Consider the following 265,894-nt stretch of genomic DNA (forward strand, 5'->3'; position numbering starts at 1 on the left):
AAAAATTAATATGAAGATTCCATTACCTAACGTATTTTCAATTAAAGCAATAAATTACTCTTCATTTTATACTAATTATGATATCATTTCATATTTATATTAATGTACATATAAATAAATAAGATAAATAAAATGACCGAACAAAATAATAACTATTTCATTCATCTGACCTAAAAGAAAAAGTAAATAATTATAAGTCAATTGAAAACTATTAAATTTTGAAGGATTAAATATTTTTTTAATCTCTTAACTTTTGAAAATCGAAATTAGTCTCTCTCTAAAACTTTGACTTAATTTAGTTTTTTAACTTTAAAATTGTATGCAGTTGATTCTTTTAACCAAATTATCTTAAATTTATTTGATAGTTTAAACATGTCTCATGATAATATTTGAGTTTTTTACAAATTTTAATATATTTTTATTTAATGATGATTGAAAAACACATTTAGAACGTCAAATAACTTGACAAAAATTAGTTAAAAATATTAAAATTATGTAGTTTTAAGGTTGAAGGGATTTTTTTAACCAAATTATTTTAAATTTATTTGATATTTTAAAGGTTTTTCATAATAGCAATCGAGTTATTTACAAAGTTTGGTACATTTTTGATTCAATATTAACTGATAAATGGGAACTAATTTCATGTAGTCTGAAAGGACTAAACATAGTCAAAATTTTAAAAAGAGACTAATTTCAATACTAAAAATTGAGAAAATATACATATAAAAACAACTCGATAAAAAACACTTAGATTTATAATTGTTAATTAGCACTTTTTTAATCAAATTAAAGTTAGTGAAGATTAAATCTTAACTCAAAATATGAACATTTTGTAACTGTACGTGTACCCATTATAATGATGGAAGGTAATAACGCGTGCAGGTGCATCATGGCTGAGTCAACAACTGAACTTTGTTGTGTTTTTTTCTTCTTTCTGGACGGCAACTAAACACATTCTCAGTTCCCAACTTTTTTCACCCAAATACACCAATTTAATTCTTAGCTTCTTTTTGGTCTTTGCCTTTTGACTTTCGACCTTCTTTGCCAAACAGAGAAAAAAAAAACACTTTTTATTCTTTCCTTTATTGAATACATATAACACCTTTAGAAACCAAACAGAGAAAAAGAAAACCACTTTTAATTCTTTCATTCATTGAACACATATAATAATTTTAGAAATAAGTATTAGCTTTTGAATTTATTTGTCAACTTTGGTTAAATTGGTACAGCTGAATAAATAGCCAACATTAATTAATAATGTTTTAATTTTAAAAATGATAATTTGATAGAAAATAATATAAGAAAGAAATAGAGAAAATAATTTTCTAACGTGCCCATTAAATCTTCCAACTATCGCAATTTTCAATCATTCAATTCTAATTTATATCACATTTTATACTTATTACAATTGCATTTAGTCATGCAACTCTAATTATTATTTTTCTCTTTAATTCTCATGTTACAATGTAAAACTTGCAAATACTTTTACACCTTTTATATCTATTTATATAACCCACTTTTATCATATTTGTTGTAATAATATTTTCTACTAAATTTCAAAATCTTGAAGTCAGTATATTTAATATTTTAATTGTTTTAATGAAATTGTATCATGCCATTCACATGTAATATATTAGAAATATTATAAATCGTAGGCCATGTGATTAACATATATCCTTTATTAGTTTATTCACACTAGATAATTGAAAAAAAATATACAAGTAGAGTTTTCCTAAAAAAGGTTATTAATATTTAATCACATTGATATTTTCAATGTATCTTTAATGTTATTTTTATTAGTAAAAATGTTTAATTTATTAATTAGTTGAATTTTGCTATAGTTATTTATAGAGTGTTGACTTAATAATGCACAAGATAAGTTTGAATCTCATGATCAAAGAAATACGTGTAAGCTAATCAATACGCGATTAGATCGTATAAGAAAAAGAGTGATAATGGGATCAATTTCAAGACTTATCTATAAGAATACTTAACTTTGATAGGTCAACTAATTCCAAGGTGAATGTGTAAATAAGGGAAATAATATAGTATTAGCAATTTATAAACACAATTGGTGAATGTGTAAAGTAGCGAAATAATATAGTATTAGCAATTTATACACCCAATTAATAAAAAAATTAAATATATTTTAGTTCATAAATTTAGATGCAAAATTAAAATTTATTTTAAGTTTTAAAAATGAAATACTATAAATTTTGCATTAATTATTTTAAGTGTTAAATAATATTTTAGATTAATTTTGAGTTAAATGTGTGAAATAACATAAATAATTCGATTGGAATCGATTGGAATCAATGAGAATAGAAGAACTATATTTATTTATTTACAAAGTTTAAAAATCAACTTATATTAAAATTTGTAACATGTGACAAATTTTAATTTAGTATTTAAGTTTAACTATTAAAAACATATTTAAAAAAAATATATATACTTAGCTTACACCGTAAATCCTAAATATTGTTATGTTCTCTAAACATTATTTGTAATTCAAATAAGAGTGTGACAAAATATTTGTTAAAGTATATTTTTATTTAAGATAGATGCAAGTATTCTTTAAATTTATCATAGTATTAAAAGAAAATATATAAATTAACTAGATAATACAATATTTAATTTTAAGTTGATATAAAAATGAAGATAAATATAAACATAGTTGTCTTGTTTTCATAATACCTTTTAAATTATTAAAATATTTATAATTTCTTTGATATTTTATTTTAAACTTCATATTATTATAATTTTATTATTATTATCAATGAAAACATAAAATATGTATTTTCTTATTACTAGATTTTTTATAATATTATGTTTTTTATTTAAAATCTGATTTTGTTAAAATTATTTAATAAGTATTTAAGTGAATGTCAAGATAAAAAAGAGATGATATTTTATACATGTCATGTATCAAATTCATACTATATATCTTGGTTCAGAACTTTACTCTGAAATCATCTTAATCAATCCTACACAAAATTTTGGTATTTTCACTCAGTATTTACACCTACACCTAACTAAGGAAAGTGTGTATTAAGATCAATGTATTTGCAAATCAATTCTTGCATTTAACTCTATTTAAATATTAACAGGAATAATATTTTAACTTCATAATGAATATCCGATTAAGAATTAAAATATAAGTTTAAATTATATATGAAAAAAAAAGTTAAAGACTATATAAAAAATTTCATAAACTTATAAAATTTTAAGTGTTAAAATATGAAATTTCATAAACTTTCTGGAGTAAAGATTTAAGGATTAAAAAATAAATTTTAAGTTTAATTGAACCGTATAAAACTAATTTATCAAATAAGGTTTCCATCAAATTATATATTTTCTTAATGAAAATTCATCGATCTTCAATAAATTTGTAATGAAATTAGTTCCCAACCGATTTTTGTTGAATAATGGGGACAGAATAAAACGTTCCTAACATCCCTATTGACTAAACCAAGTTGCCTGAAACAAAAGTACTCCATATTGGATTCATAATTAGTGATGTGTTTGACTTTCTTTAAGTAATTTATTTATTCTTTTTTCTAAAAATTTGATTAGAATCTCTAAACATATTATATAATTATTTGCATAAACGCACGTTTATTCAAAGATTTCCGAGCTTACACCAAATAACCCGGGGTAAAACATATTACCAACTTCATCGGAAAGTGAAAGAAAGAACCATACGTGGGCAATTAACATTAAAAAAATCATATGAAATTGACTGCAAAACTATATCATAATTCATATATAAAACGATGATATCATCTCTCGTTGTCTTTAGTGTTTTTCGACATGTCTTTGCTTAAAGTGTGGAAGAAAAAACAGAACGAAAGAGAAACACATCCAAATTAACAATAACATATACTCATGATTATGGTTCCTGTGACTCGATCAAAGAAACAAGAAAACCAACCCATGTGCACTCAACATAGATTAATATTGTAATATAAATTAAAAAAATGAAGATGATAAAGACGTAAATGAAAAAAGACGAAACAGAATATAGCCATAAGAACACAGTGAAATGTGTAGAATAGAGTGCAGAAGCGAAATTGGTGACTTCAACCAAAAGGAGAGTTTACTAAATACAAATTTCAGTTGTGGAGGACCAAAATTTTCGTTCAATATTAAGGAATAGGTAAACATGGTTTACTGTAAACATTAAATAATTATGAATCAATTGAAGAGGAACAACAAATTCTAAACAAAAAACAAACAGAAGTAACGAAAAAGATGTTCGGTAAATTCAACCAAACTTTTTTAGCCGGATTTCATGTGGTTGTTCAATTCAAAATGTTTCAAAAAATACAATATTTTGCAGTTCAATCTGTGTGAATTCCAACTGTTATAATGTTTAAAACTGGCTCAAAGTTTAATTTTCAGCTTATAATTGTTTTTTTATTCGTCCTAGTGAAAGCTTGTGTCTCTAGAAGGGAAATATTTCTTGTTAAGTTTTAAATTTATAATTTTATGAGGTTTAATTTTTAATTAATAAAAGTATGAATAAAGGAAGGCTTATGCTATGCTGCTAATTTCGTCAAAATTATCGATGGACTGGCTGTAGAGCCAACTTTGAAATTCACAAAATATAAAATAAATTAAAATTTTGCAGATTTATGTGATTTTATTTAAAAAATAAATTCTTTTCGGTCTAACTCTTATAGGAATTACTACTAAAAAAACTTATATTTTTTACCAATTTTGTTTTGATTTTGTTTTTGTAAAAAGTATTTAAAAATTCTGTTGTGAAAAAGAATTTGCTGGAAGTTGTTATCAATTTTCTTGCAAAATATTTTGTATAAAATATTTTTCGTAACAAATTTTGTAAAAAAATACTTACAAATCTTATAATTTTGTAGGAAATGATTATCTACGATGAAATTACATGTCAATTAAAATTTTTAAAAAAATGGTAGAAAAAAGTTTTTTTTTTTGTAAATCTTTTTAATAAATTTACAAGAAAAATTTCAATATGAAAATTTTTAATGGTAAATTTTTATGGCACATTTCTTTATAAACAAGTATATTCATATTTATAAAATTTGAATTTCTTAAATTTGTTTGAAAAGACTAATCTAAATTCGTGGTCAAAGCTTAAAACTTTAAAGTGAAATTTGTACAAATATACATAAACCGATATAAAAAGATTACTGAAATTCGAAATTGTTCTGGACCACCCCATAACCAAATTCAATTAAATGAATTAGGTTTAGGAGGTGAGTGCATGAAATTAAGCTACACCTTTTAGTTCAACAAGAATCATAATGATTATGGTTAAACCTGATTTATATCATTACTAAAACAAAGTTTGACTATAGTGTTGGATGCTTGTGAAAGTATTTATAATCGCACTGTATTGGGTCTATTCCTTGGAATGACCGAAGATCAAAACCACAAGTGTTTGCAATAATTCCAACTATAATTTTTGAGGATCCAGAACAAGCACACAGCAATGATGTTCATAACATAAGTGTTTTCAAAGGAAAATTATTAGAGACAGAAAACCTTGGAACCAAGAGAAAACCTTGGAACAAAGAAAACCAGGTACTCCGAATTGGAAACCTAAAACGTGTTGAATGATAAATACGATGAAAAAAAAAATGGAAACAGAAGAGAACAAAATGTTGCACGCCTTCTAGTGCTAAAGAATTTTGAGCATAGGGATATTGATTTTCCCATTCTAGAATGCTATTTCTCACTACACATTTCACCTAACTTGGTTAAACCCTAAACCTCCAATGGAATATCAGCCACTCAAAAATCTCTTCTAGAGTACAACTTAATTACTTTAATAATTGTCACGAAAGCTTCTATTATTTCATGCATTAACTACCACAATAACATGAAAACAAATAATCATTTAGAGGGTGAACTTATTTAAAATTAAATCAAACCTTAATATAAATTATTTATAGGTTTAATTATATATTTATATCTTTAATTTGCTCTGTAAAAGACTCGACGTAACTCTTTTCGTTAAATATACATTAACAACGGTTCAGAGTATGGTGTGTTAAAAATATAAATTTGTGTTAAAATATTGATCATCTTATATCTCAGAATTTCTTTTATTTTGACACATGACACTTTTTAAGGAAGAGATAACTCAAATTTTGACAAGTGACACGTTCATATTTTGACATGTAACACTTTTAGATCGTGTTAACTTAAATTTTAATGAAAGAGACTACATTAAGTATTTTTTTACAAAAATAAAGATCTAACTTTTTTTAAATAGAAACTGGATTAAATAAAATATATATAAAAACAAAAACTAATAAAAAACTTTAATAGCGGAGTCGATCTACTTATTAAATATTATTTTGTATTATGATGTCCACCAAAATCATCTATCTCAAAACAAACAAATAATTTCTCATTTATTTTTAATGCACTTAAAAGTTTACAATGAGTATAAGCACAAATGAACATTACATATACCACAAATATGTTTTATCATATTAACCTCAAACCGATATAAGTTTATGAAAAGCATACCTTATACTAATTCAACAAAATACATCATTTAAATGTATTTATGTATGTTAATTATCATTAGTCAACAACATATTTACATATATGTGTGAATATACATATATTACAAAGAAAAAAAATACATAAATTTAATATGCATAAAAATTCATCATAAAGTTGTTACAATTTGTTTTAACGAAAATCTTACAAATAACAATGGGTTATTCTATCTCTTTCTTACTTAAGACAGAAAGTTTAAATATATAGACTTCTTATACTTCAATACTTATTAGATTCTTATATCCTAAAAAAAGTTTAAACAATTAGAACTTTAACAATAAAAACACATGCAAAATATTTGTTATTTTGTGAGAAGAAAGAGAGAAGAGAAAGGGAAAGAAATGGGCCTGGGCCCAAGGTTTCACATAAGTTAGTTGAATCTTGTTTAGTTTTAAAGTGTTTGAAAAGTATGTTCTTAATTGTTTTGGGTCTTGTTTTTGTCAATACAGGCCTTGCTCCAGTGGCAACCTTCATCATTGAATGGGACAACTTTATACGCGTATTATATATATCCACAATCTCCCACAGTTTAAGTTATACATTTTAAATTAACGTTATATAGAATAAAGTTCTTCATTAAAGAAATTCATGGTTGTTATTTATTTTTTCTTTCTGCAAAGTGCTACATTTCCTTTGTATTTGCTCACTGCAAACTTCTAGTCGAGTATGTTATACGTACACAATGTTATACGTACACAAACCTTTCTGATTCATAGAAAGCATCATAACAATAGTCATAAATCGTTTTGTTTTTCATAAACTAAGACTTTTATTTTATTTCATGAAATTTGGAACAAATACGCTTTTATTTTTAAAAAAATCATTTCAATCTGTCAAATTTAAAAAGTATAGAATTTTAGCCACACTTACTGTTGAATGATTAAACACAGTTTTAAAAATTATTCTAGTATAGATTTATACACACTTTTTTTTCTCTCTAAAATTTGTGGTATTAGATTGGATTGATGTTAACTTTTAGAATCTGCAAAGATAAACTTTTAGAGGTGGACTTACATCATCGATGTAGAAAACTTACATTATCGACGATTAAGAATTTAGTCATAAATTATATTTTAATTAATGATAAAAAACGTGAACAAGCTTATTTACAAGATAGTGTATTATGAGATGGATAAATTATTAAGACACCTTTAAAGTGTGGTTTATTTGAATTAAATTGATGTATTGATGTAATATTCAGACTAGTTTTTGGACAGTGATATGAATTTGAATTCTCTGTAAATTTTTTGTGTGTTATTTTTCTACTGTATCTTTAAAATATATTAATTATCATTAATTTTAATGTTTTAAAATATATTAAAAATATTAATACAATGTATTTTTAATATTTGAAATACAGTACCAAAAAATTTAGTAAAAAATCTGGCCTCGTAGTAAACATGTATGGCAAATAGATAATTTAATGATTAATTACTTTATACTAGTAATAATTTAGCATTTACTAATTAAAGTAGTCTAATTCACAATTTTCCATATACCTTTTTTTTTCTTTTTGTTTCTTTCCATTTGTTTGAAACTTTCTAGTGCACCATAGCCGACCTTTGACCTATTATTTGTCCTTTCTTCACAAGTAATCCCCAAAATCTTGCACAAGATTTGTGTAGTGACCAAGTTCAATCGGATAATATTTTTATTTCAAACCCTAACAAAGGGTTTAACTTAGATTAAATGTTATGTTTCTGTCAAGTGAACTTTGTTTCTTTCAGACATAAACACAAACACTTTGGTGGCAGTTTTTCAAGTTGTGTGATTCATAGCATAGTTGGATTTAAGGCCACAACATATGCATTATTCGTCACAGCTATGTGATTATCACAATTATGATATTCCCAAAGTTGAAGAAAAGAACACGTAACCATTTGAATGAGATTAAGTGCTAGATGACAAGAAGTAACAACATGACAGACATTAATAATTGGGGCGAAAATGCAGCAACCAATGTGATTGATTTGCAGCCATTCATCCACTACCAGTGTTTGAAAAGCACCAGAAAAGGGCTAATAAAAAGAAAACGAAAGAAGGAGCCCACTGTGGAACAATGATGCGTCAATAATACAACGTCCTCGTCACCCTCTAAACTTTCTTAGTTCCACAACCACTGGTAGTAATCATATCGCACCACTTTTCTTATTATCTTATTATAATTTGTAATGATGGTTAACAAAAAGAAATGGTAGTAATAATCTAGATTAATCTTGTGTCTAATCTAAGGCATCATTACCCGAGTGGGACCAAGTGCATTATTTTCCTTTTCCCCTACCTAGTTAAGATTTTTATGTTGCTCTCTTTGCTTCTGTTCTGACTTCAGCTACTACCTACTACACCAAAGTTCATTGCTTCCATCTTATTCTCTCTTCTCTATAATAACCTTATAACTGTTTGCAAGAAAAGAAATTAACAACTGGGACAAAAACCATGAAAGGAATTGATTTGTTATGTTCTTCCTCAGCTTCCACAGCTGTAACTTCTAGCATGCACCATCGTTCTACGGCGCGTGGAAGAACCAAAACCTACGACCATGACGGAAGGAAAACCCAAATCTGTGTACCTTGTTCATCCCAATTGCCCATAAGTCCTAAGCCTTACTTGGAGAAGCACAGAAACATCTCAGCTCATAAGGGTAACTGTGACACGCGTACAAAAACTTTTGTTCATGCTACTGCTGAGGGTTCATCCAGAAGATATCTCCTTGCTGACGCGCCATTCATTGGGTGGGTATCAGAGTCTAACAAATTCACACAAATGGTTCCTTCTCAACATGATGTCCAAGACAAGGCTGTGGTTATCAAAACAAACCACGCTCCTACTGTTCGCTCAAAGGACCAGGTTTTTCTTTTCTTTTCAACCTTTGTGTCTTACTAGTTAGTTACCACTTTTTGTGAATGAAAATTTGGGGTTTGTTTTACGATGACGTTAGGGTTGTCTTATGAAACCTTGATCAGGTTGTGGTTTTGAGGGTGTCATTGCACTGCAGGGCCTGCGAAGGAAAACTTAGAAAACATATTTCAAAAATGGAAGGTGCGTCTGCTTAATCCATACATAGTTTTCGAGTTTACATGGCACTATTATTACTACTCCAGTATAGTTGAGTTTTATGTTCTTTCTAAACATAAAAGTTTGATGTTTATGTTAATGCAACTAAATGTGTGTGTTTGTAGGAGTGACATCATTCAGCATAGAAATGGAGAGAAAGAAAGTGACGATAATCGGAGACGTGACACCACTGGGGGTACTGGAGAGTGTATCCAAGGTCAAGAATGCACAGTTGTGGCCATCTCTCTGAACTTCCATATCTGATACACCTTTCGGGTGTGCGTGTTTGTATCATTAGAATTTGGATAACTTGTGAAGCACTCTTAATGTGTGTCGTGTAAATGAACATTTCTCCTTAGTTGTTTGGTTACTTAATTGTTCATTTGGTGTGTTTCACGACCAAATGTTCACTCTTCCTCACTGCAGCCTAAATCAAAACACACACCTGCTTAGGAGACAACGTGTGGCAAACTTTTGAAACAAGAAAAGGGTACCGTGTATTATTAGCTTTAAAATGTAACCGTGCACCTAAGACCTACGTTATTTTGTTCCTGTTCGTGGGGTTTATTTACTAATATATGAAAATGAAGTAACTAGTATATGCGTTGGTAGAAAGTAATGAAATTGAAAATAATGGATACCGTTTATAAATTGTCCAAGCACTTTGAATGCACTTTGTTGGTGTGAGAAGTGAGAAGGTAATGCATGGCAGACAGTGGTAGCAGAGAGCACCGAAGAGTCTCTTTTGGAAGCAATCTCTTAAAAAAACTAATGCTTATAATGTTTTGTTTTTGAGCTTCTGAAAGCAGTGAGAGTTGGTTATAATGTGACATGATGCAGGTCCCATTGTTGGAGGGTTGGGTTTGGTTTTGTTGTTGTGAACATTGTACATTCTATATATTCCCTACAAGTAACCTAATCATGACAGCATAGTCCACTTTTATGGTTGCCTAGTCCTGCTCAAATTTGACGTGGTCGGGTGTTTTTATCTTCCTTTTGCTTTATCCACTTTCTCTAACCAATTCCTGAGACAAAAGGGACCTTGTAGAAGCCACTAGATTTCTATTTATCGCTACTTTTACTTTCCTCTTCGTGTTCTTTCTTTGCTTCAATTTTCATCGCTGTAAATAGATTGTGTATCTAACTAACCATGTGGTTTTCGCAGAATACGTAATAGTAATTTGTTTGAATTTCAAGGCTGACAAAAACATTTATGTATATATACAGCAGAACGGTTCAACGAAAGAAAAAGTTTACAGCGAAACGATTTGGTGATAAGTTTTTTATCCGATATGATTGAAATGAATAATCTTAGAAAGTTTATGATAATAAGTTAGTTGTTTAATTTGTTACGAAAAAAGTTGTGTTGTATATTCAAAAGCTTAAGTTGGTCGTGTTTGACGACAATTACTTCCGTATTCATGGAAAAATCGTGTGATGTAATTCTAAGATAATATTTTTAATTGATTTTTTTTTTCTTTAGGGCATGACAGTAACAACTTTAGCTTAGTGTCTGAATTGGATTGGTCCCGTCCATTATATCTTTTACCAGCAACACATGGCCACTCTCCACCATCGCAATAAACTTCCTTGTTCCTGTGGAGCATTTTGCTGCACTTCCCAGTGGATTTTTCAAAGAGAGAATTCATTGGATATACTAATGAGACTACTTTTATTCAAATGTGTGTTAGTTTGAGGCAATGAGACTATTTTTAAATTTTCAAAAGGGCAAAGTCACCATTATAATGATGATTTTAATGTAATGACTTTTAATTAAAATAACTGAAGTCGATAAGAATGAGAACGATTTTAGTTAAAAGTCATCATTATACATTACGATTTTATCATTTTGAAAATTTGTAAACAAACCGTTCACATATTTGACAAATTCACTATAGAAGTCGTCATGAGTCAACACAAATTCATCCATTTCATTACCATCAACCAACGATTTTGTGTAATTTAAACCTTAAACTACCCAACATTTGAAAAAAAGTTCTAATGAGACATATAAGGGATTTTCACAATTAAGTTTTAATCCAAAATCATAAAGAATGAATTTATAAATCTTTGAAGTTTTAAGAAGTTCAATTTTACCCAATTGTGAGTACTTGAATGGTGATTCTATCATACTACAACGGGACACGACTAAAACAAACTTTAGATAAAGAATTTTCATATCTAGAATTCATCACTAATATGGGTCTTTTAGAAAGGTGAATTCATTGGAAAGACAAATCACTGATAAAACACATACAAGAAACATGGAACTGTAATATATGCAAGATTTCACCTTCAAATGTGACTTTTTTCATGGATATATCTATTTTGGTTAGGTAAACTATTGCACCAAATTTATAATGTTTTTCCATTTTTTGGTCAGGTAATCTAGGGAATTGATTTCCTCTTTGGTTTGAGATGAGTATTAATTTTTAAAAGAAAAAAAAGTAAAAACATCGGTACTTTGATACTATTCTATTTTTTATTATTATTTGACACTACTCATTATTATTATTTAATTTCCCTTTTTTTTTAAATTATAAAAGTTAAATTTTATGAAGATTATTTTATTCTTAGAAAGGTTGTGAATGGTGTTTAAAAAGGATTTTTTTCCAAAAATTAAATAGGAAGAAATATGCGTGTTGATGGAAAGTGGTTTCCGCCAAGCAGAAAGTACAAAAAAAGCGTGCAGAAGGATTCCAATGAAAAGGGTTGTAATTGGGTTATATATGCAGTGAAATGAGAAAGAACGAAAGTTGAAAAGGATGGATCCAAGAAAAGAATAAGACTCACTAAAATGGATATTTTTGTTCTCGCCGAATAAAGAATAAGACGTTTAAGAAAGTGGGGGTGAACTTAGCCAAACAAGGATTCAGATTAATCTTCAAGAGCTCAAAATAGAAAAGGCCCAATTACCCATACTTGCATTTTTTTTATATAATTTTATTAATATACATAATATTTGAGAAAGGGATGATGATGGTACAAAACACGTGTGGGGCATGCTTAAAACATTTCTTAAAATAAAAAAAAATTGGGATTATCTAAACATATTGTATAAAAACAGACAAGTTTTATAACATTAAATTGATGATATAGAATTATTTACACTCTAAAAAATCAAATATAAAAAAATATGTTATCCTTATTTTAGCATATATGTATGTATATATACATGGGTAGCATTTTGTGAGGAGCTGGGGAGAGACAACGTTTAATCATTCAATTATTGAAGAATGCTAATTCTACAATAACAAATTCTTTTATCTTTATTTTCTTTTTCTTTTTCTTTTTTTGAAGAGAACTCTATGTTCAGAGAGTTATCTCGTTATACCATATACGTATGTTTTCCTAAAAAATAAATACTAGACCTATTTACCTTAAAAACAAAATAAATTAACTGAGTTATTTTAATTTATATTACTAATATAATATTTTTAATTTTAGTAAATTATAAAAAAGTCTAGAAGAAACATTTACAGAAATATACAGTAAACTTCAATTAACAGAATTCAAAGACAAACATTTTTATTTTTAAACTAAAAAAGAAAATACACAAATTTTAAAATGGTCTAATTTTATGCAATCCAACTAATTTCATAAAATTCTTGAATTTCAATCTCTTTAAATTTCTTATCCAGACATCATAACATATTATAAAATATTTCAAATTCTCTATGATGATAAATTACTCTCTTAAAAGTTTTCGTCAAAACATGCTATTAAAAGAATGAATAGTTAACATGAAGAGAATAGAAGCAAATATCAAAAATAGGATTAAAGAAAATTAGAAAAGATAAAATATTTTAAATGTAAAGAAAATTTTCGAAAGAAACTGAATGCATGAAACACAAATAACTAAAAAGGTTAAGATAATTCTACATATGGAAAGAACAAGTATCAATAACTAACTAATTATCAATTATGTTTGAAGAAATTGTATAAATTACAATCACTCTTTTTTTTACAGTGTACAATGTTTAAGTGTTCATCCCTACAAATAAAAATAGACATATGATATCAGAATATACATCAATGAATGAATGAGAATACAAATGTCTTCCGGTAATTATAATTTTCATATATAAACTATTTTTGAATATGAAAATGATGAAAGGGCATTGATGATGGATCATTGATTATGAATTAATTAGTAGAGTATTGTCGTCCACATGCACTGCACCCTACCATTTTGCCCTAAACGTGAATGCAGACACACAAGTACTCTTTCTGAGAAGAAGAAACACTACCAGATCTGGAAAGTGCTTCTTTGTAAACGGTCAGATTTAATTTGATGAGGGAAATTAATACATCAAAACGTATTCCTGTGCCGTACAGTAGGGTATCCAGTGCTCCGACACGCCTCCTGTGTCCGACACGTATCGGACATCGACACTCGTACGATACTCGTAAGATACACTATGTCCAATCTGAAAGATATTTTTTTATCTTTGATATGTTTTTGATGATTAAAATAAGGAACAAATCTTATTCTATTACTACTTTTCGCATATTAAATATTAGATAAATAGATTGAATTCATTTTTGTGTTAGTTGACAATATGTTAGGTGAAAGTTTCAAACTTAACATGTATATACACAATGTGTCCCGTGTCCTATGTTTTTTCAATTTAGCCATATCTCCTTATCCGTGTCGTTTTCGTACCCGTATCTGTATTCGGACAACATAGACTACATCAAGTTTGGACCACGTAACACCATCATCATATCACATACCTATTGTCCCATACCAAAAACACATCTCCTAATGGTTACATCAATGGAGTTCATCCAACCACGCTCAAATAGTTCCACATTGCGTAGAAGTCGAGATGTAAGAGAGATATAATAAGACGGTTTAAATACTAGTTTCTCCAACACCATAAAACCGAATGAGATGATGATGCAACTTTCAACACTCTTTTCTTCCATGCAAAAACAAAGAAAAAATCACATCAATACAGCTAGCTAGCACTTCTCACAACATCGTTTGAAGTTTCATTCTTTATGTGGTTCAATTTGTACACACACTCACCATAAATACAGCTACCTACTGTGATTATCTTTATCATCACACCATTACTTATATACCCTTATCGTTTTTGCAGAAACCTTCTGAAATCACAGAGGCATGTGTCTGATATGAACTAGCCTCCCATTTGGGAGAGCGTGAAAATGAAGAAAGAGCGTAGAAAAGGAGAAGCTTTAAGAATGTTCAGTTATCGGAGATCCAGGAGCATGTCCGGGTCAAGATCCGGCAATGAGAAGGCCTTCGTTGATTCCGAAATCTATTACGTACGTGGACTCTCCCGGCGGTGGCAAAAGCTTCTGAAATTGTCTGGTTGGCGGTGAAGTGCGCCGATTTTATCAAAATACGGTTTGCAACACATTCATCCAAAATCTGTAACTTAATTATTTGCATTTCTTTCTATTCTCTAACTTCTTTACGTGTCACCAAATTTAGCAGAGCATAGGGTATGTTGATGAATCCATATGCATAGATATTAGATTTGATTGTTAGTCTTTTGTATTTTTGTATATGTAAACCGATTAATATAGTTATTTCTTTTATGCTGATAAAAGGAAAAGAAAGTGTAGACAGCAAGAGTCTCACAAGATATTAATCTCTCCTATGTTTTTGGTATTTTTTTTTTCTTCCAAACCTTTAAAATGATTAACTTTATAATATTATTTCAACGGATTTTAATGATTTCAAAAGTTGGAATTGTCTTCTTCGTATGGCATTTGAATAACTAAATTATTCTTCATTGCATCTAACTTTATAATACCAAGTGTTCAAACTCTCATTTCGAGCACAAAAATGTGGAAAAAAATATTAATCTATTCAGCTATGAACTCATCTTATTTTCACAAAAAAAAGGGTAGTTTATTGTATAAATAAAAATAAAAAAAATATATGATAATATAAGTAATTACAATACTTATCCATGATTACTATAAATAAAATGTCAAATTCTAAAAATGAAATTTGCATTTTAAAAATAGTCTTCATTGAAATAAAAAAAAATTTAAAGAAGGAGGTTAAAGAAAAGGAACAATTACATTACCCATAAATTAGACTGTGAATAAAGTGAATTGAACCAATTAAAAGTAGATTGATAAGCCTGCGCATGGCTTTTCAACTTCTTATGGTATTTTCTTTTTCCAGAGGTCCGAGGTTCATCAAAGAAATTAAAGCAAAGAAACAACTCGAAGAGGAAAGTAAAACTAGTGATAAATAGAATTCTGATGCCATCTTTTTGTCTCATGAATTGGTTAGACAAAGCAAAAAGAAGATAAAAACACACCCCACCACGTCAAATTTGAGCAGCATTAGGCAACATAGGAGTGGACTTCGTTCACTTGATTTGGTTAGTTTTAGGGAATATAGGATGTTCACAAAAAACAACAAAAGCAAACCGAACCCACCATGTCACGTTAAGGCTCCCATGATAAAAAGAGTGTTGGTTCAAGAGATGGCTCACCAAGCTAATTGACCCCGGAGGTGCAGCAGCCTGTGATCCCTCCACTGTCAAGAGCCGGAGGTTGTCGCTGCTCTGTGAAACCAGCCTCACGCGGTGCCCTCCCGTCTAGGAACCAGGAGACTCTTGCCTTCGCAAGGGACCCATGGCTCAACACTCAACTTGGAGTGGGCAAGCCAGCAAGATGCAACCATCAGGCCAGCTAGGTGAAGACCAAACCTTGTTCCAACACCCTGGTGCCCCCACTTGGGTCACAAGCTGACGTAACCCAGCTCGGCGAACAACCATGTCTGTCAGAGGGTTTATAAAGAGTAGTTTGTCTGGTACTCTAGACGATGTGGGACTTGAAGACGGAAATATTAAGTGTTGGTTGGAAAGAGAGGCTTCTTCCTCATCGTCTATTCTCTCCATGTCTATGATGCCTCTTAATACATTATAACCTTATAAATATCTGAGTTGTTGGATTTTGAATCTTTTATATCAGTCAGAGTGGTACATATTGACGGATTTCCAAAAGAACCAATATATACATTCCTCTTAAATCATAAGTTATATTGATCATTTGGTGTGTATTTTGTTTTAAACATTTTTGTCTTTAACTACTACAAATTACTTTACCATTTTAATAAATTGTAGTCAAAGAAGGCTTCACGCTGTCTCACGCCACAACCAAGTTGTTTATTCTAAAAATGGTTTCATCAACTATTGGGAATCACTACCACTTGGTCAAAAGATGAAACTGTAGTAGGATAGAGCTACTGAGCTACTCCACTTCCCACATCTCATTCAGTAAGACCAACAACTCCAATACTTCAATTGTTTAAGCTCACTCTGCATGCAATCTTTTTATCTCCCCTTTATGCAATCCAAATCTTCCTATAAAACTACTACCATAATCTTATTACGACTTCATCCATCTTCAAAGCAACCACACCATTATTCAACTTCAAGATATATATGAATCGCAGTATCCAGAAAAGGGAAAATGGCCAAAAATATCACCTTCATATATCTTTCCCCGAGAACCATAGTAGTACTTCATCTCTTCGTCTTTGCCATCACCCTCAGGCATGCCAAAACAGATGTGGTCACTGAGGTGCATGCTCCAGCCCCTACAATAACTTTCTTTATGCATGACATCATTGGTGGATCAGCCCCTTCAGAAAGAATCGTTGCTGGCACCATTGTAGACACTCAAACAGCTAAACTTCCTTTCTCAAAACCCAACAACAGGATCTTCCCCTTTAAAGGTGCCATACCATTAGTTGATACAAACACTGTCACTAATCCTACACACTCAAGCACCACCATGGTCATAAAAAACATTGACAAAAACAAGGTTGTTATTGATAGTAATCCACTGGGAGCATCACTAGACAAGTTTTTGTTCGGAAGAATAACGGTTATTGACGATGAAATTACGCAGGGGCATGAGTTTGGGTCAGAGGTTATTGGTAAAGCACAGGGATTTCATTTGACTAGCTCATTGGATGGAAGTAGCCGAACCATGGCATTTACGGTTGTGTTTAGTGGTGAAGGTGATGAGGAGGAGGATGGTGTTAGTTTCTTCGGTGTGCACAGGACAGCTACAAAGGAGTCTCATATTGCTGTTGTTGGAGGAACTGGGAAATATGATAATGCAAAAGGGTATGCCAAAATTCAAACACTGCCTTCACCTCAACAGCATATCACAAATGGCTTCGAAACACTTCTTCAAATTACTGTATACATAGCTTAGATAATAGTTATAGCAATTAGCAAGACAGATTACATATTCTTTGTAGTTAAAGAAGCAAAATTTTTTTCTATGCATGAATGGAAATATATTAGCAAACAGTTGGATATCCAAATTTTCAAGTGTTCTCAAATAGTTGCATACTTAAAATTCTACCTTTTAAAATCATTCACAACAAATATTCTAAGCTCTACCCTGCATGTTCGATGCAGGTAATTTTGATGCTTTGTGTGATGACTAAATGCGATTCCAAATGTGTAGAATTTGTGGAACACTTTTAGCTTTTAATCTCTTAACCATCAGATGAACTTAAGGAAATTTATTGATTTATTCTCTTTTGACTGTTGTGTTAAAGACGTGTGTTTTTTGGACTGTTGTAATTGCAAGGTTACAGTCGATAGGAATATTTATTGCTTGGGAACTGGAGAGAGAAGAAATGGTGCCAGAGAACTGCATTTTCAATCGAACACTTTAGGCTAATTCTTCTTTTCCAACTTCTTACATGAACATTTATTAAGGAGTGTTAAATTTTACTCATAATTTTTACAACACCTTTTGTAAGCTTTTTCTTCTTTCTGTATTGGACCACTCAGTTTATGTCACACACCTGTTCTGTTCCTTTCGTTATCCATTAAATAATAAAATATAACATATTAAACAAATTGAACTGTTGCATAGTGATTGTAGTGTTCTGCATATACTTGTGAAATGCAAGAAGAAATCATGATCCTGAGAGGAGTTATCTCATTGAAAAAAGAAGAAGAAAGTATTATGATAGAGAACAATAGAAATTGTGAAGGGAAAATAACATTTAACACTGTAATTCGTCAACATTGGTTTTTGAAAAGCACAATATGTTCTCACACAGCGAATTGATTACAGGAAATAAGACATGGTTGCAGTGATTGTAAGTGAAAAAGAAGAATGAGTGAGAGGAGGCTAATAAGCAAGATATGCAGTGAGCTGCAACAGAGTCTCAACTCCATCGGTATTGTGTTGCTGAGCGCTAACCGGAAAAGTCTTAATGATGGCATAGCCCTCTGCGTTGAGATACTTTCCGGTTCCTCCAATGATGGCGATGTGGGACTCAGAGACTTGGGTTCGATGGACACCAAAGAAGCTGAGACTGTCGACGTAACCACTCTCTTCAAACTTAGCAGTGAAAGCCATTGTCTGGCTGGTTCCATCGACAGAGCTGGCTATATAAAAGCCTTGTGCCTTCCCAACCAAACCTGAACCCAACTCATGTCCCTCCGTGAGTTCATCGTCAAACACAATCATTGTTCCAAACATTATCTTTTGCAGAGTCATTCCTTCTGGGAGCTGATTGGTGTTGGTCACCGGGAAACCAATCCCTCCGTTGCCAAAGTTGTTGCCATTGTTGTTGAAGACGTTCGCTGTGGTACCGCCCAGTCCGGTGAGGAAGGGGAGGTTGTTGTTGTTAAGAATCCCGCCATTGTTGTTGTTCTGGGGAAGCCCACCGTTGAGAGGAAGGTTTGCACCGTTTGGCTTGGCGAATGCCACTTGAGCGTTCAGAGCAGGATTCGTGACAACGCCCGTTACGGCTCGAGCTGAGGGGTTGGAACCTCCCAGAATGTCGTGCATGAAAAATGAGAGTGTGTGGTGTTGGTCAACGCCGTTTATTGGTGCCGCAACAGAGGTTGCAGGTAGAAGTGGAGGGAGAGTGGATGAAACGGGGGATTGAGCAGTGTTTGGTTGTTGTGGTGCTTCTTCTACTTCATCCAGGATTCGAGTTGAAGTACTGGAACTGATTGCAAGGAATGTAAGTGCTACTACCAAAAGCATTGCTTTGAGGGGCATTGTCATGTTTATGCTTGTGGAAAGAGATTTTAGAAAAATGGTTAATTTGATGATGTGATGATTAGAGCTACGACGAGAGACAGGTATAAATAGGCAATTTAGAGAAGCAAGTTCAAACACCATAATTATATGTATGTGGTGGAGTTGATGTGTGCGGAGTAGTTGATGAGAGCAGCTAGCTAAGCTCATTGATCCCGTTGAAATTCTCAATGTAGTAGTTAAAACAAGACAGTGTGCATTATAAATAAACCATTAAAGAATCTTCCTCGTAGGAAATTTGAAGCAAAGAATTTCTGAAGCATTACGAAAAATTGAAGTCTTCATTTAATAATAAAGGAGTAAAACTCTAGCTTCTATTACATATTAGAATTGAAAGCCTCCATAAAACTGCATTTGAGTTTTATGCTTGTTAGGATTATAAATAAATATAATAATTTATCACTAATTAATTACAAACGGAAGCAAATGCATTAAAGACAGAACATGTCCATCTTTGAGATAGAGACATCAAGCAGTTTTTTTATCCTTAAATGTTATAAACAGATAATTTGTCTGTAATGAGAGAGATTATAAATTTCATATTTAAATATTTAGAAGCACAATTTTTGTAGACGAAATTGCTTCTCTAAATCAATTATAAAGAGAAGACTTGCTAAAGATGGAAATAAACCTGGGACATCATTGACTATGAGACAGAGAAGATAAATGAGACAGAAGCAGTAGAATTCAAATGATATAATGTAAAAAATTGCAAAGATACAGACAATTCGCCCATACAAAATGCATTATATTAGATTTACGAAGATGTAAGTACAGTCATAAGCTCATCGACACCCTTATCCTCAATGCAGGCAAACTTTATTATGGTTTCCCAGCTCCCCAAATCAAATTCTACCTTTCTCTTCTCCATCTGTTCCAAGACAAAGCATGCACCATCAATATTCCCAAATTTCAAAAGGCCAACAACCAGACAGTTAAATGTTTCCGATCGTGGACAGTGTCTACTTGTTAGCATTGCATTCAAAACATTCAGACCTATCTCAAAATCCCCTATCCGGCACAAACCATCAACCACCATCCTGTATGTAGCTGCATTAGGCTCACATCCACCAATCTGCATCTCAAATAAAACTTTGTATGCTTCCACTGCCTTGCCTTCCTTGCAAAGATAATTTATCAATATGTTGAAAGTTACAACATCTGGCTTAAGCCGCCTTTTCTTCATCTCATGGAGCAAAGACTTGACCTCTTCAACCTTTCCTCTCTTCCCAAGATCATTCATCAGCACACCAAAATTCACCGGCTGGGGTTTACACCCGTGATACGCCATATCAAACATTAGCTTCTTAGCTTCATCATACTTCTCCACGGAACACAACCCCTCCATCAACAGAGCATAAGTTACTTCATTTGCGCGTCTACCTTTCTGACCCATGTCCTCAAGCAAGGCCATTGCTTTATCCAAATCACCTTTCCTACACAAAAACCCAATGAGACTATTGTAAGTGACGACGCTCGGTTGCACTCTCTTCTGAAGCATTTCATCAAACACCTCACATGCTTTCCCCCACTCGCCCTTTCTCAACCATCCTTTGGTCATTATATTGAAAGTGACAGTGTTTGGACGAAAACCCATTTCATAGGATCGACCAAAAACATCATTGGCCTCATCGAACCTATCATTGTCTACAAGAACATTGAGAAGAGCGTTGAAGGACTGTATGGTGCGGACACAGTTGAACTGCGGCATTCTGTTAAAGAGTTCAACGGCCTTTTGGGGGCCGTAATATTGAAAGAGAGCTATGAAGACGCTTTCTCTGCATTGCATATCGGTGTCTTTCATGTGAGCGAGAATGGTTTCCACGGCTTCGAACATTCTAGAACGAGCTAATTTGTAGAGCAATGCAGCATAGGAAGGGTAATAGTGGCGAAAACCCTGTTCCTTGTAACGGTGAAAGAGAGACAAGGCTTCTTCTGGGTCTTCCACTGTTTTGACTTCGGTGACGAACGGAATGCGCCTGCGAAGTTTTGGCGGAGCTGGTCTTTCGTTGGGTCGAGGTTTATGCGTGTGGAATTGGGATCCATTGTTAGCATAATGAAGCAATGGATTTGGATTAATCGATTTTCTTCTCCCACAGATCATTCAAGCAGAAAGAAAAGAGTCACAGTGAAGAAATGGAGAATGGAAAGAAGAAGAATAACATTGTTCTAATAATTTCTTCCCAAATTTACTTTATAACAAGAATGTATGTGAAGAAGCATTATGATTGTATAGTCTTATATAATCATATATTTTTAAATAAAATAGATTTTTACACATTTTCATATTATACAATTCTATAGTCTAATTGAACCAATTTATGTTTTCATGAACATGATTTAGTCAGGAAAGTCAAACTTATAAAATTGATTGGTTAAAAATTCAATTTCCTCTTAGTACATGTTTGGTTTATGTCAGAAACACCTTGAATCAATTTTTAACATTAATTTGTGTTGATAAAAGGTTTGGAGACACATAAAATAATTTTTAAAATCAATTGAAGAAGACAAATTTATATTAAATAAAATTAACTATTTAAATTTTTTTATCGACTAAAATAATTTTTCTTAAAAACATAACACTTCTGGTTTAAGGTTTTATCATTAAAATATATATATATATATATATATATATATATATATATATATATATATTATTTTTTATGTTTTTATTCATTTATGTATTTATTATTCATTTTGTGAGGTATAAAAAATGAGTTTAGTCATGGGACCACAAGTTCTTCTTCACAAATGCATAGGTCAAGTTAATGAACTTGTTTAAATTTAATTGGTTTAATTATCATTTTGGTACCAGAATTTGTTGGGTTTGTTCATTTTGGTTCTCTTATTATTTTTTGGTTTAATTTGGTCCTCTAATTCTGTAAAAGGTTTAATTTGGTCTCTGCTGTTAAGTCAACTTTAACACCGTCTTGGTACATGTCACATGTCATTTGGTGGAATTTTCAAAATTTTTTAATTTTTTTAAATTTTTTTAAATTTTTTTTTTAATTTTTTTAAAAAATTAAAAAAATTATTAAACTGCCACGTGTCACCTTATGGTTGTGACACGTGTCAATTTGAAATTTTTTTATTTAAAGAAATGTACTGCCACGTGGCAGGTCATGATTGTGCCACATGTCAAGCTAACATTGGTTGTTTTCAATTTAGTCTCTCTATTTATAATTTTGATTCAATTTAGTCCCCAAATTTTTTAAAATTATTCAATTTTGTCCTTCCAATTTGAGACCAAATTAATAATTAAGCTTAATTACAATTTATATATTCATGTTAAAATAATTTTTTACCATTTATACATCAAATCACTCTCTAAATACTCATGTTATTTCATTTCTTACATTTTTCACTAGTAATTTTTTACACTTGAAATTTTCTATACATGTAAAAAATAATAATAATTTGAATAGTTAGATGGAGTAATTTAATCTATAAATATAATAAAAATTATTTTAATATGTATATATAAGTTGTAATTAAGCTTAATTACTAATTTGATATCAAATTAGAGAGGACAAAATTGAATCATTTTAAAAAATTTGGGGACTAAATTGAATCAAAATAGTAAATTGAGGGACTAAATTGAAAACAACCAATGTTAGCTTGACACGTGACACAATCGTGACCTACCATGTGGCAGTACATTTTTTTAAATAAAAAAATCTCTAATTGATACGTGTCAACCATAAGGTGACATGTGGTAGTTTAATTTTTTTTTAAAAAAAATTTAAAAAAAATTTAAAAAATTTAAAAAAAAATAAAAAAATAAAAATTTCACAAAATGACACGTGACAGGTCAAGGAGACGGTGTTAAAGTTGACTTAACGGCAAGGACCAAATTGAACCTTTTAAAGAATTAGAGGACCAAATTGAACCAAAAAAATAATAAGAGGACCAAAATGAACCAACCCAACAAATTAGGGGACCAAAATGATAATTAAGCCAATTTAATTAATACTTCGATTAACAATGGCTACAGTTTCGATTGTTTAAAAAAAAAATTCTTTTCAATTTGTCTTAAAAGTAATTACTCTATCAAATAATTCATTTCTTGGAACATTGAAGTAATTTCAACAAAAAATATTTTAAGAATCGATATAAATAATCTAAGACTATTTTATCCCTATAAAAATTATCAAATAGTAGTTAAATTATGTCAAACAATATTTTTCCTAATATTAAATGTATAAGATTGGGTAAGATCTTACAGTTCCTATCTACATCCTAAAAGAAATTATACTTACCTCTATATAAAAAGCACCTAAATTGTAATAGTTTGGTGATACCAATTTATATATATATATATATATATATATATATATATATATATATATATATATATATATATATTACAAGATTTATGTTTTTCAGTCTTCTCTTCTCTTCAAGTTATAAATAGTTTTAAACTTGTGTCTTATAATGAATTGATGTTTGTTTATGTGTTTATTAAAAGAGATTTAGAGGTTGAAAAAAAAAACAATAAATATTTTTAAATTTATAATTAAGTTTTGAATATAATTAATGTGAAAATTAATACACAGGTTTAGAAAATCAATATGTATGAAAAAATATAAATAGTAGACTTTGTAAAAGTAAAAAGGATAAAATATGTGCAAAAATATAGAATAGACTTTCTAAAAATATAAAGGACATGCAAAAGTATGTAGAGTAGACTCGCTAAAATACAAACTAGTGTATGAATATACTGGACTAATGTGTATTGTTAGACTCGTTTAGTCCATGCATTGACAAACTCATCTAATATGTGTTGTTAGATTTCTCTAATTAGTATATGGACACATTCGTCTAATGTGTGTTATTAAACTCGTTTAAGCAGTATGTAGACATTCTCATCTAATGTATATTGCAAAACTCCTCTAGTAAGAGAATGAGTAGAGTCGTTTAATGTGTATTGATAACTTATCTAATATATGTATGAATAGACTTGTCTAATATATATTGTTAGACTCATGTAATCAATGTATGGAAAAAAAGTTGTCTAATGTAGGTTGCAATACTCGTCTGATTAGTGTATGAATATACTCGTCTGATTTGTTTTGTTAAATTCACATAATCAATGTATAGAATGACTCGTGACTCATATAATAATTTTTGTTATATTCGTCTAATCGGTATATGGATAGACTCATTTAATATGTATTGTTAAACCCTTCTAATGTTTTTTGCTATACTCGTCTAATTAATGTATGAACAAACTCATTTAATTAATTTAATTAGTGAATGAACAAACTTGTCTAATGTGTATTAATATACTCATGAAATTTATGTATGAAAAGACTTATATAATGATATTGCTAAAGTCATCTCATCAATATATGAACGACTCCTAATGTGTATTGCTAAATGCATCTAATCAATACATCGATAGACTCAACTAATATGTATTGCTAAACTATGAATACATTCATATAACATTTGTTATACTTGTTTAATTAGTTTATTATCAAACACGTATAATCACTAACACAAAAAAGCCTTTTAACGTCCGACATTTTTGACCTTTGACGTCTGCCCAAACACCGACGTCGTATCGGATGACGTCAAAATAACGTCGGAAAAATAGCAGACGTCACTTGACGTCGGTCTTTTAGGAATCCGACGTTATCCAACGTCGGGGCTAGTAACACAGACGTCAATTTTCGCGCTAAAATGAGGGAAAAACCTGAGCAGTTTAACGTCTGTCAGAGCCCGTCAGACGTTAAATAACGTCGACCCTGGTACGGTCAGACGTTAAATAACGTCTGTCAGGGCACACCAGACGTCAAACTGCTCCATTTTTTTTAAAAAAATTTGACTGTTTTTACAACATCCATACACCTGAAAATCAGAAAATTCCCAGAACAATTTCATAATATTTTCAGCACAATTCTGGAGTTACAGTTATATATAATAGAACTTAAGTTTCAACATATATTCTAAACTAATATAAATAACAACAAACTAAAAATTTCAACATGAAATTCTTGTACAATAAAGTTTTTGAAAGGAGTTCTAATTCATGTGGTATCAACTCCAACTCTCCAATAGATATGCCGCCCATTCCTGTCTTAGTGTGTGGATAATATCATCTGGCAGAGGTGATGGATTCTTGAATCGCTGAAAAAGTAATACAATTTCATTATGTATGAAATTGTTCACGAAATTTTATGAAATTTATGCGTAAACCTTAATGTACACATTGTAGCAAATTATGAAAAATAATTTTTTCAAACTGTCCAATCGGACAATTCAAGATTTAATACAAACGATTAAAAATCTAATCATTTGTATTAAATCTCAAACGGGAACTAAGTTTCGCTCACTGTATACTATAAGTATAATAAATTTACATATATAAAATAACACTGCAACAATAATATTCAAAAATAAAATGCAATGAGAATTATTAAAAATGCATATATCTAATAATAAATATAATTTTATTTACTAATTTTACAAATATTATTATAAAATTTTAAATAAAATAAAAAAATAGGCCAAAAAAATTAACAAAAAAATAGTCTAAGACTAAAACTATAATGACATTTATAAATTAATACAAGTAATTATATACATACAATGAACAAATATATACATACAATGAAAAACTAACCTCCTCTAATTGAAAGACGAACTTTGAGAGGAAGTCTAGGGTCTCTGCACACTGCTGGCCAAATGGGAACGAAGAGCAAGTGGGACGAATCTCAAAACGCTGCAAATGGGGATGAAAACGGAAAATAATCGGTTCAAAACGCGTAAAATCAACCCATAATTAAACCCCAACAAGTTTGATGGCGAAAACCTTTCGAAACTCACCTGGAGGGGGTCGGAAATGGCGTCGCCGGCAGGAACTCTCGCGGAAATGATGAACAGCGCGAGGGTTTCTACGTTTCGCGCAGAGATAAGCTGAAACTTAACGTCGGGGGTGTTATGTCCGACGTTAAGTGACGTCGGGGGTGGGAGGGGCCGACGTTAAGTGACGTCGGGGGTGGGAGGGGCCGACGTCCTTTTTTGAGTGACGTCGGGGTATTTTTTAACAGACGTTAAGTAACGTCTGCCCGCTCCACGTCAGACGTTAAAAATGTCTCATTATTTACAAAAATGCCACCGCTCATTTTTAACATTGGGCTTTTTTTAGGCAGACGTTATTGGGGTGACGTTAAATGTCTTTTTTGTGTTAGTGAATGTGTATTGCAAGATTTATCTAATCAATATGAGTGGATAGACTCGTGTAATGTATAGTAATAATAATTTTATCTAATTTATGTAATGAGTGACTTGTGCAATGTATATTATTAGACTTGTCTAACCAATGTATTAACATACTCGTGTAGTGTTTGTTGCTAGATTTGTTTAATTAGTGTTGTGGATATAGTAGTCTAATCAATGTATATGCATACGTGTATTAGAAAACTAATTTAATTAATGAATGGATTGATTCATCTTATTTTCTTATACCATAAGATATATATATATATATATATATATATATATATATATATATATATATATATATATATATAAAATATCTTTTAAAATAATATTATTTAAAGAAATAAAAGATAAAAGATATTTTTCTAAACTTAATTTTATGAATGATCAAGTAATTGTAAATCATAGAAAGATAAATCATTTTATATAATATATATTAGATTTCGTAAATTATCATATTTATTTAACATTTTTATATAATAACAAAATATTGAATTGAATTATTTAATTCAAATATAAATTAAGTTATTAAATAAATAAATAAATAAAAATGATTATCTGATGTGTGTGAATATGTTAACACTACTAGAAAAATATAATTTAGCTACCGAAATAATTTAGTCACAAATTGTGACTGAAATAGTCACCGCTTCATAGTAGTCGCAAATAGCCATCGATTTAGATACGGAATAAATGTACAGTAATATTCATTACTAGAGCGACTGAAATAGCCACATAAAAGTTTTAGTTTCTAAATATTATGTTTTAGCCACGGATTTAGCGACCAAAATAAATCTTATTTTGTAAAATATATTAAATATGGTAATTAGCCAGCAAATATTTTCAGTCGCTAAACATTATTTAGGGTTAAATATACATTTGGTCTCTATTTTCGTTGTTTTTATTTAATTTGGTCCTCATTTTCGTTTTGTGTTCAATTAGGTCCTTAATTTCATCAAATTTTGGTCAATTTGGTCCTTTTTGTTAATAGTGTTTAAATAGTTAATGTTTTTTAACCGTACATACAATGTGTCAGCTCCTGGTTTTTTTCATTTTTTATTTAATTTTTTTAATTTTAAAATAATTATCAACGTATCAAGTCATAATTGTGTCACGTGTCAATGTTAATGCCACATGGCTGTGTTATTTTTTTTGGTCAATTTAGTCCCTATATTCGTATTTTTGTTCAATTTAGTCCCTATATTCGTTATTTTTTTCATTTTCATCCCAATTTTGGTTAAATTTGTTTTTTTTCTAATATTTATATTCTAAAATAATGATACTTTTAAAATTGATATTTAAAAATATTTTAAATATTAGAAATATTTTTGAAATTAACATTAACATTTAAATATATTTTTTTTTAGATTTTAATTTAATATCTAAAACGAAATACAAATATTAAATATTTTAGATTTAAATGTTAATTTTACAAATGTTAATATATATTTTTAAAACATTAAATAATTATATTCTATTTAATAATTAATATAAGAATTGTATTCAATTTATAATTAAATATAATAATTTATAATTGATTTTCAAAAATAATTAATAATAATGTCAATTATATATATATATATATAATATTTAAAAAAAAAATTGATCTCGACTTTAAAGGGAACAAATTGTTTCATTTTAACAAAAATTGAGACTAAATTAAAGAAAAATAACAAATATAGGAACTTAATTGAACAAAAATAATAAATATTGGAACTAAATTAAATAAAAATAAATAATACAACAACAAGATCACACGTGGCAAAATTGTGAATTGACACAAAATTTTTTTTTGAAATTAAAAAATAAAATAAAAATTTAAAAATTTAAAAATATCAGGAATTTACACGTGATATGTACTATTCAAAAACGTTAATTATTTAAACACCGTTAGTAAAAAAGATTAAATTGACCAAAATTTGACGAAAATGAAAACCTAATTAAACACAAAACAAAAATGAGGATCAAATTGAATAAAAACAACGAAAATAGAGATCAAATGTATATTTAAGCCCATTATTTAATATGTAATGTTTTAGCCACCGATCTAGTGATCGAAATAATTATATATTTTAATATATTTCAAATGTTTAAAAATAATTATATTATTTCAAATTATTAATAAATAATTATTTATTTTTACTAAATTTATAATGTTCTAATCTAATTGCTTCCAAAATTCTCTACTTTCTTTAAAATTAAAAATATTGGTTAACTAAAGTTGAAAAAATCAATTCCTCCAAAATTTTCTAACTCCCTGCTTGAGACTAAAATAAATTTGAATAAAAAATACTTTCCTCTTTCTTGGCACCGTGTAGAATGAAAAAAACAAATAACTCAGTTGAAAGTCTTAACCTCTCATCTTCTCTCTAATGGCCAGTTTCTTTCTCATTACACCACACCGCCGTTCCTCTTCACACCACATCATCGTCTTCATCTTCTTTCTCGCTATCGGATTCCTCCTCACTTTAATCGTTGGCACACTTTGTCTTTTCCTTTTTCACCGGTTCCACCCTTTGACCGTTGTTGAGCTTATATTTCGTAAGTTTATTGCTCATATCCTCTCGCAGTTGTTTATTGTTCTTCATTGACATCTACTTGGTTATTGTTTGTCTTAACATGTATTTAAATTTAAACATCGAACATAGATTGCTGTGTTGAACAGGTGTAAATTGGATCCGCTTTGTTATGTGGTTCTGAACGAAATTGAAACCCTAATTTTCGTGTTTGGTTTAGAGGAGGAAGTGGATTTACTGTGACACTAGGTAGAAAAAATGGATTTAGTGGTGCTATGAATGGGATTTGAAAACCCAAGGTTCAAGCTCCGATCGTTCCTCAAAGAGGTAAGAGTTTTTAATGGGAATTTCCACATGTCTTGATGGACCTCTTTTGAGTATAAGTGGAAGGAGATCCACAACAATGCAGTGGAAATGGAGGAGGAGGTGTGCAGAACTCTCAGCCATGGAAGATTGGTGAAAATGAAGAGTAGAAATGGAACTATGGAATGGAAGGTGGCTAAAGGAAATGTTGGAGAAGATTAGCCATGTATGCTCTCAAATTAATAGAATGGTGGAGTGATCTCAACAATAGCATTTATTATCAATTCAAGAGTCACCTTTACATGTGCATAGGAAACTATCATTTATAGTAGATTAGCTTCCTTAATGCAATTCAAAATAAGCACAAATGAAACATAGATGTAGCTTGAAGAGCAAGCTTGATTCTCGACCATATGATGTAGAAGATGATGCCAAGTGTCCTTGTCACACACTCCTTGCCACCTTCACACTCTCCTTGCCTTGGTCATGCTTAACTTGCTTGTCTCCATGTGTAGCACATGCCAAAGCATTCTTGGCCAACAAGGAAATTGGGCTTGGTCCAATTTTATGCACCATGTAATCACACATGTTCTAGCTTATTTATTGAAAGCAAAGTCTAAACAATGACCCAATTTAAATATAAATTACAGTCTTCCATTCATCAACTCATATTTTGTAGATTTCTTTGACCCATGTGAATAAAATGAAAAGTTCATAATTGACTTGATCATCTTATGAGAAACTTAGGTGGATCTTCTTCATTATGCTTCTAGTGACTAAATCTTGATATGGGTTTGAGCTTATTAATGCATTTGGACTTAGGCCTGTTGAGGTCACGTCATATCTCGCGCAATCCATCTTCAAAAAGAAGTTGCTATTATTTGTGAGCTTCGTTCCTTTGTTCCGGTAACTATTTCTTGGATCTACTTTAGCCCCATATCGTCATTGTATATTCATCTTTCCTTGTTCTGACCTTGCACCCATCCCATATCAGTGGAATACTCTGAAACTTGTATTGTTTATATTTCTTTTATCTCTTTAATGGATTTTAGAAATAAATGTGTTTGCATCCCCCACTCGGTCATTAAAATGCAAGATTTGATAGCTTCGTGCATGCACATTTTTCATTTGACAAGTTTTTCAGTTTGTTATATGTCCCATCGTAATTAAAAACTTCCACGAACACACCAACTAAAACTTACTTTTTTTTTTCAAATTTCAGGTGTTAGAAGTCCAAATTTAATACCTACACGGAAACAAGCATTGTTCGTTGGCATGCTGTAAATATCACAATTAAAGCCAAATCATGCTATAGGAATTTAAAGCCAAAACATAGGTCACGAATTTAAAGTCAAAATATAGGATGAAAATTTAAGATATTAAAAGTTAATATGAAGAATATATAAATAAAATTTTCTATATATTTAAAGTTTTAAATTGAAAACAATATCTCAATATTATATAAATATTTTCTTTTTCTAAAAAAAAATGTTTGTAATTCTAATACGAAATTTAAATTTGTTCTTATATTTTAATTTTACAATTTTAAAAATAAATTGATATAATCATCTTAATTGTGTTAAATTTTTTAAATGTTAAACAATGTTTAATAATAGAATTTGACCTGGAACATGTCAAATTATAATTCAAACCCATCCATCATGTTACAAAAATTTAACACAATTAAACTATAAAAATTATTTTTTATGTATTTTTAAAATTTAAAAACCAAACTATATAAAAATCAAAAACAAAACGAATTATAATTTCACATACGCACAACAAACATATTTAAACTTGAATATATATATATATATATATATATATATATATATATATATATATATATATATATATATATATATATATATATATATATATATATATATAAGAAAATAAACATATGGTTCTATAAATTCTTTTTCGTCTGTATTATATATGAAAATATTACATATTCCATGCTCATGCCTTCATCATAATAATCTCACGTAAATTACAGTCCAAACTACAGTTTCAAAGAGCATTTTCCAACTCATACACACCATAATCTCAGACGCAGAAAGAAGAAATACAAACTGTGATGCATGTATATATATATAACTTGGGTGTCACAATTTGCATGGATAATTAACTAGAGTTGATGAAAAAGTGTAGGATCTAATCGTGCAACAGGGATGCATATAAGATCATTGGCCCTTGGAGCAGTCAACCCTGGACGTTCATCCATATTGATTCTGCTTCTTCCATGCTCCAGGATTTCACCTTCAGAACCAAACATCTTCCACTCAAAACACTGCACCAGTGTTCCAATGATCGTAGGCAATTCACGCATGGCCAAAGGCATACCAGGGCACCCTCTTCTTCCACTCCCAAATGGCAACAACTCAAAATGGTGACCTTTCAGATCCAAATCCTTTCCTTCACCTTCTACAAACCTTTCTGGTCTAAACTCCAAAGGCTTCTCCCAGACACTGTCATCCCTCCCCATAGCCCAAATGTTTAGGCACACTATTGAACCCTTTGGAATCATGTTTCCATCAACCACACAGTCTTTGGTTCCCTTTCTCATAATCATTGGTATTGGTGGATGAAGCCTCAGTGTTTCTTTTATGATGCCATGGATATAAGGAAGCTTTGCACTGTCTGCTTCACACAGTAATCTCTTGTTTGCAGTGACTTTGTCCACCTCCTCTTGTGCTTTCTGCAACACTTTCGGATTGTTCAACAGTTCTGCTATTGCCCACTCTACTGATATAGCAGTTGTGTCTGTAGCTGCTGTGAAATAATCCTGAAAATAATAGTCATAATTGATAAATTAAAACTTCCATTTTATTTGTTCATGTGGAATGATTTCTTAACAATTTATTTATGTACACGTGTCTTAAAACATATATATATACACGGGCTTTTATTTTATTTTTAAATGTTTGTTTTTAATATTTTTATCCAACTTTTATCAATCACATTTTATAATCTTTAAGAATAATTAATATAAAACCATTAACTATATTGAAGATATATATATATATATATATATATATATATATATATATATATATATATATATATATATATATATATATATTTGAAAAATTAGAAATACTTTTACTGAACTAAATGCCTATGTGGTTATGATAATAAATAGGTTTGATTTTTTTTTTTTGACATTTTAAATGTTGCTTACCTATTTCATGAACATGGTCTTTATTTAAAGTATGACGACTTTGAATAATAGATGATAATTTACACTCCTTAAAAAATACAATCATTTTAAAATTCAATATATTAATATTTTAAAATTTAATATTAATTTATATATATATATATATATATATATAAATTTTGTTAATATATTTAAAATAAATATATTAATATGATAATATATTTATATGTTTATTTTTAATATTTTAAACCTCATATATATTAAAATTTTTAATATATTTAAAAATTGATATTTTAATATATTGAAGATAAATGTAATACAATTGAAAAACTAAAAATATTTTAAATAAACTAAATATCTATTAATGAGTGTGGTTATGATAATAATTAATAGGTTTGATTTTCTAACATTTGGTTACCTATTACCTCTTCTTTCATACGAGCACTCCTTAAAGTATGAAGACTTTGAATTGGAGATACTATGTTATCACTTCACAACTCAATATATTAACATTTTAATCATATTTTTTTATATTTTAATTTATAATATATATATATATATATATATATATATTATTTATTTAGTTTCAGATTATATAAAACAAAACAAAAAATTTGACACACTTCTACGTTAATTTGGCATATTATTTTTCACTTTTTCATTAAAAAAATGTCAAAGTAGTGTAAATATGTCAACCTACTATCACGGGTATTTTTTATTGAAATTTTTTAGTGTTATTCTTTGCTTAATATTAACAATACATTGATATTTACATTTTAAAAATCATTTTAATTTATTTTAAAATATTAAAATCAGTGTTTATCAAAGTATTTTAAAGGTACAATATAAAGAGTTCAGTAAAAAAATCCAAATTCATACCATAAAATAAAATAGATTTACATTTTAAAGAGTCAAAGTTATCATTTCTGGATAATAGTATTTTGTGATTAAAAAGTTTTTTTTATAATCATTTGACACTACTATTCACTATTTTTTTTTCTTCACAAATAAAAAATTTATTTTTTATGATTATTTTACTTTTATATGAATGTCAAATAATAGTGTGAAATAACTGTTTTTTCTTAGTTTTTAATATTTTAAACTTTATACTCATAAGAAGAAGATGTTAGGGTTAATTGACACAAAACTTCATGCCTCCTGACAAACAACAATCTATGTATGAAGAACCTACACGTACCAAGATCAATGATTTGACATGGTTCCGAGTTAACTCAACCTCCAAGTCTTTCTGTTCAACAATATCCAGCAAAATATCGAGAAAGTCCTTCACTTTCTCTTCTCCATCTTCACAACGCTCAACCTTCGATTCCCTTCGCAGTTCTTCACGATCAGAGATGATCTTCTCCAGCAGAGAATCGTACCTCTTGTGTATATCCAATGCCCTCTTCTTGAAACCTTGCAAGTCCAAGTTCCTGCAGAAACCTATGAAATCCGAAACGTTAAACTCTCCGAAAATCTGCGTCACCTCACGAACCAACGCACGTGCCTGCTCTGCCTGGCTGTCTGTTCCGGAGCTCGTGATGCCGAGCATCATCTGCGATATCACGTTGTTGGAAAGCCTCATGAGTGACTCAGTGAGGTTCACGCTTTCTTTGGCCTGCGATTTGTGGAACAGAGTTTGAACGAATTCGTGAACGAGCCTTGTCCGAAGCGGTAGGAACTGATGAAGGCTTCGGTTTCCCAAGAGCTCGGTGGTGCTGAGCTTTTTCATGAACTTCCAGTAAGTATCGTAAGGTGCAAACGCGAACGTGGCGTTGTGGTAGGTAACCATGTCGATGGCCATGTTCATTTTGCGAGAAGTGTATGTGAGCTCATTGGTTTTGAGAAATTCTTTGGCGAGTGAAGGGGTGTTTGCAACAATGAACTTCTCAGAACCTATTCGAAGGTAGATAAGAGGCCCATATCGGAGAGAAAGTTCTTGGAAGGCGTGGTGGATTAGGGGTTTAAGCAGATGGAGGTGACCGATAATGGGTAATGCCGGTGGGCTTGGAGGGGGCTTCAAGTGGGCCTTGGGCTTTTTTCTTCTCTCAAACAAGACTTTGAAAAGGCAAGCACAGAGGAAGAAACTCAGAACTGACAAGAGGGACTCAGAAATCATCATGGTTGTTGTTTAACTAAGATTTATGAATTGAAGATGCTTTTCAAGATACTAGCAATGGCTTTTATACACATGCACTCTGAAAATCATTATAGTCAATTGTTATGAAAATTGTTGTCAACTTAAGCTATCTGATATACCTGCAATGAATCCCTGAATTAATTGTAATGTTGAAGTTAACACCAAAAAGTACATTTATTTTTTGATTTTTACATAATGGAGATAAAGACATATAGCAAACTTTTTCTATATTGATCATATTTATAGAAAATCATGTCAATATAAAATTATTTGATAAATATAATTATGGTTCATATTTTGTACTTTAAAGTTCGAAATTTTAAAAACATATTTAAATTTATATAATGTAACTATTAGATGTATCTGAAAAGTTGTTAAATTTTAATAAATAATCCTTTTACGAAGATGTTATCATATAAGCATTACAAACAAACTCTTGTTTTTAATATATAAAAAATGCAGAATTATAACTTAAGTATTTTTTTCGAATAGGTTGTTGTACAATTGAATTCGATCATAGTGGCGTAAGTCCTAACGCATATTTTGAAGTTGTTTTTTTATTTTTGTTTGTGTTAAAAAAAACAGCATTAAAATTAGGAAAATTATTGGAGAATATTTCTTCTACTATAATGAATGTTGACAAACCTTAGCTTTGAACTTTATACTCACTTTCAAGCCATACCAAACTCGATCTGGAAAGTACCTTTACCTAATAATTTGGGAGACTTTGTAGCTAACCATATTATATTCTTTTTATTAAAATGAAATTAAGATTTTCAGTTTATTTATAAAACATTATGTCCTTTGAAAATATAACCAAACCACTAATTTCAGAAAATAGGGTAAAAGAACGTTTAAACAAATAAAAAACATTATTTAAAAAAATGCTTTTATAGTTAAAAACATAATTTATGCTCGTCAAGAAGACATAATAAAAGGTGTATATTTGCATAATTAATTAATTATGTTACCCATCTGACATAATGAATGTGTAAACAATGGTTCTATTTAAAAAAAATTAAAATAATATCTCAAAATTAAGTATCTTTTTTAGGTTTATATATCTAAAAAGAGATCATGGATCCCTTGTATATTTGAAAATGAATAGAGTGCACATTAAAGTTTTAGTTGGTGTGAATGAGACTATGATAACTTCATGGAAGTTTAAATGTTGAAAATTTGGATTCTTGTAGCCGTGAGCCTTTGGATTAATGAAAAATGTTTTCTTGTGAGAAGAATAAAATGTAGTCGTTGCAAATTTTGCAATCATACCGATATAATTTTTCTTTCTTCCGTCGCCATTAAAGCAAAGTGAGAAGAAAAAAAAAAGCTTAACTTACTTTTTTTTTTCTTAGAGTTAAATATTTTTGTATTTAAATTTAGACATTAAATTAAAATTTATTTTTATTTTAAATTTTGATATATTTTATTCTTAAACTTTAAAAATAATTCGATATCATCTTTTTAATCAATAATATTAAGTTTTTTTTTAAAATAATGTTTTAAACTTACATTATGTAATTAATTCAAACGTTATTTGACAAATCTAACAATATTTAATGCTGATGAAACAAATATGTTTGACATGTTTTTCTAAGATATGTCTTTGTGAAATGCTTATCAATAATGGTTGTACCTACCCCAATTCAATGTTAAGGGAGATAATTTAACATTATAATATTTCTATAACATTCTAATAATTTGGATTGAAAAGCATATTCAAGTACTAAATAATTAATTTTATCTTTTCACTTATCAAGGCCTTATTAGTAAAGGTTTAAAAATTTATAATTTATAAATACAAATTGATTCATATCACTTAATTCTTTCTTCGTGTAATTATAATGTATTTGTGATGGATAATAATGTCATTTCCATTTTATATTTGAATAATTAATTTATATATTATTTAAATCATAAAGACATCGATACATGGACACTACTTTTTTTTTCTTATTATCATTTAATATTATCTTTTATTATTATTTTTTAAATATTAAAGTTAATTTTTTGTTAAAACTATTTTATTCTCGTATAAATTGTTAAATGATGTAAAAAATTATTGTTTTCAAATCATAATAACCGTATCAAAATTGTCGACGTTGTATCATTGTTATGAATCTTTACTCGTTGTTTGTTTTGACCATTATTTCAATATCTTTTCTCAACACCCGTTATCTCAATATTCCTTTCATCCTCCTCTTTACATTTTTTTCTTTTACTTACACTATATTATTTTTCTCGACACGTTCACCTCGATGTTCTTTTTCAATGTCTCGATCTTGGTAACCTCAACAAAATACTAAAATGGTATGTTTAGAGTCTTATAATTAACTTGGATCGTAAAAGTGAGAAAAAAAGAAAAAGATTGCATAAGTTTTAATTTTTCACTAACAAAAAGTTAATATACTAGCCACTAACATTGACCATCAAATAATACCAAGCGGAAATATAATGACAATAATAATACGCCCATGTAAGATTCATAACAAGAAAAGAAAACTAATCTTAACAACTAATAAAGTTACGATATAAAAGAAGTTGTATAATGATATGAAAGAATAGAAAATAAGTTAAAAAAACATAAAAGGTTACGAGAAAATAAAATAAATTATTGATATTTTTTTTAATCTATTTTCATTTTATGTTCATATAAGCAATAAAATACTGGTTATAATTTTTTCAATTTATATATTTATATTTCATATGTAGAATATATATATATATATATATATATATATATATATATATATATATATATATATATATATTTATAAATGTATAGAGTATTTTTATTAGTCAAATCAAAATCATTTAATATTAATTAGAATTTTTTTATTTTATAAAATTAAATACGTTTTTAGTTTTGTGAAATTAGATTTTATCTTTCTAATAATTATTAAATTATTTTCATTCTCAAATATTTTGACACACATGACAATATTGTTCGATACATCATGAGGTCTTTTCATAATGAAAATAAGAGGTCTTTTCATAATGAAAATAATTCAAACCATGCAACAAAATCTAATTTTGCATAAAAAAATTAAAAATATATTTAACTTATCTTTATGAAAAACCATATTTACCTTATTTTTCCCATAATGATTCGGCAATTCGTTGCATCAAATTTCTTACGAAAAATATTATTTAATGTCTTATTTATTTATAGATCGTACGGTTTAATTTTAACTACTACACGAAGAACTTGAAGGATTTCTAATGATGCTCTCATCAACTACTCCGCACAAATTCCATCATAGACACACGCATATGTGTGTATAAGAATGGCTATGAGCATGAGAATGGCAATGCCTTTCAATGCAGTGCTTTTGATAGTAGCACTTACATTCCTTGCAATCAGTTCCAGTACTTCAACTCGAATCCTGGATGAGGTAGAAGAAGCACCACAACAACCAAACACTGCTCAATCCCCCGTTTCATCCACTCTCCCTCCACTTCTACCTGCAACCTCTGTTGCGGCACCAATAAACGGCGTTGACCAACACCACACACTCTCATTTTTCATGCACGACATTCTGGGAGGTTCCAACCCCTCCGCTCGAGCCGTAACGGGCGTTGTCACGAATCCTGCTCTGAACGCTCAAGTCGCATTCGCCAAGCCAAACGGTGCGAACCTTCCTCTCAACGGTGGGCTTCCCCAGAACAACAACAATGGCGGGATTCTTAACAACAACAACCTCCCCTTCCTCACCGGACTGGGCGGTACCACAGCGAACGTCTTCAACAACAATGGCAACAACTTTGGCAACGGGGGGATTGGTTTCCCGGTGACCAACACCAATCAGCTCCCAGAAGGAATGACTCCGCAAAAGATAATGTTTGGAACAATGATTGTGTTTGACGATGAACTCACGGAGGGACATGAGTTGGGTTCAGGTTTGGTTGGGAAGGCACAAGGCTTTTATATAGCCAGCTCTGTCGATGGAACCAGCCAGACAATGGCTTTCACTGCCAAGTTTGAAGAGAGTGGTTACGTCGACAGTCTCAGCTTCTTTGGTGTCCATCGAACCCAAGTCTCTGAGTCCCACATCGCCATCATTGGAGGAACCGGAAAGTATCTCAACGCAGAGGGCTATGCCATCATTAAGACTTTTCCGGTTAGCGCTCAGCAACACAATACCGATGGAGTTGAGACTCTGTTGCAGCTCACTGCATATCTTGCTTATTAGCCTCCTCTCACTCATTCTTCTTTTTCACTTACAATCACTGCAACCATGTCTTATTTCCTGTAATCAATTCGCTGTGTGAGAACATATTGTACTTTTCAAAAACCGATGTTGACGAATTACAGTGTTAAATGTTATTTTCCCTTCACAATTTCTATTGTTCTCTATCATAATACTTTTTTTTTTTCAATCAGCTAACTTCTCTTTAAAAGGTAGAATTTTTAGTATGCAACTATTTGAGAACACTTGAAAAGTTGGATATCCAACTGTTTGACAGTGTATTTCCATTCATGTATAAAAAAAAGTTTTGCTTCTTCAACTACAAAGAATGTGTAATCTTCCATGCTAATTGCTATAATATACTATCTAGGCTATGTATACAGTAATTTGAAGAAGTGTTTTGAAGCCATTTGTGGAATGCTGTTGAGGTGAAGGCAGTGTTTGAATTTTGGCATACCCTTTTGCATTATCATATTTTCCAGTTCCTCCAACAACAGCAATATGAGACTCCTTTGTAGCTATCCTGTGCACACCAAAGAAACTAACAGCATCCTCCTCATCATCACCTTCACCACCAAACACAACCGTAAATGCCATGGTTCGGCTACTTCCGTCCAATGAGCTAGTCAAATGAAATCCCTGTGCCTTACCAATAACCTCTGACCCAAACTCATGCCCCTGCGTAATTTCATCGTCAATAACCGTTATTCTTCCGAACAAAAACTTGTCTAGTGATACTTCCAGTGGATTCCTATCGATAACAACCTTGTTTTTGTCAATGTTTCTTATGACCATGGTGGTGCTCGAGTGTGTAGGATTAGTGGCAGTGTTTGTATCAACTAATGGTATGGCACCTTTAAAGGGGAAGATCCTGTTGTTGGGTTTTGAGAAAGGAAGTTTAGCTGTTTGAGTGTCTACAATGGTGCCAGCAACAATTCTTTCTGAAGGGGCTGATCCACCAACGATGTCATGCATGAAGAAAGTAATTGTAGGAGCTGGAGCATCCCCCTCAGTGACCACATCTGTTTTGGCAAAGACGAAGAGATGAAGTACTATTATGGTTTTCAGGGAAAGATATATGAAGGTGATCCTTTTTGCCATTTTCCCTTTTCTGGAAAATGTGATTCATATATATCTTGGTGATGAATAATGGCACGGTTCGTTGCTTTGAAGAAGGATGAAGTTGTAATATTATTGGTAATAGTTGATAAAACCATTTTTAGACCAGTGGCTCAGTTTCATCTTTTGACCAAGTGGTAGTGATACCCAACTAATAGTTGATAAAACCTTTTTTAGAATAAACAACTTGGTTATGGCGTGAGACAGTATGAAGCCTTCTTTAACTATAATTTAAGAGGAATGTATATATTAGTTCTTTTGGAAATCCGTCAATATGTACCACTCTGACTGATATAAAAGATTCAAAATCCAACAACTCACATATTTATAAGGTTATAATGTATTAAGATGCATCATAGACATGGAGAGAATAGACGATGAGGAAGAAGCCTCACTTTCCAACTCAAGACTTAATATTTCCGTCTGCAAGTCCCACATCGTCTAGAGTATTAGACAAACTACTCTTTATAAACTCTCTGACAGATATGTATGTTCGCCGAGCTGGGTTGCGTCAGCTTGTGACCCGAGAGGGGGCACCAGGGTGTTGGAACAAGGTTTGGTCTTCACCGAGCTGGCCTGATGGTTGCATATTGCTGGCTTGCCCACTCCAAGTTGATAGTTGAGCCATGGGTCCTTTGCGAAGGCAAGGGTCTCCTGGTTCCTAGACGGGAGGGCACAGCGTGAGGCTGGTTTTACAGAGCAGCGACAACCTCTGGCTCTTGACAGTGGAGGGATCACAGGCTGCTGCACCTTCGGGCCATTGAGCTTGGTGAGCCATCTCTTGAACCAACACCTTTTTATCATGGGAGCCTGTAGAACCACACTCAAAAAGGATGCTTGTCTTCTTCTCCCCAAACTTTATAATTTGACAGCCATTGGTACTGTTCATATCCCACCAAAGATCACCACACACTTTGTCTTCTTCTCCCCAAACTTTATAATTTGACAGCCATTGGTACTGTTCATATCCCACCAAAGATCACCACACACTTCTTATACCAAAGTAATTAATAGGAGAAAGTAAAATAGAGTTTTGAAAATGTAGATTAATCTCATAATGTCTGTGGGACCAAATGCAGCATCTATATTTTCCTTTCCTTACAGTCTTCGCCTTTTCTAAGCTTCAGCTACTAGTACTACCTACTGCTTATCCATTGTTTCCAACTTCTTCTCTCTAGTTCATATTTTTTGACCTCGCCACTGGCTAAGAAATTAAGCACCATACTCATTACTCGATCCACAAAAACCATGAAAATGATGAAGGGAACTGATGTGTTCTGTTCTTCCTCTGCTTCCACAGCAATAACTTGTGGGATGCACCATCGTTCTACAGCGCGTGGAAGGACCAAAAGCTACGACCATGACGGAAGGAAAAGCCAACTCTGTGTACCTTGTTCATCCCAATTGCCCATAAGTCCTAAGCCTTACTTGGAGAAGCACAGAAACATCTCAGCTCATAAGGGTAACTGTGACACGCGTACAAAAACTTTTGTTCATGCTACTGCTGAGGGTTCATCCAGAAGATATCTCCTTGCTGACGCGCCATTCATTGGGTGGGTATCAGAGTCTAACAAATTCACACAAATGGTTCCTTCTCAACATGATGTCCAAGACAAGGCTGTGGTTATCAAAACAAACCACGCTCCTACTGTTCGCTCAAAGGACCAGGTTTTTCTTTTCTTTTCAACCTTTGTGTCTTACTAGTTAGTTACCACTTTTTGTGAATGAAAATTTGGGGTTTGTTTTACGATGACGTTAGGGTTGTCTTCTGAAACCTTGATCAGGTTGTGGTTTTGAGGGTGTCATTGCACTGCAGGGCCTGCGAAGGAAAACTTAGAAAACATATTTCAAAAATGGAAGGTGCGTCTGCTTAATCCATACTTAGTTTTCGAGTTTACATGGAACAGTGATTAAATGTGTGCGTTTTGGAATATTATATATATGGGTTTGTAGGAGTGACATCATTCAGCATAGAAATGGAGACGAAGAAAGTGACGATAATCGGAGACGTGACACCAGTGGGGGTACTGGAGAGTGTATCCAAGGTCAAGAATGCACAGTTGTGGCCATCTCTCTGAACTTCCATAACTGATACACCTTTCGGGTGTGCGTGTTTGTATTATTAGAATTTGGATAACTTGTGAAGCACTCTTTAATGAACATTTTCCCTTAGTTGTTTGTATACTTATTGTGTAGTGGCGAGTGAAGTGGTACAACTGACAGCTCTGTAATTGCACGTGTATGTTGAATGCACTTTGTTGGTGTGAGAAGCTAGAAGGTAATGCATGCCAGACAGTGGTAGCAGAGAGCACTCAAGAGTCTCTTTGGAAGCATTCTCTTCACAAAACTATTGCTTCTAACATTTTTCTTTTTCATCTTCTGAAAGCAGTGAGAGATAGTTAATGTGACATGATGCAGGTCCCATTGTTGAAGGGTTCGGTTTGCTTTTGTTGTTTTTGTGAACATTCTACATTCTACATTCCCTACAAGTAACCTAATCATGACAGCATAGTCCACTTTCATTTACTGTTGCTTTATCTACTTTTTCTAACCAATTCATGAGACAAAAGGTGGCACCACAATTCTATTTATCGCTAGTTTACTTTCCTCTTCGAGTTCTTTGCTTTAATTTCTTTGACTGAACCTCGGACTTCTGGAAAAAGAAAATACCATAAGAAGTTGAAAAGCCACGTGCAGGCACACATGTAGTTATTGATTTACTCTTTTTACAACATTTTTGAAAAAACAAAAACGTTTAGGGACTAATACACACAGTTTCTTCCATCTTACTTCTTCTGAACATTTTATTTCGCTATAAACCAGAAAATGGATACAGTTATGATGCTTTGTGGCTATTGAATTGTCGAGAACTCTTTTTTTCAATACTATTTTGAGTTAGATTTAGAAAAAAAAATGGATTGACTAGCCGGTGTAATTGGCAGTTTGTGAAAAATTAGGTTGAACTCGATCTATTTTTAATGGGTTGAATTCACTTTGTTGGATGCTAAGCAAGTGTACCAAGTAGACTTCTAACTTCAAATTTTACATTTTTTTTTCTCACTTTTTGAATCAAATGTCTTAACTAATTTCTCATTTACTTAGGTTAGATGTGATTGTGATTATGTATAGCTTTTTTTTTTTGGCTATTTGAACATATTCGCATGCTCTTACGTTTCAATAAACTGAAATATTTTGAAAGCTAAACATAATACTGATGGAGTAGAGACTGTGCTGCAGCTTACTGCATATCTTGCTTACTAGCTTACTAGCTTCCTTTCAGTCTCTCCTATATGCACACTGGATTTCTTGTTTTAAACTTACAATCATTGCAAACTTTCTTGAATTTCATGTAATGAATTAACTTTGGAGCATATTGTGCTTTCAAACCAACGTTTACAAACTACAGTGTTGAATGTTAAAACCAATGGCTACGTGTACGACAACTAAAATGTCAAGGACTACAGACATCAATCCTTCAAGACATAAAATGTTTGATGTATTTCTATTTATCAGAATTGATTCTAATCTAAATGGGTGCAGTAGTTTATCTTCGAATATCACGATGGAATCAGAGTTATAATGAAGCATATCTAATTTTGAATCGACCGTACTAACAGTCATAAAAACATAGTAGAACTTGCAGCTCTACCAGAAGCCTGAAACAGAACAACAAATTCAGACTGGTTAATTTTCCAGTGATTCAGCTCCAAATAATGATAATAATAACAGATCATCCCATAAATAACACAGCACACTAACATGACATTAACTAACACATACGACACTATAAAGACATTTTCTGATTGAATGGCATACCATGGATGGATGTTTTAGCATTGAAATATTGCACACATTGCTTCCACAATCTTGGGAAAACAAAAGCCGTACATGTGGGACACTCTTCCAACTCTCTCCAAGAGCTGGTTTGGAAATACCATCTTCCCCACGCACCACATGATTCGTTACCTTCAAAATTTGTTCCACTAGAAGTGTTACTTGAAGATATATAGGCTCCCTGCCTCGTTAATGAAAATCACAGAAACTATGTTTGAAATATTCTAAATATAAAATCAGCAAGCATGACTCAACCGTTATCTGGTCTTTTCAAAGGCTCTGTGTCTCTCGCTGCATTATTTTGAGCCTATATTTCTTTACCACAGTCTTGTTCGTTCTTTTAATCAGCAACAGATCTTTTTAAGGGTCAAAGAGGGTCAGGGCTCCCAAAACTTTTCTCTAAGCATTTTTAAATATATAGTTTTTCAAAGCTATATTAGTACCTTATAAGTAGTGATGGAGCTTAATTGAAAATTTTGGGGAACCAAAAGCCTGAAATTTTGGGGGAGCTAACAACTTAACTTCAAATAGAATTTTGAAGAGCGAAAATATAATTTAATGAGTGTGTATATTAGAAAAAAAAAAAAAAAATATATATATATATATATATATATTTAAAAATCCCTTTCAATTAGTAGGCTTTACTTAGAATTATAAGAAAAAGGAAACCAAAACATACCAAAACAGCAATATTATGCTCATGAGCTAACTTCTTCACTAAATACCCAGCAGATATCATTAAAGCATGCCCTGAAATCACCCATTGCATGAAACAGTTAGTATCTATATTCTGTCCAACATCTTACAGTGGAAAATAAGACTCTGATAACCTAGAAAGGAAAAGGAATTGTAAAGTTTGATTAATATTTAATCATGTTGTAAAAGTAGCAATAACAACATAAAAGAAGAACATAACTACATTGTAGAAAGACATGAAAAATGACTTGACCTCTAATCAATTTGCAGAATGGCTTAAGATTCATATAACTGGACTCCTCATTTCAAGAGTCCAATCAATTTATATACCTCTATGAAAAAATATATACTCTTTCCTGGGAGATATCTAATCTTTTGCCTTTTTGTCTCTGAGAAGAACAAAATAGTGACTTAGTGGTTAAACTTTGAAATCAGAGACTTGAGACATAGTTCTCAGATAATTAGAGAAATATGGTTGGAAAAGTATTAATAAAACAAGAAGCCAGCTCTTTAAAATTAATTGATGGAAATTAATGTTTACACAAGATGCATACCATATTCCTCTACATCCTTCTTTAGAAGTAGAGTAGCAAGCACTCTCATTCTCTTAACTCAGGTAGTTAAAAGCTTGTGTTTCAAAGAAAGTATAAATAAAGCAGGTAAATTGGGTAAAAGGGATAGAATTAGAATAGGAAGTTCCTGAAGCATGAAATAGACAACAACTTCCATAACTCATTAAACTGAAATGGTACGCAATGACATCATCTAAGGTAAACATAGCAAACAGTTTTGTGTGAAAAAGTGACTATACCCTGAGGACCACGGCCCCCAAGGATGGGGGTAATCAGTGAAGAGATTGAATCAACAATAAGCAATCGAACGTGCTGATTGGATTTCACAGTCTGGGCCAGTATAAAGTAGTCGTTTATTTTTTAGAAATAAATAAAAAATCGAGTTAGTTGCATCAGCTACAAACATTCCAGTCAATGAGAACCTCAGATCTTAAATTAATCTTCAGTTGACGTAGCACATCAAGCATCTGATAGATGTCAAACACTGAGTGACAAATTATCCTGTCCAATACCTTTTTGAGTATATGCTCAGCCTAAAAGAGAAATCATTTAAAAACAGTTAAGGCCAGTAAATTCATGAATGAGTTAAAAGTCTCAAATCAAAATAACCTGATTGTCCGAGTCATAACCAGAAGACTGACCAACAAAACGTGCAATACGCTGAGGTGAAAAGGAGTTTCCTGTATCTAAGTATATAACGGAACCCTTATGTTTTGCAACAGTTGAAGCAGACAGTAGGCATGCCTAAAATAAAAATAATTGAATAAAAGAAAAAGGTAAGTTATATTTTAATTGAACATAATAAACAAAGGAACAGGAGATAAAAATTTATATTATATCAACCAAATAAGAGATGACACATTAGCAATTGCATCATGTGTATATCAATGTATGTATATATCTGTGTGGTGTGTGTTTCTGAGAACCTAAGGCAGCAGAAAGATCGTCTACAGGACCAAATTAGACCATTTTACTTCTATAATTTTAGTTTTAATAATACAACAAGGATGAAGCATGGCTGAAATTCACATTTCTAAAGAACTCCACAGGGATGTCCTGCAATGGGGATGACAGGTACCCCCGTTTGATAAACAGCGCAGGAGTAGAGATCAAAATACTTAAAAACAAAGAACTCAATATATTTTTAATTTAACATTTATACATTATATTTTTTTCTCTTAGATGAGAAAATAATGTAATTTCTTTTATCCTTTGCAATGACTTTTCCGACAAATGAATTTACAATGATAATAAATGTCAAAAGAAATTATTCCCTTCAAATTGCAGGACAAAATTGAACAAAGCTTGCTATGTGTAATATTCTTTGAAAATTTAATTATAAGGCCACATTGTAACATGAAAAATTTTAGACATTTATATTCTTTTGTGACTTCTTAAGAATCATTTTAAGTACTCATACCAGTAAATCCATGGGTAAACATCTCAAGGTGGAGATTAGATATGAGAATTCCCATCAGAGATGCGCAGAGGAATAGTGTCGATCCCTGCCCCACCCTGTTAACACTCCTACTCAAGCTATGATTTTGTTATGGAGTGAGTTATTACCTGTGTCTTTCCTGATGCGGATGGCCCAACAAGTTCAGTTAATTGTCCTTCTCGTAATCCACCTCCGAGCAATGCATCAATCCTGAGTTATATAGACTCGCTCAAAAACCAATTAATAAGTAGTGCTACTTACTTTTAACAGACAATCACGCCTTACTAAACCAAATCTAACATGTATCAAGGACTCAACGTTATAATCCATAAAAGTTGAGGACAAAATGTGAGCATGAAAATGGAGTGCAAACACAGTTATTAAATTAACAAAGTAAAAATGCTGCCCTAGACATTAACATAACATTCACACAATACGTCAAACTGAAAGTACCCTTCACATCCAGTAGACAAAACATGTTTATTCCGCTGAGCCTCTTCCAAGAGCTGCAAACCATTTAGCAACGGTGGATGACGAGCATCTATTATTGAGAGAAGCTGGTCGATTCCCTGAATAACACATGCTCAAAATTATTATTGATTAACCTAATAACAGAATTAGCAGAGTATAAAATTAAAATAATTAAAAAAAATAATTAGGTAACCCTGACTTGCTTGAGTGTCTGTGAAGCACAGTGATTATCCGCCAAGGCAATTAATGCGTCGATATCATGAAGAAGGAAATCTTGAACTGAGAAAGATAGTGGAATCATAAGCAAGTTTTGAAAAAAAAAAAAAAAAATGAGATCGATAGGGGAAGAGAAGAGAACCAGAGAAAATGGCGTGTGAGGCACAGAAGCTTTGAAAATTAGAATCAATGAGAGGGTACTCTTTCTCCAGCGATTTCAAGGGTGCCATTTTCTCTGCACCATGCTACTATTCTCTTCTGTATTAGCGAAAACTCTCGCACTGTGTCTCATGTGCAATGTCCCAGAAGTTCAGTTATAATTACTATCTTACGTCCTATGTATAATAATTATTTTTACATAATTAAATTAAAAAATTATAATAAATAAATATTTTGAAATTTATTTCATAATGTACTTAAAAATCATTATAAGTAAATGTTTTTTTAATACTTAAATTTTATTTAAGATTTATATATAGAGAGAGGGGGGAAGAGAGGGAGAGAGAGAAAAATAAAAATATAACTCAACGAAAATCATTGAGAGAGATATTTTTATTAGTGTCTTTTAAAAGAAATAAACTATAAGTAATATGATTAAGTTATTTACTTAAATGCTATCTTCATTTATGGGGATAATTTTATTGTCAATGTCCAGATTAATATATTATAAATAATTATACTCTTTTTTATTGAGCTGAACTGTTAAAGACGGAAGATAAATTAATTTTGAGAAAAATATATATTAGAGAGAAGAAATATCATTATCAATGTGTTTGGTAATTGTTTTAACAATTATAAGTTATTTCTTATTTTTCTATTTTATAGACTTATTTTATCAATATAAAAATATTTAATAAATAATTTTATCATTTTAACATATTCTCTAGTTTTAAAATATATATTCATTATCTTTTATTTTTGATGAATAATATTCATTTTTCTGATGTTTTCAATAAAACAATACTTCCTTCAATCATTTTAGTTAAAAAATATTGCATTAATTAAAATTTAAATGAAAGTTGAAAATTAAGTTTAAAGAAAAAAATAAGTAGATTTAATTACTAAAATACCACACAAGTAATGTGCATTTAAGAACTTTAGATAAAGTAATTATTATTTTATTGTAAACATAAGAATGATAAATGTCTATTTCAAAGCTAAAAAAATAATGTGATTTAAAACAATATCACGGAAGATATGTGGAATTTTTTCTTTTATTAAAGGTGATGTTTTTTTTTTAATTTATCCCTAATATTTTATAAAAGAAATTATTTATTGAGCTTTGTAATGTTAAATTAATATTTTTAATTATTTTTCCGTGTAGGACAATTATTCTTTTCCAAAATAAATAATTAAAATTAATTAAAATTTCATAGTTATTTAAAATGTGTTTCGGTCTATAAACAAAAACTGTATATTTTTTAAACTAAAATGACATTCAAATACTAACATATTTAGTAATAATGTCTAAACAATATTATTACTGCCTATGAAACAACCTCATTAAATAACATACTAACAAATTAAATAACATACTAACAAACAATATTCAGTAACTATTATGAATTAATGATTGTCCATTAATTTGATACATTTACTCATATGATTCATTATTTTTTATGGTAAATATTTGTATTAACTAAGTTGATTTGTTTTCTTTATGGATTACATATTGTATCTATAAATAGGACTCTTCCTATTAATAATAACACATAGATGAGTTGCTCCCTATTCTCTATTCTCTCTCTTATCTATTCTCTCTGTTATTCGCTTTATCTCATAACACGTTATCAGCACGATGCTCCAACCAATTGAGGACTAGTGGAAGCTTTTTCTCTATAACGACAGTGTTATGCGTGTCTCAATTCAGGCTCTTTCTAATCCTTTCTCAAATTATAATTTTACCTTATATTCTTCCTCTTGTGATAAGAATTATTTAACTTTATCAATTTTCATCTTCGTCTTATTATTTTTATTTTTATTTTGACGGTGATTATTATTATTAATATAATTATTTTATGTGTTAGTTCTAAACACACGAAATGTTGCAAAATTTGGATTTGTGACCCTTGATATTACAAGGAAGAATTCCTTATATTGGATTTTAAATGTTGAAATATATTTAGATGCAATGGATATTGGGATACCATTAAATATAGAAATAAAGCATCTAAGCAACATGACAGAAATATTGTGAAAAGAGATTTCACAAATATTGTGAATTTATTTCATGCCTATGTATGGCTGGCTGGACAAAGCAATAAAGTTTTTGATGAAAAATCACGAGATCCGCCTAATATGCTCCATTCCCAAAAGTGAATGCAGCAATCAATATTATGAATTTATTTCATGTCTTTGTATGGCTGAACAAAGCAATGAGCTTTTGACCTCAAGAAAATCATGAAACCTGTCCAAATTGATTCTGCTTCATTCCCAAAAGTGAATGCAGTAACATTTTATTTATATTTTCATGATCGTGATCATGATCTTGATTTTGCACATGGTTATAAAGAAAATTTCAAAGACACATTTTGTCACCAGAAGTGGCATAATAATGTGAAAAAAAATGAAAAGGAAAATGTGAAAATATTGACAAAAAGATGAAAGTATATATTATCATTACGGTGGTAAAGGCCATTTGAGTTGTACTTATTGTACACCAAAGCATTTTACAAATAATGAGAAGAATATAGAAACACAATTTGCTTATGAAGATGGTGATTCTGATTATGGCCATATGGATGCTACTCATCTTGATATTGTTATTTTCTTTGCTAAAGTAAATGGAAGCATTGATCACCTCATTGATTATGAGAGTGTTAAAAAAAAAATCTCATATTGATATTTACGTTTATATGAAAAATGAATGTTTGCACTAGTACCAAAAGAATATGCCTTATTGATAGTGCAACAACTTATACAATTCTCAAGAGTAATACAATTTTCTCTTGTTTGATAATGTGAGACATCGATGTTAGTATTATTTATAGTACCACAAATATATTTGAAGACTCTAAAAGAGCTACTATACTTCTACCAAGAAGTTGAATAGAAACTTATTAAGTTTCAATGATATTTGTCTAAATGGATATTATATTGAGACAAACAATGAAAAAGATATGAAATATTTTTATATCTATGATTGAGTTGAAAAAGAAAGTGTATTGGAGAAATTATCAACATTCTCTTATAGTTTGTACTACAAGTTTATTAGTACAATTTAAATGCATGTCATGGTAAACCAGAAGTTTACAAATCAAAATGATTGTCTTGTTTGACATGATCAGTTATTATGATGCGAAAAAAAAAGGGTTGAAAAACTCATGTGAACACGTTTGAAGCGTGGTAGACCTATTGGTACCAAAGATAAAAACTCTTGAATGAGAAAGGGGGCTAATATGCAAAATAACCTAATCGAAAAGGTTGAAATCCCAAAAGATTCATTTGACATAATTAATGGTTCGGTTCCAGAAGAACCTCAGGTACCTGAAATGGTTGAAAATGATGAGATCTCAATAAATTATGTCATGAATCATATAATATGAAACCAAAATGAAGTTAAAATTGACGAAACTTTTACTTATAACATAGCGATGAATGCTATGAATGACAATGAGGATCAATAAGCAATGATCATTGAAGATTGTCGACAAAGAAAAGATTGGCCAAAATGAAAATATGCAAAGAAGCATAATTATATTTGTTTGCTAAACGAAAGGTTTTTGGACGTATAGTTCGCACTCCTGAAGTTGTGAAACCCATTGGGTACATATGGATTTTTGCGCAAAAATCAAATTAAAAATGATGAAATTGTTAGATATAAAGCATAATTGGTTGCTCAAGGTTGTTCACAAAACCTTGTATTGATTAGTGAAAAAAAAAACATGTTCACTAGTATTGGATGTAACAACATTGCAATATTCGATTATTCTAGTTGCACAACAAGGTTTGCATTTACATCTAATGAATGATGTTACAACCTATTCGTACGGTTATTTTGAGAATCATATTTATATGAAAATCCCTGAAGGATTTTATTTGCCCAACGAGACAAATTCTAAAGAGGGTTATTCAATAAAATTGAACATGCTCTTTTGTTGATTAAAGAGATCAAGACGTGTGTGGCATAACCGTCTTTTTGAATACTTATTAAAAGAAGGATATAAAAATGGTCCTATTTGTTCTTGTATTTATATGAAAAAATCCAAATAATGAATTTGCCATAATTATTGTTCATGTAGATGACATAAACATCGTTGGAATTCCTAATGAGCTCACAAAGGCAATTGATTACTCAAAGAAATCATTTGAGATGAATGATCTTTGAAGGGAAAAGTCTTGTTTGAAATTAGAAATTGAGTATTTAAATAAAAGTATTTTTATACATCAAGAGGCTTATATGATTAAGGTGCTTAAAATGTTCTAAATGGACAAGTCATGTCCATTATGCACTCCAATAGTTGTGAGGTCGTTAGATGTTGATAAAGACTCTTCTTAGACCTCAAGAAAATGATGAAGATCTTCTTGGTCTAGAAGCACCATATCTTAGTGTCATAGAAACACTAATGTATCTTGCGAATTATACTCGATCTAATATTGCATTTGCTATAAATTTGTTAAGCAAGATATAGTTCTTCAACTACAAGAAGAAAATGGTTTGGAGTAAAACATATACTTCGTTACTTTAAGGGTACTACGAATATGAGCTTATTCCATCCAAATGATTCAGATATTCTTACAATGTCACAATGGTTGATCACAAACAAGATGTTTGTTCACATGTGGTAGCACAATGGTTTCATGAAGGTATATGAAACAAACCATAGTAGCAACATCGTCGAATCATACAAAATTACGAGGAAAGTTGTGAATATGTTTGGTTAAGGTTTATAATTCAACATGTGCAAGAAACTTGTGACTATCCCCGAGAAAGATGGAATCAACAACCATATATGAAGACAATAATGTATTGTTCAATTGAAAAGATGATATAGATATCCAAAAATTCGTTCATCTGAAAATATGACAAGTCTATTTGTAAAGTTTTTGGCAAGAAAAACTTTTGAGCAAATGACTCACAAATTCGGACTCTGTCACCTTAATGATGTAAGTTTACATGAGGGGGAGAAATAGAATATGTGATAAACAATATTGTATTAAAGAATACATAATGTATGTTGTACTCTTTTTCCTTCACTAGGTTTTTTATCCCAAAGAGTTTTTTCTGGTAAGGTTTTATCGAGGCACATTCTTTACCAATGTACACTCAAGGGGGAGTATTATAAATTAATGATTGTCCATTGATTTGATACATTTACTCATATGATTCATTACTCTTTATGGTAAATATTTGTATTAACTAAGTTGATTTGTTTCCTTTATGGATTACATATTGTATCTATAAATAAGACTCTTCCTATCAATAATAACACATAGATGAGTTGCTCCCTATTCTCTATTCTCTATTTTCTATTCTTTCTTATCTATTCTCTCTCTTTTTCGCTATATTTCATAACAGTAACATATTTTTTCTTCGCATCACTTCATATTAAACAACCTCAGTTATTAACAAGATTCACCAAACATGTATCTTATACTACACACACCCAACACCAAAGGTAAACCGAAAAACAGATGTATATAGTAAAAAACAAAAAGTAGGCAATTAAAATGCTAAAACTAAATCAAACAGTTTCAACGATACAAATATATAATATAATGCTAGTTTTATGCTACTTCAATTTGGAGGAGGGAAGAAAATGGCATCTGCATTCCTCTTTGAACGAAAGACTTTCTCAACTTCTGCATCCACATTGAAAGCAGCCTGCAGAACCGTTGGTGAAAGAGCTTTCCATGCCCCAATACTTCCAGCCAGATGAGTAAATACAGGACTGTCATAACAACAATCACAGCCATTTTTTCAGTTAATATGCATCATAGATAGCTTCAAAACTAGTCACAACCAGAGAGATATGATCAAATAAGTGACACTTCAAACATAAACACTGACATAAGAAGTGTCAAACAACTATGTGTTAAGAAGTGAATTTTGACAATTGTTTGTTAAAAAAGAAAAACTCACTTGGGGGTAGTGATGATAGAGAACCACTCGAGGCCATCATTGTCAGCAATCTTGGACACAACAAAAAACCTTGGCACAATGAACAAATTTCCAGCTTTCACAGTTGTCTCCAAAACCCTACGACCATCAACACCAACAACCTGAGCACGACCACTTCCCCTCACAATGTAGGTAACCTGATATGCAGAATCACAAGAGAATCCTGGAGAACACATGGCTTTTCCATCCAACCTCACAAGGTCTGCTCCTAGACCAACCTCACCCACCAAGGGAAGGTTCTTGGTGTTCAACACCACAACCCTTCCACCATTCTTTATGTCAACATCCAATGGAGCCTCTTCACAGTTCAATGCCATGCCCTTCCTATGTTCCTCTTTAGGCTCTGGAAGCTTGATGTTTCCTTCAAGCTTCACAATACCCTTACCTGATTGATTCCCAACAAGGGCTTTCACAACCTTTTCTTCCAAGTCCCAAGCCCTCCCCACAAACTCAGTTGAAAATCCAGTGAAGATTCCATTAGCACCAGTCAGAAAAAAATCAGTGAACTCACCAGTCTTGTGGGCTTTTGAAGTTTCACCCAGGAACAGAATTACCAACTCAGTATCCTCCTTGTTGTACCACCATGTCACCACACCAAAAGGGAGTGCCAAAGCATCACCCTTCTTAATTGCAACAACCTTCTCTTGTGATTCAGGGAGAACAATTCCTGCAACTCCACTTCCTGTTTCCCACAAGTTCACATTTAAAATCAACCAATAATCACAATACTGAATCACTACAATAACAAAATGAGTCCTTTCACTCAATCATTTTTACGAACACCCTTACTGTATAATAGTATTATTATTCATTTGCAATTTTTGAAACGATGTAAAAATTTGTGAAAAGACTGCATCTCAGTTTTAAAACCTTGATCTTGATAATGTTCTTTAACTGTAGCATGAAACAGAAAGAAAGATGGCTATAATTTCAGAACTTTTTCTTAAATGTCACAAATCTTGTTTTCTCAAAAGTGTGAATGTCCGTTTTGCAGCATTTTCAATAGTTTACCAAACATGCTCTTGAGAATCTCAATAATTACAGTCTTACAATATTGTTAATACGGTGTAGCAGAGACACCACAATTCTTAATCAGTTTCTGATCATTAAAAAGTGTTGCAGGGAAAATGAGAAAATGATTGATGGATCTTCCAACAAAAAGTAATGAATTTTTTAGCAAGGTGGTATATGCAGAAAGTGGTGAGATATCATTATTGAAAAAGAAAGGATCTTTAAAAAGAACTTTTTGTTATTTCAAAAGATCATTGGGTGAATTAAGCAAATCATAATCAGAGAAGTGAAATACTGAAAAACTGATATGAAAAAAAAAGAAAAGAGACAAGGTAGTGTGAGTTTACCTTGTAGAACGTATGCAACCTTGGAAGAGTCAGAGTACTGAGGAAGGGCAAAACCATTCTTCAGAAGAGCTAGCTTGGCAGCAGCAATGTTTCCTTCACGCAACATGGGAAGCTCAGAAGGGGACCATGCATAGTATGATCCACCATTGCTCTCGTACACCTTCTTGGCCAATTGAGGAGAAAGGTTAACCTCCATCTCAACAGAACACGACACAACTGAGGGAGGAAGAGAAAACAGAAAGATATATGACAGCAGAGGAACAAGAGAAAATTAAGCAGTGATCACTGATTTTTTTAGTCCCACCATGTGGTGTTGTGTATTTATAGCAATCTAAACATTTGACTGAATCCCCTTATGTTTTGTTCTGTTTTATCAATTATCGATTTCTGTTTCTTTCACCAGAAATTAAGTGGTATGGTAGCTGCGCAAACAATTATACAGTTGTTCGGTCAAATTGTCGTAAAAGATACGTGTGAAATGGACTTAGAATTACTTTTAAATCAAATAATAACCCATTTTAATACCCATTTACCAAAAAGTCAGGTACAATATCATATTATCCCATAAATTTAGTAAAAAATTAAAATTTAATTTATATTTTATTAAGGTAAATTTAATTAAAATTAAATTTTAATTAATATGTTATTAAATTAAATTTATTTAAAGTTAAAAATTAATTTATATTTTATTAAGGTAAATTTAATTAAAATTAAATTTTAATTAATATGTTATTAAATTTAATTTAATTAAAGTTAAAAATTTATTTATAAATTTATTTTATAAATTTATTTAAATTTTATTTCAAAAAAATTTTAAAATTTGCAAATAACAAAAACAAATAATAAGTTAATTTTTGTTGTTGCAGATAATGGATAGACATTATCTATGTGCCACCTGACACATTATCATCTATAATAAGATATATCAGGTCAATATAGATTGAGATTTAAAAAATAAAAATAAACCAAAATATATATATATATATATATATATATATATATATATATATATATTTATAAAATGCACGTGTTTAATAATAATATCACTTAAAGTCATTTAAAAATATTTTTAATTAATTGATAGACAAAATATTTTACACTAATAAAACATATTTATTAAATTATCATAAAAACCATTATTTAAAAAATTGTTTGGCTGTGAAATATAGCAAATAAAGTGAGCATGCTAGAAAAAATATTAATCAGAACTGTTTTGGGTGTAGGGTCCAAGAACTTACTAAAGAACCTCTTCAAGCTTACTCCACTTCTCATTACGGGGATAACTTCTTCTCCAAGAAAATCCACTCCTTTGCTCGATCGGCTGGGATGACGATCAAAGTACTTGTCTAAAGGGCTCCGATGCTTAAGTCAGTAATGAACCGATCGGTGTATCAGTATAACTGCTGCAATAAATGCGAATTTAAGATCCTCACCAACCTACCTTTGGGCCCTATTTATAGTTTTTGGTGTGGGCTTGTGATTAGAGTTCCTTAATCACGACCCAATGATCCTTTAATCAAGATTACTGACTCGTTTAACGTTAATTAACCCGATTGACTGGTTGTTTGACCGTGCGACCGATGGCCGCTTGACTGGATTAGATATGCCCTATTTTTAACAAGTGAATGATTCGTGTATGGCTAATCGACCGACGGACGCATGTAAAGGACTACGCGAATCTAAAGAGATTGATCGACCGATCGACCCGATGGTTGATCAACTGATTGTCATTTATTATGTTTAGGTGCTGTTCGTGCGGGGTCCGATCGACCGATGTGTCATTGGGGATTAGAATGTCACTCGCTTATGTGTTACCGATGGACCGATGGGCCTGAACGTGGTTGGCTTGTGAAACCGATCAACCGATTGCTTCTGGCGATACAGTGACTTATTTGTATAACCGTTTGACCGATGGTCCTACAATTTGTTCACCAGGTCGTTCGATCGATGGTCTCTTAACGATGCTATGTGGTTTGTTTATAGAACCGATTGACCGATGGTCCTACACAATTTATTTACCAAGCTGTTCGACCGATTGTGTTTTATATACGAATTTTTCCAACCTTGTCCAATGGACCTAAGGATTGGTTTTGGCCGATTGACCGATGGGACATCTACAAGAACCAACATATGAATTAATTAACATAATGTTGTTCCAGTTAACAAATTGTCTCGAATTTAAACTCTAATTATAAAGCTCATTAAATGTTTAGAAGGAAAATACCATTATACCTAGTAGTTCTTCAAGGAATTTTTTTTTTCACTATTTGCAAACAGATCTATGAGCACTGTTTTTCTTCGTTAATCATTAACACTTCTGTTGAAGACATCATTGCGAATTGAAAAAAGTACAATTTGGATTTTTTTTTTAAAAGAAATCTCATATTATAATTAGTGGGAAGAACGCAAAATTACCGAAGCTAAAAATGTTACACATGGCAAACCACTTAGATTGTGGTGACAAATGGTTTTAGCTTTATGTGTGTTCTAGATAAACCAAATATCAAGTTAGTAATTATAGTTGCACAAATCATTATTATGATTGAACCAAATTTAATTCTTTTTTATATTTGATTATGTTGTTCCACGATCCTCTCCAGCTGGAAAAATAATTAAAGTAAAATTTTATTGGTTTAGAAAAGATGATTTTAAAAAATATTAAAGTAAAATTTTAAGTTAGGTTTAAGATATGAATTTTTGAAGTTCTATTTTTAATTTTTTTATTAAATCTTTTTTATAGGAGTGAATGCATACATCAAAATTAAATTTAAAGTAAATGTGTTTTCTAGTCAGGAGTATTTCACATGTTTAATCAATTAAGATTGTTATTTTTTTTTATAGTTTTTAATTTGTGTTCTGATTAGTTAAGCCGTGTAAACTATAATTTTTCAATGTTTTGAGTCACTTTTAGTTATTCCTTCCAATTTGGAGTTATTATTGCTTAGCTTAGTAATGAAAATTTTGTACTACTTTTTTTTTTACAGGATTTAACATTCAAATACTAGTTTAGATAAGAGAAAGTCATATCAATTTTATATTTCCTTTGAAGATAAAGTTTAGAGACCGAAATTCAGTAATTTTGAGGAAAGAAAAAAAAGGTGAAACTCATGTTATTTGGTTTAAGTGAAAAATAGTAAAAAAATGAAGAAAAAAGAAATAAAAATATGCAAAAGTTTATAAATGATGTAATTAGTATGATATTTTAAAAAAAATTAACTAATAAAATTGTAAGATCGTAAATTTACCTTTTTTGTTTAAAAAATAATTCAAAATAAGTTGTTAGTATAAATAATGATAAAATCAAATTATTATTTAAAATAAAAAATTATAATTGATGAAACTATATTAAAATTAATGAGATTATTATTATTATTAAATCCAAGACAAAGAAAAAGAGGAAGACCTCAAACTTTTTTACAAGTACAGTCTATTTTGTCAATGAGTTCATTTGGATCGTGGTCAAGTTTAAAGTAGTCGTGCTCACAAGTGTGACCCTTCTCAAATCATACAAGATTTAAATATTTGCATTAAACTATTTGATTTATATTATATTTTATATTTATAAATAAGATTTTGAATAAAACACACGAGTAATAAAACATATTGAAAAATTATTTTCAAATTTTTTCTTATATTCTCTCCTTCTCTCTGATATATTTATTATTAGCTTTATTTTATAATAATATATTTATTTATTTATCTGCAGATAATTATAAAGATTGTCTTCAATTGTGTATAATAGGACTAATCTCTTTCAGAAGATCCAAAAGTATTTAAAAATATGTTGCCTCCACTCGACAATATTTTGTTCATTCACAAAAGTCAAGACTCTGGCAAATTGCTTCAGAAACTTGAGTAAATATCATTTAATTATACTAATCACATTTTAATACAAGTGTTCTTTCTTAGAATTTGCTATCAGAGTTAAGAGACTTGCAAATGTGCTTAGGGTTTACATTGGCAATAATGTGTCAATTATAATAATGCTCACAGTAAGGATATATCTGAATTAGCTAATTGTTTGTATCAACCAAAATCGTCCCACCCTGGTTAAAATCAAAAGGACAAATCTCCTTACATATGGAGACGGTCCTGACAATAAATTAGCATATTGGAAATGTTTCAATTGATAAACATTCTTTTGGCTTAACAAAACAAACACCTCAAACTAACCAATAAACAACCTTGCTTAATCGAACATATTGGAAATGTTTCAATTGATAAACATTCTTTTGGCTTTGATCAGTAATATTGATCTCCCCTATCAAAAAGTGAGGGGCTAAGCTCCTATCAACTCTTCCATTGTTATGATTGGGACACCAAATTATCTGTTGTCTGCATGTCAAACCACCATCATATATGCATTAGCCACGACCTGAAATATTGAATCTGCAGCTGTGAATTCAAAACTGAAGCTGCTCCCACACTAGTACAGGTAGAACCACGCCATGTCAGCAAAAGGAGTCAGTCTCTATCATGGGTTGTCCTTCAAATTATTTGAATTTCCATTTTGTATATGTTCTACAGAAGAGGTTGTTGTCTTTTCGGGTGCTTTCCTCAAGAAGCTTTTTGAATAAATTGCACCGAAGACAATAACCTGAAAGTTTTACTGGTGTTAATAGGTTTCTCATCAATTCATCAAGAATATGGTGTCACATTTAGTGTGTGAACTATATCATTGTGGTCCGAAATAAGTGTAAGTGGGGACCAGTTGTGATGGCTGATAAAGAAACAGTGTGGCACACAAAAGAAAGTAAGTCTTACAGCTCCAATCCATTGTTCCCAGCTAAGAGGATGGACAAACCACACACATGATATCATGATGCTTACCAACTGCAAGAGTTAGAATAAAGTATTATAAACACAAAATAATAATAGAAGGATAATGTAAAATTTGACTTTTCTCTGCAATAGTTACCTGTCTAGTTGTCATTATTGTAGCAAATGTTAGAGCACCAAATGTGCGAATTGTGTAGGAAATAAAAAATTGACTAGCTGTTGCAACCTGTGGAAGTTGATATTGTAACAAACTTCTTGAGTGAAATGGAAGATGTAGAAGGAATGTTTTTACAATTCTTTTATGGAACAAAGGGGTGTAAGAGCATAAAACATTTCAAAAGTCAGAAAGGAGAGCAAATTATTAACAGTGTATTGTGTAAAATTTAAAACAGAAGGAAAAGTTTTCTTACTGTTGAAAGCAATGCAATGTCAAAGAAACAATCCTTATGGAGATACACAAACTCTACTGCTGGTAATAGTTGTCCTTGTATGATAAGGCCTAAACAAAAATATCAGATGTCAAATCCAACCATGAAGCTGGAAAATAAACAAAAACTGAGAGAATAAAAATGGAGATTATCAGACAAATATAAAGTCCAGAATGAAATTTCACAGTCTGTGATTCACCTGTCAGGCTAAGAACACAAGAGCACAAAGTAGTATAGAATATCTGATTATGTATCTCCATGTTATAGCCTTTAAACATCTTATCTTGGAAAGTGCTTGTAAAACCATCACACCTATTAGACCAGACAAAGAAAAACAAAAACAAACAAGTATGTGAATTAAAGGAAGACTAACACAAGAAATAATATTAATATGTATGACAAATTAAAGACTTAAAACATATTGGTAAGAGGAGCATAAAATTAGTAATGCTAGCCCCAACTAAACAATGAAGAACACTAACTATATAATGTTACAAAATGAGATTTGAACCGTATATCATGGCTTCGAATAACCATTGCCGTACAAATGAACAAAAAGGAAATACAATTGAAATAATATGACGGTTCATGAAAATCTGTGGACGTCAAAAGTGGGGAAAGAAAAATTATATGCAGGAAAGTACTGAACAGTTAGGTTGGCAAGGTGATTTATCCCTAACATGAGAATAATCTGAAAGATTAAAACCCTGCATGTCAGAATGGGTGAAGGTAAGTAGTATTTTTTTGGGACAACACCTAAACTCACTTATCATAGAAAGTGGGATTAAGTTTTGTAGTGATACCCAAGATAACCAAGCATTAGCAAAACTCCCCAAACAGTATTTTCCCTTCCTCTACCGTATGGACTTATGTCGGTCCCTGCCTACAATAACAACACAAAAGATTACATCAGCTCATCACAGAATGCTTCCAGATTATCAAGAATATTTGTTCTGTATCTTTAGCAGCATGATCAATGCAGAGTAAAAAAGCAATATCAGTGACAATGCTTATTCAATGGAAGATAAATGCAACATTTGTTATAGAAATTATCCAATCAGTTTATATAACTCATACAAGAATTTATACAGGTCAGACTAGCAAGTCAAATGACAATAGCAAGACTACAATATTTAAATGTGTATCTGTGGTGTGAGTAGAATTCTGGATCCCATGTTAGGTATCTATGTATCAAAGGAATATGCGGATTTGTAACTGTCATATGAGACTCAGCAACTCTGTCCCATGCTTTATTTTGCTTTAGTATGTTTAAACGTAAAAGAATATGAAAACTTTTTCAGGTTTAGTTAAGAACTTCATGTACTTGGGAACAAAATATTGCATAATGTATGTATATTCATTGTTGGTTCTGAGTAGTAAAGAATAGCATACAAAGACAATGATGAAAAAGACACAAAAACTAGGCTCAAAAGACCATTACAGGATATAGGATGAACACTGAGCAGCCAAGGGTTACTATAAAGGCCAGCAAATAGTCGGTTCCTCGATATTTCTTCTGCATTATGACTGTGCCCCAGACCTAAATAATACACACAGGCAAGAATCAAGATTCATAACATGGCAGGAATAAACCATAGGCATAAAGATTGAACATAAGATGTGTCATCAAAAAAAAAAGGAACATGATTGGTTTGGTTGTCTAGAACACATGCATGATGGAAGAAAATAAAAATAACGGCTAGCAGGGTAGGACAACCTATTATACTACCTAGAACCCACCAAGGATAAATTGTACATTCACTTTAATAGAACACAAAATAAGTCCATAGAATAATATTAAAACGTAAAATAGAAGTTGCATCTCATTTCACACATAGGATGGGCTTTTACATGCATAAATGATAATCAACTTATTATAAAAAATCCTTCAGAACTTTCCAAAACTATATTTAGTATCAAGCCTTCATCTACTTAACCATTATGATTTATATCTAAATCAAAATATATATAAAAGAAAGAGAACAAGCCTCAACTTCACCAAAATAGGCAACTAAAATATTATAAAGTCTACCTAAAAGACATCTTGTCATTCATAAAAAAATGACATGCTTATAGCTTCACACCACATTCTCCACTCTATTTTGGGGATAGACTGCAGAAACTTTAAAATCACCAACTTAATCATTATCAAAAGCAAAGTATAGAGGATATACCGTTTTGCTCATCATGGTAAATTTGTTAGTAACTACAAAGAAAAAATTTCCTTCCTTCTCTCACTTTTTCTTAAAGACAAAAAACAAGTATTTGAAAGTATGACATCTCGGAAGCATGAAAAAGAAATTCAAAATGTGCCTACCCTAAGTAGAATAAAATTGTAGGGGAGAAGTATTAATTTTCGAGGGAGAGAGAGAGACTACCAGGCCAATAATTTGATCAATCCGAAAAGAATGTTCAACCAAATTTTAAGACCGAGGATCAGGATTCTACCTCTAAGTTCCATATTTTCCTTTCATGCACTTGTTAGGGTAAAAAATGAAGTGGCTGGCTCCTAATGATGCCAACCACAAATGACTGTAAGAAGATGAGAGACAGACAAAGAGTGCATGAAAGATTTAGTGTTAAGGAACAACACATTATACAAAGCAATTATTTATTATTATACTTTATCAACAGTAGTAATGAAGTTTGCAATCAGCCAGTAATCATAAATATAAAAAAAATTATATAACTGAGTACAGTATTAGTGTTTCCCTTACCATAACCGGTATCATTTTAGCACACTTTGCAAGAGTCTGAACAGGGAAACTAACATATTTGAGGGCCTGGAATAGGAAACACGATACAAAAAAGGGTATTAACCAACGGTAAATAGATAACAACAACTTATAATGAACATACAATCTAAAGATACATATAGAAGGTATGCAGCTTACCTCATACTGACAACTTGTGGTAAGAATGTTCGATACTGACACAAGGCAGTACTTATAAATGGGGGCAACAGGATCCAAAACTTTGTTACGTGCCTATGAGAAAGATTGAAAACCATAAATTCAAGGAAAATTCTGGCTAAGTAAATGCAGTCACACGAAAGGGCAGGCTGCAGTTTGGATTCTCGTTTAGGATGCCCCAAACTCAGTTTGGATATAAAACTCAATTTCTTAACCTGTTTGATTACCGGTAAAATACAGGTATATACTGTCTGAAACCAAGTTTCATAAAGCAAAACCAGGGTTCCTTTTGCAAACTTAGTTTGAAAAGTGAAAACTGTTCCAAAATTATGTTTGCCATCCTTAATCCAAATACGCATCAAATGTTCGGTAACCATAGTATTTCCCACATAAGAAGCACTCACTCACCACTAGAGCCCCAGCCGAAACAGCAGACGTCGTGATGCGGTTGCAGAAAACAAGAAAAAGAGAATATTTGAAGTAGTCCTTGTTCACCCCATAAGGAACTCTCATGATCTTTTCCTGAAAGAAACAAACACACTCAAACATCACAGGACATAGTAGGATTATCAAACGAAGAGGGTTTTGTCATTATCCAACTTCACAAGACAAGAAGGTCCACGTTAGCTTTAGCCCACATGCCTTAATAGATGCCAGTTTAGTTAATCCATAAGCACCCAATCACAAATTGATAAATAAGCAAAAAGTGAAATTTAAGACAGAGAAATTAAGAACACTTCAACCTAGAGGATTGATAACAAACTCAAGAGGGGAACGATTACAAAACCCACAAATACGTAATTGGAATTAGTATTAAGCAAGACAAGAAGATCTTGAGGTTCTGCCAAAATCAACAGAAACGAAAAGTTTGACTTATAGACCTGCAAGATGCCATAGGTAACGAGGGTGAGCATGATTCCGGAGACCGCAAATGATCCTTTCACCAACTTGTTCTCTCTCCAATTCGAATCATCCGCGGAAGAAGAAACCGAAGCAGAGGTTGTTTCCGCCATGTCCGAAACACAAGCACCGCACTGACATAGAACACGACCAAAAACGACGTCGGATTGGAGTTAGCTCGCCTCTGATTCAGAGCTCAGGTTGCTCTGCCGCACTCTTTTCTGTCGTTTCATTTCATGGGAGAAAAAGGAATTGGTCCGCCACGTCAGCTTTCACCATTCTCGGAAGACAGCAACGGTACTCGCATTTTCACTCTTGACTGAACATGGGCCAGTCAACACCTCCTAATGGATTTTAAAAACTCGGCCCAATAGCATTCTAAATGGGCCTGCCCAAACATGGCCCATTTTAACACAGGATAAGGATACTTTGGTCATTTTATTACATTTCTATATAAACTCCATAAACCAAATCGTAAACCCTAGAGCCGGTTTGTTCCTCTGCGCAGGTTTGTGACTGTGCATCGTTACTCTTTCGCTAGCTTGCTTAATTTCATGCTGTTTACGATTTGAGGTTTTGAAATTTCAGGAATTCGGAATATTTGACAGGTAGAGTTTCTTCAATGGCTCCCGCTAAAGGTATGTTCGTGTTCCTCACTTCGCGTTTCTCAATTTTCATTTTAACTATTCGTGGAACAAAATTTAAGTTAATTGGTTGAGTTTTTTTTTTTTTTTCTTTCAATAGTATTGGAATCAAGCATTTATTAGGAAGAAGATTTTGGACTATGAAGAATTAGTTTGGTTTTGCTTTTGTTGTGTGTGGTATTAATGTGTTTTTTCATTTTTGTGTGTATATAGTTGATAGTTCTAAGAAGGGTGATCCAAAGGCACAGGCCTTGAAAACTGCTAAGGCAGTTAAGTCTGGACCTACCTTTAAGAAGAAGGCGAAGAAGATCCGAACTTCTGTGACTTTCCACAGGCCAAAGACATTGAAGAAGGACAGGAACCCTAAGTACCCTCGCATTAGTGCGCCACCAAGGAACAAGCTTGATCATTATCAGATCCTGAAGTTCCCTCTTACTACTGAGTCTGCTATGAAGAAGATTGAGGACAACAACACCTTGGTTTTCATTGTTGACCTACGTGCAGACAAGAAGAAGATCAAGGATGCAGTGAAGAAAATGTATGACATCCAGGCCAAGAAAGTTAACACCTTGATCAGGTAAGAATCTATGCAATAATTAATTGGTTTTGATAGTAATGGTTTGATGACTTGCTATTGCTAATGGATTTGGTAGTGTAGTGAATTTCCTATTTAACTAGTGGCATGGCATGCTGCGTACTACCCTTTTAAAAACACTTTCATGACAAATATAATTTCTAGTCCTGTCTGTAGGCTTCTTTTCTGTCTTTAAGCACCCATTATGGGTCGTTCCTGTTCACTGTTTTATGTTTTAATTACAGGGGTGGGCGTTGTTACCTGTTTGCTGCACTGTTAAAATTAATGAATTAATAATCTGGAGGACTAACTATAGGATTAATAATTTCATTTGTGGAATGTGGAAGAATATCTGTACTTTTTCAATTTGTATCACTAGTAAAATTAATAAATTAGGGAATTCGCTGAATGTTTCCACTTGAGAATTGAGAATGTAGGAGTGTGTATTATTTGGATGTGTTTGAGATGGCCATTTACAGTGAACTTGTGGAAAAGTGTTTAGCTTTAGTTCAATATATAAGGAATTTCTGCTGCAGTCTCTGATTTTCAACTCTGTTGCAGGCCTGATGGCACCAAGAAGGCTTATGTCAGGTTGACCCCTGATTACGATGCTTTGGACGTGGCAAACAAGATCGGCATCATCTAAGATAGTACATGGGTTTTATTAAATGTTAGGCAGTTCTATGGTGATTCTTGACGGTAACTTTTCAAAAAAGGATAGGTTCTATATTTCGGGTTTTTTTATTTTGTATCTTTTGGTTCAGTTGACACTAAGCAAACACCGTGTTTCAATTTTGACTCTTAAATTGATGCTTGAAATCAGCATGTTAAAATTTTATAATTTTTAGTGCTTGGGCGACTCGTTGAATGTGAGGTTAATGAGTCTACTAAAGCTGGTGGCAATAACGAAATTGTGGCATGAAAGAATTTTTTCACTTCGCTAGTCAACCGACAAAGTTTAGGTGATTAGCAAATTCGAAAACTAACAGTCAACAAGGAAATAACTCAACTTAGTTTTTATGCTAATTGATTTTACCATTAGTGATAAGGTTTGAGTTCATAGGTGCTGAGCATGTGAATGGATTACAGGTGAAATTCGATATTAGAAGAACACCGGTCATGAAATAGGTCTTTGGAATAATGGAAAGAGATATGATAGAATGAGGAAGTTTGTATCTTCCATTTCATGAAATACTTCTCTAGGCTCATGAGTTCAAATCCTTCAATGCACGATTCATTTAAATGAAAGAAAAGGTGAATAGAAAATTTAAAGCAGAGCAAGTTAAATAGAGTTGGGCATGTTTTGTAGTTGAACAGAACAGGAAGAAAAGTGAAATACGGTTGGTCTGAGCAGCGATTAGCCAAAAATTATTTGAAGTAGGTGCAAGTTATTGTTTTGACTGTTTTTCCACCTTGTAATGAAATCAAATTTTCTACCCAAAATTTAGTAAGTATTTGAAGAACCTCATTTCTTTAAAAACACGTATAAAAGTAGTGAAATTTAAGCCATCATATGAAAGAGGCTTAATATTATAGGAGTTTTGAATACTATTTTTTTAATCAAAACAAGAGTCATGTTTAATTTTCTGCATTAAAGGTTGACGTGAGATATTGGAAAATAAATTTTAGCTTTTATTATAGAACCAACTTAAAAACTATACTGCACTACAAGTTTCAACACCTATGTTGATCATGGACCTGCGAATTTCAAATTCAGCTCTAAGCATTCGTGCATATCATGCTACGTACGCTCTCTGATACACGTATAACCATCCAAACGGAGGCTTCTTAAGCTCTTAGCTTTCCCTCCAAATTCTATTTACCAGGTATCATGGTATCATTCATTCTCCTCTTCCTCAAAGTCTCCAAGGCTTCACACCTCAGAAATGATCGAAACTGAAAGCAAAGAGTAAATCAAGGGGGAAGGAACTGTTGTGTGTTAGACAGATTTTCCCTTTCAAAGTCTTCCCTGCTCAAAGGCTGTAGCAATGTGTGAGAAGAATCTACGGAACAGTGTAGCAAGTGATGATGCACAAATGCTCTACACAGAGGACAATTTGAATGAGACTGAAACCACTTATCAATGCATGGAACATGGAAGCTATGCCTGCATTCTGGAAGATGTTTCAGCAACACCCCTTCCTCAAACTCTCCGAGACAAATGGCACATTCCACATTACTTCCCTTGTCTTGTTCTACCTCGTTTTTCTTGAACTCAATCGTTGGAAGAGATTGAACCACACAAAACTCCAATCCTCGGCTTTGAACCTGCATGGAAGGATCATCGTCGAGAACGGTCACATCTAGAAACCGCCTTGGAACCTGGTTTCTGCCTCGGAAAATTCCACACAACAGACGCTTCAATACGCCGAAGCAATCACTCACTGTAAGAAAGATAATGCACACTATAATAATTGAAACAACCTCTTCCAGCTTCCATGGCGCAGGGGTATTGTTTTCAGCAGAATCAGAAGACATTTTAATGAAAATCAAGTTTTTACATAAGAGTTTGCTTAAAATAGCAGTAAACTAAGTTTGAAAACTATGCCAACATAGAGACACATAACGTTCAAACCGAAGTAGTACAGTTGGAGATGACACTAAGGATTCTCCGTTGTGATGATTGCTGACGACTCTTGTCTTAGATACTATCAAAGGTTAAAAGAAATGATATTTTTCTTTGACATGCAATAGGGTAAACTTAAAATCTCTTCTTGAGCAAATAAAACATAAACCAGTTTAATTTTATTGAATTGGGTAAATACTTTTATCCTATCAAAGAATCTCAAACGTTATTTTTAAAGTAAATGTTACAAAAAGCTGACATATTTAACATAATATGAGAAGGGGAGATGGACAAAGTTTTGACATTCTAGTTGAATTCGACAAACAAAACTATCCGATGGGTATGGGCAGAAAAAAAATATCAGATCACAGAGATGTAACATACATTTGATAATACGAAAATTCAAATTTTCCTTTTTTGTCAAATGCAGAGCTCTCAACAATTTAGTTAAAACAAAAAAAAGGCTATCTGTGCTGCTTCACTCAAAAGCTGAGTGTGCCATATACATATTTTGAAAAAAGTAGAGTAAGGGATAAAAAATTTGATGCCTTTGTCGCTCATTGACGAGACTTGGAAGTGACACCAGAAGTTGAATTCAACTGCCATGTGCTGTTCCATGAACCAGTGGTTTGACCAGCTAAGTTGAGCATGGAAGCAGAACACGTGGATAGAGCATTTGAAGAATGGTGTAAAGTTGGAATCTTGGATTTTAGAAGTGAATTTCCACTTTCTCCAAAAGTGTTAGGCTTGATGATGCTAGTGACATCACACGTTTTTATGGCTACAGGTGGCACTTTGATCTCTTCAATAGGAGGAGGATTTACCCATGTAGGAAGTTGCCCTGCAAGGAGCAAAGTATTAAGCAATGGACCAGCATCTTTCACAGCCTGAAGGAGTTGACCAATTTGAGGCAAACCTCTTTCATTGGCAAGACGATCTATAACTGCAGCAGCAGGATCACACACTGGCTTTACAGAAGGAACCATCGATACATAGGGTGCTGAAAAATTGAAGTCTTGAATCAGATTCTGGTTGAGATAAGTCATTTTGTCAAATGGGTTAACTGCATTGATGTTTGTAACCTCTGTGGAAGAGTCAAATAAGAATTCCACTTGTGAGGAACCGTGTGAGAGACTATTATCAGATTCTGTTATGCCTGAGCTTGCTCTCATAGCAGAAGGGAAGGTGAAATGATTTTGCATATCAAACACATTTTGCAAATTGTTTGAACTAGAGGGCATGAACTGGTTCATCAGTTTAACTAGCTGACACCTTGCTTCATCCCTCTCTTGGTAAGCCATTTTCAACTGATTGAACAGTTCTGTCTTGAGATGCTTTGTGGTTTCAAGTTCAATTCTGGCATCCATAAGCTTTTGCCTTAACTCTTGTTCTCCCTGAAAAACCAATCAAGAAAAAAAATTACTGTTCATATAGAAGTCAAAGAGCCATTTCTAAGGTCTAAGTTGAGTTTTTTACGAGCATCTGAATATTCGGTACCGATAAGTTATGAATAAACTCAGAAAACTAAAACACTACTCCTAACTAAAAACCTTAAAACGATAGGATTATAAGTTTTTCTACTTATATAAACCATCTTACTCATTTTTACCTTATATGAACTTCAACCCACTTGAATTCCTAACATGAATGAGGTCACTGGTTGTTACCTTAATTACTGGTATTAGTTACGGAATGAAGTTTAGCTGAATAATAAGCAGCCTCAACAATGTTTGGTAAATGAACATCAGAGAAAGCGACCTGGTCATGATTTATGCTTTTTGCCTTAAATTATCAGAGGTTATTGACATGAGTTAGGTCTATGTAGTCACATAGTGCATGCATCAGGTTCAAGCACTGTTCGAAAGTAAGATCCACGTAATCTCAACCAACCCTAGGAAAAAATTAGACTATGATTTATCTATTTTCCTATGCTCAAATTAATGGAAGACACGCTATTTATGGAAACAGCAAAAATAAGGGGATTTGGTATGTAACGGAAAGAATAAATTGGGGGAAAGGGGTTAATTATAAAACTATATACAAGGAAACACATTAATTTCTTTTATAAATAAAGCAAGTACCAATAATTGACAATAAATGTCCAAGATTTAATGTGAAGGAGGACAAGTTGGCAGAAAGGGGTCAAGGATTAAGTTTTGAAACATGTTGCATAAAAATAAGAAAGGATCCTGGCAATTAATGCACCATTGCAGAAGGCAAAACCAAGAAAGAGGAAAACATGAAAACAGAGATGCGTCCAGAATAAAACATCCTAGATTCAAGAATGTAGTTTTCTCCTGTGGAAAATTTTGCAGCCTTAGACCTGAAAAACATTAAAGCCTGTGTATTTAGTTACTGACAAAACTTAGATGAAGTACTTAAGTGACAAAGGTGCTGTTTTCTATTTGAAATAAGAATCAATTCTTTCCCAGTAAAAGTTTTCCTCCAATTCATAAGATACACACACAGTGGCCACTTACCAAGATTAAAAATGCAAAACTTTCTTGTGTAACTTTCAAAGACTTCACCTTTGTCCTTCCACCCACAATTCATTCAAAAAGAATCAATAAATAAAGAAAAATGAATGGAGCAGAGGGCAATGAATCAGTTGAATGGATAAAGTTGATCCACATAAAGAATATCTATCATGGAAGTGAGTAACAAATGAAAGAATACATGAATGCAAATGTCATTTAAAAGGAAAAAGGATCTTCCAAGACAGAAACTCTAGTCAAGGATGCAGCAGAAGAAAAGAACAAAAATTATCAAAGACTGACAGAAGCATACACACAAACATATAGTACACACATATAATAATATAATATATATATATATATATATATATATATATATATATATATATGTACGAATGATATGATATGATATGATTATGCAATAACAAACCTCAGGGTAGATGATCAGAGAATCCAGGTCTTCCATTTTTGCGGCTGCTATTTGGCTATTTGAGAGCAGAAAGGGAGAGAAATTTGGAAAACCAAATATTGGTGTAGAAATAGAAATAGAAAATAGAAAATTAAGTACATACGTAAATGTCCCTCTTATTTATAGAGAACGTATTTGGATATTTGTAAGATTTATAAGACTAAAGGGTGGTTGAAAGTCAAGGTTTAATCACAAAAATGGTGAGGAGCAAGTCCCTGTCATTGAATGCCAAAATCTTCCTCAGAGGATAAATTGGAGTTCCCATTTTTTGTGATATACATGATTTGAGAATCCCTGAAATCCTCCCATTCTTTCAGGAATTTTGTCATTTCTAATATTTATGTCTTTCTGATAAATTATTTAATTCAGTTAAACTTCCTATGTATAAATTCTTCAAATTGAAACATTAAATTTTTCCATCCATTATATATAGATAAGTTCAAACAAAATTACCAGATGATTAATGTGTTGGTAAGATACTGATATATATATATATATATATATATATATATATATATATATATATATATATCAGTATTAATTTTATGCTTACTATCATTAGATTGCCCCTTACCTATGATGTTATATATCGAACTTTTAATCATTATTCTGCCTAATATGACCCTAAAGGATATCTTAGTCATGCAGTTATTTGCAAAAGGTCAATGAACCAATTAAAAGTTTGCAATCATCTTTGGCTGCAGTACTATGTATATAATAATCAACAATTCTTATTTTAGTTTGAGATTTTTGTTTCACACAAAACCTCAATATTAAAGGACAAAACTTTTTAAGTTAACTAAATTAAAATTAAACTAACTCATGTCTCCTTAATACTATGTATCCTGAAAACATGCATATATAGGGTGAGATTATTATACTAGCAAGCAACGTTTGGTTTGTCTAGTGCACCTCTGAAGGTTGACCATTATGCAATTCTAATAAACATATAAAATTCTTAAGTTATAACGGACAAATCTAGTGTCTGTTGTCCAGTTTTAAGACAAAAGGTTGAATCTGAGAATCAAATTGATATTTTTTAGGTTGTTTTGTAACTATAACTCATAATTATAGATAAGCCTTGTCTTATTTTACGTTTAGGTAATAGTGATGTATTTATAAACAAATTTAGTGTTGTAGACAAAAAATGTTTTAATGAGGTTTAATTTAATAGGTATATGATATACATGGTTGTCGTAACTTACAAGTTATTTATCTTAATTTTTTTTTCTTTTAATTTATATTATCTTTTTTTTGTTATTTTATTATTTTGAAGATGGATATCTTTTTAGTCTTTTTTATATATGAATGTCAATATTTGAATGTGTGTGTGTGCTAAAAAGTTAATTATGAAAATTAAACTTCCTGTCTCTTTCTATTCAAGTATATAATAGTTTTTATATGTGGACTACATTGTATTTAATACAATATATATAAATTTAACACTAATTTTTTTGATGATAATGAGGAACTACGTAAAATGAAGACGAAGTTGGGAGTTGGAAATTTAAGGAGTTTATTTTCATAAATTATAAGATTATATTAAAATATCCATGTAGTGACCATTCTACCAAATTTAAGGATTCATATAGTACTTTGGTATTAATACTAATTTATAGTATTTTCTATATAGTATTTACTGATGATCATAAGTTTTGTTTTATTTATTTTTTATACAAATATACAATTTTTATAATATTTATTGTGGGATTTTTTTATTTTTAGATAAAATATTTAAGTATTTTTAATTTCTATTTTTAATAGTCTTCCTTTTATATCTTATTATTTTCCTTTTAAATGTTATAAATGATTACATTAAAGAACTTTCTATAATTATATGAAATATACATATTTGAAATTTGAAATACAATAAAGAACATTTCATATTATGCGTTTTTTATTATCTCTCTGATTTAATTTTCTTGGGTTTATCTTTAACCATTAAAATAGATTTGGTTGGATGGATAACCTGAATAACTCATCAATGAGATTGGATTAGACTGCAAAAATTTGTTGTCTAATCTGTTTCTGAAAAAAAAAATCATACATTTAAAAAAAAAAAAAATATATATATATATATATATATATATATCAGTCTATTCAAATATCTTTGAATTATATGATCATATGACTAATTTTTTTTATGTGCCTTAAATTTAAAAGATACATGTTTTTTTTCTTAAATTTATATCTATGTTCTATTTATTTTTATTTTTAAATAATTAATATGATTTGTTAGGTTATAAGACAAGAGTATATATATATATATATATATATATATATATATATATATATATATATATAAATAGATATTGAGTCTAGTCTTTCCTAAGTAATAGTAATTCTGAAATATCTATGATTTTAGATATGAATTTTTGTTTTCTTATCACAAAATTCCTGTTTTATTCAAAAAGAGACATTAAATAAAACAAACTTCTCTTCCTAACCGGTACGAACTCCAACAGTTCAATCACGTAAAATCATATTCATTGTGTTTCATTTTCAACCTAGTGTTTTTAGCCTATTAAAATATATTTTAAAACAAAAGATTGTTATTAAAAAAATATTGATATATTATGTCATCAATAACGTTTTCATTTACTTTTCAAGATATAATTTAAATTTAATTCAATCTTATAAAAGATAATTCATTACGTTTATGAGATAATATTTATATTTATTGATGTTTTGTTTTATCCTTATAGTTGTATATAATATAATATCTCTAGTACATATCTCTTAATACTAAAAACTCTGAGATGAGATTAAATATCTATGAATAAAATAATAAATCCAATAAATTTTTCAAGATAATTTTTAATAAATAAATCTATATGAATCTCACAAAAAATGAATTTATAAATTAGAATTTGTATTTACTTACATATTTTATTTTAATTATATATGTTAACGAAGTTATATCATATTTCTTCAAATGTATGATAATTATATCATTAATTGGGTTATCTTTGTCTTTACCAAGTTATGGAAAATTCTTAAAGTTGGGTATGGAATATTGTCTAATTTGATTTTACGTTTTGGGTTTTATGGGAAAAAAATAGAGAGTGTAGGGTGTGACGACAAACCAATGAGATTTTTTGTTTGTGGAAGAGAACATGAGAATTTAGGTTAAAGTCATGTGGGGGAGGCCAAGCTGAAGAAGACACACTGTGGAATCACACTCACCAAGTAAACCTATCACATAGGTCAAACATTGGTAAGACATGCAAAGCCACACATAAATTTACTTTAATAATGTAATTAGTGACATTTATAACTAGAATCCAAATTCTAACTGAGTTCATATTCTTTACCTTTTTTTTTTTTTCTCTACTCATCATTAAAAATATATTATATTAGTATTTTAAATATCTTTTTAATATATTTTAAAATATCAAAATTAGTGATAATCATTATATTATGAAAACATAATAGAAGAACATCAAAAAAATATTCAACAAAGAATCCAAATTCTAACTTCATTTCAGTTTTATATATATATATATATATATATATATATATATATATATATATATATATATATATAATGGTATTTTTCTTTTGTACTACTAATTAAGTGACCAAGTTGATGTTACTTTTATAATCACATAAAAAAATAATTTTAATGATTAAAGTAATCTTATATATATATATATATATATATATATATATATATATATATAACTTTATTCAATAATTCCTTTATGCACTTCAAATTAAAAATATTTAACATTACAAATTGAAGCAACAAATGTTTAATTAGATGATGTTATATGAAAATTGTACATGAATAAAAGTTGTAAAATAGAAATTCAACATAACAGGATTTTTATTTATATTTTAAAAAATAAAAATTATTTTTTTACCAAAAAGATCAAAATTAAATTTGTTTAACACTCATTGTATCAATTTTCTATATAAAAACCCAAAATTATATTTATATCAATTTTGGATATGAATATATATAATTGGTTTTTATTAAACATGGACAAATATATTCTTAACCTCATCCTTGATTTTTATTAAACCATGTTTATAAGTTGAAATATATCATTAAGGTTGTCTATGTTGAAAAATGTAGATAATCTCAATATTATTATATGTAATCAAATGAATGACATGTTAAACTTTAAGGTTAACAGTATTAGTCTAAGCAACATAACTAGGGTTACACATTTCTATAAGGCTCTGCCATGTACAATTTCCACATAAAGCTTAATAATAAGCCACCATGCATGAACCATGGTTTCTTAAAATCTTAACCCTAACTTAGCTTCTAAGTGGAGCAGTCCACAAACGGCACTGCTACTACTACCATTGATATATTCAATGCTTTTGTTTGTAGTATCATTATTTTCTTTTCTTCCACATTGGCAACTATTATTGACTTCAGTCTATGCAGGTTTAATCCATAAAATCTTCTAGTTCTAGATTTTTTGTCACCATTGAAGTTATTTCACACTGACCCTTTCAACACTAATTTTCTGTCATAACATTCTTCTGCCTCGTGCTTCTATCTATTATGGCGTTCTACACAAATGGACGCAAAATTAGCGCATAATTGTAGAGTTATATATACTCGCAGACTCAAACAAAATCCATGGTTGAAATTTGAAAACCTAGGTTCTTGTAGTTTGTCACAATAAATATTGAATCAAATTTGTAGTTGCGGTCTGAAACTCTGAGTTGTACTTGCATTTAACTCATGGATAAGGACGTGGCAATCAAAGAACATACGCTTCTCCTGAATTATTCTCTATTCAACACACACTTTCATTGCAGTCTTTAATTAAAAAAAAAAAAAAAAAGTATTAATTCTCTGCCGTACATGAACGGTAATCCAAGATTCTTATGCAGAGAATGGAAAGTATAGGTCAAATTCATAGTTCAATATCCATCAATGTGATGTGACAGGATCCATGAATCTTTTTGGAGAGTTTTTGTTACGAAAAGGTTACTACTAGGAAACAAAATTCCTTAACAGTTTTACACAAACCCTACTTGTGTATATTTGTTTTCCTTACAGACTGTTGTTATCATGCATTTTGCTATTTATTGCATCTTCATGTATTACCTTTTCATGTACTTTCATGATGCCATCGACCATTTTGAGGGCTCAACTTACTCAAAAAATTTACTGACACAGTTTTCTCATTATCTGGTTCAATCAAGTGAGGTTGGCTTCATGGGTTTAATAACTCAGGAAATTTACTTAGAATTCAACTTTTGGTATGATGATTCAAGAAAATTTTGAAATGGATTACTGAGTTCCCGAATTTAATGGATGGTTAATTCAGGCAAATCATGCTTCAGGATCTATAGGAGAAAAATTGAAGAACATTCCAACTCATGACAAAGTCACCCAGATTTGAAAAAAGCCTAAAGTAATTCTTACAAGTTCAAAGCAATATCTGTTTTGAAGGTTTCTCACCAACCCCTTTTCTCCCAGTACGAAGAATTCATGTATACAGGGTATAGATCTGTTGCAGATATAGATGAAGTGGCCAATGTGTCATCCACTGAGAGACTCTGATTGTTGCTCTCACTTAGATTATTTTCTTCTATCTCTTGGTAATGCTGTCGCATTACTTCCAACTTCTTCTCATCCAGTGCCTCACTTGACTCTGAAATCAACTCCTGATGAACCACAGATCTACCTTCAAGCATGCTTACTACTGAGGACATTGTAGGCCTGAGGGATGCTGTTGCATTGGTGCATAAAAGAGCCACATTGATCATTGTGATAACCTCCTTTTTGTTGAAGTCCAAACCCAATCTACCATCAACTAACTCCATTAGATTGCCACTCTCTTTTAGCATGTGTGCCTGGTAAACAAAACCATATAATCTTATCTATGTTATAATGTTATAACCTGATTTCACATCAAGAAGGGCACTTTAAACCTAATTTAACCTTACAAAATTGGTTTGTAAGGTGAGATTTACATCCACTTAGATATTCTAAATTGATCTTATTTCTAATCGATACAAGACTTCAAACATAACTTAAGCACAATTCTGGTAAAACTGCAGTCCAAATAACTTAAGTAGTCACAAGTAAGACTCTACTGCCAAATTTGAAATTATGTGGAACTGTGAAAGTTGTGGTTCTCAAAGGAAAATAACATTTTTTTGAATACTCTAAGGAAGTACTTACCCAATCAAGAAGATGCAATGATGCTTCTTTATGTCGTTGAATTATATTGCTCCTCCCACTTATAATTTCCAAGGCAACAATTCCAAAACTATAAACATCTGCTTTGTCAGTCAAATAACCATGCATGGCATACTCAGGAGCCATGTATCCACTGCATAAAACAAGTTCTATGAGCTACATTGATTTAAGAAACGTGTTAATTGCTCAAACTTTTGCATCCTCAATTGCTTTTTAATCATTAACTATACTTGGCTAAACCTGATTCAACGAGGTATGCAATTTGATAACAACAAGGTATGCAATTTGATAACCTCTCTGGTTTATTGCTTCATAGTCTAATCATATCATGCATACAAAACATTTCTTCATAAAATATGTATAGAAAATCAAAATACAGAAACTCACTAAGTTCCAGCAATTCGGGTGCTTATGTGGGTATTGTCCTCTTCATCGAGCTTGGCTAAACCAAAGTCAGATATCTTTGGTTTGAGATATTTATCAAGCAACACGTTAGTGGTCTTGATGTCCCTGTGAACGATTTTCAATCTTGATTCTTCATGGAGGTATGCCAAACCTTTGGCAATACCAACACAGATGTTTTGCCTTGTAGGCCAATCCAATTTAATTTGGTGTTCTTCTGGACCTTCATCAGTGAATAAAATTGAATTACACAAACTGAAATATCATAGAAGGGACAACTGAAATCGGCCACATTAGAAAGAATTACCGAACAAAGCACGAGCAAGGCTATTGTTTTCCATATATTCATAGACCAACAACAATTGATCTCCCTCAACACAGCATCCATAAAGTTTAACAAGACAAGGATGTTGCAAAGCTGAAATCATGCCAAGCTCATTTATAAACTCACGATTCCCCTGCCTTGATTTGGAAGAAAGCTGCTTCACTGCTATTATTGTCCCGTCTGATAAATTTCCCTGCATATGGAGCAATGCAACATAGTTGTTGGGTTGGAATGCTGATTTTTCCCTCAAAAGTAACATCTTCAATTAAAATAGACTCATAATAATTGAGGGGATATGCCATACTATCTAAATTACCTTGTACACAGGACCAAACCCTCCTTCTCCAATTTTGTTGGCTTTGTTGAAGTTATTTGTTGCTGCTTTGATTTGTCGTAAGGTAAATATACCCATTTGCAGTTTTAACCCCTTTAGCTCTGTCAATTAAACAAAAAAAGACTGTAGATTTAACTACATACCCTAAATTTAGGCTCATAAGAAAATTCATGCTGCGTGCAAGAGTTCATTTTTGTACATTGAAAGTCCTTAAGGTGAAGCACAAAGGTTATCATCATGACAGAATAAGTTATTTGCAATTACCTTTTGCTAAAGAACTTTTCTGTCCTAGAAAGCCTCTCCACCAAAGTATACCAAACACCAGGACTAGAAAAACTACTGCACCAGCCACAATTGCAACCACAGCACCTGCAGATATTCTACTTCCATTTTCTGAGGGAGGGATGAAGTCTGCTTGATTATAATAGAAAACATTGTTATTCAAGAACTTATATTGCATGGTAACATCCATGTGCTATATGAATATTAAGTACTGAATGAGAAGCACAACTCACTGGGATTTACAGAAATAGCTGATATAAGAGGACCATATACTGATTTAAAAGGAATACCAATTGTGCCTTTCCCAGCCCAATATAGGCGAATTTCCAATGTGTTGCTACTAATCACAATGGTAAATGATTTTGTGACTGCTTTATTAACTCCTCCTGCTTCTTCTGCAATATTGAAATTCTTGAGCACCATGTTTCCCTGCAAGAAATCTTAACCAGCCTTAATAATGCCTCATAATGGCTACATTTTTAAGCATGCAATATTCAAATATCTTTTAATCAATTGAAGAAATCAAATTCATAAGGTACCAAGGTGGGGAAATTTCTCCAGTTGATATGTGAGATTCTGGGTATTCTAAGGCTTCACATGGATTATAAAAGAACACATCTATCTCTAATCAAATTTCTTTTCAAAAATTGAAGATATAGAATTTGAATATGGCATATATACAATTTTATGAAGTACTCATGACAGACAAGATAAAACTACAAAAGTTTGAGATAATTTACCTGAATGTAGACATCAAATATGCGCCTTCCTAGGCTGTTAAATGTTTGATCTTCAGTAAACATGACCTCTGCAAAGTGTAGATTCACCGTGTAGTTTCCATTTCCCAGGCAAAACCCATAATAAGTGAGAGAAATGGGAGAAACACGTGCATCCATGTATATTTCAGCATCAGCCAAGAAAAGCTGAGATTGATTTAGCCAAGTATAATATTCTGCACGGTCATTATCCATGAAGTGACCAGTGCTGCTAAATCCCCAGTTTTTTCCACTAAGGTGGAACCTAGCTGGTCCTGCATTATCTGTATCCTCATCATATGTTTCATTTCCATCCACTGTTACTTGCTTTCCACCACAATTTATATGAAGAGAGTGTGATTCTGGGACAAGCAGATTAGTGAGTACAAGGTATTCTGGGACAAGTAAAGGTTAGTGAAAATTTAGATGTGTATATAAAAAAAGAAAAGTAAAACTTACTTTTCGGACAGGCAACACTTTTTAAACATGAAACGGATTCTCTGAAGGAATGACCAAAGTGACAAAGCTATTTAGCACGACCCCATCATATAAGATTTAAAAGTACCATATGAAAGGGAAATGCCAAAAGATATATCAAACTTACGAGCTATTGTCCACCGAGTAGCTTGCAAACAAGTTCCTATGGATACAACAGAAGGTTATGTTATGACTCAGATAGGTTCTTTAAGTTGCAAACAAATGTTCTCATATGCAAGGATTCTTACACATTTCCCCGTTGACATGGCTGCTGTCCTGAGTTTTCCATGGTAAAGTTATTGTACGAAAGATCTCTGGTTCAGATTATAAAATTTGATTCAGAAAATCTAACAAGATGCAATCCAAAACAGATAGACTTCATGAAACTGAGAACTAGAAAGAAATCTATGACGATTAGTATAGAACTCAAAGTTGCTTTCAGATAAACAATTTAAGCACTCGTCTAATAAGCTCTTAAAACACTAAGGGTTATGACATAATTTTGAGCATGAAACATAATGGAATAAACTAAAAACAGTGCAATAATCGCAACTGCATAGGTGGTGATCAAGCACTGATACAAACAGACAAAGACAAGACTTTTCACATAGAAAAGAGAAGTGAAGATAAAAGACACCAAATGATATGAAGTCTCTTTCCCCTCAGAACTCATTAATTATTCAATTTAAGGAATCATAACATAAAATAAAACCATTGAAATAAAACTTACACATTTTTTTCTTTCTCTGCCCATGCAGGTACAGGTCCCGTGAGGATGTTTCCAGTTAAATATCTACAATTGAAGAATTTAAAGAAATTATCATGTATAAAACTTGTGATTTATCCAAGTCCTAGAATCATGGTGAAAACTCTAGTAATATTGAATCATGCTATTGCTCCTAAATGAAAATGAACAACACTAATTGGTTACCGGAAAATGCCAGCCCAGTTTGGAGGAAGAGAAAAGAAGTTAACAAAATTCTTACATATAATCTGTCTTTCTTAGGCCATACTCAAAGCTGCTTGGAATCTGTCCACTTAATCTGTTAAAGCTGAGGTCTCTGAAAAAAATTTCAACCAGATTAAGCTGAAGGAAAATAGCTTAGAAAACATTCTATAGTGTTGTAAACTCGAGGAGAATTGAAGTTGTGTTTTTTGATGCATTGGTATGAAAGAAAAATACTATTGAAATTTAAATGCAATGCAAGAACATTGTTAGAAGTAGTTGCACTTAAGCACATTGGGAGAGTAACAGAAGTTACAAGGTTTGTAAATTAGACATATTCCCCAGATATTCAGGTATTGTTCCATTGATATTGCAACTCCTCAGAATTCTGCGAAACAGTAAGATAGACAGCAAAATAAATCAGTATTGTAATTTCCTTGTTCTGAACTCAATATGACAGAGTATTAATTGATGAAATCAACTCACAGAATTTCCAAATTTGCCAGATTGTCAAGTTGGGGAAAAGGAAAATAGTCTGATCCCTCTATATCACTAATTCTCCTGCACATCACATTTTAAGAACGGATAAACACATCTAAAATGAAAGTAAATTGAAAACCTCGTTTACTACATAAGATACCAGACATACAAGTCTGTTAAACTTTCAAGTAGTGAAATTCCAGAAGGAATTGGCCCACTTAATCCAGTTCCTTGAATCACTCTGTCATAACAAAAGAAAATTTCTTTGAGATCAAGGGTTTCTGTTCCTCAATAATCATGAACAGTTATCATGGTACCAATATAAATGAACAAAACATAGATTCTCACAGTTTCTGGACACTTGTCCAGCTTTGAATAAAATCGGGTATCCTTCCAGAGAACTTGTTATCCCCTAGTCGACTGCATAATGTGATGACAAGAAACAAAAAAGAAAAACTTTAGCTAAAGATGGAACTTAAAATAACAATATATACTGATTTAATAGTCACTAATAAGTATTAAAATTAAGAAAATAGGAAGCTTACACTTCCTGCAAAGTAGTGAGTCTTGCAAATGTTGCAGGCAACTCTCCAGTAAAATTGTTGGAGGTAAGTAGCCTAAACGTATTAAAAGCAACAATAAATCATCAAGAGAAACCAAGGTATTCTAATTAAACTAAACTGTTACTCAACGAGCATTGACATTTGATGTTTTGGAGCAAAAATCAAGGAAAGCAAACAACCTAAACATAGTACTAAAGTTGAAACAAAATAAACGTCATACAATCTTTGAATATTTGGAAGATTCCCAAGCTCACTAGGAAGATTTCCAGAGAGTTGGTTGAATTCGAGGGTCCTATTCACATAAAGCCAAAGTTAAACCCAGATGAGATTATAAATGCTTGAAAACAATGCATGGTGGATAACCAGAAAAAGAAAACTCACAAACTTTGGAGAGTGGAGATGTTTGCAAGCTCTGGGGGGATTGAACCCGTGAGTCGATTAGCACTCAGAGAACTACCATAAATATGTATTACTCTTAGTGTTTCAATCACAGTAATATTTGTGAAACTGAAGGAATAGGAAATAATCTTAAACTGCAGATTTTATGAAACAGAGGGAGTAGTAGCATTGTTCGTGTATGCATTTATAGATTGGTGAAAGAAAATTGACAGAGAAACTAAAGAAAGTGTACATGTGGACAAGATTCAATAAGCCCCACTCCGGAGGAATTGTCCCATTCAGGTAATTGCGACTAAGATCACTGCAACAGAGAGACAGTGTCATGCAAAATACGAATTTAGAAAACACATTGTTGTTGAATTAAAGTGAGCAAAAGTGAAAGAATATCATACATTTCTTGAAGGTACGGCAATCTAACCATTGCTACTGGGAGAGTTCCTCGGAGATTTTGTACTTTCAAAAGTCTGCATGCTCATTTTACCAATTAAATGTGTTCAAGTTTGAAGTTAGCTCAAGAAAATGAAATAAAGGGAGTGAGAGAAGTACATGTTAGTAACATGGCAGATTGTGGCATTCTCAAAGGAACAATCACAGGTGACATTATTTTCTGTCCCTCTCACTTTAGTTTGCGATGTCCAATTGAGTTCTCCACTGCATGGATCAACACTGAAATCCCAATCCTTCTTCCCAAGACTCTCACCTATGTCTTTCAAAGCTTGCACTATATGCATTATGATTATTAAACAACTCAAATAATGTTTATGGTAGAAAAAAAGTCAATAATCTTATTTTTGTTATCCAATGGATCCTGCTTTGGTTATCTTTACATACCTTCATCTTCTGGCAGAGTGGCTCCAAAAGCTAAAGAGAGAAAGAAAAAAGCTAGTAGGAGCTGAAGGAGGAAGAAATGATGAGAATCCATGTTCATGTGGTTGTTGATTTCATGATGAAGAATACAGTTTCATGAAAAAAGACATCATCAGTGGTAGGAACAGTACTTGTCCGTATGGCTTCAGTTTGGGTGAGAATGAGAAGCAAATTCAACTAAGACAAAATATTTGTATGGATATTAACACAAAGTCAACTCTTGAAGAATTTCCCACTTGCTACTTTTGTAAGTACTTCAAAATGAGATTTCCATTTTAAATCAACGAAAAGAGAAAAAAAGGATAGTGATCAGTGTAATACTTGCTGACACGGTAAAAGATGGAGAATTAAGTTTCTTGTTGCTTGTATATTTGAATGGTAGGTAGTTGTATAAGTCAAAAAAAAAAATAATAATAATAAATAAATAAATAAAAGCTTTGTTTTTGTTTGGTTGTTGTTAATTATGTCATTCTTGAGTTATTTGACATAGTCATGTTGTAGCTTGTTTGTCTTAGCAGGTTTACCATAAAGTTTACAACCATATTTTATATACAATAGTTGCAATATTTTAGAGGTAAGTTGGTTTCTTGTTCACGATAAAAGGTGGAATAAATAAAATATGTTATAGTATGTTATAAGTTACAGTAATGGGAAGGTTCAAGTTGATTTGACAAGGTAAAACCTAAAACAGGAAAACAATAGGGAAAAAAACCGGGTCTATGTTTTTAATATCTGAACTTTGATAAAAATTGAAATTTAAAATCATTATTTGAAATTTTGATACATTTTGATTTTTAAACTTTAAAAGTGAATGAATATAGTCTTTTTAACTCAATTATGTTAATTTTTTTTACGTGTCAAATGCGTTTCATGTTAGTATTGAAATTGTTTACATTGTTTGACATATTCTTGTTTAATATTTGTCGGGAGATGTGTTCATATCTCAAAAAAAAGTGAACGTAATTAGGTTAAAAAGATTATATTCATTTATTTTTAAAATTTAAAGATTAAAATTTATTAAAGTTTCAGACAAAAGTAAATTCTAATGTTAAATCAAAATTTCAGAACTAAAAACACACTTAATCCTTTGAGCATATACCTATGAGCATGTTCCTGGGTGCTTTTGAAAGTTTTAGTTTTGGTTTTGAAACTTTAAATATAATTGCCTTCTTGTTTGGACTTCAGAAGCCAGAGTAGCCCAACGAGGATGCCTTCTCTCTGGGCCTTTTTTGAAGCCCAATTATATTTGGAATGGATCCACGTGGATTCCAAAAGGTATAACCTGGGAACCCTTTTAGATCTCCGATTTGGTAGCAGACTACGATAAGAAAGCATCGTAAGCAAGCTGAGAAAATAGCATTGCATTAGCAGCAGCGTTGATAAAAAGAGTTAGAAAATGCGAAAGTTCGATCCATGGCCCGTTTTCTTCAAGCGCGAATGGAAACGGAACTGGCCTTTCCTCGTTGGATTCGCAGTCACCGGAGCCGTAATCACAAAGTTTTCCCTCGGCCTTACCGGTAAATCACCACATCAATCACTCTCTCTGTCTCTCTTTTTGATGAATTTAACTGTGTTTTCTCTTTGATCGAATGGTAATTCAGTAATTCACTGTTTTGTTTTCTTTGCAGAGGAAGACGCGAAGAATTCCAAGTTCGTTCAGGCGCACAAAAGGTAACCCTATCTGCTAGGCGTTTTCATTTGTGTTTTGGTTCTTTAATATTTGCATACGAGCGTGTTTCTTTTGTTTCCGATTGTTGAAAATTTAAGCGATTGAGGCTGTTTATTTGTTATGTAGTTTTTTAATTTGTTCTATCTTTCTTCCAATTGTCGAAAATTTTAAGCGGTTGAGGTTGTTTATTTGTTGTGTAGTTTCTGAATTTTGTCTATCGGAAAATGATGATTCCTCTTTGAAACATTGCTGTACGTATAAATGATGAGTCGTTTTGTACAGTGTTAGCAATTCAAAGTGGCGAATAGAGACCGTTGAGTGATATGGAAATTCACTGATTTTTTTCTGACAATCCATTTATTTGTACTGCTTACACTCGACTGCCTAACAGAATTCTGATATCGTTATATATCACAAGCTCTAATAGAATTGGTAACCAGCAATTGTAATAGAGTTTATCCCTTTTTTCTATAATAGCAAAACAATAAGCATTACCTACTTATTTTTTTCTACACTTTGCAGCAAAGATGTAAAAATTGATCATGAACTGGCCCAACCAATTAAAAGATTTGTAAATGCAGTTTTGTTTAGTTCCATACTTTCTTTGGTGTGTTTGACTTCTTTATATAAATGCGTGAGCAATTTTCTCATTTAATATTGTGTTCGTAATTCTAATAAAGGTTGGTAATGTAATCTTTGAAAATCATCGTCCAGAATTACTTTAATTATCTTACTGCATTACTCCTCTCATAGAAGGGTGCATTTCCTTTCTGAGCTAGATGTGTATAAATCTAGCTTGTTGTTGACCCCAACTGTTAACCTGATCACTGCTATGTTAGCATCTTGGTCAGTGGTCATATCAGGCTTAGTTTTCAGTTGCCTTTTTGTCTGTAGATAAACTGTGACAATGAATGTGCTTGTTTTTCTCTCAAACCTGATATGCTGGACAGGAAAATAATCTTTCAAGAGTTGATGGAAGCAAATTTTTTAACACTTGACTGACCCCTTTGGTTTATTACACTGAAGTAATGATCCTTTGGCTATAATTGAGGAATTATTAGAGATATAACTCATTATTCTCAACAATTTTACTACTATACCTGATTGTTTTATGCTCTATCTGTTATGTTATTAGGCATGCTTTTAAATGCATGGATTTTAATAATAGGACATTGTGGTGTTCATATGTATTTCAGGTGACTTCTAAATAGTGAGATATGCACTGGCTTTGCACTGTGTTAGATTTGTCAAGATTACTTTGTTTGTCTTGATTTTATGAATTGTAATAACATAAGAGAGATATGCTCTGGATAATCTCTCTAAGTCTGTATCTCATGTTTTTACATTCAGTTATGGTTGTGTACCTAAATCTGGTTGAAGAAAACCCACAATGGTTATTAATTTCTGATTCAAGTTATTTCCTTCATTAAAATTCTTATCCCACGTGTAGTTTTGCCTGTGACCTCCATAATCTTGCGGGAAATAGACGTCTTTAATAGTGTACGTTCTGTCCTTGCTAATATGTTTTGTTACTTTTCAGTATTGACTTATTAAGTACCTTGAGAGCGGGGCTAGTTATAGTTCACATTTTCAAAATTTGAAGCATGACACTTGGATAACCATTTTAAAAAGTTTTATATACCTTTTAATCTTAGCATTCAAATAAGCTTTCAATAATCTAAATTTTAATTACAAATATCAAAGTTTACCCTGTCGTTTTTCTTTTCTCTTTTAAAAATATTGTTTTCGGGAAGAAAATACTTCAATTGATTATAGCATGTTTGTATAACTCTTATGACATCAAAACTTATAATTTCGGCCATAGAAATGGTAACAAACGGAGAACTGTGTTTGAGTTATTTCGTTCCCCACTCATAAGTATCTTCGTTTATCACTTTTTATTTTAGAATGAAGAAAATGTATATATACTGTATTATAGATGTTGACATTTGTCCTCAATTAAAGTTTTATCAGGATAATTTATGTAATAAAATGTTATTAAATGATATTATGTACCATCAAAGTTAAATTTTAAATGTGACTGAAAAAGAGTATCAACATGAATGGTATTTTATGTAAGTTTTTTTCTTTGGAATATTTGGTTCCATATCTGAGAAAAATTTATATTTCAAACTTTGGTTTGGATTAAAATTGGAATTTTAAAAGAAATTTAATTATTTAATATTTAATAAATATCTGAATTTGTTCCTAGTAGTTGTTTTATTATTCTTAAATTAATGCTATTGGTAGGTTAATTTTGAGGGTAACACATAACATTACAATAATTATCAATTGCATCCAAAACCCTTAGGTTTATTCTTTTGTTGTTAATCATAATATACATAATTGTATAGAAATTCTTCGACCCTTTTAACTTTCAGACTTGAAAAGAGATTTTTGACTTTGAAAGAAATATGTACATAGAATCCAGATTCTCTATTCAGATTTTTATAGTCATCAGTTAAATATTAAAAATATATTATATTAGTATTTCATTTTTTTTCAATATATTTTAAAATTTTAAAATCAATAATAATCAATGTATTTTAAAGTCACGTCAGAATAAAAACATTTTACACAACAGAGTAAAAACATAAAAATACTTTGTAGAAAATCCAAATTCATATTTACAAAATAAACATTTAAAAATGTCCTACTCAAACAACAAATTCGCAGAGTGTGTACAAGTTAGTTTCAATTACTTTGAGCACATTCATTATTAAATCTAATAAAAATGTCAAGTTAAATTTTTATGTTTTTAATTAAACTTAATCTAACATAATTTACATTTAATTGAGTTTGGTCATTGGATTAAAGGTTATGGTTCCAAAAGAAAATTATTTGACCTTTAGAAGATTTAAAAAAATAGATTATACTATTTAATATTTAAATAATTTAAAAATTTAAAAATACATATCTACTTAATACCATAATTATGAAATTAAATAATAGTTATATTATTATCAATAACATTAATATTATTTAATAATTTTGATTACATTGAAATGAGTTTGAAGTTCAAGTATTCAACACATAGAACACAGTATACATGCAACAAAATATTGAGTCAGGTTAAGTTGCGTTTGATTTAATCAGTCACAGACAAAATTAAACTCAATTTTGTTTAAATTAAATGGATGGGTTATCCAACTTCATAAATATCCTAGATTCAAGTTTTAAACTTAAACAATCTATTAGACTTATTACCTAAAAACACCTAACCAGTATATATTTGCAATTCATATGAAACAAAAAAAAAATGTCATAAAAGAAATCAATAATTTCAAAAAAATTGATACATTATATTTAAATTACTTATAATTTTTTTTTCCTTTTCTAAATATTTTATATGAATACAATAATTAAAATATCTTACATTTCAATTTTTTATATAGATAAAGTAATTAAATATCTCTTTTAAAATAAAATTTCATTTTAAAATTTAAATTTACAAAAATATTGGTCAAATTTAAATATTCAAATAACATTTAATAATTTAATTCTTTTTCGATATAATGTATATAAAAAAAGGGTGACTAGGTGTGAAATTTTAATTTTTTTTTTAATGAATTTAAAATTCTATTAATTATTTATTTGAAATATTTCTTAAAATTTTAATTTTTCTTTTCAAAAATAAAATCATTTAAACCATGTATTTTACTTTAAAAAATATTAAATAAATAAATTTATATCTTAAATTGTCTCAAAATTATTATCTGATGCAGTGAAGGCTGCTCTTGCTGAGTTTATCTCTGATATTTGTCTTTGCAGGGGAAGGCTCTGGAATGGCTTTCAATTTCCTTGTTTTGCTTTTGGTTCATACTTGTCCTGTTCTATAAGATCATTTACCAAGTAATTGTCACATATAATGCTTACTTTCAAGAAATAAACTCGAAATGCAATATTTCAGAATAAGAATAAACTAACTCATTTCATGAACAAGCTATCATTGTTAATCGACACTAAACATCAATATAAATTTACCAGGAAGAAAGCTGTAGACACATTACTGAAGGCAAAACATTGCAAATCGTTTTCTCTCTTCCAATCCTACCATAACCATTATTACAGGGAGCAAATCCATTATTTGGCACTAGAAAAAAATTGGAAAGGAAATAAATAAATTTCAGAATGATGCCACACAGAAAGTCATTATTTTTTTTTTAACAAAATACATAGTGTATCAGAAGTTTAATCATCAATCCAATATCACTAACCAAGAAGAATGGTGTCTATAAAGTTTTGTAAAGCTCCTCAAGTCGTTTTCTTGTCATGGCGTTTATAAAGTTTCGCACGTCGTTGCTTGAACATGTGCAGGTAAAGTTTGAACCAGAGGAATGGATAAGCTACAAGTACAACCTGAATGAGAGAAATGAAGCATAAATTAAAAGGATAAACAATTCATGGACCTACATAAGCTACAATTAGAGAAAAATTTAATTGAAAGGGACACAAAAAGACATTTGATATGCAGCAAAAACCAGTTTCAGTCAGCTCCCAACACTTGAGTGCTCTTGGAGGAGCTTATATACAGTTAATCCGGACTTATCTTTTGCATCACCACTTCAATAATTGTTTATTAAAAGTTACGAAAATAACTTATGACGTGTTTATAAGTTTCTTTTAGTTACTTCAATAAGCTCTCCCGAATAGTTTATTAAACAGCTTATAGCAGACATGCAGAAAGGTCTAATTTATACACAAGCTAATCTTAGTTTATAAAGAAATTGAATTCATTTTTTTTCTTACTTTTATCTTGTTGATGTGTTTATGAAAAAGTTTGTTCAAACCACAAGTCTCTCATGCAAAATGCATTCACACAATAGTTTTGAAGCAATTTTTTCTCTCATCTCTAGTTTGAGGCTGTGGATTATTTGTTACTTATAAGAACTCACTACCTTAAGGAAATCATAATAACTGAATGGGAGGCCTGAAAAGGAATCTGCATAGAGATTCTTCTTCTTTATAAATGGAAGCGCCTGGTACATTGTCCATACTGCAATATAATACATATATCAGTTACTTTATGCAGGGGGTGATGATGGCATTTGATTAGGAAAGGAATAGGTAAGAAGTCAAGACTATAGTAAAATCGATTAAAAATTCATTCAAAAACGGAATTCCGAGATAGAAGGGAGGTATTGATTTATGAACTCACTTTCACCAGGACCCACTCCCAAAGGATACAGCACAATAAACGCAGTGTACCTAATTAAAGGATAAAGCAACAAGCACATGCTTTGAAAAGGGTACTCTATAAAAATAATCGAAGATATTAACCTTGTTCAAGTTTAAAGTATGTGGCATATGATAGAAAAATACCTGAGATAGGTCATCCAAGAAGGACAATTTCCCGAACAACTGAAAGCATAATGTGAATACCTAATGACCTGCATCTCCAAAGATTGCTGTCCCAGTCATCTTTCTTACTTGGAAAATCATCATGATATATTTCTTTATTACCAGTGTTCATGGATCAGACATAACAAACCATTGGTGCCGTAGAAATAAATATCAGGCTACAGTTCACACTACACGCCATGAAAAGTCACCCTATATTCTCTTAAAAAGAAAAACATTATAGGAAACCTATAGGGATGACATAAACTAGGGGTTAAAAGAAGTTTGGGAACATTAAAGGTGAATTCAAATCCATAATATCCTAAAAATTTGTAAAAAGTGAACTTTTCATGTGTTATGAGGAAATTTTCCCTGTTATTACTCTACTGAAAACATCAGACATGATCAACAGTGACTCTTTTTTCCAGTGATACGTACATGAATCGTTGCTTTAAATGGTTATGTAACAACTATTTTAAAGCTTAAACCAGAAGGTAATGCTAGAAAATTCAATGAACTACATCCAATAAAAAAAATAAGCAAATTACCTCACCCATGCTCCACGCAAGAAAAGTGATAAAAACTGAAGGGAGTTCCTGGAGCTACAGAAAGCATGCAACAAATAGCCAAAGTTAGCTTCTGTGTCTGATTGTCAACCATTGCATACGCCAGTAAACATTCAAATTACTCCTCAGGAATTTAAGGGTCATACATTTCATTATGGTTTTACATAAAAAATTAATGATGATATTAATAAAGTGATGGGGAAAACAATAACAAACAATATACCAGAGAATGCAGCGGATATAATTTCCCCTAACTTGCAAGAATCTATGAGGAGCAATAATCAAAGAGCAGCAATAATAAACCACCAAAAGCACAAATAAAGGCACCAAGATTTTTAACGTGGAAAACCCCTCAAATCAAGGGTAAAAAACCACGAGTCGTCCAGACCAAAGAAATAGCTTCACTATGATCAACAAGAGTACAAAAGAGTCTTAATCAATAGCACAAATTAGTGCCAACACCCAACCAAATAACAAAGCAACAAAGCTTTCAAATAGAGAAGAACAAGAGAGGAAAACCTCTACAAATCACTGCTGCAGTGCGAAATTAATATCTCCCAACTCAGACCTCGTATCAAAGATCCGACCGGTCAGAATGAAGAGCAATGAGTTCCGAACCTGCTGTAAAAATTTCAGCCCGATCCAACGGTGAACGAATCCGCAGCGCCGAATTTACTGCGACAGCTCTATGAAAAACGTGAACAGAATTTTCCCTCTACCTCTCCCTCTATGTGTTAGGGCTTTCAGTGTATTCTTACTCTATTGTTCTGCCTCTCTCTTTATTTTATAGCCTCCTCTCCACTAGGTTTAAGTGAGACATGGGCTTCTCAAATTTTGGGCCTTTTCTCCACATAGGAAGGGAGCCCAATACCCAACAAATCTCCCCCTCACAACTATGTGGAGATAACCGCCAAACCGGCGATCTCACAACAAACTTCAAACTTTCCTCTTGGCAATGCTTTAGTCATCATATCAGCACCATTATCATCTGTATGAACCTTTTTCAACTCCAACAACTTAGCATCCAAAGCATCACGTATCCAATGATACCTCACATCAATATGTTTGGATCTAGAATGAAAAGTTGGATTCTTACCAAGATGGATAGCACTTTGGCTATCAACAAACAATGAATAGTTATCTTGCCTAAAACCAAGCTCCTGCAAGAATTTCTTCAACCATAACACCTCCTTGCATGCTTCAGTAATAGCAATGAACTCTGCTTCTGTAGTAGACAACGCTACACACCTTTGTAGTCTTGATTGCCAAGCCACAGCTCCCCCTGCAAACTTTATCAAATAGCCCGAAGTGGACTTTCTGGAATCAATATCCCCAGCCAAATCTGAGTCTGAGTAACCCATCAAAGTAGGTTTATCACCTCCAAAACAAAGCTTCATATCAACTGTACCATGAAGATACCTCAAAATCCATTTCACAGCATTCCAATGCTCTCTACCTGGGTTTGACAAAAATCGACTAACTGTACCAACAGCATGTGCAATATCTGGTCTTGTACACACCATCGCATACATCAAACTGCCCACCGCAGATGCATAAGGAACTCTACTCATATTGGTCTTCTCAACTTCATTTGAAGGACTCTGTTTAACACTCAGTTTAAAATGAGTAGCAAGAGGAGTACTCACAGCTTTAGCATTTTCCATCTGGAATCTCTGCAACACCTTCCTAATGTATTGCTCTTGTGATAGATAAATCTTCTTTTCTCTCCTATCACGTGAGATATGTATGCCAAGAATCCTTTTAGCAGCTCCCAAGTCTTTCATGGCAAAAGACTCGCCAAGTGTCTTCTTTAACCTGTCAATTTTGGAAATATCTTTTCCAACAATAAGCATGTCATCAACATATAATAACAGGATAATAAAGTCATCATTAGAAAAACTTTTAACAAAGACACAATGATCAGAAGTAGTCTTCATGTAACCCTGCTCACACATAAAAGACTCAAACTTCTTATACCACTGCCTTGGAGCCTGCTTCAAACCGTATAGACTCTTCCTTAGTCTACACACATATTCTTCCTTGCCTTTAACAAGAAAACCATCAGGTTGCTTCATGTATATCTCTTCCTCCAAATTACCATGAAGGAAAGCTGTCTTCACATCCATCTGCTCAACCTCCAAATCAAGAGTAGCAGCTAAACTTAGCACAGTTCTGATGGATGACATTTTCACCACAGGTGAGAAAATCTCATTGAAATCAACACCCTTTTTCTGTCTGAAACCTTTCACCACTAATCTGGCCTTGTACCTTGGAAGTGTAGAATTTGAATCTTGTTTCACCCTGAAAATCCACCTAGTTTCCAATGCCCTTTTGCCCTTAGGCAATTTCACCAAGTCGTAAGTGTGATTATCATGCAAAGATTTCATCTCATCTTGCATTGCATCCAGCCACTGTTTCTTCTCTTCACTATCCAAAGCCTCTTCAAAACACTCAGGTTCTCCACCGTCAGTCAAGGTTATGTACTCATCACAGGAATACCTTGTAGAAGGTTGTTTTTGTCTATTAGACCTCCTGAGTTGGACTTGAGGTGATTCAGGTATATCACCAAGATCGTCATCATCATCATGTTCCTCTTGAGCATCATCAATTGGAACCTCTACTCCACTTCCAAACTGTCGATCATCAACATCACCATGTTGCTCATTGTCTTGAGCTTCCGTTTCAACATTCTCCAAATTGTGAGTGGGCAACCTCATCGGATTACCATCAGTGAGATTACTGTCTTTCTCGGGTGTGGTCTTCTTCACCTTATCAATGTCTTCAATGGTCTGATCTTCCATGAATTGTACATCACGGCTTCTAACAAGCTTCTTCTCAACAGGATCATAAAACCTGTAGCCAAATTCATCCTCACCATAGCCAATAAAGATACATTGCCTTGTCTTTTTATCTAACTTGGATCTTTCATCCTTAGGAACATGAACAAATGCCCTGCAACCAAAGACACGCAAATGATCATATCTAACATTCTTACCAAACCAAATTTTGTCTGGCACCTCAATATTCAAAGCAACTGCGGGACTGAGATTAATAACATGCACAGCTGCAAGCAATGCCTCTCCCCAAAAGTGCTTAGGCAACTTTGCTTCTGAAAGCATACATGTAACCCTTTCAACCAAGGTCCTGTTCATCCTCTCCGCTAGACCATTCAACTGAGGAGTTTTAGGAGGAGTCTTCTCGTGTCTAATACCATGCTGCCTGCAATAAACATCAAAAGGTCCACGGTACTCACCACCATTATCACTACGGATGCATTTCAGCTTCTTGCCTGATTGCCTCTCAACCATAGCATGAAATTCCTTGAACTTTTCAAGTACTTGACCTTTCCGCTGAAGAGCATAGACCCATAGCTTCCTGGAACAATCATCAATAAAAGTAACAAAGTAAACTGCACCACTAAATGACTTTACCTTTAATGGGCCACAAACGTCAGAATGCACCAATTCAAGTAATTCTGACTTCCTTGAGGGTGGATGCTTCTTAAAAGATACTCTGGTTTGTTTACCAGCCATGCAATGAGAACATTTCTCCAATTCTGCATTTCTCAATCCCATAAGCACATCCTTTTTAGCTAAGCAGTTAAGCCCTTTCTCACTTATATGACCAAGCCTCCGGTGCCACAAAGATGCCTCCATATACATAGCATTCACACTGTCTTTAGCAACCAAAGCTTTAGTCCAATACAATTTAGATTGTTTCTCCCCTCTGGCCATAACCAAGTTACCTTTAGTGAGCTTCCATTTACTAGAACCAAAGTGATTGTCATAACCACAATCATCAAGCAACTGCACAGAGATTAAATTAAAACGGACATCCGGAGCATGTTTGACTCCTTTAAGCAACAACTGCACTCCCATGTTGGTTTGCAGGCAAACATCACCAACACCAATCACTTTAGACTCACCATCATTACCCATCTTCAACACTCCAAAATCACCAGAAGTGTAAGATGTGAAGAACTCCTTCCTAGGTGTAACATGCAGTGTAGCACCACTATCAATAATCCACATGCTCTCATCAGATACAAGATTAACGGACTCAAAGTCACGAAGAAGAACAAGATCACCATCTGTAGCAGTAGTGACACGATCATCATCATCATGATCATTCTCTCTCTGTTTGCCCTTCTTGTCTTTGTTCTCCTTTTTCCACTTAAAACAGTATTTCTGAATGTGTCCAGTTTTATGACAAAAATGGCACTCTAAATTCTTGTATCTTGACTTGGACTTGCTCCTACTCTTCTCTCTACCACCTTTATGTTCCTTTTTCTGACTTCTCCCCCTAGCTTCTGTAACAAGCATCTCAGACTGAGATGAAGAACCATGTGCCTTCCTTCTCATCTCTTCATTAAGAGCACCGCTCTTTGCCATCTGAAAAGAAACAACACCATTCGAGGCAGAGTTCGTAATTGAAACCCGAAATACCTCCCAAGACTCTGGTAGAGTATTAAGCAACCATAATCCCATAACTTCGTCATCAAACTTTATGCCCATTCCTGACAATTGATCTAGGAGCCCTTGAAACTCATTTAAGTGATCAGAAATAGAAGAATTCTCCCTGTACCTCAAATTCATCAAGCAATTTAACAAATACAATTTATTATTGCCCGACTTAGAAGCATACAAAGACTCAATCTTCTCCCACAAAGCTCTGGCATGTGTCTCATTAGCAATATGATTATAAACATTATCTTCAACATATTGCCGAATAAAACCACATACCTGTTGGTGCTCAAAGTCCCATTCTTCTTCAGACATAGAATCTGGCTTCTGTGTAGCAAAGACCGGAAGATGCAATTTCTTGACAAATAATAAATCTTTCATCTTGCCCTTCCACAAATGATAATTTGTACCATTCAAAGCAACCATCTTTGCATTTGCCTCCATCATTCAAGCAAGTAAATATAGCCCAACCAAGAGCTCTGATACCACTCTGATGGGGAAAACAATAACAAACAATATACCAGAGAATGCAGCGGATATAATTTCCCCTAACTTGCAAGAATCTATGAGGAGCAATAATCAAAGAGCAGCAATAATAAACCACCAAAAGCACAAATAAAGGCACCAAGATTTTTAACGTGGAAAACCCCTCAAATCAAGGGTAAAAAACCACGAGTCGTCCAGACCAAAGAAATAGCTTCACTATGATCAACAAGAGTACAAAAGAGTCTTAATCAATAGCACAAATTAGTGCCAACACCCAACCAAATAACAAAGCAACAAAGCTTTCAAATAGAGAAGAACAAGAGAGGAAAACCTCTACAAATCACTGCTGCAGTGCGAAATTAATATCTCCCAACTCAGACCTCGTATCAAAGATCCGACCGGTCAGAATGAAGAGCAATGAGTTCCGAACCTGCTGTAAAAATTTCAGCCCGATCCAACGGTGAACGAATCCGCAGCGCCGAATTTACTGCGACAGCTCTATGAAAAACGTGAACAGAATTTTCCCTCTACCTCTCCCTCTATGTGTTAGGGCTTTCAGTGTATTCTTACTCTATTGTTCTGCCTCTCTCTTTATTTTATAGCCTCCTCTCCACTAGGTTTAAGTGAGACATGGGCTTCTCAAATTTTGGGCCTTTTCTCCACATAGGAAGGGAGCCCAATACCCAACATAAAGTAACAGAGCATTTTCCAAATGTAGGCTAAGTATTCGGTGTAAACAATTTCAAAAACTTAATGTAGTGGTTCGTTCCATGAACAAGAGCATATGGAAACGAAAGTGGAAAGAAATGGAACTATAACACTCAATATGAGTCTTGCCAACACATGTTGCACTTGTGAAAGAATAGAAAAAATTTAAAAAGCATTTAGCCAAAAAAGGTCAAACATTAATAAATTGGGATAACATTTTCTATTTCGGTGGTATACTGATTTTTGGCAAAACAAAAAGACAAGAGAACTGAAAGTGAGCCATAAAACCTCATCAAGTTTCCGAACAATGGCAAGCACAAAGTGGGTCCTTCCTCCCCATTGCATAAGAGGAAGCAAAACTCCGCTGGGCACAATACCTGAAATTGACTCGTTAAAATTGCTTCTTAAAATTTAAACTAAAATTGTGTTCTACCAACAAAGCAATCCAATTTCATTCACAGTGGCACACGCACCTATGGCTCCGTGTATAACTTCCAAGAATGCAGCACATTGCAGAAAACCTTGCATCATGTACCAAGCAAGAGCAAATATTAGGCTTAATTAAACAAATCTACAATCCTCATGTTTTAATCTCTTCTCTTCTTAAACATTACAGTTTTAGTCTTCACCGCTACACTTCTTAATTTATTTTGTCCCGTCCCACAGTAAATACTAAAACAAATTTAAAAAATATATATAAAAACTAAAATAGTTTAAAGTGATTGAAAGATAATAAAACAAATTTTAAGAAAATAAATGATCAATCTAATCACTGAAACTGTATCTCATTTTCATACTAATCTGAGTAAATTACACTAGCTTTCCTTATTTTTTTTATTTTACATAATATTTTTCAAACTTTTAAAGGGACTACCATAATTTATAAGGATATAAATATAATATAATGTTCTCAAAATAATTAAAGGATTTTCTGCGAAAAAGAAATATATCGAACTAAATTAAAAAAGAAAAAAGCGTAATCTACTCTGTTAGGATTTAAAAATTCAAATAAATTTCTAAAATTAACATATTTTGTATCTCTAAACATATATTACTATTATTATAATCGCTTATTATCACTTTAATGTCTAAATTTGAACATTACCTCGTTTAATAAATGTATGAATAGTAATTAGAATGCAGACATTTCAAGCATAAATCAAAAAATGAGTAATTAAACTGAAAGAAGTTAAAACAAAATAAGCTGTGTTTTTTTTTTCAGTATATTGAATAACAGAATTGCGAGAAGGGTATTTTGGGAATGAACTGACAAATTAAGTTGCCGGCGGAAGCATAGGTTCCGTTGATGGAGGCAGTGGCGAGAAGATTGTACAAAATCTTAATTAACGAAAGCGTCCTGCGAGTGAGAAATTAGAGAGTCAGAAGAGAAATTGAAGAAAGAGATGAGATGAAGAATTGTTATTTGTACCATCCAACGGTCTGAAAGGAGTTGTAAGCGAGAAGATAGAATGTGGAGATACGAGACATTCTCCGTCTCTCGATTTCTCGTTTCGTTTCCCTCTTCTCCTTCCCTAGTTCGCCGGAGATTTGTATAATAAACTCTCAGCAACAACCAATCGCAAGGGTTCACTTCTATTTTGAATCACTTATATATTTTTCTCATATATTATATATTTATTCTCTTACAAATATCCATTATATTTTTTCTATCGTCTTCTCTATTATTTATGAGTTAAAATAAAATAAATTAAAAGGCAATCATTTCTCAAGTTTTGCAATGTGAAAACCCTGTTCGATGAAATGTATTTCTAAATTACATTATTTAATAATTTTTTTATTCAATAAATAAACTCGTATCTTATTATAAATCCAAAGGTATAGCATTGGTTCCATAAATTAGTATTTAATTTAAGTAAAGCGCACTTAAAACAAGATAATTTAGACTTGAAGTGGTTCAATGAATCAAATTTCATTGTAATTAGTTGAAGCACTCTTTTACTTAATTTAGGTTTGATTCGTATAGTTGTTTTTTTATGAATGCATGATACGTAAGTGCTCCTATTTGCAAAGTTAATTAAAAAAATGTTACTGTTAATTAGGTCAGTGTTAAGAAAATATCTATATAAGTGGTGTCCAATTCAGCTCAGCGTGCGTCTTCATTAATCTAATTTTCTTGTAAAATAAAAGCAGAATATTTAATTCAGGACTAGATAATTTAAAAAACTACTTTCTAAATAATTCATGCAGTTAAACTTCAAATATATAATGTAAAATTTATCGTACGAATAGTTTATACTTTATTTGTAAAATTTCTGCCACCTGTTGTTTTATGAAAAAAATTCTGGAATTGCAGTTTTTTATATGATTATTTATAGTAAATTATACTTCAAAATTGTGTGTAAAATTTACTTTTTTATTTGATTTTAAATTTAAGTGCTCATGATATACACTTCTATTTAAACACAAAATTGACCTTTACCCAATATCAGTTAACTTAAGTTTGAAATGGGTGAATTCACGTAATCTCTTTTCATTAACTTTAAAAAAAATTAAAATAATTTTTTCATTAACAACTACTAATAAGTAACGTTACATAAAAAAAAAAAAACACAAAAATCTCTTTAGACCCTTCAGTTTTTTCTTATTTTTTTCTGGCTTCTGCAGAAGTATTCCTCCGAAACAATTTGAAGTATACCCAGACCCATAAAGTTCGTCCCCTTTTAACCGGGTGACCCGACCCGAAGTTGGCACGCCAAATTTTAGCGCCAACAATTTCTGTTACGAAAAGCAGAAACAAAAGCATACACTTGAAATTCATAACAATTTTAACCCACGAAGTTAATAACTCTGGAAAATGTTTTTTTTCGTAATAAAGCTGAACCATAAGTTCACTAATGCGCCACGTTGACTTGCTCGAAAGGTGTGTCGGGTGCATCTGATACTGTTCTTCTGCTTCGAAAGGTACACATAAATTATTCACGCATTAGCAGTTAGTGGCTGATATCAATTTAATATGTCTCAAAGGAAAGTGGCATAATGATGGATAGGTTTCAGACCAGATATCGAAACTTCATTTTAAACAAAGTGCTGATGTGTATTTTACATTCAGAACATTCAACCTCCCCTATTGGATGTTGGTTAAAGCAAAATCACAAACACATAGACTACACTTTCCATTGGATCCATTACAGCTGTGTCACACTATGAAAAAACATGCCGAAAGCTCAAAGATACTGTGCTGTACATGTTAAGCCTTCTTCTTATTGTTGCAGATGGCACAGACAGCGTTACAACATGATAATGATTAAAAAAATTAGGAATCCCTAGTTAGCCAGTTAAAAATGCATTCCCTTGTTCATACCAGGAATAGTATTGGTCACTTGATGCAGGAAACAACATCTTGTTGCTTTCTTCTTCATCATCCATCACCCATAAAGGGTGAGAACAATTGTACTCCCATGATGATGGGGAATAAATCTTTGAACCCTCTTCACTGTGCAATTCGTACACAGGTTGTTGCAGAATATTGATATTGTTATTGTTATTGTTATCTTCTGACAAAACAATATCTTTCCATATATCATCCAAAGAACACTCTTCTCCAGCACCGATCAACCCCATTATGTCATCATATCCACCTGTGTCGTAAAAACTCTCCTCTCCAACCTCTTTGGAAGCATGTGAATCATCAGCATCCACAGCATGGTTGTTTGAGGAGAGTGAAGATAGAGAACCGGAAGATGATGATGGTGATGCTCGTTTTTTCTCTAGAGCCTTCTTTTTCCTCATGAAAGTCCTCCAGAAATTCTTAATCTCATTGTCAGTGCGCCCTGGTAGCTTCCGAGCAATTCTTGACCATCTGCAAGGAACCATCAAAGTGAGAAACATAATTCAAGTAACGAATTAACAAAATAAGGTGAAAAGTGAAAAAAAATTGACATAATATGAAAGACACGAGTGGTGGGTGGTGTTGTATTGAGTAGGAAAGATCATAAGATCATAAGCAGAGGTAGCTTATAGTTTAATGTCTGCATGGTTCTCAAACCTATTTCCCCATTTGGAATGAAGCTCCATGACGAGGTGTTCTTCTTGGGATGTCAGCTTCCCTCGTTTGAGATCAGGGTGGAGGTAATTAACCCACCGTAACCTGCAACTCTTACCTGTTCTATTCAAACCTACAACAAAGTGACGTGGTTAAAGGGTGCTTAGATTGAAATATTCATACCTATTATTCACTGTCTCCCTCCACCTTCAAACCTGATACCTTTGCTATAAAGTCCCACCTACGATCTCCAAACATGTTTACAAAATACACCAGTTTCAGATCCTCCTGTTCTGTCCATGGACCCCTTCTCATTTCTTCTTGAACCATTTTTTCTCCTCTTCTATAACTCTTCACTTGATAACTTACGGATTCTATGAGACTACTACCACTATTTATACGTGGTTTTCCCACTGTTCATAATTCTCTCGGTTCATTTTTATAATAAGCAAGTCTGCATATCCACCGTTCATGTGGTGCACGCATTAACTTTTCTATGGCCAATTCAGGATGGTGACGTCACCAGTGACAAGAACATAATAAAGGAAGTGAGTGCATCAATCTTTCATTCTAACTTTCTCAATTACTTTTTATCTGCACCATTGACACCAATCATGTTCACTATCACAGTTTTGCATAAGTTAGTTACTGTTTTGGATGATGAGTTTTACTGTTGTGATTAACAAGTTGCAGCAAAACTGTTAACTGGTTAAGTTTTTTTAAGTTGGAAATATTTGTGACCATTTGAATGGAAAAAAAAAAGAATAGTTAGTGAGGTATAGAATTTTTAGAAGAACTGTGATAACATGAATGGGTGGAGGGAAATGACTTTAGGAAGCAAGTTGGTGTTTTCTTATTCAAAATGATGAATTGATGCGCTCCTTGACTTTAGAAAAGAGGAGGAGGCCCTGGTTTTCCAATAAGAGAAAGAGGAATTGGACAAATCAAACTTTAGAAGTGGAGAATGGGAAGAAATCATTGAGATGTTTTATGCGCGAGATCTTTACTCTCTCATAGTACAAAGTGAAAATCTGAGAGGCTTTTGTTAATAATTCAGATGAAAAATTATTGTCTCTGGTATTGTACTAAATAAATACCGAATGTTGGGTTGGTGTCCCTGCAGCCAACATGATTTAGGATTTCGGCTGGAACCATGTCGGTCCACTTTAGGTTGTTCAATATTCCATTTTGGGAAAATAAAAAGTCTCAACATGGATATATAAAATGAATGAAACATTTTTTTTTTTTCTATGTTGTTCTTTTACCCACTCCCGGTCTACCTCAGGAAAAGGAAAACATCTGGTTTCACTTGATTCATGGGTTAAATTGGTCGAGAATTGCTTTTATGGGTAAAAGTTTACCTGAATGTATAGATGATAAAAAAATGTTATATGATCATTGGCGACCAATTTACAACATTAAGACAAAATCACGATATGGTATATATACTTTTGAGCTTATAATGTGATTAGGCCAAACATGATTCGGAGTTGATAATTCTCTAGAAAGATCCGAAATTGGTCGCATTCGGAAACTGAGTGGAGGTGAAGATTAGATTAAATTAAGGACACTCAAATGATTCTAATTGGACACTGGTTTTCTGTGTGATTCGAGAATTTAACACATTTCTAGTCGATGAGTGCTATCCATGAGCTTCATGATAAATAGACATGGAAAGTGGAATATGGCATCACTTGAAAGAATCATTACCACAAAAATATAAGAATAATCATTAAAAGAAAATAATAGAATACTTTTTCTTACAACTAAACAATAAATATACTATTCATATGTTCACATAATAAAACGAATTTTTAGTATACAAGTGTCTGTAGATCTCATTTCTTAAGTCATTTTTAGTGAGGTTAAAGAAAATTTATTTTTTTAAGATATTACCGGAATTATTTTAAATCTATTATAATAAGATATTTATTATTTTTTTGGATTCATCGTATTATATGTTATCTATCTATTTATTAATATTTAGTGTCACATTTGAAATATATATCAATTGCTGTATCATTCGTTATCATACTATTTATTAGTATTTAATTTTTTGTTTGAAATATATGTATTAGGACATAAGAATATGTTAAAAATTTCAAATTAATGAAAGATAAGATAAATTTACATAATATAAATAATACAAACCTTATCTAAGTTGATGAATTAAGTTAAACCTTGTTAAAATTTAGTAACATATTTTTAATTTTAAAAATGAAAATAAAAATGTTTCGAAATTGAATAAAAATATAATTTTAACGCCCTCTTCACTAAACTTTTCTTTTTACAAAATGTATTTAAAAACCAAAAATAAAAAATCCACAGCCACTACGAATAAAGCCTTATATATTCTGTAAAAAAAAATATTATGCTAAAAGAAGGTCTTATATGTTAATTATTAAATTTCTAGGTCATGACTTCTCCAATTTGTGAAAATAAAGCAAAAGCTTAAATTGTAGAGAGAGAAAAACTATTTATTCAAATCTCCTAGTAATCCAGCTGAAGTTGGACATATATATATATTGATTTTATAATTGAATAATAAAATTTTAAATTTAAATTGAGGTATATATGTTTTATAATATACTACAGTTTATTTATACTGATATATATATATATATATATATATATATATATATATATATATATATATATATAATGTGTATAAGACTAATCTAGACTTTAGAATTTAATGAATATAGTGTTTATATCATTGATAACTATTACTATTCAATCATAGATGATTATTGGTGTTTTCTTTAAGTGGTGAGGATCAACAAATTTACACCACCATATATAGCATAACCTATTTTCTCCAAATTTGAATTAAATTCCATTTTAATAATACTGCAGAAATGGTAACATGATATTACTTTAGAGAAGTTTGTTTGTTTGTTTGTGGAGAAATAGAGTGAGAGAATAGCCAGAAAAAAGATTGGGTAGTGAGGTGGATGCCACCAATTTGTGCGTACACCACTTCCTTATATCCTCTTCTTTCTCTCTCTCAAGGACTTTTGACCCTTTTAATTTCAAGATAATGAAAGGGTCCCACGTGTCCCTTTTCAATTAAATTAACAAATATATATATCTGATATTATTTTTCTTTAGTTAAAGTTTTAAATTAAAATATACTCATTTAGCTGTATTTTATGTAAACAATGTAAAATATTTTTTTCAATAAACATTACATAAATGTCATGTTATAGTCTATATATGTTATATAATTTTTAACAATAATTTCAAGATCAAAATATATATTTAGTCTCTTTTTAAAAAGAATATTTAATAAAAAAAATTATCTTTATAAATTGTGAATTTGTAATCCTATGATAAACTATTGAAAAGAAAAAAGGGAAACTGTATAGTTTTATCAAATAAAAGTACACAAAAGAAGTAGAAGTTAATTCAGATGACCAAGAAAGAACAGTGTGCAAGAAATCTATCATTCACTGCTATCTCAATCCTTTATAATTTTCTTCAACAAATGCTAACTTTTGACTTCCCTTTTGTTTTGTTTTTTTTACAAGTATAAATTAAAGTTATTTTTTTTACATATATAATTAAATAGTTTTCATCGGTTCATTTTATTTCATAATTTGTTATTAAAGTAAAATGATTGTTATTAGAATAATATAATTTTTTTTAGCACTCAGCTAACAAATATTAAACTTATCATAATATGTAATTGAAAAAAAAAATATATATATATATAATAAAAATTATCTGACTAATATCTTGTGTTGTTTTAGACAAATTCTAGGCAAGTGTAAACAAAAAAAGGGGTTATAAATTAAAATATTCAACATCAAATTCAAGTGTTTTTACTTTGAAAATAAAAAGCTATCGTGTAAACTTCAATCCAAAGTCCAACTATTCTAAGCAGTAGTAATTACTTAAAATGACTTAGTAATCAGTGATTTACAAAATTGATTCTTTAATTCATAACAAATCGAAAAATTATTCATGATATTGATATTAAAAAGGTACATCAAAACGTAATATATTTCCAGAGAAAAAAAAAATTGAGAGATTTATATAATATATGATATGATAAGAAGAGCGAAATAAAAAATAAATGCAATAGGCCTAATTGTACCACTTAAGAGGTATTTGTTTGTTTATAAAAGATTTTTCAACTTTCACTTGTGCTTAAGCATTAGTTGAACTATACAAAATTATTCTGATCAGAGTATAATGATAAAGGTAACTTAAATAAGATTCCAAGTTTTAATATCATAAAAATAGCATAAAAGAAATATGTCTCTATTAATGGTCTATTTTTTTTACAAATTTATAATATATATATATATATATATATATATATATATATATATATATATATATATTAATGATTATAAAGTATATAACTCATGACAATCCTATAAATGTAAAAGTTATCTAATCTCTCAAAGTTTATGGCATCTCTAATTGAAACAAACGTAAATATATCAATAACAACACATATTTTTAATAGATTTTTCTAGTTTGTCATGCAAAAACTTATTAAATTTATTGTGACTTTTTCACTAATGTGATATGCATAGATCCAATTTTTCTTTCATAACTTCTTACATTTAAAACTCTATCATCATCAATATCATCAATGCCATATGTTAATTTAACAAGATATCAAAGTATTTTGCATAAGTATTCAAAATACATACAATGAAATCAGTGATTTATAACACACTACACTGTGCCAAGGAAAGGTTGTTCACCAGTTCTATATAATATCTGTTTTATATATTTGACATTCTACGTTAATCAGACATAAAATAAATTTATAGTAAATAAATATAAATATAATTTTCACTTTAATGGTTTAAGATTATTAAGTTAGAATTAAAAGATTCATCTTTTACTACTATATTATATTATTTTAAGTCTTATTTCACTTTTTTTTCTCATCATGATTATTGTTTCGGATATAGGGATCAAGCAGCTATTTTCAACAGTCAAATTGTTCTTAAGTCCTTTTGTACAACTTTCCACCGTTCGATCTCTTGTTCTTTCTCCCGTTCGATTTCTTCTCGCTTTCATCCGTTCAGTTGTCCAAACGATTGGGGGTACATAAGGCCTCTGATACTTAAGTCAGTTCAAGTTCGTTCGGGTAAGTGCAATTAATGTTGTAATTTATAGTTTTTGACATGGGTCTGTGATTAGGTTTTATTAATCATGGTTCAATTGCTTTCTAAACTTGATTATTGACTTGTATTACTTTAATTCACTTCTAACTTACTGATTTAGTTTTGGTGAAGCCGTCCGACCGGAGGGTCGTGCGTCCTCGTAAAGATGGCTCTGTTATGGCAACAAAGTTCAATTGGAATGATCGGCGTGACCGTTCGGTCGCAAGCTCCCTTAAATCACTCCAGAGAGATTGACACATCAACAACTCAAGGAATCATCCGCCTATAGCGGATGGCCTTCGGCCGCTTATCTTTGAACCGCTTGACCAATGGTCTGGCTAGGAATGATGATAGGCCATAAAGTATAATTATGATTAAGTTTGATAGTTTTGTTGTTCGTAAGGTCATATTCGAATAAGGTATCGTTTGCGTGTATGTGTAGAGAGACACAAAAGAGAAATTAATGAATGTTCATGATTAGTTGTTGTTGTCGTGATGAACTTGGTTGCAATGGATGAAGTAACGTGTTTCAATTATTTAACAACACAACGTGCTTATTGAATCAGTAGTAATATTCTATTGATTTTCAAGTTGATGGAATTGATTGGTTGAGTGAAGAAGGAAAATAAACGTCAGCGATGCATTTGAAGATAAAGCTCATGTCAATTTGTTGCTTCTTTGTTGCCAAATGGTGATCTTATAGTGGAAACCACAAACGCATAAAAATAAACATATTCTATTCTTCTTAATTAGTGGATAGCGCACGCAACTTATCATGCACATATATGAGGTACCTACCTAAATTAATCACCCAAAAAACAAATCAAATCTTAATAGTTTAAAGGGGAACCAATTCATATTTTAAAAATATACTGCAATGCATGCCAACTTTTCACAATGCCAAAAATCAAACATCATTAGTAAGTTTATCGATGATGATGTATGTAGTGTCATTAATTGAATGATTTTGCATTCATAGATAATATGATAGAATAATAGATGAAATATTTCTTAACTTAATTATAGAAGATACCGATGTATTTTCTTGAGAATTAAGTATTGGACTAGTGTATATAAATGATTCATATATCACTTAATAATACATAATAAAATACAATATTTCTTTATATATGTTGCATATTTTTTAACTTTGATATTTTCATATAAGAAATTGATAGTATTTTAAATTTAAAATTTTAGAATAAATTTGCAAGTTTTTTTTCTAATTTAACTTTCTCATTTTTATTTGATATGTAACTCATACTTATACTTTGATTTCTAACAATTTAGAAAGAAAAAAATCAAAGAGTAAAACTCTAATCATGTATTTGTTTCCAAAGATGACAAACATAGTCAAAAAAAAATGTGTGGAAACCACATTCTTCAAAGTTGCGATGCAAAAAAAAATAAAAGATATATATAATTATCTCTTCGGATGTGCTTGAAGAAAGCAAGAGGAGTATGTGAAAAACATAAAATATTAACATAATTAAAATAATAAAAATATATATTTTTTATTTAAATTTTAATAATTTATTTCAGTTATTTTTTTAGTTATGAATCATATTTTTTATCATTCATTAACTTTTACAAGTTTTCTTCTTATTTCTCTTCATTTTTCATTATATTTTTTTTTGGATGAATGGGTAATAAGAAGCAATTTTGATGAATGGTTGAACATTGATATTAGTTATTTCTTGGATGAGAAGAATAGAGAAGCAGATTATTGGTAGGTTTTATGGGCCCAATTTGTAGTGATTTATACCTGAGAAGCACTTCCACTCAGCCCACAAACGCAAAAGCAGATTTCATCTTCTTAGATTTTTAAAGCAACAAAAAGTCATTCAAATCATTATTCTTTACAATTCCACCACAATGACACAACAATGCTTCCACTTCCATAGCAAATAACATCCAAATTTTTAATTCTTTCTTTACTTTAAATACTATTTTTCTATATCACAATCTTTACATATATTTTATTTTTACTTTTACTTTTAATTACGTTGCTCTTTACATTTATTACTCTTTTTTTTTCTTTCACTTTTTACAAACAAAAAATTTATACAATCCGAGAGCGTAATAAAATCGTTTCTTATGCTATTCCTATTCATTGGAGCCTAAAAAAAAAAAGTAGTGAATTTTTATTTTAAATGTATAATCTCTTTCCTATTTACTTTACAAATGTGCATCTGATATACAGTATTAGTTAGTGATGCACCTTTAAAAAAAATCAGTCATGACTGAATATATATATATATATATATATATATATATATATATATATATATATATATATATATATATATATATATATATTGTTGTTTAAAAAAAGTTGGATTTATCACTAATAATTGATATTTTGTAGTTAAAGTCTAAAATTTATAATCCACCTTCCCTAAACCATTCTAATTGTATTGGAAAAGAAACAAAACTATTTTCTCTCCAAATTTTACTTAAACAAGATAAAATTAAAATAAGACTTAAATGCTTTTAAATTTTGACGAATATGTCACTTTATTTTCTTAAAAAAATAATATTATTTTTCACTCTTATTATATTTTTTTGTTTGTTTAGTATTGAAGCCACTAACAAAATGAAGATATTCCAAATCAATGTAATTACATTATTCTTGGGTGTGTAACTTAATTTATCACTACAATTATTATTTCATGTAAATAAATTACTTATTTAAAATTTATTTTGAATTTTAATTAGTTTTTCTGCATTTTTAATTTACTGTATAAAATACTAAAGGTGAAAAATGAACCCATCTTTTTTTTTAATGCACACTTTTTCTCTCTTCTAATTGTTTGACTTGTATATTCATAAAACTTTTTTACATCTTCAAGGTATTTTTTTCTCTTATTGTGCTATTCAAATTATTTACTATCAATTATTGTAAATGAAATAGTTTTGATGTCTTACATTTTGAATATTTTTACTCCTTTTAAATATCTTTATTTATTATTTTTTTTCTTATAAAATTATTTGTTTCTCAATTTTAAGTGTTCAATCACATGAGTTCTTCATTTAATATATAATATAAAAACTTATCACTTTTAGTTTACTTGATCTTTAATTTTTATCACATTTTAAGAATTTTTGTTTTGTTATAAAGATGAAAATGAAGTATTATGAGACATACTTGGACGAGAACATGGGCCACTGGGCATAGTACGTTCAGCTTTTTTTCTTCTTTTTTTTATCTTCATACATTTTTTTTCTACAATCCATGTAAAGAAAAATCTCATTTTATCCCATTCAATTATACAATGTTAAAGTAATTCTTTTCTCTAAAAAGGCCTTCAAATGGTGAATCTAGAAGTTGAAAGTTATTTTTTCAGATTATACAATATAAAGGTTAAATAACTTTTATATTTTTATTCTTAATCCTCTCTATCTTCTGGAAGTTATTTTTGACTTTCAGGCTATATAATTCAAAGATATTTTTTTGCTTTTGAATTGCACAATAAATAAATAAAAGATAAAATGAGAAGTATTTTATATAGGATGCAGGATCAACATTCGGAGGTGCAGGAAGAAACTTTCCATATTTTGTTTTAAGCAGCCCAAAGTGTGAGTAAGCTTTGATCCAATTACTTTAGCATTTGTTTCTGAGAAAAATAAAAACATTCAAAAGTCTAATAGAATATTAAATTCTCGACAAAAATATAGAGAAATGCTCTCTCTCTCTTCACATGATTTTTTTTTTGGTAGATCTCATACGACATGAGATATTGTAATATAAAATAACGAATTTCATACAAACTCTTTTTTTAAAATAAAAAACACCCTTTTAAGTATGTTGACTCTCTTTTTAAAAACACCATCGTGTAAAATAAGTTTATTATATTCTATAAAATATTATTCGCCTACATTTTATCTCACCAACCGACGAAGTCCATTTTTTTTTCCCAAAACATTATAATTTATATACCAATAAAATCCTCACATACACACTGCATAATCTTGTCTTTTTCTCTAAACGATTATAAACATTCTTAAATAATAGACCTTATAATTGATATGTTAAACAAGTTACATTGTCTTAAAATAAAATAAAAAAATATAAAAAACAGTTCTTATATTGCAACGAATGGACCAACATATACACCAATACTGTATCGCAAAAATTAGATTGTTGAGTATCTGAGAACCTCGAAAAGTCATTCTCATCATCACCCAATTCTCCTTTTTTCGAAACAATTGTCTCAGCTTCTTTCGATTTCCATCACACTCATTCTCTTCTCTCTACCCAAATCATTCATCATGGCATGTGCAATTCACGTGATCTCCATCCATGTTCTCTCACTACATCCTTCTTGTCCAATTATTATTTAAATGACAAGCCACAATCGTCACCGCAACATCACCATTTTTATAACACGAAAATCCATAGCATATCTGCGATACTATAACTGCGACCACATGCGGTAGCCATTTAGGTTCATTATTCTAAGATAATCAAAAGATGTTATATATAGTTGTGGCAGTGTAAAACCATATGAGAATGGGGCCAATACTGGGTTATGGCTATGGACTTTGAAACCCTCATCCAAGAGCCAATGCATGTGCTCTTCAATCACTATGTTCACACCATTGGACGCTTGTGCCGATATATTGGACCAACCGACCAATTCCCATTTATTCACACACTCTTCTGTTCATCAAATTCACACTCTTGTCTTCCTCCCAAATCAACCACCACCACCACCACCACCGTGGGGTCTTCGCATTTTCTTATACTTAAATCACAACATTGAATTGTCCAATGTTGGAGATTGGAGAGATCGCATTGGGAATCTGGGGACATGGTCAACGATCGCATTGGGAATCTGGGGACATGGTCAACGATCGCATTCATCCCATAAATAAACGCCACCTGGTATGGGACCCACTCTTGCAAACCCTAAATTAATTAATCCCAAAATTTTCTAGGTTTGAGTAAACCCCAATGATGCCGTGGGAGAACCGCGACATCATTACTCCATGGAGTCAAAGTTAGGTGAACATATAGTGTACGTGTCTCGGCGGTCAACCTAAAAACATTTGAATTTTTCAAATGAAAAGTTGTTGAAAATTCGTGGAAAAGAATAAGAAGAAAGAGTAAATGAACGTAGACTTTTGCCTATGGTTTTTTATAAAAGGTTTGGGACCACAAAAAGTTGATCTTTTTATTGACAACAAAACCTGCATGCAAGATATAGTGTGTAATAATAATGATAATAATAGAAGAGTGGCAGTACAAACATCATTCAACTCAAGCATTCAATGCAAAGAGTTGAAGTCGGAATTTTGAATTTTCAGATAAAAGTTGAATCGTCTGAATTTTCGTATCTTTTGGCTTCTATTACCTGCTGTGAAATAGATATTCCGTAAATTTACTTGGGTCAGAGTTTGGTAAAACGACAAAGAGGATGCATATGGAAGGAAGGTGTAAATTATAATTTCTGCAATGATAAAATGTAAAATTTCATTACAATTTATCCTTGAAAAGTGACTCAAAAAATATTTAAACTACTCGATTTCTAAAATTGTAATTAATTTGGAGTTGGTGGCAGTAAAAAGAGGGAAGGAACAAACAAAAAGCCGTTACGACGGCGTTCTGCTTTTTTCTGCGCGTTGAAGCAATAAACTAAAGAGAATTCTACTGTCACGGTCACAGGTCTGGCAGTACTGAATCCCAAACAGCCATTCCTTGTTTGGTAGCTGTTGTCTTTCGCATCCACATTTTGAATTCTCTCTCTCCCTCCCTCTTAAAAACCCACGCAATTTTCCCATCCTCTTCAAAATTAAAATTCTAACGCTGCTTTTGTGTTGTCCTTTTTTTCCCTCCTTCTCTCTGCTGCGCTCTTTCGCTTTCGTTCTCATTGCTCTCTGTTCCTGCACTCTGCAACAACTCGCCTTCCATCGAGGTTTTGCAGCGAAGAGAAATGTCGCTGAGTTCGAGTTCCAGGGGAAGGATAACGACGGAGCTTCAACTTCAGAAGAAATGGACTGACAGAGAAACCAGTCCAGAGAGAACCAAGGTTTGGGCCGAGCCCAAGCCCAAAACTCCCAGAAAAGTCTCCGTCGTCTACTACCTCTCCCGAAACGGCCAACTGGAACACCCTCATTTCATGGAGGTTCCTCTCTCTTCACCTCAAGGACTTTACCTCAAAGACGTCATCAACCGCTTGAACGTCCTCCGAGGGAAAGCCATGCCCGCTATGTACTCTTGGTCCTCCAAACGGTACCGTTTTTTTATAGTTTTCTTTAAACTAATTTAAATTTAGTTTTTATTCTTGTTTTATCTGGTTTAATTAACGGTGGTGTGGTGTTGATTCAGGAGCTACAAAAACGGCTTCGTTTGGCACGATTTGTCGGAGAACGATTTCATCTACCCGACGCAGGGGCAGGACTACATTCTCAAAGGATCGGAGATTGTTGAGCACAGTGTCGCCGGCGTTACGAGTGTTAACAAATCGGAGGAGGAGTCCGGTTCGCCTGTGGTGATCACGAGGCGGCGGAACCAGTCCTGGAGTTCTATCGATTTGAACGAGTACCGTGTTTATAAATCCGAATCGTTCGGTGACTCGGCTGGGAGAATCGGTGCTGACGCGGCCACTCAGACGGAGGAGAAGCGGAGGCGGAGGAGGGCGGCGAGGGAGGAAGAGGCGGAAGAGATTCATGAGAAGAATGATGGAATTGACGCGGGAATGGAAGGGGAGAGGGTTTCGCACGTGACTTGTGATAATAACAATAATCATTCTACGGAGCTAAGCAGGGACGAGATATCGCCTCCACCGTCGGATTCGAGCCCTGAGACGCTGGAGACGCTGATGAAGGCAGATGGACGGCTCGGATTGCGGTCTTCGGAATCGGAGAAGGAGAATCTGACGGTGGAGAGCTGTCCTAGTGGGAGGATGAGAGCGTCGTCCGTTTTGTTGCAGTTGTTATCGTGCGGCGCTGTGTCTTTTAAGGAGTGTGGGGTTAACGCAGTGAAAGATCAAGGGTTCTCGTTGGTTGGGCACTACAAGTCCAGGATGCCCCGTGAAGCAGGGAATCACGTGGGAAAGGAGACAGGGATATCGATGGAAATTCCGGATTTGAGCAGGTTAAGGTTGGAAGATAAAGAATATTTTAGCGGAAGCTTGATCGAGACCAAGAAAGTGGAAACCCCTGCTTTGAAGAGGTCTTCTTCTTACAATGCAGATAGGTATGCTACATTTTCCATTTCAAATAATCAAATCTCTTTTAGTAAACTTGTTGACTGAATTACACAGACAAAGTTTTTTGCTAGTTTTGGTTGATTAATACTTAATAATTTCTATTAGAAGAACACTATTTATTATTTGGGGTTTAGTTTAGGGTACATGTTTTATTTTTTATTTTTCGATTCCTACATTTATTTATATAACCATTGTTTTAAGGTGACTTTTGTAAATTCCATGCCCCTGCGTGTGCCTTGTAATTAGCAACGTTGGAGAATGTGGGCATTGACATTCATACGGTTTCTGCTTCATAGGTTAAATAAAAAGTTGTGGTTAAGCATGTGTAATGTGCTCCTAGGACATAGAAAGCATCTTGAGATTGAAGACATTTAAAAAATTTGTTATTCGAGACAAGTAGGTCAGATTTTGTTGTTCGAGTTGAAAACGTAAAATATTTTATTACACAATTGTGTTGGTCAGATTATTATAATAGAGACCTAACTTTTCTCCCATGTTGCTATTTATTTTATTCTATTTTTCTTTGTTTATTTATTATTACATAATTTTCTGTCTGTATAGATTTCTCTTTTTTTTTTTTTATGTTTTTCAATTTGTGTTCCTTGGGTTCATACGCTCTAACTCTCTGCATAGAATGAGAAAAAGAGAATAGAGAAGAATAGAAAGTTTAAAATTTGAATTGTAAAAAGTGAAAACAAAAACTATTTTCTTTTGTAAAAGTTAACTTTTTTTTAACCTTTTTCGTTTCTCTTAGAAAACACCACATTATGGCTTTCTTTTTCTTTTCCCCCTAATAATAAATATTATTTTTTAATAACCTGAGATCTTGATTAAGAGATTAAGAAGCAATTTCTTGTTGGTTTGTCTTAATTTTTCATTATAATACTATAATTTCCGTTTACAGGGTTATTTTATGTCTGCAGTTTTCTTTAAAATTTTACTTGGTAAGCATTTAGATTATATGGCACGCGTCACGTAATCTTAATACTTAGTAAGCACACAACATTATTAGTTATTTAAGAAATTCTGAATTAAACTACATGTCTTACGATTTCAAATTTTTGTAGATCATATGTATTATTGTCAGAACAAGGTGGGGTTTTAACTTCCTCTGTCACCGGATGTTGTCCATTCTACTTCTTCATCATGTGGCCTGGGCACCCCTTCCTCCTACTTATTTATACCCGAAAATGAAAGCAAACGTAGTCATAGTCATGTCATGCTCAAAACTTTTTAAGATATTGTTCCAAGTGTCATATGATTTAACATTTGTTTGCGAAAAAAGTTCAATTTACACAAACGAGTAGCTAGTTTAATTGGTTCTGTACAGTCACATAAGATGTTGATGCTTGACAGTGGCGTGTCTGTCCTGTTCCATCTCGTACACAGTATGTACAATGAATTAATTGTACACCACTTAAATTTTAGTTAATGATGCAATTACTCATACTCCTTATTTTGTTTTGGTGTCACTCTATTTGTCAGCTTCTGCATGCATGTGGGGTCTAATTTTAAGCACCCAGAGAGCTGATCATTAGTTTTTCATTAATTAACTTGCAAGTTTGTCAACTAACACTATTCTAGTAGTACGAAATCAAAACAGAAGAATTATGCTCTGTTTTGATTAATTGCTGACTACTGCTTATACTATCATTAATCAACCATGTACTGGAAATTAGGTGTGTTATTGAAGAGCATAATAACTTTTTCTATCTTAAAAGCGATTAAAATTTTCTAACGATGTGACAACATGTTGGTAGATGCCATGATTAAAAGCTTCCTTTATGATCATGACAGTGACAAATGGTTTTATGAATAATGTGGTTTTGTCTGTGGCCTTTGTTCCTTGCAGCGGTTCCCGGTTAGAGATGGTGGAGCAGGAAGGAGAAGTGGTGCGGGCAAAGTGCATACCAAGGAAATCTAAGACACTACAAACAAAGAAAGAAGAGGGTAGTTCCATGCATATTGCTAGCGGTGGTGGCCAACACGGGAGCAAAAGATTTGACTCACACCAATAATTGATACTTTGAATGAATATAAAACGTAAGGAAATCTTGTGAATGGAGGTTTGTAGGGTATTAGGTGATAGTGGAGAAGAGAACAAAATTTTAGAGAAGTGAGGTTAATTTGGAAGAATGTATAAATATGGAAGCAGATAGGACGAGTTCTAATGAAGTAGGGAAGAGTATAGTGGTGTAGAGCTTGGCCCGTTTGATGTTTAGGTTTTGGCCTAAAGTGAGTACATGTAAGGAGTAGCCATGGTTTCATTCCTGGCGTTATATGGGGTCTCTGGTTGGCGGTGACAATTGTCTTTTCTTGGTAAATAATTGCCTCTCTTTTCTTATTTTACTTTTTGTGATACTTCATTATTGAAGTTAAAGATCTCACCAGGTCATTTCTTTTTGAAAAATGAAAGCACCTAATGTTTTGTCCATATAATTCGAGTGTCAAATTATTTATACCAATAGCTGTTGAAGACCAGTTATATCAGAGTTTAGTTTCCTCTCCTAAATAACGCATTCACATACATAAATGGCGCTTACCAAATGCCTGGATTTTGTGCTGTCCAATCATATAATATGTCGAATGAAGTTGAAAAATAAACTACCTTCAAAAACATTCACAACCATTTTAAAAATAAAAAAATATTTCTAAAAACATTATAGCAACAAATACACTAAGTATGTAGCAGCCTTTGCTCATAAAATAAAAGTGACATGGCCATTAAATTTGTAGCAGCCTTTTTCACTGTTAATCCTTTGACTTCGAATGCTGCGAAATGTGAGTATATACCATACATACTTCAGCTTTCCCTGTTTCAACTCTAAAAGCACGCGTGTGTCACACTTTTTTTTTTTACTTGTGTATGACACTTTTTGTCTTTTCTTTAATATTTTTTAAAGGATCTCTTTATTAATTACAACACCGATGCATTACCAGCACCCACCCTTGATCAAGTCAAGGCATAAACTGTTTCTATACATGAAAAGGAAAAAGAAAAAAAAAAACTACATAAAATAATAAGAAAAGAAGAGTAAATATTAACACGTATTACAGAGTTTTTCATAGTTACCCCCTAATTACGTTTAGTGCAATTTTGAAACTTATTTAAGTTTAACGAAATGTTAATCCACTTACATCTTCCTAATCCAATTGTTGTTTTGGAAAGAGGAATTCTCTGTTTAGTCTAAATGGATATATAAACACAACATTAGTTTTAGCTATTTTCAAAATCTTGTATCCAAGGTTGTAAACATAATAGTTTTTTATAACCAGAAAAAACCAGATTGCAAAGCTGTCAATTTGCTAAACCAAGTTGTGAGTGAATGAAAAAAACAGAGAAAATATAACAACCAATCCAATATAGGGACTTTCCTTGAATGATAATGAACATGATTGCTCTGTTATCTGCAAAATATGTCAACTTTTTGTTAGTAGTTGGAAATTACAGATCAAATGGTAACAGTTCCTATTTCTTGGACTCGATAAAACCAAAACAACCTAAAAAGTGTTTGGTTTGACAAAAAAATATATACTTTTATTAAAAAAAATTGTAAAAAATACTCCAGAAAATGTTGTCAAATTTTATGCTGATTTATTGAGTCCCACCATAATTTTTCTTGAAAGAAATGAATCAATTTAGCTTCAATAATAACTTTAGTATTTTTTTTTTTCCTTATTTGGCATCAAGACAGAGTTACTTCTCTCAAAACCCACAACTTATTTCACTAATTTTCAACACTTTAGTTCTTAACCAAACCATTTATAAGATGCATGCAGTAATGGATTCAAAAATAGAAGAAAAATACCTTTAGTGCTCTTCAAATAGAAAAACTAATTACTAACTTAAACATCTAAGTTAATTTTCATTTTAATAGTTAATAGATTGTTCAAAAACACAAAATATTTTATTTGTTTTTAACATTTTATATTCTTATATTTAAAACAGATTAAAACTAATCAGAAGAAATAGTTGCTTAAAAAGTTAAATTCACTCCAGTTTTAAACAATCTATGGTCACAAAATAACATTTTATTGAATAATTTCTAAATTTTGACTAAAAAATAAATGTAGATGTTCTCATCAGCTTATTTTATTTAAACGGACTATTTAATAACATAATGATTTAAACAAATTATTTAATTAAAAAAGAATAAAAGTAAATTAAAATAGTATCATTAAAAGGAGACGAAGAAAAATCATAATAAAACTGTCCTTCGTAGAAGAGTACCGAAATTAATACTTTTAAAAATTTTGCATAAAAGAATTTTAAACATTATAAACTATCAAAATAAAAATTTATATGATCAACACAATTAATTGGATAAATCAAATGTGTCAATTACAAATTACTTGTCAAAACTACAAGGTTAACATAATTGCAAATTAATTAACAATCAAAGTTAGTGTGTTTAAGATTTTGTTGCAGTTTATTTCAATAAAATTGTTTTTTTAATCAATAATATTTTGACTTGGGTCAAAAACAGGTCTTGAATGTGAAATCAATTGTTTTATCACAGTTTTTTCTTGTATCTCCATAAGTTTTTTTCCCGGATATTCAAATTAAAAAAAAAATCATTTTTTCCATTTTTTTTATAATGTATAATTCAGAAGTTAAAATGACTTTTAAATTATGAAATTTAGAAGTTAAAAAAGAATTTTTAGATTATAATCCAAAAATTAGTTTTTTAGAGAAAAAAAAACTTTAAAGTGCTCAAGGTAGAAATTATTTTTAATTTTTGAGATTGTATAATCTAAGAATCATTTCTTACTTTGAGGTTGTATAACTCAAGAAAAAAAAAAACAGAAGTCTATTTTATGAGTACAGAAAGAGGTGCAGAAAGAAACTGCCTTGCTTGATTGGTTGATGAAGAATGTATGGGCCTCTCTGCATCCACATGCCAAAAACCCGCTACGATATGGTGACGAATCTAAGCTTATGTTTTCTACACCCCATATTTTCTTTATGTACCTCTCTCATTACTCTCTCTCTTTCCAAACATATTCGTAATGAATTATTAAAATATGCATAAACACCTTTTTTTTTCACTATTTTGAAATGTGTAAACTGATTAATCACCAAATCAAACAATTTGTAAGCGACCTATTCCACCCTTGAGAATCGGAAACAAACACAAACAAAGGTGGTGCTTCAAATTAAAAAGGAAAGGGGCAAGTTTGGTATTTTCAAAATTATGGAGGTGGAGGAAAAATAAAGAGGTGAAAAAAGTAAAACTGAGCAACAAAAATAAAGTGACCCATAGTACCTTGTTCAAAAAAAATGGTGGAAAATTTGGAATCAGCAGAGGGAAGAGACAACATAAAATGGTTTACATAAATTCCTCCACTTTTTTCCCCCATTTTCTCTCAATGCCAACTTTCTTGCATGTACTCATAACTTTCGAATTATAAATTACTTAATCTATTTATATTTCTATTAAGTAAATCAAATAAAGTAAGATTAAATATATGAACAGTATACTTTTTTTCCTTGGAAATGATGCAATAGAAAAACTGTGGAAATATATATATTTTTTATTTCATCTGATTCATAACTTTCCCTGTCTTTGACTAGGAGTTTCAGTTAAAACAAAAACAAAGTGCATGAATACGTGGTCACAATCTACAAAAATTCGTGTCACCTCGTGTTTCGACCAACACTCACGATTAACACACTATTGTCCATTTCCTTCAACACACTATATATACTGTGCAATGCCCTCAAAGTACAAAACATTTTCTCATTTAACAACGTTTTTTTTTTCTTAACCATGATGTTACAAGCCAAAGTTGGTGAGAGTGGTGAGTTTAAGTGCAAGACTTGTAACAAGCAATTTCTTTCGTTTCAAGCCCTTGGAGGCCACCGAGCCAGCCACAAGAAACTAAAACCAATGCTTTCAAACCTTTCGTGTTCGATGGTGGCGCCAAAATTGCACCGATGCTCAATTTGTGGACTTGTGTTTGGTATTGGACAAGCTTTGGGAGGACATATGAGAAAGCATAGGGTTTCCTCAAATGATTCTTTGCCGCCAACTATTCGTGACCAAGATTTGCCAGAATCTAATAAAAAGATTCGTTTGTTGTTGGACTTGAACTTGACACCGCACGAGAATGATCTGAACCTCAATTTAAGGACACCTGTCTTATATTTGTTCTTGTGATCGAAGCATTTTGGATGTAATTTTTTTGGGTTAAATATGTTTTTGTCTCTCAAGTTTAGTGAAATTTGGAATTGATTTCTCTTCGAAATTTTTGACCAATTTAATCATTCATCTTTAAAAATGTATAGATTTGATTTTTTAAACTAAATTTTGTTAAGTTTATATGACATTTCAAGCGCATTTCATGATAATATTGAATTGTTTACATCGTTTCATTCATTTTCTCTTAAATGCTAACTCAAATATTATCATTAAACGCGTTTGAAACTTCAGATAAATTTAACAAAATTTGATTAAGGACTAAATTCACGCATTTTTAAAGATTAATGACTAAATTGTTCAAAAATTTCGATGAGAGACTAATTCTAAATTTTACCAAAACTTGAGAGATAAAAACATATTTAATTCGATTTCTTTTACTAGGGTTTAGCATTTGTTTATGTTTGTTGCTTTACCAAATTCATTTTGTAGTAGCAATAAGCAATTACAAAGTTTAATATAGTGGGACAAAGTTTAATATAGTGGGAGAGAAACCTGAAAATGCATTTATGAGAAATTAAGATTTTTTATGCTTTAGTTTAAAGATAAAACACTTCTATTTTTTTATATTCGAAGATAAAAACATATTTAATCATTCTTTTGTTACCGTAATACGTTTTTTTTTATATGTTATGACTCGAGTGATATTTGCGTCATCAATTTAATCAGGTCTATTAAAATTTTGTCATTTTTAGTTAAAAGACTAAATTATCATTCTTTAAATTTAAATTAAAGACTAAATTAAATGTAAAAAAATAAATTAAAAGATTAAAAAGTAGATTATACCTAAAACCATCATTGATAAGTGGAAGAGAAAGTGTAAATAAATCATTAAAAATTATTAGAAATAGTAAATTGCAATGAAATGTCTTTATTTATAATTTTGCAATGCATTTCAATTACACACTTTCACTTAGAAATGAGTAAGGAACCGTGTGAAACCAATTCCATCTCTGTTGTAATCCAATCTGATTTTCTTTTTTTTTTTGTATCAATCCGTTTATTTAAATTTAATCCTGAATGCGAATAAAACCTGAAATGAGAATAATAAAGTTGGTCAACTTAACTTATAATACAACATATCAATCTAAAATTATATATAGTTAAATTATAAAATAATATAAAGTTTCATTAGTGTTTAATTTATAATTACAAATTTTGAAATAAAATTCTTCGTTATAACACAAAGTGACGTTATACACAATATCATTTAGTATATAAAAGTTGCTGTTAATATATAATTGTTGAGAACAAATATATCTTTTATAGAGAAAATTAACATTAAACTAGCTTGAAATTAGTCTAAAATACAACTCAAATTTATCTTAAAAGACATCAAATTAATTTTCAAAATTTACGAATTTATCCCAGTTAATATCACAAAGAGCATTAAGTTAGAACAGATTAGTTACTAAGACATAAAATTTTTGTATTGGATTTATATCGTTATCCATATCTTACCATCAGAATAATAATAATTATTATTATTATTTTCTCTCGTACTTTTGATGTTGAATGTTTTCTAAGACTTTATAAAATTCCTTTCAATCCTATAATTTCATAAGTGTCTCTCAAAATATTTTAAATTCTTACGACAATTCATTAAAATTCAAAAAATCCTCTTAAAATGCTTTCTCTGTCATAACATTAGCGCGCCCTTCTTTATTTAAGTGATATTTTTGCATATTATGACTTGTGGTATATGTATTAAGTATAAACACTTATTTGAAAGAAATATATTATTTTTATTAAAGGTTTAAACAACGTAGAATAAAACTTCAAGTTATGAGAAACTAAAAGAAGAGTTTATTGGATATTTATAATATGCAAAAATTTGGATAGGGACTGCTTTGAACGTATTTTTACTTATAAAAATCGAGTTAGAAACATTAAAAGTTTGAAATAGATTAGCTGTTAATTTCTAATATATCATACTTAATACATATTCAAAATATGTCAATAAATCTTTTTTATAGGATATATTTTACATATACAGATTCATATATTAATTTGAATAAATAAATGTTTTGAATTATATATTGAATACTTTATTTACAAGTCAAAATGTATAGATTATTGTGTACATTTTCATTAGTTTGAGCGAAGTGGAAATAAAAACTTGAACCTCAAAGAAAGTACTATAAAGTATTAGTGGTACAAATGTACATATATATCACTATTTTTGAAGTGCTGTTAGTTTGGTAAACAATAAACCTTCTGTTGAATATCATTTGTGTATAAAATTTATATTTGAATAAGGGTGTAATATTTTTTTCGTGAAATTTATAAAAAAAAAATCCAAATTAAAAACTGTTAGACATTAAAAACCAAATTAAATTCTTCCAATCGTATTTAACTTCTGCTAAAATATTTGATTATTATTTTCACTGAAAACAACCAGGCTTATATACTTTTCATAAGTAGTTAACACGAGGTTGAATTTATATTTCACTGCAGTGCCTGATGGCAGAGAACAAATTTTGAAAACATGTTCCAGCCCAACACAAGTCATTGCATCTATACATTGGGAAAAAAAAAAATCAATATTGAATGAATCTCATGTCCACCATCACAGAGAATTGGACATGCAATCTCCACAATGCATGGAGTTTTGGATTACTTGTTAAAAGGTTCAGACACTACTTATCACACACAAATTTATGAAGAATGAGAAGGCTTAAGTGCAAGTCAGCATCATGATCATTATACATGTAATTTTTCCTCCATGTTCTTGGAAAGTAATGTTGCCTCCAATTTGTAACATTTGACTTCAACCACAGCAAGCCGATTTTTGTGCAGCTTCGCCAACTCCTCCTGATTCGTCTTGGTTGATTTTGATTGTTGATGGCTGCAATGAAAATATGAACTTGAGAGAGGAAGAGGGAACTATTAAGACATTATAGTACTGAGAAAGGAAGTTCAAATACCTCTGTTTTAGAGTCCGTGTCAACCAACCTTTGTTTTATATCTCTTGCTATTGAGAAGAAAACTTCCTCAACATTTAGATTTGTTTTTGCACTCTGCAATAGTTTTTTTTTTTTTTATGAGCATAATGACAAAGAAGTTTAGGGGTTTCCACATTTTCTGGTACACGGCACTTACAGTTTCAAAGAATTTGATTCCATACTCATCGGCCAGTTCTTGACCCTTGGATGTAGGCACAACCTTAAAAGAAAAGGGAAGGTATATTCTGATCACAAACATTTCAAGTCTGACATGCATGCATGCACATATGGCATCAAATCAAAAACTCAACCCCTTTCTGACATCCACATCGCAGCAAAAATAGTTGAAAATTCACTTGCAGTAACAGGGTTCTTTCTAACATCATGAATGATGAAATTTAAACATAAGTTGTTTTAACTTGCATAACAATGATGGAAGAACATTTGATACCAGTATTGGTTATTTTTCCAAGCCCTTTTTCTCTTGGCTCTACAACCTTCTTGTTCAAATCAAATTGGTGTTCGAAGTATATTTACTTTGCTCATCCAAGTTGTAAAAGATACAAGAAATGAAGAGAATTTCAGCAAACATGACCAACGAGGTTAACTTACCCTTTTGCTTTCATCCATATCAGCTTTGTTCCCCACCAGTATTTTGTTAACATTGTCCGAAGCATGTTGCTCAATATTGCGAATCCAATTCCTGATATCTGAAATAAGTAGAAGCAGAATGAATATTCCAAATGCAAAAGCATTTAAAGCTTGAAGATTTATTGATAGATTTGCAAATTTCAAGTTTAAATAACAATTGAGAACTTTACTGCTAAATGATGCTTCATCTGTAACATCGTAGACTAACAATATGCCCATTGCACCTCGATAGTAAGCTGCAAAAACAATTCAGGAAAAGATACTTAACACAAAAAATACTTAAATGATAAAAACTCCCACTTGTACTTTTTTTATATATAAAAAAGATTAAAAAAATGAAAAATACAAAAAATATAAGGTTGCATGAATGAAACAACAGTAATGGACGGTTTTTCTGAAGTTAAAGTCTTGGTAGTCGACAAATTAATACTAAGGTGAAGTTTACAAGTTGTTTCTAATAAGGGTAGACAAACTTTTCATCTTTAGTCAATACTCTATAATTTTATAAGTGAGGTTAAGTTTCATCCATCCTCACAAAACTTATTTGTAAGGTGAGGATTGCTTCCACTTGCCTTCACTTGTATATTATAAATTGATCTTATCTTTAGTTAAAATCTTCGAAGTGTCCCCCTCACTTCGAGACAAGGACATCTCATTTATGGGTAGTTCAATAGAGTGACATGATCTACTCAGCCAACCTCTATAAGATAGACTCTGATACTATATCAGAAAATGAAGGTAAGGATTGTCCACACTTGTCTCTACTTATATAATGTAAATTAACCTTATCTCTTATCAATTTGGATCTCTAACAAATTTATTTATTTTTAAATGGAAGAAACAAAGCAATAGGTTAACATGAACTTAAAGTTTTAGTCTTTTGTATATTTAAATAAATATCTAAACTTCAAATAAAACATTTGTCCTTCCTTTCACTCCCCTCCAAAACCTAACTCACATATCCTAAATGAATCTCTGTAGTATTCATCTCATGTAAATTGAACAAACTCTCGTTGGCTCTACCCTCTGGTATCTTTAACATTTCAATAATAAACTTGAGTAAAAAACATGCATGGAAGTTATATTACTCAGTTATGCAGTTGAAACAATGGTGATAAAAAGGATATAGCAAGGGACCATTTTAAGGTTCAAAATAATACACATCCCGGGATCCATTTTTTGTCATATCCTAGGGATTTAGAAGTATCATCTCCAAACTAGAACAAATAAGCTGCCTAACATATCATATCTGATACTCAATAAGAATTATGATGTTTTTCACTGGTTACTTCCCTTTCTTTTCCTCACTTTTTTTCTCTATTTTTTCTTCATGCTTATATTTTTTTTTTCTACACTATATATCATATTTTCATTTTTTTCATCCCCTTTAGAACCTACATCAGGAAGTGCCACAAATCATATGTCAACAGCTATGCAACGAATTTCCAAGTGCCACATACAAGGATATACTAAAATCAATATAATAATACCCGTACAAACAATAAATCTTACCAGTAGTAATTGTCCGAAACCTCTCCTGCCCTGCAGTGTCCCAAATTTGGAGCTTGATTCGTTTGCCATCAAGCTCAATGGTTCTTATCTTAAAATCAATCCTACATTAGGAAGGTGGGCCTATTAATATTAGAGAGAATCTTCTGGTAAACAAAATTCTATAATTTTACTACTAAGCCGTAAAAAACATACCCTATAGTTGTGATGAAACTAGTAGTGAAAGAACCATCAGAAAAACGCAGAAGGAGACAACTCTTTCCAACACCTCCAAAAAAAATAAAAAAACATGAGATGTTAGCTTGCATATAGTTTCAAACAAAAGCTACACAATTATTCTCTTGTGATGACTGCAATGCCCACTAAAATACTTCCAATCCTTTGTGAAACATCAACAAATGCCATGATTTTTGGAGCTTAATTTATATGCACGACTATGAAAGAAGCATTATACTATAACCCAATTAGAAATCATGTTAAGGTATTCGATCATTCTAATTACACATAGTCATTCCTGTCATACACGTTAGTTTGTGATTGGATGATAGAAATACTTCGCGGTGTCAAAATACATTGATTACTCTAGCTTTTGTTGGGATAAAGAAAATTAAAGGTATCATGAACACAAGAACACCTTGCAGATGCAATTAGACCGTTGAAGGCTTATTTTGGCGAACCGGTATTTTGACAATTAAACAAATTTAATGGATCAAAGAGAAGCCTAATTCCAAATGATAACCACACAAGTCAACACAAAATTTGCAATCCAACCTCTTTCACCCAAAATTTGTACCTTAATAACACAATAAATTCAAATGCTGGGTTGAACCAGAACATGAAAAGAACAATTTTTGCCACGGTTTAACGCCAATCCCATTTGAAAAAGATGGATATGTATGCATTTGCCACGAACTCCAAACACAAAGATTGAATATATAGAAAAGAAAAAAAAAACAGAAAAACGGTGGAATGACAAAAAGGAACCCCCAGTGAAAGAAACATCATTATGATTATAAAGAAATCACATTTTACCCTTATGTTTTTTATAACATTTGTTTTGCCCACAAAATAATTAAAGAGAAGAAGAAGGAGAAGAGTTTACCGCTGTCACCAATCAAGAGAAGCTTTATGAGATAATCATAATCGGCACGAGCCCTTGCAGCTGGAGCAGCCATCAACTCTCAAGTTGTAATTTTGTTTTGAATGAAAGGAAGAATAGGTTTGAAGAGTTGGGAAAATGGTGTTGAGTGTCTGAAAATGGTGAGATCGATAATGGGAGAGAGAAAGAGAGAGAGGGATCTCGTCCAAAACTCAGAAGCGAAGAAAGATGGAAATTTTAGAGAGAAAACACCGGTGCTTAATTTTTTTTCTCCTTTTCATTTTATTTTATTAAAATAAAAATGAAAATAAGAAGAGAAGAGTGAGAGAATACAGGGTGTTTCCTAGCTTTCTCTATTATAATTTTGTCTATAGTTGATGTTGGAGTGAAACTTTTTTCGATTTTTTTAATGTCTTATTCTGTTGTATTTTATTTTCTAGATTTAAACTCGCGCGTACGAATTAAAAAATATTTAAAAAATAATAATAATATTTTTAAGTTTATAATTAAATTTTGAATATAATTAATGTTAAATTATTCTTGAGTTTAGAAAGTTAATATATATATATATATATATATGTGGGAAAATATGTTTTCATTATAGGAATTTGACCTAAATTTGAAAATGGTCCCTGGTTAAAATTTTATTATTGTTTGGTCTTTGCACATTCAAAATGAATATGTAGTGACCAAACAACGACAAAATTTTTACCAGATATCATTTTCAAATTAAGTTTAAACTTCAGAGACTAAAAACATTGACAAATTCATCTAACATCTAATGTGAGACTCGTCTAATTAGTATATGGATATACTCATCTAATGTGTATTACTATATTCATCTAATGTGTATGGACAAACTTGTCTAGTATATATTAATATACTCATTTAATTAGTGTGCAGACAAACTCATATAATGTGTGTTGCAATACTTGTTTAATCAGTATATGGACAAACTCACTTGATGTGTATTCTTATACTTTTTTAATTAATGCATGAAATGACTTGTATTATGTTTAATGCACAAAATATTTATCTAATTAGTGCATGGATATACTAATTTAATTTGTATTACTAAACTCGCCTATTTAGTGTATGAGTAGACTCGTTTAATATATATTACAATATTTATATAATTAGTAAATGAATATACTCATTTAACGTGTGTTAATAGACTCGTCAAATTTGTGTATGAAAAAATTTGTCTAATGTATATTGTTAGACTTGTCTAATGAATATATGAATAATTTGTATAATGTGTATTATTAGATTAGTCTGATCAATTCATCGACAACTTGTCTAATCAAAGTATTCACAGACTCATTTAATCAATATATGGAATGACTCGTCAAATATGTCAAATATTATTTTGTTGTACTATTCTAATTAATGTATCTATAATCTTGTCTGATGTGTATAGCTAGACTCGTGCAATATTTTTTGGTATGCTTATCTAATGAGTATATGGAAATACTTGTTTAATGTGTATAGATAGACTCGTGCAATATTTTTTGGTATGCTTATCTAATGAGTATATGAAAATACTTGTGTTCATATACTCATTTAATTAATGCATCGACAAACTCTTATAATATGTATTGCTAGAGTTGTCTAATAAATATATGGACACACTCGTATAATGTGTATTACTACTATAGTCATTTAATCAGTATATGTTCAAACCCGTCTAATATTTATTGTACGACTCATGTCATCATTAAGTGGACAAACTTGTCTAATATGTATAATAGACGTGTCTAATATTTATATGAAAAGACTTATCTAATGTACTTTTCTAAACTGTTATTATTAGTTCATGGACAAGCAGGTCTAGTGGTTGTTGATAGAATCGTGTAATTGGTGTATGGACAAATCAAAATTAGGTCTTTTACCTTTTGTTGTGATCTTACTAAGATTAGGGTTAAGTATTTTTTTTTTAGTCCAAAAACTTTGACACATTTTTTTGTCTAAAACTTTTATACATTTTTATCTTCAAACTTTGAACATAAATACATATAATCATTTTAACCAAATTACATTAATTATTATTTTTTGCATGTTAAATGAGTTTTATGCTAATATTTCAGCTGTTTACATCGTGGTTCAATATTATAAAACTAAGAAATATTTTTTTATTTATTTCAAATATATTTTTTAAACTTTTGAGATGAACTATTAAAAAACAAAAATTATAACATTTGGTAGTATAACTTCGTTTTGTTATACATATATTGTAAACCTTTGAAATGAATTATTAAATGCAATATTTTAATTTATTACGTTATAAATATAATTATTTCAAATCTTATACGGAGTTTTATCTTCATATCATTGATGTTATTTTTTACGTGCTAAAAAAAAAGAATATTTAATAATAAGAATATTGATATTATCATTTGATATAAAAATGATAAATATATTTTTTTATTGATAAATTTTTGCAAGACAAAATTATTTTATCAAAATTAATTTCATACTTAATTACTAACAAACATATATTATTTTTTAAATACTATTATTTGAAGAAATAAAAATTAAATATATTTTTCTAATTTTACTTTTATAAATGACTAAGTAATTATATATAAAAAAGGACAAAAAATAATTAATAATTTAACTATAAGATATTCTTTAGCCTAATAAACATATTAATAATACATTAAAAAAACTTTTAATAATCGTTAAAATGCGTTCTTAAGAGAACTGTTTATTTATGACCAAGATATATTTAAAGACACAAATTAAAAGAAGAGATTATTTTTTATTTTAAAAATCAACTAATTTTTAAAATAATTTGTAGGAATGTCTATCATGATTTAAGTTGATTAAGAAAAAAATTTCATATGGGAGAAATTTTTTTATGAATTATACGCAAATTAAAAATGAAAAAACAGTATAGACAAATTAATTTTAAAACAAAATAAATGGATAAAAAAGTAAAATAAATTTTATGTAGGTGTGACAAGAAAAATAAATATAAATAAATTAAATTAAAAAAATTAATGAAAATGTAAAATAATCTTCATACACATATGAAAACAAAATAAATATAAATAAAAAAAATTAAAAACATCAAATGATTAAAAAATTAACTTGTAGGACACTTATCTCAACAAAACAAAATGGATAATAAAATAAATTTCTTGGTATATGTTTTTGTATATTATAATAGATAAAATAAAATGGATAATAAAGTAATCTTCTTAGTATTTTTTTTTTTTCATAACTATAATAGATAATAGATGAAAAAAATAACTATTACAATTTGCAATAAAAAATTAATATTACTATTATTATTAAGTTATTGAATTCATATTTGCAAAGAAATTTTAATTTGTGGTTTATACGTTATACACCTTATTTTTAATTAATTTTAGCGTTTATAAATATTAGATAATAAATATTAATGAATAATTAAATTAGTATTTATAAAGACAAAAGCATATTACTTTTTCAAACGTATGAACTAAAATGTAAAGTTTATAAGCAATTCGGTGATTAAACATCACACCTAGCAATATAATATGTTAAATTTAATTTGTTATGACGGTTAATAAATATGATGATATATACTTAATAGATGCATTATTTTTTAAAAGAATAATATATAGTTTTTTAAACTATGCTTCACAGAGTAATTTCTTAAACAGTAATAAAGAAACTAAATTCAAGGTATATTATTCTATAAATAAGTTTATATTCATCTATTTTGAATAACAAATAGTAAACAAATATAAAACTATACTTCTCTACTAATGAGAGTTTCTTTCCTTTATCTTCTTATGTTATATTATATAACACTCGCATCTCGTCCAATATTAAAATAGAAATTTATCTCTTTTACATATTTATTATAAATTTCCAATAGACGTTCAATTTTTTATTTTTTTAATAAACAACACACGGCTTATGTTTTTAATAAAAGATATTTATTTTTTATAATTTTTATCTAATAAACAACCCAAATCAAAATTCAAAGCATGAATGTGTGGTCTATTACTCGAGCTTTATTTGTTCTTTCCACGGGCAAATCAATAGATTCTTCATAATTGACTTAAAAAGGTGTGTTTCTCACTGCCACTAGCTTTTGATATATTCAATAAATTTGAAACTTGTTTTCATAAAAGAATTAAAAGATTAAATATGTTTTTTTTTTCACAAATTTAATTGAAATTTAGAATTAGTTCATCTTCAAAATTTTTAATTAATTCAGTCATTCATTTTTAAAAATACGTGAATTTAGTTTTTTTAACCAAATTTTATTAAATTTATTTGACGTTTCAAACGCATTTCATGATAGCATTTGAATTGTTTACACTATTTTACATACTTTCGCTTCAATGTTAACTCAAATATTATCATAAAATGTGTTTAAAATATCAAATAAACTTAACAAAATTTGGTAAAAATAACTAAATTCATGCAATTCCAAAGATGAATGACTAAATTAGTATGAAGATTGACTAATTCCAAAATTCATTGAAACTTGAGGGACAAAAATTATATTTAACTCAAAAATTAATTGTAGTTTTTTTTTTCTTCTTTTCAGAATGTTAGTCTATGCGAAAGTTTTAACATAAAGTTCTGCTTATTTTAATTTTGAAATTAGTTTTAGATTATGCATTAATTTTTGTAAATGCATGTAGCTAGTGTGTGCCATGTGCCATTAGGCACCAATCAATTGATCTATAAAGAAAAAAGGAGAGGACCCACTTTTGGTCTTTTTCGTTCTGTCATCTTTATGTTTTTCAAATTACAAATTAATAAGCAAAATTCAGTAATCAAGGAACTACACATCTCAAACCACATGAAAAATAAAATAAAATAAAATAAAAATATCATATAGTGAAATCCAAGACAAGAGCATTTAAAATTTTTAAGAGAAAATAAGAAACAATTAACTGCAATGTTTAGGTACATTACATGAAACCCCATCAAAGAATATAAGTATATAGTAATAAATTAGTGATAGAAAAGATGCTAAAAGCATATGTGAAAAAGAATGGGCCAGCAAGTTAATGCTCCAAGCATATGCTGGGAAGATCCTCTGTCTATACCTTCTCCTTTATACTTTATTAAACTCTTCTTCTCTTCTTCTCTTTCACCAATCATCGATTCAGAACCCAAATTTCCCTGACCGAGTTGTGCTCTGCTGCAACTTCAAGATGCTGATTCGGATAGAAACCGAGGCATGCAACAAGACTGAGATTAACGACGACGGTGAAGACGAGGAAGATGATGACACAACGTTGTTGAATTCTTGATCAACCAATGACAATTTCAGGTCTTTGGACTTGTTTGATCATTTGGGCAACTGAAGATCCTTTGGCATAGGAACATGATGGGGAAAACAATAACAAACAATATACCAGAGAATGCAGCGGATATAATTTCCCCTAACTTGCAAGAATCTATGAGGAGCAATAATCAAAGAGCAGCAATAATAAACCACCAAAAGCACAAATAAAGGCACCAAGATTTTTAACGTGGAAAACCCCTCAAATCAAGGGTAAAAACCACGAGTCGTCCAGACCAAAGAAATAGCTTCACTATGATCAACAAGAGTACAAAAGAGTCTTAATCAATAGCACAAATTAGTGCCAACACCCAACCAAATAACAAAGCAACAAAGCTTTCAAATAGAGAAGAACAAGAGAGGAAAACCTCTACAAATCACTGCTGCAGTGCGAAATTAATATCTCCCAACTCAGACCTCGTATCAAAGATCCGACCGGTCAGAATGAAGAGCAATGAGTTCCGAACCTGCTGTAAAAATTTCAGCCCGATCCAACGGTGAACGAATCCGCAGCGCCGAATTTACTGCGACAGCTCTATGAAAAACGTGAACAGAATTTTCCCTCTACCTCTCCCTCTATGTGTTAGGGCTTTCAGTGTGTTCTTACTCTATTGTTCTGCCTCTCTCTTTATTTTATAGCCTCCTCTCCACTAGGTTTAAGTGAGACATGGGCTTCTCAAATTTTGGGCCTTTTCTCCACATAGGAAGGGAGCCCAATACCCAACAAATCTCCCCCTCACAACTATGTGGAGATAACCGCCAAACCGGCGATCTCACAACAAACTTCAAACTTTCCTCTTGGCAATGCTTTAGTCATCATATCAGCACCATTATCATCTGTATGAACCTTTTTCAACTCCAACAACTTAGCATCCAAAGCATCACGTATCCAATGATACCTCACATCAATATGTTTGGATCTAGAATGAAAAGTTGGATTCTTACCAAGATGGATAGCACTTTGGCTATCAACAAACAATGAATAGTTATCTTGCCTAAAACCAAGCTCCTGCAAGAATTTCTTCAACCATAACACCTCCTTGCATGCTTCAGTAATAGCAATGAACTCTGCTTCTGTAGTAGACAACGCTACACACCTTTGTAGTCTTGATTGCCAAGCCACAGCTCCCCCTGCAAACTTTATCAAATAGCCCGAAGTGGACTTTCTGGAATCAATATCCCCAGCCAAATCTGAGTCTGAGTAACCCATCAAAGTAGGTTTATCACCTCCAAAACAAAGCTTCATATCAACTGTACCATGAAGATACCTCAAAATCCATTTCACAGCATTCCAATGCTCTCTACCTGGGTTTGACAAAAATCGACTAACTGTACCAACAGCATGTGCAATATCTGGTCTTGTACACACCATCGCATACATCAAACTGCCCACCGCAGATGCATAAGGAACTCTACTCATATTGGTCTTCTCAACTTCATTTGAAGGACTCTGTTTAACACTCAGTTTAAAATGAGTAGCAAGAGGAGTACTCACAGCTTTAGCATTTTCCATCTGGAATCTCTGCAACACCTTCCTAATGTATTGCTCTTGTGATAGATAAATCTTCTTTTCTCTCCTATCACGTGAGATATGTATGCCAAGAATCCTTTTAGCAGCTCCCAAGTCTTTCATGGCAAAAGACTCGCCAAGTGTCTTCTTTAACCTGTCAATTTTGGAAATATCTTTTCCAACAATAAGCATGTCATCAACATATAATAACAGGATAATAAAGTCATCATTAGAAAAACTTTTAACAAAGACACAATGATCAGAAGTAGTCTTCATGTAACCCTGCTCACACATAAAAGACTCAAACTTCTTATACCACTGCCTTGGAGCCTGCTTCAAACCGTATAGACTCTTCCTTAGTCTACACACATATTCTTCCTTGCCTTTAACAAGAAAACCATCAGGTTGCTTCATGTATATCTCTTCCTCCAAATTACCATGAAGGAAAGCTGTCTTCACATCCATCTGCTCAACCTCCAAATCAAGAGTAGCAGCTAAACTTAGCACAGTTCTGATGGATGACATTTTCACCACAGGTGAGAAAATCTCATTGAAATCAACACCCTTTTTCTGTCTGAAACCTTTCACCACTAATCTGGCCTTGTACCTTGGAAGTGTAGAATTTGAATCTTGTTTCACCCTGAAAATCCACCTAGTTTCCAATGCCCTTTTGCCCTTAGGCAATTTCACCAAGTCGTAAGTGTGATTATCATGCAAAGATTTCATCTCATCTTGCATTGCATCCAGCCACTGTTTCTTCTCTTCACTATCCAAAGCCTCTTCAAAACACTCAGGTTCTCCACCGTCAGTCAAGGTTATGTACTCATCACAGGAATACCTTGTAGAAGGTTGTTTTTGTCTATTAGACCTCCTGAGTTGGACTTGAGGTGATTCAGGTATATCACCAAGATCGTCATCATCATCATGTTCCTCTTGAGCATCATCAATTGGAACCTCTACTCCACTTCCAAACTGTTGATCATCAACATCACCATGTTGCTCATTGTCTTGAGCTTCCGTTTCAACATTCTCCAAATTGTGAGTGGGCAACCTCATCGGATTACCATCAGTGAGATTACTGTCTTTCTCGGGTGTGGTCTTCTTCACCTTATCAATGTCTTCAATGGTCTGATCTTCCATGAATTGTACATCACGGCTTCTAACAAGCTTCTTCTCAACAGGATCATAAAACCTGTAGCCAAATTCATCCTCACCATAGCCAATAAAGATACATTGCCTTGTCTTTTTATCTAACTTGGATCTTTCATCCTTAGGAACATGAACAAATGCCCTGCAACCAAAGACACGCAAATGATCATATCTAACATTCTTACCAAACCAAATTTTGTCTGGCACCTCAATATTCAAAGCAACTGCGGGACTGAGATTAATAACATGCACAGCTGCAAGCAATGCCTCTCCCCAAAAGTGCTTAGGCAACTTTGCTTCTGAAAGCATACATGTAACCCTTTCAACCAAGGTCCTGTTCATCCTCTCCGCTAGACCATTCAACTGAGGAGTTTTAGGAGGAGTCTTCTCGTGTCTAATACCATGCTGCCTGCAATAAACATCAAAAGGTCCACGGTACTCACCACCATTATCACTACGGATGCATTTCAGCTTCTTGCCTGATTGCCTCTCAACCATAGCATGAAATTCCTTGAACTTTTCAAGTACTTGACCTTTCCGCTGAAGAGCATAGACCCATAGCTTCCTGGAACAATCATCAATAAAAGTAACAAAGTAAACTGCACCACTAAATGACTTTACCTTTAATGGGCCACAAACGTCAGAATGCACCAATTCAAGTAATTCTGACTTCCTTGAGGGTGGATGCTTCTTAAAAGATACTCTGGTTTGTTTACCAGCCATGCAATGAGAACATTTCTCCAATTCTGCATTTCTCAATCCCATAAGCACATCCTTTTTAGCTAAGCAGTTAAGCCCTTTCTCACTTATATGACCAAGCCTCCGGTGCCACAAAGATGCCTCCATATACATAGCATTCACACTGTCTTTAGCAACCAAAGCTTTAGTCCAATACAATTTAGATTGTTTCTCCCCTCTGGCCATAACCAAGTTACCTTTAGTGAGCTTCCATTTACTAGAACCAAAGTGATTGTCATAACCACAATCATCAAGCAACTGCACAGAGATTAAATTAAAACGGACATCCGGAGCATGTTTGACTCCTTTAAGCAACAACTGCACTCCCATGTTGGTTTGCAGGCAAACATCACCAACACCAATCACTTTAGACTCACCATCATTACCCATCTTCAACACTCCAAAATCACCAGAAGTGTAAGATGTGAAGAACTCCTTCCTAGGTGTAACATGCAGTGTAGCACCACTATCAATAATCCACATGCTCTCATCAGATACAAGATTAACGGACTCAAAGTCACGAAGAAGAACAAGATCACCATCTGTAGCAGTAGTGACACGATCATCATCATCATGATCATTCTCTCTCTGTTTGCCCTTCTTGTCTTTGTTCTCCTTTTTCCACTTAAAACAGTATTTCTGAATGTGTCCAGTTTTATGACAAAAATGGCACTCTAAATTCTTGTATCTTGACTTGGACTTGCTCCTACTCTTCTCTCTACCACCTTTATGTTCCTTTTTCTGACTTCTCCCCCTAGCTTCTGTAACAAGCATCTCAGACTGAGATGAAGAACCATGTGCCTTCCTTCTCATCTCTTCATTAAGAGCACCGCTCTTTGCCATCTGAAAAGAAACAACACCATTCGAGGCAGAGTTCGTAATTGAAACCCGAAATACCTCCCAAGACTCTGGTAGAGTATTAAGCAACCATAATCCCATAACTTCGTCATCAAACTTTATGCCCATTCCTGACAATTGATCTAGGAGCCCTTGAAACTCATTTAAGTGATCAGAAATAGAAGAATTCTCCCTGTACCTCAAATTCATCAAGCAATTTAACAAATACAATTTATTATTGCCCGACTTAGAAGCATACAAAGACTCAATCTTCTCCCACAAAGCTCTGGCATGTGTCTCATTAGCAATATGATTATAAACATTATCTTCAACATATTGCCGAATAAAACCACATACCTGTTGGTGCTCAAAGTCCCATTCTTCTTCAGACATAGAATCTGGCTTCTGTGTAGCAAAGACCGGAAGATGCAATTTCTTGACAAATAATAAATCTTTCATCTTGCCCTTCCACAAATGATAATTTGTACCATTCAAAGCAACCATCTTTGCATTTGCCTCCATCATTCAAGCAAGTAAATATAGCCCAACCAAGAGCTCTGATGCCACTCTGATGGGGAAAACAATAACAAACAATATACCAGAGAATGCAGCGGATATAATTTCCCCTAACTTGCAAGAATCTATGAGGAGCAATAATCAAAGAGCAGCAATAATAAACCACCAAAAGCACAAATAAAGGCACCAAGATTTTTAACGTGGAAAACCCCTCAAATCAAGGGTAAAAACCACGAGTCGTCCAGACCAAAGAAATAGCTTCACTATGATCAACAAGAGTACAAAAGAGTCTTAATCAATAGCACAAATTAGTGCCAACACCCAACCAAATAACAAAGCAACAAAGCTTTCAAATAGAGAAGAACAAGAGAGGAAAACCTCTACAAATCACTGCTGCAGTGCGAAATTAATATCTCCCAACTCAGACCTCGTATCAAAGATCCGACCGGTCAGAATGAAGAGCAATGAGTTCCGAACCTGCTGTAAAAATTTCAGCCCGATCCAACGGTGAACGAATCCGCAGCGCCGAATTTACTGCGACAGCTCTATGAAAAACGTGAACAGAATTTTCCCTCTACCTCTCCCTCTATGTGTTAGGGCTTTCAGTGTGTTCTTACTCTATTGTTCTGCCTCTCTCTTTATTTTATAGCCTCCTCTCCACTAGGTTTAAGTGAGACATGGGCTTCTCAAATTTTGGGCCTTTTCTCCACATAGGAAGGGAGCCCAATACCCAACAGAACAGGATGTGAAGGATGCTCCTTGCTCCTCCTTTTTACCTTCTATTTTACCGACATAGTAAGAGGATGTGATTTTTCGAAATGTTTATTTCATCTATGTATGTTCCGTGACAGAACTCGTACTAAGTTATATGATTAAGTTGCTTTTCTTTTTTTGTGTTTGTTCTATTGCGTACCCTTTTGCAGTGCTGGTTATTACTGTTTTTTGGTGTGTTTTGTTTGGAGTATGATCTGTTATGGGATGAGAAATTAAGCTGCCAAGAATAATGTGATTAATTCGCGAGACATGCCATACATGTACTCTGTGTGTGGATAATTCCACACGAAGATCGAAGTTGAAACGCTTAAAAATAATAGTTTGGGAATTAAATTTCTTCTCCAGTGGGTATAGAGATTTTGGTATGTATTGTAATGTATGTAGAGGAAAATTCAGCAAAAATAACGAGACTGAAACACGTTTTTGTTAGGTTGGGTCCTTTTTTTTTTTTTTTTTTTTATCTTGGGTTTGTAATAAGAACGAAGGCATTTCTTTCTGAAACATGTATATATGAAGTGATTTATAATTTTATTTTATTTTTTTCCATCTTTTAGTCGACACCTCTCCCCACGCCTTCTTCTGCCCACTGTCTTTTTTTATCACTTTTCATTTTTTCTTCTTCTTTTATTGATAATTTATTTCTATTTTATATTTTGAAATATATGATCATAAATATAAACTTTTTTCTAATGGTATAATATAGAATATATTTATATTTTATATTTTTAATTGTATAATTGGAAATATAAATTTTGAATTCTAAAATATATATGAATTTTGTATTTTGAAATTCAAAATGAAAATCCAAAATTATATAACAGAATTAGAATTTTCAAATATATGTGAAGATGAAACATGAAATTATGAAGGTTCATAAAGAAATGGTCTAACAATGACGAAAGGAAGGTGAAATGGAAACGGTAACTACAACCTTTTCCAACTTTTATCTTGTGTGGACGAGAGATTTAACGATTTTAATAAGTTGAAATATTTAATAATTGAAAATTTTAAAATTTTAATTTTTTGTTGTTGGATAAAACATATTAATTTCAATTTTACGGTGAATTCAATTTTACGTTTGAGTCTAAATTAACTTAGTATCAACTTAAATTCGGCATGATTCGTATTGACTTTTGGTTCAAGTCGACATTTGACCCAATTCAACCTTTGGCCTAACCTGCCCCGACTAGATTTTCAGCTAAATTTTTGTCACGGGTGGCTTTGTTTGACCTTCGGTCTAGCCCGACCTGGCTCAATATTTGGCCTAATTTGGCTCAACCTTCGACTTTGTTCGGTTTGGGTTGATCTTCAGCCCAAAATGGCCTAACTTGACCTTCAGTTTATCCCGAACTGAGTCAACTTCGGTCTGGACCGACTCAACTTTTTGGACCCATAGAGTTTTTCTGTCCTAACTAATGAACAATTTCACATATTGGAGAATTCCATTTTTTTTAATATCTTTTAAAATGTACTATTTTAAATATTAGAAATACATTCTTAAAATTTTCAATTTTCAATTTTCTTTTAATTTTATCATCCAATCATATCATATTCTTTTACAACAATTTTAAATTATCTAAATAGATAAATTATTCTCTTAAACCATCTCATCTAAACATATCATTATGTCTTAAATTGTCTCGTCTAATCATATTATTAAGTGTTTATTTCGGTGGAACTAAGGAAGACCGAATAATCAATACATGTTTAATTTGGATGAATGATTTAAACATAAAAATGAGTGCAAATTTGTCCGACAGAAAAGAAGTCGATCCTCGTTGAAGTGATAAAAAGAGAGGAAAAAGCCAACTCATCTTTACAAACTTACAATTTTGACTCTTAAATAATGAATTCTCCTCCTCTATATATTTACTAATAATCGACACCGTGATTGAAAAAAATTAAGCATGAACCAAAATAATATCAGTTCACTTAATTTATTGGTTAAACAAATTTAAAATGAAATTTTATATTTTAAAAAATTTAATACAAATTATGCAATCCCTCTAACAGAATCTTTAATAGTTTAAATAACTTAGTTGTAATATACATATCAAATTTAAATAAATTTTTATAATAACCCATCACTTTCCCTTACAAAATCTACACATTGATACACCCAACTCCACACTCCATAAATACATCATAACATTTATTTCTTCTTTAGTCTGTATTATGATTTGTGTAGGAAAGTACCTTATATTGTGGTCACCAAAAAATATTTACTCTGGAATTTACAAAACCGGTGGTTATACAATTGAAAATTAAAATGATTGCATGCTATTTTTTAAAATCATAATGAGAATTTCTTAGCATACATTAATTAAGAAAATGATTTACTCTTATTATCATCAAAATATACTATTTCAAAGATGTGAGAAGAATAAATTAGATAGGAGACCATTCTGTGTTTTCCAATGAAAAAGGACTAAACGAATAAAAATAAAAAAAAAGTTTATAATGGAAACAATTAAATAACAGACAATATTAAGAGAAAATTAGTTATGTATTTTTACGAAACAGAAACGAATTTTCTTAAAACAAATATTTATAAGGAAAACTTTGATACGCACCGGCAATAGGCGCGAAAGACTAAAATTTTAGGCGCCTGGTAAGTGAAAAGACACAGTCTGATCTTGCGAGAAAAAGACGAAATAACATCTTAGCCGTTGATCAACAGGCGGATAAAGATCTCCAGCTCATCAATCCGTGCCATAGCACAGCAACCAATCAGAACGCTAAAACCTTTTCCTATATTTACAACCTTCCCAAGCTATTTTCCTTCACACCTTTAATTGCTATTCCATCAAGCTTTCTGAATCCCAATTCTAAACCCTAATTCTCTTCACAGCACCAAATTCTGCAGTAGATATGGCACCAAAGGCAGAGAAGAAGCCAGCGGAGAAGAAGCCTGCAGAGGAGAAGAAGTCCACCGTAGGTGACAAGGCTCTGGCGGAGAAGAAGCCGAAGGCAGGAAAGAAGCTTCCGAAGGAAGGAGGCGCGGGTGGCGATAAGAAGAAGAAGAGAAACAAGAAGAGTGTGGAGACGTACAAGATCTACATCTTCAAGGTTCTGAAGCAGGTTCACCCGGACATTGGTATCTCCAGCAAGGCCATGGGTATCATGAACAGTTTCATCAATGACATCTTTGAGAAGCTTGCCCAGGAATCTTCTAGACTTGCCCGCTACAACAAGAAACCCACCATCACTTCAAGGGAAATCCAGACTGCTGTCAGACTTGTGTTGCCTGGAGAATTGGCCAAACATGCTGTCTCTGAGGGTACCAAGGCTGTTACCAAGTTCACTAGTTCTTGAACTGAGTTATCTTATTTCTGACCTGTGTTCTAGGTCACTTATGCTTCTTCGTTGTATCTATTCGATCTAATGTTCTAATCCTAGATTTGAATCGGTAGGGTTTTAGTTTTAGTTTAAATTGAAAAAAATGGGATTGTGCACAGTCTCTTATGTATTGAAATATTGAATTGATGCAATAGAAGTGTTTGATGTGAGATCATGTCTGATAGTTCTAATTTCCTTTGTGGACGAGTTTGATGATTGAATTCCAAATCGTTGTTTTTATTCAAGGGTTGAACCTTATTGTTTAGTGTGTCCTAAATTTGAGATGTTAATAGAGACTGATGATCACAATTATTAACACAATTCAAAAGCTTTAATTTATTTATAATTCACTTTCTTTTATCTTGGATTCAGAATAGTTAGGGATAAAAATGTTTGCATCGAAATATCTTTGTAAATATCAACAGGTTAGAAACGATGTTTGGTAGGTAGGACTACTTATTCAAATTACTAATTTGTATTGATTTTCTGCTAAAGGATCTGTTTATGTTTTTGTTATGGACCGATTATTGCTTAATTGTATTGAAGTCCAGTAAATAGTTTATGTTGTATAGGTTGATTCTATATTTGATGTTGGATTAATATTTTCGCCCAATGAATGTTTGATTTTGTTCAATTTCAGATGCTGAATATATGTGTTTCATGTTTTATTGTTAGAGTAATATCTGTGCATTAATTTCAGACTATAGAAGGAATGGAGCACGTTTTCTGTTATCATCCTCTGATGTATATTTATAAAAAAAAGATAAATATCTCTGCATATAGGGACTGATAGCCATATATATTAACACAACCTAAAAGTGGAGTTAATTTTTTATAATTCATAATACTTTGACTTATTCTTCATTTTCTAAATCATTCACTTTGTTTATCTTGGATGCAGAACCCAAATTTTAGTGTAGAAATATATTTTTCATATAAAATTAGAAACATGATTGAAGTGTTATCAAATATCTGCATTAATGTAATGGTCAAAATATGCTTAGAAGCTTTTAAGGACTTTTATGGAGCAAAGAATCAATTTATGTAAAGAGACCATATCAACTAACCTCAAAAACTACACTTTGTTTCTACTACACATAGTAGTAAATCGTGGATTCTCCATTTCTGACATTTTTCAAACCAAGGTTTGATATAAATCATGCATGGTTGCCATGATGATACAAACACCAACCACGATAATAATTTAAAAATAAATAGATTTTCAACATTACAAAGACTAGGTACTAGGGTGTAATTAGTTAATTTGTCACATTCCAAAATTTACTTTTCGTTATTCATGTTTTATATACTAAAAATACTACTTTTTGTCATTAACTTTATCTTTTTACATCACCATACTTATTTGTATAAGATGTGCAGAAAATGGCACTTAATGAAAATGAAGACATGGATGCAAAATAAGAATAAATGTTAGAAAGTTAGTTTTGGAAAGAAACAACCAAGAGGTGTGGACAGAGTGGGAGAGTAAGCATGCGTAACACAGAGAAATAAATAATATTATTCACAATTTTTGAAAATTGAATAAATCTGTGTTGTGTTTCATTAACTTTTTTTAAAATAAATGGAACATTTCACGACAGTTTAATAAATAACTACAATATTTGTTTAACAATTAGTTTTAATTTGAATTTAACAGTTCATCCAATACGTAAGATTAACAAAATATATTATATAATGTTAGTTTTGTTTATTATAAGAGATATAATTTAACTGTTTATATTAATTTATAATTCTTAGATGTTGTCTGACACCTAATCTTATTCGATAAATAAAATTTGTTTTGAAAAAATAGATATCAAATAAAAAGAGTTGAAATAGAAATTAAAAAAAATAACTAAAAATTTTAATAAATAAAAGAACGAAAATTTCCTTTTCCTTAAAAACTGATGATAAAAAATAAATAATAGAAAAAGTTGAAGGAACAAAAAGAAAGAAAAAAGAAAAAAGAGAGAGAAGGAAAAAGAATAGCCCATGTCCACTTTTGTATTCCTACACCTCTCTCGTTTTATTTTCACACTCATTTTGTTTATTGGGCCAACAACCAAAAATCTAATTTTTTTTCACCTTCTTACTCGTTATTTCTTTATTTACACTCCCGTATCCCACCAAAAAAAACCTACCCATTCTTGGGAAGTCAGGTGGCGCACAAAATCTTGAGAAATCTAAAATTTGAAAAGCCATTTTGATCATAGGAAAGAAAAAGCACAGAAACGGTTGAGAAAAGGAGAGTGGGCAGTGAGTGTAGAAATTTGAGACAAGGCAATGGTAGAATCAAAATTTAGAGACAAGGCAACACGAATAACAGAAAAAGGAGATAAATAGAACATGAATGTTGGTGAAGGCTTTGATTTCAATCAATGTCGCCAACAACGACCTTGACCAGAAGGAGTGAGTGAGGTCGTGGGAGCAGGAGTTGGTGTGGTTTGTTGTAGTTTGCATCAACGCATTTCTATGAATGTGTTTCAGAAAATTTCAAAAGTCACAGCAAAACAAGCCTAGGATACGTTGAAGCAGACATATCGGAAAGCAAGAAAGACAAAGAAGGTACGTTTACAATCTCTGCGAAGACAATTTAAGCTTTTGTCCATGACATACCAGGAAACAATTGCAAAGTATTTTAACAAAATTCAAGTTCTTATTAATTCTATGAGTGCATGTGATAAGGAGGTGAAAGGCATCAAGATTGTTGAGAAAGTGCTAAGAAGGCTGACTCCAAAGTTTGATCATATAATTGTTGCAATAGAGGAATCAAAATATTTGGATGTTATGTATAATGGATGTGCTGGAACACTCATTGGAGGCACATTGGTAGAGGGTTGTTGATAGGAAGAACATGTTGGGTTTTTTAATAAACTTAAATGTGTTAACGGTTGTGAGTGGTTAATGCATTAGTCGTTGGAGTTTAGGTAGTTAATGAGTTAGCTGTTTATAGCCGTTGAGAGTACAATGGTGAGGAAATGTAGGTCTATAAATATATTATGTATTGTATGAATAAACATAAAAAAAAACAAGAAATGAATAAAGTTTTTTCACAAGATTAGAGAGTTGTTGTCTAACAAAGTGCTAACAAAGTGGTATTAAGAGCCAGTTAGTTTGAGTGTTTGAGTGGAAAAGAGAGAGAGCTAGAGAGCTTGAGTGCTTGAAAAAAGAGAGTGAGATGGCCAGTCTTACAAACAGTATTTCCCTGCCCAAGTTGACAAAGGTTGTCAACTATGACAATTGGAGTCTCAAAATGAAGACCCTTCTTGGATCCCAAGAAAATTTGGAGGTGGTTGAAGATGGTTTCGATGAACCAGCCAAGACTACAGGTTGGTCAAATGCCCAGTTGAAAGTGCTGAAAGACACACGTGTGAAGGACAAGGCAGCTTTGTACCTTCTGTACCAAGCTGTGGATGAGTCTAGCTTTGAGAAGATTGCAAGTGCCAAATCTTCAAAAGAAGCGTGTGATATTTTGGAGAAGGCGTATAAGGGAGATGACCGAGTGAAGCAGGTGCAACTTCAAACACTCAGGGGCGAGTTAGAGAGCATGAGGATGAAAGAGACCGAAGGAGTAACCGAGTACATTACTCGAGTTGAAACTGTGGCGAATCAACTTGCTAGAAACGGAGAGACGTTACCCGCTAGCCGAGTTGTGGAGAAGATCTTGAGGTCATTGACAAACGACTTCGAGAATGTGGTGTGCGCAATTGAGGAGTCCAAAGACCTATCAAAGCTCACGGTTGAAAAGCTTACAGGATCTCTTGAAGCACATGAACAACGAAAGAAGAAGAAGTGAGAGCCACTTGATCAATTACTCCAAACAAAGATGTCAATTAAAGATGAGAAAGCTCAGAACACTCAAGGTAGAGGACGGTATCGAGGAGGTATAAGAAGCGATCCTGGTGGTAGAAGTCGAGGACAAGAAGAGAAAGAACAATCCGATCAACAAAATTGGCATGGAAGAGGACGAGGTCCATGGAGAGGAGGTCAATCTAGCAACTCAAATGTTGAGTGCTTCAAGTGTGGCAAGTATGGTCATTATGCAAAGGACTGTTACTCAGGCAAGTGTTTTAGTTGTGGTAAGTCCGGACATTTTGCCAAAGATTGTAGATATGAAAGTAGAAAGGAAGAGACAATCAACCTCACAAAAGATGTTGAAGAAGAAGCGATATTGTTGATGATGGCGCGTAGCTCGGAAGCCGAGCATAAGCAAGTGGTGAACTCGGCAAGAAGACCAAGTAGCATGGAGAATTCAGCAAGAAGGCTGAGTATAGTCAATAACTCGATAAGATAGTCAAGTAGTGTGGATAGCTCGGTAAGACAACTGAGTCGGTTGCATAGCATGGTGAGACATGCTGATAGCCCACACGAGGTGGTGGAGCATGTAGATACCCTGGACACCTTGGTGGAGCATGAGGCCAACTCGGTTAACTTGGTGGAACGCCTACATAGCTCGGATAAGTTGGTGGAGCAAGTGGATTACTCAGATAGCTCGGTGGAGCACGTGAAAAGCTTGAGTAACTCAAAATTTGAAGAATAAGAGCTTCTAATCCAAAGGTTAGAAATTGCAAAAAGAGACTTGCAACAAAGTATTGAAAAGGAGGTTAGAGACAATTTAATTCTATAAGTAAGCTTAGAGAGAAGGGAACATGCTTTGCAAAAGCGACACTTGGAATTTGAAGAAGATGTTTCATGTTTGCAAGAACAGTTACAAGTTAAAAAGGATCTGAGAGCTGCACTAGAGGTGCAAAATGAGAAGTGACGACTTGAAATGGACGAGGAAATTAAGCACAACAATATGTGGGTGTGGCCTGATCTTTCAAAAGGAAGTCGGCCTATTGACAAGAACTCAGTTAATGACAAGTCGGCCACAAAGACAAAGAACGCAATGAGTAACAAGTCGGCTAAAGAGAAGAACAAGTTTGCCAACAAGGATGAAAAAATTGAGAGAGCAGAGAACAAGTTAGCCACAGGAAAAACGAAGTACAAATCGACCATAGATAAAGTGAAAAGAAAGTCAGTCATGAAGAAAACGAAGAACTTAACTATTCATGAAAGGGACAAACACAATGTGAGAAGAGTTATTGCACATTGGAAGTCGTGATGAAGAATAAAGGAACGGAGATTGAGAATAAAAGAAGCATTTAAGTTTACAGGGGAGTTTTGTTGGGTTTTTTAATAAACTTAAATGTGTTAACCATTATGGGTAATTAGCCGTTGTAAGAAATTAGCCGTTGTGAGTGGTTATTGCACTAGCCGTTGGAGTTTAGGTAGTTAATGAGTTAGCCATTTATAGCCGTTTATAGCCGTTGAGAGTACAATGGTGAGGAAATGTGGGTCTATAAATATATTATGTATTGTATGAATAAACATAAAAAACAACAAGAAATGAATAAAGTTTTTTCACAAGATTAGAGAGTTGTTATCTAACAAAGTGCTAACAAAACAATGAGAATGTAATTGAACATGCTTCACAGACCAAGATTGGTCAAAATAATAGGAGTCGTGGTAGCAGGAACAGAAGAGGCAGAGAAAGGTTTAGAGGAGGAAGAATTTGGGACATAAATGGAGATTCAGCCTCCCAAGAACTATCTGACAATAATGGAAATAAGAAAAGAGGTGGAGGTTAGTTCAGAGGAAGAGGAAAAGGTGACAATTTGGACATTATTCCTTTGAATTTTGGTAGGATAATGCATTGAAGAAAAAAGAGAATGAAGAGGAAACCAATATGGTGCAAGAAGAAGAAGGGGATGGGTTTGATTCAGACCAAGTTTTGTTGATGACAACTACTACTAGTGAAAAAGATAAAACATCCTTGTATTTGGACACAAAATTTTCAAATCACATGACTTGGAATAGAAATTGGTTGATTGATCTCAACCCAAGCGTGATAAACAATGTCAAATTTGTTAATAACAATTCTATTGTGGCAGAAGGATTTGGGAAGGTGATGATTATGCACAAGGACGGTAAGGTTTCCTGTTTGATGATGTTCTATATGTCCCAAACATGAAAAATAATTTGCTCAACTTGGGACAATTATAGGAGAAAGGGTATACTATGAACATGCAACACAAGTTTACTGAAATATTTGATTCTCGGCAATAGCTGATTATTAAGGCATCATTGTCCAAGAACATAACTGTCAAGGTGAGATACATTGTTTATCAACAACTGATGTGGATGAAGAAAGTTGGCTGTGGCACTATCGATGTAGTCATTTAAATTTTAAAAGCTTAAGTCAGCTTAGCATCAAGCAAATGGTATGTGGATTGCCACAAATTCACCTCCTAGTTAAGGTTGTATGATTGACAAACAACTCAAAAGGGCAAATAAGGCTTTTGCACCAAAAAGGGCTAGGAAGGTACTGAAGGTAGTTCATTTAATGTGCTTGGACCTCTAAACACGTTATCATTGGAGGTAATAAATACTTTCTTACTTTTGTAGATGAATTTTCCAGGAAAATTTGGATATATCTACTAAAGGAAAAGAGTGATGTATTTTTTGTACTTTTTAAATTATGTTTTATGATAGAATGACAACTTGAATTGAGCTTGAACATTTTGAGAACTCATGGTGGTGGGGAGTACAACTTACGAGAGTTGAAACAATATTGTGCTAAGAAAGGGATTGAACATGAAATTACTATACCGTACACGCCACAACACAATGGTTTAGCAAAAAGAAGGAATAGAACCTGTTAAACATGATAATGTGCATGCAGAAAGGAAACAATTTGCCTCATTATTTTTAAATATAATGAGGATTTATTTTAGTATTTACATTTAAAAATTTCCTTTTATAGCCATCTTAAAAATATAATAATTCAAAGATGGGGAAGAAAAATTAAAAAATATATGTTTTCACTTTGACATAAAAAGTTGTAAACACGTAACAATTTTATAATGAAATAAATAAAATACATTGTTGTTACTTCCATTTCTACTCCACATTTAGGATATGTTCTTTTGAATGGAAGGAATTTAGAGAGAGAAATAATTGATTTGAGTGAATTTGAATGTGAAAATTATATTATTTTTTTTTTTAAATATTTGGAGGTGATAATGGAATGTATGTGGTAGTAAATTTTGTTAAGTAATTGACTGATGTAACTAATAAAAAATAAAATTTAATTGATAAAAATATTATATTACCAAATTGCCATTAGTATTAAAAGTGATATAAAATAATAGATAAATTGTAATTAATTTTAAATTTTTTTATGATGATTAAAATATTAATGGTATTTATTAATTAAAAAAATAAATATTATAATACATTTGATTTGAAAAATTAAATATTTAAAATTTGTTTATTAAAGAAAAAAAAAACAATGAATGAGCAACACCAGTAACAATAAAGGACATATTGATAAATTGGTAAAGTGACTCTTAAATCTCTTCTAAATAATGAGATGCAAAATATGGATTTACCTTGCAAATCACCGTTTTTGTTCTTTTGTATTCATAAAAAAAAAACACGACAATTCTCGTACATTATCACTCTTCATGTTCCATCATCTTTCAAAAGTAATCTCAATGGAAAAGAACATATCTTTGTAGCAAACCCAACAAAACTTTATTTATTTTAAAATATAAAATTGTTTAAAAAGAATTAAAAAGGTAGAAGTAATAATTTTTATTAAGTGGTATATAAGAATAAAAATATTTAATGTTGTTCGTGTAATTTTTTTATTAAACTATTAAATAGGAGTGAATTTTCTCAAAACCAATAATATTTATGTAGATCAATGTAAAAAGAAAACTTTGATATCCATTCCACATTTATTGTCTGACATTGAAGTTTCTTTTTTAAAGTTATCTCGTACTTAAAAAAAGGTAGTACCCGCCAAGAATAAATTTAGGCGCCCAAGGAAAACTGAGAACCCAAAAGAACATCTCAGCCGTTTATCAGTAGGCACCTCTAAACGCCAGCTCATCGATCCGTGCCAATGTCAAATAGCCAATAAGAACTCCAAAACATTTCCCTATATGTACAATCCTCCTGAGGTTTCTTCATTCACACTTTCAATAGCTTCTCTATTGAACTTTCTGAATCCAAATTAGAAACCCTAATCCTCTTCAGAGCAACAAATCCTGTTTCAGATATGGCACCAAAGGCAGAGAAGAAGCCAGCGGAGAAGAAGCCTGCAGAAGAGAAGAAGTCCACCGTAGGAGACAAAGCTCCGGCAGAGAAGAAGCCGAAGGCAGGAAAGAAGCTTCCGAAGGAGGGAGGAGCTGGTGGTGATAAGAAAAAGAAGAGAAACAAGAAGAGTGTGGAGACATACAAGATCTACATCTTCAAGGTTCTGAAACAGGTTCACCCGGACATTGGTATCTCCAGCAAGGCCATGGGCATCATGAACAGTTTCATCAACGACATCTTCGAGAAGCTTGCCCAGGAATCTTCTAGACTTGCCCGCTACAACAAGAAACCCACCATCACTTCAAGGGAAATCCAGACTGCGGTCAGACTTGTGTTGCCTGGAGAATTAGCCAAACATGCTGTCTCTGAGGGTACCAAGGCTGTTACCAAGTTCACTAGTTCTTGAAAAAATTATCATATTTCTGTTCTGTTTTCTTGGTCTCTTCTGGTTCTTAGTTGTATGTATTGGATCTAATGTTCTAATCCTAGATTTGAAACAGTAGGGTTTTAGTTTTTGCTTAAATTGAAAAAAAGGGGATTGTGCACAGCCTCTTTGTATTGAAATGATTAGTTTGATGCAATAGAAGTGTTTGATATCAAATCATGTCTACATATTCTGATTCTCTTTAGGGAGAAGTTTTATGATTGGATTCCATATATTTTATTTTACTCAAGGATTGGTCCTCTGTTTATAATATCTGGAATTTTAAATAAAAAGTATTATACCTGAAGCTGGTTAGATTAGGATGTATTAGGTTTTTGGTGTCATTCATCAATGAATTTTTTTCCCCTTCACATTTAGTAGCTTCATAGAAGGATGGTTGTTAATAATTTCTGGAATTTATTCACAATGCTGAAAATAAATATCCCTGTTTATAGAGAGTGATGACCACATCTATTAACTCAATCCAAAAGCGTCAGTATCATTGTTATATTTTTTCTATGGACCGATTAATCCTTATCATATTGAAATCTATTAAATAGTTGATGTTGTATAGGTTAATTCTGTATTTGATGTTGGATTAATATTTTAGTGCAATGAAAGTGTTGTATTTGAACTTCAAATGCTGATTGTATGAATTCATATTTTAATTTGTTGATGCTTCAAGAGTTGATTGTGTTATAATTTTTGTATTGTATGTGTTTCGTGCTTTATTGGTACAGTAATATCCGTACATTAAATTAACAGACTGTAGGGACTTTTGCACAACTATGCATATACGCATCTAGATTGAAAATGAAGTGTTATCAAATATCTGCTTCAAAATTTGTAATTCAAAAGATTTGGTCTATTAGTGCTGCTTGTTAGTCTCTTATCATTTCATTTCCGGGAATTCCATGTAATGGTTAAAATTTGTTTAGAAGCTTTGAAGTGAAATTTTAGGTACAGTTATTAGTTGAGTAATTAAACACATGTTTAAGTGCATATGAAAAATAGAATGGGAAACTAAAGGTGAGTTTCTAACTGTTACTGCTAGTGCACAGTAGTTATCATTCTGGGACTAGTAATATTTTACTGGCATGAAAAGATGAATATCTTACCAATCGTACTTTGCAAAGTGACCTGTAGGTTACGATGGATTTGCAGGGTTCCTACCTACAAATGCGGGAGGAAGTGAATTTGAGTTTCAATTGGTAATCTTAATTTAATTCTGACCATAAATTGCATTGGATTAGTTATGCTGAGTTCGGTTCAAGATTCATTCATTCTTGAATTAACTGTTTGTATGTATTTATTGTTTTTCATTTCTTTAATATTATAGTTATGTTTATGTATGTGCAAACACACATGACTAAACCACTATGGTAGCATTAGTGTAATTTAAGTTGGAGCAAAAAAGTATCACCTGTAATGCTCACAACCCTTAGTCTATAGTATATATATATATTTTTTCTGTATCAGATCACTGCTATTACTTTTTCATGGTTGCGAACCTGCAACTGCTTTCCCTCAATTTATTATTCTCCATTTAAGAGAATTATTTCTTAGGGAATGAATGTTATTTCACTCTGATGTGTGGTCTTGGATGTCTATTTGCATATGGTATTAGAATTGGCATGGCAGTTTATATCAATGTGTTTTTGCCATCCAGATGTTCCATGCAATAGGAAACACACCAGACTGCTATGAACAGGTAAAAAACCATGTTTGGTAGGTAGGAATACTCATCCAAATTACTACATTTGATTCATTTTTCTGATTTACTTCGTTTTTGTTATTGATCAATTAGTCTACTTGAATTGCTTAATTATATTGAAGTCTAGTAAGTAGGGAAATCCTGCACAACTGCGATTTTTATTTAATTTTTTGTGTGTGAATATTAACAAGATGAACATCAATTTTTTAGTTGTGTTTTAGCTGCAGGAATATACTTGCAGCTCAAATTAGAAGTAACATACACAGGACTAATAAACTACTTTAAGCCCTAGTCCATTTTAATAATTTATAGTAAAAAAACTGATGAAAGAGTTGATAGGTTGTTTTTGAAAAACCATTATGAAAAGAACGAAAGAAAAACCTCTAAACATTTTTCCTCTAAAGAAAGAGTAAAATGAATCTAGGACTTCAATAATAAGTTTTATATTTTTTAAAAATTTAATTAGATAATATATTTAAACCATCGATCTCTAGATTGATTGAAATATGATTTATTTTTAACTCGATATTTCATAAATTAATTTATTTTCTTTAACATCCTTCTAGTGTTTATACTCTTTGTATGGGTAGATATATGTCTTATGAGACAAGAAAGATATTTATAAAAAATAATTATAAAACTCAGATTAATTGTTATAATTTCTTACTATTTCCATCCACCTCTTAAAAGAGTTATATCTAATTAGACTTTAAGACTTTAGTACTATGTTTAGTGTGATATTCCATACAATAATTAAGTATAAAATAAAATCTTCATTTATATATCATAATACCATATCAATTACCATATTTTAAGATGGACTATTGCTTTTAGAGTAAGAATATTTCATTTATATTTATAATTGTGACGTTTGGAGATACAAGAAAAATCCTAAAATAATGCATTTTGATTTTATAAAAAGTACTACCTATTTTTTATATTGATTATTACTCACTTAAGTACATTGTTATGTAAAGTATATCAACACATTTATGAGTTAAATAAATTATAATTATATATATATATATATATATATATATATATATATATATATATATATATATATATATATATATATATATATATATATATATATATATATATATATACTATTTAAGATATATATAAACAAATATGTAATATTTTATATTTGGTATATTATTTTATCATTTGACGCATTTTGAATTTTTTTTTGTTATGAAGCTTTTATGAAATATTAATCTATCTCTAAACAAGTTACTTGACAAATAAGATAGTCCGAGAAAACTGTAAACAAAATTATAATTATTATAAATATACTAGCGTAACAAAGGCGTTGTCGCGCTTGTGTGTATGATTTTTTAAATATGCATAATATTATATTAGTAGGTGATAATATTATAATGATATTAAGTTAATATATAAATTAAAATTATATTTATTAAAAATAAAGCAAAATATATCAGAACAGATAAAAAAATAATCATTGATAAATAAAGAATAAGAGAAGAAGCAAAAACATCCAATTTTATTAAAAATTTGTAAAAATAATGGTCAATTTTTAAAAATTTAATAAATTATTATATTTTAAGGGTAAAATCATTATTTGAAAAGTGAACACAGAAAAAAAAATTCTTTTTATATTGTTATAGATTACGATAAACTTGAAAATTTATTTCATGAGTCTTATTTTGAGTTTAAAATTAGGAATTACTTGATTAAAGGTCTATTTTAATATTAATTAGCTAAATCAGACATAAATATATCCTTAAAAAAATAAATATTATCATTTATACATGTCACTATATTTCAATATAAGTAAAAGATTTTGATATAATTATATAAAAAACATTTTATTATATATGTTGATAAAAAAATCTAACATAGGTACATTAATAACCACTTTTTACATATATTTTCTTAAAACATAATTTTATTTATTTTTTGTCAACGTCCTTAGACCAAATTGTCATTATTAAAAGTAGTAAATTGATACAATTTATTTTCTTATTTGTCCTAATATCCTAGTTTCAATCATAAAATATTTATATCCAAAAATAAAATAGCTTGACTCCAACTTTGAAAAGTAAAGTGCAAATAAATCTTGAAATTAATTCTTACTTTTATTTGAAAAAAATATAAATTTCTATTTTTGAAAACAATATAAAAATCAATATTTAAAATTATAGAAATATATAATTTTTGTCTAGAAAAAAAAAATTAATTTAGAAAAAAATGTAAAAATAGAAAATTAAAAATAAAAAATATCAAAATTTACTCTATATTTGTACTACACCCAACAAGATTATATTTATTTTAAAATATTAAATATTTTAAAAAATTAAAAAAGAAAATTATTAATTTTTATTTCGTTAAATTAGAATAAAAAAATTAATAATGTTCTTATAAATTTTGTTATTATACTGAAAAATAGGAGTGAATTTTTTTAAATGAGATAAAATTTAGGTAGATCAATGTGAAAAGTAAAATTGATATCCACTCCACATTTATTTTCCGAAACTGAAGTTTCTTTTTTAAAGTTATGTTGTTTTCCTACCTGGTACCCGCCCAAGAATAAAGTTAGGCGCCCAACGAAAACTGAGAACCCAAAAAGGAACATCTCAGCCGTTCATCAGCAGGCACATATAAATGCCAGCTCATCGATCCGCGCCAAGGCTTAATAGCCAATCAGAACTCCAAAACATTTCCCTATAACTACAATCCTCCCCTGCTTTCTTCAGTCACATCTTCAATAGTTTCTCCATTAAGTTTTCTGAATCCCAATTCTAAACCCTAATTCTCTTCACAGCACCAAATTCTGCTCCAGATATGGCACCAAAGGCAGAGAAGAAGCCAGCGGAGAAGAAGCCTGCAGAGGAGAAGAAGTCCACTGTAGGAGACAAGGCTCCGGCGGAGAAGAAGCCAAAGGCAGGAAAGAAGCTTCCGAAGGAAGGAGGCGCTGGTGGCGATAAGAAGAAGAAGAGAAACAAGAAGAGTGTGGAGACGTACAAGATCTACATCTTCAAGGTTCTGAAGCAGGTTCACCCCGACATTGGTATCTCCAGCAAGGCCATGGGCATCATGAACAGTTTCATCAACGACATCTTCGAGAAGCTTGCCCAGGAATCTTCTAGACTTGCCCGTTACAACAAGAAACCCACCATCACTTCAAGGGAAATCCAGACTGCTGTCAGACTTGTGTTGCCTGGAGAATTGGCCAAACATGCTGTCTCTGAGGGTACCAAGGCTGTTACCAAGTTCACTAGTTCTTGAACAAATTATCTTATATCTGACCTGTGTTCTTGGTCGTTATGCTTGTTAGTTGTATCTAATTTTCTAATCTTAGATTTGAATCAGTAGGGTTTTAGTTTTAGTCTAAATTGAAAAAAAGGATTGTGGACAGCCTCTATGTATTGAAATATTTAATTGATGCAAAAGAAGTATTTGATGTTTGATATCAAATATAGTCTACATGTTCTACTTTCCTCTGTTGACAAGTTTTATGATCGGATTCCAACTGATGAGTTGTTTTTGTTCAAAGATTGGACCTTATTGTTTGATGAGTCAATATTATGAAATTTAAATAATTATTCATCCACGCATTCTCTTCCTCTTAATCATTTAATGGTTTAAATAAGAATGGCTATGGTTGACTAGTGTTTGTGGTTGACTAGTGTTTGTTATGAGTTGTATAAGGTGATAGATTTCTGTATGTTTAATAGGTTGATAGTATATAACATGTTTGATTACTATTTTCATTCAATGAACGTTTGAGTTTGTTCAATTTCAGATGCCGAATGTATGGATTCCCATTTTAAGTTGTTGATGTCTCAAGTTTATGATTGGGTTATAATTTTGTATTGTATGTGTTTCATGCTTTATTTATCAGACTGGAGGGATTAGAGCATGTTTTCTGTTATCATTCTATGATTTATATTTACAGAAAAGGATATAAATATCTCTGTATATAGAAGACTTATAGCAATATATATTAACACAAAGTGGCGTAGGTTTTTTATAATTCACGATACTTGGACTAATTCTTCATTTTATGAATCATTCACTTATAGAACCTTTAAGGATAAAAATATTAGAAACATGTTGGGCTTTTCCAGAACTATGCATGTTAGATTGAAAATGAAGTGCTGCTTGTTAGTTACTTATTATTCCATTCTCAGGATTTCATGCAATGGTCAAGATATGTTTAGAAGCTTTGAAGTTACCTTTTAGTTACAGTTATTAGCTGATTAGCTAAACACACTTATAAGTGCATAAGAGAATAGAATGGAAAAGTAAACCTGAGTTTCTAACTTTCATAGCTAGTAGTTATGATTCTGCTACCAGTAACATTTTACTGGCTAGAACAGATTAATCTTTTACAAATCCTACTTTAAAAAGTGACCCTGTATAAGTTATGATGGATGGACAAATCTTTTATATATAGATTGTACTTATATTAACTCTTATGAAGGAATTAATTACATGAGTCAACAACAATGGACTTTTATTGGAGCAGAGTCAATTCATGTAATGGGACCATATAAATTAAACTCAAAAACTACACTTTTTTTTCTACTACACATAGTAGTAAATCATGGATACTCCACTTCAACTTTTTTCAAACCAATGTTTGATGTAGGCAACATAAATCATGCATGGTTGCTATAATACAAAAACCAATCATAATAATAATTAAAAAAAAGAATTTCAACATTTCAATATTTTTGTCACATTCCAAAATTTACTTTTCGTTATTTATGTTTTATATACTAAAAAAATTACTTTTTGTAATTAACTTAATCTTTTTACATTGCGATACTTGTTTGTGTAAGATATGCATAAAATGGCACTTAATGAAAATGAAGACATGGATGAAAAATAAGAATAAATGTGAGAAAGTTACTTCTGGAAAGAAAGAACTACGAGGTGTGGTGGACAGAGTGGGAGAGTAAGCATGTATTAACATGGGAAGTGAAAAAAGTAATATTATTCACAACTTTTGAAAACAAAAAGGAATCGACCTGTGTTGACGATTTCATTAACTTTTTCAAAATATATGGATCATCTCACAACAGATTTACAAACAACTACAATATTTGTTAAAAAATACTTTTAATTTGAATTTAACAGTTCATCCAGTATGTTAGTAAGATTACCAAACTATATTTAACAAGAATGATATATATCAAATAAAAAAAAGATGAAATAGAAGTTCAAAAAATAAAAGTGTAATAAATAGAAGAAAGAAAATTTCCTTTTTCTTAAAAAAATGATTATGAAAAACAAATAATAGTAAATATAATAATTTAAAGCAAATAGAAAAAGAAAGAGAAAAAAAACAAAAAAGAGAAAAGGAAAAAAATGGATAGCCCAAGTCCTCATTTTTGGCGTTGGAAAGCCCTTGATCGCAGGAGGCGACGAGGTAATCGGCGGCGCATTGGTGACTCGCTAACGCGACTAGATCGAGAAGGAGAAAGCTCCGCGTGTTTGTTTGAGTGGAGAGGAACGCCGGCGGAGGCTCCGATTGAAATCAGCGGCCTTGACCGGAAAGAGTTAGTGCGGCCGTGGAAGCTGGTGTTGGTGTGGGTATGCCGCACGCTGAAGTGGATGAATGAGAAACCCTAGGTAGGTAGAAAGGAAGAAGAGAAAACTGGTGGCGTCTCTGAGCGGCGGTACCTCCGATTTCGGGTGGTGGCTCCGGCGATTGTGGCTGCTGCTTACTTGTTTCGCATTAGGCTGAAGAATGGGAGAATGAGAGATTGTGGCGCGTGCTTGAATGTGTTTAAGATATCAACTGAAAGTTCACAGTTATGCAAATAACCAGTGCATTAGCGAAAGGCAACCCTCTTTTTTCCCCCTTATCTAGATTTCTGTGTGTGCGTCATCATTCATCAACCAACTTGTTTGTCGCAGGTTTTCTCCAACTTCTTTCATCTCTACTTTATTTTTCAAAGCCTAATGTTAATTGCCCATTTTAGAGTTCTTATAGTTCAGCTCAAGTGTTCAATTTTAACTGGGAGTTTTTTTTGTTTTGTTTTGGAACGAAGGACTTTCATGGGATACCAATGAACCGATTCTGAGAGATGCCTTTGAGAAGCATGGTGAAATCACTGAAGGTTAAATCTAAGATCTTCTCTCAATTTTTTGGTTCCAATTTAGTCATACATCTATGTTGCAATTGAACTAAATTCTTCTATTTTTCTTTTTTCAGTTAGAGTAATATGTGATCATGTGACTGCGAAATCAAGAGGTTATGGATTTGTGCGCTTTGTTTCTGAAACTGCAGCTGCTACAGCTCGCAAAGAAATGAATGACCAGGTTTTTATTTTTTTCATTTCTCCTATTTGTTTGATATGAATTCACTCTTTTATATCACAATCTTTGAAAATATGCGGACTTATTAGCTAAAGAAGTTTGCTTCTATGTCACCCAACATTATTATGTATTGACCATTCTTTCACAGATACTGGATGGCAGACGCATTCGGGTTGCTTATGCACACAAAGGCTAGGGACTAAGTCAGTCAAACAATTCATGGTTGCAGCATATTAACTTTCTCACTTTTATATAAGTCTATTATTCTTAGACCTTTTAAGTTTAGTCATTCAATGTAGGTTTATCATTTAAGGACGTTTTAGATTGTCTCATTTTGTTTTCATGATTTGAATGGATGTTCTGGTCTGGTGGTCCTTGACTTCAAATTGTTGTATTTTTTTGTCATATTTCAGAAGAATAATTTCTTTATTTTATTAAATAATTTTTTTAGTGGTTGTTAAAATTAAGTAAAGTTTTCTTTTATAACAGCCTGTATTCGTACCAGAAAACATTTGGTAGGTTGAATGCTGCTTATGTAGTGCAGCAGTGAGCAGAGCTGTGGAGATTGACAACTCAGAATGAGCTTCCATTAGGACGATCTTTGCAATACCTGCAACAGGGAAAATTGTTATTCCAAGCACGAAAATAATAATAAAAAGACTTCGAGAAGAGCAATATGACCAACATTCACAAACATATGAGAGATTCAAATTCCTTTCAGCTACAGATACGAAGTCTCCAAAGGCCTAAATTGCAATCAAATAAATTGATTCACTTTCCAAAGTAAAACTGAAAAAGCGTTTTTTCAGATTTTGAATCCACCAAAGATGTACTAGGTCTTGTTAGTACCAGTACATCTAAGAATTATTAATTGGTTTGGTTTAAATAGTCCCAGACTATAGAACAAAAGGGTATCCAAAACCTGCACTATTGGAGCAATTGATTACAGGACAAGCTAAAAAAAAAATCAATATATCTGAAAACAAAGCATAACCACATTCAGCAGCACCATAAAGCATCGTTTCACCAGCATGGTTCTGCTTTGTCAACAACGCACGCAGTTCTAACTATTAGTAAAGAGAGAATCTGGTGTCTCAGTCTGGCTCACCAAACTTTGATGCAATTGGAGTGGTCGCCCAAATATGGACATTTTCTGCGTCAAGTTCTCAAGGGCCTCATGTCTATTCGCTAGTTCCATGAGAACCTTAATTCTTCTAAACGACACATTACTCGGTTTCTGCCCCTTCTCAATCATCTCCAAGAAGCACTTCTCTGCTTCTTCCAACTTCCCCATATCACAAAGCAAGTCAAACAGCACGTCAGAAACCAAGGTATAGGACCCAAAACCCTTTTCCACCATGTTCCCCCATAACTGCAGTGCCATATCCACCTTCTCATACTTTCTAAACAACCTTATCAAGAACATACAAGACTGCGTATTCGGAAGGCACCCCTCAACCATCATCCTATTGTACATGATCCAAGAGTTATGCAAATCATTGGACCAGTAAAATACCCTAAAGAACAAATTGTAAGTAGTTGCGTTCGGACTCAAACCCTTGCTCACCATCTCCTCCACCAAACCATAAGCATCACCAAGCCTCTTTGCGATGCAGAAATTCCTGATGGCAGCATTGTAGGCTGCAGCATCAGGGTAACACCCATACTCCTTCATCTCCTTCAAAACTTCCCTGGCTTTATCAGGCTGCCCAATCAACCCCAACCCACCAATGATACATGTATACGTGATCACATCCGGCGACAAATCCCGATCACGCATTTCATCAAGCACCTTATAAGCCTTCTCAATTTCCCTCCCCTTGCAGTAAACATCCACCAAACTATTGTATGTAACAACATCAGGTGTTACTCCCATTTCCTTCATCTCCTTGAAGAACCCTTCAGCATCCTCAGGGGTCTTCCACCCCGAAAGAAGAATGTTAAAAGTCTGTAAATTAGGACGAAATTGATGCTTCAAACTATGGTAAACGTTTCTAGCATCCGTCATGCTCTTCTCCTGACACAGCGTTCTCAACAGAGCATTGAAACAATTAGTATCAAACTCAGCCACCAGCTTCTTGAACTTTCTAAACGAGTCCACTGTTTGTCGAACGGAACACACTTTTGCAACTCTTCCCAACACGACCATAACGGTGCGAGCCGATATGGCCGTTTGCTCTTTTCGACGGCATTCGATTAAGAGGTCCCAAACGTGACCAAACATGCGGCTTCTTCCGAGGATGTAGAGCATGGTGTCCAGGGAAAACGCGGTGTGGTAAAAACCTTTTCTTCTTCCGGTGTAACGGAAAAACTCTAGGGTTTGGGAGGGGTTCCCATGGCTGAAGCGAACCCTCTTGAGAACTTGATCGATCAATTCATTGGAGAGGAAAACACCACTTGATTTCAGGGATTGTTTCAGCTGTTCCGGTGTGGAGGTGCTGCTGAGAATGCCGAACACTTTCTGTACGTCGTCGTTTTCATTGGAGCTTGAGAAGCAGTGCGGGATTAGGGTTGAGGGAAGAGCGCAATTCAACGGCGATTTCACTGAGAAACGCCTCACCAACATTTTCTAAATTTGTGAAGTGAAATGGTCGTTCAGGAAAACAAGAACTTAACCGGAAAGAGTTAGTGCGGCCGTGGGAGCTGGTGTTGGTGTGGGTATGACGCACGGTGAAGTGGATGAATAAGAAACCTCAGGTACAAAGGAAGAAGAGAAAACCGGTGGCGGCGTCTCTGACCGGCGGTACCTCCGATTGCGGGCGGCGGCTCCGGCGACTGTGGCTGCTGCTTACTTGTTTCACATTCGGCTGTAGAATAGGAGAAGGAGAGATTGTCGCGCGTGCTTGAAGAAGAAGATGGGACTGGGCCTGGACCATTCTGCTACTTGCACCCCGCTGTTCGCTTTACACTATTCTTTCGGCTTGTTTGTGTTGGGCTTTTCTTTCAACACTTTCTTAATTATTATTGGGTCTTTCTTCCTACACCTCCAAGCATTTCTTCTGCACCTCCAAAAAAATCTTTAAATTTCCAAAATACTCTTTGACCATTTAAAGAAACGCACGAACATCACACCCCCAAAAATACTTTTGGATGTCGATTTTCGGAAGTCAAAAATCATCACCGGAAGTCGACTTTCGAAAGTCAAAAAACATTACGAAAGTTGACTTCCGTATATAAAAAAAAAATATTTTTTATTTTATTTAATTTTTTAAAATACGTATAAAACATTTAAATTTAAAAAAGATTACTTAAAAAAAATAAAAAAATAATAAATAAAAAAATTACTAAATAAAAAATTAAAAAACAAAATTAAATTCAAATAATAAAACTAAATAATTTAAAAATGAAAATATATATATATATATATATATAAACTTCCTTGTATATATATACAAACAGAAGTCGACTTCCAGTATTAAAAATTATAAAACATATATATTTTATAAAGTTTTATTATTTTAATTTAAATTATTTTTGAATTTTATTTTTACTTTACTTATTTTATTGATATTATTATAATTATTTTATTTATATATTTCATATATATTATTTTATATTTTCAAATAAAATATAAAATAATATTAATGAAAAATATAAATAAAATAATTATAATAACATCAAGTAAAAGTAAAAATAAAACTTTATAAAGTGTATATGTTTTATAATTTTTAATACCGGAAGTTGACTTCTGTTTGTATATATATACGGAAGTCCGACTTCCGGTTTATATATATATATATATATATATATATATATATATATATATATATATATATATATATATATATTTTTTTTTTTTTTTTTCATTTTTAAATTATTTAAAGTTTTATTATTTGAATTTAAATTATTTTTCAATTCTGTTTTTCAATTTTTTATTTAGTAATTTTATTATTTATTATTTTTTTATTTTTTAAAGTAATCTTTTTTAAATTTAAATGTTTTATAATTTTATATACGTATTTTAAAAATAAAATAAAATAAAATATATAATTTTTTTTTATATACGAAAGTCGACTTCCGTAATGTTTTTTGACTTCCGAAAGTCGACTTCCGGTGATGTTTTTTTATTTTTGGAAGTCGACTTTCGATGATGATTTTTGACTTCCGGTGATGATCTTTGATTTCCGGAAGTCGACTTCCGATGATATATTTTGACTTTCGGAAGTCATATATTTTGACTTTCAAAAGTTTACATAATTTTGGAGGTGTGGTGTCTGCAGAGTTTGTTAAATGGTCAAAAGGTTTTTTAGAAATTGAAAAAAAGTTTGGAGGTGTAAAAGAAATTTTGGAGGTGCCCATTATTATTTAAGGGCGTTTTAGATTGTCTCATTTTGTTTTCATGATTTGAATGGATCTTCTCGTGGTCCTTGACTTAAAAAATGTTGAATATTTTTGTTATATTTCAGAAGATTAATTTCTTTATTTTGTTAATTTTTTTTAGTGGTTGTCAAAAATATTATTATATTTTATAATAATAATTATTATATCTTATGAATGATAAATCTTTTGAATTTCTATATTTTTTATCAGAAACACTAAAAATATTTACTAAAAAAACTTTAAATTTTTGTATATATTTTATATTTATATTTTAAATGTTAAATTTAATTTTGTTTTCCGGTCTTTTACGATTTCAAATTTTAAATCCAAACTTTATTACTTTATATATTAAAATTATATTTCTCACTTTCTCCATTGTGGTGTCTTTTGTAGTGCTTTTAATCTTTTAGAAACATTTCAATGTGTTGTATGTAAATAGTTGAACAAATACTGCGCTCTAGATCAGCTGCACTCCCAATGTCAGAAAAAAAATCATCTAATGAAAGACATGCCAGATATGTATTTTTAATTAAAATTGTTTGGTTTTCATTCTTCAAAAATGCTTGCTTACAAGTTTTAAATAAATCGTTTAATCTGATTTGAAAAAATGGAGAAAAAAAACCTTTTTCTTCAGAAAAAGCGAATAACGACGACTTTTTGTTTTGTTTACCACATTAAAATGGACAAGTTTTCGATTTAATTTCATAATTTTACTTGATATATAATTTTGCGGTTCGCTGTAACCACCGTCCATACGGGAGCAAAAATGGTTGCAGTCCTTTTCTCATTCATCTAAGCGTCTTATTTCCAAACTTCAACAATAACAAAATATACAAAACATTAGTAAGTTTGTACACAAACTTCACTAACGACAAAAAAAGGAAGACAAGTGAAGGCACTAAGCATCGACGATGGCTTGACAATCTGTACACACATAGGAATTTATTGCGATTTTGGCTTGGCAATCTTATGCCACGTTGAAAATATAAACCCCAGCAAGGAATAGAAAATCGTCTTAACACAAGCAACGACGAAGTTCCAACAGGAAGATGGCCAATACCAAGGATAAAGCAGTCTGAAGAACAAACTAATAAGATGCCGCGGATAACGTCCCACCTGTATACATGGTATAAGCATAAGCAATTTGCCCTTATTAGGAAATCAAGTTAAATGACCAAAGAGGAAAAAAAAAAACGTGTCCGGTACACTAAATCATGTTACTAAAATAACTATTCTTCTCAACAATCTACAATTTTGCACCATTGATTAATCATATAGTACCTGTCCTACAAGTCTTCTTATAAACTTATAATCAAAAGTCAAATACTTTAGTTAACTAGGGTCACTTTCTTTTTTTTTTTTGGCTACCATGAACTCGTTCCGACATCTAAAATTAGTCCCCAAGCATGATTTAGGGGTTATAAAGAACGAAGTCCTTGCAATGACTCAAATACAAATTAGAAAAAAATACTAACCGGAAAAAGTAAGTCTAATGCTTCCCAAGCTGCATGACGAACGGCTCTCGTGGGATACATTGGACCACCAGGAGAAGTAAAGCTATACAGACAAGTTTTTAATCTTGTACTAGTAGTCATTCTCAATTCCATACCTGTGTCATTAGCATGAAAAAAACGGCATAGCTAAATGAGGACGAGATACTAATAGTCCCTGTCCAAATATTGCATCTGTATGGGTTGATATCGTACCCTGAAGGATCTTAATTTCTGAAAGGTAATGAAGAAGCACAGGTTCCACCTTTAGCTTTTGAAGCTGGTAAGTGAAAAGAAAAAAAAATCTTCATCTCTTCAAATGAAATTGAGGATAAGGCTGTTAATCATGAAATGGTAAATTGTAATTCAAACGTACCTGATCAGTGAGTTCAGTAACAAATATATCTGCTGGACCACCAATTAGAAAAGCAGTGGGGAAAGCAGGACATTGTTTTAAGAAGCTATCTATTTTGTCAGCTGCAAAAGAATATTATTATATTTTAACAGGCTAGTACATAGTCAATTATAGCCAATAATCCACTACCCCAAACGTCAATTTTTACCTTTATTGTAAAATAGAATGAATCTTGAGAGCAAGAGATACGTATCACGCTGAGCCTGATAATATGGTGAAAAAAACAGAACTTTCAGAATGCAAATTGCTAGAAACATTAATTTAGTAATTCAAGGTTCCGACAAACCAAAACTATAACTTATATAGGGTTAATCTCACCTGGAAAGGAATTTTATTCAATCGACTGTGGTCTAATGCAACATCTTGCAGAAGGTACTGAACTTGAGGGAAACAAAAGAATTGGGAAAAGGAACCAATAATCAAAACATTAGTAAGATGATCCATATCAGTGCAAACACATTAGATTCCTTCAAGGACTTACACAGAATAAAGACTGGAAACGCCTAGTATTTGTTTGGATGTCAATCCTGCACATGGTTTTGAAAAATATTATTGCAATATGATCCCAGATTAAATTTGAGTCTGTACCACCGATGGGCACAATCTTAGTAATTAATAATATTTTCCATTACTTTTTGTTTTTATGGAGGGGACAGGCATGGATTGCTATGGAAATGGAAGACCAACATCACGTGATTTTTGTTTTTTTTGAAAGAAGAATCATAAAGAGCACAGAACAGTAAATTATTGTCAGTTCATATATTATCCAGGAATAATAATGATAGTCAATACTATTGTAACTAGTACAAAAAGCCAGTCAATCCAAATCCAAGCTTGGCTTTGCAAAACCTAATTAAAATTAAGTAAAGTTTTATTTTATAACAGCCTGTAGTCATACCAGAAAACATTTGTGGCACCTTCAACCAGAGCAGATGAATACCGGAGGAGCACTTCTGGGTTATCAAGATGAAATTCAAATAACTGCAAAAGGTTATGAAGTTATTAAGCAAAACTACAACGAAGCTACTATACATACCACAATTAGGATTCATGAAAGATGCATAACAGTGACTCATCCAACTCATCAGAATTTTGTAGGAACTTGGCTTTGCTTAAGAAATATGGAGATTGAATTCTTATAATAGCAGAGGAAATTCTGTGTAATCCTAAAAGGCAGAATTGAGAAAAAATGAAATAAAATATCCTAAAAAGGCCAGAAACATCCCATCTCATACCAGTTACCCTGTATAAACATTATAAAATTCTAACAATAGAAGTTAAATATGTTTTGTACAAAGATCTAAATAATGTAATATGAAAAAAGTTTGTGAATAACGAAAATTTTCGAATGTTTAGATCCTTCATGATTATAAAATAAATAATAAACAAATTACATTCATACATATTCTACACAGACACAGGCAAATAAAGCCACAAATCATTTCACTTGTATTGAATAAATAATTAAATACTTATACTTATGCTACATATTTCAAAATATTGCATTGCATTCCTAAAGATTAAATCTAAGACCAGCTGCAGAATCCATTAAGGTTTGACAAACAGCTTTTTTATCAAATAGCTCACTAGAGAAGAAATTTGGGTCTGACATCAGGGAAAGTATTAGTTTTAGAAACCAGGAACATATATTAGAAATGCTTATTAGAATTTCAAAGTTTAAGTTATCAATAGGAAACCACGGTACATTAATGACAAATGGGATACATTCCAAATGTTTATATATTCCATTAACTAACTGAAAACAGGAATAGCAGTTACTCTGAACAGTTGCACAGAAAATGTGCACGCTTCACAATCTCACATACGTAAATTATAAATGTTCAAAGTTGTCAGAAAGGAACCTGATAGAATTGGTTGGCAGTATCAATGACATACAGAACAATAGCATGAGCTAAGAGTTTTCAAATAAATACAAGCAGGCCATATATTTGATCATAAAACAAAATAAAAATTCCTTTTAGAGATTACAAGAGAGGTTTCTATGATTTTGTACAGGTAAGTACAAGTTCAAAATATGACCGACCATGGAATATAGAATCTATTATCTTCTCATATAGACATTTTAGCCTTGCAAGCAATGAACTATGAATGCTAACGGTCCGCAAGTGAATGCCTAAAGTACGGGATCCCAAGAAGAGATACTATTCTTTTCATGCTAATGACCATCCGGCTTACACAATTATTTTGTATAAGTCTCAAGCAGTTGCTGATTTCTATTTTTAAGATATTTAAACATCATTGCCATCTCAAATATCTCTTGTTAACATTAATGTTTACCATTCAGGTTCTCTCAACCTTTACAGTGGTAAATTTCTCAATTCCAATTCCAAACCATTTTCAACATCCAAGTAACTGTTTGCTATTGTTCTAGGTTATTATTGTTGTTATTATTATTATAAATGACTGTTCAATAAATGATTGTTGTTGTTATTACAAGTCTCATGCAGTTGCTGATTTCTATTTTTAAGATATTTAAACATCATTGCCATCTCAAATATCTCTTATTAACATTAATGTTTACCATTCAGGTTTTCTCAACCTTTACAGTGGTAGAGTTCTCAATTCCGATTTCAAGCCTTTTTCAACATCCAAGTAACATTCTGCTTTTCTAGGTTATTGTTATTATTATTAATACTGTCAAATAAATGATTGTTGTTTTTATTATAAGTCTCAAGCAGTTGCTGATTTCTATTTCAAGACATTTAAACATCATTGCCGTCTCAAATATCTCTTATTATCATCAATGTTTGACATTCAGGTTTTCTCAACCTTTACAGTGGTAAAGTTCTGAATTCCAATTCCAAACCTTTTTCAACGTCCAAGTAACTTTTTGCTATTGTTCTAGGTTATTGTTGTTGTTATTATTCTAATTATAAATGAAAATATAATGTTTTTATTTAATTTTATATGTTATGTTATTCTATGTCTTGGATTTTTAAACATTTTCCTTTACCATAAAACTGTTGTCATGATCGAATTTTAGCAACATGGTTTAGACTAGTCAACGAGAATGCAACTGTCAGGAATTATATGAAAAAGAACAAAGAAAGAACAAAATAATAGAGTGAGTACTTGAGTAATAGAATCCAGGCAGGGAAAGCTATTTGAGTGAGTAACTCGTTCATTTATTTAAGGTGAATGTTGTGATTTAAAACCAGTGATGAGAGATCATACAACACGTGTAGGAAGAAGCGTGATCAAGAATGCAATAAGACAAAAGCAGACACAAACTCACATACCCATTTGTGAAACAGGAGGGCAAATATATGAGAAGCAAACGATTGGCTCCAAAGTTGAACAATCAAGTCAAGGATAGGTTTTCCGCTCTCAGAAACACGCACAAAATAATCAGCAAGCACATCGTAGAAGCACAAAGGACCATCATTAATTTCCTCTGCTGGAGAAATGTCATCTTCTTCCTTGTTCAGAATTACATCTGTTATTATGAAAATCGGAAAGCACGCACTCTGTAACACTTCTTTGACAAATAAAAGATAACACATACAACCTCCCCCTTCTAAGAAGGAAAAAAAAAAAAAGGTTCCTAACACATTATTTAAATTCAAATATCCACATTGTAGTTGTGAATTCCATTCTCACGAGTTTCAAGAATTCCCAACAACAGGTGATCAAGCACAAATTGCAACCAAATAGCACCATAACATAACAGAATACCTAATTACGTTAACAAGACATTATAATCGGACTTTCCTAGCCGCATGCATGCTAGTTAACCTTCAATTAAAATAACGCATTGTTTTAATACCTTTGGCTCGGTCATCGACTTCTAAAGCTATATCCGCAAACAGTTCCTGCAACAAATTGCGCCTCTGCGACGAATTAGCCAACGCCTGCACCACATTCATCACACAAACAAAAAGTAACAATAAATTACTCGTTTGTTCCACTTCGCTACATCGAAAAGAGAGACAAACTAGAAGAAAACGGACCTTCTGAAGCTTCTTGTGGATCGCCTGAGAGAGCGCGTCGAGGTAGGCGGAGTTTCGGGGCGCTGAATGAGGTTCGGACATTTCCGATCGGAATCCGAATCAGGATCGAAGGCAACGTACAAAACCCTAACGCCCTAATCCCGCTCCAGACGCGGCTTCGCCATTTCTCTAGATTGTTCGAGTCGGAAGAGAAATGAAAAAAAGAAATCGAATCAAGATTTAAATCTAACGGAGAGAAAGAGATAGAGAGAGGTTGATTTGGTGCAGTTTCGGAGAGTTTGGTTTTGGAGATTTATTTAAGCGAACAAAGGATCGCAACCGCTTCAGCTCTTCTTCGTTGCTTGTTTTGGAAAGGAAGAGCATAGAAAGCAAATGCAAAAGAAGGTGAAGAAAGGAATGGGTGGGTGACGAAGGTCGAAAAGAGAAGTGAAATGATCGAAGCGTGGCCGTTAGATGTAATCACACGATGGGACAAGTGAGGGGTTTATTTTCTGACACAAAGTTATGTAGCAATGCTTTTGTGTATTATTGAAAATGGATACTGATGCGGTGGCATGGTGCGGTGTTTTGGATAATGAAAGAATCTGACGTGGCGTGGAATGGAAGATAGTGTTATTTTTACTCGATGTATGTGTTATTTATTGTATCGTCAACTCATCGGTGGTATGGTGAATGGGACGAAGTCGTGGATATTCTCATCGCCGTACACGAAAGAACACGATTTCACTGTTTTTGTTTCTGGTGGAGCCACGTTGATTCGCGAAGATGAATCTTTCTTTTTATTTCCTTGATTTAGTTCGTGTTTATTCGGTATCAGATTGACGTAGAATTAATTTTATAATGTATAATCAGTATCTGTTTAGTTTCTAAAACTAATTAAAAAGTAAAAAAAATTACGTTAAATAAAAATGAACTAATTCATCATCCTGTGTTGAATAATTGATGCTGAATCAAACACATTTAATCGTTGGATTTAACTGGGGAAAAAACTATGCAGTTACTTACAATTTCGTTTACTTTAGTCCAATTTATTAATTCTTGCAATAATTATTTCTTAAAATATTAGGCAAACAACAATAACAATAAAAATTTCAATTTAACCGGAAAGTACTTGTGAAAGTAATAATGTGAATCTCATTTAAATAAAATAATTCTATTTAATAAAAGTGACATAAATTAAATTTAAAGTTAATTAAAATTTACTAAATTTGTAAATTTATATAAATAAGAAATATAAATTTTATAATTCTTAATAAATTAGTAGATTTAAATGTATAAATTATGTTTTGAATTTATAGTTATGAAGCTCCTTTCTTTTTATTTCTCTGATTTATCTCTTTTTCCTTAAACTTAAGTGTACCAACTCACCCATACTGAAGAGAAACACTCCCCACCATTCTCTCCAGTTCTTCTCCTCCTAACTCCCCACACTCTCCACAATTCTAATTCTTCTCCTTCTACATATCAGTTCCTGGAAAAGAAACCCTTGCAGAGCTTTCAGTTGACTTCGCTTCCAACTCCCTTCCTCACAGTAAGTCAATTCTTCCAAGTCTGATCCTGTTTGACTTTGAATTCAAAATTCTGCCTCTATTATGGAATTAATCAGGTGTTCTCCTCTTCTTGTGTTGTAATGACTAAATTCTCTAGGTTGAACTGAGATTTTGAGCCCTCACTGTTGAGGAGGTATCTTACCAAGCTCAAACATCATAAAAAGGTAAGGAAAGCTAACCATTATCCTAAAATTCGTAGGGAAATCTGCTCTGATGACTTTAGATTGCATGTTTAAGTGATGAATTGATGTTTGAACTGCATAATTGGATGTGCGTTGGATTGTGTGGAAAATCTGGGCTTCTGCATGTGGGAACAGGTTCGTAATCTGGTATTTTCGCCTGGGCGAGTGGCTCTCGCTTGAGCGAAAACACCAGAAAACTCACCCATGTTCATGCGCAAAGCCTCGCCTAGGCGAGCTGAGGTCGCCTAAGCGAGAGACACTCTCGTCTAAGCGAACCAGCTTAGCCTGAGCGAGAGTTCGCCCAGGTTTTTAATTTTTGCCACTATAGCCTCGCTCATGCGAGATTAACTCGCTTGAGCGAGATGAACTCTCGCTTAGACTAGATTATCTAGCTTGAGCGAAAGCTACTGCAACGGGGTACTTGATGTTCTGTTTTAAAGGGTGAAATTATACGTTTGAAAGTGATTTTGTGCAATTAGTCTCCTATGTGTTTGGAATGTTGTCGCTGATACTAAGAATGGTGAAATTGGATGAATATGAACTATGAGAAGATGTGGTTGAGATAGAATTTCAAAGGAAATATAGAAGAGAATATTAGTGTGTGTGTGTGTGTGTGTGTAAGGACGTGAGGAATCCGTATTGGTTGGTATTCTGAAACTCCAATAATCATTCACGCTCAGATAGAGTAGAATGGATTATGTCGTGAGGAGTAACAATAATTTGGACTTGATCAAGTCTTAGACGCGAAAGGGACTTACCCTATGAGTGGTTGGGTGATAACCCCTTGTGCTCAAACTCTGCAGAGTTTGGGAACCTTCACAGGTGCAAGCCACCAAGAGCTCAAATGTCGCTTACACAATTCGAATATCGAGTCTAGAATTATATAATTGAGCTATGTGTTGTGGATGACTTTTATACTGTGAACTGTATGATTTTCTCTCATTTCAGTTAGCTTACCCTTCTTATTTATGTTTGTTTCCTTGTGTGTTCTCCTTTGCAATGATCACCTACTGTTGGTGTGAGCAGAGACGAATCCAGATGAAAAAACCCCTCTCCTAGATAGGAGCTGATCTTGGCTTGAAATTTTAGTAGTGACCTTTTTGAGTTAGATCCTTGGAGTTTAAGTTGTATGAACTGACTTCTCCTTGTATAGACTATACCACTTGATAGGGATTTATATGCTTATTTTGGATGACCGTATCAGCACTTTATAATTGTTTATCCATACTACCTCCTTTGTTGGATCATAATGTTAATATTTTCTTTAGTAGCATGAAAACTATTAAATGGGACGTTACAATATCGATCAATTTAAATTTTAAAATATTATTAAAATTTAATATACGGATAATAAAAATGAAAATAAAAAGAGATAGTCTACTAAAAATACCAGGCATATAAAAATAATATAAAAACATATAATTTTATATGTTGATGATTTTTTAACTAAAAAAAATAGAGAAAATCCCACTTTAAAATATGCTTAGGTTGAAGGGGAATTTAATTGTAACCCCTTAAAGATTTCAAGGTTTGACTCTGGCTGATGAAATAAATATTATTGAAATGTGAGATCCCACTAAATGTATATTTTCTGCATAAATTAGTTATTGATAAAAATGGTAAGTATTTTAAAGTAATCAGGGTGACAAACAATATTAATAAATTTCTATCAAATTTATTGAAACGTCCTATGCCAAAACTAAGTCAATTATTTTTTTCAAATTAAAAAATATTTGTAACAAGGATTTTTACTTCTAAATTCTCAATGAGTGTCGGTATTCATTAAACTGACTTTTCATTGTGGTCCATTAATAAAAATGCAGGTCAAACGTTCACTGATCACCGAACCCAGAAAAATGTTCAGTAAGCTTTGACCCAAAATAACATGAATATTAAATGGCACCAAAGGTTTGATCCTAATCAATCACAACTCCATCGGTGCACACAAAAAAGAAATAAAAACCAATGGTTTTGTATGACTGATTACTTAAACATCATATCACGAATACATGTAACAAGAGAACTACAAAGAGGGGGATTTTCCTTTTTTTTTCAATAGAAATTTTATCTCAGTAAATAATACTACCGGCAAAATTTGCAGACTATTGCTGCAGTGTTTTTGGTCAAATAAAACCAAGAGTACGGTCGTCATAATTATGAAAGGAAAATTGTGAAATTTTAGACCCATCCATCCCACTTATTATCTATCCATTCTGGCTTGATTTAAAAATGTAAGTTAATTATTTTTGACAACTCCAAGCCTCAAACGGAAATCCTCTTCCATTAGAGGCAGACCATCTCGCAGCTGAAACTTTGGTTCCCACTGAAGTAACTCCTTTGCTTTTGTTATGTCTGGTTTTCTCTGTCGGGGATCATCAGGAGTGTTTTCCACCATTTTTATCTCTACATCTGGATTAACTAGCTGCAAATGAACCACAAAAACCATATTCCGAGAATTCTGTATTAGTATAGACGCCATGACTTAATCTTGTATTGTGAAAACATGCAACCTTCCCCGTAAAATAGCTCCCTCCCGAGGTTACCAAGTTTTAAATCACACTTTAACACTCATAAAACGCAAGTATGAATGAAACTAGAGAACGCTACTAAGCTTTGAACTAACCTCCTTAACTGTCTCAGCAAGTTCAAGCACTGTAAATTCACCTGAAAAGGAAGATAATGAGGAAAATAAATAAGGGGAAAGAAATTAAAGATCTTTTCTCAGTTCGAAACAGTTAAGATACGCATAAACAGGCCTTGCAATATAAATGTAACCTGGATTTCCGAGGTTGATTGGCCCCGTGTCGGATCCTGCCATGAGACGGATAAGGCCATCGACCTTATCACAATAAATCATAATTAGCTTAGCAAATACTAATATCAACCCAATGCAAGAGATATGCGCATAGGTTATGGAATATATACCAGATCAGAGACATAGCAGAAACTGCGAGTTTGTGTTCCTGGAGACTGGACCGTTAAGGGTTCACCACTAAAACAAACCAAAGATAGTGAGGTAAGCATCAAATTAGAAATGTGAAGACAGAAAAAGAAGTCAGGGCTAGTCTACAAAATCAAGGCATTGAAATAATTAAATTAATAATTGATGCTAGTGCGTTGCGCGCATCACATATTCTATTTTAGACCTGAACGCGGCAACCAAAACCATAATTAAGAGATCTGTGTAGAAATAACAATGCAACATATAAACCACAAACAGTAAAAGAAGTTTTGATTACCGAAGTGCTTGAGCAATGAAGTTGCTGACAACGCGCCCATCGTCAATATTCATGCGCGGCCCATACGTGTTAAAGATTCTTGCAACACGTATTTCTATGTTGAAAGAATACCAAACAACCTGTTAAATTGCAGAGAAAATATTTTCTACCAACTATACCTTACAATGAACAAGAGGGAATTATGAAGAAAAGAAGACCATAAATTACCTAAGCCATGCTGCCTATGATAGTCAAACATTAAAGTCTCAGCTACACGCTTTCCCTCGTCATAACAACTACGAACTCCTGTAGACATATGAGTGTTAGGATGATGTTTTTTTGTTAGTCAATTCAGTTTATTATTTTTGTGACAATAGCTCTACTATCGAGCTTTAAAAATTCTTGTATTCCATGGGTGGTGTAAGCATATCCACGTCCGGTTCCATTAACCTCAGCAATGATGGAAAGGTGAAGCTGGTACATTGTGGTTCATTTAATGAAGTGGAAGACATAATAACTTAACCACTCAAGCTAATCATGAAATTGAGGAAGATACTGGGAGTTTGCGAGTTTCTAACTTAAACTGATTAGACCATAATCAGGTTTAGGGGAGGATATATTACGATTTCTTGTTAGTCAATTCAGTTTACTATTTATTGCTAATAAAGTCCTGCATAAATGGACTTAGTTGTAGGTTGGATCCTTTGTACTTAGTTCTCCCCACATTGTAGGGGTTGTTAAACGTGGAAGCTGATTTTTTTCCAGTTCGTCGTAAAAGACCTTTATTGGTCCCAATATGTTACTAAAGACGTCAATCTGTTCATTTTGCAATTCTATGTGCACTAGCTTAGTATCTAACAATGGCAATCCAGTGCTTAGACCACATCTACCTAAATATTGTATTAAAAGAATTTCATTGACTCAAAATGGTCAACCTTGCATCACATACTTAATTATTATGTGGAAAAGTAAGGTTCCACACACACTTTAAAATTTCAACGCTTTTTGCTTCATAAGTCCACAACTATTTATTGTCTGTCATGAAAAATAAATTCAAGCCCCAAGCAACTATATATACAAAAATTAAATGATAGAGTAGGCTTCCATGGTTTATACAGTGCAGATATCTTTCACAATCATTGGCAGAATATAATCTCATTTAAGAAGCACGAGATAGAGATGGAGACAGAGATAAAAGCATCTACCAATAGGGTTCACATTTCCCCAATAGCTTTCATTTTGGGGATGCTCAAGAGGATCCCCATATACCTCCGATGTTGATGTAAGTAGAATCCTGAAAATAAAATAAGTACTAAGACTTTACCAAATAAAATTGAAAAGGTGATAGAAGTTGAAATTATTGAATTCCGAAGAAATTTGCCAACCTTGCGCCAACTCGCTTTGCAAGCCCGAGCATGTTCAGTGTGCCAATCACATTTGTCTTTATTGTCTGCAAAAATTATTATTTCGTGACATACTAGATAATTGTCAAGGATCAGCAAAAAACCAGAACTTTCAGGAAGCGCATAATGATAGATACATGACTAAAGTAGAATAAGTATACTGCAGATTGCAGAAAGCCACATAATGGGCTAATGGCTATGAAATTAACGTTAAAAGCAAAAGCGTCAGCAATTGAGAAAAGTGTGTTAGCATGCCAACCATAAGATAATGAAATGAAGACAAAATAAGAATAAAAACTATACCTTCACAGCATTATATTTGTAGAAAATAGGAGATGCAGGGCATGCAAGATGGTAGATCTGATCAACCTCAATTATCAAAGGTTCAGTGATATCTACACAGGAATCATAACGATAATGTGCATCAGAATTATCGATTTTCAGACAGATTTTAAGACATTCTAAACATAATATATTATACAAAATAAGCTAAGGTATCACTGATAATGTTGCTCGAGAATAGTATAAAGCGAACTGAGCAACGCTGAAGTAGCTGAAGTCTGAAATATGACTACTGAAATTTGTTGTGAAAAACTGTAAGGCTTTTGTTGATAGAACGATCATTTGAAGCCTTCTAACTTTTAATATAAATCACTTCCCATCCACAAGCACGACAATTTAATATATAAGATAGTTGAATGGCAAACAAAAGCAGAGTATACCATGACGGATAAGCTCAAATCTGGGATGACCCGTCCATTTTTTGAGATTATCCTTTGATCCAGTGAAGTAGTTATCGACAACAATGACCTGATTAGAAGTTATGTCAACAAAAAATATAATTGTTGAAGAAGGAAGAAAAAAGGTATTAAAAAACAGAATAAACAATTATCTGACCTCATTTTTTTCATTTTCCATCAATCTATCAACTAGGTGAGAACCAATGAATCCAGCTCCTCCCGTGATCAAGATTCTCATGTTAGACTATAGTCAATAATGAAAGAATTGTTAGTGAAAAAAGGCATCAGAAAAAATGTTTCGTAAACTAAGGATTTTTTCTGGCAAAATCCCTGTTTATAATCACTCGACAAATTTCAATCAACTGTCATAAGATGCATGCCTGTTAGCACACACATACTTCTGAACCTAACGCATACAAAAAAGAATAGAAAAATGAAAAAAACAACTCAGTTTCATTTATCAGTATATACTCCCCAAAACAATTGAGCTGTAGCCATTTTGCAGGGTAAGCTCCTATGGTTCGATTTCTAAAGGTTCGGTGACTGCATTCTATGAAAATAGTAGATCGTACTGATTTGCGGTTCCTCAGAACAAACTTTAACTCAACAATATAATTCATCCATTACTTTTGTTTTCTATCACATTTAATAAATGGTTAAAACTATATACCATTGAATAAAAAAAAAATCTACCAAGGTAATTAACAACAAATCTTAATTGTACGATCCAGATAACAATAAGAACAACAACACGGCAAGAAAACCGTAAAATAGAAAACCGACTGTACACCTGATAGAATTTGGAGAAACGCAAGGGAGATGGCAGGGGAGGCTGCTTCGGTGATTTACTAGAATCTCCATCAGAAGAATTCGACGCCATTGCAAAAACCTTTAAAGTTCAACTCCTGCACCAATTTCAAAGGGATTAAACGTTTTCCTCTCAACACAGATCGAATAACTGTAACGAGTTATCAAAATTTTCGTAAACCAAATCAAGTGCCGTCAAATAAAATGGCCTATCGGGAAAAGAAAACAGGTAATGAACCTGATCGCTTGCTTCATAGAAAGACCAAACAACCTAACCCAATCCAAAACCCTACCCTCTCTTCTGATCCAGACACACGGTGATCATGAACCAGACTATATGTAGATCCAAATACAGAAGATTCTTCCACCAAATGCTAAACTATAGAGAATGATAACATTTACAAATTCAATTCGATAATATAGAAAAAGAGGAAGCCTTAAAACTCACTCACAGAATGTTGAAGGACGTAAAACTATAGGTCCAAGGCAAAAATCACATCGAACAGAACATGCAAAGAAAAAAAGGTATATCTACGGAGTTAAAGTTAATTACCGAGAATCTGATCCGAAATGAAGGTTAAGCAAATGGTGAAAAAAAAAAAATTAACGGATGAATATGAATATTGAGTAGTGACTCTCAGTTAGGGAAAGAAATTCTGTGAATGTAATGTATGTGGAAGCAATGCACTGATATTTATATCATAATGTTTTTGAATTGTTTGTTATACAAAATTGTGACTGTGATGTGATTCACACACTCACACTCACCCACACATGACACACCTTGGGATCGAGGGGACTCGAGGTAAGGTGGAGAATTAGAAGATTTGGTTCTTTCTTGAGCTTGTTTGAGACTCGGCGAATATGCTGGTGCTGCGCGTACGAGATTACCAATCTGGGAGTGCCACGTCGTCACGTGAGGAGAGTTGCATGGCTCACGTGCAGCGGGACAAGACAAAAGTATCAGGTTTGTTATGTGTAGCAGGTTGTTACTGTTTTCCTCTGGTAACACATTTGTTTGGATTAAAATAGTTAAGAACTAACTGATTCTATCCATAAATATTTTTTTAGTTGAAATAGATAACTTGGGATCTTTGTTACTTTAATTTAATCCCTTCAATTATTTCATTTTTTTTATCACTTTCATTGCATTTTTGGTGAAACAAACTTTTAGAAACTCTAGTATTTTCATGTGAAATAATACTGTTGTGGTTAAGATAGTGGCACATAAAAAGACTTGAACTTATTAAACACTTATTAAGCGAAATTACAGGGTAATTTTAAGATGTGATATTTTTTTAACAAACAAAAATAATTAATTACAAATTTCAAACCAATATCCCTCTAAGTGTAAGAAAATTAATATATCTTTAACTTATAACTATAACAATATATAAAAGATAAAAAAATTATATACACATTTTATTTTCAATTTTATCTTTTATTTTTATATGTAAATTTTAAAAATATCTTATATTAAAACGGAACTTAATTTTAAAATATTAAAACTGAATTCTATAATATTTTCTTAAGTTAATTAATATTTTTTATATTAGACTAAAAAAAACAGAAACAATGTAGGTTATACAACTCCCTCGCAATAATAAATTCTATACCATGATACAATAATTTTTATTTTTATTTTAATAATGGAAAGAGAAGAATATGACAGATTTCAACTTATATCAAGGACGCACACTACATACCAATAACCAATTTTTGAAACGAAATTTCTATGACCGAACTCATTTTAAATTTCAATACTATAATTTAAAATTTAAAATTATTTTTTATAAGAAATTAATTTTAAAACTAAATATCATATTTTAAAACTAATTTTTCTTAAAATTGTTTTTACAACAAACTGATTTTGAAACTAAATACCATATTTTAAAATTATTTGTTGTATAAAAAACTGATTTTATACCTAAATACCATATTTGATTTAAGTATACGATCAAAACCTAAATGTGATATATGATTGCGTATGATATAATAATCCTATACTAAATGAAGTCCATTAAATATTTCTTATCACCTTTATTAATACTAAATATATTTAATGTAAATTTAAGTAATTTTTACTTCCTTATAAGTTTTTAGAAACTACAGTTAAATTCAGGAAGTACGAATGAACTAAAAAAACTATATTAAATCATTGTTTTTTAAGTTTATCAAATTTATGATTGAAATTTATTTTTCAAATATTATATTAAAAATAAATTTCTTTTTATTTTTTATTTTTAATATTTGACATTTATTTTAGCAAACTAAGTTTGTTCCTATTTTATGACATGATAATTTTATATCCACAAAATAGCAAGTGTCATTATTTTTTTTATTCACTGTATTAAATTATATTTTTTAATCATATTAAATATGGAAAAATCCATAATTTTCTGTTTATGTCATCATAATTTTGTACTTCCATAAATTTGTATAATTTTTTGTTAATAAATTTAATATTGTATATAATTATACCTGTTCACTGTTTTTTTTATGTCTTCTTTATCATTTAGGTACTAAATGAATTAAATTTGCGAAAGTACAATAACAACAAAACAAATTGAATGTATATTATCTTTTCTAATTTATATCACAAATCTTATTATTTAATAAAATATTATTAAGTGTCACAATTATTATTGTTTTTTTTCAATGCATTTAATACAGTTTATATTCATAGAAAAAACTAGTTTCTTTAAAATGTAATTACTAAAAAAATACAAGTATAATAGAAAAATGTGAGTTATTTCTTTAAAATTTAAAAATAATTTAATTTTTTATTTTGTGTTACATTTTGACATATATTTTTTTTAGTATACATAACAAGTAAATGAAATATATATATATATATATATATACCAATAAGTATTATACATTATTCATAATAAATATAAATTTACTTTATATATTAACTTTCACATATTACAATATTATTACCTATCTTATGAAGGGTTGATAATCAATTAAGATAGTATCTATTGTAACATCCAAATAAATAAATATATACACTATAATACTACTTTCCACGTATAATTATGTCTTCATCTTTGTTTGTACTATTGTCTACTATTATATTAAGTATGATAAAAAAGTACAGTAACATATATTTTCCATTGAGAGAACTTATAACAACATTGGTTCATAATCAAGACTACATTAATATTTAAACATATCGCTTACTACCCAAGGATAATTTATCACAATCAGAGGTTTTTTATGCATAATTGAATTAATTTTGACATTTTTTACCAATTAGTTTGATTAGTCCCTTAATTTAACTATATTGTAATTAATATATATTTTAACATTGTTTTGTATTTGGGTTATAAGTTGATGTACCCACAAATTCTAGGTCGAAAATTATGTAATTATCGGTTAGGATATCTTTTTCCTTAAACTTAGTACATTTTTTCAAATTTCCTATATTGCATAATCTGATTATGAACATTCCTTAAACTATTTTTTTTTTTTTAATGGAGGAATAGGGAAAAAATGCAATATATCCTTTTTGGGGAACATATTTATGTGCTGTTTTACCACAGAATAGTAGTTTTATTTATGTAATTTAAAGATCAAGGAAGGCAACAACTCTTGAGAATCGAGTTGAAACATTTGTTCTCAATTTAAGTTTCCTACTCCTCTTTCTAATGTATTTAATTTTATGAATTAAAAGTTTTCATTCTAATTTTAATTAACAATAGATTGATTCATCGTTATTTGATTAAAGTGTACAAGTCAAATTAGAAAAAATAGTGTTAACTTAGTGGTATAAAAAACGAATACACTTTTATTAAATTCTAGAGGTTTATGAAATTTAATTGATTGTGTTAACCAAAAGCATGAAGATTTTGTGTTTGATCATTTTATTAGTATTTAGATTTCATTTGAATTTGATTTTCAGCCATGGAATTAGAATATGATTGATTTTGGATTCATTGATTGAGTGTTGTTAATTTCTTCTAAGTTCTTGAATTAGGTGTTTAATTATCTGAATATAATTATCTTTCTTTTAGGTTTTGTTTTATCCATTTTAACTCTTAAACCTCTAGTCTTAAACTTTGTTTTCACTAACTGCTTTGATGATCCTTAAAGACAATTTTGGTTGTTTATTTGGTACAACAGTCTTAAAATAGTAAATTCAATTCACAACTGATTAAGATTACAATAGTCTTAAATTCTAATTAAAAATGAATGTAACTTTCGGAAAAAAATAGATCTCAGTTCAGAAGAAACACATTCAATAGAACCTATGTGACATTCATAACAGATCATAAGTTTATTTCTAGAGAAGATACAAACCTCCTCAAATCCAAAGCTCAACCCACCCAACAGCAATCTGAACTTGTATTTTGATACAACAACAAACAAAAGAAAGTTGAAAGAGAATTTGTAAAAGCTAGTTTAGAGTTGAAAAAACTTTCAACTCAAAACAATAGCATTTCTAAGAAGTTGGGTGGAGAAGCAATCATCATATTGTATCAATTGAAGAGCAAGTTCAAGTGTTCATGGCTGCAAGTTCTAACCTTCCTCTCCATAACTCTCAGTATAAAGTATCTTAACAGCAACAGAATAATCTCAGATACTATCAAAACATTCATTATGATATGAAGTATAGGAACAGAACAAGCTTAGTTTTTCTTGGGAACCCCAAGCCTCTGACGGAAATCCTCTTCCATAAGAGGAAGGCCATCTCGCAATTTGACCTTTGGTTCCCATCCAAGCAATTCCTTTGCATTTGTAATGTCTGGTTTTCTCTGACGAGGATCGTCAGGAGTGTTCTCAACCATCTTTATCTCCACTGCTGGATTAATAAGCTGCATAAACATGGCCATATAAATCAATTTTTTCACCCAAATTCCATTTTTAATCCACAGGGTAAACATAAAGTGTCTTTTTTTTTCCAACATTACTTGGTTACTTGCATATTGCAAAAAAGCACACACATTATCCCTCTCATGAAAACATGTTCATAATTCGCTATCAGAGAATTCCTTGGTTCAAACTGTTGTTTAAATCTTGCAGATAAAACATGACCAGACTGACAGATAAGGGGGAGTATGGGATTCTCCAAGAATTTAAATGGTTTTCAAGTTACAACTCACCTCCTTGACATTTTCGGCGAGTTCAATCATTGTAAATTCGCCTGGAGGAATAACGTATGAAAACATTAGTATTTGGCAGAAAAATCAGAGTTCAAACGATTCAGTTGTGATACAACCTGGGTTCCCAATGTTGATTGGACCAGTGTTTTCCCCTTCCATTAGACGTATAAGTCCATCAACCTAAGAGATTTCATATGTATAATCATAGTCAATCACATCTAGTACTTGAATCAAGATCATAATATACAAATGAGACACATGTAGCAAACATACCATGTCAGAGACATAGCAGAAACTGCGAGTTTGAGTTCCGGGAACTTGGACAGTTAAGGGTTCACCACTGTAACACAAAAATGTACGTGATAAGCAACAAAATAAAGAGCAGGCTCAAGAAGCACGTAATTCATACGGTTATAAAGGTTGGATTTTTCTATTAGTGTACTAGAATAAATTGTTATGCTTGATTACAGAAGAGCACCAATGTTTCTTGAGAGTTGAGATATATGTAGTCATAAAAATTAATTTATCAGCTTTTCCATCTTGCTATAACAATATAAAGTTAAAGGATTTACCGAATTGCTTGAGCAATGAAGTTGCTGACCACACGCCCATCATCAATATTCATGCGTGGTCCATATGTGTTAAAGATTCTTGCAATGCGTATTTCTGAGAAAAATATATTAAAGTAGAAATCACATTAAGTTTAATATTTAACGGCAATGCAACACTTGTATTCTCCATTCCCTCATGAGAAGGTATTACATAGGAGAAAAAGAAAAAAGAGAAGGAATTACCTATTCCATGCTGCCTATGATAATCAAACATCAAAGTTTCTGCAACACGCTTGCCCTCATCATAACAACTTCGAACTCCTGTACACACGTACTTTTATGTTTAGGATATATTCTTCACAAGTTTCAGCATACATATACTAAACAAGTAATTGAGGAGCATCTCACAACATGAGCCTAACAATTAGGGAAAAATTCTTTCTAAAACCCACCCACTAATCAAATTTTACCGAGTCATGATAAAACAACGGATATGGCATATATATAAAATCAATGAACATTCCAAGTTCCTACAGTTTTGAAAATATATGAACACCATAGATCTTAGCAAGGTATAATTCAAAGAGATCATATACTTGCAGCATTCAGATCATGTTCATTAACAAATGCTTGTTCAAAATGGAAAACTACTTTGAAGTGTGAAAACTAAACATTGAGGTATACATTATGATGAGCTCAGCTAAATCAGTATTGGCCCCAATATAATGCCATTGATTCATAGAGTTTGGATTGAGAATGAGATGATTACGTACCAATAGGGTTAACATTGCCCCAATAGCTTTCTGGTTGTGGATGCACAAGAGGATCTCCATATACTTCTGAAGTAGATGTAAGCAAAATCCTGTCAATCAAAATTACAACATGGTAAAATAAACAATTGGTATTGATTTAGCTTATCAACTTTATCTTTTAGAAAAAGAGATAACCTTGCTCCCACTCGTTTAGCTAGCCCAAGCATGTTCAATGTTCCAATCACATTTGTCTTTATTGTCTGTAAAGTTTTACAGGAACTGTTAGATTATTTCTCAAGATTCACAATAAGTGAGAAATCAACCAACGCGTAGGTCATAAACACAGTCGGAATCAATATGCAGACTAACAATTGAAACATTACAACAATACATATGAAATTCCCATGTTAAATTTTCAATAAAGCAAGGGGTGCTCTGGGAGGACTTCATACTACTTCAGTGCTAGAAATAATTTGTGTAGACAAATGACAAGGAGCGTGGTAAATAACAGAAATACAAAAGTAGATTCTAAGAAGCCCACCTTTACAGGATTGTATTTGTAGAAAATTGGAGAAGCAGGACATGCAAGATGATAGATTTGATCAACCTCAATCAACAATTGCTCTGTGACATCTGTTCAGGGAAAAGAAAAGTATATACTTCTAATTAAATTAAAACACATCTAGAAACAGAGAAGAAACTCTGCATGGTCTACAATTTATATTGTTGTCTGATTCAGAAAAATCAGAATAAACCCATCGGAATTAAAATTACAAACACAAGTCAGTTTATTCCGTAAAATTATGAAAAATAAATGAGTCCTTAAAATTAGCAAATATTAGTCCTTCTAGTCCCTAATGTTAAGAAACTGTCAATTTGATCTCTTAATAGAACAACTACAGTTATCTGTCTCCCTGACTTTATATCACAGAAGTTAACTTAGTACCTGACTTTGTTGTGCAACATCATTTGATTTGGTCCCCATCTCCGACTAACTTGACTGATAAGGACTAAATTGATTGATTCGTTTACGCTAGGGACCAAATTGACCAATAATGCAAATTTTAAAGATTAAATAGTTGAAAATTGTGAAAGTTGGGAGCTAAAGTTTCTTATTTCACAATATGAAGGATTAAATGAATAATACTTCTAATTTTAGGTACTGCTTTGGTGTATTACTTGAAAAATTTATATATCTATTAGTTTAATATCTTTATTAATAACCAACAAGCTTCTGTTGCATGATACATCAAAGTCTTGAAGATATTTCACCATCTAGATGACTAAAATTAAGAGGCCAAACACACATTACAAGGTGGGAAGAAAGGAAAGTCAAACATTGGAGGATTGCAATGAAGAAAATAATAAAATTATACCATGGCGAATTAACTCAAATCTTGGATGGCCAATCCATTTTTTAAGGTTGTCTTTGGATCCAGTGAAGAAATTGTCAGCAACAATAACCTGATTACAGAAACATATTGTCACATCTTGTTCCAAAGTTTTATACCACTCATTGAATAACTAAAACTTCAAAACTGTGAACAGAAAGATATCAACATCCTAACCTCATTTTTTTCATTTTCCATCAATCTGTCAACTAGGTGAGAGCCAATAAATCCAGCTCCTCCAGTAACCAGAATTCTCATATTGGACTGTTGTCAGAGAGATGAAAGTAACATTGTAAAACCAAGAGTTCACACAAGGAAAGGGAAAAAAACGACTAGGTAAAAGAAGATTTCCTCGCAAGAGCATAGTTTAGGTTATCAGTGTTCTCTAAATAATGTAATACGATGTTTTAGGAACATATACCACTTCTTCTGAACTGTGTTGTGCAATAGAATGCATAAAGTGTAATGTAGAAGTGGAAAAAGGAATATATTTTTATTGATTAAATTGGCAACAGGAGTTGACAAACAGAAGAATGCAATTATAACCTAAATTTAGACAAAAAGTAAGAATTGAAATTTAAACTAAAATGCCAACAGCTACAAGATCAAACCAGCGCACAGGTTGATATTCAGAGAGATCTGAATTTGGGTGCTTATGTTCCCAGCAGATACTAAATATACTGAATCACTCTAAAATAAAAATCTAGCCAATTAAAAAATTATGATTATTTTATGTTCCTTGATTCTGAACTACAATTGGAATCAGCAGCATCACAAATAAAGATTCATTCATCAAAGAAAAAAGGGGAATCTGACAAGCACAGGTAAGTCACTCATCTGAAAAGAAATGGTTTTATAATTTAGCACGTCATGATCAAATGGCATTATCAATAGAGATGAACTTGTAACAAAAGTAAATTGACAAGAAATTTGCATAACATGAACCAAAACAACAATCAGAAACAGAATGGCAGAGTAGCACATGCGAATTCTACGGGAGAGTTCACCTGAAAAAACTTGGAAAAACGCAAGGGGGATGGCATGGGGGGTTGCTTTGTTGCTCCATTGGAAGAACTCGTTGCCATTGTCAGAAAACCCACTGCAACTCAAACCCTGAACCAAATTCCAAAAATCAAAATTTCACACTATGAGTCCTCTATACACGCAATTGTTAAGTTACAAAGTTTTCCAAAACCAAATCTAGTAATTAACAGCAACAGACACTTCAACAACATCCGAAAGACAAAGACAGAGTGAGAGCTAATAAGGACCTGCTTGTAAACTTAAGCAAAAAAAATAGACAAATGCAAAACCCCAAATCACAGATCTGATCCAACCGCTCCATTATCAGCCAACAATTTATAGCAGAAAGAAGATCCGGGAGTTAGAAATTTCCCACCAAACGGTAAATTAAAAATTTGATTTTTAAATTAGTTATTTCCACACCCAACAATAATTTAACAGAAAAAATAATTTAGGGATCCTTCAAACTCACGGAAAGTTGAAGAGCATATGATGAAAGGTCCTATGCAACGGCGACGACACAAAAACAAAAAGGGTGCCATCATACCAAACATTGAAGAGAAAAAAAAGGCCAAAAGTGAATACTGAAAAATATGTATATATATGCACAATACAGAAGCAAAGCATAAACATTAAGTAAAAGGGTACATGCAGCGGTTGAGATTGATAATTGTGTTGAAGGTGGCTTCACTCTGAAACTTGAAAATGAGATGTGGGTGGTGTCAGAAGCGTGTGTGTGTGAATATATATAAGGTTTTGATACAGTATTCTGGAGCTGTCAGGTAACATTTACCGTATAGGATAAGTAAGTAGCTGTTTTCCTCATCACTGTAGCAGATGATGCTGCGTAAAACAATTCATTAATAATGTATTTATTTATTTTAAATTTGTTTCCAACTTTCTTTTATTGGTTTTTCTTCAAATAAATCCATTCAAAAAGAAATTCCCAAAACTAACCACTTCCAGGAGTATTTATTTACACAAGTATACTTAACATCTCTGGTGGAAATTCTGGTCTGATTTTCTTTCAACGAAAACGTTTTCAGAAATATTAAAATGTTTTCAAAGGTATTGATTTGAAAATATTAATGTAAATTGCTAAAGAAAAACAACTTATATTATTTTAAAAAAATTGTATTATTGTATTTAATTAAAAATTATTAAATTAACTTTTATCGGTCTAAATAAAATTTTAAAAATTAATAATGATAATAATTATTAAATTAATGATGTTGGAAATAATAAATGTAAAACGTTCGTATTATATTTTAATTTAAGAACTTAAATTGTTAACGACAAATTAGTAATGTTATATCAGAAATAATAAATGAATAATTTCTTATTTATTCATTATTTAAAAATTTAATAAGAAATTAATAAGAAATAATAAAATTTAAAAAATTAATAATAATAATAATAATATTTATTAAATTAATGATGTTGGAAATAATAAATGTAAAACGTTCGTATTATATTTTAGTTTAAGAACTTAAATTGTTAACGACAAATTAGTAATATTATATCAGAAATAATAAATGAATAATTTAATTATTATTAATCAAAAATAATTATAATTAACTGTTATTGTTAATTTTATCATTAAACGTATTTAAAATATAAAATAAATTTAACAAAATTTAAATAAAATATTAAATCCAATACTTTTAAATAAAGAGATCGAATCGATCCAAAATTTAAAAAAAAAATGATTTTTAATTTTCACTCGAAGTTAAGAAAAAAATCAAATTTAACTGAAAAAATTATATTTTAATAAAGATTTAATTTGTTATGAAGGACATGTTTATAAATACAATACTTAGATATGATATGTTTATGGATACAATACTTAGATATGAAAATATCTGTGCTATTATTAAACTACGTAATCTCTTGAATAATATGCATTAATATTTTAAAACTTTATACCGAAATTAGAGACAAATTTCTAATTATAATTAAACAACAACATAAATAATACTTTTTATACTATAGTACTCTCTATTCTCATATATAAAATAATACTTATATATAAACTATTTTTACCTTATTTAATAATATCATTTTCAGAATATCCTCCAATGGCTATATTTTTAAAGACTATATTTTCATTATATAAGTTTAAATTAATACTATTTTTAAAATATATTTCATTTAAATAAATAAAATTAAGTAATAGTTGTTAAAAATTGAAGCTAATATGAAGTTAATATTATTTATATTTAAGTGACCGTGCTTAATAAAAATACATGTTTCCTTGAAGGACAAGGACATCAACTATCATTTTCAACGACATCTTTAATTGTATTTAATTTTCGCATCATTGATATAAATAAGTGAGAGGAATACAACAAAGTGTTTTAACAAGGGATCTCACTCCTCTAAAATCATGGGTTGGGATGTACTTTAAAAAATAAAATAAGAAGTATTAATTAATAATTTCAAAAGAATTACATTAAAAAATAATTTTTGTTATGAAATAAAAGCGAATAACAGAGAGAATAATAGATAATAAAGAAGAGAATAAACAATAGAGAATAGTGAACAAGAGAATAGGGAGTAATTCATATGTGTATAGATACAATATGTAATCCATAAAGGAAACAAATATTTACTTACCATAAAGAGTAATTAATCATATGAGTAAATCAATGGACAATCATGAATTCATAACACTCTCCCTTGAGTGTCCATTGATAAAAAATGTGCCTCGTTAAAACCTTAATAGGAAAAATCCTTTGAGATAAAAAAAACCTAGTGAAGGAAAAAGAGTACAACATTCTGTATTCTTTAATACAATATTGTTCATCATATATTCTATTTCTCCCCCTCATGTAAACTTATATCATTAAGGAGACGAAATCCGAATTTGTGAGTCATTTGCTCAAAAGTTCTTCTTGGCAAAAACTTTCCAAATAGACTTGTCATATTTTCAGATGAATGAATTTTTGGATGTCTATATCATCCTTTCAATTGAACAATACACTATTATGTTCATATATGGTTGTTGATTCCATTTTTGTTGGGATAGTCACAAGTTTCTTGCACATGTTGCATTATAGGCCTTAACCAAACATATTCGCAACTTTTCTCGTAATTTTGTATGATTAAACGATATTGCTACTATGGTTTGTTTCATATACCATCATGAAACCATTGTGCTACCACATGTGAACAAACATCTTGTTTGTGATCAACCATTGTGACATTGTAAGAATATGTGAAATAACATGCATATCCATAACCCATTGGTCTGAATCTGAATTATTTGGATGGAATAAGCTCATATTCATAGTACCCTTAAAGTAACGAAGTATATGTTTTACTCCAAACCATTTTCTTCTTGTAGTTGAAGAACTATATCTTGCTTAACAAATTTACAACAAATGCAATATTAGATCGAGTATAATTAGCAAGATAATTAGTGTTTCTATGACACTAAGATATGGTACTTCTAGACCAAGAAGATCTTCATCATTTTCTTGAGGTCTAAGAAGAGTCTTTATCAACATCTAACGACCTCACAACTATTGGAGTGCATAATGGACATGACTTGTCCATTTAAAACATTTTAAGCACTTTAATTATATAAGCTTCTTGATGTATAAAAACACCTTTATTTAAATACTCAATTTCTAATTTCAAATAAGACTTTTCCCTTCAAAGATCATTCATCTCAAATTATTTCTTTGAGTAATCAATTGCCTTTGTGAACTCATTAGGAATTTCAACGACGTTTATGTCATCTACATAAACAATAATTATGGCAAATTCATTATTTGGATCTTTTCATATAAATAAAAGACCAAATAGGATTATTTTTATATCCTTCTTTTAATAAGTACTCAATAAGACGGTTATGCCACACACGTCTTGATTTCTTTAATCAATAAAAGAGCATGTTCAATTTTATTGAATAACCCTCTTTAGAATTTGTCTGGTTGGGCAAATAAAATCCTTCAGGATTTTCATATAAATATGATTCTCAAAAGAACCGTACGAATAGGTTGTAACATCATTCATTAGATGTAAATGCAAACATTGTTGTACAACTAGAATAATTGAATATTGCAATGTTGTTGCATCCAATACTAGTGAACATGTTTTTTTCACTAATCAATACAAGGTTTTGTGAACAACCTTGAGCAACCAATTATGCTTTGTATCTAACAATTTCATCATTTTTAATTTGATTTTTGCGCAAAAATCCATATATACCCAATGGGTTTCACAACTTCAAGAGTGCGAACTATACGTCCAAAAACCTTTCGTTTAGCAAACAAATATAATTATGCTTTGCATATTTTCATTTTGGCCAATTTTATTTTTTTTTGCCGACAATCTTCAATGATCATTGCTTATTGATCCTCATTGTCATTCATAGCATTCATCGCTATGTTACAAGTAAAAGTTTCGTCAATGTTAACTTCATTTTGGTTCCATATTATATGATTCATGACATAATTTATTGAGATCTCATCATTTTTCAACCATTTCAGGTAATTGAGGTTCTTCTAGAACCGAACCATTAATTATGTCAAATGAATCTTTTGGGATTTCAACCTTTTCGATTAGGTCATTTTGCATATTAACTCACTTTCTCATTCAAGAGTTTTTATCTTTGGAACCAATAGGTCTACCACGCTTCAAACGTGTCCACATGAGTTTTTCAACCTTTTTTTTTCGCATCATAATAACTGATCATGTCAAACAAGGCAATCATTTTGATTTGTAAACTTCTGGTTTACCATGACATGCATTTAAATTGTACTAATAAACTTGTAGTACAAACTATAAGAGAATGTTGATAATTTCTCCAATACACTTTCTTTTTCAACTCAATCATAGAGATATAAAGATATTTCATATCTTTTTCATTGTTTGTCTCAATATAATATCCATTTAGACAAATATCATTGAAACTTAATAAGTTTCTATTCAACTTCTTGGTAGAAGTATAATAGCTCTTCTAGAGTCTTCAAATATATTTGTAGTACTATAATTAATACTAACATCGATGTCTCATATTATCAAACAAGAGAAAAATTTATTACTCTTGAGAATTGTATAAGTTGTTGCACAATCAATAAGACACATATCTTTTGGTACTAGTGCAAAACATTCGTTTTTCATATAAACGTAAATATCAATATGAGATTTTTTTTCAACACTCTCATATGGCCATAATCAGAATCACCATCTTCATAAGCAAAGTGTGTTTCTATGTTCTTCTCATTATTTGTAAGATGCTCTTGTGTACAATAAGTACAACTCAAATGGCCTTTACCACCGTAATGATAATATATACTTTCATCTTTTTGTTAATATTTTCACATTTTCCTTTTTTTTTCACATTATTGTGCCACTTCTGTGACAAAATGTGTCTTTGAAATTTTCTTTATAATCATGTCCATAATCAAGATCACGATCACGATCATGAAAATATAAATAAAATGTTGTTGCATTCACTTCTGGGAATGAAGTAGAACCAATTTGGACATGTTTCATGATTTTCTTGAGGTCAAAAGCTCATTGCTTTGTTCAGCCATATAAAGGCATGAAATAAATTCATAATATTTATTGTTGCATTCACTTCTGGGAATGGAGCAGATTAGGCGGATCTCATGATTTTTCATCAAAAGCTTTATTGCTTTGTCCAGCCAGCCATACATAGGCATGAAATTCATAATATTTGTGAAATCTCTTTTCACAATATTTTTGTCGCATGAGCAAATTAATTGCTTAGATGCTTTATTTCTTTATTCAATGGTATCCCCATATCAATTGCATATAAATGTATTTCAACATTTAAAATTCCAATATTAGGAATTCTTCCTTGTAATATCCAGAGTCACAAATCCAAATTTTGCAACTTTTCGCGTGTTTAGAACTAGCATATAACATAATAATATTAATAATAATAATAATCACCGTCATAATAAAAATAAAAATAATAAGACGAAGATGAAAATTGATAAAGTTAAATAATTCTTATCACAAGAGGAAGAATATAAGGTAAAATTATAATTTGAGAAAGGATTAGAAAGAGCCTGGATTGAGACACGCATAACACTGTCGTTATAGAGAAAAAGCTTCCACTAGTCCTCAATTGGTTGGAGCATCGTGCTGATAACGTGTTATGAAATAAAACGAATAACAGATAACAGAGAGAATAATAGATAATAAAGAAGAGAAGAAACAATAGAGAACAAGAAAATAGGGAGTAATTTATGTGTGTATTATTATTGATAGGAAGAGTCCGTCCTATTTACTATTTATAGATACAATATGTAATCCATAAAGGAAACAAATATTTACCATAAAGAGTAATTAATCATATGAGTAAATCAATGGACAATCATTAATTCATAACAATTTTTTCATAGATGATGTTTATTATGGTACTTTATTATCTAATATCAACCTTTCATATATTAGAGTAAAAATCAGATAAATATTTGTCTCAATATTTTTTTAAAATTCAACAAATCAATTTAGTAGTAAAGTATTTACAAAAATAAATTTTATTTTTTATAAAGGTCACAAATAAATTATTGGAGAGTCGGATTTCAATCCATTCTTTTATTATCATCACCATAAATTATTTTCGAGATCTGATTCTGAATGAGTTTAAGTCAAATCTACTATCATAAATAAATATATTTATATAAATAGTTTAATAAAAGAAAACGGTAATTAATATTTTTATTGTACATCGATTCCATCATTTTTATATTATAAATTAAATAATTAACTCTATTAATTAAAATAATATAAATACATATAATACATTTCATGAAGACAAAAGTTTCTTTTAAATTTCTAAGCAATAACTCTATCATACAAAATAAATATTTTGAAATTTCTAAAGTCCATGCTAAAAAACAATAAAAAATACTTCTATCATATATTGTTAATTTTATGTATTTATAATTAATAAGTTCAGATATTAAAATATTATTTGTTTCCTTAATACATAAGATTTTGTTAAACCAAGAGAAATGTTGCATAAGATTATCGAGAAGTTAGAGAAAAGAAACTCGACGAAGTCTCAAGTTGATACTTTAATTGTTTTTTTAACACTTTTAAAATGTTTAACACTACTTTTTGTTGATTTTTTATTAATTCAAACTTTGTTGTGTTTAATTATATTTTAATTTTTAACAACACTAAAATATAGTTATGTTATTAATTAATTATTTTGTAGCTTTGATTGGTGAGCATTAAATAAGATATTCAACACAATTGTATAATACTTATGTGCATTTTTTTCCTTTAAATATAAGGATAATGATATTTTGTCAAACTTTTAACTCACCACTTCGATCACCCATAGATCATCACATCTTATCACTAAAAAAAATCAAAAATCAAATAAATCAAAATAGATGATTGGAGTGGTGAGTTAAAAGTGAGTAAATAAAAAGTGAGTTAAAATATCATTATCCTAAATAAAATAAAGAGAATGGTAACCACTGTTCTAAGGACACTGGTTAAGAAATAGTTAATGCGTATTGATATCATCATTTTAACATTGAAAAGTGGACTGATTAACTCTATTAATTAAAATAATACAAATGCATATATAACACATTTATAAAGACAAAAATATTCTTTAAATTTCTAAGCAATAACTCTAATACAAAATAAACATTTTAGAATTTCTAAAGTCTTAACTAAAACACACAAAAAATGCCTCTCAAACATATTGTTAGTTTATGTGTATATAATTAATAATATCATATATTGAAATATTGTTTCTTTTTTTAATATAAGAGATTTTGTTAAACTTAGAGGAATGTTGTAAAAAGTTATTGAGAAATGAAACAAAAAGAAAAACTCAATGAAATCTCAAATTGATACTTTAATTTCCTTTTTAATTTTTACATGTTTAACACAACTTTTTTTTTGTTAATTTAAATTTTGTTATGTCTAATTATATTTTAATTTTAGCAACATTAAAATATAGTTATTTTATTATTTAATTATTTTTTTTATCATTGATTAGTGTGCACTAAATAAAATATTAGACATAATTGTACTTATGAATATTTTTGTTGTTTAAACAAAATAAAATTGTATTAATGATAATTAGGTAAGATTTCATTTAATATCAAAATTAATTATGAACTTTATAAAATTAAATGTCTATTAATTATCTTTAACGAGAACATTTAGGATGATTCCTATATTAGTGTAATTATACTTATACTTCTTGGGATAACTGCTAATGTACTATATACTGTGATTTATCTGCTTATAAATATTAATTATTGCTTATAAATATTAATTATGAAATATCTTATTTAATAGTCTTATGCTATTAAAACTAGGATGTTACGATATCTTTTTACTTCAACAATATAACTAGTATATAATGTTAAAGCCGACGAATTATGACATGTGTTCAAGTTTACCCAAGACATGTTAAAATACAAGTTAGAATAGTTTTTCGAAGTTTTTCCACTATAAATATAAATATCACTCAAACGCACTTATAGTTGTGCCTAAATTTATTTTGCTGTGAGTGCTGTCAAGATCCCACCTGCATTCATCATTATAACATCGAATAGAGAGATCAAACAAAATCTATAGAACCAAAAAAAGATTTTACAATGTAGCTCTTCAAGCAATAACCGGAAATCTATTGTCTAAAGAATCTGAAACAGTGAACTGTTACTGTTCGGAGCTTTGGATAACGGCAGCTCCAAATTCAGAAACACATTCAAACTAGAGGTGTCCTCTAAAAATTTATTGAACTAAGGAAACAAAACTAATTTGGCCAAGCTTGGGTTATGGGGCTAAATGAAGACTACTAGGATCGTAAATTCCAGCACCAAGAGCTATGAAAACCCAAAATACGAGAAAACTTATGACGGCCTTTCTCAAAAGCTGGTCAGAATTGCTGACTTGGAGGTCATCTAATTCATTAGATGGCAGTGATGGCAATCTCCCATTGTCACTGATATCCTGCTCCCTATCAATTATGCTTGTCCCAGTTGAATGAGGTCGCAGCATATCCAAGTTGCCAATTTTAGAACATCTCATGCAAGTGCATGTTCCTCCAAGATATGATGGTGGTGTCGGAAAATTGTCAAAAAGTTCTCTCCGATATATCTCTCCCCCTAATTTCAACTTCTTCTTAGTAGTTGGCTTTAGAACCTAGATTCGAAGTCTTAAATTAGTTCATTTAAATAAAGCAAACAAAACTTACTGTCGTATTTTTCTAAGAAACAAGAAATTGAGAATCTATATCTAGATTTGAGAGGCTCTGAGGATAAATGAAATTGCATTTAATCGAACACGCCATGCCATGCATACACTAAAATAGCATCGACTTCATGACCACCTTCACGACTGCTACTTTGCTATTTTAGCTTAATAAATAAACGGAAAGGAAAGTTTACCTGAATAAAAGTCTGGGCAATAACACGAACAATTGCTGGTAGTCGGATGACAAACAAACAACCAAGTCGATTGGGAAAGTAATCTTGCAGAAGGGATGAACAAGTTCTCATCACTTTCATGGGAATTCTCAATGGAGATAACCCTTCACAGTCCACCAATACTGCAATTTGAGGGTTGTCTGCATCTACCAAGTGCAAGACTCCGTATTCTACCTGTGATACTGCAGTACAACCACTGATTAAGATTAACCTAAAGCATGAAACCAATAGAGCATGGCTAGAGACAGAGATACAGGAAAAAAACATACTAATTGCCTGAGCAAACTGAAGTCTATCTTCGGACGCCAAAGAGCGACAAGCTATCCCAAGCCTTACAATGAGGCAAGGTCTGTGCAAAACATCAAATCCATGCCAGAACACCATATTTGACCAAGTTTCCAGTTCTTCTCCTGAAAAAAATGTATAACTCTCCCGCCAACGTATTGTCTTCTTGATTGAGGCAAGGAAGTTTGAAAAGTCATTATTAGAAGCTGCGTAAAATCTGTGGAGCTCATCATCATTGATTCTGCATAAACACTACTAAATCATGGTCCGCTGCAACAGGAGAAACCAAGAAATATGCATGTAAATATGCCATTGCTATCTAATAAGGCTGCGCTGGCCAGGACTTCAGAACTTGTCCCAAGAAATAAAATAATACACGATCAGAATGAGAAAACATCAACAATTGGCTTAACTTTATTGTTAATAGCTGGATCTATTACTATACTGTTAACTATTGCATAACAATAAAATTATGAAGTTGGTGCATATGCACATCCAAAGTGATTATATTGAATGTTATTCGATTACTAGGGATTATTTAACTAAGGAATGCTAGGAACATACTCCTAACACACTGTTTTTAATACACTCATGGCTGAAATTTATTAGAATCACAATCTTTTTTGGATTTCACATCTGATTCAATCTCTCGTGATTTTTTTCAAAAAAAAAAATGAATCAATAGTAGAGTGTACTGCTAGCACTCCTATTATTTCATATATGTTTAGTTTAGTGAAAAGAAACAAAACACAATTTTTGAATTGCGGATAAATTATTATATCTCGCGCCACTTCTTAAAAAAAACAGAAGACAACGGTAGATATCAATGTAAACTTCAAAATAACTGTCATTGCAGGAACATCAAATAGCCTAGTTTTGAAATGGAATTCTGTGAGAATCATATCTAAGTATTTTTTTATTGGAATGGTGTATTTATATACATAACAGAAAACATCTATACCTTTCTGGCAAACTAATCCCTTGATTTTCCAACTCTTGATTAAGTAGAGTCAACCAGTTTTCATATTCTAAAACTTCAGGATCTATCTCAGAATGACTGCAAAAGGAAAGAAAAATATTTGTAAGACTAAAGAAACTTGCACGGGAGAATTATAGACAAGGAAAGCTCCAAATAATAATTTCATATTTATCCTGAAAAACAAGCAGGGCATAAGAAGCATTTTATTCACCTCAAGACTTAGTAACAGAACAAAGTAATTGTGTAGGAGATTCATATGTATGGCGTGTGAAACATTGAAAGAGCTGATTTGGGGACAGTCCTTCACATGTTTGGCTCAATAACATCAATATCCTACATTACTTTCTGAGAAATATATCAGAGGCCTCTCAGCCAATACTTTTTATTTTAACATAAAAAGCCACAGAGAAATAACAAATGAGAGGCAAAATTTTGAGTGACGGGAAGATATTGTTCATTAGACGTTATAATAAAATGTGAAGAATAAAATAGAAAAGTCATGTAAATTATTTTAAGTACCTATATAACTTTAAGTAACCTTTAACCATTACCATCCATGTATAGTTGTATGGTTAAATTTTCTCCCCCTACTGTCATAAAAATAGTTCTCATACTAGTCACAATCCCCTACATATTAGTAGAAGCACAGTGCAGTGAACATAGCAAATCATTCATGTTGAAAGAAGAGTAATACAATATATGGACACAATTTTAATTCAACAAACTTCGGGAAACACTTCCAAGGAGTAGCCCCAAACATCATATGTAAATAACAACAAAAAACAAATTTCTTATTTTATAAGGTCTATCAGCTAGTGGTTGTGTGCACACAATTTTGTCTAACCGGAATTGTCCAAAGCAAAACGACGACTACATGCATGGTTTTCATGTTCAAGTTATCTTTGAAAATTCTTGGTAACAGAAATTTTGCAAGACTAGTATAGGAAACAGAAAAATGAATAAACAAAACTGTTTTCACCGTTTCTGTATAAATCTTTGCATACGGGAAATGAATTTAAAACAATGTGACAAATTTGTAAATTAAAAAAGAAAACTGAAAATAAAAACACGAAATGAAACAGAAGTAAGCGTTTACTTAGTTTTCCAAATGATATATACGGTCTACAGGGATAAATTTTCCCATAAACACTTTCAGAAAACTAATTTCATTTTGCTTCATATATTTATCTGTTAGAAATTCTTATGGACAAATTTACTCAAGCAGTTCCATAGAGTAAGAAGGCACAGTTAGATTCTTAAACCTGTAAACTGCACCAATTTGAAACAGAAATCTGCTAATTTTTTTTAATAAGTTGTAGAAGTTGTAATGGTGTTCTCGAATCATAATTAAACTCCCATTTTGAACAGTTTTATTGATGGGTTATTGAATTCGCATACTACTGCACTAGTACCTCACACTAAAACAATCATTTAATGAACTGCAGAATAATGTTTTCACATCCCAACAAACAACTCTCGGAAGCAGGGATTTGAATGAATCAACTAAAAAATCAGGAACCTAAAACCTGACAAATATAATGATGACCACTGGTCACTGATCCTATTACCATTAACAAAACTATTCCAAATGAATGTAGGATGACTCCGACACCTTTCTTTAGCTGTCGTTTATCAGTTATTTGTGAAGCTAAATTTATATCAGCAACTTTATCACCTTTAAAGCAGATTAACGTGGGAGAATTCTACATTACAAAAAATAACACTCTACTTAGCATTTATGGACAGAAAGATCAGTCATAACTCAGACGCTAACCTACACACCATGAAGCTTCTAATCAATATACCTTGTATTCGAGATAGACTGTGCAGGAGATAGTTCAGCAGATACTTGCGAATCAGGAGAATCAACAACGCAATCTGAGGTTCCATCACTACATTGTGGTTCATCGGTAAAGACTGTTGCAATCGAAAGAACTAAAAGTGGTCTTGATAGTACCTGGTAATAGAAAAAATTATTAGCTATCTGTTTCATAAATATAGCTAAACATGGGATATTAGTAGAAGAGGTAAAAAAGAAAAGCAAACAAAAAAGAGAAAATTCCTTAATTTGCCCTCCTTCATCTTAATAGTAACGGGGCCAAGGGAAATATCAAACAATACATCTAATGATTGCTAATGATGACACAACACTAAAAGCATGAAAAGTTCTTAGAAAATCCATATCCATAGTTTCTATAGAGGCAATACCGATCTTTTTTTTTATACAAAACAAAAATGAGGAGGAAGAAAATTATCTTTGAGAAACTTTCCAGATGAAAATGATACATTGAAGCCACTAATAAAATGTATTCTCAAATCCCAAACTAAGATCTCTTAGAATCATACAAATACAGATTAGGTGGACCAATTTCTAAAACTTAAAAATGATGTTCCAAGCTAATTCATATTTACAGTAATGATTTTCCTGAACTATTATATTCCACTGCTTTAAAATTACATTCAAAGATAACTTTTATGAACCCTTCAGAAATTAATAATCACAAACCTGCATGCTCTTCACCAAACCCCTGAAGGGTGCCCATCTCTGTATCCATTTGAAAGGTGGATAGACAAGGATTTGTAGACCCTGCAGGCCTCGCCATACGCACGGGCATTTACTCTTGGAGAACCTCCTCACGATCTCTAATGCAGCAACTTTGAGTAAAAAAAAAGTGGCACGACCCACAACACTGCTTCCAAAGTCACCATGGGTGAATGACACAAGTTGTTCATAATTTCTCTGTGCAAAGCCTTTAGGCCGTGATGCAACCAGAAGGTTTTTGTATGTATTTTTTCCAGCGACAACACTGCTTTCCTTAGAATTAGTTCCCATGCTCGAGGTAGAATTATCCACCCAACCCCCCATGTAAACTGAAGTCATGTCAGTTTCCCTAGCAAACAGCAGAACATAAGAGTATCTTCAGTTTTGGATGAAACAATTACGTTTTGTTTGTATAAAACTCCTTTTAAACACTTGTAAAACAAGAAAATTAGAAGATAAATACATTAAATTTCTGTATGAACTAAAACCAACGTACGTATCTTAGTTATCTCTATATGATTCTCTGCATCCTATATAGAAGTTAAACGCGTGAGTTTATATTTATAGAGAAGATTAATTACTTTTTTTCCTTCTTACGTTCCTTATAAATATTTGTAGATTTTTTTTTTATTCTACTAGAGCAGATTTCATTTTGAAGACATTTTCACCTTAATATCAATAAAATATCTTCAAAGTGAAATCTATCTGTCACACTGGAAGATTCCAGTCCCAATATCCTCATCACTATATAGTAAAAGAGAACAAGAAATTATTGCACGGATTTTATTATAAGCTGCAAGCCTACATCTACATGGCCGCAATGAAACTCAACACAAATCCAACACACCAAAATAAATCTGCAAAACTTGTTAAAAAAAAACAAAAAACACAAAAACGTGAAACATGAAGGACAAATCCAGTAGCCTCAATTAAAATAATGCGGATTAGCGTTGCAATTAGCGAAGTCAAAAAAACATAAAGAATGAAATTAAAATTAGAAACGACACCATGTGTGAACATACAACGACGCTAGTAATAATCGAGACAAAGAATATGACAGAAACAATAGAAGCATGAATAATTGTCGATTCGATCCGAAAGAGATGAAGATTGACCTGAAAGAATTGTGCAGGTGTGGAGGTTGCGAGATTAGGAATGACAGTGAAAGTAATGTGATGAATTTTTATCGTTGATCTTCGTTCGTCGCCGATTTTCACCGAATGGACCTTCGTTAGTTAACTTTCCGATTTGCTTTCGTCGCAGTGGAAGATCGTTGGTATGTGAGGGTGAGGAACCGAATCTGATTCTGAAACGTTGGGTGGCTACGTGGACGGTGGAGATGTGTTCAATGAGACGTCACAGTTCGGCCATCTGTTATTCAACAGTTTTCATCTTTGGACATCAGACAGGTAAAACTCAACGTGAATCACACGATCGTTGAATTTTGCATAAATACTGTTTAAGTGCAATAAAAAAATTAGAGCAAAATCATTTAAATAGTAATATATTTATGCTTTAAGAAATGATATATTCAGATAGAATTAATTATAAATAGTTGTACTTTGATTTAATATCTGATGTGTAATGAAAAATTATGTGGAGATAAGAATGCATGCAAATTTTCATCCTAAACTCCTGTTATAAACACAACACTCTTCTAAATTTAAAAGAACAATAATGATAGTTTCACTATTTAATTTTAATAATTTTTTTTATAACATAATTTATCATCTTCTAAATAATTTTTAAATATTAAAAATAAAAAAATAAATATTACTAAAAAAATAACGCCTAAAATTATAAAAAAAATATTAAAATTTAATACTCAAACAATCATTTTCCATAATACGGTAAGATATCTTAGATGAGAAGATTTTAGGCCATTTGACACCTCATCCTTGAAATGGCCCAAAACACTTTTAAATTCTCACGAGAACCATCGACCTTTTCGGTACTACCAAGTGAAACTTTAACACAGTACAATGAGTAATTTTATTGTCCTTTCTCTGCCCAAAATTAAAAACAAAGCTAAAATTCTTATTTGATTGTATTATTTATTTATTTATTTTGATTCATAATTTTTATTTGATTTAATTAAATTTTTGTATTTATAAAAGTATTCAATTAAGTTATTTATATTAGGATTGATGTTATCTTCATTTACATCACATGTCCGATCGTATATTTTTAATTTTAATTTCAACTCTCTATTTTATTTTTTATTTTTTATTTTTTAACGTGTTAGATTATTGTCATATGACAATAATATAAAGTAACAGTATAAATGTATAATATTTTGTATTCTATTTATTCTATTTTAACATGATTAAGTTCCAGATTCTTTTAAATAGAGTCATTTTCTAAAGTATGAGATTAATTAGTAATTAAACTTAATTGTAAATTTATTTACATATTAAAACTACTTTCTAAAATTTATGTTTCACATCATTTTATCTAAATATTTATATTAATTTTACTTTTATATTTTTAATTTCAATAAAAATATCTCTATTAAGTATTTTACTTATAATTTTTAAAAATATTAAAAATATAAATATAAAGTAACCTTTGTAATTTTTATATTTTTCTATATATCACATTAAATTTATAAGTAAGGTAACAAAAATATAACATATATTGAGTTAAAATATATAAATTTATTTGTCACATTAAACTTATAAATAAGCTAACAAAAGAAAAAAAATTCTTGAAATTATTTTAAATATTAAAATTTAAAGATCATAAGTGTCATTTTACATTTATATTTTTAATATTTGAAAATTTGTAAGTTTAAAATAGATACTTTTTTAAATTAAAATTAAAAAAAATAATCTCAATATTTAGGTGAAGTGATTTAGCGTATAAATTTAAAAAAAATATTTTAACATGTATATAAAAGTTGTAATTAAAATAATTATTATTTTAGTCATATTTTGGAGATAAACAACATTTGTCTATTAAAAAAATGGGACTGAATCAAAATTTCAAATATAGAGATTAAATTGAATATAAAACATTATTACATGATATTGATATTGACACTGTCACGTCACATCAACACTGTTATGTCACATTGACAATGTCACTCACATTATACTGACATTGACACGTGACATTATTAATAATATATAGTGTATGACAATTGACAAAAAAATATAAAAAATAAGTAAAAATTGGAAATATTATGAAACATGTATGAACACGACATTAGCATTAATTTAACAGTGATGATTTAATTGAATCATTTATACAAATACAAAAACTTAATTAACTAAATAAAAATTAGAAACATGATTGAATAATTGAAACGAAGACTAAATAAAGATTTTATTCTAAAAGCAATAAAAAAAATATTATTTTTGCCTGCCTTTGTGACATCCCATTTTTAATAGATTAAACTACTAAATAAAGCATCACAAAATTATAATATCGAGAAGCACTCAGATGAACATAAAACATAGGAAAGATAATTGTTACAGTCATCCAGAAGTGTAGCTGTGGATGAGGCCTAGCATATGGCTTCTTCTTCTCTTCAACTCGTGGCCTGGACCCAGATGGTCCGCTAACTCTCTGTTGTGGCTACTGCTGGACTTCCACCTCTACCTTCATACGCTCCATGACCCTGGCCTTTTCCACTAAGGCTGCAAAGTCCTTGATGGACAGCGGAGCCACCATCAAGCGGATGTCTCCTCTGAGACCATTCTCAAACTTTCTGCAACGCCACTCCTCATCGAGCGGCATGGTGTAGAAACGCCTCAGATGCTTGAACCTCTCGGCGTACTCAGCTACTGACTTGTTCCCCTGTGTCAGCTGGAGGAACTCTACCTCCTTAGCGTACCTCACGCTATCAGGGAAATACTCAGATAGGAACCTCCTCTTGAAGGCCTCCCATGTGACGTCCTCATGCTTCTCTTCCATCACTAGCCTCATGTTGGCCCACCAATGCTCAGCCTCTCCTGTGAGCATGTAAACAGTGAAAGCAAGCCTGCTCTCATCGGGGCACCTCTTGGCATCAAAGATGCGCTCCATATCCTTCATCCACTGGTCCGCCTGATCGGGACTCGTCTTGCCATCAAACTTGGCGGGGTGGTGCTTCAAGAAGTCTTCCAAACTCCATTCAAGGGGTGGAGGTTGAGGATGAGGACCATACATCTGAGCACCAGCAGCATTCTCCCCTAACTGGTGGAGAGCATCCATGTGCTGCCTCTGAGCGTCCTCAGCAACCTGCCTAGCAGTCTCCATCTGCTGCATCACAAAGTTTTGTTGCTCAAGAGAGATTTCCTGGCGCTGCATCGCTGCCTCATGCTGCTGCAACATGGCATTGCTTTGCTGGGTCAAAGCAGCAGCCATTGCCTCGATTGCCCTAACAAGGTCTTGCCCATCGCCTTGAGCAGGTTGAGGAAGAGCTATACGCGGGGGTACCATAACACTGGACACACATAAAGAACCATCAGAACTCGATTAGACTGGAAACTCATCTAAGCACGACAAGAAGGCACAACGAAAGCTAAGCAAACACATAGCCCACAGACACTAAGGAACGAAGGCTCTGATACCATAAAAATGTGACATCCCATTTTTAATAGATTAAACTACTAAATAAAGCATCACAAAATTATAATACCGAGAAGCACTCAGATGAACATAAAACGTAGGAAAGGTAATTGTTACAGTCATCCAGAAGTGTACTGTGAAAACAAATTTGGGCATACCACTATGCCATAAACAACATAAGAGAAAGTTAACAGTCATGCAACAGAAAAGCTCCTAGAGCTAGGGATTACAAGGGCACTAGGGCCATAGAATGCTCCTGAGAGTCACACAAAAAGATCCCCTAAGCTGCACCACTGCTACCACCGGGCCTATTCCCAGAATTTCCTCCATCTGTTCCCACCAAGGGTGATCATCGCAAAAGAGAAAACACAACAGGAACATAAACAGAAATGCAAGGGTAAGCTAGTGCAATTTAATCTTATCATGATATAACGGACAAGTACTTAAACATTCCTTAACATGCAACACAAAAGGCACAGAGCATCATGTTATAGCAAACAAGCAGGACACTATGACTCAATTATCTAGATAAATATACTAAGATCGGATTCACTGGACACTTGCACTTGTGGTGGCCTCTACTGCTCTGCAAAGCCATTGCCAATGGATTTCACCCTACCACGCACAAGGTTAGCCTTTAAACGTCTAAGGCCATTATCCTGCCTGTAGACTAGGGCCTCCCGCTACTCTCACCACTTGGGTCAGTTTACTCTACTTGAGACTCACTGACCCTTTAGAACTTCGGGATGCGATCCTTACTTGAATCCATACCTTAATATATATACTACACACCACCATGAGGTCTCCCCACGAGACTCATGGAATTACGCCTATCACACAACAATTTCATGTTCCTCATAATACAACCACCAATTATTTTCTCAACATTGAATTCCCATGCACTTTCTCAACCAACAAAACAGAATCCCATACAATACTCATGCTAACATACAAAATTCCAGTGCATACTACCCACACAACTCATGCAATCACATCAAAATCATACATATTCGAAGTAAATAGCCACCCCTAAGTAAACTGGAATTAAAACACAAATCTGCACTATCCTCGCCTGAGCCGCCGCGACCATCTCGCTTAAGCTAGGTCGTCCCGCTTGGGCGAGACCTGGAATAGTGGCCCTCTGCTGACCCTCGCCTAGGCGAGACCAGCTCGCCTGGGCGAGCGCCTTTCGCCCAAAAATAAAACTCCCCGCTTAGACGAGGATGCGAGCAGAGTACACCAGGTTTTCCTCGAGAACTCGCTTGGGCGAGTCACTCTCACCTGAGCGAGACAACGCATCGCTCAAGACAAGAGCCCTCCGCTTGGGCGAGTCGCTCCAGCAGAACCTGGGCGAGTTTCTGCTATTCTCGCCTAGGCGAGACGAGCTCGCTTGGGCGAGAATATCAGCTCCCGCCACTGTTTCCCACATGCAGTACCAAGAACATCAATCCAAACCACGCAGTTCATTCATACATGAGTACAAGCATCCTTTAAATCATTTCAAGCATTAAACAGAACTTAAACACACCACATACTTCAAAACACATAAGAATCTAGCTTCCCTTACCTTTTCTAGACACGAGAAAAGAAGCAGCAACCCAAGGAACGCAACCAGGCACAACAGCTCTACGGACTAAAATGGTGAGCTGAAACAGAAACCCCAAGACCCAAAACGAGAGTAAGAAATGGAACCCTAACCGCAACAAAATGCCCAAGTGGAAGAAGGTGGAAAGAGAAAAGGAAAGGCTATAACAGATCTGGGAGTACTTACCAAAGAAGAACACTGAGCTAGCTTGAAGATGGAGTTTTCTCTATGCCCTAGCAGAGCTCCTTGCTTGAGATGTGGGATGGAGAAGAGGGTTGTTTCTGAAAAGGTGACAAAAGGCAAATGAGAAAACTGAGTGGGTATAGGGGTTCCTTAGAAGGCTGGTCTTGGACCTACAAAAGGCCCAAACCTCTTTGGGATAGCAAAAAGGGGCTTATAGCTTTAGATTTTGAAAAATAATTTTAATGAAATTAATTTTATAATGATGAAATGTGTTTTTGAATAATTTAATAATAAATTATTGTTAAAACAGTCGCTATGATGTGTAAAATTGATTTTAATGTTAAACTAAATGAAACTCTAAAATGTATTTAAATTGCATGTAAATGTAGGCTTTTTGTCCAGCATATTGTAAATGTGGCTAAGACAAAAATGTACCTGACAATTTTAATTATTTTATAGTTTTTTATTTCTTTGATATATGCCCTGTACATCAACAAATCTAAAATAAAGTACATTAAATTAACATATCATAGCAAAAATACTTTGTTAAAAACACTTAGTTATCATAGCTCTTAAATTAAGCGGGGAAGTAAAAAAAATTAGTCACGTATACAAGCAAATATATGTGATGTGTAAAATTGCTTATTATATATTTATAATTTATAATAGCATATATAGATGTGATTTATTATTGCACTCAAGCATTTCACAATATTTTAAATCATTATTAAATTTAATATGTTTATAATAGTTATGTTACAAACACACAACACACACTCACAAATCAATCATAAAAATTAAATATTTCCGTAATATTAGATATACAAAATAATCCATTTATTTTGGTTTAACTGAGTCAGCATTCAACAAAAAACTCAGCTAAGTTACATTACTCAGAAAAAATTCTGATCTGAAAAATTGAAAATTTCAGTGTAACGTGACAACGTGCATGAACTCCACGTGCAGGTCTCATATGAATTGCCAGGGACATGATAATTGAGTCACGAGATTGGAAAACAAAACTACGAGAGCGAGGGTGGGAATCTGAACAGAGATCGATCACACATCAAATAGTAACAATGGCGACGAATCAGAAAGCGGTGTTTGGGTACGTGGTGGTCTACGCGAAAGACGTAGCGGCCTCGGTGGCTTTCTATGCCAAAGCCTTCGGCTATGACGTTCGTCGCTTAGACGAGTCTCACAGGTTAAATATATGTGATTATCTTCATATCGAGAATTAAGTTAGGAATTTGAGGCAGAGAGTTTATTTAATTAATTTGAATTTAGATGGGGAGAGTTGGAAACGGGGAGCACAACTATAGCTTTCACTCCGATTCACCAGCACGAGACCGATAATCTGACCGGTACGGTTCACACCTCTGGATCTGGTGGAGAAAGACCACCGATGGAGGCTTGTTTTGTTTACTCCGACGTAGATGCTGCTTTTAAGGTAACATATGTTGTTAATAATTATGGGTTGGTTAATAATCCATAAACATTATGTGTTGGTTTGGTTGTCTTGTCTTGATGGATTTTTGGATGGAAAATGGATCAGTGTGCGGTGGAGAATGGAGCGGTGGCTGTGAGGGAGCCTGAGGAAAAGGAGTGGGGGCAGAAAGTTGGGTACGTCAGAGATATTGACGGCAACGTTGTTAGAATGGGAAGCTATGTCAAACCACCCAAGTGATTCTTCTCTCTTTATGTTTTGGTGGAGTTCGAAGAAACTGGGAAATGTTATACTTCTTACGTTAGTTTTGTTATATATGCGTATTTACAGTCACTGACGAATAAACTTGCTGTCAACTAAACCATGCAATAAATGGATTTTTCTCACTTGCTGTGCATTGTAAAGGGTTCAACTCGCAGAAATTTTATTTATAAGACTTTCTGCACTTACTGTTTATGGATTTTCATCAATTTCATCCTTCAAGTTTGCACTAATTAATGTTTATAATGTTTTCTTAACATCCAATTTTGGTTACTTCTCTACCTTAATCCCCAACAAACCACAGGAAATGGAAAATCGATTTGAAAAAGCACTTCCTTCGCAACTCATTATTAGTCTCTAGTAGTAACTATCATTATTAGTTTTATGACTTTTTCTTTGTTGTAATTGTGTGATTTGATGACGATTGAGTGGTTTCTTAAATTACTAGTCAATGCTAAAGATTTACTAATGATTTATAATTTGGAGTATATATAATATCTTCACATAGAATTCCATCTGCTAGTACAATTCACACTACGTTGGAAGACAGATGTTTAGCTAACTGTGAAGTGATTAGTGATTTCAAAACATAGCACTAAATCCCTCTCTCCTGCTGAAACGTTACCTTCTGGTATCATTAGATATGGGATGTCAAAAAATTCGTACCCGTGGGTATCTGTGGATAAATTCCGCAATGGGTAAGAAACGGATATTAAAAATGGATGCGGGTACGGGTATTTTTGATACCTGCATGTTAACGGGGCGGGTATGGGTATCATAGCATCCGTACCCATGGATACCCGTATCCGCTAAACTTTAATTTAGAAAAATACCCTTCTATATATATTAGTAAAAAACATTATGAGTCTTCATTCAATAATAGTGGTCAGATTCTTACCCCACAACCGAGTAAATTACTTTCAGATACTGTGGAGGCATTGATGTGGTTATGGACCAACATAGAAGGTAATAAAATTAACACTTTTACTTAGATATTTTAATTAAGTGATTGTTAGAAATTTTTAATGAACTTCTTATGTTTTTAGACTCTTCTAGATTAAAATTGAACAACATGAAACTTTATAAAATGTTGCAAGAGGTGTACATTGATGAAGTTAGTAATTTCTTTAATATTTTATTCAAAAATAAACTACAATATAAATTGGTCTTGATTTTTTATTTTGTTTATTTTTCAAGAATCAATCGGACAAAAAAGACTTCTTGATCCAAGCACTAATTACGGTTAAATATTTATTTTTTAAAATATTTTTGTAAATACCCGTGAATATCTGCAGATATGAAAAAAATAGACAAGTACCCACATAACGGATAAAAATAGACGAGTACCCACATAACGGATATCCGACGGATATAGGTACGGGTACGAGACGAATATTTATTCAGCAGATAAGGTACGGAGGAGCTACTACCCGTACCATACCCGTCCCGTTGACATCCCTAATTAGACCCTTAAACTATAGATGGAAGTAGGTATGAATTGTTTCTCGATGAACCATACTGAGGTTTTTAAAACAACGTGTTCCTAGTTTGAGAGTACACAATAACTTAACAGGAACATGAAGAATTTTCAGCATTAAAAGCATTTCCTTCGTTACTCGTGTATTATCAATCAACCAAATTCAAGCAAATAGAAACTGAACTTCTCGAGGGCCTAGTACTGGCCAGTGCAAAATGGGCAATCACAATAGGGAGAAACAGAAGCTAAACTGAAATATAACCCTTTTTTAGATTTGAAATCCAAATATAAACTTCCGCAAATGAACAAAGTAAATTTCCAATAAAGTCAAAAGACCGGCCAAAGCACTTAGAATACAGTTTGTTTTCCAAGTTAGGACAAATGGCCATGCACAGACATGGGGACTGAAGAAAGGAGGAATGTGGACAAGTTCCAATGCCATTCTTATACGCAGCAACAGTAACAGGTGAACCAATCCCTTACACATTATATGTCCTCCATTTCACAAAAAGCAGTATGAGGGGTGGGTCGCCCACAAATCACAGCATTTCTTGTGACTTCCTTACACATCGGCTCACCTTTTTCTTGAAATCATCTCTCCTATCTCTCCACTCCTTCTGCAATACCATATCATACAGGTCACAACAAATTCAACAGCAAGTAAAAACCAAAAATAAAGTATTTTTTCGACCCAGTAAAGCATTTCGTCTAGTAAAGATATTGCAAATGGTAATGTGAAATCCCCAGAACAAAAACGACTGCAGAATCATATACAATACATGCTACCGTTTACAGTAAAAAAGGACATCAAGAAAACCATCATATCAGGATAAATATAAAACCAAATATGGAAATTGATTGAAATTGATATCTCACAGAAAAAAAAAAAATTTGTCGCGGGTCCTCGTTCTTAATGTGGAAAACATAACAATTGCATACTATACTATGAGAAACACAGATTTTATTCGCTTCTATGCTTCACAGGTCTGAACAACAAGATTAAAGATTTTTCTTGGACCAGGACAAATGCAGGGACAACTACCCAATTAAATCTTCGTATTTAGCCACTGCACTTAATTACAAAATGGAGACCATGCCTTGTCACGAGTTACATAGTTTAAATATCTTACGTCAATCCATCATACAAAACAGTTCAGAATTTTTCTCAGATCAAGACTTATAGGGATGACTACCGACATTAAATCTTAACATTTAGCCATTGTATTCAGTAACTAGTGGAAATTGGAGAGGTACACAGTTTAAATATCGCGGGTTAAGTATAAAAAACAATGGAGAAACAGAAGATGGATGAAACAACCTAAGTGCAAGATGTGACTAAAAAAAGCACTGCTCCAGCTTAAGGTATACGTTTACGATGTTGTGTGAAACTAAATGTTGGGTGAAAGTCAACAAGAGAATAAACACAATGTAACAAAGATAAGAATGTAGCTTTCGTCGGATAGACACTGCTATACAATATACGACTAGGAATGAATGCCTTGGGGGTGAGTTGGAATAGCACAGCTATTGAAGAAAATATGGAAGAATTTCACCTAGACCATCTGGAAATATGATTATAAGACAGATAGAAAACCCATTTAGGAGAGTTGATCATATGGACGTTAACCCTATTGCTTGAGGTAGACAGATAAAAGGCTCGGTGTTTCGGTGTTAGTTATTGAGTTGATCATTCATACTTAGAGAAGGAAACTTTCTTTTGTTCATTTCTTCTTAATAATTGAAGGGCTATTCAACATTCTAACCCGGTATCTCACCACTTACACCAACTAGCTCAAGCTCAAGTATGTTGGAGAACATTCACGCCATGATGAATACCTACTGAAATAATTACAGCATGTACAGGATCACAAGTAAACTAAGGCAACTGGTTTACAGTCCATAATGATATAAAAATAACTAACTATAATAGACAATCTATTATTATAATTCGGCAGCATCTAATGAAATTCACAATGAAAGACAAATAGGTAGCTGTAAAACAATCTAGTAAATAAGTAACGATGGTCAAACTTACTGCAGCTTCAACATTTGCAGGAGATTCATCATTAGGGCTGGAAAGCATTGATATGATACTCAAGACTATACTCTCTACCTGCAAGATAACATATATTGCAACATTAATACATCTGATTTAAAAACCTCAAAACTTCATGGTGACAATATATAAATTTGCTAGTGATCAACAAAACCCAATACCATTTCGAAAGGATCTCCAACAAAGTTATTCAGAAGTTCTGACACGTTTAACATTTGACATCTTTCCAAATTACAACCATTTAGTTATTTTGTTTGATATATAAAGCTGAAAAGCTCTTGGCTCAAACTTAGTCTTTCACCTTATATTCCTTCAAGCCATCCCAATATTGAAATACTCAAACAACTAGTGATCCTTTTACTCTATATTCAGCCGAGATTAATGTTAAACATCAAGATGTAACTCCAACACAAGAGTTTGAAACTGTTAATACCATTTCACCGCCCATATGTTTCAACCCAATGCTTACCCAAATATTGTTCTTTAGGTAAATGATTAAATTGTGATGGCAAAAATTGAAAAGCCTCAATAAGCTCCTCCACCAATCTCACCTTAGCCAATTATTGATAAGAATTTTCATGTTGCCCCGTAAATTGTGTCACCCTTTTCCCCCTTGATGTTATGCCCTGAAAACCCATCTTCAGTTTCTCTATATCAATTAAACCAATGGATGGAAGAATCCTCCAAGCTTAACTTCACCATTTATGCCCTAGTGACCCAACCAATAGAGTCATTTCCATTGAAGGCTAGCAGTTCCACTATCTTAACTGCAAAATGGTACTCTATGTCTTGATTAAGAACTGTTTGTCTCTAAATCTTCCAATTTCTCTTCCAATTCATCCAGCCAATCATATGCATTATGATCTGTCCATTCGCTGGACAAAAGAATTCACCCCTTTTGACTGAGCAGGTCAGGCCAAATTGATAGAAAACCAATTGATAAAATAAAAATATATAATATTGAATGGTTAGAACACACCATACAACAATAAATTTGTTGCCCATTTCCAACAGGTCCCCTATTACACAAATACAGCAATACACTCGCAGTCCTAGAGACAGAAGTCTATCTCATTATCCTAATTTGTATACAAGAAAAAAAATTTAAACAGATAAATTGAGTTCTAAATTATGAAACATATGATTTTAGAACTGGATTCCCAAACTCTATACTCTACTCTACTAAGAAAATATGTTCCTTACTCAAAGGGCCTTATTCATTGATTTGAAAGATGTAGCAGCCTTACAAAGTTTTGGTTCCCCCTTCACTCCAATGTGAAGTTTCAATATTAACTTCTCAACAATCTACATTGATCTCCTGTAAGTACTAAGTTTGCTCCTTCCGAGGAAAACAAGAAAAAATCTTGTTGAACAGAAATCCTTTACAGATCCCTCTGAATTGGACTTTACACCCACCACCTACAGTCACATAATATGTAGGCAAACCAATCTCCTGCACAAACTCCATATATATGAAAACGGTGAGGCTCAACAATTTGGCTTTATTTCACCATTCCCAATAACTTCAAAGATCTTTTAGTGGTAAGACCCATCATATGGTGCAAGGATATTTGCCCGGGTTTATTTCCTTCCAAATGTCCCTCAAAGCACTCAAACTTTGCCATGTTAGGCTCTTCTAATTCTGTCTCCAGCAGCGAGACCTTATACAGTTGAATTTTACAAATATATGTCCAGACCCATATTTTTCATAACATCAAAGGCACATCCCTCTTCTCACCTCTTGAAATTCAGCTAAAGACAAACTTCTGAACCCAACACCCCTATTTCAAAAAAAAATGCTTTACGTCCACATTTTTTGTCAGTTGTAAGATCCCTATTTCTGATTAAAACATGCTAGAGAAGCTCACTCACCTTAGATCCCGTTTCCACCATTATTGTTCTAGAAGATGGAAAATTTATGCAAGAATTTCCACTTCCCAATTCAGGACTCGATTCTTCATTTATAAGCTCTGGATTCTTCTGATTAATCATCTGGGTGTTGTACATTTATACTAAAGCCCTTGCTAGATGCAACTTTATTTTTTCCTTCGCTTCCTCCATTAGCAAATTTAAAAAAATGCGCATGAGGTGTCGTACTATATCTATACATCTATTTCAAATATTTCATGGTACTTGTTTCCTTCAAACCCAAAAGGTTGCTTCAAAGGGATTTTGCATTATTCAAAGTAGGAACCTTCCATAAATAAATACTTATGACTCTAATATTCAATTACCACCTTTCCTACTAACACAATACTCCTAGTGTCTCCGTTAATCTTCATACAACACTGAACCCCGACAATAAGAGTGTTATATTGGAACTTTCAGCACGTGGATTCTCCATTTACGGAATGAAAGCTTAGAAAAATTATCCTTTCAGAATCTTCATGCTGCACTTTTTTATTTCACGATTGATTAAAGGTGCTAATGTTATCTCCCTCTCTTCTTTCAAAATGGGGAAGGAAGCCGAAGAGTGGGGAGGGAAGACGTATGAAGAGCTCCATTTTATGACAACTACTTAAACAGCCTTTAACTGCAATGGCAATGATGCACTAAAGCATCGATCTGCAGACTCCTCAGCAATAGGCATAATGATATGCACATGGGCACACCCCAAGGAGAAAAACAGCACAGCAATTGATTTGCATCATACCAGATTTTGGAATCTGGAACGTGTTTACACACTTTAAATTTAATGTTTTAAGTTTTAACTATGTCATTAAACAAGAGGATGCTGGATTTGGATGTATTCAAGATAAAATGGTGTCAGTCATCAATATTCAAGACAAGCCATTGGTGTAAAAATGGTGAGCAGTTTATATTTTCACATACTGTATGAACAGGTGTCCACCGTTCACTTGCAAGCTCATAACCATTTGGATCCTCACCAGGAGGATGAAGAATCGATATGCAAACCCGGCCATCAGGATATACTGCAAATTGAACGGCTTTCATGTAGTATGAATCAAGGAAAAATAACAAATTACAAAAAAAGTAAAGAAAATAAACTAACCATTGGGATGCCATATCTCTGAGGTGAACTTCACTGAAGGTGGACTATTTGGGTAATTGGATGGAAAACTCATAATAGCATTGAAAAAACCCCCCTCGCTGAAAGAAGTCCAACCAATTGACAACAGAGAAACCTTAGTATAATTCCAACACCGACGAAGGGAAAGCAAAACAATGACATCAATAGAACATTTTGCTGGTGCAATCAGACAAACCCGACTAAGACGAAACCCGGTAGTAAACAGCTATAAACAGTAATTTGGAAATGAAAAAAAAAAAAAAACATAGAGAAATAAAAACAAATAAACATTAAAGAAATAACAACAAACGCGATGTTTTCTTGTGATTAGAATAGCAAGAAACCAAGTCACTAAATCAAGAAAACTGTTCAAGTAGGAATCAAATAAACAATTAAAAAGGCGATCTTCGGGCCGGTACCCAAACCCCAAAGGAAAGACAGAGCAGAACCAAAAAAAAATCCAAACTTAGAAAGGAAAAACAATAAAGAATTGCGTGGGAGAGTCTCAAAATCTAAAGGCATAATACAAGAACCAAAAGGGGATTGCTTACTAGAGAGTATCAGGTGGTCCAATTATGGTGACACTCCATTCAAAAATGTTGCTTTCGTCGACCAAACCGGCGGAGAAGCCGTCGACGGGGTTTTTGCAAAGATCTGCGATGAAAGGGCAATCAGAACATCGCGGAGAATCGACGCCAAACAGGGACCTATTATTGCGCGGGGATGCGCAAAAGGGAAACGAAAAAATATGAGAGAGAAAAAAAATATACCTTTAAGCTGTTTTTGAAGGAGAAGGCTGGCCTGAGATGCCATGGAAGGAGAAGGAAGAGAAGAGAAAAAGATTGTGTAATCTTTTCAAAACCGACACCTTCTGATTGATTTGAAATTATTTATAACTATGAATGAATACGAATGAATGGGGTTAAGGTCGTTCGAGGATTACACTGCCTGCGATTATTAGAACTGAGCAGCACCCATATTCGGTTTAACCCAACCCGGCCCAAATGCCACTTTCAACTGTTGCAATGTTTTTGGTTGAAGGAAGAAAAAAAAAAGGTGGGTTGAAGAGAATAGGGATAGAGAGATTTCAGATTTTACCTTGGGGGAAACTGGGGAAGGGAAGAAAAACATACTATTTTATTAACTTTATAAGGCAAAATGCTATAATGGAAATTCTAGAATTTCTAAACAATAGAAAAAATAATAAAAATTTAGAAAAAAATAAGTGATGGTTGAAAATGTTTAATAGACAGAAGTTCATAAAAGTTTGTTAAAAAATGTAAATGCGATCCAGAAAATACTTTTAAAAATTCTTCTCTAACACACTATGTCCGTAGATTATCATAAGCAACAAGCAACTCCAAGTTTTTTTTTAAAGTACAGAACTGGTTTTTTTTTTCTGTTTTATTTTTAAAACAAAATTTACTTGAACGTATTAAAAAATATATCATTTGTTTTGTGAAATAGCACTTAAAAAAGATTTAAAGAGACCTATTAGACCTATTATTGAAGTAGACAGTTAATTGGATAAAGTTTGTAGGTTTTTTTTATTAGATTGATCAATTTTGAACTTCTTATTACTATATAATTTCAAAACATTTATTTACCTTTTTTTTTGAATAATTTTGATACAAATATTCTACTTTATTTAATAATTAAATATTTGAAAAATACACATTTAGTTAGTATTAATAATATTGTTGTTATTGGTACCAAATATTTTACATCAATTAAGAGTCAAATGTAATTTTTTTCAATTCTCTCTTACATATTTTAAAATAAAAAACTTTCAAACACAAATAATATCTTGCTGACTTTAACAAAATTATTTCAACTGAGTTGATGTCAGTTCTTAAAATCAAAACTCTCATAGTCCACAGACTGATAAACACTGTTCTAGTTACTTAAAAATTATGTTAAGAACATTTTAATGTGCATGTTTCTTGTAATTTACTAAAACTTTTTATAAAAAATGAAAGAAATTATAAATTTCAAAATAAATAATACTTCATATACAACCTAGGATATAATAATTGAGTTTATCTCTTGAAATTAGTTTTATGAATTGGGTCTAAAATTTAAAGTATAAACTTCCTAGTGGATTGGGTTATATGAATCTAAAATAGTTATGTTTTCAAGCAATATTGGACAGAACCGTTTACATTAGATTCCAGTTATTTTGCATACATTAATAACACATATCTATATTTATATTTATAATGAATACAGTTTCGTCCCATTTAAAGTAAAGTTTAGCCAAATGTCACGTCTTCTAGTATTTTTTTTTTTTTTATAGGATACCCTACCCTTAACTAGTTAATTATATAAAGTTATTCATCTCATCCAATTTCAATTTAAATTCAGTATTTTATTTTTTTCCAAGTGAGAATTAGATTTTCCAAAACTGGTTGAAAGAAATGAATTAATGACTTACTGGAATTATAAAAATGTTTGATATTTTTTAGGTGCCGTTATACATAGAAAATGAACTAAGAACATTAAAATTCGAACAGAAGAGAAATGAATCCTGTGATGATATATATGTTTTTAAACTAATGACACCTAATAACCAACTAGTTGTCTTTCCATATAGAAAATAAATTTGTTATATCTAAATGAGTAGAGATATTATTCTAACCAAAAGAGATAATAGTTTCCATCAAGCTAAAGCATTTTCTCATTTTCTTATTTTCTAATTCGTCTTTTTATTCTATGTCCATGTGATCTCTTAAATTCCTATTAGTTTTAGGGTACTTGAAAATTCATACAAAATTACAAAAAAAGAAAATGAGACCAAATACTTCGAAAATTTTCTTTCGTGAAGATTTGCGCGAATCTAATATAGAATAAAATATGTATATACATTTCATTATATTTACTTATTTATATATATATATATATATATATATATATAATTAGTATTTATATATTTTGTAATAATGGATAATAATAGAATATAATAAAACTCATCCATATTTGAATTATAAAATATATTAAATGATTCAATATTTACAAGTTATAAATTAAACTAGTACAGATATAAAGTTTAACTATTTTTTATATTTTAATAATAATAATCATGATAATAATACAAAATTATAATAATTAACTTTAAAAAGTAATAATATTAATTAACAATAATAATTGCGTCAATTTTATCAATAAACACTAAATTTATTATTAATAATAACAACCGTAAGACCCACCTTTCATTCTGCCCTTTTATTTAAAGGTTGTCCCAAACTATTGGGCCTTAGGGCTGACCCAAAGGGGAAAACAAACCTAAGTCTGCCCTAATTCACTCTTTCAACTCACTTTCAGAAAACCTTGAGCTGCAGGCGTCTTCCACTCTGCTTGGGTTTGGTGTCACCTTGGTCAATCGAGTTCGAACCAGTACTTTTCGTTCCACGTAAGTTGCCTTTCATTCCTTACCTCTCTTGTTTAGCAGTGTTACTTCGTGTCCCAACTAAGGTCGTCTGGGTAGTTTCGTTTCAAACTGTTATGTATGTTTCCAGCTCGCTAAACTACTCTAGGAGCTGTTGTGTTCCTCTGTTCGTACCCAAGAACCTAGCTGCTAGCCCTTTTTCTAGATACGGGAAGCTAGGGTTCACCTTTTATCGTGTGTAATCTGTTTGTACTACTGTTTTATCGTCATAACATGCTTGGTGGGTTAATATGAACCTATGAATGACGTTTTCGAACTTCGGATGATTTGTTGGGTGTTTGTGCACACGACAACCGTGGTGAACTCTGGTTTTCTCGCCTAAGCGAGCATGTCTCACCTAGGCGAGATTAACAGAGGCTCGCCCAAGCTACTTCACGCGAGTAGTCGCTCAGGCGACCCACGTCCTTTCTAAGCGAGCGAACATCTCGCCTAAGCGAGATCTCGCGTGAGGTTATTGTTCCCCTCTTCGAGCCCTCGCCCAGACGAAGGGGGCTCGCCTGAGCGAGACCCTTCAGTCTGAGCGAGGAGTTGGGCGAGGGTAGTGAGGTGTGTGGTGGTTTATTGTTCTTGGATGATTGACACTTGCTTGGGTATATTATTTATGATGAAAATATGTGATGAACTGTTATGTATGAGTGATATGATTCATGGATGGTGAATGATGGGTTTGATATGAAGTTGGCATGTAAATTAAATGAGGAGGTTGGTATCAAAGAGGCATGGCATTGGCATGAAATACAAAGGTTGAGTTGGTATGGATTCAATACTTGGATATGAATGAGGATTGGTTAAAAAGGGTTGGCATGAGGATACGTGTACGATAAATATTATCTGAGTCGAGTCAGAGTCTAGTGTATTGCTTGAGAAAGTCATAACATGTTAGATGATTTATAAATACTGCTTGGATTGGGTGATAGTATGTGACTGCATAATAAATTGTTTTCTACTCTAGCTTACCCTACTATTTGTTGTTGTATGTTTTGTGGTGTAGTCTTTTCTTTTGCAATGATTATCAACTTATTGATGTGAGCATAGGTGAGAACTCCCCGTAATCATCAAGATGATGGAGGTTCCACTGCATAGTCTGCTTGGACTGGATATATTCTTTTTGGGCTTTCTTTCTGGGCTATGGCCCATGTATTAGTATGCTTGTTAATTTCCTTTTTGGAATTACTGTTGAATGTTGTAACTGGTTTAGTTTTGACATCGTGGTGTGCCTAGAATATTGTAGGAGTTGTGTCTAAGACCCTAGGATTGCGCTACTATATTGTCTGTGTGTGACGTTTCCTTTAATTACGTTTATTAATTAAATGAAACGTTACAATAACAATCATAATAATATAAATTTTATCATTACTAATAATAACATTAATGATAACACGAATAATGATAATATAAAAATATTAATGTTTATGGTGAAATTAAAACATATGAAAAATAATTAAATAGTAATTACTATTATTAATATTAAATTTATGCATAATTAAAAATAATAATGATAATAATAATATTAAAACTAATAATAATAGTATTAATAATGATAATGATGACAATAATTAATATTATATTTATATTAATTTTAACTATAAGGTTAAAGTTGTAGTTTAAGAAATTTATTTATTGATATATGCTTTTTATCTATCATATCATCAAATAATATACAAATTTTTACAAATTTTACCTTCAAATTTCTTTATTTTCACCTTTCAATCCCTTGAACTTACTTTCTTCTCTCAATTTTCTCAAATTTATCTACTCACTCTTCGTCAAATTCATCTCATTTACTCTTCATCAAATTAATCTCTTAAAGTAAACATATCCTTAATCTAAACAACCTCACATAAACTTCCTCTTTCCTCGAATCCACTCCCCTAAATCCATCCTCAAATACAAACACAATTGGCACTTAATCTAATAATATAATTGAATCTTCTTAAAACTTGACAGCATTAAATATAAATGACAATGCAGACCCACCCAAGTTAGGCCAGCTCCACATAAGTGATGGTTCGTGTATGTAGGTTGACTTATAATTTTCTTAAAATTCTTATAATAAAACTTTTAATATTCAAAAATTTGAGAAATTACACTATATTAACAAAATTAAACAAAGACCTGAGTTAAATAATAAATTAATAATCTAATTTTTATCATAAATTTTTCAAATTTTAAAACATTCATAAATACATAATAATTATCTTCTTTACTTATACCAAAATTTGAAATATTTATCCAAAAATTCATATGAAAAATAATCAACATAGGCAAGCCTCTAACTCGCACAATCTGTAAATTATGCAAGTCAGACATTTACGTGAACTCAATATATTTTTTCAGCGGAGAGGCATAATTATCATCCTAGCATTGAACCCTTATTTATTAAATCTACACTTAATCTAATGATCTAAACCTAACACCACGTAAATAACATATCGTCGTTTTCCAATTTGCTAAAATAATTTTGTGCATGTAAAGAAATAGATAACACGTGTTCACTGTCCGATTTGCTAAAATAATGTTGTTTAATAGTGATTTCTCTTTTTCAGTAATTTCTATAAATGACATTAATTGTTTCATTGATTTACACTATCATATAATTTCATGCTTACTCTGCAAAATACTAGGCGGTATTAATGTGTTATATTTAACCGAGCTTCATAAAATCACAAAAAGAAAAAAAAGAAAAAAAAACAGGTAATCATGAAACTACGAAATCATAAAAAGAGAAAAACAGGTAATCTGATCTGTGTTCAAACTTCGTAGTCAAGTTTCACTGTTATACTATGAAAATATTTATAACTCCTTTTTAGAAAAATTGAATTTGTGCTTTTGGTAAAGTTGATTCAAAAAGTTTCGTAAACACATAATTATTCAGTAGGTCCAGGTCCACGTCATATTGGGACAGTTTTCAGTAGCCGTTTCGGTGACACCAATTACGAAACACTGCATCAGATTAATTAAACAACGTAAAATTATTACAAAGTACACTCAAAATTTCCACCTCACTCAATCCAACACTTTCAAATTAACACCTTGAATATATAAAATCAGTTCAAATTCAATTTGAACTAAATTTATCAGTTCTGGTTGGTGATTCATGACAGAAGCATGAAATTAAAAACCATACATTTAACATTTTGCAGACACGGCCCCTGCTAGTATCCAAAGAACAAAAGTGTACCAACCTTTCTTTATGTACGAGTATCACCAAACTCATTTCTAGAAAACAGTAACAAAAATACAGAAAATAACAATAGAAACGTGGTAAAGGTAACACTGCTTGAACTTGTCAGAAGTATAAGAAAAAGGACCGAAATCACGTGCCATACCAGGTACCTTTCTTTTTCTCCCATTCAAAAGAATCAAAATCTCGATATAGGAGCCAATTTGGTGAATCACTCTCTTTCTTTTCACATTATACCATCTTCATCACACTCTTATAATCACCCAACCAGTAGCAGATGCAGAGAACAAGTTTAAAGATACACACAGAAGAAAACTACTAGCTAAATGAAAACTCAAGTTAACCACACAACATAAATTACAACTTTTTAAAGATGATGAATAACAAACACGACAACTACACTGAAGCAACTGAAGAAATTACAAGCATGTTTTTTTTTTTCTTAATTTCTTTCGCCAACTTTTCTTCCACTGAAAAGTTATTGAGGAGACAGAAGTCGAGTCACCAAACAATGACCCAAACAAAGGTTTAGTTTAGTCTCTTTTAGTGGCAAAAGATAACCTTGAGCTCGTGCGGGGAGGAACACTGGTGCATGAGGGAGGGGTTGTCGTGGGCGTAGGTGAAAGTGTTGGGGCACGCGTGCTTGAAGAAGGTGGAGTACACGGACTCACGGCACGTGTGGGGGCTGTTGAAGTGGTTCCTACAGCAGAGCTCGTCGGTGTGGAAAGCCTCGCACCCGCTCTTGCACGCGACGACGGGTCCGTGAACGGCCGGGACGCGGTGCTGCAGCACGGGGGGACACGTGGCAAGCAAGTCGGCGCGGCAACCAACCACCGGGCACACGCCTTTGCCCTCGTGTGGGGTCACCGTCATGGGGACGTTGAACCCGTCGACGAGGCTCACGCCGTAGGAGACGGAATCGCCGTTTCCGTGGTGGACCTCCACTTGCGCCAGGGAGGCGGGAGGAGAACCGCCGGCGCCGTTGCACTGGAGACGGCCGCCGCAGTCACCGCTGGCGCAGGAGAAGCCGGCGCCGGAGTGGGTGCAGCCGGTACGGGCCCAGACCCGGCCTGACCAGTGGACATCCGGGACGGGGATGGACTGGTGGGTGAGGGTGTTGAGGGTAAAGCCGCCGCCGGCGAGGACTGGGTGGCCGGCGTTGGGTTGAATGGCTGGCCACACGGTGTAGTTGCAGTTGTTAACTAAGGTTAGGATAAGGGCACCTGTGGGTGAGGTAAGGGTGGTGACAGCGAGGATGAAGAATGTGCATAGGAACAGTGAAGGAGCCATGACTTGGTATGTAAAACTGAAAATATAAGCACGCCGGAGAAGGTTACATTTTACGGTTATTTATAGAGGGTTTTGGATGAAGGTGTAAACTGGGTTGTTGGGTGTGTTACAGAGGATTATATTTTTTACTTTGTGGGACGGAATTACCCTTTCCCTGTGCATTTAAACGGCGTTAAAGTTTTGAATTTTGAATTTCGAACGGTGGAGGAAAGTGGAATGAGTTTGGTTTTTGTGTTAGTATTTTTGTCTTTTTAACATTCTTTTAGTGTGAAAATATGGTGTTGGAGGGATCAGTGGGAATTGCAAACTAAGGGCCTCGAACCTTCCAGCAACACTCCTTCCATAGTCTTCAGCTAAAACTGGATGAATAAAAAAACTATAATTTTGTCAAAAGTTTAAGATTAACGTATAACATTTATATTATGTTTTCTTAGGATCTAGGTGTCTAACTTTTATAATAATTATAAGATTAAATTATGTCCTTATAATTTATTATCCTAGCAAAATATCGACCAGATTCCTCTATTTTAAAAAGTGCCAGATGTAAATTCATAATTTTTTTTTATTTTTTTTTATTTTTTAAAAAAGTTAAAAATTTGTCACATTTTAAACTGACATCGTATCACATAATGATAACAATATGATATGACAATGACAGTATCATGTTGTCTGTGTCACTTTCTCATTCTTAATTTGATTTATATATTTTTATTTTTGTTTCAATTTAATTTTAATTTTTTTTACTTTTTTAATGATATAATTTGTGTGTTGTAATAGAATGATGGCATTTGATAGACATATGAAATTTAATTTTAATTAATGCATTATTATACTATCATTGGTGTCTTTCTCGAATTAAGTTTAAACTTTTACTTTAATAATATTCATTTTATGAAACTCTATATTTGTTTGCTATTTTGTTTTTCTTGACATGGGTTAGGTTAGAAAAGTTAACATATCAAGGACCTCGTAAATAGAGCTAGCTTGTTATCCTTTCGCATTTTTCAAAACGTTTTTGTGGTGGTGACCAACTAACTAAACTATCACAAATTTCATGTGCATACTTATTTTATCCCCACATATTTCATGGGAAATGAATAAATGATTAAACAAATAAATTATGGACAAACGATTAATAACGTTTATAAGTGCTTATGAAAAAAATATTTAAATCGATAAAAATATGATATGTTATGATTTTCTAATGCTGTTTACGTATTTTTAGTACAAATGATTTAAATTTCTTATTTAGTATTTTTTTTTACACTAGTTAACAGCACTTATAATAAAAGAAAGGTTAACTTTTGTAATTAAATGTAACTAATTTTTGCACAGTATGGATTTATTAGATAACTATTTAACTTTCTAACAGCAAACAATCTTATTTAACCCTAAGTTTATAGTTCAATTTAAAATTTCTAAAACAAGTATGTTAGAACTTGAAAAATGCTTAAATATTTATTTTCATTTTTTAGAATGAGTAAATTTAGATTCTGTTTCATGGATTTTTTGTTTTTATTATTTTATTTTAATTTCAGCATTATTTTATACCTGTCATTAAATGAAATGCTAAAGTATTATTCTAGAAAATATCCATTAGTGCGCAATATAATGTTGATATAACATTTTTATATATTTAAATAAATAATACATATTTTAAAATAAGTTTTAGAAAACTAAATTAATTTTTGAAATAATGTAAATAAAGAATATTTTACAAGATAAAAAACACAAAATTTTACCTTCATATTAATGACATAAAAAATATACTTTTATAATATTTGGAATAAAAAATCACTAACTAAAAATATATTATGTCAAAAGAAAATTTATTTACACAACAACGCGCATTCAAATATCCCATGAAAGACATACAAATTATATTTCTAATTCTTACGTATTCACCGTTGGATTGTATTTGAATTCGTTAAATGTATAAAATGTTACTTATCACATGTTCTTTCATGCTATTAAATTCACATTCACGTTTTCTCTACTTTTGAAACAATTAAAGTATGGTGTCTTATTTATTCAAAGTATTTTAAAATTTAAATGTAGCTATGGAAACAACAAAATGTGGTCAAACAGAAGAATACAATTTCTTTCTAATTATAATATCCCTAGAAATATAATCACATAAAACAAGAATCTTTAAATATTTAATTGACACAAAAATGTAAAATTTCTAAGCGGTGGCAAAACGGGCGGTTTGGCCGTTTTGACCCGACTTGTCTGTAGTCCATAAAAAAGGAATCGGACTGGATTGGTCCGTCAAACAGAAATGGTCAACAATCACAATCCGTCCCGTATAGAATGGACTAACAAGTTGGGATAACTCGTTTACTTTTTTTTTTAATTTTTTTTTAACTTTTTTAATTTTTTTTTAATTTTTTTTATATTTACATATAAATTATTATTAAATGCATATTTAATCAAATAAAATATTTTTAAAATGTTTAATTGATCAGTTAATGTTTTTAATTAGATAAATTAAAATAATTGTTAAAGTTACATATTAAATTATTCAATTTACATATTAAATTATTCGATTATAACTAATAATTAAAATTTAATTGGTAGGTGTTAATGATTTAAATTATAATACTATTGTATATTTACATATTTAAAAAGTATAATATAAAAAATTAATCTTTTCAATTACATTTATTTTATTTTATTTTTTTAAAACGGGTTGGCTCATACTTCAACCCGTCAAGTTGACAGACTGAACAGAACAGACCAAAACAAACTGACAGGTTGAAATCTTCAACCTAAGTCATCCCTTTTAACACGGACTGACCCGTTGTGCCCAGCCCGTTTTACTATCCTTATACTACTCTGATGATTAATATGTGAAATTTCACCTTCCACGATATTATTTCAGTAAACTACATGCTTGTATTTTATATTGTTTGAGTTAAAAAAAATTGTTTTAGCGGCTAAATTTAATTACAAACATAATAAGGATAATGGTTTGTTAAATATTTTGTTGGTTTCTAGTAAATAAACGCCTCTATTGCCTTATTAGACTATTTTGTATTTATTCAATTATTTTTGTTCAGTCCATTTTCATCACTGTTTCAAAATAAAGTATTTTAAATACTAACAGATTTTGCAGGGTCCGTCATGAAATAAACGGATCGGTACAAATTTACTCAGAAGTAGTCCACAATAACAATAATTTTATTTTGGTCCTTAAGATAACATTTGTTGGGCTTTGTATATGCATTGGTTTAATCATGAGATTGGGTAGCTTTTTCTTGTTCCACCCCTAATATTATTATTAACTGCACCTTCATACTAACAAAAGTAATTAAAATACCCTCTCTCACCCCAATCTACCATTTCACCAGGCTGGATATAATTTACTGCACTGAATTACATTCTTAACTACTGTAATGAACTAAAATTTAGTTTATCTGAACTAAACTAAAAATAGTTTAAACGAACTAAAATGTTTTTCTGTTTTAAAAAATTGAATTTTACTGAATTGTAATATAAATTAAGCTAAATTGCTATGAATTAAACCTTCGTTTAAACTACATTAATCAAACATAATTAATTTTAAACTAAATTGTACTATTTTTTAACTGAATTATACTACTTTTAAAATTTTTAAAATGAAAGAAAGAAAGTTTTACATAATAAAAGAAAAGAAGTTTTACATAGATAATGACCTTAGTTCGTTCTTAAATATTTTTCTTTATTTGTATGTTTAATATTTTAATAATAATATATTTAAACTGTAGTTATGAAAAAGAAATCTTACTTACTTTCTAAATCTTTGCAATATATATATATATATATATATATATATATATATATATATATATATATATATATTATTGAACTTTCGAAACATATAGAAGCAAAATTCTTTAAAATCTAACACTTAAAAAGAAAACGAGAAAGAAATTAATTGGAGGATAAATTAAGAATGAAATATTGATGTTCAATTGAACTGTGGATTAGCTTAACTTGAAATCAAGGTCCTAATTTTAAGGGCCACACAATCGTTTGTTTGGGTCGATGCCAAAACATTTTTGGCACATATGTTTTGGTAGCATTTGCGTTCGGTGATTGATTTTGATTTAATTACAATTGAAGCAATCATAACAAAACTTGACTTTGTAACTAAGATTTTCATAATGTCTCACATAAGTCAGCTTATCTACCACGCTAATCACTAGCAATTGCGCTTAGTCAACTTCTCTACATAAACTTACAAACGGAATGAGAAAGCCAAGTTCACTGAACAAGGAAGAACATTTGCAAGCAGAATACACGTACCGTTATGTTACAAACACAAGGGTACGATGAAATAATACCACCTTCACTTGTTGGGAATACAAATAAAAATTTCAAAACTTAATTTTTTTATTTATTTATTAGGTTCATAATACTTATTTTCATTACACTTAATAATCTCACATGATTTAAGAATAGATACTAAAATAATTTAAATAGATATTTCTCCTTCAAACTTTTGAGATATTTAAAAAATATATATATTTAGACTCTAAAACAAACAATAATTTAAATGTGGTAAATAATTCTAACGATATTATCTCAAATAAATTTGATATTAGAATATTGACGTTGTTTGGAAAAACAAAAACTAAGGATTCAAAATTCTTATTTTCCTTAATCTTCTATGAGAGACTTATTTCGATATAATTAATAGTTTCGCATGACATATTTAGGGTCGGAACTAGTGTAACATTTCTTATTCACGAAAGATGTATAGTTTAGATATAAAGTGTTAAATAAGTAAAGTTTAAAACTCGCAATTTTGTTCAATGTTTTTTAACTGAATATTTAGTAAATATGTTAAGCTAGTATTTAACATAATTATCTTAAGTAAATATTTAAAATAGGTTAGCATACCTATGTGAAGTTACCAATTTTGGTACAAACTTAATCTTAAAAAGAAAAATCCAACCATCAAGCATTTGTAGATGCCCAACTCAAATTCTACAAAAACGGGTTTGGAGGGTTATATATATATATATATATATATATTTGATACGCTACAATATTTCTGAAATGTTAACTATTAGAAAGGATGCCGACATTACGGCGAAGCACTCAAGAGATAAATAATGGCAAGTACTTGTAAAATTATCATGGAAGCAATGATAACAGAGAAATGATAACGGATTAGAAGTCAATCCATAATGAGGATAAAAACAGATTCTCGATCTTTTATAGTCAGTGCGTAATGGCATAGGATTCCAGGGCATCTTCTTACAAACATTCTTGCATAAAATTTCAAGTTTCGTCATGATTATATGATACCAAAAAATATAGCGTATAAAAGCAGCAAAATGCCCGTGACATGCTCATTAAGACTGCAACACTCTGATTCACTCAAAGTATGCCACTGATGAGAAGACAAATCTTCATTCATCTTCTCTTTGCATGGCTTCTGCTCCCAGCTTCTGCACTCAATCACGCCACTGCTGATGTTCATGCTATGCACTCAGGTATTGCATTTAGCTCTGAAACTATTTTCTTCTGAATGTTCGTTGTTCGTCTATTTTGTCAATCACTAACTGGTGAGAGAAATGACTTAGCAATGGTAATTGCGGGTAATTGTATCTCACGTCATTTTATACTTCTGTACTCAGCTCATTTCAAGCTCAGAATCCCACCCCCGCAAACTGGGCATGCCATTCCATCATGGGTTAGTAAATATGAGTAATATTATATCTATCTATCTAATGTATGTATTTACTTAATTTGCATGACAAAAATCTGAATTGAACAACCAAAATCACAGGTAAATGAAAAGAGTCGTAAAAGCCCATCAGGGCCTAACCCAATAGGGAATCAACGCCCGCCATCTAAACCATAGAGATTGGAAATACGGATTCGGCATCGGTGTTCAGTTGAGACATCAATAGCTGTTTGAGATCAATAGATATAGACTAGCAATTTCTACTGTTGGGGCATTGTGTATGTACAAAATGGTAATGAATTGAATATTTGTACTTTATCAGCTAATGCATTGACCTCGCATAAAGGAAAGCAATTCTCCACTGATTAACTAATCAGCTTTGTGTTGAACACTTCTTGACCTAAGCAGTATGAAAAAAGAGACACAAGGTCTTGACCAAAATATCTTCCCTGATTTCAAAACCCTCACCGGTCTATACACTCGTATTATATTATAACAATGAATTCTGACTCCATTCAACAATATATTTTCCATGTACAGGACTACTGAGCTGTTAACACTCAGCAGCCTACAATTTTTGTAATACAAGTTTTTATGCTCCCTAGTTTCTCGGGAGGGGGATCTTGATGGAAAGAAATTTAACAACGAAACAAAGATATTATGCTGGAACAAATTACGTATATTTAATCAATTGCCAACCCAAAAATGGTATAATCTCTTGAGATATACAAAACTCACTATAACTACAAACAACGTATGCGGCGGTCCTTTATACAGCACGCTTCCGCTTCGAACGCTTGCTTCTTCTTTCCCTAGAATTAATTTGAACCTCTTCACCAACTTTGGAAGCATAGGCTCCTTCTTCAACTTCCTGTTCCTGTAACAATGTAACTTAGTATTGGGAATTTTATCTAAGAATGAACATTCTAAAATATCCTCAAAGCAATAAAATATAAATAAGTCATGGTAATTTTCTTCTGAAAAAAAAAGGTCAGCTGTATAATCTCCAGCTCCCGAAACAATTTGGGACGGAAATCAGAGAGGGGATTGGTCAGGTAATTTTAAGAGAGCATGGGAGGAATTAAAAAGAGAGCAGTGCTTTATATCGTTCGCCTGTACTTTCCTGCAGCTTTGTTAAAGGTAAAACAAGACTTCAACACACCTCCTTTTCAATCTGAGCCATAGGAATTATATTTTAAGGTCGAACTTCTCTTTTTAACGGCAGACATATCTTTCCACGGTATTGATTTTCAGCCGTTAAGATATTAGATTTGAGTTCATTTAGTATTTAATCTCCACCCACATTGTAACGTACAGCAAGGCTTTAGATATATGGAACAAGGGATATGGTGCTGGATTAGTGAGGAGAGCTGAAGATCCTGGGAAGCTCTTCGACAACGGGCTAAGAACCATATATGCAGTCTAAACACCATGTTAAACTCATAAATTCAAGCCATAAGGTATATATGAGTCTTTGTACGTGAATATTATTATTATTATTCAACTTTCGCAGTCTCAACCCACACTTGAGACTCACCACCAGTATGTAGTGCTAAGAAGTTTATGGTTTATCTTCTGAAAACAGAACTACAACTAAAAAGGTGAAATTAGAAAATCCTATAAATGCTACCAGAGATGATGGCCTAGAGGACTGTTAACAGCCCTTATACCCACTCTCAACCTTTCCATCATTCACTTAAATCTTTCTTCACCCGTTTACATTCTCGTCTTCTCTTACCCCCCTCTCCCCACTCATCCTTAAGTCTTCATGGGTACATTCCACCCCATTCACACCCAAACCGTCCAACTTGTTACTCCATCTTTCTCTCCCCCAACTGCATCTCCATCTGACCCTTCCTCGTTTCAAATTATTCCAACAATCTTAGCTACACTTTTCCAGCTAGAAAGTTGGGTAGAAGGCCCATGAAATGACTAACTTTACTTTCCATAATTAACATCACTGTGACTTTATATATACAACAGAATCAGTACGTGAAAAGACTAAACAGTGATCATGTGCAACACAAAAATTGAAACAGGTAAAGAAAATTTCAAACTTCAATCTATGGCTGGACAGTTATTTTTTCACACACGCAGGAAAATTAACAAGATGTTTCATCTTAGAAAAGATTGGAAATTAGGATAGTTAGACATTGTTCTTTGTATAAATTGAACTTCTAAAGATTCTTGTGCAATATCAAATCATGATAATAAACTCCACAAGTCAAATACCTTGCTGTCACTATCTATGTCTGAGCCATCATCAGAAGCAGAAACAGATGCCAGAGGCTGAATATCTTCCACTGGCAGTGCCTTGCTTAACTTTTTCTTCTTTTCCTCTTCTTTTAACTGCTTAAACCTGTAGATCACCAATTTATTATCCAACAGCAGTTGAAACTCTGCATCATGTACCAGAAAACACTAACCTTTCACCGCCTTTTGCCGGCTGCAAATCTGATCTTTTAGCTCGTCCTGCAGTAATAATGCCACTGGCATTTTCATTCACAACAGGCTTTGCACCCCCCAATTTGCGCAACCATACTTGTTGAGCTGTGCTCAGAACATTGTTTATAAACCTAGCAAAAGAAACACAACACCAATCAGCAAAGAAATTTTGTTTACTCCAGTTAGCACACAAGCGAAGGTGTCCAGACCATCTCCCAAATCTAAAATTGTAATCATGAGAAAGCATTCACTTCAAGAAAATGCTATCGTTTCCACCAAAAGAATTTAAGCTCTAATGCCTTTGTTCTCTGTATTTTTTTTGTTGCATGCATATCAAGGAAATTGTTTCTGAAATAAAGAAATGTAGTAAAAACACAATTACTAAAGTTTTCTTACCAAATTGGACATACCTAGATAGTGTACAAGATATAATAAAGCAAAGAATGTTTGAAGTTATGGCTAAATCACGAAAAATACGAATATGTACACTGTAAAGATGGTATCAATATAGTTTTTGAAACAACTAACCAGTAAATTGTTAATCCTGATGGGACGGATAGTGAGAAGTAGCCGATCATGAGTGGAAGAAACTTTAAAACAAGAAGTTGATTCTTTTGAGAAGGATCTGTCTGTCAAAAGAAATCTTTTAGGTTGTGATCATAAAAAAAATGAAATGGAAGAGAAGTGATGTGTTTACCTCAGGTGGTTTCATGATTTCCATTGAAACAAATTGAGAAACAACAAGAAGAACGGGTAAAATAAGATATGCTGCAGTATCTTGCCAACCCAAAGGTGGATGCCCATCCTAAATAACAGATGTTTGTTATGATACTGTATAAAGATAAAAAGAAAGTACAAAATCAATTTACAAAGTTTGCTATTTATTTCCTCTTGATACAGGACTTCAACAAGTGAACAATCCATCCTATAACTTCATCGTTCCAACAATGAGAAAACAATCTTCTGGCTAAAATATCATAATGCCAAACTCATAGGAATTGAAAAAAAAAAGACCAACCACAACTTTTTATTTCACCTACAAAGAAAAAGATGTCTTACCACAAATGGAAAAAGCCAAGAAATTCCAGCTCCACTTTGCCTAGCAGCAATGGTAGTAGGACCAGCCAAAGAGGGTATCCAAAAGAAACCCTCAGTTAATAGTCCCTTCAAATTAAAGGTTTTTCAATAATTAGCAAAATAAACATTTTCTGTGAGTAATTTGTCCGTCAAAATTTCTGCTCAAATAATAAAAGCTAATAATGAGTAATTACCTCATTTGCCACATTTGACAATGCTTGGTAGAGACCAATCCAGACTGGAATTGTGGCCAAAGTAGGTAAACAACCTATAGAAATTGATGCCATTGCAGTAGAAGTTGAGTCTATACGTCAGTAGCTGAATAGATTATGTACAAAATCCAAACTAAGATAATATGGCTATTTACTGATTATTAAAAGAAAGGTCGGCAGCAATATGTATGAGCAAAATCAAATCAAATCATTACTGTTGGTATAAGAACTCCTACTTCAAAACCATATATTTTTGGTCATCATATACAAACACAGTCGTTTTATTATGAACATAGAACTAATATTTACCAGCTTCATGAGTCAAGGTACTTTATTCAGAAACACAGTGTTGAAGAAGATGCACCGAAATTAAGAGCAAAAGTACCTGCCAATGGATTAACCCCAGCCTGCCGATATAGCCTTGATGTCTCAAGTTGTATTCTTTCCTTAAAAAGAGGCCAACAAAATGAATAGTTTAGAAAGAACAATGTTATAAGAAAAAATTGAAATCAATATTTACTTAAGATCGAAATAGATGCTTAATAGCCTACAACACCCCTCACCTGATTGCCAGCATATCTTTCTTGAATAGCCTTAATTTTTGGTTGAAGATTTTGCATAGCCAATGTAGATTCGACCTGTATAGATTAATTAAAATCCTCAGTTCTTGTAATCAAGCAAAAACATATTCTTAGTAAGTAGGTTTATACCTAATTCAACCTTACAGAACTGGTTCGTAAAATGAGGATTGCACCTTGTTTATATATTATAATCTAGATTGATTTCTAGTCGACATAATATCTGCAACACCTTTGTTAATTGAGAGATCAAATTCAAATATAGTTTGCAATCTTGTTAGAAATGTTTTCATAGAGTATGTCAGGATTTGAAGAATAAAATATTCCGTTCACTCCAATGTTATGGGAAAAAACTGTTCCAAACAAAGTGAATTACATAATTTAAAGGTTGCAGCAAATTTGAAAATTTATCGTGCTTCCTTTGGCCCTAGAAATTGCTTAATTTGTACCAACCTGTTGCTTTGTCAAGGGAAGTGTTGCAGCCTTAACTATAACAGTGAGTAATATGATAGCAAATCCATATGCATAAGGCACATGCACAGCAGAAAGACCATCCTTCAACACCTGAAAGCCAAAACAAATATAAGCAATACCAATATAAGCAAACAGCACTATTTAATATTCCAAGCATAGCTCCCCATGAAACAAATAATATATTACACCATGAAATTTTTTATCAATCGAATTCAGAGCTGAAAAGCGAGCACTGAACACATGCCCTGCAAAATACCATCTCAGGAACAGAAGTTGCCACGAATTTAACAATATTGGCATCATTATCTATTCTCTAGGTTCTATTCGAATAAGTTCTCTACAAATTTACAGGGAAAGAATATAAAAATGTAAAATGAATAGAGGTCCTCCTATTAACTAAGTCAAGTTTTACACTTATCTTATATTGAAGTTCTCTTATCTGATTTCTCTAAAAGCTGAAGTTTACCCAATCAAGAGTCTAGTAAACCTCAGCCTTTTAAATAAAATTCTCAATGAACATTTACATGAGAAGAACATAGTAGACTGAATTAAACCTCTCCCATAAGTTAATTAGCTTATGCATGGATTAATTTAAAGAAGCTCATTTCTCCAAAAGTCAATTTTAAGTGATGCATGAACTAATTTTAACTTACACGGAATGAGCTTAATTCATATTTAGTACATTACTTCTTATTTTCTTCTTACATAGAAGTCTATCCAAACATCACTTAGTTCAGCATCAACGATCTCTCTCCTTACTAAGAACTCAACGACCAAGAGTATCATAACAACATCTAAGCAAGCCACACGATCTCGAGAAAACAAGTTCGATGAATTTCGAGGCTGGTGCTCCGCAAGTGACGCGTCACACAACTCGCTAACTCAGGAAGTTAAAAAATAACATGCACGAGTACGAAGTTTACCTTGAGAATAGCCTCCATGGCTTCGGAGATGAAGCCGAACCAGCCTCCGTTCTTCTGCACGACAGCATCAGTGGCGGGAGCGGCGGGGTCCGCCGCAACCGCAGCGTCGGCGAGCGTGTAAAGAAGGCCTTCGGCTCTGGTGGCGATACCGACGAAGTCAATGGAGTGGCTTATGGAGTGGATAGGGGGGATTTGGTGGAGGCTGACGTGGACCTTGGTGGCGACAAGCCTTGTGGTGGTGCGGTGGTGGCGTGGGAGCGAGGGAAGAGGCGTGCCGAGGAACGAAGGAGACGAAATGAGTGTATTCGCCATGGATGATGAGAAGCTTTCGAAGGAGATTGTGCAGAGGATGGTTCAGCTTCTCATAACGGATTAGAGATGAGGGAATATTTTCCGAATTATCCCAATTTTCTGCGAGGCAATGACAAGGCGCACGATGGCTAGAGCCAGATTTTCCTCTCCGTTTTCAGCCACCGACTGAGTGACACGTCACAAGATTAGGGGTTCTATGGTCATTTTCCAGATATTTCATTTTTTTGCTGATGGAAAATGGCAAGTGGCTACTCTTCTCACAGCCTCAGTACTGTATTCTTGGAATTTTTGCGTATACCATAAGAGTTATTTTTATTCAGAACCATGAAACTATATGGTTTAAGAAAATTAAATTAATGAATAAATCCATTTTAATACATAGTTTTTGTGAGAAAAAGCGTTATTTAAAGTAATCTTTTTATATGTAGATATAATTTACTTTTTCTTTTGCTAACTGTTATTTGGACACTAGTTAGGTTGTAATCTATCACGTTATTTGAGTATAATCTATCCTGTTTTGCATTGTAAATTTTGAACATAAACATATTAAATTGAATTAATAGTCTAATATTAACATGAGCATTCATTAATCACATTAATTGATTTATCATAATTTATCTTTAATTACATTTAATAATTTACAATTTATCGTTGAGGTATATTAAATCTCACATCAATTATATATAACACTCATCTTCTTAAAAACACTTAACTTTATTCCTACAGAGATCTTTCAGCACTCCCTCATTACAACATAAAATATAGTAAAAAAAAATTATAACATCTAGCAAAAGCATATAATTTAAACTCCAATATCTCAGCCCCATCAATAATTTAAATAAAAATTTTGAAATCAATAAAAATCAATCCCCTTGATTACCAACGTAAATAAAATAGAACACCAAAAATTTCAACTTCTACGTATAACATTCTTAAAACAGGTAAAATTAACTAATACAAATATGCATATACTTAAGTACTATCCCTGCATTCTTAAAGTTTGATAAAGTAATTGTCGGACTCATGGTTAAAATTGTGATAAAAGTAGAGTTTTCTGTTTTAAAATGCACTTAATAATGTTAGAAACACTTTATAAAAAATTATAGTTCTAAGAAATCAATGCATTCGACGTACCAAATTTAACGACCATAATGCGAATTGAAGTTGAGAAGATGTTTTGTGATCGACATGATTATTATATGGTTATGTTATTTGTTGCTACATTTAATTTTATTAATTTATTAATTTTAAAAAATTAAAATTCTAAATTAAAACTTTTTATTTATGATTTTATAATTTTGTAATTTTATGAATTTATAAATATAATGATATAACAATATAAAATAACAATATGACAATATAAATATATAACGATAACACGATATAAAAATATGTCTATATGCTGATATAACAATATGTTGATATAATACGACCACATTACAATATTCTTAAAATTAATTATATTATGTGACTCATTTGAAATATTATGATTGACTCATATGTGATTTAATAAAATATAAAGGTCCATTGTTTATTATGAGAAATTATAATAAAATAAAATAAAGATAAAATAAAGTCCAACCCAACTTGATGGATGTTGGTTTATAGAAAGGGATTAGGATTCTTTCTTTGGTCATAAGGTTCTTTCACAGAAAGTTATCAAAAGAGAGTGTGAGAGGAGAAAAAAAAATACAAAGAGATAAATTAAGAAGACGATATTGAAGAACATAAATTAAATAACCCATATTTAATTGAATATGTTATGGATCAAGGTTAGTATCTTATTATGACTCAAATATGTTAATGTATGAGAATTGTGAACCTTAAGATCTTAAAGCAATTTTCTTAAATAAATGTGATTATATGACAACTATAAATTAATTTACAAATATGATGATATGACAATATAGCGACTATATGACGATATGACAATATAGTGATATGACAATATGGCGATATGGCGATATGTCGATATAGCGATATAATAATATGACGATATAACGATATGACAATATAGCGATTTGACGATATTGCGACATGACGATATGAAGATATGACGATATTACGGTATGACGATACGACCATATGACGATGTGGTTATGTAGCGATATGTTGATAAGACGATATAACAATATAGCGATAAGACAATACAACGATATGACAATATGATGATATGAAAATATGACAATATTATGATATGATAATATGGTGATATAGCAATATGACAATATGTTGATATGACGATATGATGATATAACGATATGACAATATGATGATATGACGATATGACAATATGAGAAAATGACAATATGATGATATTGTGATACGACGTTATGACGATACGACTATAAAAAATAAAATCATAATTTATAAAGTTTTAAGAATAATAAAATAATTAATTGATAATTTATAAAATTTTAAAATAATAAATTTATACTTTGTAAAATTTTAAAATAATAAATTTATAAATTTATAATTTATAAAAATTAAAAATAAAATAAAATAATTTATATTTCATAAAAATATTAAAGTAATAGTACAATAAAATAAAATAATAAAATAATATTTTATAAAAATTTAAAAAATAATAAAATAATAATTTATAATTTGTAAAAATTTAAAATAAATAAAATAATAATTTGTAATTTGTAAACATTTAAAATAATAAAATAATACATTTATAATTTATAAAAATTTAAAAATAACTATATAATAAAAAAATATAATTTATAAAAAATTAAAAATAATAAAATAATAAAATTACATGTTGTGATGACAACACGGTAAAATGTGACATGAAAGAATAATTACCATCGACTCATTAATAATTAAATTAATAAGTCAAGAGAAGAAAGGTTACAAATTTAAATTTTAAATTTATGGAGTATTTTAATAGATCATGAAAATTGATTAGGGATTCAATTCAGAGTTGTAAAATTGCAATTACAAATTTGTGGTATAATAACAAATACACTAATAAAAATATAACATTGGATTAATCATGAAATTTTTTTCGAATTACAACAAATTAAAAATAAAACACATGACAATTTACGATAGAGTAAGAAAATTTTGAAATGAAAACAATAATAGGTAAAAATAAATGATGTAAAACTTAAATTCACTGGAAAACATAAATTAGAATATAATATATCACATAATAAACTAATAAGTTGAACTAAATGTTAATATTCAAAAACACATAATAAATGAAAAAATATAATATATTGTTTGAAAAAGTACAAAACATCAATCTTCGACTATGAAATGTATTTAAATATTTATTCAATATTTTTAGAAACTTGGTCTTCAAAATACATTAACCATCAAATTATTTTTACTTTAGGTGAAAGTAAAATCAGTAAACTGAATAGAAGAGAATTATTATAAAAAATAGCGGTTAATTTTACAACCATTTTTCACGTGAACTTCTTAATTTTTTTATAAAAAACAAAGTGATAAATAACGAGTGAATTTTGAACAGATAACTTGTTGCTTTTTTAATTCTCTACTTTAATCTATAGAGTACATAGTTTTCCTATTTAGTGTTTTTTTTTTCTGTTTAAAAAGGTTAAATGAAAACATTGATTTACTATATTTTAAAATATTAATTTATATAGATTAAATATATACTTTGAGAGAAAATAATAGAAGATGTTATTGTCTCAATGGGAACGTTAGTGTAGCCAAATCCAATTGGTCTGTTATCTAAAAGGCATGGAACATGTTATTGTCTCAGCCAATAGCGCGGGAGAATCGCAAATACAATCTATCCAATACGCAAAAAACGCGACGGCGCCTCGTCAACGGTAAGAATATTAGTTTAAGCGTGTGTGGATAGAAAGCGTGCCAAACCACCGCGGATTCGAAATCGGAAAATTCTGGAACCACCTAGAGGACGTAGGAGATACCCCACACACCCCACGCAATACTTCCCTTTTTCCCCAACCCCAATTCCACTTGGAAACAAAATATCCAACCGTCCAAAGTTTCTGATCCAACGGTACACAACCTACCGAACCTTCCAGAATTTTAACGGGTTCTTTAAAACACACCACTTCCTTCTTTCCTTCTCAATTCAGTTCAAGAAATTGCCGTAACTTTTGATTCCTTTATCTAAATTCGAGTTCTAATTCCGTTAGGGAAAACAGTTGTGAGCAGAAAATATGGCCGGTAAAGGCGAGGGTCCTGCGATAGGAATCGATTTGGGAACCACCTACTCTTGTGTTGGTGTTTGGCAGCACGATCGTGTTGAAATCATAGCCAACGATCAGGGTAATAGAACTACCCCATCCTACGTTGCTTTCACTGACTCAGAACGGTTGATCGGCGATGCGGCGAAGAACCAGGTCGCTATGAACCCAACCAACACCGTTTTCGGTAAGCACTCTAAAAACATCTTGTAATACCTTGCTTATCTGCAGTTGTCGTCACATTAACTGATTTCTTAGTCATGTTGTCGAGATTTATGTCGATCTAGGTCAAATTCTAATTCTCTCTAATATAACTGCAGTTAGTCTGTATTATTGTCATGATTCTTTTCGTTTTTATATACATAAAGAAAATTAAACTACAGAAGTGAAGTTATACCGTTGTTTTTGTGCTTCTAAAAGAATCTTTGGTTATTCAATTAGATTGCTAGTCGATTTTGGTAGCTGCGTTTATGCTAAGCATTTGATTGGTAGGCGTTTTAGACAAGGTTTATTAAACAATCACATACTTTAACTAGTTTGATTTTGCATGGTTAGTTTGGAGCACTTAATTGAACTGATTAGATTTTGCATGATAAGTAGAAGCACTTAATTGAGCTGTTTTGGGTTCCCAAGATGGTTAAATGATTACTTGATTGAATTACCTGTGCAAAATGCGTCCTCAATTATCAGACAATTTTTTATTTATTTTTTGAATCATTTGCTGATTGTGTTGATTTGATTTGGCGCGTGCAGATGCTAAGCGTTTGATTGGTAGGCGTTTTAGTGATGCTGCTGTACAGAGTGACATAAAATTGTGGCCGTTCAAAGTGATTTCTGGTCCCGGTGACAAACCTATGATTGTGGTGAATTACAAGGGAGAGGAGAAGCAATTCTCCGCGGAAGAAATATCTTCCATGGTTCTAATCAAGATGAAGGAGATTGCGGAGGCCTTTCTCGGGTCTACAGTGAAGAATGCCGTGGTTACTGTCCCTGCTTACTTCAATGACTCACAGCGTCAAGCTACCAAGGACGCTGGGGTCATTTCGGGGCTCAATGTTATGCGTATTATCAATGAACCTACTGCGGCTGCCATTGCTTACGGGCTTGACAAAAAGGCCACTACTTCCGGGGAGAAGAACGTTCTCATATTTGACCTTGGTGGTGGTACTTTCGATGTGTCCCTTCTCACCATTGAGGAAGGAATTTTCGAGGTGAAAGCCACCGCTGGTGATACTCACTTGGGAGGTGAAGATTTTGATAACAGAATGGTGAACCATTTTGTTCAGGAGTTCAAGAGGAAGAACAAGAAGGATATTAGTGGAAATGCGCGAGCATTGAGGAGATTGAGAACCGCATGTGAGAGGGCGAAGAGGACTCTCTCTTCCACCGCTCAAACCACCATCGAGATTGATTCATTGTACGAGGGTATTGACTTCTACACAACCATCACCCGTGCGAGATTTGAAGAGCTGAACATGGATCTCTTCAGGAAATGCATGGAGCCCGTGGAGAAGTGTTTGCGGGATGCGAAAATGGATAAGAGCACCGTCCATGATGTTGTTCTTGTCGGTGGTTCTACTAGGATACCTAAGGTTCAACAGTTATTGCAGGACTTCTTCAATGGAAAAGAGCTCTGCAAGAGCATCAACCCCGATGAAGCTGTTGCCTATGGTGCCGCAGTGCAGGCCGCTATTCTCAGTGGTGAGGGTAATGAGAAAGTTCAGGATCTTCTGTTGTTGGATGTTAGTCCTCTCTCCCTTGGTTTGGAGACAGCGGGAGGTGTCATGACTGTGTTGATTCCCAGAAACACAACCATTCCAACCAAGAAGGAGCAGGTGTTTTCAACCTACTCCGACAACCAGCCCGGTGTGTTGATTCAGGTCTACGAAGGTGAACGTACGAGGACCCGCGATAACAATTTGCTCGGAAAATTCGAGCTCTCTGGAATTCCTCCTGCCCCCAGAGGTGTTCCCCAGATCAATGTCTGCTTTGATATGGATGCCAACGGTATATTGAACGTGTCTGCAGAGGACAAGACCACCGGACAAAAGAATAAGATAACAATTACCAACGACAAGGGTAGGCTTTCCAAGGAAGAGATTGAAAAGATGGTGCAGGAAGCTGAGAAATACAAGGCAGAGGACGAGGAGCATAAGAAAAAGGTGGAGGCCAAAAATTCTTTGGAAAATTATGCGTATAACATGAGGAACACAATTAAAGATGAAAAGATTGCTTCCAAGCTGCCTGCTGATGATAAGAAGAAAATAGAAGATGCTATTGATCAAGCCATTCAATGGCTGGATGGGAACCAACTTGGCGAGGCTGATGAATTTGAGGACAAGATGAAGGAGTTGGAGAGCATATGCAATCCCATCATCGCTAAGATGTACCAAGGTGCTGGTGGTGAAGCTGGTGGTGCCATGGATGAGGATGGTCCTGCTCCTGCCAGTGGAAGCGGTGCTGGACCCAAAATTGAGGAAGTCGATTAAGCAGAACAATTGTGATGGGTTGTTGTTGATTTTGCCAAGACCCTTGGATCTGTTGTCAGAATGTTTTAATTGGAATTATTTACTTTACCTTTTCTCCCTTTTTTTCATTAATGTACTTTTTCCTGTTTCAATGTACACAATGATATGAAGTTTGCTACCCATTTACAGGGTAGCCTTTCAATTATGATTGCTGGAACATTACAAGTAGATGAAAAATGACTTTGCTGCTGTGATTATTTGACTTGGGAACATATACGAGCAACTGTATCAAACAGCAAAACAACCTCTACCTTTACGTATCTTTTGAAACTGTTTGTGTGACCTAAAATATTCAAATTATCACATTTGCTAGTTTAAAATGTTTTTATGTGGCTTAATGCATGGGATGAATGTGGCCCAATGAAAAGATTACACAATTTTAAGAAAAAACTTGAGAAACTTCCCTACAAAACACTATCTTATGTTAACACAAATTTGGTTTTATGGGTTGCTTCTGATTTTTTTTTTCATATTTTCAAATAATAGTTAATTATTGTCAGTGTAATTTTTTTACGCTCACATCTAATAATTGTTTTACTAGAATAGTTGTTAAACAAATTATTATAAAAAAACTTTTTATCTTATCATCAAAAAGGCATAATTATTTTTTATTCATTCTCTTTCATAATATAATTGTTTGGTTTCCTTATTTTACTTTTACCTTCATCATTTTAGTGAACCAACACCTAACTAAAAATATATTCAAGTGCAATTATACAAAACTTCTATATAAAAGCTTCTATGCATGGATGAATTGTCATTAATACAATATTTATTGTCATAGGTAGTTGTCAAAATAATTAGTTTAAAAAGTTGACAATGATTAGTTTTTTTTAATGTCAATAATGTGTAAGAAGAAGAACAAGAATTTTTAAAAAATCACAAGAATAAAAAGATGCAATAAAGAGAAGAGAAGCAAAGTGAGGAAATTTGATTTTTTTTTTTTGAAGTTTTAAGCTTTGCGAAAAAGTTTATTTATACATTTTTATTCCTATATATTCTAAGAGTCTGTTTTTTTTTAATCCGTAAATACTGTAATTTGACTTTTATACTTTTCAATATATATTTTTTTCAATAAATAATTCCACTTTTTATACTTTTTTTACAATAAAAAAAGAAAAGTGGACACATGTGTATGGTGCATGTGTCTTTACTTGTCCATAAAAAAAATTATTTTCTATGTACATTCTCTTCCAATTTTATCCATTTTGGTAATTGTTATTTTAATTTAAAATAATTACATTTGAATTTTTACTCATTAAATGATCATTACTTTTAATTTAATTATTATTTTTAAATTAAAATAATTATTTTATCATTTTATCTTTTAAACTACTATTTATTTAAATTTAGTTATGTTTAAATTAAATTAGTCATTTATAAGAAAAAAAACACACACATATGCGTAATAAATTTCAACTAGTATTCAATAAGAAATAAATAAAAATGTAATATTTTTAAAAGAATCATAAAAAACTATTAAACCCTTTGTTGTGTTTTGTATATACTCATATCTAGAGATGGCAAATAAACCCGTCCCCGTGGGTATTGCCCGAACCCGTTCCCGTTTAGACGGGGAATCCCCGCATTGACTGAGTATGGGTATGGGGAATCCCCGACTTTTTCAGTTGGGTATGGGGATGGGTATGGGGATGTACATATACCCGTCATAATACCCGTCCCCGCCATATCTCCATTCTCGTTTAAATTATTAAAATATTCACAATTAATCAAGTAACCCCTATATATATATATATATATATATATATATATATATATATATATATATATATATATATATATATATATTTTCTATCTTTTATTTCTTTTAATTATTTCATTTGTCATGAAACTCATTCTCATCTCCAATATATTTTTTATCTTATCATAACCTTTATGTAATTATATTAAAATGATGTATGTTAATTAAAAAAAAATTATGCCTCACATTTGAATATTTATATTATTTTTTAATATTTTTATTTATTATAAATTTTCCTTTCACATGAGAATGTTTATACTCTTAATTTAAGGTAATATAAAAAAATTTATTTACTTATTATTATTATTAATTTTTGTTTAATTTGAAGAACTCTTTTGTTTCATTAAAATAATTTTTGTTATTTTTCAACCATTAAGTATATATGTTGATATTTGAAAAGTTTTCTTAATTCTCTAAGATATTTTTCGTCTTATCATACCTTAGTTATACATTTGATTTGATTTTTTTCGATAGTCTCTTAAATTATTTCTAAAACACACATTTGTTAGTTTTTTAATATTTTTATTTATTGTTTTTATTTTCATCATGTAGAATAATATATCGATATATTCTATCTAATTATTTTTTATTTTATAACTCATTATTAATCATAATGTAATTTTTTCACTTTAAATTCTGTTTGAAATGGTTAAAATTATATATATATATATATATATATATATATATATATATATATATATATATAATGATATTTAGGAATAATATATGATAATTCACTACAAGAAAAACATGAAATGGTGACTGATTTAGTCAGTAACCCATATCAGTCACTATTTTTCGTCATTGGTGGTAGTAGTTGATTTATTGTCTGAATCAGTGACTAAATTAGTGACCGATTCAATGATCGAATCGGTACTTGATTTAGTGACCAATTTAATTACTAATTTATTTGTAATTTAATGACAAATTTTTTGGTCACTAATGATATTTCTATTTAATTTTAACCACTTCAAACATAATTTAATAATTAGTTCTCTAAGGTATTTTTCATTTTATCATACCTTAATTATACATTTGATTTCCTTTGTGCGATTTCTTTTGATAGTCTCTCAAATTATTTTTAAAACACACATTTGTTAGTTTTTTAATATTTTTATTTATTGCTTATTTTCATTATGTAGAATAATATTTCGATATATTATATCTAATTATTTGTTATTTTATAACTCACTATTAATCATACTGTAATTTTTTTCACTTTAATTGTATAAATAACTTTTATTTACTACAATATAAAAATTTAATGTAATTGCTATGAATATTTTTTTGTCACTATCCAACATATATTGAAGTTCAAAAGATACAAAATCTATGTCAAAATTTTATTATTATGTTTATTATTTGTTCTTTGTGTCATTTTGATCAAGTGATGTATTATAACTTTTATTAGTGTATAAAAAAGAGATTCATTATAATTTAAAAAATTGAAGTAAAAAACATTTAAAATATATTTTAATCTGAATATTTGTTTTCCTTTTATTATTATGTTTATTATTTGTTCTTTGTATCATTTTGATCAAGTGATATATTATAACTTTTATTAGTGTATAAAAAAGAGATTCATTAGAATTTAAAAAATTGAAGTAAACAAACATTTAAAATATATTTTTATTTGAATATTTGTTTTTCTTTTATATTTTTTGAAATATTTTTTAATTTTATCAACTAAGTTCATCAATGTTGTAGTTTGCAAATTTAATAAATGTTTTGGTTCACATGAAATTTTATTTGGTATTCTAATATAAAATGTAAATAATTATAATTTATTTTAAGGTATTTGACATCGAAGAAAATCCTCCTAATATTGAATATTTCATAATATTATGTTTTCTTTACCGTAATTTTTTTCTTTTATAAAAATTAATATTGAAGTAGTTAGAACACGGGTACGGGTATGGGTACGAGATTATACCCGTTACCCGGTGGAGATGGGGATGGGAAAAAAGTTTGATACCCGTTGGGTTTGGGTATGGGGATGGGGATGAATTTTTTATGCGGGGATGGGTATGGGATAGCAAAACCCGTCCCCGCCCTGCCCCGTTGCCATCCCTACTCATATCTCACATATCATATATTATCCTCACTATTATATTTTATATAAATTATAACCATTAACACTGTCATATTAACTAAGAATGACAATGCAGTCCATATGCTTCGTTTTGATCCGTTCCTCAATTAGTCTATAAAAAAAGTTGACAGAATTAGCCCGTTTCTCATAAGAAATATGAGCTAATTTCTATGATCCATTGTGTATAATGTTTGAATCGTAACATGCGGTCTGCGTGAAAAAAAATATTTATTTTGTATTTTTTCCATCAATGTCAAATTTTAATAACCTTAATTTTATTTAGTTAAATTAGTAAAAATAAAACTTATGACACACTAATCCTCACTCGGTGAATATATTCTCTCTTTAATTCCATATGAATGTCATGTTTTATATATTATTCTTTTGTATTTTAACTTTTTTAATTATAATTTTTTTATAATAAATGTTGAACTCTTGTTCAGTTTATAAGTTGCTGATGAGATGCATTTTAAACTCTCATAGTTGTTGTCTGAGAGTGGTAGAAGTAAGTATATCAAAAGAGATAGCCGAAGAATGACAAAGATGGTTACGTGTTCCAATTATCACGTTGTGATCTGTAAAATAGATACTAAGCATCTACATAGTGTGAAAAGATTGATTTGTGTATAGTTTGTTTTTACTTTCCAATTTGCATTTACAAACAACATTTGGAGTTCGTCGTAAAAAAACAATTAATTGCTAACGTCCCTCATGGTAAAAATTAGTGATCTTCGTTTGTTGATTATCATCTAAGTCTAGAGAATAATATCAGATATCCATTTGTTGATTATCAAGTGCAGAGTATAAATGGAAAGTATAATATTTTATGTAATAAATAAATAAATTATAATTTTAATTAAAACAAAATTAAAATATTGATTATCATATGAATGAAAAATAATTAACATATTTTCAGAATTTTTAAAAAATTTAGTATTTTAAACATTTTTTATTTTTAATTATTAAAATATAATATATGTCGTGACGAATTTTAATTATCAAAATATAATATATTTTAGGACTGTTTTTAATCATAGAAAAGATGATATATATTTTGTTGTATTTTTAATTGTCAAAATATGAAAAATATAATAAAATAAAAGTAATTTTTTTAGCGCTTTTTAAGTACTGGGATTTTTTTCTCTGACAGAAATATTAGTAGTTAAATTTTTTTGTCACAAACTGACATGTGTAATTCTTACAATTTTTTAATCCGTTAAAAATTTTATTTATGATCATTTTTAATTGTTAAAATTTTTAATTTTAACCTTCATAAATTTTTTTTTCTTCCGGTGAATTAAGGGAAAAGACAATTTAAATTTGTATTTTCTTTCAACTTTTTAATACATTTTTCAAGGACAAAATAACGATTAAATTAAATTTAAAAACAGATAATAATTTAATTATGGTATTTGTCCTTAACAATATTATCTAAATTTAAAATAAAAAATTGAAACATAAAAATTGATAATTAAGTCATAACACTTGAGATCAGGTCACAAAGTTAATTGTATTGTGTCTGGTCAGAACACTCACACAAAAAAAAGTTGAAACACGTTTCAATTTTTGTGTATGTAAGAAGAAAAGTATGTTTTTTTAATAGTATTTTAACTTCAAAAGTAATAATAAAATAGAAAATGAAACCAGCAGAAAAGAAGGTGTGAATAACAAAGCCCACCTACTATTTTTGTGTAGTATGAAATTATTGGCCCAAATTCAACTTTACGCGTAACTTTCGTCGAGTGAGATTTTTTTTTTCTCTACAAAGTTCTTAAATAAAATAGTTATAGCTATTTTTGAAACACTAGATACTTTAATTAAAACTATGCTCTGAATTTTTTGAAAGTATCTATTTCCTCTTGAAAACATAAAGTAGTAATATTTTTTAACAATGGTGTAACGTTTCATATCACCATGTCATCACCAAAAATAAAGTAGTACGATTTTTTAACATGTGTTGAGATTCACCAAAAATAAATACCTAGTACAAAATCAAAATATACTCACTCACTCACACCATAATCCACAAAAAATCAAGATAACTTACTACTTTCTATAACCAATATTGAGTTAAATGAAATTAGGGTAAAATATGTTTTTGCTCTCTCAAGTTTTAGTAAATTTTGGAATTAGTTTTTTTTTCGAAACTTTATATCAATTTAGTTTTTAATCTTTAGAAATACGTGAATTTAGTATTTCTTATCAATTTCTGTTAAGTTTATTTAACATTTTAAACGTTTTTTATGATAATATTTGAGTTAACATTGAAGCGAAAATGTGTCAAACGGTGTAAATAATTCAAATACTATCATTAAATGCGCTTGAAATGTCAGATAAACTTAACAAAAGTTGATTAAAATGACTAAATTCACGCATTTTTAAAGATGAAAGACTAAATTGGTCAAAATTTTGAATATAGACTAAATCCAAATTTCACTTAAATTTGAGGAATAAAAACATCTTTAATCTTTAAAACTAAAGAAATATTATTTTAATATTTAATATACAAAACGATATTGAGGTTGCACTCAATAAACATAAAAATACCATGAATAATGACTCATACTCACATATTATCTTAATAAGATTAATTTTGAGTTTTTAAAACTTATTCCATGAGAAACATAAATTTCTTTCAAAATCGATATATCTTTTCTATACGATGTTACACACAATATCAGATTTTAATCAAATTAATTCATATTTACTAAATTAAAATATTTGTCTTTACCTTAAAATCTTGTGCTCATGAAGAAAAACACTCTAGAAAAGAGAGAAAAGAAAATTACTACTTGCACCAACAAAATAGAATTACAAACTGGATCACCTATGATTTTTTTTACATAAATCCTACATATAGAAGACTAAACGTTATTATAATATATATATATATATATATATATATAATTATTTTTTATTATGTATAACCTTTCCAATTTGAAAATAACAACTATTTATCTTTCATTTATATTAAACCTTTTCATTTAACTTACACGGCTGACTTCAAGAGTTCAAAGATAATAATACATTAAAGTTAGGAAACTTATAGTTTAACATTCATCCAAATAAATGACACCAACTTAAGAACTATTTTAATAACATAATAATATCTTGATATTTTAATTTAGCAAAATAAAAAAATCTCATTAAAATATTAATATTTTAAGTTGTTTTTTCATTTTATGGGTATTAACATACCACTCCTCTTAATGATCATGGTTATTTCAAATTTTGTTGACAACTTAAAAAATATAGAGACATCTAAATTTATTAATCATTTATGAGCATATAATTAGATTCAGTATATCCAACCTTCAACATTTTTTTGAAAGATCTAATTTTGATTCCTATACATAAAATAAAAATTGTACAGACTTATGTTTAATAAGTCAAAATTAATGATTAACAAATTGTCAATAAAATCTTGGAGCTATGATTGATTTTTTATTTGAAGAATTTGAAAAAAAAAAAAAGAAATTGAGGTTCACTATTTCCATTAAAAGAATACTAAAAGCTAATATTTATTTATCGATAAATAAATAAATAAAAACAAGCAACAAATATTGATAGAAATCATTTAAAAAAAGATAAGTTTAGGAAAGTAAAAGCTGCAATAAATTATTTAGAAAAACTGAACTTAAACATGTGTATTATTTATTTTGAAATGTCTTGAATTACTACATTGTTATTGTAGTGGGTGCATATTCAGAGGTGAAGATATGCATGGTTTCACCAATCTGCATCGAATTCCGTGGCCTTCAAACGAAGGGATTGGTGCTTCAATTCCCTTCGCCCCCGCCTCTGCTTCCGCATTTCACGAGGCCACGCTCTCATCACACTCACACAACAACACAACACTTTTCTTTTATCATCAAACTGAATTATTACACAATCATTTCTAACCATTTTTCATTTCAAACATTCAGAAACTAAATTTTACATTCAAGAGAAAGCGATGATGATGATGATGATGATGATAACTCTTCAAATGTTGAATGTATTTGTTACTACTACTGGTATATATATTTAGATCAACCTTAGAGAGCAAGTAGTGCATTAAAAAGAAGAGAAAAAAGTGAGTATATATATGATTGTAGTGCAAAAGTGAAAAAAGTCAGAGCAGTGATCGCATATGGTGGTAGTACTAGAACAACAATGTAGTCAGCGCAAAAGCCAGTTTTTGTGCAGGAATTGAATCGAGAATTGAATAGCATGATCACTCTCACTCTCTCTTACCTATCAGGTCCACTTTTTCTCCCTATATATTTTCGTTGACCGTATATGATAGTAGATGTAGCAGTAGCAGTAGCAGTAGCAGCAGAAGAAGCAGCATGCAGAAACATTTATGACACATAAGTCCAACCAATATCCATCAACTTGGTGTTTGCGTTATTATCCTTTCTTTATCTGCATGCGCCAAACACACTCACTGCCACCTTAATTCCAGTAATCTATTTCCGCACGCATCTTCACCGCCACCACCATCCATCCACCACCACCACCCTTTTCGACCCATTGCACTCTTTCAATGTTCAAACCCTTTGTCTGGTTACATCTACGTTTCTGCTTCTGCTTTTTCTGCTTTCTAATATGTTTTATATTTTCTTTTCCTTCTTTTAAGGATTTGGTTTTCAACTTTTGTGCCTGCTTTGCTTATCTAGCAAAAAGAACATTCCGCCAAATATATAAAATCAAATCTTACGCCAATTACCTTTTCCAATGTACACTGTGATTTTCTTTCTCACCTATCTCACCCATGCCTTTTGAGATTATGGAACGATTCCATTCCATGGTAGTGTCATTATTTAAACTATAGAGATGGTTTGAGGATAGCATAAGGGAAATAGTAGAAGAAACTTGTCTAAACAAAAAGTATGAGAAAGAGAAATACCAGTGTTAAAATATTCCAAATCTAACTTTTCGTCATCAACTTCAATAAAAAAAAGATACTACTGATCCCAGAACTTTGACAAGACCCGTTTTCTCTTTTCTGTTGATTTTGACATACGGGTAATATATCGATTCCTAAACGTGGATATTTCTTTGCTTAGACTCGTAAAAGAAAAATGCAGCATAGATATATAGCGTAATGTAATCCATCTTCTGACACTCCGTTTCTCTATAAAGTGTGCATTCAACTTAATTACATTTCCAGATTACGAAAATCACTATCTAAAACCATGCTCAAAAAAGAAGAGTGTATTAGTTTTTCTTATAAGCAAAAATGTGAATTACTAACTTCTATTAATAATTTACACACAGAAGAACCCTTTATATTCGCTTGTTCATATGTATATATATATATACCTTCGAATTTGAATTCGCTAGTTGTTTCACTTTCTTTTCCAGAGGTTGAGAAAAGGCTATATATATACATGTTGACATGGCCACTTGATGTTTCTTTTTGCACTGGTTTCGGTTATTGTTCTCCACGCTGTACGAGTACTTTGAATTTTACAAAACTGGTTCTATTTCCCCACATATAAAGTAGTAATGAAAATTGTATTTGATGCGTTTTTCAATCGATTTTTGGGGAAAAAAGAACTGTGGTGCTAGAAAGCAACACTGTGGCAACAGTAATGACGTTGAATGCGTTGTTACAGTGAAATGAAACGCATTAACAGCTAATGAAGCACTGTTACTCGTAGCTGGTACATGCAACATGACAAAGAAGTGGTGAGAGGCCAGAACTGTTTTTCTTTAGAACCCAATATTTAAGTGTTATATGTCCCATACGTTAGTCCTATGCATGAAATTTTTTTGGTATAATCATAATCATGCCAATTGCATGACACTTTGGAGAAAAAGAAAAGAATGTAGACGAAAATGGACCACAAGAAGGGTGGTCCAATTGGGCCACTCTAGGAGACAAAAAAAGGCATGAGAACACAGAGTGGGAAACAATGGTTTTGGAATAATGGTAATAATTAAGAAGATGAAGTAATGTTGTGACCACTAAAACATTGGAAGTTCACAGTTTCACAGTTTCACAGTCACCTTCAAACTCGTTCTCAGTGAGGCTAGATATATAGGTAGACGTTTCAACCTCATTCATTCATTCATTCATTCATTCATCTCTCTCTCTCTCTCTCTCTCTCCTCTGAGCCTATCTGTTCTCACTTCAATTCCCAAAGCCTAGCCTTAACCTACACCTTACAACCCAACCGGCTGTCTTTTTCCTTCAATGACTTTTATGCCCTTCCTTTCCTTCAATGGCGTAACCTACGTTCTTCTCTCTCTTTCTCTCTATCTATCTGTCATTCCCGAGATACAAGACATTATGGGCTTTGGTAGTAGTAGAAATCAACGTTAATCTTAAACAGCGTCGTTAAATCTACTATGTATGCACCAAAATCAATGGCACCAAGGGGGGGCCATTTCGGCAATTATTGTCTTCTCGTAAAAATTCTACACGTCTTGGAACGAACACGACGAAACCTAAGCCTCTCTCTCTGCCGCTAACCGCCATGTTTTCAGAGATGTTCTGCACCAAAAACAATACGCATGTTAATCCTCTCTCTCAACTCTCGACCATTTTGTTTCTCCCTGCTACCTACTCTATAAAAAGAGTGCTTCACAAACCCTCCGAATAAGAGCTGAGCGAGCACTGTGTGCTTCTGCTTCTGTTGTGTGTGCATACTAATAATCGAATCAAAAACTACCCATTAGCATTGATTTAATACATTATCTTGAAGAGAGAAAGAAAGAGGTTAAGATGGAGAGTGGAAATGAGGAGTTGGAGATGGGTGGGTCTAATGGGGTTGGAGCGAGTTCACGGTGGAACCCTACAAAAGAGCAAATAAGCATGCTAGAGAATCTGTATAAGCAGGGAATAAAAACTCCCAGTGCTGAGGAGATACAGCAGATAACTGCTAGGCTTAGGGCGTATGGTCACATCGAAGGAAAGAATGTCTTCTACTGGTTTCAGAATCACAAAGCTAGGCAGAGACAGAAGCAGAAGCAAGAAACCATCGCTTACTTCAATCGCTTTCTTCATACTCCTCAGCCCTTTTTTTCTCCGCCAATTTGCCCAAATGGTTCGTTCATTCATTCATCCCTTTCTCATCATCATCATTCTATTCAATCAATGCATGTTTCATCTTTATTATATATAGCTTCTGGGTTCTTTGAAGATAATCTTCTCCTAACCAATTGTTATCTCTCTGAACATTTAAACCTGAGATTGAAATAACTCATACAAACTGAGATCTACATACTGCGCTTCTTTTAATAGTATTTATTTCTTCAGAAGCAACTGAAATCATCTTAAAAGTCACTGTCTCCACTTTTATGTAGCCAAATCATGATAGAAGGGACATCTGTTTCTTTTTCTTTCTGTTTTTTTCTTTTGTTTTCTTCCAAAAGCCTTTTTTTGACATATATATATATATATATATATATATATATATATATATATATATATTCTAAATTCAAACTGTTACATCTCTTTCTCATTAGTCACATATTATATTATATATATGTATAACCTTGGTAGTTGAGGGTGTTTTTGGTTTTCAGGGCTGTGTCCTCCATATTGCATACCTCAGGTGCAGAGTGAAAATGGGTTTTATCCCCAACATCCAAAGGTGCTTGTACCAGTAGGTTTTAGGAGAAGACCGTCTGAGATATTTGTGCCCACAGACATGTCAAACGTTGTCGTGCAACAGAGAATCTCGGATTGTAACTTGAGCTACAGTAACCAAGAAACGTTGGATCTTTTTCCTCTGCACCCAACTGGTATTTTGGAAGGGAAAACAATGTCTTCTCAGGCTTCAGTTTCTGCTCATAGTTCCACTGATATCAATGAAGATGATCCTTCCCCACTTAACCAACCCTTCTTTGATTTTTTTACTACTTCTGGACAAGGTTCTTAGGATTATCATCAGGAGACTTGTTTCATGTCATTCGCTTAAACTTCTAACATGCAACTTTTAATTCCCATGGCTCATCACTGAAATGTGTTTATTACATTCCTTTCAGTTCATTGTAATGAGATTATTATTGGTGCCTCTTTTTTCTTCTCTTTTTAATATATTATTATTAGTTATAACTCGACATATCCTTGTCAACCTGGCTTATGTTTCTGCCATAATTACTCTCACCCTTTTGCTTCATGAAGTAATTCTTTTTGCTGAATACTAAAAGCAAATGAGATTGATCTTTTTAAATTTTTGTTTTGGGAGATTTTATAATTTTTTTTTTCAAATATGTAAAAGATTTTAGTTGGACGAGAAGGGTCAATGAGTTTTTCTTAGAAAAAATGAAAGATAAAAACAACTGATATGGTTGTGAAAAGTGAGATAGAGAAAAACTACAGGGATTTGAAAAATAAAAGGTGTTCATCAATTATTGGTTTTTAAGATTTCTGTTTTCGGATCTATCCTATGTTTCTTGGCTAAAATATTTCTTACTGACTTTTTGGTCTATTCTATAACCATACAAAGTTTCACAGACACGTATACTGTGTTGTTTAATATTTTTTTAACTCTTTTTTAAGTCTATGTTTCCGTGGTCAAATTTTAAAAAGGCACGTTGTTTTTTGTTTATTTAATAAAAAAAGGTGGAACAATTTTACAATTTAACTTGAACATACACTCAAATATGGAATCAGAAGTAAGTAAGATATTGAGTAGAAATGATTGAAATGAACAGAAAAAAAGAAAAAAAGTCTACAAAATTTTCCTTATGTGTTTGATAAATATAATTATCCGTTACCATTATAATGGTCAAAGAATAAAAGTAAGCAGTAAATAAGTAAAAGCATAGTTGTGGTCACTTTGAATTTTTTAAATCTCTTTCCTCAAAGTGAAAAGAAAAATGAGAGTAAATGATATTTCCTCGAAATATACTAAAACGACCAAAACACTTGAACAAAAAAACAGTTGAAGTTTTGCCTGTTCGAAAATCGCAATTCTGAATCGAATTTTTTTCTAAGGCAATGAAAAAAAAAGGTTGAAGAAGTTGAGTTGGTGGTCCCAAACCTAGAGTTGTTCTGAAAAGAGACGATGTGTCCCTACTGCTACTATCTATTCCTTTATCCAATCCAATCCAAACCTTTTTTTCCAATTGCATATACAGCATCCACTGTTGTGAATGAATAGCAATGTTCAAGGTTGTGAGTGTTGTGAAGAATTGCATATACAGCATCTTCTGTTGTGAATTAATATATAATTTTTGTCACTCAAAATAAGGGGTAATTATTCACTAAAAAATTATCGACACATTTTGGTTACCAGTAGTAATATCGTGATTTGATTTTTTTTTTCTTATTCCTTCTCCTTCTCCACCATTATCACCAACTCTTTCTTTTCCTCTTTTCTTCCTCCTTTGCCTCTTATTTCTCTTTTCCTTTTTCTTTTTTTCCCTCCTACTCCATCAACTAAAATACCAATTTAGATACTATTTTAAAAAATAAAAAATTATTGACTACTAAAATAGTAACTATTATAAATAAAAAATTATAATTGGTCATTAAATAATTAGAGACCAATTTAGAAACTAAGTCATTTTGGTAATCAAAACCTAAGTAGTTAATTTTGAGTAACCAATTTTTTTTAGTAGCCAAAACCATGATAACTAATTTTAAAGACCAATTTAGTGACCACTTATATTTTTTATTCATAATAGTGACTATTTTAGTAATTAATAATTTTTTACTTTGTAAATTGATATCAAAATTGGTCACTATAATGATTAATAACTTTTGATCACTAAAATTAGTTACTGATGAAACATTTTCTTGTAGTCATAATTACACTCACTTCATTGTATTGTAATTGTCATCTTCATGGTTGCAATTGCGGCTACCGATGCCACCTCATTTCCCCCTTCTTCATATCATCTTTCTTCTTTTCTTTTTCATTTCCACTTTCAATTAGTTTATGACAAATTAACGAATTAAAGACTAATTTAGATAGTATTCCTTATTAGTTGTTGAAAATAGTCTAAGTGTGAGTCAAAAAGTCTCACATTGGATAGAAAAGATAGAAAAGACAAAGTTAAACACTATATAAGAATAAAGACCCATGACACCATTGCCTTAAGGTTTTCGGGTTAAAATGATGTCAAAGGTCTTATATGTATAAGACTAAATGTCATGTAACCATATGAAACCACAATCTTAATTACTATGACTATAACCCTATGTAAAAAATATATATAAAACCTAACAATAGCTAATGCTGAATACCAATTTAGATTCTAATTAACAAACCAATTTCAATTTTGTATTCATAACAGAAATTATTTTAGATACCAATATTTTTTAGATAATAAATTGGTATATAAATTAACCACCAATGTGACTAATTATTTTTTTTGTCTTTAATTAATTATTATTTAATAATTTGTCTATAATATATTGACATCTAACATTATTAACACAAATATTTATTTATTGAAAAATTAAAAGTGATGATACAATTTCTTACATTCTTAAAAGAAATTAATCTTTTGCATCATGTTATATTTGGCTCCGATTATTTATAACATTGTATTTTGATGGATGCTAATATTTGATAAGAAATTTTATATTTTATTGTAGTAAAAATAAATTAAAATTTAAAATCTAATTAACTCATTTGAATTTAAATTTATGTTTTTAATTAGGAATTTGAGTTTAAATATATTTTAAAGGGTTAAATATGTTTTTGGTTCCCCAAGTTGTAGTGAAATTTGAAATTAGTCTCTTTTCGAAACTTTTGACTAATTTAGTCTTTCATCTTTAGAATTGCGCGTGGATTTAGTCCTTTTAACCAAATTTTGTTAAATTTATTTTACGTGTAAAGCGCATTTCTTAATAGTATTTGAATTGTTTAATCGTTTGACACATTTTTTCTTCAATATTAACTCAAATATTATCCTAAAACACGCTTGAAAGATCAAATAAACTTAACAACATTTGGTCAAAATGATTAATTACACGCATTTATAAGATTTGAAGACTAAATTAGATTAAAATTTTGAAAGATAACTAATTCCAATTTTCAGTGAAAGTTAATGGACAAAAACACATTTAACCTTATTTTAAATATTTAGATTTAGATTAAGGATGTAAGGCCCATTAAAATTGGCCTTATTACTTTCTGCCATAAAGTAAAGGGCTGCCCCTTGTGTTTGGGCATAGAGCTGGCCCAATTGATAAAACCTACTCCAGTTACCCTAATGCTTCCACTTCCTTGCATTCACAGACTTGCAGTCGTTTCCCTCACTTGTGCACTAAAGCTCTCCTAGGGTTAGCTTTCCGTCTCGAACCAGTTCGCTCAAGGCTCAAGTACTACTTTCTGCTCCATGTAAATGATCCTAATCCTACTGCCCTTACTTCCCAAAGGTCCTCTTTCGTATTCCATCGTTTAGGGATTAGTTAATAACCTTATTTTTCCTACTGTTTCCGTTGTTCCGCCAGTTTCCAGGTCCGTCCCTCGAGCTGGTGTTCTCTGTGGTCCAGCGTCGAGGTCTCGTACTAGCCATTTTCAGGTAGGGAAGCTAAGGCCCTCCTCATATATTCTATTTTCCACGATTGTTTGGTTGTTGTTTCAATTTTGTGTGGTTAGTATGATGACATGTTGATTTGGAAAGCATGAATCTGTTGTTTTGGATGGTGGGTGTGTCTGTTGCATGAAAATAGTGACGAGACCTGTTAATCTCGCCCAAGTGAGCCAGTCTCGCCTAGGCGAGATGAACAGGGACTTGCCTAGAACCTTTTTGTGCGAAAAGTCGCTCAGGCGACCAACTTGGATTTTTGAGCGAGCGAACACCTCGCCCAGGCGAGAGGGGTCTCGCCTAAGCGAGATCCCGCGTGTGCTCCAGCGTCCTTTTCGAGCCCTCGCCTAGGCGAAGGGGGGCTCGCCTGAGTGAGAGCCTCTCGCCTGAACGAGGCCCTTCGACCTGAGCGAGGAACTGGGCGAGGCAGTGCGTTCCTGTGGTTATTTTCTGAATTTCTGAATCAGTTTATGCTTGTTGGGTGTTGATTATTCTATTAAATACATGAGACAAATTAATATGCATGAGTGATGTGAACTATGAATTATGAATGATGGATTTGGGTGTGAACCTTCACATGTGAAAGAAATGAGGTGGTTGGCATTGAATTGACATGGCATTGGCATGAGATGGAATTCCACTATGTTGGTTGAGAATGATGAACTGGTATGAGTTCACTGGGAAAAAGGGAAAGGAATGGATCATGAAGGATTAGTATGCGGTGTGTATGTATTAATCGGTATGATGAATTTCTTCTTGATTGGTTGAGCGTGTTTAGTCTGTATCAGTGCGTAAATCCTTGAAGTCTCTAGGTGAGACTTTTAGGGTTGCGCTTCAGTGGTCAGGACGTAATTTCATGGCCCCTGTTAGTGGGTGCCCATGGTGGTGCCCCATCTGTATAACTAGGTAAGGATTGCATCCTGACACTCTAAAGGGTCAGTTAGTCTCACTTAGAACGGACTGACTCCTGTGGTGAGAGTAGCAGGAGACTTGAAATTCATTAAGGGCTAACCTTGTGGTGAGGGAAAATGATTCATTTAAACACTTGTAACACATAGCTCGGAGATGAGCAACTCAGGGGTGAGCAGAAGTATCCACAACAAGTCCAAGCGTCCGCTGAATCCGACCAAGTTATATGTATCTGGATGAGTTGAGTCGTGTCGTAGTGTATTGCCTGAACAGTCATAACATGCTTGGTTGATTTGAGTGAGTGGATTGTGTAATTATATCTGATTTGATGGATGAAATCTCTTGTGCTCTAGCTTACTCTACTTTTGTTGTTGTGTGTTCTGCTGTGTGGTACTCTCTTTTGCGATGATCATCAACTTAACTTGTTGGTGTGAGCAGAGGCGAGGAACACCCGTGGACGACAGGGAGGTGGTAATTCTGCTGCATAGTCCGCGTGGATTGGACTTTAGTTTCTTTTGGACTTTTCTTTAGGGCTATGGCGCATGTATTTGTTGTTCTTGGATTTATATACTTTTAGTCAAACCGTTATCCTGTTTCTGTTGGTATCGTGGTGTGTCTAGTTTTGTAGGGATGGTGTTAAAAATCCCAGGACTGCGTTGTTATACTATTTATGTGTAACATTTCTTTTAATTACGCGTATTAATTAAATGCAACATACGTTATTTCATTGGTATAATTCTTTTATAGACTTATACTCATTAATTATTCCCATATTTTATTTCTGTTATAGTCGGTTTATCAAAGCTTATTCATTATTATTATTATTATAAAGCATAAAACTATAAAACGGAATATAAATAAATAAGTTTCCAGCTAACTAATAAATTAATAAGCGTCTAACGTGTGTATGAATAATATATAAAAATATTAGAATAACAAGTTTGAATTTAGATGATTATGGTTAGGTTGGTTGGATAGGGTTTGAAGAAATCACGGTTAGATCGTGTTGGGTTTCTGTATTTTTTGGTGAACCTAATCCATTTCAGTTTTCAGTGAGCTGGTTTAAGTTAGATTAATGATTGATTTTGAAAAGTTCTTTTATTAAAATATACAATTTTAAGTATTAATCTAATTAAAAATTAAGCGAATTCTCACAAAAATTATATTAATGCTTCAAATAGGTCAATAAAAAGTTATAATAAGTTTGTTAAAATTAAATCAAGACACGAAAAAAAAAAAGGTATTACAATGTGTATAACACAAATATAAAAAGTGAATTCAATCTTAGGTTTTAAATCACTCATATAAATCCATCACTCAACAAAATTGAATTAGTTTAATTTATATCAAAATTAGTCAAATCATAAATAAAACACAACTCAATTTAATTTAATTGAATTAAAGTGAATCAAATTAAGTAACCATATAACCCGCTTTTCATTTATATTTGAAATTGCATCTGAATTGTTATCCAATTAAATATTTTTTATAATCGTTTTACGTTTCAATTTATATATCAATTTATAGTTTTTTTTTTAAGTATACTAGAAGGAGTACTCCTGTATCTATAGATTGACAAAAAACATAGTAATTTCTGTTTTTAATTACTTGGTTCAGAGATATATTTACGATGAAATCAATATAAAGTAAATTATAAAATCAGGTCATTGATGATCCATACTAATTTTTAACATGTTAAATAACATATTAACTTTATTTCACTTCAATTATCCAAATATAAACATATTAAAAATGGGAAACTTAAAAAATGTAATTTAAGTTTTATTAGTTATTATAATTTTAAATATTTAATTATTTTCGTAATTAATTCCTATTTTCAATCATTATAAAAAAATAAAATTATGGGTAAGTGAGTTTTCGTTTTGGAAGTTGGGGTAAGTTTATTTAAATATATTCTCATATTCAAATTTAGTTATCATGCGTAATTTATTATTTTCATTTTGTACTCATAATTGAATTTAATTCAAATCAAAGTCAAGTACCAAATAGTATGGTGCTGGCATGCTTTAAATAATTTTTTTTTTTTGAAGAAACCAATACCACTCTATAAAATAAAATAAAAATAAAATGTCGAATATCTCTTATAATTTTAGGACGTTAATTGATAAGTTTATGATTTCATTATTACTATAGTACATTTATAACCCTACTATAAATACGCAATGTGTGTACTCTACTTGGTTCGGGCCGGGTCAATGAGAATGGTTATGGGAACCCGTGGCCCATGAATCTTTTGAACAACAATTACTTGTTCCTATGTGGATCTGGACCTAACTAGTTTGTAAGTTGTCATCGTCATTGAATTTAGATATAAAGATAATTTAATTTGGGTTTAATTTCTGGAATGTACGAAAATATTCAAAAAATCATTTTTCAAAAGAAAAAAATAAAATGATGTAAAGACAAAATAAGATTTTACAAAAATAAATTCCATTGGTATATCAAACCTTCGACTAAGTGGAGGGTCCAATTTAGGCTATTCAGAAGATAACTGACTTAGTTCTTTCAATTCAATTGCTTGAAGTGAAATACAAGAAGAAAGGAATAATTTTTTATAAATTAATAAAGAAACAAGAAAAAAATTACAAATTTAGATACATGGAGAAATTATTTTATACTGTTGGACTAAATATCAATTATAACCCTACTAAGAGTAATTTTTATTGGATGAAGAAAAAAAAAATAACACAAACCACATACGTGATAATTAAACGTGTAAAGTTTTAGTAGTCATTCAATATCACCTATATTAATGGGATAAACCTTTTTTTATTGTATTAAAGTTCTAGAATTTTCAATAGCCTTTTGCAATAGTTCATTCCTTTTCTTTATGGAATTTGAAAATACACTACCAAAGCCTTATCTCATTAGATGATGTAATTAACTTAAATAGTTCACCAAATTTAGATCCAATTTTCAGAGATATTATTATTTATTCAGAAATCCATCTCCATCACACCCTCTCCCATGTTCCTCCTTATTGGTGTCTCCTTCTCTTCATTTGGCCTAAAATAAAGTTCTCACATGATTGAAGTAGTAGAATTTAAACTTTTATATTGATGAAATTTTTTTAATACATCTTATTGAATCATAGAGAGTATACGATGGATGGATGACACATTTGCGACTTGGGAGACTTAAAAAAGATCTAAAAAATAAAAATTTTATTTAAAATTTATGTTTTGAGTTTCTTTTATACAAAATTATTCATTAAATTGTCATAATTAATTTCATTTAACATTTATTTTGCAATAAATAAAAAGGTGAATCCATTTAATCGTGTTTGGGAAACATTGTTCACGTGTGTATTTTCTAATTGATATTTCTTATCTATTTTTATAAATTTATTCATAGTTCATTTTTTGTGATGCAATTAAAGCTTCAATTTTTTTCTTCTTTTGGATTTTTGAATTGTTTCATTCAAATTTTTTAGTTGACATATGTATATATTTTTATATGAAATAAAAAAATTATAATATATAAAACACTATTAAAGTAAATATATAAAACAAATGAGCTAAAACAATAAAATAAACTACTAGACATGTATTATCTTGAAATTTCAAGTCTTTTTCTCCTTTTCAAGTCTCTTTCTTCTTTTAAAGTCTCAACTTTTTCACAAACCTACATAGATTATTTTAAGATTAATCATTAATAAAAATAATTTTAAAAAATTATTGTTCTACTCAATTCGATAGTAAGTTTTTTTTTCCTTAAAATTGAATTGTCTTTTTACAAAAAACTTAACTTTGAATTATGTTCCAATTAATCTATTATCTACCAAAAGACTAAACCCTAGTCTAATTAATAGTTTTATAGAAAAATTACAATTCATTGTCAAGATATGCGCAAAAAAAAAGACACGAAACTCGTAAATAAAAAAGTACCGAAAAACAAAACTATGCAAAAGAAACGTGTTTCTAATTTTAATACAAATCCAAAACAGATTAAAAAACAACAACAACATAAATAAAAAGAAAATACTAGGAAGGATGATGAAGAATTGGTACACACAGGCAGTATGAAATTCAATAATCTACCAAAACCCTAAAAAATGACTATAAGAAAGTAAGGAGAGACTACAGAAGTCATAGAAACATAAAAAGATAGAAGAAGAAAATAGAATTCATATTAATTATAAGATAATAAAGATAATTAATCATTCTCTTCTTTCGTAAATAAAATTATAATTTTTGTTTTAACTCATGAATTATCATTTTTAATACCAATAAAAATTAATAGACACTAATAATAATTTAATTAAATTTTAATCTTAAATATAAACTTATATTTAATTTAATAAAATTATATTGATAATAAAAAAAATTAGGCATTTTTTAAGCATAATTTTATAATTAATTTAATAAAGGTATATTAGTACCAAACAAATATTGAGACTTTTTTCTCAAACATAATTTTATAATTAATTTTATAGAGAAATATTATTAGTAAAAAAAATTTAGGTCTTATTTTTCAGAAGCTTAAAGCAAATGTTTATTTATTTTACCCTTGATCATGGAAATAATAAATCCAAATATTAATTACCATATATTTTAAATGATTTTAATATCATATAATAGGACACAAATTCATTTTCTAATATAATATATATGGATTTTGAAGTTCATATTTTTCAAAGTCTCACGTTGAATCATTCGTACGACAAAATGAGTGCACGAGAAATCTGACTAGTTTTGTTTTCTCAGAAAATTTGTACAATAAGATTTACATTTTTGTTAAAAAAGTTATACACTAAATAATTAAATAATAATAAACAATACGAAGAGTATAAAAAAATGACAAATACTAGTGTCTTTTGAGTAACAACTTAAATTTTCATACAGATAGTTAAGTATCTACACTTACTTTCCCCTATTCTCATCCATATTACTTTCCCTCTTAATGTAAAGAAATTTAATCGAAAATGTTTTTACTTTTGCTTAGACACCATTATGTAGCTATCGTTACTCATTCCCTTACTTTATTTTCAAAACTAAACATTTAAAATAAGTACCAATTTTTATGTTTAAGATAGTTAAGACTAGGGATGTTAACGGGACGAGTAGGATATGGGTAGTAGCTCCCCCGTACCCCTATCTGCTGGATAAATATCTGTCTCGTATCTATATCCGTCGGATATCCGTTATGCGGGTACCCACCTATTTTTTTCATATCCGCGGATATCCACGGATACCCGCGGGTATTTACAAAATTATTTGAAAACAAATATTTAATCATAAATTCAAATAAATAAAATAAAATGCATCAATGTCATAAATTTTAAATAAAGTTCAAACAAACTCAAGTTCATACAAGTCCAAATAATTATAAAAATAAACATAAAATGACATTCAACACAATAAAAATTCTTTAATTAGTGTTTTGTTTTGATCAACATTCTCATTTTCTCCTTGATTCCTGAAAAAATAATCAAATAATAAATCTCAACTGTTATGTGTTAAGTATTCTTATTTTGATTTCATCATTTGACAACAAACATACCATAAATGTTACTGTCTATATAGGGTTTGATATGTATATATCCAATTTCAAGGAAGGGAAAGAGAAGAATGTCAAGAGGTATACTTGAAAGAAGACAACGTACCAATACTTGTAGCTGGAAGATTGAAGACATAAGATAAGACAAGATGTGCAGCTTAAAAAAAGTTAGGTCATAATGATTTTTACTAATATATATATATATATATATAAGGGTATTTTTGTGAATTAAAGTTTAGCGGATACGGGTATACACGGATACGGGTATCCACAGATACGGATACTATGATACCCGTACCCGCTCTGTTAACATGCGGGTATCAAAAATACCCGTACCTGCGTAGCGGATATCCATTTTTAATATCCATTTCCTACCCATTGCGGATTTTATCCACGAATATTCACGGGTACGAATATTTTTGACATCCCTAATTCAGAGACTCACTTTTCTCAACTCTCATCCCTACTTACTTTCCCTCTTGTGACATAATGGAAAGAAAATCAATGAGAAAATGTTTGTTCTTTTACTTAGACTCTATTACAAAGTTATTGTCACTCACTTACTTTATTTTCAATATAATACTATGTATTGAAAATAAGTACCAATTTTTATTTTAAAGGTAGTTAAGTATCCACACTTACTTTTCTGGATTCTCATCCATACTTCCATTCCCTCTTGTGAAATAATGGAAAGAAAATTAGTCAGAAATATTTTTATTTTCTTATTTTTACTTAAATTCTATTATATAATATCACTCATTCACTTACTTATCTTTAGTGTTGTTAAACTTTCTAAAATGTATTATTTTTGTCGATTCAACAAGCTAAAAATTGAGATACCAAATTATTTTTGTATTGTGTGATTCCGAAATCTTAAGAGAGAGTGTTGCAAAGTTTGTCTTAGTTGAAATTTATGTCCTGAAGTGGAGAAGATGTAATTTGAGAGTTATAGTTATTGAAAAGACGGGATAATGAAGTGGTGGCGATTGTTGGAGCAATACTAGATATAATTGAAATGATTGAGGGGAGAAAGTGGTTTGCTTTTTGACGCCCCCACTTTACCCCTCATGGGAGGTCCCAGTTTGATGTTGTTTTGTGATCTGTATTTCTCATGCACGTGCATGCCTCGCTTTGGATTAAGGCTGCAATTTGGTGGCTTTACAACCAAAATTTCGCAAAATTAAGTGCTAAAAGCTTTTCCCATCACAATGACCAAAAAAGCAGGAACCTGTCAAAACAGATAGGGAATCAGATTCCAACACCACCAACCCTCTCATCCAATCAAACCTTTCTTTAACTCTTCAAAACCTACATTCATTTTCCTACACACTATTATTATTATTATTATTATTATTATTATTATTATTATTATTATTATTATTATTTATACATGGACGTAAATGGATATATATATATATATATATATATATATATATATATATATATATATATATATATATATATATATATATATATATATATTTAGAAATTGTGATTTTATACGTATGATATTAATGTTCACAAAAATCTACTAGAATCACTTTATTAATAGAGAAATAAAATAAACATAAAAAAATATATAGAAAACACACTCATGTCTTTTGATCTTGAGTCCACCCACCTGCAAAACAATAATTTAACCCAAACCTCATCACGCTCTTATTACAAGAGTATTAACAAATAAGAATAGTCAAATATAAGTTTAAAATTTCTTTGACTCGGGACAAGAAATATTATGGACTTAAAGCCCATTATATAGTCATTAACACACACTTCCTTAGTTGTCCTGACAATATGTGAAACTTTTCATGTTATTTTCATCAGCCTAACAACTAGCTTTACATATATAAGATATTTAACATAATTTGTAATAAAAAATCTTAAAACAATAAAACTACATGTATTTACTTTTATATAGCATTTAATTTTATCTTTTCTTAACCAAAGTGAGACTTTGACTTATTGTTAAACTATTCTAATGTCTACCATTTTACTCTCACATTTTAAATCTCTCTTAAATTATAACTAATATCCAACTCATTTAAAATATGGTTTTTCCACATCACCACCTTTCATATTTCTTTATATGACATCAAAATATATGTATATTTAATATAGATTGCAAATTAATTTCACCATTTGCAAAAAATTTCCGTTTCGTCAAAATTATATCTTTGATTTATTTTCCATAAATGATTGAGAAACTACATTTATGTTATACTAAATGTACCCGTGAAAATGTACATGCTACCCATATGTGAGGTATTTTTTTATTCATGATTTAAAATATTAAAATTATTATTATTATAAAATTAAATATAAGTAATTTTTATAATTATATTGTAAATATTTTTTATTATTTTATAGTTATTTTTATAATTAAAAAAATAACCAAGTTTAAATAAATGGTCCCTGAAAAGATAAAATTGATAAAATAGTTATTTTAATTTTAAAAAAATTATTCAGAAGATAAAAAAGTAAAATATATGTATATACTAGTTATATTTTATTTAGTTAAGATTGTTATCTTTTATATATATATATATATATATATATATATATATATATATATATATATATATATATATATATATATATATATATATATATATATATGATTTCCCTTTTTTTCCCGTACGTGTGCCTAACTTTGAAAAAAAAAATGCTTGTAAATTTACATGACATTTGACACTTTTTAAAATAATTTTCCTTTTTATATTTTGACATGTTGTTTTTCCTTAGGTTAGGCTCATATAAGAGTAGATCCCTAAAGCATAACTCTAATGATGGTGTTTCCCTTAGATCCACAACAATATATCTTGTTTAAAAATAAAGTTTTTTGCCTTTCTTTTCATTGTATCAGTGGCATGGAATAGAGTTGAATCTTTAATCTATATAGATAGATATGGTCAACATATATATCGTTTTCATTCATCACATTTTATTTTTAATTAAAATAAAATAATGAGCTAAGAGTTTGTTTTCACACAAAAGTGATAATAAGTTCCCCTTTACAAAAGAAGGACAATTTGAATGCTTTACGTCTACTGAACATTTATTTTTTTTATTTTTTTTTAGTGGACGTAATTTCCAATCAATGAGGTGCGTTTAATCAAGAGTGTTTGTTAAATTTTAGCATTTTTAGAGCATAGTATGTGTCAACTTTGTGATTGTTTCACTTTATATGATATTGAATTTTAATATTTTGTATTTATTCAGGAAAAAGAAAAGCCTTAATCCCTCGTCATAATTCAAATAAAACTGACCGTTGTATATGATAAATACTATAAACTTTTTATAAATTGTTAAACCTTTAACTTTAGAAATAAATTAGCAATTTTTTGTTAGTTCAGAAATTCACTATTGAAAAGAATTTAAATTCAACGCTGAAGTTTTCAAACATCAGTATTGTGTTTTATTCATTGAAATAATACTTGATAATATATATATATATATATATATATATATATATATATATATATATATATATATATATATATATATATATATATATATATATAAACTTATTTATTTATCTGCAATAATTCATATCAGTTAATTTGGTGAATAATATTTTTATGGACTTTTGTTTTCTATAGATAAGATATTTACTCTATCAATAAGCATCTTTCAGACATGTATATCAATAGGTCAAACGAGAATTCATTCTCCTTTATCTATTTTCTCCTTCTTTAACAAGCTAGTTGTCGAATGTTATATAAATATGGTTTTCCAGTTATCTTCACAAAAATTGTGCATAAAAAGGGTTAAATTAAATCAAGATGATTGACGGCTACGTCAAAAACATTCCGAGAAAAAAAGATATTTAACTAATATCACTTTAGTTCATTTTTGTATATTAAATCTATACTATAGTATTTATTGTATTGATATATTGTATTCTAGTAAATTCTATTATTTGGAATTGTTACCTAAGCACATGATTTATATTAATTTTTGTTCCGGTACACCCAATAAGTCATACATCGTTTAGGAGTCGGGGTCAAATGAAATTTAAATACTCCTATCTCCCTCTACATTCTGAGGTGCCTTTTAAGGACAAAACCGTCACAGAGCCCAACGCATCAAAGCAGATAATACCTTGGGAACAATACTTTATCCATGAAGATGAAAATAAGACATATTAGATGACTCATTCTTAAAATTCAAAGAATGAAATGGAGGAATTTCAAATTAATTCTTGATAACATAATACGACTTTTTGAAATATAAAAAGAAGTGAAAGAGATGAAATTAGAAAAGTTAGTTTAAAACATGATTCATATTAAATTCAACTTCAAAACTATTACTTTTTTGAAGAAGAAACGTCAGAGTGGATTTTAATACTAAATTATGTACTTTTACATTAGTGACTATAATTATATTTATAAATTTTGAGTATATTATTTTCATCTAGATTAGATTTGTCATTGATTACTACTGGTTATATATATATGACCTTAATTTAATAATAAACATTTTAAACATGCAAAATCTTAAATAATTGAAGTTCTTTCTCTTTTTTTCTCTTTCCTTCATGATCACCCGGAGTCTTTACTATCATGCAACTTTAAGTTAATGTTTATGCTAAGATAAATTCTTAAAAAAGTTAGTTTAATCCTTTTAAAACAAGTGAATTCAAAGTATAGATATGTACAAAGTTTGTAATAAATAATAAATCATGATGCTAAATTAGCTTGTTCTTAGGTTTTTATGAGAGATATACTACAAAAATTCAGAACTAATAAATCCTAAATAAGTCTATATAAAAGTTTAATACTTTCTATTTTATATTTTAAGACAATAAATTTATAGTTTCTTTCCCTTATATATTATTTATGTTATTATTTTTATCTAATATAAAACTTATACCTCATTTTAAATTTCTAACACACGTGTCCATAATCAATTAGATAAGATTGGCCCGTAGCTTGTAACATGGTGTAAAATGCGTCACGAAATTAATCATCGAGTTAATCGTGGTAATCGAGTGGAACATTTAAATTTAATTATTTAAGTATTTTCAGACTGAAAGAGTATCCTATGCTAATTAAACTTTTGGTCGCTGCCCCTTAAAAACACTTTATGACATAATGCTCTAAAAGTGGCTCAAGATTTAAGCGCAATTTCACATTAAAAATTCAATTTTGCGACTATTCCACAATTCCAAACCAAGAAAACTCTATCAATAAATACCATGAACTTACCCTAAATATATTCTTCACTTTTTCAAAAACGGAAAACAACTCATCATCGTTCTATAATTTTCTTATTTTAATTTTTATTTTACGAAATATGATTATTAAAAATTCATCACGTTCTTCCCCCCTTTCCTTATTTCGAATGGAACCATAACACCCTTTACCTAATTATCAACATCGGAAAAGTTAAAGAAACATAATTTGGAAGTAGAAAATGATAGAACAAACATGTTACATGGTTGATAGGAATGGAAAACAAATAAAAGAAAAAGAAAAGAGGAACAAGATCGGAGACTAGCTACGTCCATATCGTGGAAGATGCATGGACACAAATTTTTTTCTTCCTTTTATATATTTTTATCTAATTTTTTAATAACAAAATTGAGTTATATTTAAATTTAAATTTTTTAATTTTCTTTTAATTTAAAAAAAGAAGAGTAGAATGTAGAAATGTAGGAAAGTGGTGTAATAGTGGGACCATTAATGGGTGACGTGGCAGTAAGGATTCCCGTGCCGACCGTAAGCATCTGATGATAAAAATGAATGACATTGATTCCTTGCAACAGTGCATTATGGTACACGACAACGCGCCAATATTGGACCCCACACGCTCCACTTTTATATATATATATATATCCGTTTTTATTTTCGATATGGAACGATTCATGTTATTTTTTAATATATATTTTTTTTTCTTCACACTCATCCTGTTTAGAATTAAATTCGTGTTTAACTCTTATTAAATGGTACCTCCATATAATTGGATTGTGAGATATTTGGAATTAATTATAGTACTTTGTATTTTTCGTTATGAAAGAGATGGTAACTAATCATTTTTAAAGTAGTTTCTTATGTATTTAAATTTATTTTAGGTATTTAAATGATTTTCTCATTTTTATTTAAGGATTTAACATGATTGTAAACACAAAATAGTTTTTATTCTATTTTTCTATAATCACTATTATATTATTATGTTTTACTATTATTTCTTTTAAAATTTTACTAATTACCTTACCTAAACTTATAGTGTTTTAGAAGTGAAATCCTCGTCAATTATTATAACAACAACGAATAACGAATTTGAATTCTTTATTGAGTTTTTGGTATTGTCCATTTTATTAAGTGTTAGAAGTTTTAGACCAATTAGAGATAAAATTAATTTATAATATATAAGTGGATGCAAATCTCAACTTATAAACCAATCTTGTGAAGGTTGAGTTAGGCTTAAAGTCTACTTCTTATAATTAAAGTCTACTTCTTATAATGATATCAAAGTCATTGTTAAAACTTATCATGATGAGATTTGTTGTTTGTTGGACAGATTTGTTTCATCCTTTATCTGACCATCCATTATTGTCAAATCTCATGTACGATATGTATATACTTTAACGTGAGGGGATGTGTTTGAAATCTCACATCGAATATATATATATATATATATATATATATATATATATATATATATATATAAGTGGATGCAAATCTTACCTTACATATCAATTCCGTGATACTGAATTAGACTTAAAGTTCATTTGTTAAGATTAAGTCTTGGAAATATGGTGATGGATACCGATATTTGTTGTTTTAAAATAGTCAATTTTATTTAGTATACCATTCTTATATTTTAAAAGCTCAGCAAAACAATCATATTTACGAACTTCATTTTTTAGAACCTCACTATTTTTTACTTATAAATGACAAAAGAGAAATGAAACATTTATCACTCATAACTCATAGCAAACAAACAATGGATCCAATAAAATGTCTGAATATTGAATACTATTTAATATATATATATATATATATATATATATATATATTAAATTTTGTAATAAAATGATTTTTTAACTTTCTATACGTTGCCACTATACAAGAAACGTAACCAATTGATAACTTTAAAAATAATGGTGGTTGTGGGATAAAATATCGAATTAAATGTATACATTAATATCTGTTACCACTAACATGATCTAAAAGCAGACGGTAGATAAATGAATTTGTTAAATACATAATAAAGGGGTTTAATTTTGAATAATTTTTTTTTTCAAACGAGATGAAACCCAGTATTAAAAGAAATATGAACATCATTAGAAAAATATTATCCATGTGAGGAAAAGACCAATATCTGTCAAAGAAATGAGAACTGTATATTCTTTTGTTTCCATTGTTTTGTTATGCTATTTTCTTTTTTTTCTTTTTGTTTGAACTTGTTAGTATAGAATAATGAGGGTCCGAAACAAAACTGGAACGTGACCAAAAAAAGTTGAATTCAAGATAAATCTTTATACTTTGGAATAAATGATTGTCG

At 31.5% G+C, this 265,894-nt stretch overlaps 34 protein-coding genes, 2 non-coding genes and 3 pseudogenes across 56 annotated transcripts; 17 read left to right on the plus strand and 22 right to left on the minus strand.

Moving 5' to 3' along the window:
* The first annotated feature begins 8,851 nt into the window (after positions 1-8,851).
* Positions 8,852-10,160, plus strand: LOC114169629 (protein SODIUM POTASSIUM ROOT DEFECTIVE 2-like). Its single transcript, XM_028054868.2, has 3 exons — positions 8,852-9,399; positions 9,516-9,591; positions 9,732-10,160. The coding sequence occupies exons 1-3, from the start codon at positions 8,989-8,991 to the stop codon at positions 9,854-9,856; spliced, it is 612 nt and encodes a 203-aa protein (XP_027910669.2). The 5' UTR covers positions 8,852-8,988; the 3' UTR covers positions 9,857-10,160.
* Positions 10,161-14,467: 4,307 nt separating this feature from the next.
* On the plus strand, positions 14,468-17,924 carry LOC114169630 (dirigent protein 24 pseudogene; annotated as a pseudogene). The gene is made up of 2 exons (XR_014986552.1): positions 14,468-14,627; positions 14,715-17,924. The product of XR_014986552.1 is annotated as a dirigent protein 24 pseudogene (transcript).
* On the minus strand, positions 16,064-16,366 carry LOC146881912 (signal recognition particle RNA). Its single transcript, XR_014986695.1, has one exon.
* A 690-nt stretch (positions 17,925-18,614) lies between the features above and the next one.
* Positions 18,615-19,699, minus strand: LOC114169633 (dirigent protein 25-like). The gene has a single exon (XM_028054873.2). The coding sequence runs from the start codon at positions 19,648-19,650 to the stop codon at positions 18,763-18,765; it is 888 nt and encodes a 295-aa protein (XP_027910674.2). The 5' UTR covers positions 19,651-19,699; the 3' UTR covers positions 18,615-18,762.
* A 604-nt stretch (positions 19,700-20,303) lies between these two features.
* LOC114169632 (Tetratricopeptide repeat (TPR)-like superfamily protein) lies at positions 20,304-21,878 on the minus strand. Its single transcript, XM_028054872.2, has one exon. The coding sequence runs from the start codon at positions 21,785-21,787 to the stop codon at positions 20,441-20,443; it is 1,347 nt and encodes a 448-aa protein (XP_027910673.2). The 5' UTR covers positions 21,788-21,878; the 3' UTR covers positions 20,304-20,440.
* Positions 21,879-31,659: 9,781 nt separating this feature from the next.
* LOC114169631 (cytochrome P450 93B16-like) lies at positions 31,660-35,026 on the minus strand. Its single transcript, XM_028054870.2, has 2 exons — positions 34,091-35,026; positions 31,660-32,517 (listed from the first exon to the last, which is right to left on the minus strand). Exons 1-2 carry the CDS (start codon positions 35,012-35,014, stop codon positions 31,861-31,863), a joined length of 1,581 nt encoding a protein of 526 aa, XP_027910671.2. The 5' UTR covers positions 35,015-35,026; the 3' UTR covers positions 31,660-31,860.
* A 3,299-nt stretch (positions 35,027-38,325) lies between these two features.
* LOC114169634 (dirigent protein 25 pseudogene) lies at positions 38,326-39,373 on the plus strand (annotated as a pseudogene).
* Positions 39,374-39,588: 215 nt separating this feature from the next.
* On the minus strand, positions 39,589-40,323 carry LOC146881913 (dirigent protein 24 pseudogene; annotated as a pseudogene).
* Positions 40,324-40,836: 513 nt separating this feature from the next.
* Positions 40,837-41,138, plus strand: LOC146881914 (signal recognition particle RNA). The gene has a single exon (XR_014986697.1).
* A 175-nt stretch (positions 41,139-41,313) lies between these two features.
* On the plus strand, positions 41,314-42,865 carry LOC114169636 (protein SODIUM POTASSIUM ROOT DEFECTIVE 2-like). Its single transcript, XM_085669436.1, has 3 exons — positions 41,314-42,009; positions 42,126-42,201; positions 42,295-42,865. The coding sequence occupies exons 1-3, from the start codon at positions 41,590-41,592 to the stop codon at positions 42,417-42,419; spliced, it is 621 nt and encodes a 206-aa protein (XP_085525562.1). The 5' UTR covers positions 41,314-41,589; the 3' UTR covers positions 42,420-42,865.
* Positions 42,866-43,675: 810 nt separating this feature from the next.
* Positions 43,676-47,866, minus strand: RAD51D (DNA repair RAD51-like protein). Of its 3 annotated transcripts, XR_014986642.1 has the most exons (11): positions 47,711-47,866; positions 47,552-47,631; positions 47,335-47,450; positions 47,010-47,091; positions 46,053-46,187; positions 45,866-45,976; positions 45,683-45,773; positions 45,202-45,260; positions 44,855-44,925; positions 44,158-44,307; positions 43,676-43,997 (listed from the first exon to the last, which is right to left on the minus strand). XR_014986642.1 is itself a non-coding variant. In XM_028054876.2 (10 exons), the coding sequence occupies exons 1-10, from the start codon at positions 47,796-47,798 to the stop codon at positions 43,959-43,961; spliced, it is 963 nt and encodes a 320-aa protein (XP_027910677.2). In that variant the 5' UTR covers positions 47,799-47,866; the 3' UTR covers positions 43,676-43,958. The 3 variants fall into 3 exon arrangements, 2 of the variants coding, with proteins under 2 accessions (XP_027910677.2, XP_027910676.2); XM_028054876.2 differs by lacking the exon at positions 45,202-45,260; XM_028054875.2 differs by lacking the exons at positions 43,676-43,997; positions 45,202-45,260 and having other exon boundaries at positions 44,014-44,307.
* A 5,244-nt stretch (positions 47,867-53,110) lies between these two features.
* On the minus strand, positions 53,111-55,348 carry LOC114168423 (RmlC-like cupins superfamily protein). The gene is made up of 3 exons (XM_028053219.2): positions 55,048-55,348; positions 53,651-54,371; positions 53,111-53,459 (listed from the first exon to the last, which is right to left on the minus strand). The coding sequence occupies exons 1-3, from the start codon at positions 55,241-55,243 to the stop codon at positions 53,306-53,308; spliced, it is 1,071 nt and encodes a 356-aa protein (XP_027909020.1). The 5' UTR covers positions 55,244-55,348; the 3' UTR covers positions 53,111-53,305.
* Positions 55,349-59,048: 3,700 nt separating this feature from the next.
* Positions 59,049-64,350, minus strand: LOC114170651 (UDP-galactose/UDP-glucose transporter 5B-like). The gene is made up of 11 exons (XM_028056175.2): positions 64,048-64,350; positions 63,575-63,688; positions 63,149-63,241; positions 62,972-63,037; positions 61,696-61,794; positions 61,058-61,137; positions 60,454-60,566; positions 60,237-60,325; positions 59,966-60,052; positions 59,812-59,880; positions 59,049-59,644 (listed from the first exon to the last, which is right to left on the minus strand). Exons 1-11 carry the CDS (start codon positions 64,177-64,179, stop codon positions 59,522-59,524), a joined length of 1,065 nt encoding a protein of 354 aa, XP_027911976.2. The 5' UTR covers positions 64,180-64,350; the 3' UTR covers positions 59,049-59,521.
* A 133-nt stretch (positions 64,351-64,483) lies between these two features.
* Positions 64,484-66,125, plus strand: LOC114170460 (large ribosomal subunit protein uL23). The gene is made up of 4 exons (XM_028055940.2): positions 64,484-64,574; positions 64,655-64,704; positions 64,924-65,287; positions 65,846-66,125. The coding sequence occupies exons 2-4, from the start codon at positions 64,689-64,691 to the stop codon at positions 65,928-65,930; spliced, it is 465 nt and encodes a 154-aa protein (XP_027911741.1). The 5' UTR covers positions 64,484-64,574; positions 64,655-64,688; the 3' UTR covers positions 65,931-66,125.
* Positions 66,126-67,198: 1,073 nt separating this feature from the next.
* On the minus strand, positions 67,199-67,762 carry LOC114170459 (RING-H2 finger protein ATL66-like). Its single transcript, XM_085669393.1, has one exon. The coding sequence runs from the start codon at positions 67,760-67,762 to the stop codon at positions 67,199-67,201; it is 564 nt and encodes a 187-aa protein (XP_085525519.1).
* A 133-nt stretch (positions 67,763-67,895) lies between these two features.
* Positions 67,896-71,039, minus strand: LOC114170458 (uncharacterized). Of its 4 annotated transcripts, none has more exons than XM_028055937.2 (3): positions 70,755-71,039; positions 68,767-69,244; positions 67,896-68,691 (listed from the first exon to the last, which is right to left on the minus strand). In XM_028055937.2, the coding sequence occupies exons 1-3, from the start codon at positions 70,788-70,790 to the stop codon at positions 68,408-68,410; spliced, it is 798 nt and encodes a 265-aa protein (XP_027911738.2). In that variant the 5' UTR covers positions 70,791-71,039; the 3' UTR covers positions 67,896-68,407. The 4 variants fall into 4 exon arrangements, with proteins under 4 accessions (XP_027911738.2, XP_027911736.2, XP_027911737.2 ...); XM_028055935.2 differs by adding an exon at positions 69,460-70,173 and having other exon boundaries at positions 68,012-69,244; positions 70,755-71,037; XM_028055936.2 differs by lacking the exon at positions 70,755-71,039 and adding an exon at positions 70,331-70,641 and having other exon boundaries at positions 68,013-69,244.
* A 4,992-nt stretch (positions 71,040-76,031) lies between these two features.
* LOC114168497 (putative leucine-rich repeat receptor-like serine/threonine-protein kinase At3g14840) lies at positions 76,032-82,971 on the minus strand. The gene is made up of 24 exons (XM_028053337.2): positions 82,763-82,971; positions 82,478-82,652; positions 82,324-82,395; positions 82,164-82,232; positions 81,914-81,985; positions 81,753-81,824; positions 81,515-81,586; positions 81,318-81,389; positions 81,139-81,210; positions 80,976-81,050; positions 80,806-80,877; positions 80,530-80,604; positions 80,274-80,336; positions 79,792-79,857; positions 79,671-79,706; positions 79,526-79,566; positions 79,052-79,428; positions 78,545-78,740; positions 78,294-78,440; positions 78,012-78,130; positions 77,678-77,888; positions 77,356-77,593; positions 76,951-77,101; positions 76,032-76,619 (listed from the first exon to the last, which is right to left on the minus strand). Exons 1-24 carry the CDS (start codon positions 82,857-82,859, stop codon positions 76,221-76,223), a joined length of 3,039 nt encoding a protein of 1,012 aa, XP_027909138.2. The 5' UTR covers positions 82,860-82,971; the 3' UTR covers positions 76,032-76,220.
* Positions 82,972-84,063: 1,092 nt separating this feature from the next.
* On the plus strand, positions 84,064-84,473 carry LOC114168613 (ATP synthase small subunit 6, mitochondrial-like). Its single transcript, XM_028053498.2, has 2 exons — positions 84,064-84,315; positions 84,427-84,473. Exons 1-2 carry the CDS (start codon positions 84,195-84,197, stop codon positions 84,471-84,473), a joined length of 168 nt encoding a protein of 55 aa, XP_027909299.1. The 5' UTR covers positions 84,064-84,194.
* Positions 84,474-88,477: 4,004 nt separating this feature from the next.
* LOC114168881 (Protein-tyrosine phosphatase-like, PTPLA) lies at positions 88,478-97,637 on the minus strand. Of its 3 annotated transcripts, none has more exons than XM_028053850.2 (10): positions 97,460-97,637; positions 97,302-97,387; positions 96,504-96,551; positions 96,319-96,407; positions 90,356-90,409; positions 89,790-89,857; positions 89,626-89,675; positions 89,366-89,463; positions 88,685-88,826; positions 88,478-88,517 (listed from the first exon to the last, which is right to left on the minus strand). In XM_028053850.2, the coding sequence occupies exons 1-9, from the start codon at positions 97,516-97,518 to the stop codon at positions 88,722-88,724; spliced, it is 657 nt and encodes a 218-aa protein (XP_027909651.1). In that variant the 5' UTR covers positions 97,519-97,637; the 3' UTR covers positions 88,478-88,517; positions 88,685-88,721. The 3 variants fall into 3 exon arrangements, with proteins under 3 accessions (XP_027909651.1, XP_027909650.1, XP_027909649.1); XM_028053849.2 differs by having other exon boundaries at positions 88,478-88,560; XM_028053848.2 differs by having other exon boundaries at positions 88,478-88,826.
* A 1,402-nt stretch (positions 97,638-99,039) lies between these two features.
* On the minus strand, positions 99,040-100,437 carry LOC114170581 (transcription factor MYB48-like). Of its 2 annotated transcripts, none has more exons than XM_028056090.2 (3): positions 100,249-100,437; positions 100,037-100,166; positions 99,040-99,850 (listed from the first exon to the last, which is right to left on the minus strand). In XM_028056090.2, exons 1-3 carry the CDS (start codon positions 100,361-100,363, stop codon positions 99,319-99,321), a joined length of 777 nt encoding a protein of 258 aa, XP_027911891.2. In that variant the 5' UTR covers positions 100,364-100,437; the 3' UTR covers positions 99,040-99,318. The 2 variants fall into 2 exon arrangements, with proteins under 2 accessions (XP_027911891.2, XP_085525635.1); XM_085669509.1 differs by having other exon boundaries at positions 100,256-100,406.
* A 10,407-nt stretch (positions 100,438-110,844) lies between these two features.
* On the plus strand, positions 110,845-114,682 carry LOC114170548 (UPSTREAM OF FLC protein (DUF966)). 2 transcript variants are annotated; one of them, XM_085669470.1, is made up of 3 exons: positions 110,845-111,397; positions 111,494-112,363; positions 113,444-113,823. In XM_085669470.1, the coding sequence occupies exons 1-3, from the start codon at positions 111,099-111,101 to the stop codon at positions 113,568-113,570; spliced, it is 1,296 nt and encodes a 431-aa protein (XP_085525596.1). In that variant the 5' UTR covers positions 110,845-111,098; the 3' UTR covers positions 113,571-113,823. The 2 variants fall into 2 exon arrangements, with proteins under 2 accessions (XP_085525596.1, XP_027911853.2); XM_028056052.2 differs by lacking the exon at positions 113,444-113,823 and adding an exon at positions 114,229-114,682 and having other exon boundaries at positions 110,861-111,397.
* A 6,315-nt stretch (positions 114,683-120,997) lies between these two features.
* LOC114168376 (ras-related protein RABE1c-like) lies at positions 120,998-125,069 on the minus strand. Its single transcript, XM_028053161.2, has 8 exons — positions 124,784-125,069; positions 123,877-123,949; positions 123,685-123,785; positions 122,343-122,408; positions 122,134-122,231; positions 121,679-121,741; positions 121,504-121,596; positions 120,998-121,424 (listed from the first exon to the last, which is right to left on the minus strand). The coding sequence occupies exons 1-8, from the start codon at positions 124,854-124,856 to the stop codon at positions 121,347-121,349; spliced, it is 645 nt and encodes a 214-aa protein (XP_027908962.1). The 5' UTR covers positions 124,857-125,069; the 3' UTR covers positions 120,998-121,346.
* Positions 125,070-138,375: 13,306 nt separating this feature from the next.
* On the plus strand, positions 138,376-139,109 carry LOC114168367 (putative histone H2B.1). Its single transcript, XM_028053151.2, has one exon. The coding sequence runs from the start codon at positions 138,472-138,474 to the stop codon at positions 138,913-138,915; it is 444 nt and encodes a 147-aa protein (XP_027908952.2). The 5' UTR covers positions 138,376-138,471; the 3' UTR covers positions 138,916-139,109.
* A 3,008-nt stretch (positions 139,110-142,117) lies between these two features.
* Positions 142,118-142,735, plus strand: LOC146881915 (uncharacterized). The gene has a single exon (XM_085669394.1). The coding sequence runs from the start codon at positions 142,118-142,120 to the stop codon at positions 142,733-142,735; it is 618 nt and encodes a 205-aa protein (XP_085525520.1).
* A 4,210-nt stretch (positions 142,736-146,945) lies between these two features.
* Positions 146,946-147,685, plus strand: LOC146881916 (putative histone H2B.1). Its single transcript, XM_085668492.1, has one exon. It carries the CDS (start codon positions 147,047-147,049, stop codon positions 147,488-147,490), a length of 444 nt encoding a protein of 147 aa, XP_085524618.1. The 5' UTR covers positions 146,946-147,046; the 3' UTR covers positions 147,491-147,685.
* Positions 147,686-151,933: 4,248 nt separating this feature from the next.
* Positions 151,934-152,663, plus strand: LOC114169560 (putative histone H2B.1). The gene has a single exon (XM_028054769.2). It carries the CDS (start codon positions 152,031-152,033, stop codon positions 152,472-152,474), a length of 444 nt encoding a protein of 147 aa, XP_027910570.2. The 5' UTR covers positions 151,934-152,030; the 3' UTR covers positions 152,475-152,663.
* Positions 152,664-154,437: 1,774 nt separating this feature from the next.
* Positions 154,438-158,448, minus strand: LOC114168338 (putative pentatricopeptide repeat-containing protein At1g02420). 2 transcript variants are annotated; one of them, XM_028053119.2, is made up of 2 exons: positions 156,625-158,448; positions 154,438-156,126 (listed from the first exon to the last, which is right to left on the minus strand). In XM_028053119.2, exons 1-2 carry the CDS (start codon positions 158,080-158,082, stop codon positions 156,106-156,108), a joined length of 1,479 nt encoding a protein of 492 aa, XP_027908920.2. In that variant the 5' UTR covers positions 158,083-158,448; the 3' UTR covers positions 154,438-156,105. The 2 variants fall into 2 exon arrangements, with proteins under 2 accessions (XP_027908920.2, XP_085524617.1); XM_085668491.1 differs by having other exon boundaries at positions 156,544-158,447.
* On the plus strand, positions 154,855-155,902 carry LOC114168339 (glycine-rich RNA-binding protein 4, mitochondrial-like). Its single transcript, XM_028053120.2, has 4 exons — positions 154,855-155,114; positions 155,249-155,317; positions 155,413-155,519; positions 155,665-155,902. The coding sequence occupies exons 1-4, from the start codon at positions 155,012-155,014 to the stop codon at positions 155,710-155,712; spliced, it is 327 nt and encodes a 108-aa protein (XP_027908921.2). The 5' UTR covers positions 154,855-155,011; the 3' UTR covers positions 155,713-155,902.
* Positions 158,449-160,524: 2,076 nt separating the features above from the next.
* LOC114168130 (K-stimulated pyrophosphate-energized sodium pump protein) lies at positions 160,525-166,192 on the minus strand. Its single transcript, XM_028052855.2, has 11 exons — positions 165,713-166,192; positions 165,529-165,613; positions 165,002-165,198; positions 162,640-162,722; positions 162,223-162,268; positions 162,060-162,116; positions 161,890-161,944; positions 161,703-161,803; positions 161,543-161,606; positions 161,312-161,445; positions 160,525-160,952 (listed from the first exon to the last, which is right to left on the minus strand). The coding sequence occupies exons 1-11, from the start codon at positions 165,791-165,793 to the stop codon at positions 160,779-160,781; spliced, it is 1,077 nt and encodes a 358-aa protein (XP_027908656.2). The 5' UTR covers positions 165,794-166,192; the 3' UTR covers positions 160,525-160,778.
* Positions 166,193-169,395: 3,203 nt separating this feature from the next.
* On the minus strand, positions 169,396-174,519 carry LOC114168936 (UDP-glucuronic acid decarboxylase 5-like). Of its 6 annotated transcripts, none has more exons than XM_085669427.1 (13): positions 174,396-174,519; positions 173,596-173,710; positions 172,963-173,049; positions 172,788-172,875; positions 172,369-172,460; positions 172,048-172,112; positions 171,868-171,956; positions 170,891-170,968; positions 170,684-170,777; positions 170,370-170,436; positions 170,220-170,283; positions 170,068-170,108; positions 169,396-169,866 (listed from the first exon to the last, which is right to left on the minus strand). In XM_085669427.1, exons 2-13 carry the CDS (start codon positions 173,683-173,685, stop codon positions 169,681-169,683), a joined length of 1,041 nt encoding a protein of 346 aa, XP_085525553.1. In that variant the 5' UTR covers positions 173,686-173,710; positions 174,396-174,519; the 3' UTR covers positions 169,396-169,680. The 6 variants fall into 6 exon arrangements, with proteins under 6 accessions (XP_085525553.1, XP_085525555.1, XP_027909721.1 ...); XM_085669429.1 differs by having other exon boundaries at positions 174,381-174,404; XM_028053920.2 differs by lacking the exon at positions 174,396-174,519 and adding an exon at positions 174,166-174,360.
* A 3,335-nt stretch (positions 174,520-177,854) lies between these two features.
* Positions 177,855-183,225, minus strand: LOC114170068 (UDP-glucuronic acid decarboxylase 6). 4 transcript variants are annotated; one of them, XM_028055543.2, is made up of 13 exons: positions 183,086-183,225; positions 182,422-182,527; positions 181,592-181,678; positions 181,400-181,487; positions 180,565-180,656; positions 180,219-180,283; positions 180,045-180,133; positions 179,515-179,592; positions 179,293-179,386; positions 178,994-179,060; positions 178,837-178,900; positions 178,721-178,761; positions 177,855-178,432 (listed from the first exon to the last, which is right to left on the minus strand). In XM_028055543.2, the coding sequence occupies exons 2-13, from the start codon at positions 182,497-182,499 to the stop codon at positions 178,247-178,249; spliced, it is 1,029 nt and encodes a 342-aa protein (XP_027911344.1). In that variant the 5' UTR covers positions 182,500-182,527; positions 183,086-183,225; the 3' UTR covers positions 177,855-178,246. The 4 variants fall into 4 exon arrangements, with proteins under 4 accessions (XP_027911344.1, XP_027911346.1, XP_027911347.1 ...); XM_028055545.2 differs by having other exon boundaries at positions 183,090-183,215; XM_028055546.2 differs by lacking the exon at positions 183,086-183,225 and adding an exon at positions 182,910-183,029.
* Positions 183,226-191,004: 7,779 nt separating this feature from the next.
* Positions 191,005-197,061, minus strand: LOC114169809 (uncharacterized). The gene is made up of 7 exons (XM_028055125.2): positions 196,802-197,061; positions 195,651-196,035; positions 194,950-195,101; positions 193,127-193,222; positions 192,150-192,406; positions 191,842-192,062; positions 191,005-191,596 (listed from the first exon to the last, which is right to left on the minus strand). The coding sequence occupies exons 2-7, from the start codon at positions 196,023-196,025 to the stop codon at positions 191,228-191,230; spliced, it is 1,470 nt and encodes a 489-aa protein (XP_027910926.2). The 5' UTR covers positions 196,026-196,035; positions 196,802-197,061; the 3' UTR covers positions 191,005-191,227.
* A 5,945-nt stretch (positions 197,062-203,006) lies between these two features.
* On the plus strand, positions 203,007-203,841 carry DSI-1VOC (dessication-induced 1VOC superfamily protein). Its single transcript, XM_028055127.2, has 3 exons — positions 203,007-203,212; positions 203,296-203,458; positions 203,564-203,841. The coding sequence occupies exons 1-3, from the start codon at positions 203,088-203,090 to the stop codon at positions 203,693-203,695; spliced, it is 420 nt and encodes a 139-aa protein (XP_027910928.1). The 5' UTR covers positions 203,007-203,087; the 3' UTR covers positions 203,696-203,841.
* A 1,598-nt stretch (positions 203,842-205,439) lies between these two features.
* On the minus strand, positions 205,440-211,294 carry LOC114170601 (ubiquitin-conjugating enzyme E2 7-like). The gene is made up of 6 exons (XM_028056114.2): positions 211,051-211,294; positions 210,832-210,934; positions 210,263-210,360; positions 210,082-210,182; positions 207,229-207,306; positions 205,440-205,810 (listed from the first exon to the last, which is right to left on the minus strand). Exons 1-6 carry the CDS (start codon positions 211,091-211,093, stop codon positions 205,733-205,735), a joined length of 501 nt encoding a protein of 166 aa, XP_027911915.1. The 5' UTR covers positions 211,094-211,294; the 3' UTR covers positions 205,440-205,732.
* A 5,661-nt stretch (positions 211,295-216,955) lies between these two features.
* Positions 216,956-218,239, minus strand: LOC114168374 (Pathogenesis-related thaumatin superfamily protein). Its single transcript, XM_028053160.2, has one exon. The coding sequence runs from the start codon at positions 218,197-218,199 to the stop codon at positions 217,453-217,455; it is 747 nt and encodes a 248-aa protein (XP_027908961.1). The 5' UTR covers positions 218,200-218,239; the 3' UTR covers positions 216,956-217,452.
* A 5,269-nt stretch (positions 218,240-223,508) lies between these two features.
* LOC114169704 (CLAVATA 3/ESR (CLE)-like protein) lies at positions 223,509-224,252 on the plus strand. Its single transcript, XM_028054970.2, has 3 exons — positions 223,509-223,685; positions 223,830-223,885; positions 223,982-224,252. The coding sequence occupies exons 1-3, from the start codon at positions 223,577-223,579 to the stop codon at positions 224,054-224,056; spliced, it is 240 nt and encodes a 79-aa protein (XP_027910771.2). The 5' UTR covers positions 223,509-223,576; the 3' UTR covers positions 224,057-224,252.
* Positions 224,253-224,364: 112 nt separating this feature from the next.
* On the minus strand, positions 224,365-230,057 carry ALB3 (63 kDa inner membrane family protein). 2 transcript variants are annotated; one of them, XM_028054969.2, is made up of 11 exons: positions 229,589-230,057; positions 228,645-228,755; positions 228,177-228,251; positions 227,999-228,059; positions 227,596-227,669; positions 227,384-227,488; positions 227,022-227,129; positions 226,853-226,953; positions 226,306-226,455; positions 226,112-226,238; positions 224,365-224,750 (listed from the first exon to the last, which is right to left on the minus strand). In XM_028054969.2, the coding sequence occupies exons 1-11, from the start codon at positions 229,898-229,900 to the stop codon at positions 224,649-224,651; spliced, it is 1,326 nt and encodes a 441-aa protein (XP_027910770.1). In that variant the 5' UTR covers positions 229,901-230,057; the 3' UTR covers positions 224,365-224,648. The 2 variants fall into 2 exon arrangements, with proteins under 2 accessions (XP_027910770.1, XP_027910769.1); XM_028054968.2 differs by having other exon boundaries at positions 224,365-224,756.
* Positions 230,058-233,957: 3,900 nt separating this feature from the next.
* LOC114169933 (heat shock cognate 70 kDa protein 2) lies at positions 233,958-236,766 on the plus strand. Its single transcript, XM_028055335.2, has 2 exons — positions 233,958-234,280; positions 234,847-236,766. Exons 1-2 carry the CDS (start codon positions 234,067-234,069, stop codon positions 236,580-236,582), a joined length of 1,950 nt encoding a protein of 649 aa, XP_027911136.2. The 5' UTR covers positions 233,958-234,066; the 3' UTR covers positions 236,583-236,766.
* Positions 236,767-246,566: 9,800 nt separating this feature from the next.
* WOX2 (WUSCHEL related homeobox 2) lies at positions 246,567-248,421 on the plus strand. Its single transcript, XM_028056129.2, has 2 exons — positions 246,567-247,512; positions 247,994-248,421. Exons 1-2 carry the CDS (start codon positions 247,191-247,193, stop codon positions 248,347-248,349), a joined length of 678 nt encoding a protein of 225 aa, XP_027911930.1. The 5' UTR covers positions 246,567-247,190; the 3' UTR covers positions 248,350-248,421.
* The last annotated feature ends 17,473 nt before the right edge of the window (positions 248,422-265,894 follow it).

Source organism: Vigna unguiculata, chromosome 11 (genome assembly GCF_037176805.1).
Source record: "Vigna unguiculata cultivar grain cowpea cultivar isolate G323 ecotype 2 chromosome 11, ASM3717680v1, whole genome shotgun sequence".
Classification (NCBI taxonomy): Eukaryota; Viridiplantae; Streptophyta; class Magnoliopsida; order Fabales; family Fabaceae; genus Vigna; species Vigna unguiculata.

Coding starts and splice junctions, on each gene's coding strand:
- LOC114169629 (XM_028054868.2), top strand. CDS start 8,989: ATGAAAGGAATTGATTTGTTATGTTCTTCCTCAGCTTCCACAGCTGTA. Junction 9,400..9,515: donor CTGTTCGCTCAAAGGACCAG/GTTTTTCTTTTC, acceptor AACCTTGATCAG/GTTGTGGTTTTGAGGGTGTC. Junction 9,592..9,731: donor ACATATTTCAAAAATGGAAG/GTGCGTCTGCTT, acceptor GTGTGTTTGTAG/GAGTGACATCATTCAGCATA.
- LOC114169633 (XM_028054873.2), bottom strand. CDS start 19,650: ATGACAATGCCCCTCAAAGCAATGCTTTTGGTAGTAGCACTTACATTC.
- LOC114169632 (XM_028054872.2), bottom strand. CDS start 21,787: ATGATCTGTGGGAGAAGAAAATCGATTAATCCAAATCCATTGCTTCAT.
- LOC114169631 (XM_028054870.2), bottom strand. CDS start 35,014: ATGATGATTTCTGAGTCCCTCTTGTCAGTTCTGAGTTTCTTCCTCTGT. Junction 32,518..34,090: donor ATGTCAAATCATTGATCTTG/GTACGTGTAGGT, acceptor TATTATTTTCAG/GATTATTTCACAGCAGCTAC.
- LOC114169636 (XM_085669436.1), top strand. CDS start 41,590: ATGAAAATGATGAAGGGAACTGATGTGTTCTGTTCTTCCTCTGCTTCC. Junction 42,010..42,125: donor CTGTTCGCTCAAAGGACCAG/GTTTTTCTTTTC, acceptor AACCTTGATCAG/GTTGTGGTTTTGAGGGTGTC. Junction 42,202..42,294: donor ACATATTTCAAAAATGGAAG/GTGCGTCTGCTT, acceptor ATGGGTTTGTAG/GAGTGACATCATTCAGCATA.
- RAD51D (XM_028054875.2), bottom strand. CDS start 47,798: ATGGCACCCTTGAAATCGCTGGAGAAAGAGTACCCTCTCATTGATTCT. Junction 47,092..47,334: donor TTGTCTACTGGATGTGAAGG/GTACTTTCAGTT, acceptor TATATAACTCAG/GATTGATGCATTGCTCGGAG. Junction 45,977..46,052: donor GTTATGACTCGGACAATCAG/GTTATTTTGATT, acceptor TTTCTCTTTTAG/GCTGAGCATATACTCAAAAA.
- LOC114168423 (XM_028053219.2), bottom strand. CDS start 55,243: ATGGAGGTTAACCTTTCTCCTCAATTGGCCAAGAAGGTGTACGAGAGC. Junction 54,372..55,047: donor GGTTGCATACGTTCTACAAG/GTAAACTCACAC, acceptor TGTGGGAAACAG/GAAGTGGAGTTGCAGGAATT. Junction 53,460..53,650: donor TCTATCATCACTACCCCCAA/GTGAGTTTTTCT, acceptor TTGTTATGACAG/TCCTGTATTTACTCATCTGG.
- LOC114170651 (XM_028056175.2), bottom strand. CDS start 64,179: ATGGCGGAAACAACCTCTGCTTCGGTTTCTTCTTCCGCGGATGATTCG. Junction 63,689..64,047: donor TTACCTATGGCATCTTGCAG/GTCTATAAGTCA, acceptor TGTTTCTTTCAG/GAAAAGATCATGAGAGTTCC. Junction 61,138..61,695: donor CAGTGTTCATCCTATATCCT/GTAATGGTCTTT, acceptor TTGTTATTGTAG/GCAGGGACCGACATAAGTCC.
- LOC114170460 (XM_028055940.2), top strand. Junction 65,288..65,845: donor AAAGTTAACACCTTGATCAG/GTAAGAATCTAT, acceptor ACTCTGTTGCAG/GCCTGATGGCACCAAGAAGG.
- LOC114170459 (XM_085669393.1), bottom strand. CDS start 67,762: ATGTCTTCTGATTCTGCTGAAAACAATACCCCTGCGCCATGGAAGCTG.
- LOC114170458 (XM_028055934.2), bottom strand. CDS start 70,790: ATGGAAGACCTGGATTCTCTGATCATCTACCCTGAG. Junction 69,245..70,754: donor CTCTGATCATCTACCCTGAG/GTTTGTTATTGC, acceptor TTGGTTTTTCAG/GGAGAACAAGAGTTAAGGCA.
- LOC114168497 (XM_028053337.2), bottom strand. CDS start 82,859: ATGAACATGGATTCTCATCATTTCTTCCTCCTTCAGCTCCTACTAGCT. Junction 77,889..78,011: donor GGTTTGGTCCTGTGTACAAG/GTAATTTAGATA, acceptor CTCCATATGCAG/GGAAATTTATCAGACGGGAC. Junction 76,620..76,950: donor CATTGCATCTTCTTGATTGG/GTAAGTACTTCC, acceptor TTTGTTTACCAG/GCACACATGCTAAAAGAGAG.
- LOC114168613 (XM_028053498.2), top strand. CDS start 84,195: ATGCGAAAGTTCGATCCATGGCCCGTTTTCTTCAAGCGCGAATGGAAA. Junction 84,316..84,426: donor GTTTTCCCTCGGCCTTACCG/GTAAATCACCAC, acceptor TTTTCTTTGCAG/AGGAAGACGCGAAGAATTCC.
- LOC114168881 (XM_028053850.2), bottom strand. CDS start 97,518: ATGTCTCGTATCTCCACATTCTATCTTCTCGCTTACAACTCCTTTCAG. Junction 96,552..97,301: donor TTCCGCCGGCAACTTAATTT/GTCAGTTCATTC, acceptor ACATGATGCAAG/GTTTTCTGCAATGTGCTGCA. Junction 96,408..96,503: donor AGTTATACACGGAGCCATAG/GTGCGTGTGCCA, acceptor AGTCAATTTCAG/GTATTGTGCCCAGCGGAGTT.
- LOC114170581 (XM_028056090.2), bottom strand. CDS start 100,363: ATGGTTCAAGAAGAAATGAGAAGGGGTCCATGGACAGAACAGGAGGAT. Junction 100,167..100,248: donor CTTTATAGCAAAGGTATCAG/GTTTGAAGGTGG, acceptor ACTTTGTTGTAG/GTTTGAATAGAACAGGTAAG. Junction 99,851..100,036: donor CATTCCAAATGGGGAAATAG/GTTTGAGAACCA, acceptor GGTTCCTTGCAG/ATGGTCAAGAATTGCTCGGA.
- LOC114170548 (XM_028056052.2), top strand. CDS start 111,099: ATGTCGCTGAGTTCGAGTTCCAGGGGAAGGATAACGACGGAGCTTCAA. Junction 111,398..111,493: donor TACTCTTGGTCCTCCAAACG/GTACCGTTTTTT, acceptor GTGTTGATTCAG/GAGCTACAAAAACGGCTTCG. Junction 112,364..114,228: donor TCTTCTTACAATGCAGATAG/GTATGCTACATT, acceptor TGTTCCTTGCAG/CGGTTCCCGGTTAGAGATGG.
- LOC114168376 (XM_028053161.2), bottom strand. CDS start 124,856: ATGGCTGCTCCAGCTGCAAGGGCTCGTGCCGATTATGATTATCTCATA. Junction 123,950..124,783: donor TCTCTTGATTGGTGACAGCG/GTAAACTCTTCT, acceptor TTTTTTTTGGAG/GTGTTGGAAAGAGTTGTCTC. Junction 121,597..121,678: donor GAATCAAATTCTTTGAAACT/GTAAGTGCCGTG, acceptor AAACTATTGCAG/AGTGCAAAAACAAATCTAAA.
- LOC114168367 (XM_028053151.2), top strand. CDS start 138,472: ATGGCACCAAAGGCAGAGAAGAAGCCAGCGGAGAAGAAGCCTGCAGAG.
- LOC146881915 (XM_085669394.1), top strand. CDS start 142,118: ATGGCCAGTCTTACAAACAGTATTTCCCTGCCCAAGTTGACAAAGGTT.
- LOC146881916 (XM_085668492.1), top strand. CDS start 147,047: ATGGCACCAAAGGCAGAGAAGAAGCCAGCGGAGAAGAAGCCTGCAGAA.
- LOC114169560 (XM_028054769.2), top strand. CDS start 152,031: ATGGCACCAAAGGCAGAGAAGAAGCCAGCGGAGAAGAAGCCTGCAGAG.
- LOC114168339 (XM_028053120.2), top strand. CDS start 155,012: ATGCAAATAACCAGTGCATTAGCGAAAGGCAACCCTCTTTTTTCCCCC. Junction 155,115..155,248: donor AACCAACTTGTTTGTCGCAG/GTTTTCTCCAAC, acceptor TTTGGAACGAAG/GACTTTCATGGGATACCAAT. Junction 155,520..155,664: donor GCAAAGAAATGAATGACCAG/GTTTTTATTTTT, acceptor ATTCTTTCACAG/ATACTGGATGGCAGACGCAT.
- LOC114168338 (XM_085668491.1), bottom strand. CDS start 158,082: ATGTTGGTGAGGCGTTTCTCAGTGAAATCGCCGTTGAATTGCGCTCTT.
- LOC114168130 (XM_028052855.2), bottom strand. CDS start 165,793: ATGTCCGAACCTCATTCAGCGCCCCGAAACTCCGCCTACCTCGACGCG. Junction 161,945..162,059: donor TGAATAAAATTCCTTTCCAG/GTGAGATTAACC, acceptor CCATATTATCAG/GCTCAGCGTGATACGTATCT. Junction 161,804..161,889: donor CATTCTATTTTACAATAAAG/GTAAAAATTGAC, acceptor ATTCTTTTGCAG/CTGACAAAATAGATAGCTTC.
- LOC114168936 (XM_085669427.1), bottom strand. CDS start 173,685: ATGGCGTCGAATTCTTCTGATGGAGATTCTAGTAAATCACCGAAGCAG. Junction 170,437..170,683: donor TTCATTGCTCAAGCACTTCG/GTAATCAAAACT, acceptor GGTTTGTTTTAG/TGGTGAACCCTTAACGGTCC. Junction 169,867..170,067: donor TTGCTGAGACAGTTAAGGAG/GTTAGTTCAAAG, acceptor GTTCATTTGCAG/CTAGTTAATCCAGATGTAGA.
- LOC114170068 (XM_028055543.2), bottom strand. CDS start 182,499: ATGGCAACGAGTTCTTCCAATGGAGCAACAAAGCAACCCCCCATGCCA. Junction 181,488..181,591: donor TGGAAAATGAAAAAAATGAG/GTTAGGATGTTG, acceptor TTCTGTAATCAG/GTTATTGTTGCTGACAATTT. Junction 178,433..178,720: donor TCGCCGAAAATGTCAAGGAG/GTGAGTTGTAAC, acceptor ATGTTTATGCAG/CTTATTAATCCAGCAGTGGA.
- LOC114169809 (XM_028055125.2), bottom strand. CDS start 196,025: ATGACTTCAGTTTACATGGGGGGTTGGGTGGATAATTCTACCTCGAGC. Junction 193,223..194,949: donor CAGTCTATCTCGAATACAAG/GTATATTGATTA, acceptor TTCCTTTTGCAG/TCATTCTGAGATAGATCCTG. Junction 192,063..192,149: donor TCAGTTTGCTCAGGCAATTA/GTATGTTTTTTT, acceptor GTTGTACTGCAG/TATCACAGGTAGAATACGGA.
- DSI-1VOC (XM_028055127.2), top strand. CDS start 203,088: ATGGCGACGAATCAGAAAGCGGTGTTTGGGTACGTGGTGGTCTACGCG. Junction 203,213..203,295: donor CGCTTAGACGAGTCTCACAG/GTTAAATATATG, acceptor ATTTGAATTTAG/ATGGGGAGAGTTGGAAACGG. Junction 203,459..203,563: donor ACGTAGATGCTGCTTTTAAG/GTAACATATGTT, acceptor AAAATGGATCAG/TGTGCGGTGGAGAATGGAGC.
- LOC114170601 (XM_028056114.2), bottom strand. CDS start 211,093: ATGGCATCTCAGGCCAGCCTTCTCCTTCAAAAACAGCTTAAAG. Junction 207,307..210,081: donor GGTGGACACCTGTTCATACA/GTATGTGAAAAT, acceptor GTTATCTTGCAG/GTAGAGAGTATAGTCTTGAG. Junction 205,811..207,228: donor CTGCAAATGTTGAAGCTGCA/GTAAGTTTGACC, acceptor ATGGTATTGCAG/AAGGAGTGGAGAGATAGGAG.
- LOC114168374 (XM_028053160.2), bottom strand. CDS start 218,199: ATGGCTCCTTCACTGTTCCTATGCACATTCTTCATCCTCGCTGTCACC.
- LOC114169704 (XM_028054970.2), top strand. CDS start 223,577: ATGCCACTGATGAGAAGACAAATCTTCATTCATCTTCTCTTTGCATGG. Junction 223,686..223,829: donor TGTTCATGCTATGCACTCAG/GTATTGCATTTA, acceptor TTCTGTACTCAG/CTCATTTCAAGCTCAGAATC. Junction 223,886..223,981: donor GGCATGCCATTCCATCATGG/GTTAGTAAATAT, acceptor CCAAAATCACAG/GTAAATGAAAAGAGTCGTAA.
- ALB3 (XM_028054968.2), bottom strand. CDS start 229,900: ATGGCGAATACACTCATTTCGTCTCCTTCGTTCCTCGGCACGCCTCTT. Junction 227,670..227,998: donor TGGGGTTAATCCATTGGCAG/GTACTTTTGCTC, acceptor CAATTTCTATAG/GTTGTTTACCTACTTTGGCC. Junction 226,954..227,021: donor AAATCATGAAACCACCTGAG/GTAAACACATCA, acceptor TTCTTTTGACAG/ACAGATCCTTCTCAAAAGAA.
- LOC114169933 (XM_028055335.2), top strand. CDS start 234,067: ATGGCCGGTAAAGGCGAGGGTCCTGCGATAGGAATCGATTTGGGAACC. Junction 234,281..234,846: donor CCCAACCAACACCGTTTTCG/GTAAGCACTCTA, acceptor TGGCGCGTGCAG/ATGCTAAGCGTTTGATTGGT.
- WOX2 (XM_028056129.2), top strand. CDS start 247,191: ATGGAGAGTGGAAATGAGGAGTTGGAGATGGGTGGGTCTAATGGGGTT. Junction 247,513..247,993: donor TCCGCCAATTTGCCCAAATG/GTTCGTTCATTC, acceptor TTTGGTTTTCAG/GGCTGTGTCCTCCATATTGC.